This window comes from Rattus norvegicus, chromosome 17 (assembly GCF_021556685.1).
Source record: "Rattus norvegicus strain SHRSP/BbbUtx chromosome 17, alternate assembly SHRSP_T2T, whole genome shotgun sequence".
Taxonomy (NCBI): domain Eukaryota; kingdom Metazoa; phylum Chordata; class Mammalia; order Rodentia; family Muridae; genus Rattus; species Rattus norvegicus.
Window position 1 is genome coordinate 58,669,924 of NC_141550.1, and position 288,358 is coordinate 58,958,281.

The 288,358-nt window shown below is 42.8% G+C and overlaps 1 protein-coding gene, 3 long non-coding RNA genes, 1 other non-coding gene and 2 pseudogenes across 13 annotated transcripts in view; 4 read left to right on the forward strand and 3 right to left on the reverse strand.

Moving 5' to 3' along the window:
* Window positions 1-8,872: 8,872 nt before the first annotated feature.
* On the reverse strand, window positions 8,873-71,866 carry LOC108348574 (uncharacterized). Its single transcript, XR_015641725.1, has 2 exons — window positions 71,773-71,866; window positions 8,873-14,034 (listed from the first exon to the last, which is right to left on the reverse strand). It is a non-coding gene; the product is annotated as an uncharacterized LOC108348574 (long non-coding RNA).
* On the reverse strand, window positions 29,926-30,063 carry LOC120097983 (small nucleolar RNA SNORA48). Its single transcript, XR_015642063.1, has one exon. It is a non-coding gene; the product is annotated as a small nucleolar RNA SNORA48 (small nucleolar RNA).
* Zfp438 (zinc finger protein 438) lies at window positions 71,494-193,375 on the forward strand. 8 transcript variants are annotated; one of them, NM_001443564.1, is given in 6 exon segments: window positions 71,494-71,648; window positions 116,829-116,906; window positions 120,059-120,145; window positions 163,719-163,786; window positions 189,185-190,982; window positions 192,298-193,021. In NM_001443564.1, coding segments are annotated over 3 exon segments (2,394 nt in total). In that variant the 5' UTR covers window positions 71,494-71,648; window positions 116,829-116,906; window positions 120,059-120,145; window positions 163,719-163,749; the 3' UTR covers window positions 192,857-193,021.
* Window positions 84,613-86,412, forward strand: Hspa8-ps1 (heat shock protein family A (Hsp70) member 8, pseudogene 1; annotated as a pseudogene).
* Ndufb3l3 (NADH:ubiquinone oxidoreductase subunit B3 like 3) lies at window positions 145,330-145,679 on the reverse strand (annotated as a pseudogene).
* Window positions 193,376-195,897: 2,522 nt separating the features above from the next.
* On the forward strand, window positions 195,898-235,126 carry LOC108348573 (uncharacterized). Its single transcript, XR_015641726.1, has 3 exons — window positions 195,898-196,092; window positions 232,947-233,129; window positions 234,939-235,126. It is a non-coding gene; the product is annotated as an uncharacterized LOC108348573 (long non-coding RNA).
* Window positions 235,127-270,573: 35,447 nt separating this feature from the next.
* Window positions 270,574-288,358, forward strand: part of LOC148000209 (uncharacterized) — a 33,042-nt gene continuing 15,257 nt past the window's right edge. Inside the window, exon 1 of one of the 2 annotated variants that reach the window (XR_015641729.1) lies at window positions 270,574-270,656. This is a non-coding gene — a long non-coding RNA (uncharacterized LOC148000209). Of the gene's footprint in view, window positions 270,657-288,271; window positions 288,345-288,358 lie in introns of those variants that run through there. The other variant, XR_015641730.1, reaches the window with a different exon arrangement.

Sequence of the window (288,358 nt, forward strand, 5' to 3'; positions counted from 1 at the left end):
TAAGTCATCCCTCTTCCTTCCTAAATTTATGGCCTCTAATTTCAGTACACCTCATATTTATCACACACACACACACACACACACACACACACACACACACACACACACACGAGATCGTGTCCTTGTGTTCTTGTTTCATGGGATTCAGAGTGGCTGTGAAGTTGTTTTTTTGTCTCCTTCCTTGGCCTTTTGGGTTGGTGAACTGTGGCATGCTTTGCTTTTTGTCTTGGAGAGGGTGGGAGGGGGAAGGAAGACAGAAGCCTCTGTCTACAGTCTCCACATGGCTGGCAGACCTTGCCCAGTGTGAGGAGAGTGAGGGCCTGGGCTGTGAACCATATTTTATGGCCATTCAGAACTGACAAGTTAGTCAGCCACAGAGCACTGAGAGGTGAAAGACACTTCTGCCAACAGTGTAGAGTTGCAGGGCTGACAACCTTACTCCTCAAAGTAAGTAAATCAAAGCATGAGCATTCAGAGCCAATTCTGAGGAACAACTATAGTGCCGTAAATATGTGCTTGAGAGGAAAATATGGCACTGGGAGGAAGTCGACACACCTCCACAGCACATAGAAAGGTCTAGAAAATGCGGCAACTGTCTTAAGCTGGTTACTGTAGGGAGAAGATGAGCGGAGAGTGGCAGGGCTAATAGAGAATGTGGAGGTTTGCCTCCTAACAAGGAGGACACTTTCTGATGACATCACATCCCCACCCAATCATACACTCTGAGAAGAGAACAGGGACCATGGTAGAGTAGGGTGCAAAGACTTTAATCCACTAAGGATAGGAGGATTCAACGCAGTAGTGAATCTGCAGGCTGCTTCAGCCTGGCAGCTTTGACAGTGTCAAGTGAATCCAACCAGGGAAGTGGAGGAAGAAAGGGCCCAGGCCATGTGGAAAGATAGGACGAAGTGCGGAGGGGTGTGTGTCTGGGTGGCTCACCAGGGTTGCAGGCCACAGGGCAGATTGATAAGAACGTGGCAGATATGAGATATGAGCTCAGGCTCTGAAAACAGGCTTTGGCAGGAGGCCCAGTTTGCCCCACATCCCTCTGGAGGAGGGAGAAGCCAAGGTCCACTGACCTTTCTGGATCATTCACTCAAGTCCCACAGAAGGAATAATCCCATCCTTGCTCATTCCATCCTCCATCTATGTGCTGACTGCATCCTGTCCCTTTCCTCCCATCCTAGGACTGAAGGGGTACCATACGGTAACAGCGCAGCCTGAGAACCAACCATAGCTGGCCTAGAACTTGACATCGTCTGGCTCCACTGAGCCCCTAAGTGACTGTGATGGATCCTTACTAGGACCTCAGCAGGAGAGAGAAGTCAGACAGGCTAGAACTTAATTCCCAAGTGCACGGACCATGACCTTGTAAAGTGGCCTGGGGCAAGCTTCATAAATTTTATCAGCTTCAGTGTCTTCATCCACAGAGGGGGGACAATAATAATATCTGTCCTCCGGCTAGCTTCAGGAAATCAATCCATCTCTTACACACAAAGGTATCCACACCTACTGAGATTCAGACGTGCCTGTGGCAAGTGTAACTGTTGTTCATAAGCCGGGGGAGTGGGTTAGGCAGCGAGACCCTGCTGCCCACAGAGACTAGCTGAGGACAGCAAAGACTCCAGCTAGGCCGGAAGTCACCCTGTGCAGCTTCAGCTTCATGTAGCTGGGCCCTCGTGATGTGTATAGCAAGGTGGTCACTTGGCTCCGTGGCGCTGACCAATGGAACTCTTGTAACTTACTCATGGAACTTCATTTTCAATGAATTTTGTCCCAATCTTTAGTTGGAGGCATGGAGCCCAGAGAGGTGCTACAGTTCACACTACAGAATTCCCTTCTGTCTCAAACTTCAAAAGATTCCTGAAAGAATGTGTCACCCTCAGATAATTAAATGGTATAAATGCCCCATCTTAGAAGACCTTAGGAGGTCACGTGTGTGTGTGTGTGTGTGTGTGTGTGTGTGTGTGTGTGTGTGTATGAGTGAGAGAAAGAGAGAGAGAGGCAGAGAGAGGCAGAGAGAGAGAGCCAGAGACAGAGAGAGAGACAGAGAGACAGAGAGACAGAGACAGAGAGAGAGCAAGCCGAAGGGGTCAGCCCCACACCTCTGCTGAAAGTCCCTGGCAGGTTACGAGAGTGCCCAGGCTATATCCTGAAAAATTTACCTCAGACTATCTTGACGGTTACTTCCTTTCCCCACCTGTTCCTGATTGCCGAGGCCATGGCCCTGGCCTTGCTTCCTGCCTCTCTGACCCTGCAGGCAGATACTGTTTCTGTCAGGCTGACCCCTGGCTTCCTTCTGTGGCTCAGCAGTCTGAACTGGGCCTGGAATCTTCCTGATGCCAGATCCCATACAGAGTGCCCTTCAAGATCACCCCACCTCCAGAAAGAGACCCAAGACCCACAGAATCATGAATCCTGTAAGATTTTGAGGCACTTTAAGAATTAAAAATACTGTATAACTTTAGGACTTAGGTTTGGTTATCAGTGTGAACGTAAATACAAATCGTGTAGCTCAAAAGGCCTTGTGCACAGATGACTTGACCTTCTCCTGGTATGTATACACTGGAAACCAGAGCTCACTCATACATAATTAAAGATTACTGATCCAAAGTACAGCATGGCGTGCCTGGGGTCAGCCGACATTCAGAGGGAGACCATGGCAATTGGTTGATTAGGGAAGGGCGTAGTGGTGATTTTAATGCAATCACATTAGGTAACACAGTGGTCCAGCCCTGTCTGGTAATTACTTCCCAAGGCCTGGAATACACAGCAATCTCTCTTCAGGTGCAGATGAGAGAAACAAATATTGTCTTTCTTCTTCTTCTTCTTTACAGATGAGAAAGGTGAACTAGAGTTGTTGACACTGTACAAGGTCACAGCCTGTAAATTTTGGAGCTGGGTGTTGAGCCTTTGGCAATCTAGGCCCCAGTTCCATGCTTTCAACAGATGTCTTCTGTCCTGCTTAACTTTGCTTTGTTTTGCCAACTGTGTTCCCTAAGACTGGCTGTAGGCAAGCCTGTGAGGTCTTTTCTCAATTAGTGACTGCTGTGGAAGGGCCCAGCCTGTTGTAGGTGGAGCCACCCCTGGGCAAGTGGTCTTGGGTGGTTTTGTTGTTGTTGTTGTTGTTGTTTTGTTTTGTTTTGTTTTTGCACTCTACTGAAAAATTTATTTCTCAAGTCCAGTATTATAACATTTTTGCCATTGTTTTTTTAATTGTATTTTTAAATTTACATTTCAAATGTTATTCCCTTTCCTTGTTTCCTGTTCATAAACCCCCTATCTCATCTCCCCTTCCCCTGCTTCCATGGGGGTGCACACCTCCCCACCCTGACAGTCCCCTACACTGGGGCATCGCGCTTCTCCTCCCATTGGTGCCCAACAAGGCACCAATATCTGCTACATATGCATCTGGAGCCATGCGTACTCTTTAGATGGTGGTTCAGTCCCTGGAAGTCTTGGTTGGTTGATGTTATTTGTCCTATGGGGTTGCAAACCCCTTCAGCTCCTAACTCCTCCACTGCAGACCCAGTTCTTAGTTCAGTGGTTGGCTGTGAGAATCCACCTCTGTATTTGTCATGCTCTGGCAGAGCCTCTCAGGAGATAGATATACCAGACTCCTGTCAACTTGCACATCTTGGCATCAGCAACATTGTTTGGGTTTGGTGACTGTATGTATATGGACTGGATTTCCAGGTGGGGCAGTCTCTGAATGGCCATTCATTCAGTCACTGCTCCAAACTTTGTCTCCATATCTCCTCCTATGAATATTTTTGTTCCTCCTTCTAAGAAGGACTGAAGCATCTGCACCTTGGTTCTCCTTCTTGAGCTTCATTTGGTCTGTGGATTGTATCTTGCATAATCCAAGATTTTCAGCTAATATCCACTTATCAGTGAGTGCATACCATATGTATTTCTTTGTGACTGGGTTACCTCCTCACTTAGGATGATATATTTTCTGGTTCCATCCATTTGCCTATGAATTTCATGAAGCCATTGTTTTTAATAGCTGAGTAGTACTCCAGTCTTGGGTGTTAAAGAAATCAGACAGAGCAAGCCACGTGGAACGAGTCAGTAAGCAGCAACCCTCCACAGCCTCTGCATCAACTCCTGCCTCCAGGCTCCTGCCTAAAGTTCCTGCCCTGACTGACCTTAGTGATGGAGTGGGACTTGAAAAAAATTGTAAAACGAAATAAATCCATTCCTTCCCACACTGCCTTTGCTCATGGGGTTTTCTCACAGCAACAGAAGCCCTAACCAAATCACCCTCATTGAGCTGCTCCTCAAAATAAAAATGTCATGCCGACACCTTGTCATTGGCAGAGGTGTTAAAAATAAATTTGTAAATTAAAATGTAATTACATCATCTCTCTTTTGCCCCACATTTAGTCCATTTATTGTTGTTTGTATGTCCATGTTTTCAGGGTTGACACTTGGGATTAGATAGCCCAGAAACTTCATTCCTTTAGGAAGACTAAGTCCCTCTTTCAGCAATCTTTAGTTCCCTGTAGTTCTTTGTCTATGATGGGGCCCATTGCAATTTCCCCCTTCCACAGTAGCATGTCCTTTGGTGGGGTTGTGTTCAGGTCTTACTTAGGCTGCCATACTGTTGGAGTTTCCTGTCTTCTCAGGAGCCACAGGTCTTGACAGACTTCCTAGTCCTCTGGCTCTTACAAACTTCATCCTCCCTCTTCTAAAATGTTCCTTGACCCTTAAGCATGAAAATTGTATTGCAGATGTGTCCACCGGGGCTGGACACCCATTCTCAGTATTCCCTGTATGGGACCAGTTGTGGTTTCTGTGATGGTTTCCACTGCTGCCAAGAGAAGCCTCTTTAATGAAGGAAGAGAGCTACACTATCTGTGGGTACAGGGTAAATATTTGTTTTCATGTTTGCTTGCCTGCTGTATGAGATTCTTCAAACTGAGAGTGAGTTTAGTGGACAAGGGCAGATACCACTTCAAAGTGACTACTGACTGTTTTCAAATGTTGAAAGAGCTAAGCAGCAGGAAGCCAGAAACACAGGGAAATGAGATTTTGCTCATCAGTTAACCAAAGCTTAGTACCTGCAAGCCAAGAAACAGCAGACGCCCCAGCAAATGTCCATGTTTGTCCATATTTGGACACCTAATTTAGACAACCCTAGAATTATGAGTCCTGAGCTTTCCCAGAAACCCCGGTCACTGGGTTTTGACTTTGCTTAACTTTACATGGAGGGTTACTAACACGACACATGTGGAGAGCCCGCCTAGGCTTTTGCTGGGTTGGGTTGTTTGTAGAAACCACACTGGCTTGAGTTTGTAGCTAGTGTGGCTGTGACCCATTGCCTGCGCCCAAGTAATCTTGGTGTGGTGACAGTTCTATGCTCCCACGGCTTCCGGTTCATCACTGGACTCTGCCTGCCAAATGAGAAGTGCAGACATGTGCTTCTGATAAAGTTCCAAAGCATTGGCCCTGAAGAGAAAAATCAAGAAACATATTCTCGAAAAGTTTTGGTCAAAAACACCTTTTCTGTTGATGCAAATATTCTATATTTTATTAGTATAGACAATGAGAAAAATGCTTTTTCACTTTTCTGTGAGTACTGCTCAGACACAGATTGCCCAGGCATGGCCTGCTGCCCCACCCTGCCATCCCTCTCCTGCACTCATTCCTTCTTTAATACGGTTGAAAGCAGAGTTTCAGAAACTAAGCTGGGAACTTCCCTTGATCTTATTTGTAAACACAACAACATCAAACATCACATAGGCCATAGCAGTGGACCATGGGAACATCAGGCGTCTGGGGAGAGCATCCACATTTTTTAAACATTCGCTTTCTTATAAACTGTGTTGAATTCATTTGCACACTTTTGAACCTTCATTATTAGTAGGAAATGATGGATCCTTCAGCATCCATCCTAACACAAGTTTGTTGAGGTATTGCCTCTAAAACCTCTTCTCTGGAGGCTCCAGCTCTAAAGACTATTCCAGACTGATCTAGCTGATTGAGTTAGTGCCACCATAGCACACTGAGAAGGGACCAGTCCAATCCAAAGCAAATAACTCCTTTCCCTCCACATTCCTAAGTGGCTAGGCATGTTCTTCCTACTCTTAGATGCCTATAATTCCTGGTCGTGGAGTCAATTATGACATGTAGGAGCCAATAGACTGAGGTTTTCCTTCATGAACGGCCCTTCTGAAATGGGAGCAACACATGTGGCAGCCATTGCTGGCAGCCTCCTGAGTTCTCATCCTCTGCTGGTCGTCATGAATTTTAGACACTTCTCTATTTTTTTCCAAGAGGTGTCATGAAGATGTGCATACGTCACTGAGGATCCCTTATGGTCAGTGTCACTGTTATGGTTTGAATGTAAAATATCCCCTCAGGCTCAATTGTTTTGAAAGTTTGGCCCTGAGTTTGAAGGCAGTGGAGTCATTAGAAAGTTGATCCAGGCTGTAGAAATGAGTCACTAAGGGCAGACCTTTGTACGTGAAGCCTGGTCACAGTTCTGGTTTGGCTTTTTTTCTGGAACACTGCCACATGAGGTATTTATCCAGTATTTTCGCGCCACTGTGCATGTCACCACAGATAACTGCTATGTGACCATGCCTTCCTCATTATGAGAAACTGAAAGCCCTCAGAACCAAATATATTCTTCCCCCAATAAGTTGCTTTTGTTAAACATTTTGTCTCAGAGATGAAAAGAAATGAGCACAGTCACCCCCAGCCTCGGCACCTGGCAGAGAGCCTAACATATAGCAGGTGTTTGATACTGATGTTAAGATGAATGAAAACCAACAGAAGACTCCACCGGGCCTGTTTCCTTACTTTGAGCTTCTCTTCAGCCCCTACAGCCTCACCTCACCCAGATGTTTCCCATTCATAGCTTCTTCGTTGGCCTTTTCTGATCTGGGATCCTCCCTCACTGGCTCTACTATCCAGGACATCCTTCTCCCTTGTAGAGGTATTGGCTTGGTCCTCATTGGTCTCCCATCTCCCATGTTTCTACCCATGTTTCATCCTGAAGGGGAATCTTATTCAAGATGTGGCTTCCTCTTGCACCACAGAGATTATAAGAAGAACACATTTACCTTATGACATTTTCATCATTTATGTAGTTGTCATTTTTCTATTCCAAATAAAAAGTAAGCTCCTTGAGAAAGAGCAAAGGAACCTGCGTTTGATTTGTGATAAACTTGGTTGGTCTGGGTGTGCATACGTAGTCCATTTTCTGTTGTCAATAACAAAATGATGCAGATAAGTTAGAAAGAAAAGAGACTTGTTTTGACCCATGGTTCTTGTCCAAGGTCAAGAACCTCAGTGACAACCTTCTTGCTTGTAGCCCTGAGGCGATGGTAGAATGGGGAGAGGTGTATAGCCATCTTGCCAAGCTGGCTTTTCAGAAAACCCACCCTGAGATAACTCACTAACTGAAGATCAATCCGACCATGAAAGCATGGCTCTATCTCCACTCCACCTCTCAGTGTTTCATAGCAGGGATTAAGTTTCAGCCTGAGTCAGACCACACTCACACCATGCAAGAGGCCAACTATTAATGTGGTATTTTAGAGATGTTTGTGACTCTCCAAATACTGACAAAACCCTTAAAAAATACTGGAATTGTGCTTAAATATGAATGTGCTAGCAATTTAGGGCATTAAATTGTTACCTTGTTTCCTTTCGTAAAACATTAATCTATCAAGTATAAACACATTTATTTAGGCAGGTATTGCAAACGCTTCTTAACTTTTTCCAACACTGTGCAAAGAAAAAAATTCCCATTGTGTTAGATTTTTTTCTCTCCCTTTCAATCTCTTCTGAACTTCTGAACAATCTACCTCTGAATCTTCCCTACCCTCCACATATGTACACATGCACACAGATTCACAACCCTCCCACCCTCCATACATACACACATACACACATGCACACAGATTCACAAGCCTCCCACCCTCCATACATACACACATACACCCAGATTCACAAGCCTCCCACCCTGCACACATGCACACAGATGCGCATTGTATAATAGGTTCAACAATCAAAATTATATGATTTATAGCTGCAAATCTATGTTTTGAAATTTTCTGCTTTAAAGGCCAGCTCTAAAGGCTCCACTCCTCCACCAGTGCACTGACTGCAGTAATACTGCGAGTCTCCATTCTCATCCTGGGAACCTCATTTTTATTTGATTTTGTTGGCGCCGCTCTATTGGAACGTGTATTGCTCGGGCCCCTGTGGAGCACTGAGCAGGTGTGAGGGAAGCAAAGCATCTTTTGTTAATAGACGTTCACCCTGGGAGCTCATGAAAACACTGTCATTCCAATTGCTTTTATGAAAACTCTGTAATTCCCACATTGTGAATTTCTAGCTGAGCCCTGGAGACCAACAGTCCTTAGCACAAGCCAAAGATATGATTGTTGCTATGATTGAAATAAACATTCAGCTTGTTTCTCACAAAAATAAATCCAGATATTTAATTTGAATATCTAAACCATAGAAGAATCATATTAATATTGGGTTTGGCTCTTCTAGCTGAAATGGAGTTAACTCTCAGTGAGATCAGCCCACAGGAAAACAATATCTCAAAGCACGAAAGACAATTTAACTATACTTTACCTGGTTCCAAAGTGGCTAGACAATGGCATTGCCCATATTCAGCCCAAATCATATGCTCACATTTCAAAACCAATAGAATGTTAACCTCGTAGTGGAAGAGTGTGATATATTAATTGTCTACGTCTTCCTAGGCCCCTTGGATCAGCTGCCACAGAGGATCTGGAGGAGGCCAAGTCATACTTTTCCCCTGGGTTAGAGCCAGACATATATGGTGCTGCACTGTCAAGTTGGAAGGAAAGACATAGCTTCGTATATTACAGAACTGTATGTGTCATTAGAAAAAGATGCCAGAATGCTTTATTTAAAACTTTGTTTTCTCAGGTTCTGTTACCCAAGTGTATCTTGGCATAGACAACTTCAGATTCAAAAATTCCAAGACATACAGCCGAGTTTCACATACAGCCGAGGCTATTACATTTGGTTGTCCGCCACTAACACCTTTCTCCTTTCTTGCTCACTGAGGAGGGAACTGATGACTGAGTTTCCACTAAAAAATGTCACAGTCTTCTTGCAAACCACAGTGTGTGCTCCTGACAGGCTCACCTGCCTGCTCCAAAATGAGAAACACTGAGGAGTGGAGTGGGACCACTGGACTTCTTAGATAAGGCCATTAGAATCAATCACTTGCCATTCCAGGAAGAACTTTCAGAAGAACGATCTAGAAGGCTGCTCTGATAAACTTGCCAAATTGCTCATACTTGGCTTAAAAACCATGGACTCTTCAGAGGCGTATCTTTCCTCTACAGAGCAATTGAGGCTATATCTGTAGGAGCTGAGTAAACTCACTTTCTGTCTTGGAAGTTTTCAGGATGAAGAGGAGCTCTCATGTCAGTGTCAAGTGTCAGCTGACAACCAGTCATCTTCATGTGCAATCAGCCATGCTGAAGTGAAGGTAACTCCAAGAAGATGCAGCCTCTGCAAAGAGCTCTTGTGGTTCCTTGTGCTGCCTGGCAGTTGGGCAGAGAGGTAACCAGACCTTGGTTATTTCTCCCCATGGACTCTCATAGGGGAACTTCTTTATTTAAGTGTAAAAGTTTGGTTGTCCATTGGGTTTGCCATACACTTGAACTTGTCTGGGAATACAGTTCTAAGGGAGCAGACCAAGTGTGGTCCCCCTATAATGATTCCAGCCCCTGCCAATTATCTGAGCTAGTGGACACAGACTAGACTGGCCTGAGTCCAGCTGCCTGTCCCCAGCAATGTTACCTTGTTTGTACAGTTACATTACCTAAGCCTTTCATTGTTTCTGCAAGCAATATTGGGATTTAATTTGAGCCCTTTAGGCATATGGGTAAGAATTTAGCTATAAAATACGGAGAATAAGAAAGGTGGTGTCTGACAATCGGTGACCCTGGAAAATCACTAGAACAAGAGAGGCCATGTGGTTCTCACAGCTGCTTAAAACCTCCCCACCTAAGCGAGCCAGGTGTGGGGTGCACGCCTGGAATTCAAGCAGGACTGTAAGTTCAAAGCCACCTAGATTGCACAAGGAGATCCTAGTGTTCTTCAAAACACAAAGCAAGACATGGTGAGAGGCTGGAGTTAAGGGCACGTTCTGCTCTTGCACAGGACCCAAGTTTGGTTTCTAGCACTCATGTCCAGCATCTCATGACTGTTGTAACTCCAGCTCCAGGGTATCTAATGTGTCTGGTCTCCAAGGGCACCTATACTCAAACATGCATGCATGTGAGCACACATACTTAAAATAATAAAAATAAATACATAAAAAAACAGAGAAAAAGACAAAAAGATCCTGCTAACTGACCCTAAGTGACTATTGTTCAAAGAGCAATAAAATGGAGTGGTTCCTACAAGGTGATGCATGATGATGGGGGAGGGGTTGCTAAAAAGCTGTTGCCAGGTCTAGTGGTACCATGTGAGTGTTTTACCTACGTCACTGGATCACTTTTTTCCCCCACAGGCAGCTGATGTACTAGAAGAAAAGCATGTCTGAGCAAGGAAATATTCACAGTGCAGATGCCCAGCATAGCTCCCATGACTGTAGGTAAGCCATCTTTATTCTTAGAGCAAAGCACTGACCACCACTGGCTGTTCGTGCCTAGCATAGAGTCTCTTTGAACATCTATGCTGCTAATTATGGCTGACCCTTTTGTATCTCCCACTCTAGGCAGGTCATTGAAAGAGGGAAGTAAGGACCTGGTAAATTCCATGACAAGCATTCTGGAACTCTGGAAGGAAATCAGGAGGCCAGGGCTTTAAATAGGAAAGCTAAGACCAGAGCTGGCTCCACCTGCTATTAGGGAAAGGAAGACACTAGCCATGATGGCCGTGATGTCTTTTTTCTCCAGCAGTTCAGCTGGAGGAAACAGCACTGCTGGCCCCCAATCCTAGAGCTGGGAGGAGCTGGTGTTCTTTAGCTGTGCCCTTACAATAACTTCTTGGTACCCGTCTCTCTGTCCGTGGCTACAGAAACGTCAGCGTCTACATTTGTTTGAAATATGTGAATGCAGTGTTTTAGATGAGTTGGCCCACGTTTATGTCCCAGTTATTATGTAGCTATGTGTGATAGGAACCTTGTATTTGTATTAATGTTTACTCTGCTATAAATGCCAGCCCTCCTCCAGACTCTATGATTGCTGAATACATGGGATCATTGTTTTCATTTATCACCTGAGCACACGAATTCTTAGACAATAAATAATAAAATCTAAACCTGTGGTTGGTCTCCACAATTAATATGGAGAAGAAAAGAAATACTCTGTGGTGCTTGCCAAAATATAGATTCCTGGGCCACATTTTCAGAAGTCCTGAGTTAGTGGGTCTGGGAGGAACTGAGAACTCTAAGCTGCTCGTTTGTACCAGAGGCAATCGTGATAACATGGCAGTAACTATCCTAAACACACCCCAATACAAGACCCCATTATTCAAATGCCTGTCTCTCAGCTGGACTTTGCCTACCCCATCTTCAAACTTAGTGAAATGGACTTTGAGCTCCAGCTATGGATCCCCGTTGTCACCATCCCTCACAGCTCAAGAATAAACAGTCCCCCCTCCCCCCCAAACACACACACACAAGACAGAAAGATCCCTGTCTTTGCCATGGCTTTAACATTTCATCACTTGGCACTAAGGTTGGTACCCTAGATGCTTCTCCATATAGAATGAATGCATGCACAATCGTTATTTCTTCTGACAAATGTCTTCTAGTTCTAAAACAGGAATCCAAACCTACTTGTCCTTAGGCAAAGACTCCCCTAGAGGTGGGGAGCCACACCTCTTAGATAGTGCAAATCACTCTTTGTCTGTAGTAGATGGGTACTGAAATTTTCTTGGGGTGTGGCAGGATCGAAAGGTTCAGGCTCCAGATGGCCTCCCCGGATCCTCAACTGGGGGAGGGCTTCTTTTCTTTACATCAGTTCATTCTTCTTTCAAAAATTCTTGGGTTTGCCCTGTTGCTTTGATTTTCAGTGTCTCCACCTGTTTTGTGGGATCAAGGTTTCCTTAGTTCTCTGGCTCCTAAGCCTTGGGATCGGCCATAAATACCCTCCCACTCACCAACTCCTGAAGCAAGCCACAATCCTTTAATCCTTTTGAAGATGGAAACAGCTGGAAGCAGGCTGACTGTAGAGCGAGCAAATGGAGACCAGGGGCTATTAAGTCTCCTGGGCTATTTTGTTCCATCAGGCATTTGGCCACATAATTGTGGCTGGTGCTTTCTGGATGTCCTGAATTCTGGGAAGCCCCTCCCAGGTCCACCTTCTCAAATGCCAGGGCTTATCCTGGGGTTCTCTTCCTTACCCCCAAAGACCTTCTTCCTCCTATTTTATTTTGATATTGGTTTTATTTCATCCATCCTCCTCAGGAGAGAAGGAAACTGGAAAGATATTAATGATAGACCTCCAAGTACTACAAGAAAGCTTCCAGCAGAAATAGACTGTCCCTTCCAGAGTCAGCCTTTTGTTTTAAACAAGCAGAAGGTGGCTTGCTCTCCCTTCCAGGGACAAGGGCTGCTAGGGAAGGATATGAGGGCTGGGGGCTGGGGCAGGAGAGAAATGGCTGACAATGACCCAAGACAGAACATCCTCAGGAAGCTCCATGCTGCTCAGATTGCTTTCCTTCCTCCTACTTTGGCTTCGAATGCCGTCACAGCCAGCACCTCTGAGTTCATATCCCTGCCTGTGCTTGAGGAGGCTGTTTATCTGATGCAAGGGCTCACCTTGGGCCTAGATGTAAACTTGTATCTTCCAGGAGCCAGGGCAGCCTCAGAGGCAGCATTTGAAAGCATTAGGATCTGTGACCTCCTCATATGACCCCTGCCAGCGGCAGTTTCGGTGCTTATGTAATGATCATTTTCAGGATTAAGTGGGCTAATCCATATATACTAAAAACCAGTGCTTCCCACATATGGACACTTTAGGCTCTACCCTGATAACTCATCCTATTGCTTTGTTTCCATCAGCCTGGTCTCCTTGTTCACTTCTTAGTTCCCTAAAGAACTAAGTTTAATTCAAATCTTAACTCACCCCATGCAGTCAAAAGCAAAGGATTTCAACCCACTTTGATCCCTTCAGATAAACTAAAATGTAAATCAAGTCATACATAGATGATTGATGAGAATATGATTAGTAATATCATAAATTTGACTTTTTTCTAGGTCACAGGATCAGAATTTGACTGTCAGTAACTAGGGAAGACAATCTGAAGACCGTCTTTGCCACTGTGAACAGCATGTTTTACAAAAGAAAACTCTTCTGTCTGCAGGGTAAGCATCTTAGGGAAGCAGAGGCTAGCCTTGGTGGCTTTCACATAGTGGCCAGAGCTCTTACCGGCACCACCGTACCCTACCTTCATCACTGCCCAAGTCCTCCCACCAGCTCTGCTGTCCAGAGCACTTGGCCAGCTCAACAGCTAAACAGGGCTCTTGGGGTTATTCTTCCAGGAACCAAGCTTGTTTTTTGCACGGCTCTCGTTGCATAAGCTTTATACTTGTGAACGGCCTGCTCCAGCCTTATTTTTGCTCATTTACAGAGCATTGAAACACTTGGCTTTCTTTTTTTTAAAGAAGTCTTTAAGCAGAGATAGTTGAATAATCATTAAGATTTGAAGATATATTGTACTGCACCTACATTGTCTCTTATTGTTTAGTCTTAATGCTGCAAAGGAAACCTAGGCACTCATTTGTTTGGAGATCAGGGCTCTGATAACCTTTCACCACGGGCAGCATTGAACCATGAGTACATCTTTTATAGGAAAAATTGATGACCCCATATAGACTTCAGATGCTCAGCTACACATTTTTGTTACTGGGCTTTTCATCACTGTAACTTATGCCTGAGGCTCTCAGCTTATGAAGACATCAGGCTGTTTTGGTTCCCAGTCTTGGCTATTTCAGTCCATCAAGTGGTCAGCCAGCCCCACCGGGCCTGTGGCAAAGCAGAGAGATTATCACAGTGGTGGGAGATGTGGTAGACCCTGTAGCCAGAAAGAGAATAAACAATCAGGTTCTCATAATCCACTTTAGGATACCACCCAATAACCTAGCTTCTTCAGGGTCTACCTCTGAAGGTTAACTCCCTCCCGATCCCTTGCATTAAACATACAGGCTTTCAACAGACATAAATGATAGTGATGTTGATACTCTGCCGTTTTGTTCTTATGGCCTGTCTGTTCAGCCCCTAGCTCTTTCTGTGCCCCTGTGACTGCTTCTCAGCGTGACACATCACGCCAAGAAAGAAAAAGTTATATTCCTTGATTAGGAATCGATGATAGAATATTAAACCATGACTTTTAAAAACTGACTTAGATGCTCACTTGTTCTGAGAATTCACACATAAAATCTACCTTACCTTAGACTTTATTCTGCTCAAATGGTGACATATAAGAAACAAAATAAAACAACAACATAAAAAATACCCCAGTTGGCATTTGTGTAGAAGATTATTATGAAATAAGGACATTATTTTGAAATTTTAGAATATTATTATTTAATACAGATTGAACAAATCCTTGTTACAGCAGCTATTATACACTGTGTTCTCTCTCCACACACTCATTTCACAGATAAATTCTGAATATATTTTATGATATATATGACAAATAAGAGTAAAAACTGATTAGCTAATGTTGTAAAAATGCTATGTGCCAAATAATTGTCCGAGTGTTTCAGCAGTATTCGCTCCTTAGCTCTCAAATCTTCTCCAGGAAGATTGGTAATCTTGCTGTGTTCATTTTAAAGAAGTACCGTTATTAACTACCACTGTGTGTGGCCACACGAGTGGAGGTCAGAGGACAATGCTTCGGGCTGTTCTCCTTTACCAGGGGAGGCACTGGGCTTCTGCCATAAGCACTTAACACACTGAGCCATCTTGCCAGCTCAATTTTTTTAATAACTCTTCTTAGTGCATGGCTGTGTTTGTAGTATGCCTGTGTGTTTGTGTGCCCATATGTGTGTGGGTGCATGTGTGTGCACATGTAGGCCAGTGGCAGACCTTGGGTGTCTTCCCTGATCCTCTCCATTCTGTTAAGTGAGGCAGGGTCTCTCACTTGAACTCAAAGCTTGCCTCTCTGGCTAGTCTAGGTATCCAGCCTGGTCCTTCCGGGACAGTCTAGCTCTGCCTCTCCAGCACTGAGATCGCAGGCAGCCCCAACAGTTGACCTGTGCTTACATGTGTCCTAGGGATCTGAACTCTGGTTTTCACACTTGTTTGGCAAGTATTTTACCCATTAAGCCATCTCCCCGTCCTTCATTCAGTTTTCAGCAAAGGAAACTGAGGTACCAGGATGCTAATCGGCTGAAGGTTGCACTGTTGGTTTGTAGTGGAGGGGGGACTGAAGGCCAAACATGTGACTCAGTTCGTGGACAGCCATTTTGCTCTCTCGATACCATGTTCTCTTACAGAGGAAGGAACATCTCCATTTTATAGTAAGGATCTGGGCCTCAGAGGGACTAACAACTTTGTCCCAAATTGTGAATGTTAAATGGCAAAGCAGCTCAAACTAAAAATGGGCATTTGACCTGGTGAGCCCCTCCCAAATTCTATATCTATTTTTGTCTAGGCTCCAAAATCCTATTACACCCTTTGACTCTGGAATATATTTGAAGATTCTATTAGAAAAACCTCAGTAACTTCTATTTGTTTTACAGTTGAATATTTATCATTTATTTCTGAATTGCATTTAGAAAGAGGATCATCTAATTTACACCAGAACCCTTTTTACTGAAGACCCAAGTCTAGGGGACTTCTCAAAGTCCTCAAATGTGTAAGCACTTTTCTTTGATTTCTATTTTAAAGTTCTAATGGAATGAACATGGCAGAAGACTGGCAATTTTTGACAGCTTTGAGATTTCTCCCAACTTCTCTTTTAACATTCCCCAGGGAAGATCAAACAATTAAAAATGGAAAGGAAAGCTAAGATCAAATGCAAGAGAACAGCCTGACTCACCAGCACCTGTGCCAGTCAAAGACTTGAACCGAGGAGCACACTGTTTAAATTAAGTCATGGCTCCCAATCCTCAACCAGATCAGGACAAATGTGCCGGAAGGAGAAAGGGCCTGCTGCTGACTCACCCATTCTGTAATTGTGATACACCAGGGCAGAGCAATTCAGGAAAACAGATGCATTTCCCCAACTTCTGAACTAGTAAAGGCAGATTCTGAGTTCTACCCTGACAGCAGCTCCTGTTTTGTGTTTGACAATTTCCTCAGCTCTTCACCCTGGCCACAATGAGGAGGGTAAGGGTGGAGCTTATTGGAGAAACAAGTCAGTAGCTTCTTCTGGAAGAACTGTTTTCAGAAAAAAGAGACATCTGGTTATGGAAGGAAAACGGACCAAATGTAACCCTTCAGGGTAGGAAGTCTGCCCTAGATAGACGCTTCACTCAGGCATAAGTTGAATTGGATTCCTTATGAGTTTTAATTAAACTCCTGGATAAAAGGCCAACACCCAGGTCCCCTTCCTGGGACAGGGCCTCCATCGGATGTACAACGAACCCTTTTCTGTCTTGTTTGGAGAAGCCGGTGAAAGTGTGCCCTCAAATTGGTGGTGACGTTTAGCCAGTGAGCAGCACCAGGCAAGAAGTCACTTGCTTCAAGCTGGGACAAGGCTGTAGCAGAGGTCACTGTGGTGAGACTAGACTAGACTATTTCATGGTTGAAGCTGAAAACATATCCAGCTCTTTTCATGCTATATCCCCAATTCCTTGGGGGAATTTTTTGTATAAGCACCAGCCCTCCACATCACAATAAAATACCCCCGAACTCTGGTTGCTTTACAGAAGTCCAGCCTAAGAGAATATATTGAACGAAAGACTTGTCTTTTCTCTTGTTTTATAATTTTCAAATTAGATTCCAGAAAGTACCGGGCCAGAGGGTTCCATGTTGCTATGCATTCCCAGGTTTTCTTTAGGGGTCAGTCCAACTGCACAGCTTCCAGCAGCGATGGGAACATACAACACAAGCAGCCCCAGAAGCCATCGTTAGTGTGACCTCAAGCCACTGCAGCACTTCTCTGAGTACCATGAATCCCTACACCAGCCAAGTATGTCCTTGTGCTTGTCTCCGAGTCACACAGCTCTCTCATTTCCATTGGGTTTCCAATCTGCCAGGTTTCCAGAAGTTTCAACACCACAAGATTGATCTCAATGTGTGTGAGGGTTTTTAGTTCCGTGCAAGACAATTCCAAGTTTGAAAACTGGGCAGAGTCGGGACTGTTTTCCTGTGCAGAAAGGCTAACATAAAGCAGATGTGGGTCTCTTTCTCCAATCTGGATTATTTGTCAAGGAATGTTAACTCTTCACACACACACACACACACACACACACACACACACACACACACACACACACGAAGGCAAAAATAACAGGCATTAAACTTACTCTTCATGTCCTCTTATTAATAAAAACAAATGTCCTGAATAAACAGACTAAGAATAACACGGACAAACGACCTGTTGGCCACAATCCCCTGCTTCCTGGCAAAGTTTGCTTGCTCTCTTTATCTCGCTTCCTTCTTCTCTTTCTCACCCACCAAGCACTTGAAGGTCCTTGTTGTGTCTTTGCTTATTCCTCCCTTATACCCATCTTCGATGCTTTTTGTTTTTTCCGGAGCTGGGGATCGAACCCAGGGCCTTGCGCCTGCTAGGCAAGCGCTCTACCGCTGAGCTAAATCCCCAACCTTATTTATTTAGTTTTCTTTCTTTTTTTTTTCCGATGCTTTTTTTTAAAAGGTAACTATCCAGGGTGGCTTGAGAAATGGAGACAGGAGGGGTTTAATACAGACATAGACTGAGAAACTTCTAAATAATAAATAAGCAAAAGCCAATGGTTTGGAGTAGTTTTTCTAGATCTTTTTGTTCCACTTGGGAGTGTGAGACTCTTCAAGGTTCCTCACAAATCAAATATGGCAGCACTGATGTTCTGAAGAAGAACATTCAGGATTGGCACAACAGATGTCACCATGGATTTTCCCCACAACCTATAATCATAGCTTGTTTGTCAGAGATCTTGACTTTGAAAGTTTAGAGAGATAAAAAAGTATAGTGTATATATCTAACCTCTGTTAAGGCTTTTAATTACTTGCCAATATCTAAAACTGAAATATTTAGCATCAAACCTCTAAATTATTCTTCATTGCACTTTTTATTGCATATTAACCAGACATATTAATAGATTCAATGTTGTATTGCACACATGCATACATGATGCAAATAGCAAATCCATCCACTTTTATTTCCTCTATCCTCATACTACATCTGTTACTTTATTCCTAATCACCTTTTAAGTCAACCTTCTATATTTGTTTACATAGGTCGTTTTGACATATGAAAGAGAATGCTATCATTTTGTTTTTGGTCTTGGTCTGGCTTAGTCTACTAAAAACAATGTCCTCCAGTTCCAACCATTTTGCTGAAAATGACAGGACTTCTATTTCTTTTTATTTGCAGACCATCTTATAAAAAAGACTGTGTGAGCTTGTGAGTGTGTGTGAGTGTGCATACATATAAATGCAGTGAATTTCCTTGGAGAATGAAAGAAGGCATTGGATCCCAGAAGCTTGAGTCACACATTGTTGTGAGCTGCCATGTGGGTGCTGGGAACTCTTGAGTCCTCTGGGAGAGCGGCAAGTGCTCTTAACCACTGAGCCATGTCTGGCTCCAGAGAGTTCAATTTCTTTATGGCCAAATAGTGCAATACTGTGCTTACAGGCAACAGTTTTTTACGCATTCGTCTCTTAAGATCACCTAAGGCAATTCCATATCCCAGCTACTGTGAATAGTACGATAACAAACAAGGATTTAGGCTGTCTCTTTGGTGTTCTGATTTCATTTTCTTTGACTGTATACTGTGTTCCTTCAAGAGATTTGTCAACTATTCATTTGACCGAGTTAATATCTAGAATACAAAGGATTCAATGGGACACCTCCATGGAATATAAAAAGAACATAAAAACACTTTAAAGTGAAAAAACAAAAAAATAGGCAACCCAATTTAAAGACATATAAAGGACTTGAGTAGACACTTATTAAAAGAAGAAATATAAAGACCTGAAAATACAAGAAAAAAATCTCAATAGCATTGACCATTAGAAAAATAGAAATTAAAACTACAGTGAGGTCTCATTGGGCTCTAGTTAGTATGGGGACCATTAAAAATGCTGTAGATGCAGAGGAAGACTGTAATTTGTTGAAGCCCCTGACGCTCTGTTGCCATTAACCCCAGACATCTTTACCTCTTTGTTTCTTGGTGCTCTTCTTTCCTAGGTATCTCTTCCCTTGTCTGGGACTCTCCTCCTCCATGCCTTCTTCAATCCACTCCTCTCCAGAGAACAGCCTCTTCAGCCTAGTATTGTTCCAGTGTCACCCCTGCTCTTCTTGGCTGTACAGTCACCGCTACCAAGGTAAAATTGACTTTTCTATGACATGCATGTGTTCATATATAAAAGTCAGATGCCTGACAAATGCTGAGAGACTGCCAGGGATGCTCTGAGTGGTTTTCTTTATAGAGTGGTCACGGCCAGCATGGTTTGTGAGAAATGCTGGGTTAAGGTTGAGTAAGGAGCCATGGGTTCCTAGAGAGGCTATCCCATTATAAGTAGGTTTTCTGGAAGATATGGTTTACTTGGTTTGAGATAGGAACGATAGGGGGGAAATTAGCTCATCTAATAAGTTAAGGACAATATTTTCGGCAAGAAAGTGGTATCTGAGAGGCATGGGAGCATTGTCACACAGCTTATTCATGGATAGCAATCAGGTCAGTGCTGGCACAGGAAAATATGCTTGCTAAATAGTAATTAAAAGTAAGAGAAGCAGCATTCTAAGAGCCTCCATCCTTTAAAACCTTGATTCCTTCAATGCTAGTTAAATATCACACCTGAAGTTAATACAAACAATTGTATTTTAGAAGTAAGGCCCAACTATTACCCTGAGATATGTGTTATGGTTATATATAAAGGGCCTCTGTTCCACAAGGCCCATACATTAAAAGTTTGGTCTCCAGCTGCTGGATTAAGTCACTGAGAAATGACTGTAAGGGCACTGATTCCACCAGTTGTTTAGTCAATTGGCGAGTTCAAGCTGAATGGATTTTTTTCCCTCCATCTTTATTAAATTGGGTATTTCTTATTTATATTTTGATTGTTATTCCCTTTCCCTGTTTCCAGGCCAACATTCCCCTAACCTCTCCTCCTCCCCTTCTATATGGGTGTTCCCCTCCCAATCCTACCCCCATTACCGCCCTCCCCCCAACAATCCCGTTCACTGGGGGTTCAATCTTGGCAGGACCAAGGGCTTCCCCTTCTACTGGTGCTCTTACTAGGCTATTAATTGCTACCTATGAGGTTGGAGCTCAGGGTCAGTCCATGTATAGTCTTTGGGTAGTGGCTTAGTCCCTGGAAGCTCTGGTTGCTTGGCATTGCTGTTCATATAGGGTCTCAAGCTCTTCCAGTCCTTTCTCTGAATCTTTCAATGGGGGTCCATTCTCAGTTCCGTGGTTTGCTACTGGCATTCACCTATGTATTTACTGTATTCTGGCTGTGTCTTTCAGGAGAGATCTACATCCAGTTCCTGTAGGCCTGCACTTCTTTGCTTCATCCATCTTATCTAGTTTGGTGGCTGTATATGTAGGGCCACATGTGAGGCAGGCTCTAAATGAGCGTTCCTTCAGCCTCTGTTCTAAACTTTGCCTCCCTATTCCCTACCAAGGGTATTCTTGTTCCCCTTTTAAAGAAGGAATGAAGCATTCGCATTTTGGTCATCCTTCTTGAGTTTCAAGTGTTCTGTGCATCTAGGGTAATTCAAGCATTTGGGCTCATAGCCACTTATGAATGAGTGCATACCATGTGTGTTTTTCTGTGATTGGGTTCCCTCACTCAGGATGGTATTTTCCAGTTCCACCCATTTGCATATGAATTTCATAAAGTCATTGTTTTTGATAGCTGAATTATATTCCATTGTGTAGATGGACCACATTTTCTGTATCCATTCCTCTGTCGAAGGGCATCTGGGTTCTTTCCAGCTTCTGGCTACTATAAATAAAGCTTCTATGAACATAGTGGAGCACGTGTCTTTGTTAGATGTTGGGGCATCTTTTGGGTATATGCCCAAGAGAGGTACAGCTGGATCCTCAGGTAGTTCAATGTCCAATTTTCTGAGGAACCTCCAGACTGATTTCCAGAATGGTTTTACCAGTCTGCAATCCCACCAACAATGGAGGAGTGTTCCTCTTTCTCCACAATCTCGCCAGCATTTGTTGTCACATGAGTTTTTGATCTTAGCCATTCTCACTGGTGTGAGGTGAAATCTCAGGGTTGTTTTGATTTGCATTTCCCTTATGACTAAAGATGTTGAACATTTCTTTAGGTGCTTCTTAGCCATTCGGCATTCCTCAGCTGTGAATTCTTTGTTTAGCTCTGAACCCCATTTTTAATAGGGGTATTTGTCTCCCTGTGGTCTAACTTCTTGAGTTCTTTGTATATTTTGGATATGAGCCCTCTATCAGTTGGATTGGTAAAGATCTTTTCCCAATCTGTTGGTTGCCATTTTGTCCTAACAACAGTGTCCTTTGCCTTACAGAAGCTTTGCAGTTTTATGAGATCCCATTTGTCGATTCTTGAACTTAGAGCATAAGTCATTGGTGTTTTGTTCAGGAAGTTTTCTCCAGTGCCCATGTGTTTGAGATTCTTCCCCACTTTTTCTTCTATTAGTTTGAGTGTATCTGGTTTGATGTGGAGGTCCTTGATCCACTTGGACTTAAGCTTTGTACAGGATGATAAGAATGGATCAATCTGCATTTTTCTACATGCTGACCTCCAGTTGAACAAGCACCATTTGCTGAAAATGCTATCTTTTTTCCATTTGATGGTTTTGGCTCCTTTGTCAAAAATCAAGTGACCATAGGTGTGTGGGTTCATTTCTGGGTCTTCAGTTCTATTCCACTGGTCTATCTGCCTGTCTCTGTACCAATACCATACAGTTTTTTTTGTTTTGTTTTGTTTTGTTTTTATCACTATTGCTCTGTAATACTGCTTGAGTTCAGGGATAGTGATTTCCCCCTGAAGTCCTTTTATTGTTGAGGATAGTTTTAACTATCCTGGGTTTTTTTATTCCAGATGAATTTCAAATTGTTCTAACTCTCTGAAAAATTGGATTGGTATTTTGATGGGGATTGCATTGAATCTGTAGATCGCTTTTGATAAAATGGCCATTTTTACTATATTAATCCTGCCAATCCATGAGCTTGGGAGATCTTTCCGTCTTCTGAGGTCTTCTTCAATTTCTTTCTTCAGAGGCTTGACGTTATTGTACAGATCTTTCACTTGCTTGGTTAAAGTCACACTGAGGTATTTTATATTATTTGGGACTATTATGAAGGGTGTCGTTTCCCTAATTTCTTTCTCGGCTTGTTTCTCTTTTGTGTAGAGGAAGGCTACTGATTTATTTGAGATAATTTTATACCCAGCCACTTTGCTGAAGGTGTTTATCAGGTTTAGTAGTTCTCTGGTGGAACTTTTGGGATCACTTAAATATACTATCATATCATCTGCAAATGGTGATATTTTGACTTCTTCCTTTCCAATCTGTATCCCTTTGATCTCCTTTTGTTGTCTGATTGCTCTGGCTAGGACTTTGAGAACTATATTGAATAAGTAGGAAGAGAGTGGGCAGCCTTGTCTGCCCCGCCTTCTCTCAGGACTTTGTGCACAGGGGGCCCAGATGGCGCTAGGCATTTTCCTCTAGAGTCAGAAATGTGGGCAGCGAGTAGTCTCCTCTGGCTTCCCAGGCATGTCTGTCCCTCTAAAGGTATAGCTCTCCCTCCCCCTGAATGGATTTTTAGGGGATTTTGATTCATTGGTCCCTGGGACCATGTATCTTGCTCTGATTCCTTTCTGTCTGTCTTTCTTCTTCCAGTCCCCCATGAGATACGCTACTTTGTACCACCATACACACCCCACCACAACATTCTGCCTCATCATGGCCCAACATCAAGGAACCAAGTGGCCTTCAAAACCATGAACCAAATAAGTCTTTTCTCTTTTAAAGCATCAATATCTGTCAGAGCAATAAAAATCCCAAGTGTCACTCATCATCTGAACATTTTGTAAGGTGTTATTATGTACATGCTCAGCCTGTGACGTGTCTTTCTTTGGGAATCAGAGGCAAGCAGAGACTGTGGAGTAATAATACAAGATAGGGCATTTGCTTGCTTTTCTAGAGTATCCATTCCATATTGCGTCTTTTCTTTCTTATCCAGAAATATAAAAGTAAGAGGAACAGTTTGCAAATGGAGCCAGTAAGCATCAGGAAAGATTGGACAAGACTTACTCATTTACCTTTGATGAAATAAGAACTATTTCACCCAAAACGTTTCAGAGTTGTTTTGTGGAAGTTGCAACTTAATCAAATCTGATTCCCCCAAATCTCTTCCTGGCAACTGTTCCACAAGTATAAAATATGAGCAAAAAAATCTCTTTTCAAACTCCCTAACAGAATTGTCTGCAACAGTGAATCTACTACTGAAATCTATTTTGTAAGCAGACTATGATATTTTTACATTTTCCCCCTGAAAACAGTTTCAGAAACTAAGTCAGAAAGAGAAGGATACAGTTTAGTACTAGTATATCTTCCTTGTAGCTAGATTTTAGCTACAACCACCTGAAATATACATAGTATACTATTCATCTTTTAAGATTCCAACTATTATCAGCCAAGCATAGCAGGCACTGATGGAAAACATTTATCTTGAAAATCTGAGATAATTTCTGGTTTCCTTGGTATTCTGAAATTGAAGTCTCCAGATTCTTTAGTCAAATATTCTTTCCTTTTGCCTGTTTGGTTTTGTTAGTTTATTTTTCTTCCTGGTACTGGGATTGAACCAAGGGCCTCATGTGTGCTAGGTAAGTGTCCTACCACTGAGCTATAAACACAGCCCCTAACATCCCTTCTTTTGATGTGATCATGAACAGATTCTACTATTCAGGTAGAATAAAAGATTTTTGTTGTTTACACTCACATCTACAGTGTGTTGGTCTGGTACTGCTATGTGCTCAAATGCTAAAACACTGTATCCCAAGACACGACAATCGTATAAACATTGCCTCCCAGTTATCCCTGATTAATTAATAAAGATGCCTACAGCCTGGGCTGGGCAGAAGAGAGTCAGCAGAGTGAAGGATCCCAGGCTTGGGGGCTCAGTCAAGGACCACGAGAGGGAGAGGGAGAGGGAGGGAGGGAGGGAGATCCACAGCAGGAGTAGGTGGATCATGAATGCATGACAACGAGGTCTGGTCTGTTGGAGTAGCAGTGGCCCAGGGGGAACATGACAAGTGGTATCTCGGGGTTATTGACAGAGAAGTAGACAAAATAGCACAGAGGGTTGATAGCTGCCCAGCTCCAGTGCTTTATGGTGTATAAATATAATGGTTTTACGTCTTTTATTTGGGAATTAAATGACCTCAGGTGAGGTAGAAATCCCCAAATACTATTTACCAGAGCACATATCCTCTTGGGGTATGGCAAGGCTTCTACTGGACTTCCCACGAAGCACCTTCAGGAGGCTGTGAGTAGTTCTCACAGAGAGGTGGACAAGGTTTTGGATACTTAGCAGAAAATAACTGATCTTGTTTGTCCTGCCAAATTCCTTGCTGTGAATTTCATGTTGCTGGAACACGATTAAATGCACATTCTTATTGATTTTCCCTCATTTGTTCAGAAGAATTTTGAAAGGGCTTCAAAGATATTAGTTTTGGTCGTAGCCTTGAAGGCTTGAGAAAACAGCTGTTTCTTTCACTTCACCTTTAACCACAAGTCATGCACAGACACAGGGACAGCAATAAGGTCTTAGGGGCAGTCACACTGCATGAAAGCAGTAGTTCTAAAGTAGAACACTTTGATCTCTGGAAAAACTTAGTGTGATAACATCAAATGAGACATCTCATGGCTGACCATAGGATCCAAGAGGAAACAGGTCTGGATTCGCTTCTTAGTTGCCCCTCAGATAAATCTTTGGCAGCAAGCAGAGGGTACGGTTTCCTCAGAAGTTCCCTGGGGTTGTAAAGATTTGTTCTCCAGTGATTACAAAACCATGGGTTAAAGAGTACAGCTCAGGGTAGTGTACTCGCCTAGCGTGTTCAATCCCTAAACCACCAAAATGAATAAACACAAAGGCTCTATACAAACCTTTTCATCCATTAAAGTTTCTCCTTTACATTGTTTTTTACTATAATTTTATGTGTATGAGTATTTTGCCTGCATGTATATCTGTGCATCACATGCATGCCTGGTGCCTATGGAGGCCAGAAAGGAGTGCTGGATTCCCTAGAACTGGAGTTAGAGATAATGTGAGTTGCCAAGTATGTGCTGGGAATCGAATCCGGTTCCTATGGAAGTGTAGTCAGGGATCTAAACCAACCACTGAACGAGCTATCTCTCCAACCCTAAAGTTTCTTATTAAATAGTTTCAATATTATTTTGTATGCTTTTTCAGAGAATTACTTCATATTGATGAGGATTGTAATGTCTAACTACTTAAAAATAATGTGTGAGCTGGATTCATTTATTACTAAGACAGCCTGCTCTGAGGAAGGTGAGCCTGTGTTGTTTGCTATATACCCAGACTTCATCTTCACACGTAGATATAAAGAGACTTGGGTTTCCGCTACCATCTTCCAGCTGCTGTGTCAGGGTTCCATCACTGAGATAGCTCATAAGGAGAGGGGGATGGTTTGGGCTCACTTTTTCTGTCTATGATCACTTGTCTCCATTGCCTTTGAGCTGGTGTGCACTACACTGTGGTGGGAGAGTGTGGCAGGGGAAGCGGTGGATCTTACAGCATTGGTGAGGCTAACAGAGAAGGGATGGCTAGAGTTCAGTAGCTCTTTCCAGAACCTGCCCACCAGGATCTGACTTCTTCTAATTGGACTCTATCTCTTAAAGGTTCTATCTACTACCCTTTGCCTCTCAACAGTACTACAGGCTGGGCACCAAGTCTTTGAGGGACATTTCTTCTCAAACCACAACAGTAACTATATAAAAGCCTGCCATGCTGGTTTTGAGGAGGAATGAAACAACGCTGATTATGTCAGTTGGTCCATGATTCCTTAGTTTCTCACTTTGTAGAGCGCAGTAAGCAGGATATCTGCTCAGCTTATATGTACAGGTTTAAAACATGCCAGCTTTTAACTAAACACTTACACAAGATTTGAAATACTTTTATGACTCTGTTAGGTCACTGTTGGCCTGAACTCCACTGTCAAACAGCAGCATGCATAAAGACAAAAGAATGACTCCTCCAGTCTGCATGTCCAACAAAATTACCTCTTTGGATATAAATCAAGTTATTCTTCATGTGCCAATGCACAGATACATTTATATTAGCATACACACAAAGAATTTTGTAAAATAGTGTTGTATATTTTCAGGCAATTTTTGCTTCATTTCCGAATCCATATTCAGATGTATAATTCATGTTCATGTGAAATAACACATAGATTATGATTCAACTTTTATTAGAACATATTAAAATTGGTCAAAATATTTTCTCATTGAGACAGGGTTTCACTGTGTAGCCTAAGATTACCTCAAACTTTCCATGTAGCTCAGGCTGCCCTCAAACTTGCAATCCTTCTCTGTCAGCCTACTAAAAAATGGAACTATAGGCAAGTGTACCCATACCCAACTGAGGAAGAAGCTCTATAATACTGTACTTTTGTCCATCAATATGGCATAAAGTTTTAATATACTTAGGTATTGTGTGCTTCAAAAAAGAGTTTTTTATAAGGATATTACATAATTTTAGGTGTACCCATTTTTTGATAGTTTTGCACTTGTTTTTGCTATTGTGGAGAGGAATTTTGTCTCCATTTATATTTAAGTAGTAAATGTGGCTATGGTAGATTATTACTGGTTCTTATTTATCTATTTTTCTTGGCAATATTAAAATCTATGCTTATTCAATGTGATCTGTACTATCAGGTTTTTATTATTGTAACAAAATCCTTGAGACAGCCTATGTATGAAGAAAAGACGTTTTTGTAGCTCTTGGTTTTGGAGCTGCAAGGGCCTGATGCTGGTAATGGCCAGTTCTCCTTGCTGTCACATAATGGTGAACAGCAATGGTCAGGGGGGATGTCACATCTTACGCAGCAAGCCAGGGCAGGTTGGTGGGGTCAGACTTGGGCTTTTACAACCCAAGAACTACCAAATGACCACACAAAACTCCCTTCCTCCTTGCCAGTGCCGAGTCCTAGTGATCTATAGGCCTCTGACAAGGTCTTCCCTCTTATTGGCCATCTCATCTCCCTGGGAACCAAGTTTCTAACACAAGAAACATTGGAGGTCAAATCACACACTAGGTATAACATTTTGCAGGTTTTTTTAAAAAAAAGTTTTTATTCTTTGTGAGTTTCGCATCATGCGTCCCAGTCCTACTCATCTTGTTCCTTCATGTCTAGCCCGTCCAAATAGTGTAAGACACCACACACACACACACACACACACACACACACACACACACACACACAGACACGTGTAGTAAAACATCTCTTCATAGAAGGTGTATGTCACAGAGTCCCACAGTACATCCCTCTGTCCATACATCTTCATTTGCGAGTGTCCATTGCAATGTGACACCATCAATGTTGGATCCTCATCAGGACTCCTCCCAGTTATTCTATTGTTACTTTGTGCCATGAGGATCCTGGAGCTCGGCTCAGCAGGATTAGCTCTTTCATGAGTCTATTTGCAGATGATGCAGATCTTAGGGCAGCCGACTCAGAGCCCTGGATCTGGGCACGGCCGGTAGCTGAGCGGGTCCTCCACACTACCTGGGCGAGCTCTCCAGCACTGTTTAGCTCAGGCAATGCTGCCAGCTGCAGGAGGCAGGGCCCACCCTCCTGCTCGCATGCCCTCGGGGCTGACTCACCTGCACCCATGCCTCCAGAGCCAGATCCACTGTGCTGCCCAGTCAAAGCATGGAGCCCACTTTCCCAAGTGCTGCAGCCTGTGAGGGTCTAGGCCAACTCTCCTGTTTGTGTAGCCTAGGACTGGCTCACCAGTGCCTTTGCCATGAAGGTCATCTCTACTGTGTTGCCCAGGTGAGGTACAGGGTCTGCTTTCCTGAGTGCACAGCCAATGAGGGGCCACTCTCATGCCCTTGGGGTCAGCTCTCCCAACTACCACAGGTGTTGAGGGAGAAAGGGAAACAGGTATCACCCTTGAAGCCATGTCACCTCCTGGCAGGGCCAGCTCTCCCACACTCTTACTCTCGTGGCTGATTCACCCCTGCCCTTCCTTCAGGGCAAGCCCTACTGTGCTGCCCAACTGAGGTAAGGGGCCCAAATCTCCAAGTACTGCAGTGACTCCAAGGCCAACTCTCCCTGTAACTTTAATTTTTTTAAATGCCTATTTTTCATGATAGTTCTTAAATGGTTTAATCTCTTTTTAGCCCACTACCCACCAGAGGTAGTAGGAAAGAAAGGATACAGGGGAACTGGGCCTGTTTAGAAAGGTTTTTTTTTTTTTTTTTTTTTTTTTTTTGGACTAACTCTCATCTGTGCTGTTTACACGTTAGCCACGGCAGCTCGATCCACTCACACTTTATGGATACACCAGTAGTCCCATTCAGTAGAGTTAGGATAGCATCAGCAGTGGTGACACTAACAGAGACACCCAGGCTTCAGCCTTGGCACAAATTAGAAAGAAGGGCCAAGAGGGACACCAAGAAAAGTTCTCAGCTCTGCTTCTCTCAGAGAAGTGAAGATTAGCAAAGACTCAAGACCCACAAGCATTGCACAGCTAGCTCTATAAGCAAGCCAAGCCCTGTCTCTCTCACCGTCAGTTGAGTCCTTTTTATACTCTCTCCAAATATCACATATCCTCCACATGTCTTGCCTCAACACATGCATCTGTCTCAGTTGACATCGCTCTGCCAATCAGCCTGAGTCCATGGAAGTGGTAAGAAACTGGAGCGCACCACCAGATGTTTTTTGGTGCATTTCTCTCTACACGATGTAAGGTGGACCAATACACGTGTGTTGTGGTAGAAGAATCCTTAGCGAAGAATCCATGATGTGTCCTTTCACATGCTTGCTTTAGCCTTTCTCTTGTCTGTTTCAGTTGAATGTTCCTTTATGTGTTTACCCCAGCAAAACACCATCCAACCAACTTTCCAAAGAACCCTTAAGTTTCTACCTCATCTCCCAACTGCCACAGTTGGCAAGAGTGTAGTGGGTAAGGCATCACTCCTGCACCCACGCCACCTCACAGCAGATGGGCAAATGAGTGACAGGGCCAGCTCTCCCAGCCTGGCTCACCTAAGTCTCTACAACCAGGGTCAGCTCTGCTGTGCTGTAGAGGTGAGTGGCAGGGTCTACTCTCCCAAGTGCTGCCATGGGTAAGAGATGTGACCAGCTCCCCAGGGCTGCAGCTAGTGAGGGAAGGGCCAGCTCTACACAGCCCCTGAACATCCACATGGTCCCCAACAGCTGTCCTGATCAGGGACACCCCATATTCTATCGTGGTAATATGAGTTACCCCTGCTGCTATGTAACTACGGACCCAGATATGGCCTTCAGTGGCAGCTCGGGCTGGGACCTCACCACAACCCCAAGGGTGGGTTTGGCCACTCACAGCAGGCTCCTCCTCTCCATCCTCGAGTCTCCAGTTCCATCTCTCTTCCTAAGGCTCAAGCTGCCCTGCTTCTCTTTCTCTCCCATATGACCACCACACTCTCTCACACTGTGGCAGCTCCTTCCCAGGCTGGCCACATGGCTGGTGGGTCTGTGGGTGACATAGCAGTCGGCAGTTAGAGAACTGTCGGTCTGTCTTCCTCCTCCCCAGCTGTGATGCCTGGATTTGATTTGACTTGGATTTTTATGTGTCCTTGGCATAAAACAGCTTTGGCCACATGCCAAGTATCAAGCCAGGATGAACAAGGGACTGCCATCTGCTCTGCCCATGACTGATATAAGAACATTCCACCAAGATGTCCCTTTGCCCATTGGTGGGGTTGGGGGTGAGCTTCCTTTCTCCATTTAGGCTGGTCACATGACTGAGAGGACACAAAATAACACAAAGCAGAAATTTCGGATTCAGTTGTTGGTTACACCGAGTCTCTGACATCAAAGTGTTCAGGTGAGGATCCCTCCCTCAGCCTAGTTTCTAGAATAACAGGAGCTGCAAAGCAGACTGGGGCTGAGCCCTGGCTCCCAACATGAAGAACCATGAAAACCTTCATAGCTTAGCTTACATTCAAGCTACCATGTAAGTTGCTGGATTAGGTACTACACATTGGTTGGAGACAAACCTCTATAGTCAGCAAAAGCCATAGCCAGATGTCATTGTCAGCATGTTTGAGCTGGTTCCCTGGCTCTCCATCTCCACAGTGACGATCTGACTGGGCCCATATGTAACCTGGACAAACTGTGGACAGCAGCAGTACGGTGGGCTTGGGATACCTATATTTCACAGCAAATTGCAAGCAAGCCTGTTCTTTGGCCCAGAGGTGAAGATAACCTCGTCCATCAAAATTGCTAACCTGAGTACATTTCAGGCAGGAAAGGATTAGGCTCTTAAATGTTTAGCACACCTAACAAAACCTACAGAAGAGTGGGAGACCTGTGGAGCATCAGTTCTCACGCCCTGTTAATAAGAATGAGTGTTTGCTCTGGTGAGCCACTGTAAAACTAGAGAATTTTAGTTATACATCAAAGTTGCAATCATGAATTTAAAAAAATCCACTGTCATTTATATTTTTAGCTTACATTTTGACACCTTCCCCAATTCCCTTAATTAAAAACAAAACAAAACAAACTAAACGAAACAAACAAATAAAAACAACAGAACAAAAGTAAGTGTTCTAATATATTTTGGGGGTGGGGGTTCTTTATCTTCTGCAAAAAGTGTGAACTGTGTATTGTTTTCCAGGATTTATGTTGTTATTGATTTATGGCCTTTTTTAAGTGGCTAAAATCTCCAACACTAATTTTGAGTGAGAGTAAATATTCCACTAACGAAGTCACTCTTTATTCTAAATGTATTTGACACTGTGCTGTGGTGTCTAGCTGAAGCTCTGAGAGTCACATGTTTTTGCACAGACATTTAGTTCTCTAGTTCATCTGTGTGCAGGTGTTACGGGGAGATCACAGGCTGGCTGCTGATTGTAAAAGAAGAGGAGAGGGGAGAGGAGACAAGGAGACGGGGAGGGGGATCTGCATGTATATATGTATGTACGTGTATTATAGTCTGTGGGTAATGGGCATACCAATCTATTTCCCAGAACTGCAAAGACAACTTGCAGAAGTTAATTCCTTGAACCAAATGCGGTGGTCTGCCCTCATAATCCCAACACCTGAGGAGCTAAGATAGAATGCACACAAGTTTGAGGCCAGCTTGGGATACACAGCAAGAACCCAAGTCATAGATAAGACTACTCATCCATGATAAGCAGATACCAGGAAGTTATGAGCTTTAGATCCTACACAGTTGGCTTATTGAAGGGGTTTGTTCAACGCTCCTTTTACCAGTTCTGAGATGCCTGTGAAGGGACAGAAGCACTACCTGCACCCATGTGTCAGCCCCTCATCCTGTGGTTTCAGGGCTGTGCTGCTTGCTACACAGCTTTCTTCAAACAAAAACAACACCTCAACTTTTTGTTATTTTGATTTTTGTTTGGCTGTTTTTTAAAATGGTGCACTTTTCACTGGAATTAAAAGCATAGATCAAAGGAAAAAATTCTGTCAAGAAAATATTGGAAAATTACTTCCAGCAGTTCCCAGGGTTAAAGTGGAACTTGACACTTTGGGTTGTGATATTCGGGCCGATCCAGCTTTGCTGTTTTGATCACTTTCTCACAGTTTGTAAGGATTACTGAGCTTCAGGAAGAGTACTGATAGAAAAGGGGGTGGAAGAAGACAAAACCGGAGTGCTGGAGAAATGTCAGCCACTGCCTGCATCCCACAGCCACAACTTTTCTGTTGTGAAAATAAGTCATTGCAGGTGTTCTTATCTTGATTTCTTGCTGAAGATTGCTCGTCATGTTCAGAGGTTACCAGAAATTGCAGTGCACTGAAGGCTCATTTATTTCTTACAAAATGGTGCTAACTAACCCCTGTCCTCTTAAACATAAAACAGCTGCTACCCTGGTAGCCTGCGAATCCTCACAGACAGAATCCTAGGCTCTCTGGGTGCTTGCATTACACAATTGGCGATAACAATCTGCCATCAGGGTGACAGGGAGGCCAAGTGTGCTTCAGTGCAAATATTTTCTCTATTTATATAAAAAGTTAAAACTTTATCTTGACAATAATGCATGATTGAATTTAAAAACCACTGAATTTTGGTGCCATTTCAAGCACCTTGACTTCCATTGCTGTCTCTGTCTGTCTCTGTCTCTGTCTGTCTCTGTCTCTGTCTCTGTCTGTCTCTGTCTCTGTCTCTGTCTCTGTCTGTCTCTGTCTCTGTCTCTCTCTCTCTCTGTGTGTGTGTGTGTGTGTGTGTGTGTGTGTGTGTGTGTAATTTAAATACTACTTCTGAGTTAGAGTAACTTGTTTACTGATAGACTAGCTGAGTGGTCCAAAGGAAATCCCTAAACACAGCAAGTTCAGAAAAAAAAAGCGCAGACTTTCAAATTGTATTAAATTTTACCAGTTCTTATTTTTGCAGTTAAAGTTTATAATGTCCTCATGTCTTATTTGTCAGGATGAGAATGATTCCAACTTTGCCTATGAATATTTCAGTGTCTGAGGTATATGAAGATAGGTATTTTACATGACCTTTCAATTTTCAAACAGACAATGCTTTAAAAAAATCTTACTTTCATATCACTGTATTACCAGAAAAAGATGGTTTTATTCTTCTTTCCCTTAAACTTTCTTGTAGAAAATCCACTCAGTTCCTAGAAAAATAAATTCATCTGTTTTTGACAATGCTAGTAGTTATTGTCCTGCTAAGGTAAGTCACTGAAAGAGAAAGCAGTGGATATTTCACGTTTTCCTAGGGTGAGCCCCACATCATCCCCAGAGAGATTTTCCAGAAGATCGGTTCTCATCCTGTGAAGTGTTTAGTCTTTGAAGAGAAAAATTATTCAAAGGAACCCTAGTGTTATAAATCACCAACTTGAATATTCCAATAAGTACAAATCTCATATTAAAATAGCCTCCCAAGGCTCCAAAGACAGAGTTTAAAGGCCTCATGTTGAATCGTAACATTCTATAATTATATAAATAAGCAGAAGTAAAAATAATTATTTAATTATTAAAAAGTTTTATCTGCAAGGAATAAAATTAAATGCCCCGTAATTCTTAATTAATACCTTTAGAATCCCATCCTCAGTCATGAGAATTAACTTTGCAGTTTAATTTGACATTTTACAGTGTGAAAAAGTGAGATAACAACAAGTCTCTTGGGAAGAAGAAGAAGACTCTAAGGCAATTCTACTTAATCCGGTCCTTCTTCATGGTGTTCCACTCTGTCCCTGAAGTTACTAGTGCTCCCCCCCAACCCCAGCACTCCCGTTTCCTCTTTCCATTTTTTATAAGCAGAACCAATTTTAAAGATCTACGGCTTGGATTTTATTTTGCCACAAAAAATGTACTTGGATTTGTTACTGGTCAATCTGAAAGTTCATAATTCAAAGCAAAAATGTTGACTATCAACAATACATAATATTTTAGATATGACACCATGAACTATATCTAGTATAAATTTATAAATGTTTATTCCTTATAATAATGGCCAGTTCATTTTCAAGTTTATTCCTTCATTCTTTCATTAACTCATTGGCTCATTCATTTTTCTTTTTTTTTATTCTTTTTTTTTTTCAGAGCTGGGGACTGAACCCAGGGCCTTGCGCTTGCTAGGCAAGTGCTCTACCACTGAGCTAAATCCCCAACCCCTCATTCATTTTTCTAAATTGTAATGGGATCTACTAGGTGTTGGGCATCCCTGCCTGGGCATCCTGACTAGCAGGAGGGCAGATGGGAAAAGGCTTCGAAGTTTCGATGCTTCTTAAATAAAGAGTCATATAGTGCTAGCTTAGAGTAGTAACACACACCTGTGATTCCAATATTCAGGTGACAGAGACTGAAGGATTGCCAAGTTCAAGCCTTGCCTGAGCCACAATAGGAAGGCCCTGTGATAAATAGAAACCTGGATTGTAACTGTGGAGCATGCTCAGGTAGCATGTGGGAGGCATGAGGTCAGCCACAGCACTGCCACGCCACAGGGAGAGGAAAGCAAACAAGCAAACAGCAAAAGAAACCTTTCCAGAGGAAATAACTGTTCATGGCTGTTAAACAGGAGAATGAGTGGAGGCAAGGTCATGTGAGGGAAACTGGGAGATGTGCAACTATACATCTGTGACTTGCTGAAGGGCAGCCGATGGTGACAAAGGAGAAAGACATGGAACATAGCCAACCTTTCTGTGCCAAGCATAGGAGTTAAAGCTGTCTGTTGGCAAGGGATTTTGAACAGAGGAATGACATAATCAGCTTTGCACGGAGAGCAGGTAAGTTTCCCCAAGGAAAAGTCCTAGAACTTGGAGATTTGCATGCAGCAGATTAGAGAGGGAATTAGCTTCATGTGGAAGGGAAGTCAGGAGGAACAGTCAGGTGCAGCAAGCTCCCATCAGAAGCACAACTCACTCCCATGGGCTGTCCATGCTGCACCCACTGTTCAGAGATGTAACACCCTGGGGTCAGCTGCCACACCTTACCTCAACACTGAAAGAGGTTTCTGGAAGTCTGCAATTACTAAAGAGTGTTATCCTAGGCAAGGTGGTTTCATACATTGAAGGTGATGCCTACAGAGGGACCCAACTGTGAGTTATCAACACGTAACAGTTCTAGCAGCCAAATGACCATTCCCATCTTAACTAGCAACTGATCAGCCATTGAGGAATCTGCTGCAGGAAATTGGTCCCTTTCTAATTTAATGTGGTTTTTTTCTTTTCTTTTTTTGGTTGTTATTTTTTTTTGTCTAAATTTGAGCATTATAAGGATCATCTGCAGAGAGGAGAGATCACATGGGATTTTGTGAAAATGGATGATATCCAAGATGACAACACAGTGTGTGGTCATCCATCAGAGGAAAGATAGTCTGAAGAAAGCTGGACAAGTGGCCATCCAGCGGTGGGGGAAAGGGCAATTTGATGCGGATTGGAATATGTGTGGTTGCTTTGGTGAGAAGTGTCCTCATAGGTTCATGTGTTTTAACACTCTGTCTCTGGTTGGTGGTATTGTCAGGAAAAAATGGAACCTATAGGAGGTGGAGCTCAGCTAGAGGAAGTCTGACCCTGGCATGGGATTGAGGATTTAGAGCTTGATTCTACTTCCTCTGCTTTCGGTTCTCACAGGCTTCTGTATTCTCTCTGTCTCTCTCACTCTGCAGTCCTGTGTCATGAAACTCTGAACCCTTAGGTTAGTCTAAACTGTTTGGTAGAAGCCTAGAATTAGCAATATAAGAGCTGAGAGACTGACAAGGCCAGCCTTAGTGTGGATGAGATTACTTAGGGCAAGAACTCTCATATATCACCCGTAAGAACACAAACTGTACAGTGACTTGGCAAAAGTCATTTTGCAAGTTGTATAAAGTTAAAGATGTACTATGAAATCGAGCCCCAGTACAAGGCATTTACTAAATTTACTATATTATTTGCTAAATTTTACTAAGTATACTATTGAACAAAATACAGAAGTGGACTCCAAACTTTATAGCTTAATTTATAACAGACAAAACCTGGAAACTCTACTGCCTGTATATTTGACAGTCAAATTTCTATCAGCAAATATTCAAATAAAAACATTTTGATGTAGTCATATTATTGTGAGATGCTCAGCAATATGAAAGTTTTGAACACCTGACATGTCTCCAAAAATATATTGTGTTAAATCCCAGACACAGAAGATGACATCTACGTGACTCCACGTCAATAAAAAAACAGGAGAATCTGGACTTGGAATGGGGAAGAATTTCACAACAGAAGTATCAAGGAGCCTTTTTAATGATGGGGCTATTCTACAGTCTATATCACAACCGTATGATGAATAAGTGGCAATATATTGAAATTCGATGATATAATTATGTGTGAATTGTATAGTATCTAATGTGTATATGCACAATCGTGTGTGTGTGTGTGTAAATGTACATGCCTGTGGAGGTCAGGGGTCTACATAAGATACCCCCCTCAATTACATACTATCTTATTTTTTTCTACATGTGCAATCCTCTCTGTTAGATACTTTTTTTTTTTTTTTGCCAGTGGAATTTTTTTCCCATCTTTATTAACTTGAGTACTTCTTATTTACATTTTGATTGTTATTCCCTTTCCCCGTTTTCAGGCCAACAACCCCCTAAGCCCTCCCTCTCCCCTTCTCTATGGGTGTTCCCCTCCCCATCCTCCCCCCCAATCTGCCCTCCCCCCACCGATCACCTTCACTGGGGGTTCAGTCTTGGCAGGACCAAGGGCTTCCCCTTCCACTGGTGCTCTTACTAGGCTATTCATTGCTACCTATGAGGTTGGAGCCCAGGGTCAGTCCATGTATAGTCTTTAGGTAGTGGCTTAGTCCCTGGAAACTCTGGTTGCTTGGCATTGTGGTTCATATGGGGTCTGGAGCCCCCTCAAGCTCTTCTAGTCCTTTCACTGATTCCATCAACGGGGGTCCCGCTCTCAGTTCAGTGGTTTGCTGCTGGCATTCGCCTATGTATTTGCTGTATTCTGGCTGTGCCTCTCAGGAGAGATCTACATTGGTTCCTGTCGGCCTGCACATCTTTGCTTCATCCATCTTGTCTAATTGGATGGCTGTATATGTATGGGCCACATGTGGGGCAGGCTCAGAATGGGTGTTCCTTCTGTGTCTGTTTTAATCTTTGCCTCTCTATTCCCTGCCAAGGGTATTCTTGTTCCCCTTTTAAAGAAGGAGTGAAGCATTCACATTTTGATCATCCGTCTTGAGTTTCATTTGTTCTAGGCATCTAGGGTAATTCAAGCATTTGGGCTAATAGCCACTTATCAATGAGTGCATACCATGTGTGTTTTTCTGTGATTGGGTTACCTCACTCAGGATGATATTTTCCAGTTCCAACCATTTGCCTACGAAATTCATAAAGTCATTGTTTTTGATAGCTGAGTAATATTCGATTGTGTAGATGTACCACACATTCCTCTGTTGAAGGGCGTCTGGGTTCTTTCCAGCTTCTGGCTATTATAAATAAGGCTGTGATGAACATAGTGGAGCACGTGTCTTTTTATATGTTGGGGCATCTTTTGGGTATATGCCCAAGAGAGGTATAGCTGGATCCTCAGGCAGTTCAATGTCCAATTTTCTGAGGAAGCTCCAGACTGATTTCCAGAATGGTTGTACCAGTCTGCAATCCCACCAACAATGGAGGAGTGTTCCTCTTTCTCCACATCCTCGCCAGCATCTGCTGTCACCTGAGTTTTGATCTTAGCCATTTTCACTGGTGTGAGGTGAAATCGCAGGGTATTTTTGATTTGCATTTCCCTTATGACTAAAGATGTTGAACATTTCTTTAGGTGTTTCTCAGCCATTCGGCATTCCTCAGCTGTGAATTCTTTGTTTACCTCTGAACCCCATTTTTTAATAGGGTTATTTGTCTCCCTGTGGTCTAACTTCTTGAGTTCTTTGTATATTTTGGATATGAGCCCTCTATTTGTTGTAGGATTGGTAAAGATCTTTTCCCAATCTGTTGGTTGCCATTTTGTCCTAACAACAGTGTCCTTTGCCTTACAGAAGCTTTGCAGTTTTATGAGATCCCATTTGTTGATTCTTGATCTTAGAGCATAAGCCATTGGTGTTTTGTTCAGGAAATTTTCTCCAGTGCCCATGTGTTTGAGATTCTTCCCCACTTTTTCTTCTATTAGTTTGAGTGTATCTGGTTTGATGTGGAGGTCCTTGATCCACTTGGACTTAAGCTTTGTACAGGGTGATAAGCATGGATCGATCTGCATTCTTCTACATGTTGACCTACAGTTGAACCAGCACCATTTGCTGAAAATGCTATCTTTTATCCATTTGATGGTTTTGGCTCCTTTGTCAAAAATCAAGTGACCATAGGTGAGTGGGTTCATTTCTGGGTTTTCAATTCTGTTCCACTGGTCTATCTGTCTGTCTCTGTACCAATACCATGCAGTTTTTATCACTATTGCTCTGTAATACTGCTTGAGTTCAGGGATAGTATTTCCCCCTGAAGTCCTATTATTGTTGAGGATAGTTTTAGCTATCCTGGGTTTTTTGTTATTCTAGATGAATTTGCAAATTGTTCTAACTCTTTGAAGAATTGGATTGGTATTTTGATGGGGATTGCATTGAATTTGTAGATCGCTTTTGGTAAAATGGCCATTTTTACTATATTAATCCTGCCAATCCATAAGCATGGGAGATCTTTCCATCTTCTGAGGTTCTTCAATTTCTTTCTTCAGAGTCTTGAAGTTCTTATTGTACAGATCTTTTACTTGCTTGGTTAAAGTCACACCGAGGTACTTTATATTATTTGGGTCCATTATGAAGGGTGTCGTTTCCCTAATTTCTTTCTCGGCTTGTTTCTCTTTTGTGTAGAGGAAGGCTACTGATTTATTTGAGTTAATTTTATACCCAGCCACTTTGCTGAAGTTGTTTATCAGCTTTAGTAGTTCTCTGGTAGAACTTTTGGGATCACTTAAATATACTATCATATCATCTGCAAATAGTGATATTTTGACTTCTTTTCCGATCTCTATCCCCTTGATCTCCTTTTGTTGTCTGATTGCTCTGGCTAGAACTTCAAGAACTATATTGAATAAGTAGGGAGAGAGTGGGCAGCCTTGTCTAGTCCCTGATTTTAGTGGGATTGCTTCAAGTTTCTCTCCATTTAGTTTAATGTTAGCAACTGGTTTGCTGTATATGGCTTTTACTGTGTTTAGGTATGGGCCTTGAATTCCTATTCTTTCCAGGACTTTTATCATGAAGGGGTGTTGAATTTTGTCAAATGCTTTCTCAGCATCTAATGGAATGATCATGTGGTTTTGTTCTTTCAGTTTGTTTATATAATGGATTAAGTTGATGGTTTTCCATATATTAAACCATCCGTGCATGCCTGGGATGAAGCCTACTTGATCATGGTGGATGATTGTTTTGATGCGCTCTTGGATTCGGTTTCCTAGAATTTTATTGAGTATTTTTGCATCGATATTCATAAGGGAAATTGGTCTGAAGTTCTTTCTTTGTTGGGTCTTTGTGTGGTTTAGGTATAAGAGTAATTGTGGCTTCATAGAAGGAATTCGGTAGTGCTCCATCTGTTTCAATTTTGTGGAATAGTTTGGATAATATTGGTATGAGGTCTTCTATGAAAGTCTGATAGAATTCTGCACTGAACCCATCTGGACCTGGGCTCTTTTTGGTTGGGAGACCTTTAATGACTGCTTCTATTTCCTTAGGAGTTATGGGGTTCTTTAACTGGTTTATCTGTTCCTGATTTAACTTCGGTACCTGGTATCTGTCTAGGAAATTGTCCATTTCCTGCAGATTTTCAAGTTTTGTTGAATATAGGCTTTTATAGTAAGATCTGATGATTTTTTTAATTTCCTCTGAATCTGTAGTTATGTCTCCCTTTTCATTTCTGATTTTGTTAATTTGGACACACTCTCTGTGTCCTCTCGTTAGTCTGGCTAAGTGTTTATCTATTTTGTTGATTTTCTCAATGAATCAACTTTTGGTTCTGTTGATTCTTTCTATGGTCCTTTTTGTTTCTACTTGGTTGATTTCAGCTCTGAGTTTGATTATTTCCTGCCTTCTACTCCTCCTGGGTGTATTTGCTTCTTTTTGTTCTAGAGCTTTTAGGTGTGCTGTCAAGCTGCTGACATATGCTCTTTACTGTTTCTTTCTGCAGGCACTCAGAACTATGAGTTTTCATTGTGTCCCATAAGTTTGGGTATGTTGTACCTTCATTTTCATTAAATTCTAAAAAGTCTTTAATTTCTTTATTTCTTCCTTGAGCAGGTTATCATTGAGTAGAGCACTGTTCAATTTCCCCGTATATGTGGGCATTCTTCCCTTATTTTTATTGAAGACCAGTTTTAGGACGTGGTGGTCCGATAGCACGCATGGGTTTATTTCTATCTTTCTGTACCTGTTGAGGCCCGTTTTTTGACCAATTATATGGTCAATTTTGGAGAAAGTGCCATGAGGAGCTGAGAAGAAGGTATATCCTTTTGCTTTAGGATAGAATGTTCTATAAATATCTGTTAAGTCCATTTGGCTCATGACTTCTCTTAGTCTGTCTACGTCTCTGTTTAATTTCTGTTTCCATGATCTGTCCATTGATGAGAGTGGGGTGTTGAAACCTCCTACTATCATTGTGTGAGGTGCAATGTGTGTTTTGAGCTTTAGTAAGGTTTCTTTTACGTATGCAGGTGCCCTTGTATTTGGGGCATAGTTATTTAGGATTGAGAGTTCATCTTGGTGGATATTTCCTTTGATGAATATGAAATGTCCTTCCTTATCTTTTTTGATGAATTTTAGTTGAAAATTGATTTTATTTGATATTAGAATGGCTACTCCATCTTGCTTCTTCTGACCATTTGCTTGGAAAGTTGTTTTCCAGCCTTTCATTCTGAGGTAGTGTCTGTCTTTGTCTCTGAGGTGTGTTTCCTGTAGGCAGCAGAATGCAGGGTCCTTGTTGCATATCCAGTTTGTTAATCTATGTCTTTTTATTGGGGAGTTGAGGCCATTGATGTTGAGAGATATTAAGGAATAGTGATTATTGCTTCCTATTATATTCATATTTGGATATGAGGTTATGTTTGTGTGCTTTTCTTCTGTTTTGTTGCCAAGACGATTAGTTTCTTGCTTCTTCTAGGGTATAGCTTGCCTCCTTATGTTGGGCTTTACCCTTTATTATCCTTTGTAGTGCTGGATTTGTAGAAAGATATTGTGTAAATTTGGTTTTGTCATGGAATATCTTGGTTTCTCCACCTATGTTAATTGAGAGTTTTGCAGGATACAGTAACCTGGGCTGGCATTTTTGTTCTCTTAGGGTCTGTATGACATCTGTCCAGGATCTTCTGGCTTTCATAGTTTCTGGCGAAAAGTCTGGTGTGATTCTGATAGGTCTGCCTTTATATGTTACTTGACCTTTTTCCCTTACTGCTTTTAATATTCTTTATTTTGTGCGTTTGGTGTTTTGACTATTATGTGACGGGAGGTGTTTCTTTTCTGGTCCAATCTATTTGGAGTTCTGTAGGCTTCTTATATGCCGATGGGTATCTCTTTTTTTTAGGTTAGGGAAGTTTTTTTCTATGATTTTGTTGAAGATATTTACTGGTCCTTTGAGCTGGGAGTCTTCACTCTCTTCTATACCTATTATCCTTAGGTTTGATCTTCTCATTGAGTCCTGGATTTCCTGTATGTTTTGGACCAGTAGCTTTTTCCGCTTTACATTATCTTTGACAGTTGAGTCAATGATTTCTATGGAATCTTCTGCTCCTGAGATTCTCTCTTCCATCTCTTGTAATCTGTTGGTTAATCTCGTATCTACAGCTCCTTGTCTCTTCTTTTGGTTTTCTATATCCAGGGTTGTTTCCATGTGTTCTTTCTTGATTGCTTCTATTTCCATTTTTAATTCCTTCAACTGTTTGATTGTGTTTTCCTGGAATTCTTTCAGGGATTTTTGTGATTCCTCTCTGTAGCTTCTACTTGTTTATGTTTTCCTGTGTTTCTCTAAGAGAGTTCTTCATGTCTTTCTTGAAGTCCTCCAGCATCATGATCAAATATGATTTCGAAACTAGATCTTGCTTTTCTGGTGTGTTTGGATATTCAGTGTTTGCTTTGGTGGGAGAATTGGACTCCGATAATGCCATGTAGCCTTGGTTTCTGTTGCTTGGGTTCCTGCACTTGCTTCTCGCTATCAGATTATCTCTAGTGTTACTTTGTTCTGCTATTTCTGACAGTGGCTAGACTGTCCTATAAGCCTGTGTGTCAGGAGTGCTGTAGACCTGTTTTCCTGTTTTCTTTCAGCCAGTTATGGGGACAGAGTGTTCTGCTTTCAGGCGTGTAGTTTTTCCTATCTACAGGTCTTCAGCTGTTCCTGTGGGCCTGTGTCTGGAGGCGTGTCTGCCTCTCTGAAGGTTTATCTCTCCCTCCCACGGGATTTGGGTGCAGAGAACTGTTTATCCAGTAGGTCCCTTCAGGTTCTGGAGGTGTCTCAGACGCAGCAGTCCTGCTGCTCCTGGGCCCTCCTCTATGGGAACCCAGTGGCCGTATACAGTTTCCTCTTGGGCCAGGGATGTGGGCAGGGGTGGGCAGTGTTGGTGGTCTCTTCCGCTCTGCAGCCTCAGGAGTGCCCACCCGACCAGGCGGTGAGGTCTCTCTCCCACGGGGTTTGGGAGCAGAGGGCTGCTGTGGGCTGGGATCCGCGGGTTTGGGACTCCAGGTAAACACCATAAGTGCCCGGTCCGAGAAGAATTTTGCATCTGTGTGTCCTGAGTTCACCAGGCAGGTCTCTTGCAGCAGAAAAGTTGGTCTTACCTGTGGTCCCGAGGCTCAAGTTTGCTCGTGGGGTGCTGCCTATGAGCTCTCTGCAGCGGCGGCAACCAGGAAGATCTGCGCCGCCCTTTCCGGGAGCTTCCCTGCACCAGCTGAACCCCATTTTTAATAGGGTTATTTGTCTCCCTGCAGTCTAACTTCTTGAGTTCTTTGTATATTTTGGATATAAGCTCTCTATCTGTTGTAGGATTGGTAAAGATCTTTTCCGAATCTGTGGGTTGCCATTTTATCCTAACAACAGTGTCCTTTGCCTTACAGAAGCTTTGCAGTTTTATGAGATCACATATGTTGATTCTTGCTCTTAGAGCATAAGCCATTGGTGTTTTGTTCAGGAAATTTTCTCCAGTGCCTATGTGTTCGAGATGCTTCCCCACTTTTTCTTCTATTAGTTTGAGTGTATCTGGTTTGATCCACTTGGACTTAAGCTTTGTACAGGATAATAAGCATGGATTGATCTGCATTCTTCTACATGCTGACCTCTAGTTGAACCAGCACCATTTGCTGAAAATGCTATCTTTTTCCCATTGGATAGTTTTGGCTCCTTTGTCAAAACTCAATTGACCATAGGTGTGTGGGTTCATTTCTGGGTCTTCAATTCTGTTCCACTGGTCTATCTGTCTGTCTCTGTACCAATACCCTGCAGCTTTTATCACTACTGTTCTGTAATACTGCTTGAGTTCAGAGATAGTGATTCCCCCAGAAATCCTTTTATTGTTGAGGATAGTTTTAGCTATCCTGGGCTTTTTTTTGTTATTCCAGATGATTTTGCAAATTATCTCTGTCTAACTCTCTGAAGAATTGGATTGGTATTTTGATGGGGATTGCATTGAATCTGTAGATCGCTTTTGGTAAAATGGCCATTTTTACTATATTAATCCTGCCAATCCATGAGCATGGGAGATCTTTCCATCTTCTGAGATCTTCAATTTCTTTCTTCAGAGGCTTGAAGATCTTATCATACAGATCTTTCACTTACTTGGTTAAAGTCACACCGAGGTATTTTATATCATTTGGGACTATTATGAAGGGTGTCGTTTCCCTAATTTTTTTCTCGGCTTGTTTCTCTTTCGGTAGAGGAAGGCTACTGATTTATACCCAGCCACTTTGCTGAAAGTGTGTGTCAGGTTTAGTAGCTCTCTGGTGGAACTTTTGGGATCACTTAAATATACTATCATATCATCTGCAAATAGTGATATTTTGTCTTCTTCTTTTCCATTCTGTATCCCTTTGATTTCATTTTGTTATCTGATTGCTCTGGCTTGAACTTCAAGAACTATATTGAATAAGTAGGGAGAGAGTGGGCAGCCTTGTCTAGTCCCTGATTTTAGTGGGATTGCTTCAAGTTTCTCTCCATTTAGTTTAATGTCAGCTACTGGTTTGCTGTGTATGACTTTTACTATGTTTAGGTATGGGCCTTGAATTCCTATTCTTTCCAGGACTTTTATCATGAAGGGGTGTTGAATTTTGTCAAATGCTTTCTCAGCATCTAATTAAATGATCATGTGCTTTTTATTTTTCAGTTTGTTTATATAATGGATTAAGTTGATGGTTTTCCATATATTAAACCATTTCTGCATGCCTGGGATGAAGCCTACTTGATCATGGTGGATGATTGTTTTGATGTGCTCTTGAATTCGGTTTGCCAGAATTTTATTGATTATTTTTGCATCAATATTCATAAGGGAAATTGGTCTGAAGTTCTTTCTTTGTTGGGTCTTTGTGTGGTTTAGGTGTAAGAGTAATTGTGGCTTCATAGAAGGAATTCAGTAGTGCTCCATCTGTTTCAATTTTGTGGAATAGTTTGAATAGCATTGGTATGAGGTCTTTTATGAAGGTCTCTTAGAATTCTGCACTGAACCCATCTGGACCTGGGCTCTTTTAGGTTGGGAGACCTTTAATGACTGCTTCTATTTCTTTAGGAGTTATGGGGTTGTTTAAATGGTTTATCTGTTCCTGATTTAACTTCGGTACCTGGTATCAGTCTAGGAAATTGTCCATTTCCTGCAGATTTTCAAGTTTTGTTGAATATAGGCTTTTGTAGTAGGATCTGATGATTTTTGAATTTCCTCTGATTCTGTAGTTATGTCTCCCTTTTCATTTCTGATTTTGTTAATTTGGACACACTCTTTGTGTCCTTTAGTTAGTCTGGCTAAGTGTTTATCTATTTTGTTGATTTTCTCAAAGAACCAACTTTTGGTTCTGTTGATTCTTTCTATGGTCCTTTTTGTTTCTACTTGGTTGATTTCAGCTGTGAGTTTGATTATTTCCTGCCTTCTTCTCCTCCTGGGTGTATTTGCTTCTTTTTGTTCTAGAGCTTTTAGATGTGCTGTCACGCTGATGACATATACTCTCTCCTGTTTCTTTCTGCAGGCACTCAGAGCTATGAGTTCCTCTTAGCACAGCTTTCATTGTATCCCATAAGTTTGGGTATGTTGTACCTTCATTTTCATTAAATTCTAAGAAGACTTTAATTTCTTTATTTCTTCTTTGACCAGGTTATCACTGAGTAGAGCACTGTTCAATTTCCATGTATATGTGGGTGTTCTTCCCTCATTGTTGTTGAAGACCAGCTTTTGCCCTTGGTGGTCTGATATGATGCATGGGATATTTTCTATCTTTCTGTATCTGTTGATGCCTGTTTTATGACCAATTATATGGTCAATTTTGGAGAAAGTGCCATGAGGTGGTGAGAAGAAGGTATATCCTTTTGTTTTAGGATAGTATGTTCTATAAATATCTGTTAAGTCCATTTGGTTCATGACTTCTCTTAGACTGTCTATGTCTCTTTTTAATTTCTGTTTCCATGATCTGTCCATTGATGAGAGTGGGGTTTTGAAATAGCCTACTATTATTGTGTGAGGTGCAATGTGTGCTTTAACTTTAGTAAGGTTTCATTTATGTATGTAGGCGCCCTTGTATTTGGAGCATAGATATTTAGGATTGAGAGTTCATCTTGTTGGATTTCTCCTTTGAAGAATATGAAGTGTCCTTCCTCATCTTTTTTGATGACTTTCGGTTGAAAATAGATTTTATTCGATATTAGAATGGTTACTCCAGCCTGCTTCTTCAAACCATTTGCTTGGAAAATTTTTTCCAGCCTTTCATTCTGAGGTAGTGTCTGTCTTTGTCTCTGAGGTGTGTTTCCTATAAGCAGCAGAATGCAAGGTCCTAATTGCGTATCCAGTTTGTTAATCTGTGTCTTTTTTATTGGGGAATTCAGTCTATTGATGTTGAGAGATATTAAGGAATAGTGATTGTTGCTTCTTGTTATATTCGTATTTGGATGTGAGATTATGTGTGTGTGCTTTTCTTCTCTTTGTCTTGTTGCAAGACGATTGGTTTCTTGCTTTTTCTAAGGTGTAGCTTGCCTCCTTATGTTGGACTTTACCATTTATTATCCTTTGTAGCGCTGGATTTGTAGAAAGGTATTGTGTAAATTTTGTTTTGTCATGGAATATCTTGGTTTCTCCATCTATGTTAATTGAGAGTTTTGCTGGATACAGTAACCTAGGCTGGCCTTTGTGTTCTCTTAGGGTCTGTATGACATCTGTCCAGGATCTTCTAATTTTCATAGTCTCTGGTGTGAATTCTGGTGTAATTCTGATAAGTCTGCCTTTATATGTTACTTGACATTTTTCCCTTACTGCTTTTAATATTCTTTCTTTGTTTTATGCATTTGGTGTTTTCACTATTATGTGATGAGAGGAGTTTCTTTTCTGGTCCAATCTATTTGGAATTCTGTAGGCTTCTTGTATATTTATGGGCATCCCTTTCTTTAGGTTAGGGAAGTTTTCTTCTATGATTTTGTTGAAGATATTTACTGGTCCTTTGAGCTGGGAGTCTTCATTCTCTTCTATACCTATTATCCTTAGGTTTGATCTTCTCATTGTGTCCTGGATTTCCTGTATGTTTTGGACCAGTAGCTTTTTCCATTTTACATTATTTTTAACAGTTGTGTCGATAATTTCTATGGAGTCTTCTACTCCTGAGATTCTCTCTTCTATCTCTTGTATTCTGTTGGTGATGCTTGTAACTGCGGCTCCTTGTCTCTTCCTTTGGTTTTCTATATCTAGGGTTGTTTCCCTTTGTGCTTTCTTAATTGCTTCTATTTCCATTTTTAATTCCTTCACCTGTTTGATTGTGTTTTCCTGGAATTCTTTCAGGGATTTTTGTGATTCCTCTCTATAGGCTTCTACTTGTTTATTTATGTTTTCCTGCATTTCTCTAAGGGAGTTCTTCATGTCTTCTTGAAGTCCTCCAGCATCATGATCAAATATGATTTTAAATGTAGATCTTGCTTTTCTGGTGTTTTTGGATATTCAGTGTTTGCTTTGGTGGGAGAATTGGGCTCCGATGATGCCATGTATTCTTGGTTTCTGTTGCTTGGGTTCCTGTGCTTGCCTCTTACCATCAGGTTGTCTCTGGTGTTACCTTGTTCTGCTCTTTCTGACAGTGGCTAGACTGTCCTATAGGCCTGTGTGTCAGGAGTGTTGTAGACCTGTTTTCCTGTTTTCTTTCAGCCAGTTATGGGAACAGAGTGTTTTGCTGTCAGGTGTGTAGTCTTTCCTGTCTACTGGTCTTCAGCTGTTCCTGTGGGCGTGTGTCCTGAGTCCACCAGGTAGGTCACTTGGAGCAGAAAAGTTGGTCTTTCCTCTGGTCCCCAGCCTGAAGTTGCTCCTGAGGGGCTGCGTTTCAGCTCTTTGTGAGGGCGGCAACCAGAAGTGCCTGCTCTGCCTTTTCTTGGGCCCCTGTGCACAGGGGTCTCAGATGGTGTTAGGTGTTTTCCTCTAGTGTCAGAAATGTGGGCAGAGTGTAGTCCCTTCTGGCTTCCCAGGAGTGTCTGCCCCTCTGAAGGTTTAGTTCTCCCTCCCATGGGATTTGGGTGTAGGGAGCTGTTGACCAGGTCTCTTCAGATCCGGGAGGTGTCTGGACCACAGGGTCCTGCAGTTTGAGTCTTAAACATTTCTTTAGGTGCTTCTCAGCCATTCAATATTCCTCTGTTGTGAATTCTCAGTTTAGTTTTATATCCCAATTTTTGATTGGATTGTTTGATTTTTTTGGTCATTAGCTTCTTGAGTTCTTTATGTATTTTGGATATTACCCTGTATTAGATGTGGGGTTAGTGAAGATTCTTTTCACAATCTGTAGTTTGCTGGTTTGTCTTATTGACTATGTCCTTTGTCTGACATAAGCTTTCCAGTTTCATGAGGTACTGTTTATCAATTCCTGATATTAGTGCCTGAGTCATTGGAAATTTCCCCCTGTGCCAATAAGATCAAGGATCTTTCCCACTGTCTTCTTCTATTAGATTCAGTGTATCTGGTTTTATGTTGAGGTCCTTGATCTGCTTGAACTTGAGCTTTGTGCATCGTGACAAATATGGGTCTATTTTCACTTTTCTACATACACAAAGCCAGCTTTCTTTTTTCCATTATATAGTTTTGGTTTCTCTGTCAAAGAACAAATGTGTGTAAATGTGTAATTTTATTTCTGGGTCTTCAATTCTATTCCATTGGTCAACCTGTTCGTCTCTGTACCAATAGTTGTTATCACTATTGCTCTGCAGTAGAGCTTGAGGTCAGGGATGGTGATTCCCCCAGTCATTCTTTTATAGTTATGAATTGTTTTCACTATTCTGGGTTTTTTCCCTTTCCAGATGAATTTGAAAATTGCTCTTTCCATGTCTTTGAAGAACTGTGTTGGGATTTTGATGAAGATTGCATTGAATCTGTAGATTGCCTTCAGTAAGGATGACCATTTTTACTATGTTAATTCTGCCAATCCATAAGCATAGGAGATCTCTCCATTTTCTGAGATCTTCCTCAATATCTTTCTTGAGAGAATTGAAGTTCTTACCATACAGATCTTTCACATTTTGGTTAGAGTTACCCCCAAGATATTTTACATTATCTGTGGCTATTGTGAAGGGAGTTCTTTCCCTAATATCTTTTTCAAACTGTTTATCATTTGTATAAAGGAAGGCTACTGATTTATTTGAGTTAACTTTATATCTGGCCACTTTGCTTAAAGTTGTTTATCAGCTGTAGAAGTTCTCTGGTAGAATTTTTTGGGTGACTTATGTATAATATCATATCATCTGCAAATAGTGATACCTTTAGTTCTTCTTTGCCAATTTGTAACCCCTTGATCTCTATTGTCTTATTGTTCAAGCTAGCACTTCAAGTACTGAATTGAATAGATAAGGGGAGAGTGGGCATCCTTGTCTTTTTCCTGATTTTAGTGGGATTGCTTCAAGTATCTCTCCATTTAGTTTGATATTGCCTGTTGGTTTGCAGTAAATTGCTTTTATTATGTTTATGTATGGGCCTTGAGTTCCTGATCTCTTTGTATTTTGTCAAATGCTTTTACTGCATCTAAGGAGATGATCATGTGATTCCTTTTCTTTGAATTTGTTTTATATGGTGGATTATGTTAATGGATTTTCATATATTGAACAAACCTTGCATCCATGGGATGATGCCTACTTGATCCTGATGGTGTTCATTTTGAAGTATTCTTGGATGCGATTTTCAAGAATTTTATTGAATATTTTTACATTGATACTCACAAGTGAGATTGGTCTGAAGCTCAACTTTTGGTAGGGTCCTTGTGTGGTTTAGGTATCAGAGTAATTGTGGCTTCATAGAATGAATTAGGTAGTGTTTCTTCTGTTTCTATTTTACGAAATAGTTTGAGGAATATTGGTATTTGGTCTTCTTTGAAAGTCTGGTAGAATTCTAAACTAAATCCATCTGGCCCTGGGCTTGTTTTGCTTGGGAGGGTTTTTAATGACTATTTCCTTATGAGATATGGGCCTGTTTAGAAAGTTTACCTGCTCTTGATTTAACTTTTGTATGTGGTATTGTTCTAGAAAACCATCCATTTCATCTAGATTTTTCAGTTTTGTTGAGTATAGGCTTTTTTAGTAGGATCTGATTTTTTTTTAATTTCTTCCATTTCTGTTATTATATCTCCCTTTTCACTTATAAGTTTTTTAATTTGGATATTGCCTCTGGGCCCTTCAGTTAGTTTGGCTAGGGGTTTATCTATTTTGTTGATTCTGTCAAAGGACCAGCATTTGGTTTTCCTGTTTCTTTGTATTATTCTCTTTGTTTCTATTTGGTTGATTTCATTCTGAGTTTGACTATGTCCTGCTGCGTACTCCTCTTGGGTGAGTTTGATTCTTTTTCTTCTAGAGCTCTCAGCTGTGCTGCTAAATTGCTAGTGTAAGATCTCTCCAGTTTCTCTACCAGTGTACCTGGTGTTATGAATTTTTCTCTTAGAATTGCTTTCATTGTGTCCCATAAGTTTGGTATGATGTGTCAACGTTTTTGTTAAATTCCAAGAAGTCTTTAATTTTTTTCTTTATTTAATCTCTGACCAAATTATCATTGAGTAGTTGTTCAGTTTCCACATCTATGTGGGATTTCTGCTGCTTTTGCTGTTATTGAAGACCAGCTTTAGGCCATGGTGGTCTGATAGGATGCATGGGATTATTTCAATCTTCTTGTGCCTGTTGTGGGTTGTTTTGTGATCAATTATATGGTCAATTTTGGAGAAGGTACCATGAGGTGCTTAAAAGAAGGTATATTCTTTTCTTTTAGGGTAAAATGTTCTGTAGATATGTTAAATCCATTTGGTTCATAACCTCTATTAGTTTCACTGTGTCTCTGTTTAGTTTCTGTTTCAATTACTTGTCCATTCATGAGAGTAGGGTGTTAAAGTCTCCTACTAATATTTCGTAGGGTTCAATGTGTATTTTGAGCTTTAGTAAAGTTTCTTTTATGAATGTGGGTGCCTTTGCATGGGACACAGATGTTCAGAATTGATACTTGGTGGATTTTCCCTTTGATGAATATGAAGTGTCATTCCTCATCCCACTTGATAACTTTTGGTTGAAAGTTTATTTTATTGGATATTAGGATGGCTACTCCGGTTTGTTTCTTGGGACCATTTGCTTTGTAGACCTTTTTCTATCCTTTTACTCTGAGATAGCATCTGTATTTTTTATTGCAGTGTGTTTGTTGTATGTAGTAAATGCTGGATCTTGTTTACATATCCAATCTGTTAGCCTATGTCTTTTTATAGGTGATTTGAGTCCATTAATATTAAGAGGTATTAAAGACAGGTGACTGTTGGTTCCTGTTATATTTATTTTTGTAGGTGGCTTTATGTCCTTGTGCTTCTCTCCTATTGGCTTGTGAGATGAGATACTTAATATCTTGTGTTTTCTTTGGTGTACCTTGTGTTGGAATTTTCCTTCTAGGATTCTCTGTAGGGCTAGATTGGTAGAGAAATACTGTTTCAATTTGGTTTTGTCTTGGAATATTTTGGTTTCTTCATTTATGTTGATTGAGAGTTTTGCTGGATATAATAGCCTGGGCTGAAATTTGTGTTCTCTCAGAGTCTGCATGACCTCTGACCAGCTCTTCTGGCTTCCAAAGTCTCTGTTGAGAAGCCTGGTGTAATTCTGATAGCTCTGCCTTTGTATGTTACTTGGCCCTTTTTCCTTTCAGCCTTTAATATTCTTTCTTTGTTTTGCATGTTTAGTGCTTTATTACATGATGAGAAGATTTTCTTTTCTGGTCCAATTTGTTTGGTGTTCTGTAGGCTTCTTATACATTTTTGGCCATCTCTTTCTTTAGGTTGGGGAAGTTTTCTTCTATGATTTTGTTGAAGATGTTTTCAGGTCCTTTGAGCTGAGAATCTTCATTCTCTATACCAATTATTCTTAGATTTGCTCTTTTCACTGTGTCCTGAATTTCCTGGATGTTTTAGGTTAGGAGTCTTTTATGTTTTGAATTTTCTTTGACCATTGAGTTAATCTCTTCTAAAGTATCTTCTACACCTGAGATTCTCAGTCTTCTATCTCTTGCATTCTGTTGGTGATGCATGCATCTATGACTCCTGATCCCTTTATCTCCAGGGTTGTCTTTGTGCTTTCTTTATTGTTTCTGTGTCCATTTTTTTGTTGTTGTTGTTCTTTTTTTCGGAGCTGGGGACTGAACCCAGGGCCTTGCGTTTCCTAGGCAAGCGCTCTACCACTGAGCTAAATCCCCAACCCCCTGTGTCCATTTTTAAATCCTGGATTTTTTTTTAATTCCTTCACCTGTTTCATTGTGTTTTCCTGTATTTCTTTAAGGTATTTATTTGTTTCCTGTTTAAGGGCTTCTGCCTAGTTACCTGTGTTTTTCTGTATTTCTTTCGGTGAGCTATTTATATCCTCCTTTAAAAAGTCTATTATCTTCATGAGATATGATTTTAGGTCAGCTTCCTGATTTTCAGGTGTATTCAGGGCTTTCTATGGTAGGAGAACTGGGTTCTGATGATGCCCACGTTATATTGGTTTCTGTTGCTTATGGTCTTGCACTTGCCTCTTGCCATCTGGTTATCCCTAGTGTTTGTTGGTCTGGGTGACTCTGGAATCTGCCTCTTTTGTCCCTAGGTTGCAACAGGTCTCGTGGTAGGCCTGTGGCCCTGGCTATAGCAGACTTCCTGTGAGGACTTCCAACTGGAGGGTCTTCAGACAGGTGGAGAAGCTGCTGATTTGTTGCCCCGGCTGCAATAGATCTCCTGGGAGGTCTTCAGACTGTTGGGTCTCCAGAGGAACAGTCAAAGAGTTGTCCTGTGTGAAGTTGTTCTCCAGGGTTGGTGTGGGGAGGTGTCAGTGGAATGTGGTTACTGTTTCCCTGTGTGCATCCACTTCCCTTTCTTTTTAATCAGTTGCTCTGCATGCCTCAGAGCCCCTGGGAGGTCTTTTACTGTGCTGTCAATTTCCCTGTTGCCCTGTGTACAGAGGAAATCCTGAGATGCCTTCAAGCTGTGGTGTCCTGGGTGCAGTGGATCTCCAGGGGTGTTTCTGGTTGTGGTGTCAGATGCCCTGTGTGCAGCAGATCTCCTGGAATGCCTCAGGATATGCAATCAAACATTTTGAGTGCAGTGATTCTTCTGGTATGATTCAGGATATGATGTCAAATGTTGCGAGTGGCTACCAGTTTCTGCCTTTACATGGAGCTCACCCTGTGCCACAGCTCTCTGTATCCAAATCCCGTGGGAAGAGAGCTAGATTCTTAGAAGTGTGGACAATCCTGAGAGCAAAGGATAGACCACCACTTCTACTCACATTCCTGGCTCAAGAGAAACCTGCCTGGAGTCCTCTGGACACAGGAAGTGAGGACCAGTCTGGGTCAGGATCGATCTAGTTTCAGCCTGCACCAGGAGCTGACCATGGGCAACAGCTCTCCATACCTAGATCCCCCTGGGAGAAAGTTGGTCTCCAGGGGTGCTGCAGGCTTGCAGGAGAGTCAAGCCACTGTCAGAGACAGCAAGACCAGCTAACACCTGAGATAAGCAGATAGTGAGCGGTAAAGGCAAGAACCAAAGCAACAGAAACCAAGGCCACTTGGCATCATCAGAACACAGTTCCCTCACCATAGCAAGCCCTGGATACCCCAACACACCAAAAAAGCAAGATTTTGATTTAAAAATCACATTTCATGATGATGTCAGAGCACTTTAAGAAGGACATAAATAACTCCCTTAAAGAAATACAAGAAAAGAACAACCAAACAGGTGAAGGAATTAAATAAAACTGTCCAGGATTTAAAAATGGAAATAGAAATAATAAAGAAAGCACAAAGAAAGACAACCCTGGAGATAGAAAACCTAGGGAAGAGATCAGGAGTCATAGATGCAAGCATCACCAACAGAATACAAGAAATAGGGGCAGAAGACACAATAGAAAACATTGGGGTTGGGGATTTAGCTCAGTGGTAGAGCGCTTGCCTAGCAAGCGCAAGGCCCTGGGTTCGGTCCCCAGCTCCGAAAAAAAAAAAAAAAAAAAAAGAAAAAAGAAAAAAGAAGAAAACATTGACCGAACTGTTAAAGAAAATGTAAAATACAAAAAGCTCCTAACCTAAAATATCCAGGAAATCCAGGACACAATGAGAAGATCAAACCTAAGGGTAATAGGTATAGAATACAGCAAAGATTCCCAAATAAAGGGCCAGTAAATATCTTCAACAAAATTGTAGAAGGAAATTTCCCTAACCTAAAGAAGAGATGCACATAAAGATACAAGAAGCCTACAGAACCCCAAATAGATTGGACCAGAAAAGAAATTTCTCTCATCACATAACAGTCAAAACACATAATGTACAAAACAAAGAAAGAATATTAAAAGCAGTTAGGGGGAAAGGTCAAGTAACATATAAAGGCAGACCTATCAGAATTACACCAGACTCCTCACCAGAAACTACGAAAGCCAGATGTTCCTGGGCAGAGGTCATACGGACCCTAAGAGAACACAAATGCCAGCCCAGGATACTATATCCAGCAAAAATCTCAATTAACATATACGGAGAAACCAAGATATTCCAAGACAATATCAAATTTACACAATACCTTTCCATAAACCCAGCCCTACAAAGGATAATAGATGGAAAATCCAACACAAGGAGGGAAACTACACCCTAGAAAAAGCAAGAAAGTAATCTAATTTCAACTGCCAAAAGAAGATAATTCCACCTCTAACAACAAAAATAACAGGAAACAACAATCACTGGTCCATAATATCTCTCTATATCAGTGGACTCAATTCCCCAATAAAAAGATATAGACAAACAGACAGGATAGAGAAAGAGGATCCAGTATTTTGCTGCATACAGGAAACATACCCCCGTGACAAAAACAGACACTACCTCGGAATAAAAGGCTGGAAAACAATTATCCAAGCAAATAGTCCCAAGAAACAAGCTGGAGCAGCCATTTCTAATATTGAATAAAACCAACTTTCAAACAAAAGTTATCAAAAAAGGAAGAACACGTCACATTCATCAAAGGAAAAATCTACCAAGATGAACTCTCAATCCTGAATATCTATGCTCCAAGTGCAAAACCACCTACATTCATAAAAGAAACTTCACTAAAGCTCAAAACACACATTGCACCTCACACAATAATAGTGGGAGACTTCAACACCCCACCCTCATCAATAGACAGATCATGGAAACAGAAACTAAACAGAGACATAGAAAAACTAACAAAAGTTATGAATCAAATTCATTTAACAGATATCTATAGAATATTTCATCCTAAAACAAAAGAATATACCTTCTTCTCAGCACCTCATGGTAGCTTCTCCAAAATTGACCATATAATCAGTCACAACAGGCCTCAACAGATACAAGTGGATTGAAATAACCCTATGAATCCTATTAGATCACCATGGACTAAGACTGGTCTTTGATAACAACAACAACAAAAAAACCAAAAAAACAAAACAAAACAACAACAACAAAAGACAGAAAGCCCACATACACATGGGAGTTGAACAACATTCTACTCAATGGTAACTTGATCAAGGAAGAAATAAAGAAATTAAAGACTTTTTATATAATTTAATGAAAATGAAGAGACACTATACCCAAAATTATGGGACACAATGAAAGCAATGCTAAGAGGAAAATTCATAGCTATGAGTGACTCCAAAAAGATACTGGAGAGAGCATACACTAACAGCTTGACAGCATACCTAAAAGCTCTACAACAAACAGAAGCAAATACACCCAAGAGGATTAGATGGAAAGAAATAATCAAACTCAGGGCTGAAATCAACCAAGTAGAAACAAAAGAACTATACAAAGAATCAACAAAACCAGGAGCTGGTTCTTTGAGAAAATCAACAAGATAGATAAACCCTTAGCCAGACTAACCAGAGGGCACAGAGTGTATCCAAATTAACAAAATCAGAAATGAAAATAGAGACATAACAACAGAAACTGAGGAAATTAAAAAATCATCAGATCCTACTACAAAAGCCTGCACTCAACAAAACTGGAAAGTCTGGATGAAATGGACAATTTTCTAGACAGATACCAGATGCCAAAGTTAAATCAGGATCATATAAACCATTTAAATAGTCCCATAACTCCTAAAGAAACAGAAAGTCATCAAAATCTCCCAATTGAAAAAAGCCCAGGACCAAATAAGTTTAGTATAGAATTCTATCAGATCTTTGTAGAAGACCTAATACCAATACTGCCAAACTATTCCACAAAATAGAAACAGAAGGAACACTACTCAATTCCTTCTATAAAGCCACAATATTTCTTACACCTAAACCACACAAAGACCCAATAGAGAAAGAGAACTTCAGACCAATTTCCCTCATGAATTTCGATGCAAAAATAAAATTCTTGCAAACTGAATCCAAGAACACATCAAAATTATCATCTATCATGATCAACTAGGCTTCATATGAGGGATGCAAGGATGGTTCAATATACAGAAATCTATCAATGTAATCTACTATATAAACAAACTCAAAGTAAAAAACCACACAATCATCTCATTAGATGCTGAGATCTGACAAAATTCAACACCCCTTCATGGCATAAACCTTGGAAAGACCAGGAATTCAAGGCCTATACTAAAAACACAATAGAAGTAATGTATGACAAACCAGCAGCCAACATCAAACTAAATGTTGATCCCACTAATATCAGGGACTAGACAAAGCTGCCCTCTCTCTCCCTACCTATTCCATATACTACTCAAATTCCTAGCCAGAGAATCAGACAACAGAAGGAGGTTAAAGGGATACGAATTGGAAAGGAAGAAGTCAAAATATCAGTATTTGCAGATGATATGATAGTATACTTAAGTGACCCCAAAAATTCAACCAGAGAACTCCCAAACCTGGATACAGAATTAACTCAAACAAATCAGTAGCCATCCTCTACTCCAAGGATAAACAGGCTGAGAGAGAAATTAGGGAAATGACACCCTTCACAATAGTCACAAATAATATAAAATACCTTGGTGTGACTCTAACCAAGCAAGTGAAAGTTCTGTATGACAAGAACTTCAAGTCTCTGAAAAAAGAAATTGAAGAAGATCTCAGAAAATGGAAAGATCTCCCATGCTCATGGATTGTCAGGATTAATATAGTAAAAATGGCCATTTTGCTGAAAACAATCCCCATCAAAATCCCAATTCAATTCTTCACAGAGTTAGAAAGAGCAATTTGCATTTCATTTGGAATAGCAAAAAATCCAGGATAGTCAAACTATCCTCAACAATAAAAGTATGGCTGGAGAAATCACCATCCCTAACCTCCAGCTGTGTTACAGAGCAATTATGATTAAAACAAACAAACAAACAAAAAACCCTAACTGTATGGTATTGGTAGAGAGACAGGGAGGTAGATCAATGGAATAGAATTGAAGACCCAGACATGAACCTACACACCTATGGCCATTTGATCTTTGACAAAGGTGCCAAAACCATACAATGGAAAAAACGATAGCATTTTCAATAAAGTGTGCTGGTTGACCTTGCAGTCAACATGTAGAAGCATACAAATCTATCCATTCTTATTGCCCTGTACAAAGCTCAATTCCAAGTGGATCAAGGACCTCCACATAAAACCAGATACACGCAAACTAATCAAAGAAAAAATGGAGAAGAGCCTCAAACACATTGGCACTGGGGAAATTTTCCTGAACAAAATACCAATGCCTTATGCTCTAAGATCAAGAATGAACAAATGAAGCATTTGAGATGCTGATTTTAGGGGGTTTAATGGTTCTTCATTGTGTTTGTATGTCATAATGTTATTTAAATTTGTTGTTTTTGTTTGTATTGCCTATCTATGTGTCTTGCATGTATGCCACTTAACTTCAGGTGCCCACTGAGGCTGTAAGAGGGCATTGGATTCTCTAAAACTGAATAAACCAGGCCTTAAGCCTTGCAATTTGTATCCTGGTAACTAAATGTGGATCCTCTGAAGAGCAGCAAGTGCTTTTAGGACAATATCCACTTAGCAGTGAGTGCATACCATGTGTGTCTTTTTGTGACTGGGTGATTGGGTTTCCTCACTCAGGATGATATTTTCTAGTTCCATCCATTTGCCTATGAATTTCATGAAGTCATTGTTTTTGATAGCTGAGTGTAGATGTACCACATTTTCTGTATCCATTCTGTTGAAGGGCATCTGGGTTCTTTCCAGCTTCTGGCTATTATAAATAAGGCTGCTGTGAACATAGTGGAACACGTGTCTTTTTTATATGTTGGGGCATCTTTTGGGTATATGCCCAAGAGAGGTATAGCTGGATCCTCAGGCAGTTCAATGTCCAATTTTCTGAGGAACCTCCAGACTGATTTCCAGAATGGTTGTACCAATCTGCAATCCCACCAACAATGGAAGAGTGTTCCTCTTTCTCCGCATCCTCGCCAGCATTTGTTGTCACCTGAGTTTAAGATCAAATGGGCCTTTATCAAATTGCCAAGCTTCTGTAAGGCAAAGTAAGTACACTGTCAATAGGACAAAAGGGCAACCAACAGATTGGGAAAAGATCTTTAACAATCCTACATCTGATAGAGGGTCATTATCCAGTATATATAAAGAACTCAAGAAATTAGACTTCAGAGAATCAAATAACCCTATTAAAATGGGGTACAGAGCTAAACAAAGAATTCTCAGCTGAGGAATGCCGAATGGCTGAGAAATACCTAAAGAAATGTTCAACATCCTTAGTCATCAGGGAAATGCAAAACAAAACAACACTGAGATTTCACCTCACACCAGTGAGAATGGCTAAGATAAAAAACTCAGGTGACAGCAGATGCTGTCGAGGATGTGGAGAAAGAGGAACACTCCTCCATCATTGGTGGGATTGCAAGCTTTTACAATCACTCTGGAAATCAGTCTGGAGATTCCTCAGAAAATTGGACATGGAACTACCTGAGGACCCAAAAGATGCCCCAACATATAAAAAACACACGTGCTCCATCATGTTCATAGCAGCCTTATTTATAATAGCCAGAAGCTGGAAAGAACCCAGATGTCCCTCAACAGAGGAATGGATACAGAAAATGTGGTACATCTACACAATGGAGTACTTCTCAGCTACTAAAAACAATGACTTCATGAAATTCTTAGGCAAATGGATGGAACTAGAAAATATCATCCTGAGTGAGTTAACCTAATCTCTCTCTCTCTCTCTCTCTCTCTCTCTCTCTCTCTCTCTCTCTCTCTCTCACACACACACACACACACACACACACACACACACACGGTATGCCCTCAGTGATAAGTAGATATTAGCCCAAAAGTTCAGATTATGCAAGACACAATTCACAGACCACATGAAGCACAAGAAGGACCACCAAAGTGGGGATGCCTCAGTATTTCTTAGAAAGGGTAAAAAAAACATTCGTAGGAGGAAAATACAAAGTTTGGAGCAGAGACTGAAGGAAAGGCCATCCATAGACGGCCCCACCTGGGGATACAGCCCTTATATAGGCAGCCACCAAACCCAGTCACTATTGCTGATGCCAAGAAGTGCATGCTGACAGGAGCCTGATATAGCTGTCTCTTGCAAGGCTCTGTCAGAATATGACAAATACAGAGGCTAATGCTAGCAGTCAATCATTGAACTGAGAATGGGGTCCCCATTGGAGGAGTTAGAGAAAGGATTGAAGAAGCTGAAGGGGTTTACAACCCCATAAGAACAGCAATACCAACCAACCAGAGTTCCCAGGGACTAAACTACCATCCAAAGAGTACATATGGACAGACCCATGGCTCCAGCTGCATAAATGGCAGAAGATGGCCTTGTTGGGCACCAATGGGAGGAGAAGCCCTTGGTCCTGTTAAGGCTCGATGCCCCATTGCAGGAGAATGTTAGGGTGGGGAGGTGGGAAGGGGTGGCTGGGTGAACACCCTCATAACAGATGGGGGAGGGAGAATGGGATAGGGGTCTATGCATGGGAAACTAGGAAAGTGACTAACATTTGAAATGTAAATAAAAATATCCAATTAAAAAGAAAGTAAGAAAAATGTTCTGAGTGCAGAGGTTCCTCTGGTATGCTTCGGGATATAGTGTCTTTTGGGAAGCAGACTACCTAGCACTCTGTTCCAGCAGAAAGGACCAGGCAGAAAGAGAATGGTATTTGGTGGGTGGGGCGTTTAGTGGAATGGTGGGTCCCAGAGTCCATTTGCCCACAGAGGGACCTGTGGGACTCTGGTGGGGTTCTTACTAAATGTTGAATGTAATGGATCCTCTAGTATACCTCAGGACATAACTTCTTCTGGGGAGCACACTTGCTAGCAGTCAAATGCTCTGAATGCAGGGGATTCTCTCATATGCCTCAGGATATAGACTCTTGGGGGAACAGAGTAGCTAGCAGTCTATCCCAGCAGAAAGATCAGGCAGAAGGGGCCTTCACAGATCTTAAAAAGGACAATTTTATGCTTTGTATAAAACACACACACACACACACACACACACACACACACACACACACACACACACACACACACACGTCCAGGTTAGCATTTAAAAAAAAAGTTTAAAAACTGCATGTCTTGTTTTGTGCTATTACCATGCAGTCATTATATGCACATTACATATTATACAATATGCATATTATAGCTCAGTAGCACAACTACAGGTTAGTGATACCTCTTGGAGTTCTTTTATTTCTCAGGATTGTTTGTGCACTGTGGAAAGAGATGGAACTGGAGATAAGATGGAGGTGAGGAACAGGTGATATGAATGGGAGCTTACACAACCATCTGGGGCCTTGGTGATGTCTGGGGATTGGCTGCTGCTGAGGGCTATGTCTGGATCTTTCTGTGGTCCTGCAGCAGCTAGGGTCTGTGCTGATGTCTGTGGCCTGAGTTACCATCAACGATCATGAGGATTTTGGTAGCCTGAGCTGCCCCCTGAACCATGGGGATATCCGAGGGCTGTGCTATCTTTGGAAGACATAGTGACCTGGGTGGCATTTGCTGCTACTTGAGGCCATGGTGACATCAAAACCCAAGCTGCCATTGGGGCCATGTCTGGGTCTATGATCTGATTGCCACCAGGGCCTGTGTTGATGTCTGAGGCCCTTGTTATCCTGGTCTGGGCTGCTGCCTGAGGCCATGTTGATATCCAAACACTGTGCTGAGATGGCTCCTGACTTGGACAGCGTGGGAGCGCTGGCTCCATTCCTTGTTTGCCATATAGTGATGGCGTGGCACTGGAGAGATGCCCACCATCACCACCTCTACCTGTGACAGGCAGGTGAGCAATATGCTAGAGCAGAAGAGATGACCCCTGCCCCTCACTGGCGTCAGCACTCAGGAGAGCAGAGAGCAGGCCTTGCACATCTTCTGGCAGCACAGTAGACGTGGCCCTGAAGGCATGACCAAAGAGAGCAGAAGAGCTGGCCCTGCCCCTTGCCTGGGCAATGCAGGAGACGAAGTCAGCTTCTACCTGGAGTCCAGATCCAGGATTCTGAGTTGGCCCATTCTGACATCCACCCCATTCATGAACTGGTGGAGCACATGATGGGTCTGGTCCTGCAGATCCAAAGCACATCTCCATGGCACAGGGTAACAACGGGGTGTCTGTGAGAAATCCTGATGAGGAGCCAGTATTGATGGTGTGGCAGGAGCCAGAGACCTTGAGTCAGACCAATGGCTCCGTGCAATAAACATTTGCAAGTAAAGCTGTATGGCTAAAAGGGTGTACTATGTGACACACCACAGCTTCCATGGGAGACTTTTGTTTGTTTTCTTTTGCAGGGAGGGTTACAGGGACAGATATGGAGGGATGGAGAGATGGAAGGGATTGGAATACATGTTGTGAAATTCACAAAAAATAAATACATAATTTTTAATTAAAAAATTTCAGAATCCAATATAAAGGTTGACTTACATATGCTAAAACTTAATATAAAGAGAGAGGCTGGCTTACTTGTCAGTGGGAATGATTATAGACCTTTAGGGCCAGAAAGGACTTAGCTAGGGTTATATTTGGAGAGAGATGACTTTATTTTCCCAGGCCACCAGGGCCTCGGGGACAATAAGAAGCACTGATGACTTTGGATCCTCACACCATCACTTGTCATTGTATCTGGCGTACATCATTCCTGTTTCAAGTTCATGAAATACATTTGTAAAATGCACTGTATGCACCAGAAATTTGGCAGAAGGAAGTACTGAGTAAACTACAGCCATAGCTTAGTGAGGGATGAAGACAAGTAACAAGTCACTGTGATGCAATGTATTGCCCATTATTTAATCTAAGGTGTCATCAATAAGGCACATTTACTGTCTTTCATGCCTCTAAAAACTAACCTTTGATTCTCTTTCAATTCTAAAATGTGTTTGATTCTAGATGTATTTGATTTTTTTAAAAAGGTGTTAAAAACCTATAAGTGCTGGCATTCCTATTAGATTCAACACTTGGACGACTGAGGCAGGAGATCACTTGAGCACAGTAGTTTGAGACCAGCTTGGGCAACACAGCAAGACACCATCTTGAAATAAACAAGTGAGCAAAATAAAGTAAAAATTGGATAAACATAAATATAGTTCAGGGGAAGTGATGCTATGGAACAGAAGGAAGAAATGATCAAGTCAACGAGGAAGCAGGGAGATACAGTGATTTGCTTAGGAGTGAAAGCCAGGGGTTGGAGAGATGGCTCCGCAGTTAAGAGAGGTGACTGCTCTTCCCAAGGACCAGATTTAAGTTTTCAGCACCAGAATGGCATGGTGACTCACACCAGTCTGTAACTCAGTTCCAGGGAATCTGACACTCTCTTCTGACTTCCATGGGCACAGGCATGCAGGCAAATACTCATCCATAAAAAATAGTAAGAAAAAAATTAAATATATAAAGAAAGAATTGGGAGCCAGACTACTTCACCTGGTACATTCTACTAGGCCAGTTGGAGAGGGAAGAAATAGTCCTGAAAATAGAATATATAAAGACCCAATACCAGAATAGTCCACCTAATACTCTGGTTACATAAAGACCCAATACCAGAATAGTCCGCCTAATACTCTGGTTGTAGAGGACAACAGACTGGAGTAGGCAAAGTTCATTTTCCTCACAGAATTTCAAGTACACCTTCTCCTTTGTGTTCTTGGCCTCTGGATACAGCACACACCACAGAAGCAGCTTGCTTCTTTCAGTTGTTAACACAAAACCACGCAGCTGGCTCTGGACTCCATCAAGAGAAGGGCTACTGGGAACAAAGGCAGGTTCCTTGTCTTCTCCTTTCTCCATTTGTTCCTTTCCCTTCCTTTGGCTATCAGGGCATCTTTTGTCCTAAACCCTTTGTTTAAGAGAATTAATCATTGTTATGATCCCTGGGTGTCTGTTTAGCTCTTTCAGGAGATGGCATGCAAATAGGGTTCCAGGTGGCCTCACCTGACTCCCCAGAGTTCCTAGAGGACTAACACCCAACTAAGATACTTATCAAGAATAATAACTAGTGAGCGTGGTAATATTTTGTTGCTGTAATAGACATCATGACCAAAAACATTGGGGAAGAAGCAGTAGTCTCATCTTCCAGATTAAGTTGTGTCATGAAGGGAAACCAGGGCAAAAGGCCACGGAAGGATTCTCCTTGTTATGCTGCTCCCATCTCAGCCTGCTTTCTTATAGCACTGAGAACTACCAGCCCAATGGTGGCACTGTCCCACTGCACTTTACCTCTCATATTAATCATCAAGGAAATTCACCAGAGGCTTGCCTTCTGGCCAGTCTGACACAGGCATTCTTCCCCTCACCCCCAACTTTTTATTGCTTCTTTGTGAGTTTGATATCACGCACCCCAGTCCCTCTCAGCGCCCTGTCCCCTCATGTCCACCTTCCACCCTTGCCATCCCACCAAATGAAAATGAAAGGCAAACAACCCAAAAAGCTGTAAGCAAAACAAAGCATAGAAAACATCTTATCACTGAAGCTGTGCTATGTTGCAGTGTGTTTACACCTCTGCCACTCATCTTCACTTGCAAATATTCATTGCAATGAGTCATTGGTTTGAGATCTCTGCCTTCTGTGACACCATTAATATTGGACCTTCACCAGGACTCCTCCCAATTATCCTGTTGGTGTCCTATGTAATGGAGAGCCTGTAGTTTTGGATCAGCCCCAACAGTTTACAGATGATGCAGATGTTGGGATGGACTAACTCAGAGCCCTGGATCTGGGCCTGGGTGGTAGCTGAGCTGGTCAGCCTGCCAGCTCTTCTACATCCACATCAACAGTCCAGCCCTCCAGCACTGTCTCACCCAGTGCAGCCACTGGCAGAAGGCAGGTCAGATCTGCTTTCATGCCCCTGGGGGTAGTTCATCCTCACCCGTACCTCCAGAGTCTGCTCCATTGTGCTGCCCAGTTGAGACAAGGACACAGTCTCCCAAGTGCTATAGCTGTCGAGGGTCTGGACCTGTTCATTTGGCTCACACCCTAGGGGTTGACTCATCCATGTCTTTAACATCAGGGCCAGCTCCACTGTGTTGCCCAGACAAAGTATAGAATCCACTTTTCTGAATGCCTATAGCTGGTGAGGGGCAGGACCAGCTCTTCAGTTCTCAGGATCTCAGGGGCCAGATGTCCCAACTACTGCAGATGGTGAGGGGTGGGGAAAGAGGTCATCACACCCCACACCTCTCCCTCCCACAGGCATTCTTAATTGAGGTTCCCTCCTCCCAGATAAATCTGACTCTGAAGTTTAGCAAGGTTATGTGCCTGTAAGGGGACCCCATCCACAGAAGACACGGCCAAGCAGTTCAGTAGTATGTTACATTGTTACTCATAGGTTTCTCTTCCTAAAGGGCTTTCCTTCTCAGTATACCTTTTGTTGATTTAGTGCCCTATTACTCTTTATAAGAACAGCAAGTGTGAGTAAGAAACTTACCCAGTCTTTGGATTTATTTTGAGACTGGCCTCAAATTTGTTATCCTCTTGCATCAGCTGCCTGAGTATTGGGCCATGTACAACACACACACACACACACACACACACACACACACACACACACACACACACACACACGCTCTTTGAGTTCATGTAGTCAATCATCCCCAGTGACTGTAGACTCTTGAGAGAGCACAGAAAGTGCTGGTTTGCATTAGCATCAGATCCTTAGCTGTGCCTGCTGTGCTCTAAGTATGCAACACACATATTATTCAAGCATTAAATGGTCTGGTGCCAGATCTATAATCCCTGATACACAGGATACTGAGGTGGGGGGGTAGGTATTGCAAGTTCAAGTATGGGACTGCCTATAGACTAGAGGAAGTTCAACACCAGTCTAGGCAACTTAGATTCCTATCAAAAAGAGGGTTTGTTTGTGGGACCCCCTCCTCCACATATATAACTCAGAGGCAGAGTATTTGGTTAGCATATCAGGGAGGGGAGATAAAGCAAACAGTGACCAAAACCCTGTGTTTTCAGGAAGAGCCTCCTTCTCTTCACCCCACTCCTCCCATTCTTCTTTTTCTGACATACACTCTCTGTCTGGCCTATAATTCACTACATAGGCCAGTTGGTCTTGAAGTCACAGAGATGTGTCTGCCACTGTCTCTAGAGTACAAGGACTAAAGACAGGTGTCACCACACCTGACCAAGATTATTATTACATGTAATAAATCAGGCATTTTATGTTTTTTACTTCTTAAGGTGGAAATGCATTGAGGCACAAATTTAACTTACTGGGCAGCAGTGAGCACCTTAAAAACAGAATCATCTGCTAGAAACAGAATGGGAAATTGTGACATTAGTGATACACAGTAGTCAGTGTTTTATTGATTTATTCATTTATTTTATTTTTTACATCCTGACTACAGTTTTCCCTCACTCCTCCCCTCCCAGACCCTCGAACCTCTGGCCCCATATCCACTCTTCCTCAGATTCTCTTCAGAAAAGACAAGGCCTGCCATGGATATCAACCAAACTTGGCATATCAAGTTGTCGTAAGACTAGGTACCTCCTCTCTTACTAAGGCTGAATGAGTCAACCCGATAGGAGGAAAACGGTCAAAAGAGCAGGCCAAACAGTCAGAGACAGCCCCTGATCCCACTGCTAGGAGTCCCACAAGAAGATGAAGCTACACAGCTGTAACATATATGCAGAGGGTTCATATCAGACCCATGCAGGCTCCCTGGTTGTCAGTTCAGTCTCTGTGAGCACCTATGAACCTGCTTAGTTTTTTCTGTGGGTTTTCTTGTGGTGTTCTTGACCCCTCTGGCTCCTACAATCCTTCTCCTTCTCAGCAGATTTCCACAAGCTCTGCTGTAGGTCTCGGCATGTGTTCCTATCAGCTGCTGGGTGAAGCCTCTGTGATGACACTGGACTAGATGCCAAGCTACAAGTACAGCAAAGTGTCATCAGGAATCATTTCACTGATACTTTTTTCTTTTTACATTTTTGCCAATCGTGTTTGGCTCTGTCATAGGTCTCTGGGCTATCCAGTCTCTGGGTCCTGGCCCTCCAGCCAGTGTCAGGGGTGGGCTCCCTCTCATAGCATGGGTCTCAAGCTGGATCAGTCATTGGTTGGCCATATCTACTATTTTTGTGCCACAGAGCACATTTTATAGGCAGGAAAAATTGTGGGTTGAAGTTTTATGGCTGGATTGGTGTTCCAATCCCTCTATTGGAATGCTTGCCTGGTTACAGGAGATGGCCAGTTAGGCTCCATATCCCCCACTGCTAGGAGTTTTAGCTAGGGTTACCCTGGAAGTAGCATTACATTGTTACTAGCTTGTCCTGGATATGCCCCCCAATTCCAGTTGTCTTTCTATCCTCCCCCACCTGATGTCCCTCCCTTCTACACTTTCTTAGTACCCCCTCCCCACTTCTTCACCCCCTACTCATCCACAGGGTCTTTATTTCTCCTCCTAGGGAGATTCACACATCAGCCAAAAAGTCCTCCTTGTTACTCAGCTTCTTTGGGGTCTGTGGATTGTAGCATGAATATCCTTTAGAATACAGCTAATATCTACTGACAAGTGAGTATGCACGATGTGTGTATCTTTCTGTGTCTGGCTTATTTCACTGGGGATGATATTTTCTAGTCGCATCTATTTGCCTACACATTTCATGATGTTATTTATTTATTTATTTCTTTAACAGCTGAGTAATACTCCAGTGTATAAATGTACCAGATTTTTTTATCCATTCTTTGGTTGAGGGATATCTTCTAGGTTGTTTCCAGCTTTTGGTTATTAAAAGTAAAGCTCCTGTGAACATAGTTGAGCAATTGTGTTTGTGATATGATGTGGTTATTCGCCCAGAAGTGGTGCTATTTTGATAACTCCTGGGTCTTGATGCAGATTGTTTCCCAATTTTCTGGGAAACTACCATTTTGATTACAAAGTAGTGTTATATATTTGCATTTCCATCAGTAACGGAGAAGTGTTCTTATTGCTCCACATCCTAAATGACACAAGCTGTCACTTTTTTTGACCTTCACCATTCTGACAGGTATAAGATGGAGTCTCAGAGTCGTTTTGATTTGCATTTCCCTGTTTACTAAGGACATCGAACATTTCTTTATGTGCTTCTTGGCCATTCGAGATTCCTTTGTTGAGAATTCTGTTTTCATCTGTTCCCAAATTTTAATCAAATTATTTGGATTGTTGATGCCTAATTTCTTGAAATCTTTATATATTTTGGAAGTTAGCCCTCTGTCAGATGTGGGGTTGGTGAAGATCTTTTTCCAGTCTGTAGGTTACCATTTTGTCCTATTGTCGGTATCCTCAGCCTTACAGAAGCTTTTCAGTTTTATGAAATTTCCATTTATTGATTACTGATCTTGGTGTCTGTTCTATCGGTGTTCTGTTCAGGAGGTTGTCTTCTCTGCCAATGCATTCAGGGCTTTTCCCCACTTTCTTTTCTATCAGGTTCAGTATATTTGGTTATGTTGAGTTCTTTGATCCACTTGAACTTGAGTTTTGTGCAAGGTGATTAGTATGGATCTATTTGCACTCTTTTACATGCAGACAGCCAGTTAGACCAGCATCATTTATTAAAGATTCTTGCCTTTTTCTCATTGTATAATTTTGACTTCTTTGTCAAAAGTCAGGAGTCCATAGGTACGTGGATTTGCATCTGGGCCTTTGATTCAATTCTATTGATCTGCCTGTCTGTTTTTAATGCCAGTACCATGTGGTTTATATTACTATAGCTTTGTAGTACAGCTTGAAATCAGGGATGGTCATACTTTTCCTTTGGAAGTTCTTTTATTGTACAGGATTGTTTTAACTATTGTCTTCTTTCAAGGTCTATAAAGAATTTGCCTTGGAGTTTTGATGGGAATTACACTGAATCCATATATTGTTTTTGGTAGGATGGCTATTTTTACCATGCTAATCTTTTCAATCCATGATCATGGAAGATCTTCCCATCTTCTGAGATCTTCTTCAATTTCTTTCTTCAAAGATTTGAAGTTCTTGACATACAGGTCTTTCACTTCCTTAGTCACCTCCATATATTTTATGTGATTCGTGACTATTGTGAAGGGCATTGCTTCCCTGATTTCTTTCTCAGTCATTTATTGCTTGTATATAAGAGGGATACTGGTTTTTAAAAATTAATCTAGTATCTAGTCATGTTGTTGAAGGTATTTATAGCTGTAGAAGTTCCCTAGTAGAATTTTTGAGGTCACTTATATATACTATCGTTATCATCTGTACACAGCAATACTTTGACTTTTTTCTAACTTGTATCTCCTTGATCTCCTTTTGTTGTCTTACCGCTCTAGCTAAAACTTCAAGTACTATATTGAATAGATACAGAGAGAGTTGGAGAGACTTGTCCCTGATTTTAGTGGAATGTTTATGTGCACTTCTTTCTTAGTTTGGGGAATTTCTCTTCTATGGTTTGTTACATATATTTTGTCAGTTTTTGAACTAGGATTCTTCTCCTTCTTCTATTTCTATCATTCTTGGATTTTTGTCGCTCCATAGCTTCCCATATTTCCTCGGTTTTGTGTCAGTAACTTTTAAATTTAACATCTTCTTTGACTGAAGTATCAAATTCTTTTATCATATTTTCTATGCCTGAGATTCTTTCTTCCACCTCTTGTATTCTGTAGGTATGCTTTTTCTGTAGTTCCTGTTCTCTTACCTAGGTTTTCCATCTCCAGGATTCTCTAGGTTTGTGTTTTCTTTATTGCTTCTATTTCCATTTTCAGGTCTTGAACAATTTGACTCATATCCTTCACCTCTTTGTGTTTTTCTGTATTCTTCAAGGGGTTTATTAATTTCTTGTTTAAGAGCCTCTATCCTTTTCATAGGGTTGGATTTCAGGTTCTTTCTTTTCTTGTGCTTCAGCTATGTTGGAATATCCAGGACTTGTTGTAGTACGACATCTGGATTCTGGTGGTGCCACTGTTGCTGATCTGGCCATTTTGATGTTCTTACCTGGCCTCTAGGCATCTGCTTTTGGGGTTAGATGCCAATTTTTGAGATTATCTTTGTCAGATGGATAATTTTTTGGATGTTTGTCCCCTTGGTTTGTTTCACCTCTGGTCTTCTGTCCTGAGTGGCCTGTGATTCTATTGACCAGCCCATAGGGTGTGTCTGCTGGGGTTTTGGTGACTTGTGTGGCATCTGGGCTTCCAGGGATTGGCTTGGTCTCTGGGGTTCCTAGTATTGGCTTGGACTCCAGTAGAGTAGGAGTCTTCTGCAGAAGCTGTGGCCTAGGATATTCAACCTAGAGTAGTGGGTAGTGATCACTGTCTTGAGTTAAATTTTACATAATGCATCTTTGACTTTCCTTTTTTTGGTTGTTTCTTAAATTATTATTTTTCACATGAAATCATACAGATCAATGATTATTATGAGTGTGGTTTAGAAATTAAGGTTTCAAGCCTTCCATTATTATTATCTGTAACCTGCATCTGACTTTGTCTCCTGAAGTCCTGCTTGCCCAGTGGATAAGATGGGAATAATTATAGTATACACTCAGTTTCAAGGGTGGTCCTTGGCATAAGACTCCCAGGAAACATCAGCCATTGTTTGCAAAGGTGAGGTGAGGCTTTACTCAGCTTGCTTAGTAGAAATGAAGCAAGTATTATGTAGATTCTGGAAAGTAGATTGCCAGGGGCAGCGATATCAAAATGAAAGAATCTCAAAAATATTATTGGACCATTTGACTGTTCAGAGTTTTTCCCCTTAATGCCACAAGTTTGTGTGTGTTAGGATGTGTGTGTGTGTGTGTGTGTGTGTGTGTGTGTGTGTGTGTGTGTGAACATTTGTTCGCTGGCCTTTATGCATACCAACGTATACATGTGGAGGTCTGAGAAGAGTCTCTCTTTGGGTCCTAGACTTCTTCTTGTTTGAGACAAGGTTTCTGTTAGTTATTATTATGCTGTAGATGAGCTGGCCCAGAAGCTGCCAGAGATTCTCCTGTCTCCCCCTCCCATCTCACTATAGGAGCACTCCACTACAGATTGGGGTTACTAAATCCAGTTTTAAGTAGATTCTTAAGATTTGAACTCAGGTCCTTATACTTATTCAGTAAGCAAGCTTTTTACCCACTGAGCCATCTCCACAGTCCCACACACATATTTTTAGAGACCTGCACTTTCATGCAAGAAAGAAATAAATGTGTTAAACAAAAGACAGAGAAGGGAACTTGAAGTACACACTAACTATGTTAAATATCTCTGATGGGAGATACATTCACCTGTGAAAGATGGCATTACAGAATATACTTGCACAGAAGCTCAGTCACATTTGGTGGAGCTTCTGTAATGAACTTGAATTTGGTGTAAGTGAGCAAGGAGAAGCTAGCATGGAAGTATTTCCTGTAGAGAGAGGAGCTGCGCACAGAGCTGCCTTTAGACAATAGATGCCTGCACTGTCCAGATTTGACACTCAGAACGCTAAGGCACTCCACCCTGAGTCTTGGGGGTGTCGGTCTATTCACCATGCGCTATACTAAAACCTATACTGAAAACGTTTAACACATTTGCTATATAATATTTCCACTCTGAAAAAAATTACATATGACATTTGCCTGTGGGAGAATCTCAGGTAATAATTAGAAGATTACTTTAGAAAATTCATGTTTTGAGAAATGATATTGAAGACTTATAAACATGTGAATAATGAAAACACAGTATATTAAGATTGTTCTTGATGAAAAATAAATACAATGTAAAGATATGTGTAAGTTTTAAAATGATATTTTTTCTACATTGTTGCACAAAATAAAAGTCTTGTTAAAATTATGTACAGACTACAAATTTATCTGATGTCATTTGATAAGAATCAAAAGAGTACATGGTATTTAAGTGCACAGATTAAGTTCTTTCAAAATGAATTATGTATATTTTCCTGGAATACATTATTGTTGTACTTCACTTTTTTGAGGCAGGAGCTCTTTGGTCCAGACTGTCCTGGAACTCTCTTAGGCTGGCATGGAACTCAACTCTCCTCCTGTCTTAGTGAAGTGTATTTTCAACCAGCTCTCGTCTCTGGTTAAAAGCTACCATTTTCCTGCCATTACTCCCAAGGTAAAGTGTAAACAAATCATTGTTTAGATTTAGATACAGGAACTCTCAGGCGAAATCCCTGACCTGGCCTTTTGCCTATAAATTATATCCTGAATTATACTGAATTATGAATATACAAATTATACTCAGTATATCCTCTTCTAAGACTAGTTCCAACACAGTTTGAAATGCTTTTTTTTTTTAAATAAGGTTTTCAGTCTAAAGGAGTAATGTGGGGCTCCTAGGAAGCAGATTTCAAGTCTTCAGATTCTGTGGTCCACTCTGTCTTCACTTTCTTTGCAGTGGTCTTTTATCCAGAGCTGGACTTAAAACAGCTAACTTTCCTGGAAAGTTTCACAGGTCACTTGTTAAACTTAACAGGTGACTTGCAAAAGGTTTCCTGGGGCCAAAAAGGGAAAGGCAGTAGAAGAGTAGAAGATGCTCCCTTCAGCAATAGGCAGCAAGAACCTCACGGAGGGCGGGGCCGCTCTGCAGCAGGAGACCGCGAAATGTCGGAGCCGGAAGGGCGGGTCTCGGGGGCGTGGCCTAGCCGGGTGTCGGCCGGCCTGGCAAAGGCGGGGCTTTCAGTGGTTGGTCTGGAGGGGCGTGGTCCACTCTTAGTGGGCGTGTCTCTCCGGGCGCGGGCGGGCGGGAGTGGCTGGGTCGGGGCAGAAGTGAGACAGCGCAAAGGACCATGGGAAAGGTGCCCCTATGACCCCGGCGGAGAACAGTGTCTGTTACCAAACGTGTAGCAGTTTTAGTGAACAGGTGAGGGGACGGAAGGCAGTATCTGAGGAAAAACTACGTAAGAACCCTTTCGCCGGCCCTAAGCCCGGGCGAGAACTTGATTTGATCCCGTGGTCTCTCCCTTTCTGTCAATCGACCCCCCTACCTTCTCGCCTCTGGGGCTCTGTGAAGATGGTGAAGAGTGGCAGACTAAGTACGCCAGCCTGCGAAGCTCACAGGCACAAGGCAGTTGGCCGTGTGCGCTTGCGCGCCGGTCGAGGCAGGGCGGGATGGGGCGTCTCCCGCCGCGTGCTGGAGGCGGGGCCTAGGCTGGAGCGCCGCGCCCGCCGGCTGACCTCGTTGAAGCCGGCCCGTGACGTCACCCCGCCGTGACGCGTACGCAGTAGGAAAACTGTAAGTTTGGCGAGGATCCTGCGGCTGCCTGGCTTGCGGGGCTCGCGGGGCCTGCGGGCTGCTCGCTGTCGCGGTCCCGGTGTTGATCGCGGGCACCGGGAAGCCTCGGGACACACGGGAGCTGCCGAGCGTGACGCCGGGCTGGTGGCCGCCCCAAGTGGGAGCGCGCCCTCCCGGCAGCACCAGCTTATGGAGGCGAGGCTGTTCCAGAGCCTGGCCGGCTCTTTTCCCACCGGCCTGTGACAGCCAAGAGCGGGCGACTAAGGCCTGGGAACCGGGAACTGGCGAGGCCCTCCTTAAAATTCTTTGATAAAAGAGATGGGATTTCCAGAGTCCATTCTCATCTTCCAGTAGGACATGCTTGGTCAGTCTGGGATGGAGAACCCCTTCGAAGACTAGCTGCCCAGTGTTCACCTTTCCTTGGGATCCTGCAAATGCCCAGGTCTCTGATGACAAATTACATCCTGTGTTGCCTTGCCTCAAGCCTTCTTTATTTTCATTTCCAAAGGACCGAAGTGTCTTGAAACCCTGTGAGCTAAACTAAGCTATGTTATCCTACACAACGGTTAAGACAACATTTATTATTCTGAGGAGTGTGGTAACTTGTATGTAAGGATCTTTCTCATGGCTTTACCTCCCACACACACCTACCCCAACCCATTGGATCATGACTTTTGAACCTGAAGATATCTCAGCTACAGTAATAGTTGATCAGGAATCAATAAATAACTGGTATCACTATCACAGAGATCTTGGCAATACTTGTTCCCCTGGTCTGGCTATTACAGAAAAGTGTTTTTAGCAACCCAGAACTAATATACTCAACACAAATGCGTAGAGTCAGCTTGTCTGCCTGTATGGTTTAAAAATCTTGCCTTCAGATGAATGAGTTAGTTATAACATTGTAACACTTCTCCAACTCTGGTACAGTACTTCTCAGGAACGTTGAAGGGAATATACACACCCTAGGATGGACTTATATAGTAGATTAATTAAGAGGCCACATTTTTGTGACTTCAGTGGAGAGTGTTAATATTCTTACAGAGGACCGACCCCTTGAATAAAAGCAGGACTTCTAAGTTTTGTTCTCCTGTTAGTAGTTTTCCAAAGACAAGTTGCCTAAGTCTTAGAACTGTTTTTAAAAGTCTGTCTCTAACCTGGGAGATGATAGTATAGCTTTTGTTAACATTTACAAGGATCAGATGAGACTTTGAGGGAGAGCAGCTTTCTAAGTATGGCATTGTTGTTTGCATCAGACCCTTTCCATGAATCAGACCTGGAAAGAACTCTGTCTCAGGACAGTGGAGAAGTAGACACAAACAATGGGCACACAAAGTTGTTTGTGTGTGGGGAGGGGATGTTGGCTTGTTCTAGGGTGGGATAGGAGCACATGAGGAGCATAAGTGGTGGCATTCAAACTCCCTGGGAGGCCAAGGCAGGAGAAACACAGTTCAAGAACTGCTGTGATTTCAGATGGAGTCTAGGGCCCACCTGGGTAGAAATAGGACTGGGGAATATATAGCTAGTGGTAGAGCTCCTACCCTGGCTTCAGTCTCTCTTTGGGTGTGGTGGATGGAGACAGGATAACCATCTGGCCTATGAAGCTTACCATATACAAGGTACAGTTCTAAACACTGAATGTTTTACAACCATCTTTTTAGCTAAGAAAAATACCTTTGTTTTTGTAGATTAGGAAACTGGCACACATGTTAGATGTGTACTCAAGCTAAAAGCTTAAGAGACTCAGAGTCTTGCATATTTTTAAATTTACATTAGGTTTATTTGGCACTGTTGTCATTTTTTTACCATTTGAATTTAGGTCATCTGATTTAAGAGGCTGTGTTCCAAATGACTATTCTGTCTCAGAGCATGGTAAGGATGGAGAAAGAAAGTGTTGGTCTGTAACCTTGAACATCCGATAGGCTCTGGGAGGTCTTGGAGTCTGTGGCAAAGTAGACATTTTACTCTGAAGTTAATGGAAAGCCCCAAGACAGTTTGTGTCATAGGCCTGGCATCTGTTTTCTACTCTACTCCATGGAGAATTAACTGTAGAGTCATAGAGTGGTGGAGGTGTCCTGAAAATGGGGGTTGGAAGGGAGGTGTTGCTGTGCTGTACTGAGAAGGGATATGGTGTGGTACCTGAGGCTGGTGGAGGCAGTTGGGGAGGTGACATTAAGAGGTGAAACTCATAGACTACTGACAGGACTTACTGATGCCCCAGGGATGCTAAGGAAAGGAGAAGGAATGGCTCTCAGGGTTGGGGTGGAAGAACTAGAATAGTGGTGCTGTGTTCTGAGATGAGAGGTTGGGAAGAGAAATAAAAGTCTAGTTCTTAGGTTTTAGATGCTCATTAGATGTAGTAATATGAGTGATAGTAACAATAGTAATTAGCATAATGAATATATAAACTATATTCCCGGCAAGGTTTTAAGTATTTTTACATATATTCACTTAATCCCTAAAAGAGTTTTATGTCCTAAGAACTTACTGTTTACATTTCTCAGATGAGAAAATGGATGCATAGTCATCTAGTAGGGCAGGCTTCTGACCACTTATCTCAAGTCTCTGCCAGTTGCCATGAGGTTATGAGTGTTGGAAGTGGGATTCACACCCAAGTGCTCTAACTTGAGAGTCCATGCAGGTTCATGTCTGTAATCTATCCCATTGTGCACATGTTGAGTAGATATGAAATGACTGTGGTCAGGGATGGAAATACATATTTTTGAAAAGACAGTTCTTTTCTAATCCTTGGTTGATAACAAGAGGCAAGAGAAGGAACTAAAACTGTGGGAGCTGCCTCTTCCCTATCTGACTGGATGTTTGCAGCTACCATCCATTCCTCTGTCTCTCATCCCCACAGGATTGTGGGTTCAGGGCAGGTGAGGTTTACTGCCTTGTTCACATCTCTAGCTCTAGTCTCCTTTCATTGACTCATTCGCAGCTGGTAAGAGTGACTTTACATGAAGTATATATGTTGATTAAGTTTGGGGAACTTGGAGATGAATAAACATGATTCTCTTCCTGGAGGAGCATAGCATGAGGAAAAACCTGTGGGGATAGCATCAGAGTAGAAGAAATGCATAAATACATTGCTGATGAGCTCATTCTGACTTCCTACACCGTTTCTGTGTCCCACATTTGAGAGAGATGGGTGTGAAAAAGGCAAAGGAGCAAGAGAAGGCCTATGCAATTGCATGATGGATTGGAAGCTCCCCAAGAATCCTTTTGAACAAAAGAACTACTCAAAGTCTTGCATATTTTACTAAATCTGTATTAGTTTTATTTGGCATTGATAAAATTTTTACCAAATGAAATAAATTCTGATATTTGACTATCTTTGTGGAGTGGTGACTTTTTCCAGTTCTGTTACCTCAGTGTTGACAGGACTCACTAGGAAAAAAAAAAGGAACTGGTTTGAAATGTTGTTGCTTGCATAGCAGAGAGCAGTGAAGGGGCTGTGTGTGAAATACTTAGGCAGGTTTCCACTGTTCAAAGTGTGCTGTGCCAAAGTTCCACATGATAGTCTTTCTCTGTTAACAAGCCCCTTAAGATGGATACACGTACACCTTTGATCTCATTGCTTTAGACCCATGGTTGCACAGTTCAGTGTGGGGAGGAGGTCTGAGTAAGCTCCACCCCCTAAAAGTTCCAGCACTGTAGACAGGACACCAAACCTTTTGCACGTGAGCCTCTGGAAGACATTTAAGCTCTAAACTATGGTGCTTGATTTTCATTCATTCATTCATTCATTCATTCATTCATTCATTCATTTTTCTCTTCTTTTTCAATGAATGCTTTAACAATGAAGATTAAAAAATATTTTATGTGTGTGAGTGTTTTATCTGCATGTTATGCATGTGCACATAGTGTGCATGAAATCTAGAGAAGGGCATTGGATACCTTTGGAACTGGAGTTGCAGATGCTTGTGAATGCTACATGGGTGCTAGGAAACAAACCCTGGTCCTCTTCAAGAGCAGCAAGTGCTTTTAACCACTGAGCCATTTCTTCAACCTCGACTTTCTTTCATGTTTTTTTTTTTTTTTTTTAATTTCTTTTTTTCGGAGCTGGGGACCGAACCCAGGGCCTTGCGCTTCCTAGGCGAGCGCTCTACCACTGAGCCAAATCCCCAACCCCTCTTTCATGTTTTTACACACACTGGATTGCTACTTGGTTACACAATTGTTAATTTTCAAAAATATTTTCTGTATCAATTTTCATATGTGATTTTTGGCAGCATTTGTAAGATGTGGAGGGCATATATTATCTTTATAATTTGACAGGTTAAAAAAAATGGTGCAGGACAAGTTAGTGGTAAAAGCAAAGTGAACCTGGAGTTAAGTCTTAATATCTAGGACTACTTAAAGTTACCTATTACTGTTATTCAGCTTATTTTCCTAAGAATCCTGTGAAGTGTAGCTATTATTTCTGTCATATACAGGAGGAACTGGTCACCCAGCTCATAATGTGTACCTTTATTGTTTCCATTGAGTTACACTGCCTTCCCAAATATTTCCTTATTATAGGAACTTGACTTTTGTTTAAATCCATCAAATCTGTTCTCTGGCTACATCGGTCTCTTGGGACATAAACTTATGTCCCTTGGTAATATTAGTGTGTGTGTGAGCCTGCCCAAATTTGAGTTGAATGAGGATTTCTTGATTTTGCTAAATTATACAGTAACAAGATTTGCTGTTTAGAATTTTGTTTGTGAGAAGATGTAGGTCAAGAAGCAGTCCACAAAAATACAGCTCTGATTGGTATTTGCCTGCAGCTCCATAAGGAAGTCTGTAGAAGCAGTCCCTTTGCTATTCTGATTGAGTTCGGTGTGGGAGAGCACACCCATTTGTGGCCCTTTTTAATCAGAGTCTCTAGCATTTTTGTCAATGTGACTTCTAATACGAAAGAAAAAGAGATAGAAAGTTTAGCCTCTTTCATGTCAGATTTGAGGGTATTTCCTTTTAGTTTTTTTTTTTTCTATGCTGAGCTAATCTACAGACAGAATGATATTCTGGAGGTTAACGTATTATCCTTCTGAAACAGTCTTAACCTACTCTAATAGGTATTTCACTTTTGTAATGTGATAAGAAGTGGTGATATTGTTTATTTCTTAAATTGTAAGCAAGAGTTTATCAGTCTGCCCAAATAAATACAGTATAAGATTTTTGATTTTTATATTTTATAAAAACAAAGCTGGGCCATCATTTTTATTAGCTGAAAAGAGATAGCTATTTAACTATTTAAGCAGTTGTTTTGTTTGGAGATTATTTGATAGCAATTAATTCTTAGTATACATTTTAGCAGTCAGATGTTTTAATATTTTATATAATACATCCACTGACTGGGGTTGATGGTATGAGACTGAAGTCTTAAGGATGGGGAAGAGTTGCAGGAAAGAATGGCTATAATTATACTTAAAAGTTCTTGAAGAATTTTACCTTTTATGAAACTGGATTGTTTTGACAAATATTTTTCTTACCCACAAGAAGAAAAAGATTAATATTCAAATAGCCACAATATTAGCTGAATTTTGGCATGAAGAGATCCCTACAAATGGAGTTAAAACAAAGATGGGATTGCATGTTCTTTAAGCAAGAGACACAACAGTTCTCCAGGCTTTTACAGGAAACATGACATTTTAAAACTGGCTAGTTTTCAAAGGTGACATAGTTGAAGGATTGGCTGACTTTAAACTTGGAATTTGGAGATTGGCTGGCTTTGAGGTTTCAAAAGTAAGACAGTTGCTGACTGGCTGAAATTCTCAACTGAATTGTTAAGAAATGTTGAATAGACTTTAAAAGTTGATTGATTGTGATAGATTGAAAACCAGTTTTGTGATTACCTATTTGTAGCTAGTGAACAATCTTCCTTTCTTGAATATGTACTTTTTATTCACATTTATGTTAGCATATCAATGATAGCTATTGAATTGATAGAACATATTTGTGATCTTGCTTTTCTTTTGATTCTTAAAAACCGTGTATAACAAATATCAGTTGTTTCTATTTTTTGTTTTTGTTTTTTTTTTCATCCTCCTGAATATTTTATATTTGAGAGTCAGGCTGCTTTGTGGAATACTTAAAAGTGATATGTTATTTTTAAAAATCCTGGGAAGGCTGAATTATTTTTTTTTGTCTATCAACAAGCTTTTATATGTGTATGTAATTGAGTGTCTATAAAGACTGACAGGCCGGAGAACAACCTCAAATATTGTTCCTAAGACACCGTTCACCTTGGATGGTTTTTATTTTTTTCCCTTTCTTTCTCTTCCAGATTCCTTCTTTCCTCTTTTCCTACTTAAACATACAGAAACAGGACAGCTTGCAAATGGTTCTCTCCTTCTACTATATGAACCCTAAGGCATCAAACCAAAGTTTGATAAGCTTGATGGCAAGTGCCTCTGCCTGAGGAATCATCTTGCTGGCTCCCACTTGGGTTTTTTGTTTGTTTGTTTGTTTGTTTGTTTGTTTTGTTTTTTCAGATAGGGTTTTTAATCTATAGTTGGCTTGGAGTCTGCTGGTTCTACAAGGCCAAGGAATCTTAAGGATCCACCTATCTCTGTCTCCCTTCTCTGGGAATATAGGCAAGCCCCACCATTTCTGGCTTTTTTTGGAGTGTGGAGTAGGTTCTGTTGATTTGACTTAGGTCCTTGTGTTTGTGCATCAGGCACTTTAGGGATACATGGTTATTGGGTCATTAGAAGAGAGAAAGAAGTTGTAGAAGGGTGAGTGGATAAATGATGTCAGATCGCTAAAAAGGCAGGAGGCAAAGGTCAGTGACAGTGCTGCCATTGCTTCCTGAGTGCTGCCAAGAAGGAGGTAAGGATTCTGAAATGGTTGTTGGTTGAGGAAGGAGGAAACTGAGGGAGTCTGACCTAATAACCTTTCCTTTGTTTCTATAGAAGTGATATAATTTGTTTAGTAAGGGGTGAGTAGGAAGCTTGCAAAATTGGTAGAAGTTTGGACATGATTCTGTGGGAAGTAAGAGTGGAGCTGATTGGCACCCAAGAAAGAATCTAATCAATAGTGGATAGCGAGCAGTAAGAAGGGCTTGCCCAGGTGGGGTGCCGTGCATTTGTAGGGTCCACACTCCTTCTGCTTGAGGCTTTCTGTAACATTGATTTCCAGATTGGGTAGATGCATAGGTATCTTGTAGAGATAGACAACAACACAAAATTGAGAATTTAAGGTCAGGGAGTAGGCAAAGCTAGATGGTCTGTTCTTAGGTTTTGTTGAAAAAAAGAATGAAGCTGAGAACATGGTTAATAAAAAGAATAGACAGGGAAGTAGAGGGGGAAAATGGGAGCTTAAGTTGGTTGTTCATTCATCTATTAAATATTACTTAAGCATTTTTCTTTCAGACACTGTTCTAGATACTGTTGCTACTTAAGTCAAAGAAGAGATGGAATTAGTGTCTATCTTGATATTAGTTCTATGGTAAAGTGAAGGTGTGTGTGTGTGTGTGTGTGTGTGTGTGTGTGTGTGTATGTGTGTGTGTGTATGCATGTGTATATATGTGCACATGACAAATATATACATATGCTTATATGCATTTATAGTTTGAAATGGTAAATATTATCTCCAAAAAAAATGAAGAAGGGAAGGGAAAGAGTGATACAGATGCTGTTTTTGAATAATGTGATCAAAAAAAGGCTCTTAGAAGGGGATTACCTGAGCAGACACAGGACAGTATCCAGACATAACCATACACAGACATCCACGTGGGTATCCCAAGGTCAGTAAGACCTGGAGCATCCCTGGCATTGAGAAGTGTGAACAAAGAGGAGAGTGGTAATTGTTAGAACTGCTGAAAGGATTCTGGACTTTACTGTGCCTTGGAGAAAACATTAGAAGGTTTGAAGCAGAATTGTGTCACGATCTGTCATACTTTTCTGAAGGCGCTGAGTTTTGGAGAATGGCAGTGGGAATTAAAGAAAACTGAAAGAGTTAGAAAGACAAGAGATGGTAGCCTTCAAGAGTTCTGTCTCATGCTTCTGGGTGAAGAAGCCTGCTGCTTGCTGCTCCTTTAAGCAAACACACCTACTCTACAATAGGAATTCTTCTTTGTAGCTAAAGGCCTGACCCAGACCATTGGCTTACACCACACCCTTTCCTGTTTTTACTCTGCCCCTTCCCAGCTTCATTATTCATTCTCCTATTTTTTTCTTTACCTTGTCTTTTTGATCTGATATATATATCTGATACACACACACACACACACACACACACACACACACACACACACACTGATCTGTTTTCTGACCTTTTATGTTTTGCAATTCAGCAAACTTCTTTTGTAGCTTAGACTTGGAGTTGCTCTTGGAACCTTGAAGCTACTCAGAGGGCTACTCCCAAAGACCCCCAGGCTCTAAGTTCATAGTGTGAAAGAGCCCTGCATTGAACTGAGAGACTGCCCTTCTTGCAGCTGGACGTCCCTGAGTTACTTCAGGCCCTGCCCTCCCAGCCTAGTTTATATCTTCTTAATCCTAAAGCATGCAGTTTACCACAAGTGACAATGCATACTTAAGTTCTATATTGCTGTACAGAGGGTACTCAGCGTGTGAAGTGATGTATCTTCCCATCACTACCCTTTTACTTATTTATTTATTTTACTAAATTCATATAATAAAAATTAATGTACTAATAAATACAGAACATGGGCTCCATCTGTCCTCAGTATAGTCTTTATTTGTCCTAAGTGAGTATTTTGTATATTTTACAATAAAAGGAACCATGTATAGTTTAGAAAGTATTATTAGTATGAAATACTTTAACTTCTTAGAGTTGTAGTTTTCTGTTTTATTTTTAAAATTTAATGGAGCTATTAAAACATGTTTATATAGCATAAGTAAAGTCTGACCAGGACCTAGGTTCTGAATCATTAGTCTTTTCCGACTTAATAGAAAAATGTAAAATATTTTCTTTTTATGTGGGTTTGTATGTCTAGGTCAGAGGACAACTTTCAGGAGTCAGGTCTCACCTTCTACCTACTTTGAGGCAGGGTCTCTGTCTTCTGGTTTCTGTCACTGGGCTACATACTGCAAGCTAGTTGGCCCACTAGCTTCCAGGGGATTCTGGTCTCTACTTCCCTTGCAGTAAGAGCGTTTTTAAACATGGGTTCCAGTTTGTTCTCAGGTTGTCTGTTGCATTGGAGTAGAAGTAATTCCTTTGCAATTCTGTTCCCAGGTAGCTACCTATGATAAATAAAATCACACAGCCACATAAAACTTACATGTGAAAAGTCACCATGCTGTTAGTAGTAGTAGTTATCAGTTCAGTCCACCCACATTTGTCTATCAATAAGTGATCTATGGATGAACAGAACGTTGTATCAATGCAATGGAATATCACTTAATGTTGAAAATGATGGGCATCCTGACACTTGGTTTAACATGGGTGAATATTGACACTAGATAAAACTGTTGACAATTGGAAATGTGGATATTAAGCTCAAGAGGAAAGAAAAATCATACCTAGAGTTCACATAGGGGATTGGTATTTTGCTGTTTGTAGCAAATGTAATGGGATTTAATGGTATTACCTGGAAGAAAGGGATCACTTTAATATTTAGAAAGTATACTTTGGTTTGCTGGGATTTGAAAACTTATTTAAGTGACTGTGAACTGGCAATGGGAAATGAATTCTAAATTTTCTCCCCAAGAATAATTTCTAGGGATAAATTCAAAGAATAGAGAAGTCTTTGGAAAATCACTTCCTTCCTTAGTATTACCATACATAGGTCAGGCTAAAAACTCAGGACTCAAAGAGGGGGGACCCTCGATGAAATGCCCTACAGTGGGGAGAGGGAACTTGTTGAGCCCACCTCCAGCAAAAAGACAGGGCATCAAGTGAGGGATGGGTTTGCTATCCCACAGTAAAACTCTGACCCATAATTCTTCCTGTCTGAAAGAAATGCAGGGATGGAAATGGAGAAGAGCCTGTGGAAAAGAAGGTCCAGCGACAGGCTCAAAGTGGGATCCAGCTCAAGGGGAGGCCCCAAGACCTGACACTATTATTGAGGCTATAGTCACTCACAGAAAAGGACCTATCATGACTGCCCTCCAAAAGATCCAACAAGCAGCTGAAAGAGTCAGATGCAGATATATGCACCCATCCAATGAATAGAAGCTTCTGACCCCTCTGTTGAATTAGGGAAAAGCTGGAGGAAGCTGAGGAGGAGGGCAACCATGTAGGAGGACCAGCAGTCTCAATTAACCTGGACCCCCGAGATCTCTCAGACATTGGATCACCAACCAGGCAGCATATACCAGCTGAGATGAAGCCCCCAACACACATACAGCAGAGGATTCCTGGGTCTGGGTTCAGTCAGAGAAGATATACCTAACCCTCAAGAGACTGGAGGCCCCAGGAAGTTTACAGGTTTGGTGGGGTGGGTAGGGTGGGGACATCTTCGTAGAGGCAGGGGTAGAGGGTGGGGAGGGGGAGGAGGTATGGGATGTGGAACAGTAGGGGGGTGGACTGGGAGGGGAATAAAATCTCGAGAGTAAAAATAAATAAATAAATAAATAAATAAATAAATAAATAAATTCAACAGACTAAATTTAAGAGCATTAAAATAGTTTTTCTCAAGAAAATTCCTCCATATAAACAAATATATTGAGCATCTTCAAAATGATAAACAGTGTTACAAGTTTTGGGTTAAATGAATCCTTCAGCTACTGGAACTTAAGGTTGAGATTGACAGGAATGGTCAACATGAAGTATGACACATGAAGTATTCTGTGGTAAGAGAACACTTGCCACAGGAGTGGGTAGCTCAGTGTGGAGATCTCTCACAGTAATGGGAAGGAAAGGGTTCTTATGTGAGTGTCTTAGTGTGAAGACCCTACAGGGAGAAGTTCAGTGTGGCTGACCCAGAGAGCTAGGAAGCAAGAAATGAGATGCTTTTAGAGAAATGAACAAAGTCCATGACCAGTTGCCATGCCCCGGGGACTTGGTGCTAGTGGTAGTTGAGAGAGATTGCATTTTCCAGAGGAAATAATAATATCCTGTCTTGGTGCAGCAAAAATGACAGTCTTAGGCTTATAGTATCATAGGATGTTGATAGACTGGCTCCTGTTGGGTGATTCATGGTTAATATTTCTATAGGATACATGCTTCAGACTTCCAAAGCTGTGCTACAAGTTAACCAGCTTTCAACTGTGCTGAAGCTGCTTGGGTACACACTCATTCTAGGGATTCTGTTATTTGTGTTAAACTTGTGCTTTTTCTGGTTGCTTATGTGGCTATAGTGTTGACTTTTCTGATTTGATATGAGCTAAGTATGTTATTTTCCTTAAGCAGATTTAGAAAACACAGAAGTATTTTAATAAATTATATGGCTTTCAAAATGCTCTTCAAAGTTAAAGATCCTGTCAGTAAACTAGAAAAGTCTGAACAACATGGAAATTGTTCTAAGAGGTAAAATATTGGTATGTCTTCACTGTTAAAGTCATTGGAATATAGAAAGTAAACAGTAAAAGTTTAGACTATGAGCTTTAAAACAGAGTACCTGAGTTCAGTAACTGTGATGTAGCTCAGTTGGTAGAGGGTTTGTGTAGCATGGCTAAATGATCCCCAGCATGGCATAGATGGGGCATGGTGGTATGGCTTACAATCTCAGCATTCGGAGGAGAGAAGCAAGAGAATCAGATGTACAAGATTACCTTCAGCTACAAACTGATTTTTGAGGCTAACCTGGTCTGCATGTAACCCTCTCAATGATTTTTTTTTCCTTTTTGGAATAAGACTATCTATGTATGTGATTTTATTTTACAGGAGCTCACTGTCAAGAGACTTCTAAAGTGTTAGGATTTTTAACGACTTTGTGGACTTTTAACATGTATTGTATTTTCCATTACGGGATAAACATGAGACCCTGGGGACCAGGAATGAAAGGTTATAGTTTAAAAGTGATGTATTCGTGTGTCAAGCTGACAGTTGGTACATTGTAATGGTTAATCTTCCCACAACCTATGAGCAGTTATTTAGATCGGATTTGTCTACAGGTATAGTGTGTGTGTGTGTGTGTGTGTGTGTGTGTGTGTGTGTGTGTGTGTGTGTGTTGTTAATACACTCAGGTGACTCTAGGCAGCACAATGCCCTAAGCTGAGTTCTGAACTATTTAAGAGTAAGGAAGGCTAGCTGAGCATAAGCAAGCAAGAGTATATTTATTCTTTTTACTCTTTACTATGGGTGTGATGCGATCAGTTTCTTGAATTCTGGCCTTGATGTCCCCTAAATAATGGACTTTAAGGTGAAATTTTAAATCTGATAAATCCTTCCTCTAATTTACCTTTACCAAGGTGTAATCACAGCAACAGAAATGAAATTAGAGCGAGTATGTTTGATAGTCTAACTGTAGTATCTGTTTATATTTGCTTCATATACCTATGATTATACCAGTTCTCTTTTCCACAACCTTGGGGGAGTGGCCTTTAGTCCTTAGACCTCTTGATCTACAGTTTTAGCTGTAGGTATTTTATCTTTGTATAAAAGCCCCCAAGAATATAAAACAAGAACTCTCATTGAATGCGGAGCCAGCCAGCTCTCGGGGTCTCATCTTCAGCACAGCTGGGCCTACACTCAAACAACCATGTCTAAGGGACCTGCAGTTGGCATTGATCTTGGCACCACCTACTTCTGTGTGGGTGTCTTCCAGCATGGAAAGGTGGAAATAATTGCCAATGACCAGGGTAACCGCACCACACCAAACTATGTTACTTTCACCAACACAGAATGATTAATTGGGGATGTGGCCAAGAATCAGGTTGCAATGAACCCCACCAACATAGTTTTTGATACCAAACATCTGATCGGACGTAGGTTCGATGATGCTGTTGTTCAGTCTGACATGAAGCACTGGCCCTTCATAGTGGTGAATGATGCAGGCAGGCCCAAGGTCCAAGTTGAATACAAAGGGGAGACAAAAAGTCTCTACCCTGAGGAAGTGTCCTCAACGGTTCTGACAAAGATGAAGGAAATTGCAGAAGCTTACCTTGGAAAGACTGTTAACAATGCCGTCCGTGGTCACAGTGCCAGCTTACTTCAGCGACTCTCAGCGGCAGGCAACAAAAGATGCTGGAACTGTTGCTGGCCTCAGTGTACTCAGAATTATGAATGAGCCAACTGCTGCTGCTGCCTATGGTTTAGACAAGAAGGTCAGAGCTGAAAGGAATGTGCTGATTTCTGACTTGGGAGGTGGCACTTTTGATGTGTCAATCCTCACTATCGAGGATGGAAGTTTTGAAGTCAAATCAACAGCTGGAGATACCCACTTGGGTGGAGAAGACTTTGACAACCGAATGGTCAACCATTTCACTGCTGAGTTTAAATGAAAGCACAAGAAGGACATCAGTGAGAACAAGAGAGCTGTCAGGTGTCTCCGCACTGCCTGTAAGCGGGCCAAGCATACCTTCTCCTCCAGCACCCAGGCCAGTATTGAGATTGATTCTCTCTATGAGGGAATTGACTTCTACACCTCCATTCCCCAAGATCCAGAAACTTCTGCAAGACTTCTTCAATGGAAAAGAACTGAATAAGAGTATTAACCCAGATGAAGCTGTTGCCTATGGTGCGTTGTCCAGGCAGCCATTCTATCTGGAGACAAATCTGAGAATGTTCAGGATTTGTTGCTCTTGGATGTCACTCCTCTTTCCCTTGGGAATGAAACTGCTGGTGGAGTCATGACTGTCCTCATCAAGTGCAATACCACCATTCCCATCAAGTAGACACAGACATTCACCACCCACTCTGACAACCAGCCAGGTGTACTCATCCAGGTGTATGAAGGTGAAAGGGCCATGACCAAGGACAACAATCTGCTTGAAAGTTAGCTCACAGGAATACCTCCAGCACCCCGTGGGGCTCCTCGGATTGAGGTTACTTTTGACATTGATGCCAATGGCATCCTCAATGTTTCTGTTGTAGAGAAGAGCACAGGAAAGGAGAACAAGATCACCGTCACCAATGACAAGGTCCACTTGAGTAAGGAGGATATTGAGGGCATGGTCCAAGAGGCTAAGAAGTACAAAGCTGAGGATGAGAAGCAGAGAGATAAGGTTTCCTCCAAGAACTCAGTGGAGTCTTGTGCTTTCAACATGAAAGCAACTGTTGAAGATGAGAAGCTTTAAGGCAAGATCAATGATGAGGACAAACCGAAGATTCCTGACAAGTGCAATGAAATCATCAGTTGGCTGGATAAGAACCAGACTGCAGAGAAGGAGGAATTTGAGCATCAGCAGAAAGAGCTGAGAAAGTCTGCAACCCTATCATGACCAAGCTGTACCAGAGTGCTGGTGGCATGCCTGGAGGAATGCCTGGTGGCTTCCCTGGTGGAGGAGCACCTCCATCTGGTGGTGCTTCTTCAGGCCCCACCATTGAAGAGGTGGAGTAAGTCAAAGTAGAGGGTATAGTATTGTTCCACAGGGACCCAAAACAAGTAACATGGAATAATAAAACTATTTAAATTGGCAAAAAAAAGATTCTAAGACAAGAAAGTGTCTCTTTTCTTTTCTTTTAAGTGGGGAGGGAACTTTCAAAGGCTTCCTAGAAGGCTTGACTTCTTCACTGACCAGAATTGATTCTCATGTCATTTTTTAAGAGGCAAGGAGTATAAAGTTCTGTGTTTGACTTAGATTAGTAAAGATTCATGCTTTCTCACCTGACCCAGGGTGATCAGGATTTAGGAGCCTGTTGTTCTGGTATTTTTTAAGGACAACAAATTTCCTCCTTGAGTTCTTAACTTCTTTTGGCCTCTTGAAGATCCTATTCTCTTTGTCTGTTTGTTCTTCTGTCTTTTCTTTCTTTTTTTAAAAAAGATTTTAGGTTTAATTTTGTGTACGTGGTGGGTGGGTATGTGCATGTGAATATAGGTGCCTAGACTTGTAAATTCTCCTAGAGCTGGAGTTAGAAGCTGCCTGATGTGGATGCTGGGAACCAAACTAAGGTCCCCTGTTAGCTGTGCATACTTTTATAGCTGAGGTCTCTGTCCAGCTGATCTTTGTCATTTATTTTTTCATAAATCTTCCTGCCTGTTATAATCTGTGATCACCAATCACCAGAATGCTAATCCTTTTGACAGTTTTTTCCTTTGTTGATTTTCCTCTTTGTAGTTTCTGTTTAATTTGCTTATACCTTACTTACCCTGTCTTATTTCCTTTTCCTGTTTATTTAGGGATAATTTACTCTTTCTAAACTTTTCTCAAGTATAAGATGAGGTTATTGACTTGGAAGCTTCCTTTTTTAAAAAATTGGGTTTTTATTATAGCTGCAGTTGTTGTCTTTGTATTTCTCTCTTTAGCAGTATTTCAGATGTGTCTGTTTTGAAATGTTGCACATTAGGTTTTATTCTTAAGGCATTTTCTGATTCTCTTTATGATTTCTCTTTAACCCATTGGTTATTTAGAAATCTGTTGTTTTATTTTTTTTTCTTATTGGTAAAATATTTGCATATTTATTCCTGCAAATTATTTCTTATAGTAATTTTCATTTGCAGTTCACTAGGTTCATATACTGCATGATTTTACTCTCTTTAAGTTAGTAAGGGTTGTTTTGGATATGGCACAGAGTATTTCTTGTACACTGAAGGTTCATGGGTGTTATTGGCCATAGTTTTACGATTTGTGTTCTTGAGGGCTCATTTCTTTTCTTTTTTTTTTTAAATGTTACCATTTTCTCTTGAAATTAGTATCTTTTAGTGTAGCACTTTGATTCCTGTGATATTTTATTTAATCGATAATATTTTAAATTTTTGGATGCTTTTTTTTGTTTTGTTTGTTGATTTTTTTGTTTGCTTTGTTTGTTTCTCCTGTCATTGCTTAGTTGGGGATTTATTCTGGGACCCTCTGGATATACCAAAACCCATAGATGCTCCAGTTTGTTGTAGAAAACAGCAACATATACACATCACGTATGTCTACCATTCTGTGTACTTATCATTTGTAGGCTTCATACATGTAAGTGCTGCATGAATAGACATTCTGTTCTGTTGGATTGTTTAGGGAATGATAAGGAAAAAACAGTCTGCACGTGTTTAGCACAGCTCAGCTCTTTCCCAAATATTTTCAACTCTAAGTTGGTTGAAAATGACGACACAGTAGACACAGAGGACTTGCCGACTTTCTCTGTGCCTTGAAAAGTCTTTGATTTCTACCAAACTTAAGCAAAATAGAATGTCCTCCCTGCCTTTGTAACTCCATTTTACCTTCTGTATTTGTGCTACTCTTGTATATTAAATCTCTATTTGTGAGAAACTCAAAAGTACATCATCATAACATATTTTATATAATCCACCCTTAGAAGGAACTGGAAGAAAGGAGAATATGTAAATGTAGATAGTTGTATTAGTCTTTCTGCACTTCATGGATGTATGGGAGTTGCCACCATTGTCCACTCTTAACAGGAAATACACAGTATCAAAGGTTGGTAGCTCACCAGCACAGCTGCAAACTTCCTGTTTTATTGAATTATACTTTGAGAGAAAAAAGGGAAGAAGCATGTAATTTGAAAATAATTTTTAATCTTGCACACAGTTACTTTTCATGGCATTTCTTTTTTTGCGATTTGAATTTCTGTGTGGTGGTTTTCCTTCTGCCTTTAAGCTCTTTGTCCTGGAGGCCTGTTTGCTCCAGTTTGCTTCTCTTCCTGGTGAGAACCATGCTTGTACCATTGTGTAAGAACTGGGGCAAAGGTACTGCTTCGCTTCTCCCAAAGTGACAGCTCTGCTTTCTCAGGACTGTTGAGAGCAAGAACATTCTTGCCTTGCCTATCTGGGCGTGGAATCAGGATGGGCCAGGAGTGCTAAATTCCTGGGTCCTCTCTGCACCTGGTATGCAGCTTCACTACTGGAGTTTCACTACTGGAGAAGAGCCTGTTTCAGCAGAGCCTGTTCAGACTGGAGTTGGCAGTAAAGGACTGGGGAGAGAGCACCAGCGCTTTGACTTCCCAGGAGGCAGCTGCATGCAGTGCTGAGGGGACAAGGACTGAGCCTGCATGGAGTTTCTGGAGTTATTTCATAGGTCACATCTGGAAGTAAGGGAGAAGTCAGGAGGGAGCAGGTTGTGGTTCAGATGTCACTCACTAGCTCTTGCTGAGACTTTGTGGATTTTCTTGAATGAATATTTATATATTTGTTGTATGTATAAAAATGTTCAAGACTTTGATTGCTTTGAATGCATTTTCCTAGTTAAATTGTTTATTGGAGATTCTGTGCACTTCTCGTTACGGAATCTAGACTTCTATTTTTGCACATTTAAAAGGAATTGATAAATTTTGTCTCATTTAGTCAGTTTGTTAGATTACTGTCCTATCTCTCTCTGTAGTGTTTGTGTGGTTTGAAGAAACTGGAAAGTTTGACTTTGGCAAACCTTAATCTATTCTCAGCTTCAACGTTTCCATATTTGTGGTACACACCGTTATATTTTCTTTAACTTTGTAGGTCAAATTGGCAGCTGTCCCCAGAAGCACACTGAGGCTCTGCTATTACCTATACTGTGCAGAAGTTTGTGAAGCATGGCAGATCTGAATCACTTGGTGGACTTGTTACATTGCACGTTACAGAAACCCATGACTAAATTCTGATATATGCAGTCTGAGGCAGGGAAGCCTGAGAATGCCTGACAGGAAGCTAAATGGCATGGAGTTTTCTGGTCTGGCATCCTATGATCTTAGCTGATGTCTGTGCTTACTCTATTCATTCATTCATTTGATTCTTTAATTCTTTCACTTTCTCATTTATCAGTTGGAATATAGACATTTTCCCGTGTCTACTGTCTGGTTACCCAGTGATACAGTTTACAGAAGTAGGACAAATTCTTGACCTTTTTCTCCCTTTGTTGTATTGATGATGAACTGGTTCCCTTGTATGTGAATTGGGAGAACTAGCAAAGGGATAAACAGATTGATAGGAAAAAATATGCAGGAGTTGGGGTAGCTCATATGATTGTAGGATGAGCTGGCAAACTAGAAATCCAGAGGCATGGTTTATATGCTACAGTATTGAGAAAGAGTTTCTTCAAAAAAAACACCAGTCTTTTCTAGTAAGGCCTTCCCCTGGCTGGATAAGGTCCACCATACTGTGGAGGGTAATCTATGTGATTTAAAGTTATTGAATGGTAAATATTAACCTTGTCCACTTCTGCAGCATCTGAGCATTAAATCACAGATAAATGAACTATCATATACAGGTTAACATCTTAATTTTTTTGTTCAAATTGAGAGTATATATAAAAAAATAAATAAAATTAATTATAATTTTTAGTATTATATTATAAGTGAAAGAAATCTATATTATACATTTTTATTACTTCACTAAAAATTGGTTTTTGGTCATAAATATTAATAACCCTGTATAATATTTTATTTCCACTTTGAATGCCTATTCTAAGTGTATGTTAGTTCATTAAGTTACATGATCTTTGAATCAGGTTAATTTTGGTGTGTGATGTTTTTTGCTATTTCCAAGATTTTCTTTTACAATAAAGTTTTAAAAAAAATCGTAATTTAAAAAGAAATTTATTCTAATAGTACTGATAAATGTACTATAAATACTGATAAAAGCCAAATAAAAGCTATTTTGTTGAAATTTCCTAACAGTAAAAAAAAATAAGTGAATTTATCAGTAAAAGTTGTCATGTATCGTTCAGTTTCTATTTCTCTTTGAGACAGAGTCTCAGTATGCAGCTTAGGCTGGCTTCAAATTTTACCTTTTTACCTCAGCCTCACAAGTGCTGGGATTATAGGTATGTATCACCATGGCCAAATCGTTAGTTTAAATATTAGTATTTATATATTGAAATAATGCATGCAAAATATGGTTGTATTTTTTTATTATTTCATAAAATTGAGTGCTTCCAAATTTTATTTTATGGTTACTAAATTTGAAATTGTTGATTTTAAAGTTATCTTTTTCTGTAAATCAGAATTTAAATATTTAAAATATGATTTTATATTTGTATGTACTAAGCTACCTGGTAAATTAAAAGTTGATTCTAACAACTGACATTATAATAAATTTAGATTTTTAAAACACTTAAACATGTAAATATTTCAGGCCTATATCTTCATGGATATTATTTTTATTCTGTGAGAATATTTTTATTCAACACATTTTTTTTTTTTACAAAGCAAAACTTAAAACAGAAGTTGTATCTCTTTTAGAAGTCTTGAAAATGTTACTAAATTTCCATGCTACTGTTTTGTGGATACTCTTATGTTCATTTTATCCTACTACATAGTAACAAGTTATTTAAATAAAAAATGTACTCTCTCTAAAAACCCAAATTTTGTCTAGCAAAACCCACAGACAATGTGTGCCACTCTATGCAGGTGTGGGGTCAAGGTGCTGATTGATGGATGGTGTGGGAATTCCTTTCTGGATGCAGACACTTGGTCTTGATCTTATGGAGAGGGAGAAAGAAAGGGACAGGGAGAGAAAATTAATGTGAATATAGACTCACTTATGTGTGTAACCTAATTCCATTTTCCTCCCAGAGGACTTACAGTGGGAGGCCCTTAGAGTGGGAGTTAGCACTTCAGCTGAAGACTTGGAGGGAGATTAAACATTAACCCATGTTTTCAGCTGACTTAATGAAACCAAGATTTAGATTGTGTGCTTATTGGAAATTGTCATTGCTCTTAATAATTTTGTAAAGTGGCTCTTAAAGACTCAAGGCTGGGGAAATCCCAATAGATAAGAGCATTTGCTATACAACAAGGACTTGAGTTCAAATCCCTAATAGTCTCATAGAAATCTAGACGTGGCCTCATGTACCTGTAGAACATGGCCTCAGTGTTGCAGGAAGGAGACAAAGGATCCTGAGAGCTCACCTAACAGCCATTCTAACCAAAATGGAGCCATTCTAACCGAATTTAGGGTCAGTGGAAAAAACAAAAAGCTTGTCAAGAGGAAACATTCACATGCTTGCATACATACCTTCCACACTCAGTTGTAGTGAAACAAAAGCAAGCGCTGCTGGGATGAAACCTCATAGCAAAAGGACTACTTCAGCATTGACGCCTGTATATAAGCTTTGATTGGGTTGACACACTTCTGAGAAAGCTGTTGTAACATACGTTTGCCTCCATTTTGACTGGTGGTGGTGTATTACAATTTATATTACAAATTGTGAGCTATTTATGAACCATAACAAAGTCTGCATTTGTTCCTGCTCTGTAATAGTTTAATTTAATCAGAACATTGTTTTTATTGTGATGCTGTGCTATTTGTGTTTGTTCTGCTATTACCACAAAGTTGAAGGCAGCTGATTTTATTATTAACAGATTTTACTTTATGAACTTTTATATTATTAAAAATCATTTATAACTCTGAAATCCTTTTAAAAGCACAGTTTGGGTTTTGTATGGCTTGCTATGTAGAGCACACACCTCCTCTGGTACTGTAAACTAGTGCTGATTTGTGCTTTACTCAGTGCTGTGTTTCTGTATTTGAAGTGTGTTAGTGGTTTCTCTGTTAAAGTGACTTTTGGATATAGAATAGTGTTGTATAGTGTTCCTAAGTGGAAGAAGGCTATGGTGTGCCCTAACCGAGAAAGCACATCTTCTAGGCAGGCTTCATTCAGTCTTATGTTATAGTTTTGTTGATTATATTAAATAAGGCGTATAGAAATAAAAATTTAAGGACAGCAGTAATTTGTTTGATCAGCTGTTGAAAGGTGACAAAGCCTCCCAATGTACCTTCTAGGCCAGTGGTTCTCAACCTTCCTAAGAGTGTAGCCTTTTAATAGAGTTTCTTGTGTTGTGGTAACCCCCAACTATAAATTGGTTTCATTACTATATTTCTATATTGGTATATTTTTGCCACTGTTACAATTCATAATGTAGTGCGAATATTTGATATGCGACCCCCAAAGGAGCCATGACCCATGCAGAGAACTGCTGCTCTAAAATCACTAGTGAATCATTAATTCACAGTTCATGATAGCTTTCTAAAGCTTGACTCCTTGTGACTAGTACAAACTGAGTGTAGTTTTTATCTTTGTTGTTGAAACTGGTTTCAACTGCATGTTAGTAAGCAAACACAGGAAATGAGTATTTCATGCTTACAGCGTGAACTTCTGGAAGATTTCTTTGATTTCATGAATTAAACAGTCAAACCATTCTAGGAATTAACTGATTTTTCTGTTGACACATCTCTTGACACTGATTAAAAGCTGCCATCATGGAACTGTGAGTTTCTTGGACCTCGCAGAGCCAGCCAAGCCACATCACTGCACTTGGACTGTGTGAATAAGATGGTTTAAATTAAACTCGAGGAGATTCTTTTAGAACTTACCTGATCTAGATTGTTACACTTTATTGAGTATTGTGTAAAGCACATTCTCTGCTTCTGTGACATGATGGTTTTTTTCAAACTAGCATAAAGCAGGACAGCAGCATTGGGCATTCAGTCACTTAATACTGCAAGAGCGTTGAGTACTGTCTGAGAAGGAGATGTCAGTTGTAGAGATTGGGCTACGCTAATGTGTTTTCATATTAACTGCATGTTGAGGACTGAGTCTCACACATGCTATGGAGTCGTGGCAGATCCTAAAAGTGTGTAAATAAGTCCTGGCTAATTTTAGTGCAAGTATATAAAAAACTCATTGCAAAATAAAAAGTTTAGTGTACGTGCTACACTAGGTGGGACACTCAGCAGATGAACGTAAGTTAGACCATCTTAGTAAACTAACGCATTCAATTACTATCGGGCATGTAAATTTTCAGAAACTTTCCGAGTCTGTTTGTGGTATATTACACACATGTAATACCAGCACTGGGAGACCAAGGCAGGAGGAATGAAAGTTTGAGACTAATCTGGGACACTTAGCAGAACCCTGTCATGGTAAAATCAGATAGTACCAACACTGAGCACCAAATTACTGTTTCCCACGGAAAGGCTCTGCCCTCAGTGTGATTGTGTGTTTATGTCTGTTAGTAGTTCTCAGTGTTACACACATGGAAAGGAATGTGAAGCCTTCTGCTTTGCCAGTTTTATTCATTGTGACATTTTTTTCTGGAACATTTTTTTATATTCTATTCCTTTCAAGGTAAAGATTGAATTAGTAATAAGCAGCCAATCATTTCTCTTAAATTAGCTGTTTTTATTTTAAATATCATACAGTAATTAAAAGTGAAAGTCAAAAACAAAAGTAGTTTTATATCTACTTGATAAAAGTAGATTACCAGATGAGCATAATTTAACTTTATATCCTACTACAGAATTAATTTAAAGATTTACTATATATCTGATGAGAATAAGACCCTCAGAAAATAGGTAGGTGACTACATGTTCTTAAAGAGCTAGATATTCCTGGGACATTAAGTAATTTGGCATTATATATTATATACTAATATGATTTGCTATTCTTGACAAAATATGCAGTGTGACATACTTTTCTCCAATGATTTGTTTGCTGAAAAGAGAAATCTCAGAAAAAGCATTAGTAGAAACACATGAATTTTTTTTTGTAATTTTCCCTATTACTCAGTAATTGTATTCTCCAGGAAAATTTAGGTTTAATTTTATATAATAACTATAATCAATATATTGTTACTAGACAGAAGTGAGGCATATAGCAAAACTTAGAGCATTTGAAGAAAATCACTAATGTGACAGGGCACCTGAGGCTGCACAGAAATGGATGCTGGTGGAGAATAGGTAGGAACTGAGCTTGTACTTTAGTACATAGTAACATATCAGCTGTAATTCTGCTTTTCAGAAGTGTATCTTGATTATCTTTAGGAAAAATGTGTACAGAAACTAACTGTAAATTTTGCAAGTAAGTTTATTTAAAGCAACAATGTCAAAGTTTATTGGTTTTTAGAAACGGTTTACAAGTCCCTTTTGTTTGTAATGGTTTGAAGAAAATTTATCAATCACTTTAAAACTTTAGACTTCATGAAATAAATAAACCAGGAAGTATGTGGTCCTAGGGGATTTTCCAGCTATAGGAAGTAGTTTTGTCTTTTGCACATTATAGTGATGTCCATGAGCATTTCCTTTTTGATTCCTTAAAGGGGAGATCCTGTGAGTGTTTTGTTTTGTTTGGTATTGTTTTCGGCTTTCCCTTATATTTCCTTTCAATGCAAGCAGGCCTTGAAAATGGCTCCAAATAGTTCCGAATGTAACTAAAATAATTAGAATTGATTGCTGCCAAGTAGTGGAAATCCTCAGTTTCCAAAATTGTATCATGTAACTTTTCAAAGGCTGTAAGAATAGCACTCTGTAATTTGCCAAAGCTATTGTCATTACTCAGCATAAAGTAGCCATGCTGGTCATGTAAACGGTTTCCTGGTTTTGTTGCCAGCTGTAATGATTTAGCTAAATTTCATAAAGTGAAATGGAAATATATTATACTTAAAGGATATAATTATTTAAGATAAAAGGCCCAGAGTAATTTTCAGGTTTTGGCAGTTTTCTTTTTTTGCTTGATAGTCTATATCTGATACAGATAGACTATATTTTGATAGTCATAACTGTTATTACTCATCTTATGTTAATAGAATTTACAACTTTATTTCTTGACTGTAAAACATGATTTAGTCTTCTTGTAAAAGTTCAGGAAAAAACGGAGGGCTTGCTTGTTTGTTTGTTTTGTTCAGGCCAACTCTAAATTTCATTGATTATATAATAGTTCACAAAACCAAGCCAACCAAAGAACATTAAAATGGTGCTTTGGGGACTTGCTCACCTCCACTCAGATGATTGTCATTTTGTAGCCATCAAAGTATAAATGAGAATAGCTACTGTATTTCATGTTACCAGGCTGCTATGTCTATTATTTTATTTTATCTCACCACAGCTCTGAGATAGATTGACGCCCCCTTCACAGATCATGCTGGAAGAGCGACAGGTGTCAGGCTATCCTCAAGACTGTCCTTGAGACTTCAGGTAGTAAAAACAAGGGCCCTCTGTGTATTAGCCACAATTTTATCTGTGCTGATGTAGCTTCTGGCATATGCTGATACATGGCAAACTTCAAATAACTTCACCCTTTCTTAAGCGAGTGGTTGCTCACATTGAGGGACCTAGAGCAGATTTTCTTGGGGTGCCCAGCCTGGGTAAGTTCTATTGTTTCTTGTTCCAGACTTGATTGGGCTCATCCTACGATATCTCAACATGTTATTTGTTCTTGGCTCCACTGATTGCCAAATACTTGCTCACTGATCATATGCCATGAACTTCTAAAATAGCTCTGCAGACTGCTTACTGTGTGCCTCTGTCATTGTGACACCTCAGGAAGCTCCTAGTCAGCTTGGACTTGGGTGCAGAAATTAGGATACATGGAATGGCATGAGTGCACATTTGACAGGTCAGATACAGCCATGCATACTTGGGCATTCCTTAGGAGTCATGATGCTATGGCTGTGTTAAACAGTTCCTAACCTTTTCAGAATGCACCCGTAGCCACTCACCATACCTGTTTCAGAGCCACAACCCTCACTGTCAGTCTCTCTGCCTTGATGACTGCTCTTCTCTAGCAGATATTTCTAGTTAAGCAGCCAAGTTCATTCTTATTTCACTCCGTACTCTCACTATAGCCAGTATACCTCTAACTTGTACCATTGGCGTTTATACTGACCACTCAGATCCTGGTCGATGTTATCCATTGAGTGGTGGTTTGGAGAATATTATTTTACTTTAATTATCTGAAAATTTTCCATTTTTAATAGTGAGCTTGCATATTCTAGTAGATGTAGCATGTAGCTATTAAAATTATTAACATTTTTCAGTTCCAGCAGCTCTACAGAAAATTTACCTGTTACCTGTTTTCAGTGTTCTTAAAAACACTGGCTGATATTCTCTCTTAATTATATAAGCCAGTTGCTGGTTCAGTAGGGACTAAAGTTGAAAGTTGCTAATTACACAAATAAGAAACAAAGTGTTGGACAGACTTTTGTTTTTATTTTTTCTCTTTAACACTCTTCCTCATTATTTTTAATTCCAACCCCCCTTCCCATCAAACCTCTACTCCCTAACAAATTGCTCTCCTATTCTCATGTCTTTTTGGGTTCGTGGCCTGCTGCATGTAATACTGAACACAGACAGGGTCTTGTATAAGCAAGGGTGGACTCACACTCAGTCTTTCTGGTGTGATAAGTACAGGTAAATGTCAGTATGCCAGCAAGAATACTTACGTCCAGGTTTCCAGGGCTGGGGAGACTTGCTGTTCTTGTGGAGGACTTTGGGTTGGTTCCCAGCAGCCATGTTAGGGAGTTCTCACTCCAATTCCAAGGGTTCACACAGCCTCTTACTTTACTGTGGGTTCTTGTCTGCATAGTTCACTCAGACAACAGAACCCACCAAACACAAAGGAAAACAACTTCCTAAAACTCTGTTTCCATTGTCTTTGAGGATTTTTTTAAAGTTTTATCTTTGCTTAATGCAGTTTAAAGTTTTAAATTTAAGTCAGGAATCATGTGAGATTGGGATTGTCCTTAGCATGTCTGAGGCCTTGGGCCGTATCTATGCCTAGCACTAAAAATAAGAATGAGTGAAAGGAGACCAGGTACTTATTACCCTGTCAGTTCTGCCAAGTGCTCCAGTGAGCTACTTCCTTCTCCATCTTTGATATGATCTGAGATTTTAATCTTAGAGTGTTACTAAATTGTAATTTTTAATTTATTTTCATTACTTTTTCTGTGGGCATAAAGATTATGAAACCCTAATGTTGCCACAGCCTTAAATAAGTTGATTTCTTTTCAGATAGATGTCAAAATGAGCTTTAAGAAAGTTTTCTAAAAATGTATGTTTCCACTTCATTTGTCCTCAGTATCTTCTTGATCTGCCCCTTCAAAAGATCACTGCTTTCCTTTTTGTTGCCCACCCTCAGACCATTTCTTTCCTCATCAGACTAGGAAAGTAAATAGGAAAATAACTGAAATTTAAATTTTGCAGTTGCGATCTTCTAGAGCAAAGTGTTAAGTGTGGATGTATTTGGGTTTGTTGGAGTAATGGGAGTGTTAATTGTATGTGAAGCAGTAACAGTTACTAGGTCAGCCTGTGGGCTTGTTCTCTGGGGGGGGTTTCTGCCTGTGACTAGGAGACAGCACTGTGCTCAGCACTGGGATTTTCACTGGTGTTTGCTCAGTGGAACGGTCCTTACTGCTTTGAATCTTGGATGTACTCTGATCCTAGTTATGTATCTACCTAGTCATGTGACCTTGGCAAGTGGACAACATTGCTTTCTCTGTGTGTCACAAGGTGCTTAAACAGGCTTTCTTGGATTTTTTCAGAACAATTGGGAAACCATTTAGAGGAGGAGAGGCCCTTGTCTTGGAGTGGGTGGCAAAAGATGAAGTGTGTACGCAGCTACTAATGGTAACAGTACTAAATCATTTCCAGATAGGAGGCTTGAATTATTCATCTTTTGTAGGAGATAATTCTGTGACCAGAAAACCAAAATGTAAGACGGAAGGAAATATGGGAACAGCCCCACCAGGATGCCTGGTCAGGATAAGGCAAGTGGCAAGAGACCCAGTTTGGTGTGGCATTTGGAAAGCCATGTCTATGGAAGAGATCGACTTGGCTTTGTTCACTTTTTTTTTTTTTGGATTTTTTAATTTACATTTCAAATGTTATCTCCTTTCCCAGTTTCCCATCCATAAACCCCCATCACATTCCCACTCCCCCTTCTTCTATGAGGGTGTTCCCCCACCCACCCACTCCTTCCCTCCTCCCCGCCGTGACATTCCCCTACACTGCAGCATCGAGACTTGGCAGGAACAAGGGCTTCTCCCATTGGTGCTCAACAAGGCCATCCTCGGCTACATACGCAGCTGGAGCTGTGGATCTGTCCATGTGTACTCTTTGGATGGTGGTTTAGTCCCAGGGAGCTCTGGTTGGTGGTACTGTTGTTCTTCTGGGGTTGCAAATCCCTTCAGCTCCTTCAATCTTTTTTTTTAACTCCTCCAATGGGGATCCTGTTCTCAGTTCAATGGTTGGCTGCAAGTATTTGCCTCTGTATTTGTCATGCTCTGGCGGAGTCTCTTAGGAGACAACTATATAAAGCTCCTGTCAGCACACACTTCTTGGCATCAGCCATTATCTGGGTTTGGTGGCTGTATATATATGGGCTGGAACCCCAAGTGGGACAGTCTCTAGATGGTCTTTTCTTCAGTCTCTGCTCCAAACTTTGTCTCCGTATTTCTCCCTATGAATATTTTTGTTCCTCCTTCCAAGGAGGACTAAAACATCTGCACTTTGGTTGTCCTTCTTTTTGAGCTTCATGTGGTCTGTGGGTTGTATCTTGGGTATTCTGAGCTTTTGAGCCAATGCCCACTTAGCAGTGAATGCATACCATGTATGCTTTTTTTCTGTAATTTGGTTACCTCACTCAGGATGGTATTTTCTAGTTCCACCCATTTGCCTATGAATTTCATGAAGTCATTGTTTTTAATAGCTGAGTAGTACGCCATTGTGTAGATGTACCACATTTTCTGTATTTCCTCTTTTGAGGGACAACTGGGTTCTTTCCAGCTTCTGGCTATTATAAATAAGGCTGCTATGAACATAGTGGAGCACGTGTCTTTTTTATATGTTGGGGCATCTTTTGGGTATATGCCCAAGAGAGGTATAGCTGGGTCCTCATGTAGTACAATGTCCAATTTTCTGAGGAACCTCCAGACTGATTTCCAGAGTAGTTGTACCACCTTGCAATCCCACCAACAATGGAGGAGTGTTCCTCTTTCTCCACATTCCTGCCAGCCTCTGTTCTCACCTGTGTTTTTGATCTTAGCCATTCTGACTGGAGTGAGGTGGAATCTCAGAGTTGTTTTGATTTGTATTTCCCTGATGAGTAAGGATGTTGAACAATTCTTTAGATGCTTCTCAGCCATTTGATATTCCTCAGTTGAGAATTCTTTATTTAGCTATGTAGACTATTTTTAAAAAGGGTTATTTGATTCTCTGGAGTCTATCTTCTTGAGTTCTTTGTACATATTGAACATTTGTCCTCTATCACATGTAAGATTGGTAAAGATCTTTTCCCAATCTGTTGATTCCTATTGTGTCCTAATGACAGTGTCCTTTGCCATACAGAAGTGTTGCAATTTTATAAAGTCCCATTTATCCATTCTTGATCTTAGAGTATAAGCCATTGGTGTTCTGTTGAGGAAATTTTCTCCAGTGCCCATGTGTTCGAGGCTCTTCCCCACTTTCTCTTCTACTAGTTTCAGTGTATCTGGTTTTATCCACTGGAGGTCCTTAATCCACTTGGACTTGAACTTTGTACAGGCAATAAGAATGGATAGATTTGGATGCTTCTACATGTTGAATGCAAGATCAACCAGCACCATTTGTTGAAAATGCTGTCTTTGTTCCATTGGATGGTTTTGGCTCAATTTTAAAACATCAAGTGACTGTAGGTGTGTGGATTCATTTCTGGGTCTTCAATTCTATTCCACCGATCTACCTGCCTGTCTCTCTACCAACACCATACAGTTGTTTTTATCACAATTACTCTGTAATACAGCTGGAGGTTAGATATGGTGATCCCTCAAAATACTTTTATTGTTGAGGATAGTTTTGGCTATCCTGGGGTTTTTAAGTTATTCCAAATGAAGTTGCAAATTGCTCTTTTTTAACTCTATGAAGAATTTAATTGGAATTTTTGACGGGGATTGCATTGAATCTGTAGATTGCTTCTGGCAAGATGGCCATTTTTACTATATTAATTCTGCCAATCTATGAGCTTGGGAGATCTTTCCATTTTCTGAGATCATTTTCAATTTCTTTCTTCAGAGGCTTGAAGTTCTTGTCATACAGATCTTTTACTTGCTTGGTTAGAGTCACCCCAAGGTATTTTATATTATTTGTGACTATTATGAAGGGTGTCATTTCCCTAATTTCTTTCTCAGCCTGTTTATCCTTGGAGTAGAGGAAGGCTACTGATTTGTTGAGTTAATTTTATATACAGCCACTTTGCTGAAGTTCTTTATCAAGTTTAGGGGTTCTCTGGTGGAATTTTTGGGGTCACTTAGGTATTCTATTATATTATCTGCAAATAGTGATATTTTGACTTCTTACTTTCCAGTTTATATCCCCCTTGATCTCCTTTTGTTGTCTGATTACTCTAGCTAGGACTTCAAGTACTATATTGAATAAGTAGGGAGAGAGTGGGCAGCCTTGTGTAATCCCTGGTTTTAGTGGGATTGCTTCAAGTATCTCTCCATTTAGCTTGATGTTGGCTACTGGTTTGCTGTATATTGCTTTTACTATGTTTAAGTATGGGCCTTGAATTCCTGATCTTTCCAAGACTTTTATCATGAATGGGTGTTGAATTATGTCTAATGCTTTCTTAGCATCTAATGAGATGATCATGTGGTGTTTTTTCTTTGAGTTTCTTTATATTGTGGATTATGTTAATGGATTTCCATATATTGAACCATCCCTGCATTCCTGGGATGAAGCCTACCAAATTGTGATGGATTGATGTGTTCTTGAATTTGGTTTGCAAGAATCTTATTGAGTATTTGATATCGATATTCATAAGGGAAATGGGTCTGAAGTTCTATTCCTTTGTTATGTCTTGGGGCTTAGGTATAAGTGTAATTATGGCTTCATAGAACAAATTGTATAGTGTTCTTTCTGTCTCTATTTTATGGAATAGTTTGGACAGTACTGATATTAGGTCTTCTGTAAAGGTCTGGTAGAATTCACCACTAAACCTATCTGGTCCTGGGCTTTTTTTGCTTGGGAGACTTTTAATGACTGCTTCTATTTATTTAGGAGTTATGGGACTGTTTAGATGGTCTATCTGATCCTGATTTAACTTTGGTACCTGGTATCTGTCTACGAAATTGTCCATTTCATCCAGATTTTCCAGTTTTGTTGAATATAGGCTTTTGTAGTAGGGTCTGATTTTTTTTTAATATCCTCAGTTTCTGTTATTCTGTTTCCCTTTCATTTCTGATTTTGTTAATTTGGATACTCTTTCTGTGCCCTCTGGTTATTCTGGCAAAGTCTTTATCTATCTTGTTGGTTTTCTCCAAGAACCAACTCCTCTTTTTGTTGAGTCTTTGTATAGTTCTTTTTTTTTCTACTTGGTTGATTTCATCCCTGAGTTTGATTATTTCCTGTTTTCAATTCCTTTTGGGTGCATTTGTTTGTTCTAGAGCTTTTAGATGTGCTATCAAGCTGCTAGTGTATGCTCTATCCAGTTTCTTTTCAGAAGTACTCAGAGCTGTGTGTTTTCCTCTTATTTGTGATTTTAAATCAAAATATTGCTTTTCTGTTGTGTTGGGGTATCCTGGGGTTAATGTGGTTGGGAACTGGGATCTGATGAGTGCCCTTAGTTTCTATTGCTTAGTTCTTGCCCTTGCCTCTTGCCATCTGCTTACCTCTGGTGTTAGCTGGTGTTCTTGCTGTCTCTGACAGTGGCTTGACCCTCCTATAAGCCTGTGTGTCAGCCCTCCTGGTGACTGGCTTTCTCCCAGTGGGATCTGTGTACAGAGAGCTGTGGCACATGGATAGTTCCAGATGCAGGCAGAAATTGGAAGGTTCCTGTCCCAAACTGCTCCTAGTTTCCTGAATCCTGAGGGCTCCAGGCTCATCCCTCTGAGCAGAAGTGGTGGTCTTACCCGTGCTCTCAGGTGTGTCAACTCTCCTGGAGACCAGCTTTCTCTCAGCAGGATCTGGGTACAGAGGGATCTGGTTACAGGGTTAGCTCCAGGCACAGGTGGAAACCAGAAAGCTTTGTTCACTTTTCTCCCTAGCAAATCATTTATTCTCCCCCGCCCCTCCCCCAGGTCTCCAACTAGATCTAGTAAGGGAAGAAGTTGCCTAAGAATCTGTGAAGTCAAGAGGAAGAACTCATTTGCTGTTTTGTATAAGGACATTACAGGACGAACCCTGTGAGTCTTCTAGTTATGCTCTGACCTTATACCAGTTAAGTATGCCTTCTGCAACTGATCTTCCCCATCATAATACCTTCAAATGATCTGAGATGAGAATGACTCAGAGGAATGTTAACAGGTTCTCTTTCCCTGAGCACATGAGAAAGGATGCTTATGTGGATTCCAGGCATTTGTCTTTTCCACTGGGATGGGATGTAGATTAGGATGGAGGACATTGGGAGATGGACCCCTGGTGGTAATAATTAGACAGACTGCAGGTCCTACTGGACAGTTTCCTTCTCGATAAACTCCTGAGTGCTGGGAAAGCATCTTGTCCTGAGATTGTTTCATAGAGTCAGTGAGAGGATGCTGTCTGCATTGATTTCTTCAAAAGTCAAGTATAGGCTTGGCAGAACTTCCAAGTGATAAAAATATCACAGTAGTTAAGGGGCTGACATAGTGCTGGGTGAATGAAAACCCCAACCACAGCAGACACAGGATGATTCTTTTTGAAGAAAGTCTTTGTTCTGGCTGTGTCATGAAGGAAGAGCTATCAAGAATGCCTGTCCAGGGCAGCACAGAAAAAAGGCTATGCAGATGGTGTTGGGTATCCTCCCTCTTTAGTCATCACATTGAGAACAAACACGATGGAATCATTTTATCTCCCTGTCTTTCTAGAGTAGCTGTGCGAAGGTTTCAGGAGCTGTCTTGTCTTAATAAACAAAGTATGTCAGGAATAAATACAAAAACATTAGGTCTGAACTTAGGTTAACAGATATATATGGTATGCTTTAATGTCTATTTGCATTTGGAGGGCTATACTAAGAATGTCTCTATCTAGGGAACTTGAGTCATACGGGTAAATAGCAAGTGTCTGGTATGTATCAGTCAGGTTTGTGAGTTAGCTCTGAGTTAGGCACTGTGCTATTTGATGGGACTATAGGGTGCTCTCCAGGCAGAGGTGAGCCAATAGGTAGAGCAGGGCGAGTAAGACGAGTGAATGATACAGGTAGCTTTGCTGTGTTCTTAGAACCCATCAGCCTCATGTACCTATATCTCCTAATTCTGTAAGACATTGTGACTGAGCCTCATAGAGTGAAAGAAGTCAGCGGCTGGAGGAACCAGTATTTGATGCTTTTCTGAGGGAGCTACTTGCTATTCATCAGGTTTATAGTTTAACGTTTGGGAGAAGGGATTATTGATGCTTGTACTGTCCATTTTCTGAAAACTGAAGGCATAGGTGATGTTCACGATGACCGAGCTGCCCTGCGCTGCCCACAGATTACATCCAGAATTTATTTTTGAAATTAAATGATGATGCCTTTTGAGCAACTTGATTTTTCACTATTCCACAGAAAGGCTCTTCTTGTATTTTAAATGCATCTAAAAAGATTATTGAACCTAACTTCCCATGCCCACATTCTTTTTGTGTGTGAATTTCCTATCCAGTCCAATATCTCCCTATACAAGGCAAAGGCTGCATTTTCTAGCCATTTTCTGATGAAATCCTAGTGTCTTTTTTATATGAGAAGCCCTTAATTATACAGTAGATATGTAAATTGATTGGTTCAGGCTAGGCCCATCTGGCAGAGCATGTGGTTTATACCTTATGCCGGAGCTGAAGGAGACTCACTACTGGCTGCTCTTGGGGAATGTGCTGTGGTGACCTCCTTTGTCCCCACTTTATGAGCCCAAATCCAGATAATCTGAAGGAAAAAGGAATGGGATGAAAAAGTCAGTTATGGCCTGGAACTAGGAGGACAGTTAGAATTTTAAAAAGCTGCACCGATACCATTATGATATAGTCAGACTGAGAAGTTAGGAAGAGCCTAGAAGAGGGTTTTCATCACAGCAGCCTTCAAGATATTAAAATTGTTAGGATGGTTTTAAGTGGATATCCTTTGGCATTTTTATAAAGAATCAAAGATTTAACTTTCTGTGTATAGCTTATTAAATGTAAACATATATACAATTGAAAGGGAAAAGGTAATCTTTTTATATAGAACTATTTTGAATCATGTTTTCCTGGGCTTTGAAACCCTCCCTCTTCCTTGATCACATTTGTGTTCAGTGGATTTAAAACTTCATAAAATTGTAGGAATGGACCTTTTGGTATAGGTGGATATTGTTAATACAGCATTTGGGAGGCCATTAAAAACATCCCTGAGAGCATTGTGTATAACTGTGAGTGGCACTACTCAAAAAGACAGTGGAGTTTTAGAAACTGAGATCTATCAACCACAAATATATTTTTTTAAAAGGTAAAACTGAGACTAATAATGAAATCAACAAAGCATTCTAGGATAAACCAAAGTTTTCTTTGACCACGACCCTTCCATCTTCCCAGAGATCATTTTGCCGTTTATCTTTCCAAACCATATAAATATTTGTATACATGCATATGTGCGAACAGGCCCAGGCACGTGTGTGCATGCGTGCATAAACACACACACACACACACACACACACACACACACACACACACACACCCCACCACCACCACCACCACCACCACCACCACCACCACCACCACCACACATCTAAACTAAACTAAACTAAACACACCAAACTAAAATTTTAGTTTTACATAAATGGTTATAGGAAACCAGACCACATCAATTGATGCTTTATTTTAATATGACCATTTATTCCGTTTTGATTTTCCTACTCTTGATATCACTAGTAGCATTTGGCATCTCTTGTGTGGTCCCTATGTATTAGGGTAGGATAGTTAGCATTTTTCATAGAGTTTAGTCTCATAATCTGCATTAAAAACCTTGAGATATGGTAAAATTCCACTTTTTATATTGCCATAGTAATGCCTGAAGCTTTGTACCTTTAGTCTGAAACATTTAGAGTTTTGTTGTTGTTGTTATTGTTGTTGTTTAAAAGACTGCCTTTTTTTGAAATTTTTTCGTTTTTATTACTCATTCCATTCGTTTACATCTCAAATGACATCCCATTTCCTGGTTACCACTCCACAACCCCGCCCCCCATCTCCCATCCACCCTCTCCTCCCTCCTCTTTGCCTTTATGAGGGTGCTCTCCCACCCATCCACCCTCTCCTGCCCTGCTGCTCCAGCATCTGGCTACTCTGGGGCATCAAACCTCCACAGGACCAAGGGCCTCCCCTCCTACTGATGACAGACAAGGTCATCCTCTGCTACATGTTTCTCTGTTGTGTTTTTTGTTGTATTTCTTTGTTGTGTTCCTTACATGATAAAAGGTGCGGATACTCTCTAAAGTCACCTTTATAAATGTACTGACTCCATTCACAAAGCCCACTCTTCTGGCTTAACTGCCTCCCCTTGTGTGAGTCATATTAGAAGTTAAGATTTCACTGTGTTCCTTTTAAGGGAACACATTCCATTCATCGCATAGGACATAGTGTGTTATGGCGTTTTTGTAGAAGAAAAGCTCAGACTTATTTAAGAAGCATCTATTAAATGCCTACAGTGAAGTGGTGATAGGGGACATCTAGTGGATTAGACCCAGTCCTTGAACACAGAAGACTCAGAGCCTCAATGTCAGTCCTGTTCTAGTTCAGTTACTAGCAACCACTTTCTACAGATATCTCCCACAGGGTTTCATAATAGAACCTGCTAATTAGAGAAAACTGAAGAGCAAAGCAAAGGTGTCTTGGAAGACTGAGGAGACATTGGAGTGTATAAAGTAACTTGGCTAGCATCTACGAAGCCCTGGGTTTAGTCCCCAGCATGTCACAAACTGAGCATGGTGGAATACAACTGCTACCTCTATAATTCCCACACACTGGGTATGGAGGCAGGAGGATCATCCTTGCCTGTATACTGTATACTGTATACTGTATACTGTATACTGTACACTGTATACTGAATGCTAGGCCAGCCTGGCTATGTAAGACCATGAAGTTGGTAGGAAGAGAGCTTCCTGTTGTTCCTTGTGTCCTATGGCCTTTGTCAGGTCCATGGAGCCCAGTGTACGCTGGCCAGAGGCTGGAGATAAGAAGGATGGGATTCAGGGATGAGGGGGCAGCATGCCTTGCTCTATCTAGGGAGAAGTACAGCCCTGGACGTTTCCTCAGCAGATGATAGCTTAGAAGTCTCTGCCTGTGATTATACAGTTGTAGGACATGTAAGGCCAGTTTGAAGGAAATTTGTTTTTCAAAGGTGCCTTTCATTGTGGGCCTTAGTTACACTGGTGTGAGGAGGGCCAGCAGTGGGAACTCAGAACTGTTACAGGAACTGGTGGGAGGGAATGATATTAGGAAGGCTAAGCAGGAAATGTGCTTATATGTAACTGGTTTGTGGTAGTTTGGTTGAGGTTATTTCAACATTCCATGATAAGAATATTTAGTGAGTGGGCTAGTTGTCAGAAATGTCTAACCCCTCTCTGCTGTTTAACCAACAACAGATTTTGAAATTGTCTTGTTAAGCTGTGTTAACCGTGTGATAGTAATGTTCACCTCATGAGTGACCAGGTTGAGATTACATGGATCATTACTAAGTGCTGTGCAACAGTGCCAGTAGCTGGTGCCATTCTTGCTTGCCATTGCCCTAACCTGACAAGGCCTTCTGAAGTGCCTCTGCTGCTGAGAGCCCCATGAGAAGACTGGACCTGCTTGCTTTCATGTTTTGATATGCAAAAAAGTTACTGTATGGTTCTATTATCTTCAGAAAAGAAAAAGAGGCATAGTTGTGTCTTTTAATGAATGTCATTTTATATGAGAGTTTCTTCTGGCTGATGGTTAGGACCATTCACACTCAACAGTAGGAGAAAGTGTGTAAGTTCTACTGAACAGCCTCTTGATGTTACTCTTTAAGATTTAAAACAAGTACTATCTATTGAATAATGTTAGTAAATCTGTTGTGATAGAACGCTGGAAAAGTCCAATTGTCTTGTTTCTGCCTTCTTTTGGCTATAGTTATTAACTTGTTCTAAAATCTCTAGTTAATAGTCAAGAATGGCAGGAGGGTTTGTGATAATAGATGAGCACATGGGCAAAAGTGGTGGTGAGAACATCTGGAGAACAGACAGAGCTTTCTCAGATTGCATGTGTACAGCTCAGGGCCCACATTCTAAGGATCAGCACCCTGGGAAATGACAAACCCCTTTGTGATGCTCTGGGCATCACATGTCTGAGAGCCCATACTAAAGAAATGAGCAGTTGTTAAAAGTACCCAAGAAGCCTGCATCTCCATCTCACTTGCCACTTTGAATCTCATTGTGTGAAAAAATATGGATATAAGGAAAACTTCTGTGGGCCTTGCAAAAGGTACTTTGCCATGGAAAAACTTTTGATTTTACTCTCACTGTTCTGGCTAGTTGTTGCAATGCTCCTTGGTGCTTTGCTTTGCCTATAGAAGAATACAAATTGATCATTCTTATTGCCTAGTACAAAGCTCAAGTCCAAGTGGATCTTGGACCTCCATATAAAACCAGATACACTGAAACTAGTAGAAGAGAAAGTGGGGAAGAGCCTCGAACACATGGGCACTGGAGAAAATTTCTTGAACAGAACACCGACGACTTATGCTCTAAGGTCAAGAATGGACAAATGAGACTTCATAAAATTACAACGCTTCTGTAAGGCAAAGAACACTGTCATTAGGACATAATGGGAATCAACAGATTGGGAAAAGATCTTTACAAATCTTACATCTGATAGAGGGCAAATGTTCAATATATACAAAGAACTCAAGAAGATAGACTCCAAAGAATCAAATAACCCTTTTAAAAATAGTCTACAGAGCTAAACAAAGAATTCTCAGCTAAGGAATATTTGAAATGGCTGAGAAGCACCTAAAAGAAATGTTCAACATCCTTAGTCATAAGGGAAATGCAAATCAAAACAAGTCTGAGATTCCCTCACTCCAGTCAGAATGGCTAAGATCAAAAATTCAGGTGACAACAGATGCTGGTGAGGATGTGGAGAAAGAGGAACACTCCTCCATTGTTGGTGGAATTGCAAGCTGGTACAACCACTTTGGAAATCAGTCTGGAGGTTCCTCAGAAAATTGGACATTGTACTATCTGAAGACCCAGCTATACCACTTCAGGGCATATACCCAAAAGATGTTGCAATATACAACAAAGACACATGCTCCACTATGTTCATAGCAGCCTTATTTATAATAGCCAGAAGCTGGAAAGAACCTAGATGCCCTTCAATATTGGAATGGATACAGAAAATGTGGTACATCTACACAATGGAGTACTACTCAGCTATCAAAAACAATGGCTTCATGAAACTCATAGGCAAATGGATGGAACTAGAGAATATCATCCTGAGTGAAGTAACCCAATCACAAAGCAACCCAGATGGTATGTACTCACTGATAAGTGGATTTTACCCCAAAAGCTGGGCATACCCAAGTTACAATTCACAGACCACATGAAGCTCAAGAAGAAGGATGACCAAAGTGTGGACTCTTCAGATCTTCTTAGAAGGGAGAACAAAAACACTTGAGGGAGTAAATATCAGAGACTTAAGAAAAAGCCATCCAGAGATTGCACCACCTGGGGATCCATCTCATATTCATCCACTCAACCCTGACAATATTGCAGATATCAAGAAGTTCATGGTGATAGGAACCTGATAGGGCTGTCTCCTGAGAGGCACTGTCAGAGCATTAGAAATACAGAGGTAGATGCTTGCAGCCAACCATTTAACTAAGAAGGGATGTCCACTGGAGGAATTAGAGAAAGGACTGAAGGAGCTGAAGGGGTTTGCAACCCCATAGGACGAACAACAATATCAACCAACCAGACCCCCCAGAGTTCCCAGGGACTAAATCACCATCCCAAGAGAACACAGGAATGGACCTTTGGCTCCTTCCACTTATGCAGCAGAGGATGGCCTTGTAGGGCATCAATGGGAAGAGAGGCCCTTGGTCTTGTTGAGGCTGGAAGCTCTAGTGTAGGGGATTGTCAGGGCGGGGAGGTGGGAGGCAGTGGGTGGGTCAGTGAGGTAACAAACTCATAGAAGCAGGGGGGAGGGGACAGGAAATGGGATAAAATTTAAAATGTAAATAAAAATCCCCCCCCAAAAAGAGAGAGAACAAATGAAAAAAGTCTGATTTGTAGCATATTATTAATATGGAAAGAATGCTTTCCCCAAAGACTTACTGGGAACAAGATGTTTAACTCTCAGCCAGGGTGGAAACCTGTTTTGTTGGTCAGGTTTTAGGTTCCATGTTTCCCCACTTGTGAGGAGCCTGCCAGCTCTCCCTCCTCCCTTCCCATCCACTCTTCTCATTTCTGTTGGATAAAAGCAGTGCTACAGCACATATGTGGCAGTTAGAATTAAAAGCCAATGTCTGATTTCTAGAGCAGCACCATTTCGTGAAGTCATTGCAGATTTATGCTCTGCTCTGATGTGTATGGGTAAAATGCCTCCTCCTCTATCCTGTCTGCTTGTGCTCCTGGCTTGTGCATGTTCAGGGAGTAGGACTCCGTTTATCACAGGCAGTAGGAAGAGGCTCAAGATATGAAAGGGTTACTGTTCACATTTCCTGTGCAGCTCCCTCTGATCTTCCTGAGCTGTAATTCCTTCAGGATGTTAAATGTTCCCAGGCTCCTTTAACCTTCTGGCCTGCCTGCACTGGCCAAGTCTGTCCCAGGTGATTGTGTAGGCGAACAACCTCCTGTTTCAAGAGTAGTAATCGCTTTCTCTGTGAGATAGGCCATGCTCCCTGCTTTGCAGTCCCAGAAGGAACCCTTTGATTTAAACAACAGAATAGTAACATACTAGTTTTAAACCTAGTTTCTAACAACTGTGTTTGCTGTCATATTAACTCTGTAGGGATTATGTTCTGTCGATCCTGATACAGTGATTTTATGTCTGAATGAATGCAAACATGTTGTCTTTTAGATTTGATACTCTTCCTCTTAAAACCAATCTAGAGAAATGGGTTTCAATTCTGAAGGAACATGTTCAGACCTTCCGGCCACACTTTTAGGCAATTCATTCAATTCTCTCAAGTTGCATCAGATGCGAAGTGGCAACACTCCTCTAAGTTTTTGACAGCTGAGAAGAATTCTGTATTCCCTACTCTTTCTCTAGTTTTAAAAGTATACAGCAGCCCATTTGGATTCTTTATTTTAAATACATGTGTTTTTATGGTTGGCAACATGTTTTCTATCTTTAACTTTAAAAGAAGTGTAATGCCACAAAGTCTATGTGTTCACAGCACAGCAAGCACCTGTGGCCATTCTGTGACTAGGACATAGCTCTCTTGTCTTACTGGCTCCCACTGCTTATAGCATGTCCTCATTCTCTTTCAGCACCCTGGAGCCTGAGGACTTGAGGGCGGAAGTTAAAGCAAAGGAGTTTGTAGGCTGGTGTCAGTTTGTTGTCACCCCGGCAGAGTCAGCTGCTTTCATGTGATGGACTGTCTGCAGTGCACTTTACTTACAGTCGTGCAGCTTTGTGTGGAGCAGGCTGGCTGAGTTCTCAGATTTACTGTTGGCATCTCTGGGGAGTCAGTAACGATGCTGGATGTTTCTCGTGTGTCTTTAGTTCTTTGGTGTAATATGAAGCCTGTTACATAATAGATATGGTAAAAACTTTTTTGAATGGTACTGTAAATTGCTGTTTGTAGATTCTTGATCTGTAAGTTCATGCTTATGTATAATTCTAAATCTGTTGCCCTCACCGTTTCTGTCAGCCTCAACTGGTAGATACTACTCAAAATCCTTTTGCCAGGAAAAGTTAATTCCATCCCAACATTCTGCACACCAAATTGTTGGGTGGTATGCATCTCACTGGCCTAGTCAAGATACTGCTCTGTCACAGAAAATAAGTTCTTTCACATACAACCTATGAACATTGCCCAGGTTATGAGCAAACTCACCATTTTCATAATAGAAAGCATAAATTTCTTCCAAGGATTGTTTCTAGGAAAAACATTGAGTAGCAATACCAGAAAATCACCAGGTATTGGCTGAATGCTAATGTGAGCATTGTGCCTCCCCATGTTGGTTCCCGGGTTTCTTTAGACCTTTCAGTAACTGATCCAGTCCAAAGGTAACTAACCCAAAGTAAATTAGGTCTGATTATGTGCAAAGTGAGAGGCTGAGGCTAGGGGAAGTCATTTGAGCTGAGATTAGAGAGTGGTGAAAGATTTGTAGAGGAAGTGGGAGTACGACATGAAACAAGCAGTTGTGGTCTGGATTTAAAACTGGAAGGCCATTTATATGCAGGGGGTACTTATACACACCCTGTTCCCTGCTCTGCTGTCCAGTAGAGACTTCTCTCCTCTCAGCTACATGCTCTTTGTTCCCTTACAGTAGAATGCTGAGAGGTCTCTGCCTAGGACTTAACAACAGCGCCTTTAGCTACCCATAGGATTGGTTCAGTTGACTGTCTCCTTCCCACTTAAACATTTTAGCCAGCAGAAAACGAGGAAAGAATATTAAAAAGTTAACATTTATGAGTACAGAAAGACACATCTGATCTCACTGGTAAGGTCAACTGCACACAGCTGAATGAAGTCTTGGTTTGAATTTGAACAGAAAAAGAAGTATTTCCAAATTCATTATTTTTGCATATATGTGTAGCTGAAGTCATTATAAATATAATTTCCTAGGAATTTTACTCACTTTTGAAAGGTTCTTATAATTAAGCAATTATTATATTAGTCTCGAAATATTTAGCCCTATGTTTTGGTTTTTGAAAAACAAATTTAGGTTCTTTTTTTTTTATCTTGAGACCCCTGATACCAAGTGTATTTAATTTTAGCATCAGACTTTGCAGATGGATGTTTTTGTTACTTGGTCACAGGAAAAGCAGCACAGAAACCACACTGGGCTCTCAGCACTGAGGAAACACTTGGCAACCTGCAGCTTTGGTTTCTAGGTCAGCTGCCATGAGTGAGGTCATACAGCATGTGTTTGGATCTGGATATCCCCATTGTCCAACTGCATGTGCTGCTGCCAGTGAGATGTGAACCATGTATCTTTGCACACTGTTTTGTAAAGATCTGGAGTCTTTCAAGATCTTACTTGGTATTTCACAATTAAAGGGTTTGTTAGCTAATTTTAGGGAATTTGAGAGTAATCACAGTGTACTTTTGTATTTGTTATAGCCCAGTATTTCCTGTATTTGAGCTTGGACACACTTACTCTACCCTTCTAATTTTTTTTCTTAATTCTTTAAAAACTCTTATTAAAATCTCCTGTAGGACTTCATGAAATTCTTAGGTAAATGGATGGAACTAGAAAAATATTCTGAGTGAGGTAACCCAATCACAGAAAAAGCACACATGGTATGCAGTCTTTGATAAGTGTATATTAGCCCAAAAGCTTGGAATACCACATGGAATTTACGGACCACATGAAGCTCGAGCAAAAAAAAGACCAAAGTGTGGATGCTTCAGTCCTTCTTAGAAAGGGGAAACAAAATACTCATAGTAGGAAATACAGAGACAAAGTGTGGAGCAGAGACTTGAAGAATAGGTCATCCAGAGACTGCCACACATAGGGATCCATCCCACATGCAATCACCAAACTCAGTCACTATTGGGGATGCCAAGAGATGCATGCTGACAGGAGTCTGACATAGCTGTCTCCTGAGAGGCTCTGCCAGAGCCTGACAGATACAGAGATGGATGCTCACAGCCAACCACTGGGCTGAGAATGGGGTCCCCAGTGGAGGAGTTAGAGAAAGGACTGAGGTAGTTGAGGGGGTTTGCAACCCCATAGGAAGAACAACAATATCAACCAACCAGATCCCCCAGAGCTCAAAGAGTGCACATGGATTGACCCAGTTCTCCATCCGCATATGTAGTAGAGGATGACCATGTTGGGTATCAATGGGAGGAGAGGCCCTTGGTCCTGTGAAAGCTCGAATCCTCAGTAAAGGGGAATGCCAGGGTGGGGAGGTGGGAGGGAGTGGGTGGGCAGGGGAGCATTCTCATAGAAGCAGGGGGAGGTGGTATGGGGTCTGGGAGTTGGGGGAAAGGGGATAACATTTGAAATGTAAATACATAAAATAAGTCTACAGCCATTCCTAAGGGAATATGTTAATGCTGGTCACTGTCGGATCATTTGGGGAATCTTTGTTCTTATATAACTTACTAAATTTGTTCTTTGACAAAATTCATATATGCATATAGTATATTATGATTACTGTCATCTTCCAGTCTCTCTAAATTCCCTTAATTCCTTCACCTCTCTCTTTGAGTCCCTTTCTGCCATTCATATTGTTGTGTTTGGTTGCTCACTGAGTTTAACTGGGATCAGTTGTGTTATGGGTTAGTATTAGTCAGAGTTTTTTAATTGAGCAGAATTTGTAGAATGTACAGAGTGTGTGCGTGCCAGTCCAACAATAGCTATCTACCAATGGAAGGGCCAAAAATCCAGTAGCTGTTTAGTCCAATAATCTGGATGTCTCAGCTGGCCTTCAGTATATGCCAGAATTCCGAAGAAATAGATTCTAACACCAGGGAAGGAATGAGCTTGCTAGCAAGAGCAAGCAGACAGAGAGTGCAAGCTTCCTTCTATCATGTTCTTTATATAGGCTGCTAGCAGAAAGTGTGTGGCCCAGATTAAAGGTGGATGGATCTTCCCACCTCAGAGATCCAAGTTAGAAGTGGGTCTTCCTATTTTAAATTATTTAATTAAGACAAATTCCTTCATAGGTATCCCCAACCATTTGGGGATTAATAAATTCCAGGTTCAGTCAAGTTGATAACCAAGAATAGCCATCATAATGGTGAGCTATCCATTGGAACATGGTAGGCCATGAATTCATAGACAACTGAAGACAACTGCTACCCCACAGCCCTTCTCCCAATGGTTCAGTTCTTACATTCTTTCTGTCCCTTTTCCTAGGGATTCCTGAGTCTTGTTATCATGCTTTGGGCTAAATGCCAACTGTCACTTTCTCAGCATACTTGGACATCTCTACATCATCTCCACATTCACCTATTATATTCACTGCTATTCATTGCAAAGGTTAGCTTCTCTGCTTTAGGCTGAGAGGAGCATTGGCTGAGCCCTGAGCGGCTGCTAGAACTGGTATTAACTCTTAAAAGAATTATGTCTTTTTTCTTTTTAAGTTATTTTGTTCTTTGAGGTTATAATATAATTACATCATTTCTCTCTTTCCTTTTCTTTCTCCAAACCCTCCTATCTACCCCTCCTTGCTGTTTTCAAAGTTATAGCCTCTTTTAAATTAATTGTTACCTGCATATAGTATATGCATGTGCATACATAATATATATTTCTAAATATAACCTGCTCAGTATGTTTTCAGGATTGATTACTTGATATTATATAACCAAAAAATAATTTTAAAATATAGCTTAATAAGCTTTAAATTTGTATCTGTCCTAAGAACAAATTTTAAGTGGTAATTATAAATACACATGATCTGGTTTAGTAATTATACTTCTTTCTTCCAATCTCTTCATGGATGTTCTTATTTTTCTTCACTGCCTTCCTGAAATTTTTCTCTAAGATTACAAGTGCCCATTGAGTTCATCTCAGACTGCTTTCTTCCATGAGGAGGAGACAGGGCAGGGCACCCCATTCTTTTGCCTTTTCTTTCCTTGTGGAATCCCATCCTCAGATAAATAAACTATTTATAAGATGAACAAACACTGACTCAGAGCAGTGAGGGCAGTCACAGAGGCCATTCTGAAGTTGACCTTTCAAATGGATGATTGTGGGTGTCTTTGGTCACAGATTGGGCTCTGGTGTACTAGAACAGCTTCCTTAAGGTTATACTTAATGCCTCAGATTAGAAAGAAAGTCTTTTAAAGCCCAGGTTACCTGTGTTTGTCACTGTGTGACAAAGTTGGTGGTGGTTCCAGTTGTTTGTCTGGGGTGATTGATGGGGTCACTAATCTAGTTCCCACTCTGAAGGACATCTTAAGTGATTTTTTTTTTAACGGTTACTTCTATTGCATTTGTGGCAATTTCCTCTCACCTTAACTACTGCAGTATCAGAAGAGATTCCCTGCCTATGGAGCATCATCATCTCATCTGTATTACAGATTATAAATAATCAAATTCATTTAGAGAATGTGTGTTTATGTATGCATGTAAATTGGGTGTTGCATGTGAGTGCCTGTGTGCATATGTGTGAAGACAGGAGAAGACATCAAGTGTTCTATGCTGTCACTCTCCACCTTGTTCCTTTGAAACAGGGTTTCAGGTTATTTAATCTGGAGCTCCTGTAACAGCCAACAAGCCCAGGTTATAGGCACACATATATGCACTTGTCCGGCTTCTTACATGGGTAATGGGATCCAAACGTGCATATGCAGTGCATTTTCTTACCTTCTGAGCCATTTTCTCCAGCCCAATACCTGTGCTTTTAAAATAGAAACTTGAATGATTCCTGCTGTAAACGTCTGTGGCTTACTGTAGGTAAAATTGAGGCCTCATATGCTGAGTCTAGTATCTAACTCCTTAACAATCTAGCATTTAAACCTTTAATACGATCTCAGACCTCCTGTCAGCCTCCCAACGCCCATCTCTATCGTCTTCCCAGGAGGAAGAGCCTCCTCACACTTTCTCCTACTAGTTAACTGTAGTCCCATAGAGTCTTGTATTATTTGTAGCATTTATTGGACCCACCTGAATGGGATTGTTTTTCTTGCTCGTTTCATCTGGAGGTTTATGTGTTTCTTGAAAACAGGAATTAATAGTCAGTGTGGTATTCCCTTGCTCACCAGGGTAGTGACTAGAGTTCAGATCTTGTATACATTTTAAATACTCTTTAAAATGTTCAAGTAACATTTTCCTCAAAGTTTTATTATTCTGAACTGAAATAAATGAAGAGGAATATTATATATCTCACCTTTAAAAGCCCCTGAACATTGGCTTAGGGTTTTATTTTACGTCCTTTGGATGCCTGGTATAAAGGGTGGCAGTTTTATAGTACTTCATATCATTTTTATTGCTTTTCAGGTGCAATCATATAATTAGTTTCTGTAAGCTACCTATCCATTCTTTCTGTTCTAACACTTCCGTTACATTTGCTTTTAGATCAAGATGGATGTCGTGTATCATTCAGTATGGAAGTTTCAGAAGTTAGAAGACATTTGCTAAATCAAGTTACTTCAAGTAAGTCTTAGCCCCAGCTCAAGACTGACTTAAAAGCAGAGAATAAAGGTGACTGACACCTTTGCCATTTTATGATTCTCAAGTTTCTCAAAGTACCTTGTTCTCTTATATGTAAAATCCTTCTTGGGAAATGGTACCTGTGTTCTTCTGATTTCTGTGGTGGTTTCTGCTAAACCAAGCTTGTTGCTTCCTCTCTCCTAAGTGTTGTGTGTATCAATTTTCTGCTGTGGGTAAAACAGCATAATGAAGACAACTTATGCAAGAAAGAGTTTACTTTGGCTTATGGTTCCAGAGGGTTAGAGTCCATGACAGCAAGGTGGAAGCAATAGGCAAGCATGGAGGCGGGAGCAGGAAGCCGGGAGTTCACATCTTAAAGGACAAGCATGAATCAGAGAGAGAGGATGGGAGGGGAGAGAGGGAGAGGGAGAGAGAGGGAGAGGGAGAGAGGGGAAAGTGGAGGGGAATGAGCAGGGTGGGGGTGGGGAAAGAGAGAGAGAGAGAGAGAGAGAGAGAGAGAGAGAGAGAGAGAGAGAGAGAGAGAGAACATACTGAGAATGGTGTGAAGCTTTGTACCTCAGCGCTTCCCACCCAAGCACCCCATTCACACCCCACCCCCTACCCCACCCCACCCCCGCCAGTGACATACTTCCTCCAGCAAGGCCAGACTCCTAGACTTCCCCATCAGTGCCACCAACTGGAGACTGAGTGTTCAAATATGTGAGCCTTGTGGAGTGGGACATTCTTGTTTAAACTACCATATCATGTACAATCATGAACTTTCAGCTCCGGTTGGAAGTACCGGATCTTTCTTCTTGCTCTCTCTGCTGCCTGTATCAATGTTTGTTTCCATTCCTGTCTTTTACCATGTCTCTTTTGTGTTATTTATTTACAGTCCCACATCCTACATTATAAGGTTACAACTCAAAGATCTCGCTTAATATTTGTCTTCCACAACATTTAGCATAGCCTTTAATAGTGTCTAGTAATACTCACATAGCAAACTAAGACTGTCCTTGACTTTTTTCCCATCTTGCCCTCTGGTGCTCATTCTCATGGATACTTCTGACCCATGTTCATGGCAGCTAGTTATTTTTGTTATGCTCTCCTGGCTGCTATCCCTTAGCCTAGGAAAATACTGAGCAGGTATAGTCAGCCCCAACCTCAGAAATACTCTTTATTTATGAACCCAGAAGTTCGTGTCTAATTTGTTGTTTGGAATGCAGAGGAAATTTTACACACACACACGCACACGCACACGCACACACACGCACACACAGAGAGAGAGAGAGAGAGAGAGAGAGAGAGAGAGAGAGAGAGAGAGAGAGCGAGCGAGCTTGGACAGCACTCCTAGGACTGTTTGACTCACAGGACCTATCAGCAGTGCTGCTCTAACTCCAGGCAGCTGCCGTGTGCTGTGCTGTTGTGTGGAGAAGCTGTACTCTGTGTCTCAAAGGCTCTAGACATGGGTCAAGAACTTCATGGGCTGAGCTGGAGCTCTGGTAGTCATGCTGGCTACTCTCCCTCTAGTGCAGCTTGGAGACAGTGTCATAGACACTGGCCTAGAGGCTCCTGACACTCTAAACCAGTGCTCTCATCCTGTGGGCCGATACTCCTTTGACGGGGGTGTTGAGCAACCCTTTTACAGAGGTTGCATATCATACATCCTATATAGCAAATATTTACATTATGATTCATAACAGTAGCAAAATTATAGTTATGAAGTAGCAATGAAATAACTTTATGGTTGGGAATCACCACAACCCATATAAAGGGTCACAGCATTAGGAAGGTTGAGAACCACCCTAAACTGAGGGAGAAGCCCTCTGGCTTTCTGGTCCTCCCCACAGTGATTAGGATGGGCTCAGCTGTCCCTTTCTGTGAGAGAGCCATTTTAAGCAGGTGTAGAGAAATGAAGAGCTGTTTCACTATCCATTTCTGCTCATCTACATGGCATAATACATATGCATGGAAAATGCATAAACATGGAAATCATTCTATCTATAGGGAAAACACATTAATAGCTATCACCCTTATATTTGACATCACGTCACTCTTTGTGAACAAGTGATTATCATTTCTACATTGATATAACGATGTTTCTAGTGAAAAACATGTCACTGTGTGCATAAACAATCTTGAAGTTGACAGCTTAGGTTGTCAGACTGTAAGAAAAATCACTTCATAAATTTAAGAGAATTTAATTTATTCAGTGATCATTAAGTGTTACACACATGAGTACCTGATTTATGTTTAATACTGTTGTCAAAGCTAGAGGCTAGGGAGTATGAACAAAAGATGCTAGAGAAAGTTTGTCTTTCCCTGGGGCCTGAAATCTGGGGCTCAAGTTGTTAAAGAAACACCCTCAGTGAAACATGTCATTGCCATAAAAATCTTTATTGAGGAAATGAGATAACAATATAGAGGAGTTAGGATGCTCAGAATGGCAATCCCATTGTGAGTCCCATGTCTCTAAAGACAGTGGTGGGGTCCGCTGCGTTTTGGAGGAATGGAGGAGTTGTAAGGAGAGTTAGGGAAGAAATGATAATCTAAGGGGATAGAATAGAGAGAGACAAGTGAAGTGCCACAACTGTCTGGGACAGAAGAGTTAGCTTATGTTGGGGAGAATAATATGTGGGAAAATAAGTACTTCAGTCTTGGGAGTTGGTGAGTGTCATCCAGATTTCTTAAAGCTCCAAGTCTCAGACTCTTACCTCAGGACTGTTAAATAGAGTACCTGGGGCATGGTCTATCAACCTATTTACCTTTTAAAGCTCCCTACTGGTTTTTATATTCAGCTAAGGTAGAAAACTCCTAGATTTGAAGTATTGACAATTTAGGAGATTCACTAGTGCCCTACCAAGCAGCTGGTTCTCTGTCCCTCTGGCAGTGAGGAGTTAGCCCACAGAGGTTTCTGTAGTGGATAACAAGATGGAGGTGAAGTTTGCCAAAATCAGTTGATTATTCAAGTACTTATGAATGGAAGAGAAGTAAGAAAAAGCTTGACTTAGACTTTGTGGTGGTTGAGAAAAGGAGAGGGGTCACAGTGGAAAGTAAATTTGGATATATGGGAGTTGGTGATAACACCCTTGATCCCAGTACACTTTGTTTCACACAGCCTCACCCTCATTGATTTTATCTCTTTTCTCTTACAGCCTGGCAACTTCAGAAGTAATTTCAGCCAGTTTGCATTTAATGGAAGGAGACCTTTGTCTGCTCATGTACATGTCTAACTCATAATAGTAAGTGAGGTTATGTGTATGAGGAATATGACCTTTAACATAATCATTGTAAAGCATTTAATAACCTTCCACATATGCAGTAACTCAGCCTTAGTCCTGCAGGATCACCTCAGGAGTCAAGAGTTAAATGTGCAAGTAGTTGTTGGCATACTGTTCTCCAGCATTAACTTGAAATTTGAAGCAGTGTTCTAAGTCATGCTATGCATTTTAATGTTTTTAGTGAGTTAAATTGGTAATCAGTTACTTTTCTGGTGGCAGATTTGTATTTGCTTCCTAACCTTACGCCTATCCTCCTCATACATGTACTTCCCTACCAGCACATGTCTGTGCTTAGTACAGCCCTTGCTTTCACATTAGCCAATCACTTGCTTGTGTCAGTCACAAACACCTTGGGTCCATCCTTGTGCAAGGGTATGAGTGAGCAGAAAAGTAGATTCTTACAGGAGCCAGAAGTTCAGGTCTCTTGGGTCCTTGGCAAATCTGGTATTGACTCTTGCTTTGGCCTTATAGCTGCTTTAGTACACCCACATTTAGTGGTCCCCAAACTGTCCTATGATAGAACATTCCTGAGCTCTTTGTTTTTTATTGTTTACCTTGGAGATCATGAGCAGTTGAGAGTAAGTACAAAACATGAGGTTTTGATGGGATTCCCCCTTCTTTATAAAGGTTCAACATGGGTAGTAATGAGAATTCAGAGGGTAAGTACTTCTTTGTAATAAGGACCCTGAGTTTGAATCTCCAACAACCAAGTAAATGAGGACTGCCTGTAATTCCAGTGTGTGGGAGGCAGAGAAAGGGGATTCCCAGAGCAAGCTGGCTAGCTAGGTCAGGTCCTCCCAAACAGAGAATGTAGGTTCAAACAGCAAGATCCTACCTCAGTGAACAGGTGGAAAGTGATCAAGGAAGACACCCAGTGTCAACCCCTGCCTCCACAAGTGCAGTCAACACATAAATACATACCACACATGCCAAGTCGGGGATGGATAGAACTTAACATCATAACTTTTTGAAGACTGTGTTCTTGGTATTCTGTGATGCTACACTCATGGCAACAGTTTCTACTGTGAGCTTTTTGACTGCTAACAGAGTTTATGTTTCATCAATATTGACATACTTTTCAGTTACTTCTGTAATAGATATCTAAGTTTGCACTTGACAGTTGACTTACTGGGATCTGATAGAGAAGGAGGAGAAGCAGCAGAGTGTTTATCCAGGGCCCACTCTGTGCAGTCTTCATATAGGTTTTGTCGTAGAACTCAATTTCACAAACAAGGAAATGAGATTTCTAAAACTCAAAGTCAAGGCAGAAACTAGTTTTGGTTGCAGGTTAGTCTGTCTGAATAGCCTAGTCTTAAGACTTTATGATTTTACTTAGAAGGCAATATAATATAAGAGACTAACTTAGAATCAAGAGAGTTGAGCACAGGCTTTACTTCTGTTACTCACAATCTTGAGCAAGTTCCATCAAACTTCTTCAAATCCTATATGTCATTCTATAAAATCTGTACTGTATTGTGTTTGAATTGACCAACGTGGGTGATTGTGAGTGTAATCAGCTAATAAGAGTCACTATGATTTTATAAGTACATAGAAAAAGCAGTAGTGGTTTGAGGGATTCTTTTCAAACAGAAAAATAAATGACCAAAATCAAACAAACATGGAAGAAAGAAAACCCAAATGAAAGCATACATTAGGATGATTTGAGAGTCTGAAAAGATAGCTCAGTCAGCATGGTGCTTGCTATACAAACATGAGGACCTGAGGACAGGGAAGACAGGAAAACTTCCTGTGCTAATTGACATTGAGCATCGAGAGATCCTATCTCAAAAGCAATAACAGCAAAAACAACAACAACAAAAACCAAGATAGACAGCTCCTAAGGAACAACATCTGACGTTGACCTGTGGCATCCCATTGGACCAACACACATGTACACACACACACACACACACACACACACACATGAACTCTGCCCATGAGAGACACGGGGGGGGGGCGGATTTATATAGATTTTGTGGAATTTTGTTTTTACTAGTGCTACAAACTTTGCAAAACTAGTGTTGGTTAATATTGCCTGTTCCCAGCATTAGTGAACCAGAATACATTGCTATGCTTTATCCACCTCCTTGGTCAGAGTGTATCCTGACAGTGCACTGAGTATGTCTTGCCATTTGTCAGAAGCAGCCATTAGCACCCATGCCACACTAACTAGGTCTCGACTCTGGTACCTGCTCATTGCTGATGAGGATAGTAAGGTTCTAAGTAGCAGTGTGATGTCTCTGAACTATTGTGCCTGTAATTAGAAGGTTTAGAACCAAGTCACCTTTTTGTAAATGTTTTCACAAAATTGCTTTCAAAACTATTTTCAGGTTTCTGGGAAACTTTAATGGTTTACAGGATAGAACACGCTGAAAGATAGTTACAGCTATTCTAATCCATTTGTGCTCCTTTAAAGTACACATGAAAGAGGTGAGAAATTTGGGGCACCCATTAAATTGTAAGGGCAGTCGGTGCTAGGAATGGAGTGGTAGTGATCCTGAGGCATGCCAAGGTCATGCCGGATACTTACACAAAACCTGTATCTGATTAAGATTCGGTCTCTATGTGGGTACTGGGCTGGTTTAAGCTGTCTTTGAAAATAAAGGGAACTCAGCTATTCATATAATTTTGGTTTTCACAGGTATATCTGGCTTCAGATGTGGTTGATGCCAGGAATTCAAATGATCTCATCTGGACTCTTTTAGCTCTGTTGGTTGCTTTATGACTTTCAAACAGGCATATTAGTCAATAAGATTGCCACTACCTACTTAAGATTGTCTTCCTTCCAATTTAGCAACATAAACTGAAAGATAGCTTGCTGGACCATAGTTCCTGCTGTCCTGTGTCCCCAGTATGTGACTCTTCAAACACTCAGTGTTACCTCGGAAGGACATACACTAGTAGGACAGCTTGGATCATGTTCATTCAGTGCTTTACTAGGGCATTCCTTCCTAGTGACTATGAACCATGCTGACTCATAGCATGAGTCATAGGGAAGGGACTTTCTTCCCTAGAAAACCTGAACTACAGGAAACTAGACGGGTGTGGAGATAGTAGAAATGTATGGTAGGACCAAGTGATTCTCTCTGTGAAATGTGTTACACACACACACACACACACACACACACACACACACACACACACACACAGTGTTACACCCAATGGATTCTGAATAAGAATAAGAGATATTTAACATCACTTACCAGTTGGAAATATCCAAAAGAGATAACAGGCTTTACAAATGATTTACCTGTTTTCATGACAGGGATTTGGAGTAGAAAACCCTGGGTTCTTATCTCTCTCTTTTTTAAATTATCCTTAATCTTCCTTTTTTCTTAACAGTCTAGTCATTATCCCACTCCCAGTCTGCCCTCCGACAGTTCCTCATCCCATTCCTCCTCAGTCTCCAAGACATCCAAGAGGATGTCCACCCCACCCCCACCCTGCCAGGCCTCCAGGTCTCTTTAGGGTTAGGTGCATCTTCTCTCACTGAGACCAGACCAGGCAGTCCTCTGCTCCGTCTGAGGCCATCTACTGAATGCTGCCTGGGTGGTGGCTCACCAGTGGTCTGAAAGATCTTGGGGCCCAGGTTGAGACTGCTGGTCTTCCTGTGGGGTTGCCCTCCTCCTCAGTTTCTTCCAGCCTTTCCCTAATTTAACCACAGGGGTCCCCGGCTTCTGTCCATTGGTTGGGTGTAAGTATCTGTACCTATCTAGGTCAGCTGCTTGTTTGGCCTCTCAGAGGACATCCATGCTAGGCTGCTGTCTAAGCACACAATAGCATCAGTTATAGTGTCAGACCTTGGAGCCCCCCCTTGAGATGGATCCTAGTTTGGGCCTGTCACTGGACCTCCTTTCCCTCAGTCTTTTCTTCATTTTTGTCCCTGAAATTCTTTTAAAATGGATCTATACTGGGTCATAGTTTTTGACTGTGGAGTGGCAGCACATCCCTCCACTTGATGACCTGTCTTTCTACTAGAGATGGTCTCTACATGTTCCCTCTCCCCACTATTCAGCATTTCATCGAAGGTCCCTCCCTTTGAGTCCTAAGAGTCTCACCTCCCTGGTCAATGGTATATTCTTGAGGGTCCCCCACCTCCTACTTCCTGAGGTTGCCTGTTTCCATTCCTTCTGCGTGAAGCCCTGAGAGTTCTCATCTCTTTTTTTTTTTTTTCTTTTTTTTGGAGCTGGGGACCAAACCCAGGGCCTTGCGCTTGCTAGGCAAGCGCTCTACCATGAGCTAAATCCCCATCCCGGTTCTCATCTCTTAAATGAGGTCTACAAGTTCCTGTGTTCCACCCACAGCACCATAGCAAATAAAATGAAACTAAAAATGTTTTGACCCGTAAAATGTGTAAAAAGCTGGATAATTATTTTAACAACATGTCTTTATAAAATATTAGCTTTTTTCTTAAATTTTACTGGTGATAAGACTCCCAAAAGTGTCTTTCTTCTAAAGATTAAAGAAGGTTGAAAATAATAGTTTTTTTTCTCAAATTTCAGTTACTTAATACTATTAGGATCCAATTAATGCTGTTTTTGACTTTGTAACTAATAAACTACATTAATGTGATTCTTTCAGATTTAAAATTCTATGTTTTAGGACTTTTTGGTATACCTGGTCTGTTAATGCTGCAGGAGTCTGGAAATCTTGAAGTGTGCTGTAGCTGCTTCCCCCTTAGGAATCGTGTCTCAGCTTCATGAAATAGAGTGCAGATGTCTTTCACTGGTGGGCAAGAGTTAATTTCTTACTCTACTATGGTGAGACACAAACAATACAGAAAAGTGATGACAGACTGCCAGGATGTTTGCTTGTCAAAATTTTTTTTTTAATTGTGCTGAGCTGGATTTGTTGAGAACCCAGACCAACCTCTAATGTGGGTTCCCAGGTTCTGACATTTTATAGGTTATATTGTAGTTTTCTTTTGAATTTGTGATATCAATGATTTAAATTAGAATTTAGAACTACAAAAAAAAAAAACCTTACTCATTTTATAAATGAAGGAGCTGAAGCCTAAGACATCTCAATTATCTGTTCTTACAGCCAGTGGTGAGGGCCAAAAAGAAGCAGGGCCTCCTGGCGGTCAGTTCAGTGATGGATACAAGGATCACTTCAGGTTTATTTTATCCAGAATCATTTTATATGCAGGGGCCACAGTTGACTGTGTCAGGGCCAGTTGTCAAATCAAGCTTGTGTTTAATCTCTTGAAGCTGAAGTGCTTTTGGGATTAGAACCAAATAACACACAGAGCATAGATGTCGAGAAGCATGAAGAAACATCCTTGGTCAGACTCCAGTTCTGCCCTCTAAGAGGAACTCCGTTATTTGCTGTTCTCTGTGATTCAGTTCTGCCTTCTGGAAAGTTCTTCCTGCCTAGTGTTTCCTAAGACCATGCTTATATGGACATTAGGGGCTGTGTGCTTTATTGGGCCCAGCTCTGCTTTCAAAGGATTTTGGCAACACTTTTTCACTGTGTCACCATGAATTACCTTTCGCAGGTAGTGTTAGAAAACATGCTGTGTGACATACGTGGCACAGCCACCTTTCTGTCATCTTCACCCTACACATCTCTGGCTATTTGAGCAGTTGCCATCCATTTATCCACATCAGCAGCTCTTGAAAGATACTGTGTTGGGTTTTTTTGGGGGGGAGAGGGGTTGATGTCATTAGTTGCTGTAATAAATAGCCTCCAAAATGTGCAAGAGCCTAAACCCAATTCAGGGTTACTACATCATTCACTGCTAGTAAAAGTGTATTGGAGCCATTCCTGGGTAATGGTGACCTTCAACAGTGGGCCTTTGGGCTTTCCAGCACCCAAGAAAAATCATGAAAGGCCTCCTTTGTGCCCAGAAAGCCTCCACTTTGAGATTGATATCCAGACACTTCACTGAAATATTTTTTGGGAGAACCATTCACCCGGCTGCATCTGGTACTGAAGAGAGTGCTTGTAATTTAGTGTCTGGTTGGATAGCTAATTTCTAGTGACAGCTAAAACACTATGGCAGGGAAGAAGGCATGAGCAGGTTAATACAGTTTTTATTCTACTTTAGTAGGATACCATATCGTACTCTTCATCTTCATATTAATACTGTCCCTTTGTATTATCTATTCATCTATGCTTCCTAGATTAACATTTCAGTATTTAAAACTCAAACAAAATGTTATTGCTATTTCTATGGTAGAAATAGACCCAAAAGGCCTTATTTACCCATAATCCTGATGAAATTAAAATAAGTTGTGAGCATAAATAAAGAAAAATATGTCTGATATTACCATTTTTATTTAGTCTTATACCAAAGGATCTGTCCAGAAAGTCAAGTCATGGTGAGGGGAAGAGACTAAAAGAAAAGATGTACAAATGTATTAGTCAGGGTTTTCTAGCACAGAACTTGTGGAATATATAAATTTACACACACATATATGGAATGTATTGGAATGACTTACAGGCTGCAGTACAACTAACTGAACAGTGGCCAGCTCTGAATGGAAGTTTAAGAATCTAGGAGATGCTCAGTCCCATGAGGTTGGGTGTTTAAACTGGTCTTCTGTATATTCTGGAATCCTGAAGGGGTAGGCATCAGCAGATGTACTGGCAGGTACATTGTCCTTATATAGGCCTCCAGCAGTATGGCCCATACTGTATGCGTGCCTCAAGATCTGGATTAAAGGCCTGTGTTTTCCAATTTCAAAATCTGGATCACAGACGTGATTGTAGTTCTGTGGATTGTAATTCATTCTGGCTATAGTCAGGTTGACAGCCAAGAATAGCCATCACAAGAAATGAGAAGAAAATAAAATGCCATTATGAGATATGATATAAATTGTCTAAGGTAAAATAAAACAATAAAAATCTTTTCAGAATTCCACAAGTACATTATTAACATGAACTGGCAAGTTTGTCAGGGTTTTTGATAAGAAGCTAGCCAGTAGAAGGGCACCAGCTGCATTTCTGCAGACCAGTGGCAAGAGGTAGATGGAGCATGGAATGGTGGTTCTCTGTACCCACAAAGCCATGCCCTTTACCAAAACTACAGCATGAGTGGACTGCAGCTGTTCCTGAGACTGCCTCTGATTGCTTCCGTTTTTCTACAGCGTCCTTCTAGTCCAGACCCATTTCAGAGGCTCACATTGTGGCCAGTGTTCATCTCTTCAGTCTGTTCTGTTGTGTGCAGTTTCTTTCTTTCTTTCTTTCTTTCTTTCTTTCTTTCTTTCTTTCTTTCTTTCTTTCTTTCTTTCTTTCTTTCTTTTTTTTTCTTGTCTTTGGAGACTTGAGATTTTTCAAGAGTAGTGGTCATGTGTTCTGTAGAGTGGGCCTCAGCTGGAATTTGTCTGATGTTGTCTCAGGATTATATCATATCAGATCAGAGGTATAGTATAACAACGTGACTTATTACTGATGGAGTTAAATTTGGTTAAGGTGGCCTCTACCAGGTTTCTGGCAGTGAAAGGAGGATAGTGGATTCTATTGGTGGGGAGTATGTTTCATCTTCCAGTAGATGTCAGTCTGAAGCAGCAGATAGTACTGAACTCTAGGGATAACCATGTTTTTACTTTATGTGCCAATGAAAAAGTTTAATTATAAGTTAGGTATAGTAAAACAAATTGTTAATGATACAATTAATAACAAAAGTGATGTGAATATGGCTCCTCCTTGTCTCAGAATATCATTCTTAGTTTTGCTTTTGCAAGTCTTGGTTCTTTGTTCTGCACACAGTGCCTGGTCTTGCTCTGCACCACAACACTACCACATGGTTCCAGGGCTGATCTGTTCCTCCATGTCTTGTGCTCTGTGCCCATGCAGTCTTTACAAGTGCCTCTTATGTGCATCTTTTTTCGTGAGGAGCCTGCATTTGTCCCAGCTAAGCACTTGCTTTGCCTCCTGTCCTATTCCCTCAGAATCAACCGCTTAACTGCCTCAAATGCGCATCTCAGTGCTTGACTCTTCATGAGGCTCAGTCCTTCTGGAGCATTGCCCCAGGAACACCTCTTGTTTGTCTTCTTCCACACAGCTGCTGTCTTTTAGCTGAGCACTCATGCACTGTAGCTCACCTTTTGCAGTTTGCAGTTCTTAGGTGCAGCAGCAAAGCTGGCAGGCAGGATTTTCTTTTGAAAATCTGTCCTTGCTTTATATATCTGCATTTTTAACATACAGTTGTTGTTGTCCCCTTCATTGTTGTTTTTAAGTGAGGAAGCTCCACTTTTTTACTCAAAAGGAGCATTCTATAGCTTCTGCATATTCAAATCCCAGCATTACTATATTCCTAAGTTTTGGGGGTCAGGATTGTATAAAACAGGGTTACTTGCATCTGTGATCCTAAACAGTGGGCCTGTTGAAAAGGGTGTGTCTGGCCAGCAGGCAGGCAGGATTTGCAGTGTGCGTATGCTGTGCAGAGAAAAATCCATCCCGATGTATAGTACCAGAGTATACAATTGAAAACTTAAGGTGTTCTTATTTTTGGAAAATGCCACTTAATATTTTCATTTCGTGGTTGACTTTGGATAACTAAAACCATAGAAGGCAAAACCACAGTTTGGGGGCAAGGAAAGTGTCTAAAAGGTATAATTTTAAAAGATACAATTTACATAGCAACACAATATAATTGACTTAAATAAAACATAGAACTTTTCTTTGAAAAGGTACAAACTTTCCTTGAATGTAAAGGAGACCCTCAAGTAAGTGGATTAAAGGGGGGGGGGTGAGATGTGACTCAGTGGACAGAGTTCATGCTCAGCACGCACAAAGCCTTGGGTTCAGTCTTCATACTACATAAACCAGGCTAGCTGGCCCAGCCCTGTGACCCCAGCAGCTGGGAGGTGCAGGTAGGAGGATAGGGGGTTCAAGGTCATTCTCAGTTACAGAGCAAATTCAAGGTCCGCCTGCCTTGTGAGAGACCTTCTCAAGAGTAAAAGGATTCCTTACTAACAGCTCAGTTGCCCTGTGGAAGGAACAGAAGTCACTCAGTTTGCCAAGGTATTTGCCAGTCTGGGGAAGCTTCAAAAAGGCTTAGCTAAGATACATCAAATGACAGCTCATCTTACTACTTCCTATATAAGAGGCATCCTATATATAATCCAATATTAAGCATAGAAGAGGTGGTAAGGAATATTATTGATTTTTAACATACATTTCCTAATAGTTTTTAGAGGATTTTTAATTGTGTATGCCTCACATCCTTGCACCTATAAACGTAGATCATCAATTTACAGAAAATATCTCCTATTTAATCTAATTAGCAAGGCTAGTCTTCAATTTGTAAATTTACTGTACAAACCAAACATCCTTCAGTAAAAGTTCACTTGATTTTATAACTCAAATGTGTTAATGTATGCTACCATGACAACCATCACATGCCTGAATTCTAATTCTAATAGAAATAAATAGAGCACTGAGCTACACCATGTGTTGCCTAGATACCATAAGATACTGTTCCTGCAGTCTTTCTTCCTCTGTATTTAGGAAGCTGTTTCATGTAGATGCTGTTTAACAGTAAGTAATACACTGTGGAAGAGGTAGCTGTGTGAGATTTCCCACTTACTGCTTTGTTTCATGATAGAATAAATTCCATGTGCCCAAATACTCTTATTTCTTAACTGGTAAAGACCAGCGCCTTGCTATAGTTCTTAATAAAAGGTGCATTCTTAGGTAGCATTATTTTAACCCCCTCCCCTTTTTATATCACCCTGGAAGTTTCTACATCTCAAGAAGTAAATAGAACAGGTCTGTCATATATATGGAATTAATGATACAACAAAACTCCCAAACTGGTGAAATTAAGCCAACCCTTACATATTTTTTTTGAGATAAAAAGACAGAGTGAATCTAAATATTGAAAGAACCCAGCAAAGTTGCTGGACCTTAGGGAAACTAGGCAGGTGCTTTGAGATATCAAAAAACAAGAGAGGTATGTCGGCCACATATTTAGTTAATTTAATGCAGAGAAATGAAGCATAATTATAAGATTGTAAAGAAAAGTTCACTGTGACCATCAATGTAGTCTCTTGAGTGTAAGTCAGCAAGTTTTCTTAAATTTAATGGAATTCTTAAGCCTTCACTGAGCCAACACTAGAAAAACAGACTTTTTTAAACATAGATTTCAGGATAAAGATTTGATGTAGCCAAGACACATGGTCTTAGTGCTGAAGGTTTTTATCCTTTACCTGGACTATTAGTGGATGACAGTCAATGATTCTTAGGACAGAACTGACCTGTTTCTGAGACCATGGCCCTTCTCCACAAAGTAGAAAGGTCAGAACTTCTCAGCAGTCTCATCACTGAGAGCCGGGATCTAAACAAGATACTTGAGGAGCAAACCCATAAATATTAGTTGTTTGTACATAGGCTTTATCTGAACATGAAGGTGAAATGTTTTTCACACCAATCCTAATGAAGTTGACAGAGTCTTAGGCAGAGGCTTTAAAACCATAAAGGTTGTTACCATCATTTTGCCTAATAAACATTAACTTTGTGTTTTTCTGTGTAGAACAAATTAAATTTGTTAAATATCTTATTATATTCTTGAGTTTGAAAAATTCTAAACTCCTTTGTGTTGCTCAGAAGAATGGGATAGCACATCATGACATTCAAAAGTACTGGGCACCACAGGCATGAAATATACCTTTGCCTTCTTAACTCCAAGGCCAGCTCATGCACAGAGCAGCTGGACTCTGAGTAAAAGGGGCTGTATTAAATATTAAATGCCTGAGAGGAGAGTGCCTTATGATATAGAAAGGAAAAGTGATCCAAGAAAGCCTGTAGACACCCAGAACAAGACAGATGGAGAATTAAACAAAAGACTTCAAAGGTGTTCACTTTCCTCTGTGTCCTTGATTGAGCTAAGTAAGTATGAATTGGACAAATTTCCTCTGTCTGACTTTTGTGTCTCTAGATCTTGCTGAAATGATTTGGATAAAATATCTTCAAAAAAATGTACAACCAACCAACCAAAAATTATATATGAAGAAGCTCATCTCTTATGAGAGACTCAGTGGGAGAAATAGGAACTTGAAATTTCTACATCTGTCCTTTAAGGTAGAAAGATGGAAACAGGAGAGAGAGAGTTGAAGTTGGCCAGTAGCAGAAATAAAGTCTGAGCTCTGTCAGCACTGGACTCTGCTGAAGCACTGAAAATTTCCCGTCACAGGCATTTTCTGTCATGTTTGTGAGCACAGAAGAGGTCAAAAGTGGTTGTAATGCTCTGTTTTTATCACACAGAATTTTTTATTTATTTTATGTGTATGGACATTTTGCCTGTGTGTGTGTGTGTGTGTGTGTGTGTGTGTGTGTGTGTGTGTGTGTGTGTGTGTGTAGCCTATGCAATATCCATGGAGGACAAAAGAAGGCATCACACCCCTGGGACTGGAATTCAGACAGTTGTGAATTACTATGTGGGTGCTGGGACCTGACCCCAGGTCCTGTAGTAGAGCACCTGTCATCTCCCCAGCCTGGATGCTGGTTTCTTTAAAAAGTGGCATGGTACGTATAAGTTGGACCATAGATTGAATACATTATAAAATAATTGACATAATATCTTGATACGAAAAAGGTGATCAAGATCACAAAGCATAAAAAAGAAAATGAATCAGCACTTGAGTGCTTGCTGCTCTTGCCGAATACCTAGGTTTGGTTGCTAGCACTCCTGTCATGCAGCTCACAGGCATCTGTAACTCCAGTTCCCTTTTCGACTTGTGCATATGTATGTACAGGCATGCACATACACGCACCAACTAAAAAAAATTGAAAGATATCCACATGAATAGGGAATTGATGCTTAGTGATGGAGGGAAACAGTTGTAGCACTGGCCTCTATTGTAGAAGTCCTTTGTAAAGGACATGAAGGAAGAGGGCAGTAGTAAAGTAAACCTCGATAAAACACAAAGGCTTCACGAAGAGAACAGATCTGAGCAAGAAGCCTGCACAGAAGACTTTGCAGAGGAAAAGCCAGAAGAGAAGCCAACAGAAGTCAGTCAAAGGTCAGACAAGGGGAGCTGAGCAGGATTGTTTGAGGCTACCCTGGGCTACACAAAGCAAGACCTGTCTTGGTAAGTTAAAAAGAATGGGGTAAAGACAGGGTGGGGCGGGAATATTAAAAGAAAGGAGAAGGGAAGCAAAGGAAGGGGAAGAAGGGACTGATAGCCCTGAGTAGAAGATGGGAGATCAGGAAAGCTAAATCAGAAAGCTCTGACTCTCAATACAGGCCAAAAGTGGGGCATCCTGACTACTGCTTAGTCAGCAGTGACTACTTCCTGCTTTGATCTTCTATCTGAAATTCCCTGTCATGACTGGGCAGAGACTTAACTAGAAGAGCTGGCTGCAAAGCGGCTGGGCAGTGTGACTCCCTTACCTCAAGGATGGGCGACACTGCAGCTCTCAGGTACCCTTTCTGAACAGTATCTATTCTGTAGTGTAGAGAGAAACTGAGAGCAGTTCACACAGCCACCTTATTCCATTAACAGCGTGGGCTTGTTAGATATATCTGTTCATTCCTTTCACTGCCAAGTTTAGAGTCAGTGTTCCGTTTTTTGAAATGTGCTATTAAAATAGCTTCTGAGTTTGATTTGTTAGACATTTCCAGAAAGACTATGATACAGCAGTCTGAGAGACATACTTTTAAAGTATGATGATTAATAATACATGTTTTTCTTATTTTTAATAAAATAAAGTATTTAGGAATATGTTTAATAAAAAACATACAAAAATCTGTATTGTTAAAACAGCAAATCAAAACTAAGAAGTCAGAACATCCAAATAAATGAAGAGACCTTTTTTTCACGGAATGTAAGACTTGGTTTCATGACTTTTCCCCCCAACTTCATTCCTTAATTCTGCCTAATCACCATCATCTTCTCCCAGTTGTTTTTGCTTTTTTTTTGGGGGGGGGGCGGTGAATCAATTCTAAAAGTTATATGGAAGTATGAAAGAAGAGTATCCTACAGTCTTGAGAACACACACACACACACATACATATATACATACATATGTATGTATGTAGACAGACATTCAAAACACTTTTTTTTTAATTCAAAGGACTTATGTCAGTATTTTACTTTTTATAAGTAATCCAGCATTGTACTGGATGGAGGTTAGGAGTAAATCTAGCCTTCCAGATACCTAGTAAGATGCCCATATAGGTGTGGATATGAAGTATTCGAGTATACACAAGTGCAGTCACCAAGCCTTACTGCCCCATTTATCACAGGAAGGACCAGATTTCTGCAGTATTTGAAGAAAAGTTGTTCTACTTGTATGAATTCTCATGGGAGTAACCACAGGCATTATGGCAATGTAATCCCAAGTATTAAAGGTGGGGTTCTAAATGACATGTAATAGTATGATTTATCTTGTGCTTGAGCTTTGTAGGGCACTAAGAAGATCCGACCCTTCAGATTGCTTTTTATTTTTGGAGTTAGAGTGATGATAAAAATCTAAGCTTAAGAACTGTCAAATGATTTATGACATTTCATTTATTTTTCAAAGGATTGGAATGTCACCAGTGAGCCCATTAGAATTGTAGGCTTAAAGCACCACAAGGTTTTAAAAGACCAGCTGCATAAACAAGTGTGCAAACTTTGTAATTTAATTCTGAGGCTTTTTTTTAAACACTTCAAAGTACCAAAGAAGTCAGTTTTTCTTAGGTCATAAGTAGTTGTCTGAGTCATTATGATCTCAGACCTTCAAGTTCATTTCAAGATGTCCTCTCTAAAATACTAGAACTTCTTTATTGTGTTCAGGACAACCTCAAGATAGATATGTCTACCCTGTGTATCCTTTCTTCAGGAGCTGATACCAACATGGGATGTGGAGAAACTGGAGACTACTTGTAGAAAGAGTCGAGTCTGTGGCCAGGAGTGAGGAGAATAACACTCTTGAGAATGTGCTTGTATTAGTTTTGTTTCTGTTGTGTGATAAAAAAGAAAGGGAAAAAACAAAGGAGAGGGTTTATTTTAGCTACAGTTCCAGGTTACAGTCCATTATTGTATGGAAGTCAAAGCAGCAAGAAGCAGCTGGTCAATCCAGTCAGGAGCAGAGAGAGAATGCCTGTGCGCATGCTTAAAAGTGATCAGCTCCCTCTCTTCTTCACTGAGTCCAGGACCCAGCCCAGGAAATGGTATCCACATTCATCGTGGGTCTTCCCACCCACCCCACCTCATCTAACATAATCAAGATAATACCCCACATACATGGTTATAGATCAACTGGATCTAGTCACCCCTCACTGAGACTCTCTTCCCAAATTATTCTGAACTATGTCAAATTGACAAGTAAAACAGCTACCAGTGAGGAGATGCTTTTAGACGTCAAAGTTTAAAGGATTGTATCTGTCTGTTGGTTTGTCTCTCATTTATTTCTTATTTTGAAATTCCTGCTATGAAATCCATGGCCTCATACATGCCAAACAGCTTTTCTGTCCCTACCCATAAAACTGTTTTTCACTCATAGATTTGTATTTGAGATAATTATAGATGCACATGAACTTTCAATAAGTAATATACCTGACAAACACCCTCCTTAGTTTCCCCTTAGTGGTAACCTCTAGAGCTTCTCAACATGTGGGACATGACCCCTTTTGGAGAGAGGTTGAATGACTCTTTCACAGGAGTCATACAGCAGATATTTTGCATATTAGACCTTGACATTACAATTCACAAAAATAGCAAAATTACAGCTATAAAGTAGCAACAAAGTACTTTTAGGGTTAGGAGTCACTGCAGTATGAGTTAACTGTATTAAAGGGTCACGGCATCAGGGCCATTGCTCTAGTGTATTAACTCTGAAACAGTATTCATTTTTATCAAATTTCTTTATTTTTAAACTCTGTGTGTGTGCACATGCACATATGCTCATGCATGCAATTTTTATATGCGGTATAGCTTTTTGTAACTACGTTCAAAGATGGTTTCCATCACAGAGATTCTTCAAGTTGTCCTTTTATAGCCATGTTTGCCTAGCCTCTCACCTATCTACTTCTATCCATAAGCCCTGCCAATTACTGGTATCTTCTCTATGTTCATAGTATTCTTATTTCAGCATGTGTAAGTAGACTATTAAGTGAGTATGTTTTAATTTAGTATAATGCACTTGAAAGTCTTCCAAGTTGTTGTATGTATCGATAGTTCATTCCTTTTCATTACTAATAGTCTGTGAAAATGTATTTTGATATTTTGTTTGTGTATAATATGACAAAATATTATAAAATGCCACTTTAAAAGTAGCAAAGGCTACATTGTTGAATCTGACTTGTTAATCAATAGTACAGAGTAGTTCTGACATGTTAGTCACTTCAGTTAGGTTTGTCTGTGTCTGAGCATTCTAAAAACAGGTGAGTCAGTGCTGAGACTGTTTGCAGTGGGAAAGGGGAACATCTTTGTGCACCCGTATTCATCCGGATAAAAACCTGCAGGGGCGGAAGCACCAGGCAGTTTCCTTCTGATTGCCGAAAACTTATTATTTACATTTTCCCCTGGTGCAGCTTATGATCACTCATCTAGCTCTTCCTACAGCTCAGTGTTCCCCATGGGAACCTCCTCTCTGTGTGCCCCTGCTTGGTTTCTCATCTGGATGGTTGAGTATTTTCTTTAATTCTGTCTGACTACAATACTTCTCCCCTTCTTTCTCTAAATGCCCTTTCCCTTTCTCTGCTTCCCTAGGGAGGGGAGGTAAGCAGGAATCTGAGACTGTAAGAGCTGACTAGGAAATGAGCAGTTTGAACTCCAGGGGTGAGGGAAGATGCAGGGATGAGGAGAACAAGGTAAGCCGCAGGAATTGGGTGGGGCCAGTTGGTACTGTATGGTTTAAGAAGGGAGAGAGACATGAGTGTTAAGAAAGTTCCCTGATGTCAGACAGTGAATGGGAGAGGTAGGTTTTGAATCAAAGATTCCTGTCTGCAAGGCCCATGCTCAGCACCCAGACAGACAGGAGCCTATAGGCTTAGAAGTAGGAGCTCAGAAAATAGGTGTCTGAACTGGAGATTAAGAATACCAATGGCTGGCTTTTAAGCTGTCAGTGTGATAAATAAAGTTATAACTGGGTAAAACTCACTAGGGAGAAGGCATATATATGATGAGGTCCAATGTTTACTTAGAGAAAAAAATCATCACTGTCCATCACATATACTGAGAAGCAAGCAGCACTAGAAGGTTGAGAGCACTTGTCATTTGGGGCTAAGAGGTCAAGTAAGAGACACCAAGCAGGCCCTGTGGATGATATTGGTAGACACCATCTTGGAGAATGGGCAGGATGTCAAGACAGGAATGAACAGGAGGCAAGAACATGAGTAAGAGCACTTAGGCAGTGCTACACAGAAGTTTATTTGCAAAAAGGAATATTTAAACAGGCCGGTGGGCTACAGCTGTAGGGAGTTACAAGGCCGTATGATATTACTGTTGTTATTACAGAAGAGACTTGGGTTTGTTAGAAGTTAGTGCAGGAACATCTGCTTAAGACAAAGACATGCAGGAGAATGCTGTTTCCTTATTGCTGAGGAAACAAGAGCCTGTAGAAATCTAGCCTGAGCTTAGGGCCTTGTCCTCGGGAGGAGGAGGAGCAGCAGCGGTGTTCTGTATATCAGGACAGGTCAGGAAGTATTCAGGCCCTGCCATAGGCTGTGGATAATACTGTCAGGTATTATGGTGACAAGAGTGGAGCTACACATCTCGTCTCTGTCCCATTTCTGGTAACAAATTGCCCTTTCCTTACTGTATCCTGTAAGAAGTTTTGGTATATCAGGTTTTAAGTTAATTTAACTTTATAATATTTCCTGATTTACCTGTGACCTTTTCTTCTTTGACCTCCCAATTATTTGGGAGTGTCATTTAGTTTCTACATATTTGTTTAATGCCCAGATTTCTTTCTATTACTACTAGCTATGTTGTCTGGTGGTCAGACAGTGTACTAGGATAGTGCCTTCCTTATACTTGGTAGATGATGTAATAGTTGGTTCTAGAGATGACCCACACATGCCTCAGCTCTTCTTAGTCTAGTGTTGACTCTGGGAAAGGAGCCCAACTGACTCTGGTGTATTTAGAATAAACACTTATGCCACCCCCAATAGTAAGATGCACGTGTAATAAAATCTTGTTTGGTTTTAACACATTTATTTTTAATAGCTCTGAGGGGCACAAACTATAAAATAAATTTACTTGTCCTAACCTTAAAAAGTACTAAAATTTCTCCAACAACATGTACATTGATATAATTTAAAGACTAACCCTTGAACTATATGAAGTTATAGATCAAAGAAAGGTCCAAGTTTTGTTTCTAGATTATCTCATAGTCAACATATGTCACCAGCTGCTGTTCAGAGACAGAGACAGAGACACAGAGAGACAGAGATCACTGAGGCTGGAGAGAAGCCTAAGAGGTTAACAATGCTTGTCCTTCCTCCACAGGACTTGAGTTTAGTTCTCAGTATCCATGTGAGATAGCTTATAAGCGCCTGTAACTGCAGTTTTGGGGTATGTGATGTCACCTCTGGTCTCCATGGGCATCCACATATATGTGGCATACATTCATACATAGTCACATGTATATACATGACAAAAATAGATGTCAAGGTTGAACTGCTGGTTTTGCTGTGTGTCCCTAATCGAAAGTAATGAAAATATTCTTCTTTTTTTCATCATATTGTTCATGTATTCACTTTACACCTTTATCGCAGCCACCCCCTCACTCCCTCCTCTCCTCAAAGTCCCACCCTCACAAACTCCTCTCCCAAATACCTCCTGACTTTGTCAGGAGCTGTAGTAGTCTTTGTTGTCATCGTCCTCATCCTTGACCCTGTCGTCATCATCAATAGTGACCTTGTCTCAAGTAATAATAATAAATAACAACAACAACAACAACAATAAAGTAGATAATGAAAAGTATTGAACAAAATTAATGAATGGAAAAGTTGGTTCATTAAAGAACAATAGACAAAAACTAATGAACCTTTAGCTAGACCACAGAGATAAACGTGAACAGTCTAACTACTAATGTCTACAGTAAAATTGGACCTAACTCCTCGTGGTACAGAAATTTAAAGACTTATTGAGAAATACTAACAAGGGCTGCTCACTTAGATAAAGTAATTCCTAAAAGACGAAATATGCCAACACTTAATCAAGAAGAACTAGAAAATTTGAACTTTTAACATGTAAAGCAGTTGATTTTCCCTATACACTATTCCCCGCTCTCCCCTCCCTCTCTCAGACTCAGATGGCTGCACTAGTGTGTTCTATTAACAATTTAAAAAAGAATTCACAGTGGTTCATTATTTCTAAAATAAGTGGAAGGGAAGGACATGCTTCCCAGATTATTCCTTGAGGCTCAGTATCATTTTAGCAAGAAAACTAAACAAATACCCCCGTGGATATATATGCAAAAGTATTCAACAAAATACTGGTATATTAAATGAAATAGCTAAAAGAATTGTAAATCAGTACCAGGCGGGTTAATCTCAGGAATGCAAGGGTGATTCAATATTTAAAAATCCAAGGAACATAGTTCATCAACATATATGTTTTAAAAAGCCATATGTCATCTTAATAGACACTGTGAGAATGCATTTAATAACATCTAAGTTCCTCTTGTGGTAGGAAAGAACAAAGAGTACGACAGAACTTCTTACCCTAATGAAGAGTATCTCTGAAAACCTGTCAGCAAGTATACTTTGTGGTGGAAGACTAAGGTACTTTCCTGACAAAATTAGGAAGAGGACTAGTCTCTGTTCTGTTTCTGCCTCTATTCAGTGTTGCTCTGAAGGTTCTAACCAAGACAAATAGACAAGGAAAGAAGTTTCAATTTGTATATCACAAGATTTTGTTTGTAAGATGTCTTCAGAAACATGTTAAGAAAAAAAATGGCTATACTAAATAAAAATTTCAATGCTGAAAAGACACAAAATCATTATAAATACCAAATGCATTTTTATATATTAGCTGTGAGTAATCTGAAAATAGCATTAGTAAAGCAGCATTTATAGTAGCATCAAAACAAGAATACGTTTAACAAAGGTTCAACACTTGTAACACCAAATGCTAAATGATTTGAGAGTTAAAGACTTAAATCAGGAATGGCCTTCCAAGGTCTTAGGATGGGAGACTTAACACTATTAGCGTGACAGTCCTGCACATACTAAACTACATATTCACATTAAGCTATGTGGTCAGAACTTCTCCATACCGCATGTATTAACAATCTGATCTTTGGGACTTAGAGTCAGCAAAGCTGTCGCGTGGGGGAGTATTGGTTCATCTTTCTTATTGTCATGACTTAAATTACAAGTTGTAATAAAGAAGGCAGCACTATACTGCAATAAGGATAGACAGATGGATAGAATAGAATGCACCCTGACGTTCTGCTGAGCTATGTTCCAGTAATGGTGTCCAGACAAATCATTAAGGGTAGGGGAGCTTCCAACCAGTGTTCCTAGAACAACAAACAAAGCAAAAGGGACCCCTGATGTAATGTAGAAGCTACCTAAAGGCATGAAGATAAGAGAGAAACAATATGAAAAACTCTGAGGAAACCAGGGGTTAATGTCTTTATAACTTTGAATTATGCAAAATAACTTATCAGATTGACACTCAAAGCACGAGCAACAAACAAACGTTGGTAAGTTGGCTTTCACCAAAATTAAAAACCTACAAGGCTAAAATGACAAGCCAGGGTATGGAAGAGATAGTTGCAAATCTTATCTCTGATAAAACACTCATATCAGACTTGTCAAAGAACTTTTACAACTCACCAGTAAAAAAAAGACAACCCAATTAAATACACATAAATGTACATTCTGTTTTTTTAGATTCACAAGTTGCCAGTGAGAACATGAAAAGACACTTGATGTCACTAGTCATTCCTAATAGTCTCAGTGATATACCATGTGATTGAAAGGAAAATAGAAGCAGGTATTTGTGGGAATGTTTAGCACCTGGATACTTCATATACTGTGGTGAGGGTTATGGGAAGTGTCAACAGAAAAGCCTGGCAGTTCTTCAGAAGGTTGAGCATGACATGCTCTGTGGCCTGGCCACTGGCTGTGTGGAGTATGCCCATTCTGATTGTATGTTGAACAGTTTAAAGGATGATTTATACCCTATAACCCTATAGATTGATACCCTATAACCCAGCCTGTAGCTGCGATCAGTACAGCTATTCTAGCTGTAGATAGAAGACTTGAAAAGAAGACTTTGAGGTGTCAGTTGTATCACAAACAATTATTGACCCAGCTCCTCTTGGTTTTTCTGTTGTTATGATAGGTGCTCAACACAAAGGTTTGTGAGTCCCGTTCTCCTAAAGCTTCACTGTTGGTTACTAGGCAGTATGTAAGTAAAATCACAGTAATGTGAGATGGATGTATGAAAAGGGATATCTGAGCCAATCTGGGTCTGGACAGATCTGAGGAGATGATTTTTGCCTTGAGACCTTTTTTAAGGTTTGAATCTTAAGTGCTTCCTAAAGGCTCATGTATTGAGGTTGTTGGCCAGTCTGTAGCACTAGTGAGTGGTAGGAGAACCTTTTGGAGCCTAGTGGAAGGAAGTTAGTTTGTTGTGAAGAATACTGGGGCTCCCACCCTTTTTGTCTGCCTCTCATTTTGCTTCCCAGCTACCATTAGGAGAGCAGCCTTCTCTTCTCTTCTTTCTGTTATGAAATGTACTCCTTCACCACAGGCCCATAGTGACCTGCTAAACATCATCTGAAACCTTAGAGACCATGAGTAAAGCAAATCCTCCATTAAGGCGGCTGCCTTGGGCATTTTGTCATTACAGGGAGCAAGTTCAACATATGTAAAAACTCTACTGAGACAACACTGTCATGCTCAGGAAACTCAGGAAGGCTGGAGTACCTGGGGTGCAGCCCTGTGGAAGGAGTCTAGGCCAAAGTGATTCAGGATTAGACCAGGAAAACCCAGAGAAAGTTGAGTTTTCTAGTCAGATGATGCAACTTGTGCCAGGAGGTTTGCAGTGGAGAAGAGGAAACATGGACATCAAAAGGGCTTTCAGGAGACAGAACCAATACAGTTTGATGAGCATCAAGGCAGGGAAGGTGAGGGAGAGTGAGGCACAGCTCTGAGATGTGGGCTTTTGAAAATGAAAATGTTTGAGTACAATTTAAAGCCAGAAAAGTTTCCTTGTAATACTCATTGTTCAAACCACCTCAAGAAACATAGCTGCTTGCCTTCTGCTGAGAAGTATCATTTTCTTACTGTGCTAGTCACACATAGAGAATTATGCAGTTTACTGAGAGCAAGGAATTTTGGGAAAGTACAAATTTAAGGAAATTTGGCAAATATATTTTATAATATTGACCAGATTAAGTTTGCTCCGTGTCCTGTCCTGGTAAGAACCACAGTGTCTTGTCTGTCACTCAGTGCTGTGGAGATCATCTGTCACAGGTTTCCTCATGTTTCTGTAAGCAATGAAGGCAGCTCTGAAGTAATTGTCTGGCACATTAACTGCCTTCCACTGACAGCTCTTTGGAGTAAGTTCACTTTCAGCCATTTCTTATTTCCGTGGCCAGCCAAAGTCCTCAATGTCAAGTTCTTCACTGTTTTCATTCTGAGTTATTTGGAAGGTGCAGTTTTCAGTATAACTTCTAAAAGCCACTTTAGCAATTTAACACTATGCTGAAATAACTTTTAAGTATTTAAGTAATTTTAATAACCCCAAAGTTTTTCAAATGCCCACTAAAGAATCCATTATTCTGCACAATGTTGGATTTGGAACAGCAGTCCTCAGAGCCAACAAGTGGTAGAAATGAGAAAGAACATCATGCAAGTCAACACAGTCAGGTTCACGATATTGTGGCTGTGAGCAGCCCAACTGCTAGCATACCAGTAAGGGGCAAACACTGGAGACACGTAAATGCTCTCTGCGCACAACAAAGCTGGACGGAGATTTAAGTAAGAGAGCTCAGAAGTCATTAGAGACAGCAGAAGTGGCCTGCCTCTTTGCTACCCTTCTGCTGGGACATTCTCTCCAACACTACTCCAGCGATTAGCACACAGGAAGGAATAGCACCTCTGCCCAGTCTTTCCGAGACTACCAAGTGTCTCTCTCTGAACCTTCCAGTGTTACTGTCCAGAACATTTCAGTAAAACTCAGCTATTTATTATTAAACATGAAGTATGTTGCATTGTTTTATATATATGCTTAGTCTGTGGTGTATTTTAATTTCTGAAAATTGTCACATAAAAGAGAAACTTTATAAGAAAAGAACAAATGATGAAAACAACATACCTGTCAGGACAAAACATGGTACCTGTCCATGAGCCTCAGGAACATATTTACTCACTGTGTGAACTTAGATTTCCTTCTATGTAAAATAGGGATCATAAAAATAACCATCCCATGGCTGTAATGGAGTTAACACATGCTGAGTTACTGCTTGTTACATTTAAGCTCAAATATTCCTGTTATTTTATGCTCCAGTTATTACGTTACTCGTATAGCTTACTACTGCTTGTACATGATTGCTAATTCCCTCCTAGTGACAGTAGCAGACTTCCTCTCTTGTGGACTTGGGGTTAAGATAGCATTAAACAGAAAGTTACATAGCTACGAAGTCAGTGGTTCTCAACCGTCCTGATGCTATGACCCTTTAGTGCAGTTCCATGTCGTGGCTGCCAATCATAAAATTACTTCATTGTTTCTTCATAACTGTAATTTTATTACTGATATGAATTGTAATGTAAGTATCTTAAGTGAAGGATATCTGAAAGGGTTGCACAAATTGAGAACTGCTGTACTAAGTTGTATGAATCAGTTGTATGTACTAAGCCATTGACATAGAATATTCTACTATAATTCACAGGCCACCTTGGGCATCTTTTGTGAGACTTGCAAACTAAGAATATGAGGTTTGGTTTTTGTTTTTGTTTGGTGGGGTTCTGTTACTCTCTCTCTCTCTCTCTCTCTCTCTCTTTTTTTTCTTTCTCTCTTCAGATAGCTTTTCACTATGTCTCCCTGGCTAACTTAGAATGCTGTGTTTAGTCTAGGCTGACCTGAAACTCAGAATTTTACATTTCTTAATTATTGGGATAGGTGGAAACTTAAACCTGAACTATCCTGGTACAAACGAAAATGAGATTATTTAGTTTTAGTGCTGAGAAAAAATTGGGGAAATTTTGTATATCTCCTTTATGTTGTTTGAGTCGCAGGAATTGTGAGGGACAGTAGCCCTCAGAGCCACAAAACTGAAAATACTTCCTCCCTGAGCCTTGATAGTGCTGACTAACTCATGACTTTTAACTGACCTACTTTGATAAAAAAAAAGTGCATACAGAGCATATGATTTGCATCATAAAATGGTCAACATATGTTACCATAAAACGTCTGTTCTAGTCAGGTGGTAGAGGCCCACGCCTTTAGTCCTAGGACTCGTAAATCAAAGGCAGGCAGATCTCTGAGTTGGAAACCAGCCTGGTCTTTGGAGCTATGCAGAGAAACCCTATCTCGAAAAAATATTTTTCTATTCTGTCCTTTCCTGTATGTTTCTATGCGTGGGTATCTACACATGAATGCCTGTGCCATGGGAAGTCAGAGGCATTGGATGCCCATGTGTTGGAGTTATATAGGCAGTTGTGAGCTGACAAATGTGGATGCTAGGAATCAGACTTGGTCCTCTACCAGAGCAGCCAGTACCCTTAAACACTGAGCCATCTCTCTAGCCCCAGGAACCTTTTATTTTGATATGATTTAGAAAAAGTATAACTTTTTGTCTCACTTAAGATTGTCTTAAAGCCAGAGTACAGGTTCATAGATAACTGAATTCAGTTGTACAAAATATAATAAAAATTATATTTTCATTAGTGAATGAAATTTGGCTTTCTCTCATTAATTATCAAGAGCAAAAGCTGATGGTGGAGTATAAAAGTGTCTGTGTAAAAACAAAGTGTGTAAAAAGTGTCTGTGTCGGTTAAGAGCACTGACTGCTCTTCCAGAGGTCCTGAGTTCAAATCCCAGCAACCACATGGTGGCTCACAACCATCTTCAATGAGATCCGATGCCCTCTTCTGGTGTCATGAAGACGCTACAGTGTACTCACATATATAAAATAAATCAATTAATAAAAAGTGTCTGTGTATATCTGTATCTCTGTGTGTGCTGAGGAAATTCAATAAAGTGGTTTTTTTAATTTACGATGGGTTTGGAGCAATCAATTTTTTCAGTAGTAACGTGCGTTGAGAGTATACTGTACTATAATCCTAGTTTAAGAGGTACTTATTATTTTGATAAAGGCTTTGCCTTTGAGACTCGAGTTTATTTTTAGGAGGCCAGAGGTGGAGGCTTTGGACATTGTGCTTAGAAAGAATATGCTTTAATTTTGATATACCACTCAGTCATTTGGGCAAATAATTGTTGTTTCTGTACTGATCCTATGTCTTAACTATACAGACTTTTGTGTATTGCATTCATTATGTAACCTTTATAAATGGAAATATTTTGTTCTAGAATATCTGGAAGATATTGTATTTCCTTTTGCTTAGGTTTATATGCTTTAAGGATAATTTGTCAAATGTATTGCAAAGTTGATTCACCAAGGTCCTTGGAGTAATGGTATCAAGACAGATGTGAACTCTGCCCTTGTAGAGTCTTAAGTCTGTTGGGGAAGACAGACATTAAATTACATCACTTTAAGGATGGTCTATATTGGGGGAAGACACCTGAATTGTACAAGGGAACCACAGTGTCTCAGGACTGCAGCTGCTCTGGGTGAGGCCAGACTCACCTGTTTTGTTTTTTTTCTTTTCTTTTTCTTTTTGACCTTCGTATTGACATTTTTTTTCACATTTTTATTGGCTTTTTAATTTACATTTCAAATGTTATCCCCTTTGCCCCATCCAACCCATTCCCAGGTCCTTGCCCTAACAGTGCCCTACACCAGGGGGGTTCTATCCATTGCAGGAACAAGGGCTTCTCCTCCCTTTGGTGCCCAACAAGGCCATCCTCTGCTGCATGTGCAGCTGGAGCCATGGGTCTATCCATGTGTACTCTTTAGGTAATGGTTTAGTCCCTGGGAGTTCTGGTTGGTTGGTATTGTTCTTTTTTTTTTTCAGTTTTTCTTGCTTTATTAAACCATACTAATATTCTTTCAAGGACAGACATACAGCCAAGGATGCTATGGTGAAAGAATCTTATTTTCATGGAAGATATCACAAGGTGCTGTCTTCAGTGATGCTTCTTACACTCATTCTGGGAAGTCAGAAAATATTCAGCCCCTAAAGCTACCACAAACACAGCAAACCCCCATTTGAATCCTTTTACTATTACGCTCGTGAAGATAACATTGCTTGCAAAGCCACCCATATATCTCCAAGCCTCATTGTGAGCCCATGGATCCCTCAGCCCTTGTGCAGCAAACTTCTTCTGCATCGCTTCTAATGGCGTCCCTTCAATTTTCCACTGTCTGTAATCTGGAAGTTCCATTTTACCATGACCATGTCCATGTTCGTGACCATGTCCAGCAGCCATGTCTGACAGCAATCTGACCTCCCAGGACACTCAATATTCAACCTCGGTATTGTTCTTCTTATGGGGTCCCAACCCCTTCGACTTCTTTGATCCTTTCTCTAACTCCTCCAATAGTGAACTCGTTCTCAGTTCAGTGGTTTGCCGCTAGCATGAGCCTCTGCAATTGTCAGGCTCTGGCTGAGCCTCTCAGGAGACAGCTATATCAGGCTTCTGTCAGCATGCACTTCTTGGCATCAGCAATAGTGACTGGGTTTGGTGACTATCTGTATATGGGCTGAATCCCCAGGTAAGGCAGGCTCTGAATGGCCATTTCTTCAGTCTCTGCTCCACACTTTGTCTCCATATTTCCTCCTGTGAATATTTTTGTTCCCCCTTCTGAGAAGGACTGAAGCATCCACACTTTGTTCTTCCTTCTTCTTGAGCTTCACGTGGTCTGTCGATTGCTTCTTGGGTAATCTGAGCTGTTGCACTAATATCCACTCATCAGTGAGTGCATACTGTGGGTGGGGATTTTTTGGTTTTTTTGTTTGTTTGTTTTTGTGATTGGGTTACCTCACTCAGGATGATATTTTCTAGTTCCATCCATTTGCCTATGGATTTCATGAAGTCAGTGTTTTTAAAAGCTGACTAGTACTCCATTATGTAGATGTACCACATTTTCTGTATCCATTCCTCTGTGAAAAGGCATCTGGGTTCTTTCCAGTTTCTGGCTATTATAAATACGGCATAGTGGAGCATGTGTCTTTGTTATATGTTGGAGCATCTTTTGGGTGTATATTCCCAGGAGAGGTATAGCTGGGTCCTAAGATAGTACAATGTCCAATTTTCTGAGGAACCACCAGACTGATTTCCAGAGTGGTTGTACCAGTCTGCAATCCCACCAACAATGGAGGAGTGTTCCTCTTTCTCCACATCCTCGCCAGCATCTGTTGTCACCTGAGTTTTTGATCTTAACCATTCTGACTGGTGTGAGGTAGAATCTCAGAGTTGTTTTGATTTGCATTTCCCTTATGACTAAGGATATTGGACATTTCTTTAGGTGCTTCTCAGCCATTTGATATCCCTCAGTTGAGCATTCATTGTTTAGCTCTGGACCCCATTTTTAATAGGGTTGTCTGATTCTCTGGAGTCTAACTTCTTGAGTTCTTTGTATATATTGGATATTAGCACTCTATCGGATGTAAGATTGGTAAAGATCTTTTTCCAATCTGTTGATTGCCGTTTTGTCCTACTGGAAGTGTCCTTTGCCTAACAGAAGCTTTGCAATTTTATGAAGTCCCATTTGTCCATTCTTCATCTTAGAGCATAAGCCATTGGTGTTCTGTTTAGGAAATTTTCCCCAGTGCCCATGTGTTCGAGATGCTTCCCCACTTTTTCTTCTATTAGTTTGAGTGTATCTGGTTTGATGTGGAGGTCCTTGATCCACTTGGACTTTAGCTTTGTACAGGGTGATAAGCATGGATCGATCTGCATTCTTCTACATGTTGACCTCCAGTTGAACCAGCACCATTTGTTGAAAATGCTATCTTTTTTCCATTGGATGGCTTTAGCTCCTTTGTCAAAGATCAAGTCACCACAGGTATGTGGGTACATGTCTGGGCCTGCATGTCTATTACATTGATATACTGCCTGTCTCTGTACCAATACCATACAGTTTTTATTACTATTGCTCTTTAATACACCTTGAGGTCAGGGATGGTGACTCTCCCAGAAGTACTTTTATTTTTTTGAGGATAGTTTTGACTCTCCTGGGGTTTTTTTGTTATTCCAAATGAATTTGCAAATTGGTCTTTCTAACTCTATGAAGAATGAGTTGGAATTTTGATGGGTATTGCATTGAATCTATAGATTGCTTTTGTCAAGATGGCCATTTTTACTATATTAATCCTGCCAATCCATGAGCATAGGAGATCTTTCCATCTTCTGAGATCTTCAGTTTCTTTCTTCACAGACTTGAAGTTCTTGTCATACAGATCTTTCACTTGCTTGGTAAGAGTCACCCCAAGGTATTTTATATTATAGGGTGTCATTTCCCTAATTTCTTTCTCAGCCTGTTTATCCTTTGAGTTGAGGAAGGCTACTGATTTGTTTGAGTTAATTTTATATACAGTCACTTTGCTGAATTTGTTTATCAGTTGTAGGGTTCTCTGGTAGAACTTTTGGGATCACTTAAATATACTATCACACCATCTGAAAGTAGTGATATTTTGAGTTCTTCCTTTCCAATTTGTATCCCTTTTACCTCCTTTTGTTATCTGATTGCTCTAACTAGGACTTCAAATTCGGTATTGAGTAAGGAGGGAAATAGCCTTGTCTAGTCCCTGATTTTAGTGGGATTGCTTCAAGTTTCTCCCCTTTTAGTTTGATGTTGGCTACTGGTTTGCTGTATATTGTTTTTACTGTGTTTAAGTATGGGCCTTGAATTCCAGATCTTTCCAAGACTTTTCTCATGAAGGGGTATTGAATCATGTCAAATCCTTTCTCAGTATCTAATGAGATGATCATGTGATTTTCTTTGGGTTTGTTTACATAGTGCGTTACATTGATGGATTTCCGTATATTGAACCATTCCTGCATCCCTGGAATGAAGCCTATATGATCATGATGGATGATTGTTTTGATGTGTTCTTGGATTCAGTTTGCAAGAATTTTATTGAGTATTTTCGTGTCAATATTCATAAGTAAAATTGGTCTGAAGTTCTCTTTATTGGGTCTTGGTGTTTTAAGTATAAATGTAATTGTGGCTTTGAAAAACAAATTGGGTAGTGTTCCTTCTATCTCTATTTTGTGGAATAGTTGGGACAGTATTGGTATTAGGTGTTCTATGAAGGTCTGATAGAATTCTCCACTAAACCAATCTGGTCCTGGGCTTTTCTTGGTTGGGAGTCTTTTAATAACTGCTTCTATTTCTTCAGGAGTAATGGGACTGTTTAGATGGTTTATCTGATCCTGATTTAATTTTGGTTCCTGGTATCTGTCTAGAAAATTGTCCATTTCATCCAGATTTTCCAGGTTTGTTGAATATAGGCTTTTGTAGTAGGATCTGATTATTTTTTTAATTTTTTCAGGTTCTTTTGTTTTGTCTCCCTTTTCATTTCTGATTTTGGTAATTTGGATATTCTCTCTCTGCCTTCTGGTTAGTCTGGCTAAGGGTTTATCTATCTTTTGTAGTTTCTCAAACAATCAACTCCTGGCTTTGTTGATTCTTTGTATAGTTCTTTTTGTTTCTACATAATTGATTTCAGTCCAGAGTTTATTTCCTGACATCTACTCCTCCTGGGTTCATTTGCTTCTTTTTGTTCTAGAGCTTTTAATTATTGTATCAAGCTGCTAGTGTATGCTCTCTCCAGTTTCTTTTATGAATTTTCCTGTCAGCACTGCTTACATTGTGTCCCATAAGTTTGGGTATGTTGTGCCTTCATTTTCATTAAATTCTTAAAAGTCTTTAATTTCTTTCTTTATTTCTTCCTTGACCACGTTATCATTGAGTAGAGCATTGTTCAACATGTGTATGTGGGCTTGCTGTCATTTTTGTCGTTATTGAAGACTAGCCTTAGTCCATGGTGATCTGATAAGATGCATGGGATTATTTCAATCTTCTTGTATCTTTTGAGGCCTTTTTGTGACCAACTTTATGGTCAATTTTAGAGAAGGTACATGAGGTCCTGAGAATAAGGTATATTCTTTTGTTTTAAGATGAATTAGATATGTTCTATAGATATGTTAAATCCATTTCATCCATAACTTCTGTTAGTTTTTCTGTGTCTTTGTTTAGTTTCTGTTTCCATGATCGGTCCATTGAGGACAGTGAGGTGTTGATGTTTTCCACTATTATTGTGTGAGATGCAATGTGTGTTTTGAGCTTTAGTAAGTTTTCTTTTATGAATGTAGTTGCCATTGCATTTGGAGCATACCTATTCAGAATTGAGACTTTCTCTTGGTGGATTTTTCCCTTTGAGGATTATGAAATGTCCTTCCTCATCCCACTTGATAAGTTTTGTTTGAAAGTCTATTTTATTGTATATAAGAATGACTAATGTACCTTATTTCTTGGGACCATTTGCTTGGAAAATTGTTTTCCAGCCTTTTACTCTGAGGTAGTGTCTGTCTTTGACACTGAGGTGTGTTTCCTGTAGCAGCAAAATGCTGGATCCTCTTTATGTATCCAGTCTGTTAGTCTATGTCTTTTTATTGGGGAATTGAGTCCATTGATGTTAAGAGATATTAAAGAATAGTGATTTTTGATTCCTGTTATTTTTGTTATTAGAGGTGGAATTGTGTTTGTGTTTTGGGTTTGTTGCAAGAAAATAACTTTCTTGCTTTTTCTATGGTGTAGTTTCCCTTCTTGTATTGGAGTTTTCCATCTAATATCCTTTGTAAAGGTCAATTTATCGAAAGATATTGTGTAAATTTGGCTTTGTCATGGAATAACATGGTTTCTCCATCTATGTTAATTGAGAGTTTTGCCAGATATAGTAGCCTGGGCTGGCATTTGTATTTTCTTGGGGTCTATATGATATCTGCCCAGGATTTTCTGGCTTTCATAGTCTCTGGTGAGAAGTCTGATGTAATTCTGATAGGTCTACCTTTTTATATTACTTATCATTTTCCCTTTCTGCTTTTAATATTCTTTCTTTGTTTTGTGCATTTGGTCTTTTGACTATTATATGACAGGAGGAATTTCTTTTCTGTTTTAATCTATTTGGAGTTCTGTAGGCTTCTTGTATGTTTATGGGCATCTATTTCTTTACTTTTTATGATTTATTAATTTATTATATATAAGTACACTGTAACTATCTTCAGACACACCAGAAGAGGGCATTAGATGGTTGTAAGCCACCATATGGTTGCTGGGATTTGAACTCAGAACCTCTGGAAGAGCAGTCGGTGCTCTTATCCACTGAGCCATATCTCCAGCCCCATCTCTTTCTTTAGGTAAGGGAAGCTTTCTTCTATAATTTTGTTGAAGATATTCACTGGCCCTTTACGTGGAATCTTCCCTTTCTTCTATACCTATTATCCTTAGGTTTGATCTTCTCATTGTGTCCTGGATTTCCTGGATGTTTTGGGTTAGGAGCTTTTTGCGTTTTACATTTTCTTTGATAGTTGTGTCAGTGTTTTCTATGGTGTCTTCTTCCCCCGAGATTCTCCCCTCTATCTCTTGTATTCTGTTGGTGATGCTTGCATCTATGACTCCTGATCTCTTTCCTAGGTTTTCTATCTCCACGATTTCTGTCTCTCTTTGTGATTTCTTTCTTGTTCATATTTCCATTTTTAAATTGTGGATGGTTTTGTTCAACTCTTCACCTGTTTAGTTTTCCTGTAATTCTTTGAGGGATTTTTGTGTTTCCTCTTTAAGGGCTTATACTTGTTTACCTGTGCCGTCCTGTATTTCTTTAAAGGAATTATTTATGTCCTTTGTAAAGTCCTCTAACATCATCATGAGATGTTATTTTAAATCCAGATCTTGATTTTTCAGTGTATTGGATATCCAGTATTTGCTTTGGTGGTATAACTGGTCTCTGATGATGCCAAGTGGTCTTGGTTTCTGTTGCTTAGGTTCCAGCGCTTGCCTCTCATCATCTGGTTGTCTCTGGTGTTAGCTGGTCTTGTAGTCTCTGACAGTGGTTTGACCCTCCTCCTGTAAGCCTGTGTGTCAGCAGTCCTGGATACAGGTTTTCTCCCAGTGGAATGTAGGTACAGAGAGCTGCGTCACAGGGTCAACTCTGGGCTCAGGCAGAAACCTGAAGGACCCTGTCCCAGATTGCTCCTGGGTTCCTGTGCCCTGAGTGTTCCAGGCGGGTCCCTCAGAGCAGAAGTGGTGGTCTTACCTCTGCTCTCAGATGTGTCAGAGTTCCTCAAGACTGGCTTTCAGCTCTGGGTGCAGGCAGAGAATGGGAGGATTCTGTCCTTTATTGCTCCTAGGTTTCTGTGTCCAGAGGGCTCCAGGCAGGTTCCTCTTGGGCCAAGAATGTGAGCAGTAGTGGTGGTCTTCCCTGAGCTCTCGGGATTGTCCACACTTCTGAGCAGCTATCTCTCTCCCCCATGGGATTTGTGTACAGAGAGCTGTGGGACTCTGTACTGACATTTTAATCAATCTGTTAATAAACAGCTTATTTTCAGTTGGAAAAAGTAGACAAAAAGTTGATGAACTTACATATAATGTCATTTTAATTAAACTATAATTTAAATACATGGTTGATTTTTCTACAAAACTATTTATTGAGTATAATACCACTGTAAAATTAGAATTAGGAAGTACAAAGAAATTTTGTTTTTGAAATACTCTGTTTATCTTACTTGAAAATCAAACTCTTGTTTCTCTCTCTCTCTTCTTCCTCTTATCCGCCTCCCCACCCTGTCTCCGCCATTCCAATAAACCTCCATGTGAAAAAAAGAAGTCAAAATAAGTGTTTTCCCATTAACAGAAAAGCGTCTTAAAGTAGTTCCTGGTTTTCTCTTACAATAGTTACTGACTGCTTTTAGTAAAAAGCAGGTAACCCTCAGTTCTTGCACAAATCTGAACACACATGGTATATGGCAGTCTACTGCCCCTGAGCTACAAACCCATCCTACATGTCATCTAAGTGGACACTGCAGACACATAACACAGTTCTGTGTGTGAATCTGCATTTGGAAGCAGTTTAGGAGAAGTGAGGATAGCCTACCTATCGAGGGCAGCCACCTGAATGGAATTTACACAGCTAACTTGAAGGTATTTCTAGTCAGCAAGGGAGCGGAGCATAAGAGGACCTAGTCTGAATGTCTCCTTTAGTTAGCTCTGCTCTAAGGAGATTCTCAATTTACTTCTAAATTTTTATTCTTACTTTAATTTATTTCTTTATTCTAAATAATTTGTTAATTTACTGGTACTTTCTTACAGCATAAAATGTTTAAGAGTTCCCTATGTCCATCCAATGTTTGGCTGTGGATATCTGCATCTGTTTCTGTCAGCTCCTGGGTGAAACCTCTCAGAGGACAGTGATGCTAGGCTCCTGTCTGCAAACATAACAGTGTCATTAATAGTGTCAGGGATTGGTGCTTGCCCATGGGATGGGTCTCAGGTTGAGCCAGTTATTGGTTGGCTGTTTCTTCAGTCTCAGCTTCATCTTTGTCCCCATATTTCTTTTAGACAGGACAGATTTGGGGTTGAAATTTTTGCAGATGGGTTGGCGTCCTTATCCTGGCTACAGGAAGTGGCCTCTTCAGATTACATATCCCCATTGTTGAGTATCTAGGATAAGGTCACTAACATCAACATCATGACTTTTGCAGGGAAATGGATGCAACTAGAAAATATTATCCCAAGTGAGGTAACCCAGACCCAAAAGGACATACATGGTATGTACTCACTGATAGGTGGATATTGGTCATAAAGTACAGGATGACCAGATATACACCATAGACCCAAAGAAGCTAATCGAGGAAGCTTGAATCTCACTTAGAAACAGGAATAAAATAGTCATAGGAGGCAGAGGGAAGGAGAGAACCAGGTGGGAGAAGGGAATAAGGAGTCTCAGGATCAGGTGTGGGGAGACACAGGAGAGAGGGCCAAGAGAACGAATGGAAATCTGTAGCTGCAGGGGCCCGGGGTGGGGGCGGAATATCTAGGAACTCCCAGAAACCTAGGATGGAGGAGGCTCCCAGGAGTCAGTGTAGGTGACCTTACCTGAGACACATAATTTTATATACTTTTATGTATTATCTATTTTTATTTTCATTACCTAAGTGTTTGTTGTCGTATCTGTTAGACTTTGTTTTGATCATTTTATCCTCACTATCTTTCAAAAATACTAAGAACAAAATATAATGAAACATTTACATATTAATTTTAAAATGTTTTAGTCACTAGATTGAAAGTTTGTAAAATGTTTCATCTTGAAGTACAATGTATATTTTGAAATAGGGATCGATGGAATAGATAGGGGAAATGAAGCAAAGTCATGAAAATAGAAACTGAGAAAGGCTCTCCAGAGAGTGTTCTTTGGATTAATATCTTTTCGTATCCACAGTAAACGATTTGGAAATCCTTATAAGGACATGGACCCTTGCTGACCTTGTGTCCATATTAAGTTAAAATTTCCAACAAAGACATTTGAAATCTTACACTGAAGTTAACTTTCAATTAGAGATAAATAAAAGGTGTTTTTAAAGTACTTACTGTTTAAGTCCTCAACTTAGGACTGCATCTGAGCAGCGGCCATGGACACTGGTTGCTGATTAGTGGTCTCTAAGACCATCGTCAGTGAGCAGTGTGTCTAGGAGCATTTCTGTTAGTTCAGGGAAGTGTGCCTGTGTCTTGGTGTTTTAATCAAATTTAAGAAATGTATTTCTTCACATGACAGTTTTCTTTTCTTTTTTATTATCTTTAATCTTTTTTTTACAGTCCAGTCATTATCTCCCTCCCGTTCTGCCCTCTAACAGTTCCTCATCCCACTCTTCCTCCCCTGTCTCTGAGAGGAGACACCCAACTCCCACACACCCACCGCACCCAGCCAGGCCTCCCCACTCCTTGGGACCTCAAGTAACTCAAGGATTCAGGGTGTCTTCTCTCACTGAGGCCAAAGCAGGCAGTTTTCTGCTGTATATGTCTCAGGGGCCTCCGACCAGCTAGTATATGCTGCCTGGTTGGTGGCTCAGTGAAAGATCTCAGAGGTCCAGGTTAGTTGAGACTTCTGGTCTTCCTTTGGGGTCACCTTCCTTCTCAACTTCTTCCAGCTTTTCCCTGGTTCAACCACAGGGGCCCCCAGCTTCTGTCCATTGGTTGGGTTAAGTATCTGCCTCTGCCTCAGTTATTTGCTTGTTGGGCCTGTCAGAGGACAGCCATGCTAGGCTCCTGTCTGTAAGCATGCCACCAACATTGGTAACAGTGTCAGGCCTTGGAGCCTCCCCTTGAGCTGGATCCCAATTTGGGCTTGTCACTGGGCCTCCTTTCCCTCAGTCTCTTCTCCATTTTTGTCTCTGCAGTTCTTTTAGACAGGAACAATTATGGGTCAGAGTTTTTGACTGTGGGTTAGCAACCCCAACCTTCTACTTGATGCCCTGTCTTTCTGCTGGAGGTGGACTCTACAAGTTCCCTCTCCCCACTGTTGGGCAATTTATGAAAGTTCCTTCCTTCTCTTTGAGTCCTGAGATTCTCTCACCTCTGTAGTCTCTGATACATGAAGGTCCGCTCACCTCCCATATCCCAAGGTTGCATATTTCCATTCAAATAATGTTGCCAATGTTCTTTTTTCTGCCTGCATTTTCTTTTCTATGAATGCAACATCATCATCTTTTCCTGCCCATTGTTGTAGCAAGAGATTGGTAATCTTGCCTAATTTTACTCCACTGCCCATCAGAGTCATCTTTCACTGGCCTTGGCTCTAATCTCTGTCCTTGAGCATTTATAAGCCCATTGTGGTCTAGCTAGCTACACAATTTCAGCTCTGGAGAATTCATACATAAAACATGTCCTCCTGCCAGACAAGGTGGCTTCTTCTCCCACCCAAAGCTCAGTCCCAGTATTGGTTAGGTGCTAGGAGCCTGATCTATCAGGACATCATTGAGCTGACGTGTTGCCACTGGTCCATCTTGTCTTGACAATACATAAAGCAGCTCGATTCTTAGAAGCTTGGGTATAGGAGCTCAGGAGATAGTTCCTTGGCAAAATCACTTAACATGTAAGTATAAGGACCTTAGTTCGGATCCCTAGAACTCATATAAAGGTAGACCCAGTGACATGAGTAATTCTGGCATTATGAGATGTGGAGGTAGGAGAATATCCAGAAGATTATAAGCCAACTAGCCTGTCAAACACAGTGGCAGAGAAGAGATCCTATCTCAAGCAAAGTGAAGGCGAGGACTGGCACCCACAGTTGCTCTCTGATCGATCTCCACACACCCGCTACATCATGTTCATGCCCACTCACCCACACACACATGAAAAGGATAATAAAAACGCAATCACAGAAAGAAGCTATTAGAATACTAGTGTGCTTCTTTTCTCTCTTATCTTTCTATTAAGTTTAAATATGTAGTAATGATGACTATAAGCTGGGAAGCAGTAATTATGGAAGATAAGATTCTTGATTCCGTATTCTACCCAATGGTATTTGAAGGATTGCCTCTTAAATAAAACTTTGTAACAGATATAACATTTTTTGCAAAACAAGTCCAGAGGTACCAAGTTCATTACATCAGACTTTCCAGTTGAGCCTTATGAAGATGAAATTCCAAATCTTGTGGGTTGTTTTTTTTTTTTTCTACTAGGCCTCTGTCAAACCATTTTGCTCTAGGCATGAATGAGCTAATCTCATTTGAGAAGATGTGTTCATTAGCAAAATTGTACCAAAATAAATTTCACTAAGGTCATAGTGTTTAATTTAATAGTATTATGATAATTAGTTTCAGATTTGCCTACTTTCCCAAAGGACAAGAATTTTTGTACTCTTGGATGTATACCTAAGGCATAAAAATGACAGCAAAATTAATGTCATGGCCTTCAGAGCCTGTTTATGGGTGTTCCTTGCAGGGCCCTAAAGGACTTAGGAAGCATTGTACAGCTAAAATAAACCACTTAGGATGTGCAAGATAAAATTGGGTTAATTGGGTTCACCTGATCTTCAGCTACCCTACACCTCACTCAATACAACATTCTTATTGCTCAAGGAAACATGATTTTTATAGTTAAAAAATTACTCTAGAACTACATAAAAAAAGCTTAAAGAATACTTTCTTCAAGTAAAATATATAAGATTTTTTCATTCATTGTTTTAATCTAATTTCTTTTATTTATGAAAGCACTTCGTCTTTTTATATTCTTAGCAAGAATGTTCTGGTACTATTAGGGCAGGCCTCATGAACACTTAATACCCACTCCTCTCAGGAATGTGAGCATCACACTGTACTACAACTGCTGTTCTACAGGCATTCTTCTAAGCCTCAGGCTCTGAACTCTGCTTTTTCATTTTTTGTCAGGGTTTGTGTATCAAGAAAAAAACAGTTCACACATCCAGCTAAAATCCAGAGAAATAGGAAGATAAAAATGTTGTGTCTAACAATTCCATACTGTATATAATGTTCTTTGTTCATTTTCAACCCCATAACTACTCTCCCTTTCTCCTCACCTGCTGAAACCCTTCTTCATAACAAGTCTCAGTCCTTTCTTTTATGTGTTTATGAACCACTAAGTTTACTTAGGGTTGTTTGCATGAGCATGGGTTGGAGATTATTTACTTGAACATAAAAAACTTACCGAGAGCTACAGCATGAAGAAAATCGCATATACCCCTAGGAGCTGTTAACTGACAGTAGTCCCTTTAGAGGGCTAGGAAGGGCTTAGCTCCCTAGGGATGTGAGTCCCTGCTCCACTCTTATTGCAGTTTTGACAGGCCTCCTCTTGTTCAGGCATTGTGCAGGCAACCACGGTTTCTCTTAGCGCATGAGTACAACAGCCCTGTTGTGTGCAGAAGGTACTGTTTTTCAGCACCCTTTCCCATGCTGGCATTCCTTCTCTTCCCTCTTCACGCCCATGCACATGGAGGCCAGAAGTCAAAAAACTGCTGTCTTCTCCAGCTGTTCAGATTTGCTTCAGCCAGCTCTGTATGTGGGGCTGGAGACTGAATCAAGTCCTTAGAGTTTCCTTACAAGACTGATACTTTAAAGTGTCAAGAATGAAGACTATTTGTTTAAAACAGAATCTTGATACATAGTCCAGGCTATAATTTCAAATTTATAATCCTCCTAAATACTGGGATTGTAAGAGTGTGCCATCATGATTGGCAAAGTGTGTGTGTGTGTGTGTGTGTGTGTGTGTGTATGTGTGTGTGTGTGTGTGTGTGTGTGTGCGTGCAATGAAATATTCAAGAGCTGAAATACCCAAGGTTTTAGGTTGACAGGGCCCATCAAACATTGAACAAATGGGTGAAAACAAGTTGAGATACTTCAGTGCAAATCGTTTTAACATTGGTCAGGCATGGCACACCTTTAATTGCAACACTTGAAAAAGCAGAGGCAGGCAGATCTCAGTGAGTTTCAGGTCAGCCTGGTCTACATAGTGAGTTCTAGCCTGGCCAGAGCTACAATAATGAGAATCTTGTCTCAAAAAAAAATCTCAATGTGATTTCTGTAGAGAAATAAATAAATTGTATGCAAAGCATTGAAATCTTCTATATCTTCCTACTGACATTGCCAACCAGAGGAGACTGGAGTAAAGCTTTTCAGTTTCAGTCTGGAAGTCTGTACCTAGAAATTTATTACTCATCATTTTCATTGAGAGATAGTGACTTGTCATTCTTAGAAAGACAGACACACGGGGATGTATGGATACCTGAGTGATGGCCACATAAGTTTTAACCTCTAAGAATTGAAAGTGCTTGTCTTTGAGGAAGAAAACCTGGTGTCTATATCTAAAACAAAATAGAGATGTTTAATATAGATTTAACTTAAAAGTTTTAATCAAAAGGAAAACATTTTTATGGCAGAAATGACCTCAAAACATGCTAGTCTGTCGAGGCAAGAACACGGCCATCTAAGGAGCACAGAGACTTGGCTGTATGCTCACTGTGTGAACATAGACAGCTCTTACAACTGGAACCCTGAGGTTTACCTTTTAAGTATATTCTGCTTTTAAAGCAGTGAAATAGAGCACCCCCACTTTGACTACACGGTCGCTTCTAAAGTTAGAGAATGTTTTATTCCTAGGTACTCCTTTACCTAAAATATGGAAAACCATTTGTGTGCACAGAAATTGAACACCCACTGTATTACATTTATTTTTGATAACGCACAGCTGGCAGTGCCCAGTAAGTGGAATCCTGTCACTAGACTGAAAAGCGAGTCAGTGAAGAAGGTTGACTGGGTGGAGCAGTCACCTGTGGAGTCACTACCTACTGTAGTGTCAAATCCAGAGTCTTGTCTGACTGTCACTGGGTTGTATTTTAGAATCAACAGACGTGAAATAACGAAGGTCAGCAGGTCAGCGTAGGTCTGTGGCATATGTCACTGTGTAAGGAAGTGCCTGGGCACAGTGGTACATGGTTGAAACCCCATCAGTGACACAGTCAAGGAGAAGGATCACAAGTTTGAGACCAGCTTAGACTATAGAACAAGCTCCTATCTCAAACAACAAGCTAGGGAGTAGCTCAAAGGCGGAGCACAACATACCCAGCACGCACAGAGCCCTCATTTCAGTCCCCAGCATCAGGACCCCCTCCCTTTCAAACTTTTCCTGTTTCTATATTTCAAATTTAATATTTTCACATTTCAAGATGTACTGGTCTAATTTATTATAACATTTATTCTGATGACAGCATGTCTATCTGGGGATGTAGGGCATGTTTAGTCGCCAGGAAATACTTTTCTGGAAATGCTAATCTAGATGGATACCTACACTGAATCTTGTGGTCAGTACCTATACAAACACAGGAGAACATGCCACACATGCTCTCAGCACGGGCTAACAGCTCTGACCAGTGCACAGAGATGGTCTCTTCTCTCTGAGATTCTTTATCTAAATTAACTTTTAGGAAACTTGGCAAGACAGTGTACCAAATTCCAGCAATGCCTACCATGGGCTCTGTCAATAAGGAGTCAAGTTGTTACTTTCTCAAGTCACCAATTTACCCAATTTTATGTCAGGTAAACTTATCAACTTGTTTATTGACAATTTTTAAATACTATATAGTGACTAAAATCAAAATCAGTTATATGTGTGATTTATTAAGCTCATGATAAATTTTGCTGTAGCTGGTGGTTTCACTGACTTGTTTCTGATAGAATTTTCTACATAGATATATTTTTAAGTTTTTCAAGTTTTTTTTAAAAGCAAGATTATTATTTTCATAGATCGTTTTATACCTTGAAGGAAGCCTGGAGGGTAGTGCCTTGCTATGGTGCTCTGAGTGCATAGGACTTCACTTTGTGTAAGGCTTAAAAACTACAGTCAGGTATTATGTTCTTGTTTAATACTTCCTTTGCCTCTGATATTTTTATATAATGAACTCTTATCCTATCTAAATTGTTAGATGTTACAGGATGATATGATTATCCAGTATTTTCTCTATTGTTAGTTTACTGATTACACAATGTATTTATTTTTCAATTAAATTGAGTGAAATCCAGCTTCACTTTACATAGCACCCAACTTCAGCTCTCAAGTTTTCCACTCTAGGTGCCGTCATGCAAGGAGTATATTTGAATTTACTCTGAAGACCCGAAATATCTCAAAAAGTCTTAAGTGAAAAGAACAAAGATTTGTACAAAATGTGACTTCAAAATACACTGCAAATTCTAGTGATCAAAACAGCTTTCTTTGTATTTTCATGACCTAAGACAGAGCTGAGGACTGCCAAGAAACAGCCCCGTCAGTTTTCAAAAAAATGTTTCCTAAGGTTAGGGCTGTAGAGTTAGAGTTGGGAAAATAATGAATGAATAAGTAAATGAATGAGTAATAAAGATCACAATGTTTCATTTAAGAATTTTATTGTTTTTTTAAGTTTTAGACTTGGGTTTATGGTGTATACTAAATTTTGTGAGCTGGTTCAAAGTCTTCATGGTTGTTTTGCACTGGCCTGTCATGGCTGAGTTTACTGTCCCCAGCAGTTCTGCACAGTAGTGGCAAGGATGGCTGTCCTTTTCCCAGGTGTGAAAGCAGTCAGCTTTCCATGATTTAGCATGTCATTACCATTAAGATTCTCATAGGTGTTCTTTACCAAGATGACTGTCCTTTCTGTTCGTTTTCTTTTTTCATTTTCTTTTTTTTATTATTTCTTAAAGTTCTTACCAGACATAGATTTACTTCATATCATATGTATTTTATGTATCTATTAAGATTATTGCATAGTTATCTTTAATTCATGAATGTATAAATAACATCGATTTTGAATATTGAACCAAGTGTGTATTGCTGAGGCTACCCTGACTGCTTACAGTGTGATGTCATATTGTTAGATTTGATTAGCTAAAACCTTTTTTGTTACTTCTGAATGTGTGCTTATGGAGGAATAATGCTTTAGTTTCTTTTCTCATAAAGTCTTTATCTATCTTTGGTGTCTAGATACTGCTTTGTTCATAAATAGTAAGAAATGACTTTTCAGTTTTCCTTGTGTATATGTATGTGTGTTGTTTGTGCGTACAAGTACAGTTTTGTGTGTGCATGTGGAGGCCAGAGGTTGACATCATATGCTTTCCCATTGCTTTTCTATGATATTTTTTGAGACAGAGTCTCTCACTTGACCTCGAGCTCCATGTATTCTGCTATTCAAGCTAGCCATCAAGCACCAGGCTGCTACCAGTGCTAGGACCACAGGCATGTACAATCATGCCAAGTTTTACATGGTGCTGGAGTTCTAACCTCAGGTCTTCATGCTTGCACAGCAACTTGCACTACCAACTGAGCCATTGCTCAAATCTACCTTTTAAGTTTTCGAGAATTTGTATATAGTTGGAGTAATTTCTTCCTTAATGATTCAAGAGCCTTTAGAGAAGCTGTCTGGGCCTGGCATTTCTTTGAGGGACATAGGATTCTAGACTGCAGGTTGTCTCTCTCCCTTCTTCATGCATGCTGTTTCCTTACTTGGATTGTTTCTAATAAGGGCTCTCTTGCCATTCTTAACACATTGTCCTCTGTAAGGAATGACACTACTCTCCAGGTGCCTTTCTGTTCTCCTTCTTTTCCCTTGTTTTGAGTGGGTTGGTTGTGATGGTCTTTACTGTGGTCTTCATCTTTCTTGTATATTGCAGGTTTTTAAGTGCTTGGCTCTGCATGTCTACAGTTTTGTCAGTGTTCTGGCTAATGTTTCTTAAGGAAACTTTCCTATCCTCCTGTCTTTCTCCTCTCTGGCTAGTGATGTGAGCTTTTTATTTGTCCTACAGCTCAGTTCATGATGCTTTATATTTTCTGTATTTTGCTTTTATTTAACTCCCCCTTATGGGTTTCATTTTTTGGTTGTATCTATTGATCTCCCTTAATTTGCTAGTATATTCTTCCAACATTATAAGCAATCCACTAGCATGTAAAATAAATACCTCATACTCTTATCTATTATTTCTAACATCTGGGTGACTTTTTCTTATTTCCTTTATTATGGATCATATTTTATAGCTACTTTGCATGCTGAAGAATTGTAAGGAAAGAGAAACACAATAGAGAGACTCTTCTTCCATTTTACCGAGAGAGTCAGGCCCCTGCTTCCTACATAGAGTTATCCAGTTCCCTGTTGTGGTTTCCTATCTGTTTGGGATCCATTGTTGTGGGGTTTGTTTGTTTGTTTTTCTTTTGATATTGTTTTAAAATTTTATTTTGCCTATGGTACATCTGCTTACCACTTACAGTTTTGGGGCCAGTAGAGGCCAGGAAAGGAGCATCAAGTCCTCTGGAACTGGAGTTACAGACAGTTGTGAGCTGGCACATGGGCAATGGGATCTAACCCAAATCCTTGGGAGACTAGACAGTGCTCCAACCCTCTAAGCCATCTCTCCACCCTTGTTGCGATCTATTTTGTGAACTGCCTTCTGTTGTCTTTGAAAGGTTCTGTTACCTATTTTATCTTTACTTTTTGTTGTTTATGTAGAAGGACAGTTTTGGCCTTTGCTACTCTGTATTTGTTTAAAAATTGAATATTGTACCTTTTTTTTAAACCCAGCTTCCATTTTTTAAAATGTGGAAAGTTTCATCAGTCTTGACCTTAACTCTTTTTGTTGTTATTACTTAGAAAGACTTCTATACTTAAAAAGCTTACTAAAAATTAGTTAATATTTTTTCAAAGATCTTGTCATTTTTTTACACACAGTTACCTTTTCCATATCTACATTTAACATCCTCAAAATAAGTTTTTGGCCCATGTGATAGTACGTGCTTTTAATTCCAGCACTTGGAAGACAAAGGCATATTTCTGCAAGTTCAAGGCCAGCCTGGTCTACATAGTAAGTTCCAGACCATCCATGACTATGTACCAAAACCTTTCTGAAAATACTAGTGATGGTGATGATGTGTTTTATTGTTTTGTTTTTTAGACAAGCTGTCATGTAACCCAGGCTGCTAGCCTTAAATTCTTCATCTCCCTGCTTGCATCTCTAAGTCCTAGGATTTACATGCATGTACTGCCATGGCTTGCTTCAAAAATATTTTTTAAGCCACATCTATAGCTGAGCATGTTGCTCAAACTTGGGGGCCTGAAGAAGAAGTATTATTGTGAGTTCCAGGCCATGCTGGGCTCAAATAAATTAATTTGATAGGACTCTTTTACCTACAGATGTACTTAACCACGTCCTTGGCTTTCTTGGTAGCATGTAGCCTGTAGGCCTTGGGTCGCATACACCCGCATATGACTGTTTTATAACAGTTACAGTGTATCCAAGAACTGGAGTAATCTAGAAATGATGTGATGTATACAGGAGACTGTAATGAATTACATGCAAATAGCATACCAGATGTCCTTGACTTCTGATCTCTGAGGGGTTCTCAGTACCAAGCTCCATGAATACTGAGGACCAGATGTTACTGGTTAATGTGTAGACAACTGGGAAACTTGGTGACCTGAAAGAGAAAACTTGAAGTTCCATGACCAAGCACAATGTACACACATTTGTGAATTTGCCACCATGTGCTTTCCTTTATGACTACAGTATTGGCATCTGTCTTTCAGTATGATTTTATTCAGCATTTCTGATGCTCCTTCACAGGCTTCATACGCACAGTTTACATTAATAAGACTATATTCTGTTAAGTGACTTTGTTAGAGTTTTGTTATTCTTATAGCTTACTACTTAAATTTTAGTGTTTGTTTTAGTATTTTAATTATTAGTATTTGTAATTTATTTTGGTAATTTTTTAAACAAGATACATGAAATATAGTTAGTTACCAGGCAGATATTTTCAGACACTCTTCACTTTGCTACTTCTTTCTATATGACTGAGAGCAGGGCTGTAGGTAGGCACTCAAAAAGTGTCCTAGCATTCCTCAAGTCCACTCCAGTATGTTTGCCACTTATTTAGTTATAAGGAGGGAAACAGTTTTCAAAAGCTTATATAATTCATACTTTTCTGTATATTAACAAAATATCTCAACTACTTCCTAATAATTCTTTCTGCTTGAATATTTTAGGAAAGCTGCTCTTCAGGTCATATACATCATAATGCGGAATTCCTCATCAGTACCACCAAAAGATCAAGGTAAGACAATGCATGTTGCAGAAGATGGCACTGTATACATTGTAGTATAATGATTTTAGTTGATAAATTTAATGCCTCCACCCTCCAGTCATAAGGTGTCATAGTTCCTAGAATTAAATGCAAAACCTTCAATTACATCTAAAAGTTGATTTCCTTTGTTAATTAATCTAGTGATTATGGATTCCCAGATTGGAAGAACAATATAAGGATCTGTCTCCTTTCCTAGGCGGAAAGGCCCCAAGAGCAGGCCAACTCATTGTATGCAGAACTGAGAGGCCAGCTCAGCACTGCCAGTTAGCTGGAGGTAATAGATGTCACTGGGATTATGGATGTGGCTTCACTGGCATAATGACTCAGGTATCTTAATAAGTATCGCATTTATGCCTCATAAATATTTATATTCACACACACACACAGATATACTTATGTTAAGAGGTAATGTTTGCTTATATTTTTTACCTGTTTTCTTATATCATTCAAAATGAAATTTGTAAAAATACTAATTTCCCTTCATGAAACCTATAAAAGTATATTTTAATTATTTCTTTTATTTTTGATATTATATAATAATTATACCATTTTCCTTTCCCTTTCTTCCCTTCAAACTCTCTGATAAACCCCTCCTAGATCTCTTTCAACTTCGTGGCTTCTTTTTTCATTAATTGTCATTACATGCATATATGTATATATTCCTAAATATAATCTGCTCAGTCTCTATGGTATTACTTGTATGTGTGAATTGAGGACTGACCATTTGATATTGGATAATTGACCCACTTCCATGGGGAAAACCATTTCTCCCAAGCTCAGCATCTTTTAGTTGATAGCTGGTGGTCTTTCCCTCATTCATTTTGGCATCTCTGTGGTTGTTGTCCTTGTTCAGCTCCTGTTTAGGCAGTCATGGTGGTGAGACATTTGTTAAGTGAGCTTCTGACATTACCAGGAGACAGTCTCACAACAAACTCCCTGAACCTCTAGCTCTTAGAACCCTTCTGTCCCCTTCATAATCAACGGTCTACAATCCTATGATGTTCCCTGAGCCTTAGGTGCAGGGCTGTTCGTAGATGTATCCATTGGAACAGGTCTCCACAACTTGCACTTGGATTGGTGGTAGTTCTCTGCAGTGGGTTTTTCTGTCTGAAGTGTCCTTGATGAGGAATGAAAACTTCACTAATCTGTGTGTGTTAAGACAAGTGTTTAGATTGTGCTAGGAATTGTACTGGGTTAGTAAAGTACTAGTTGTAGGTTCTCTCTGGTATCTGTGACTTAACCAGCACTCAGTACTTTGCCAGTTTCCCTCTTAAGGAGCAGACCTTTTTTAATTTTAGAGCTGTGGATTACTGTCTAGGCATGTGTGCCCTACTGCACCCGTAAGGTTATCGTGACATGTTGGACACTGGGCGGTTCATAATTGTCATAGCTGTGGAGGACACTTAGGTTGATTGCTTCCCTCCTTTGGAAGCTTTCTGAGTCCATGAAAGCTAGTCCTAGGGGAGACCGACATTCGGGGCAGTCCCAGCTCCAGGCCTCTGGGCTCTGTTTCAGAAGTGCTTGTTGTCTTTGGCAATTGAGAATTACCTTCCACCTCTGGGTGTGGCAATCAAGGTTAATAGCAATAGGATGTGTGTTTGAGGAGTCTTTTGAACAACCCAGCCAACACTCAAAAAAAAAAAAAAAAAGGTGCATCCCATGTATGATTTTAGAGGTTTTGTTAGGTGACCTTTGGATTCTGGAGGTAGCATATCAGCCTGGAAGAATAAAGCTCATTAAAACTGCATATGTATATTTATACAAAGAATTATGTGGGGGTTGGGGATTTGGCTCAGTGGTAGAGCGCTTGCCTAGGAGGCGCAAGGCCCTGGGTTCGGTCCCCAGCTCCGAAAAAAAGAAAAGGAAAAAAAAAAAAAAGAATTATGTGTATTACATGGCTTTTAAGTAAATGTTTAATAGTATAATTCCTTATGACTTTTTCAGACATTTTTATTACTTTTCTGATTAAGATTAAAATGTGATTTTTGTCTTTAAGCATATTATTTAGTTTATTACGTTTATAGACATATATGTGGAAACATCCCTGCATCTTTATGGATAAAGCCAGCTTAGTTGTGGTATATAATCTTTTTGATAGATGTCTGTATTCTGTTAGTATTTTTTGAACATTTTTTAAACTGTATTCACCACTGCCATTGTGGTTTTCATCTTTTGTTGTGTCTTTACCTAGTTTTAGTATTAAAGTGATACCAGCTATATATAAGGAGTTGGGGAATGCTCATGTTGCTGGTTTTGTTGTTGTTGTTTGTTTGTTTTTCTTGTTTTTTTTAACTTATTTTTTAATAGTTTGAGAAGAACTGACTGCAGGTATTCCTTGAAAATGTGGTAGATTCTGCTGTGACTCCATTTAGTCCTTGGATTTACACAGCTGGCAGGCTTTTATTACTGTTTCAGTCTTCTCCTTTGTTAGGAATGTGTTTACCTTGTTGACTTCTTTGGTGGTTCTGTTAAATCTAGAAACTCATCCATTTCTTTTAGATATTTCAGCTTAATGGAGACAGGTTTTTAAAGTATTCCCTTATAGTATTCTGAGTTTCTTTGGTGTCTGGTGTACTTCCCTGCTCATCTCTGATTCTGTTTCTTTCTCTTGGTTAGTTGGGCCAAGAGTCTGCTAATTTTGTTTATCTCTACAAAGAACCAGACCTGACAGGATTCATTGACTCTTTGTATTACCTTCTTTGTTTCTATTTTATTAATTTCTGCTCTCATTTTTATTATGTCATGCTCCCCATTGGATATGGACTTCGTCTGTTCTTTTTTTCAATTTTTTGAGTTGCATCATCAAGCCATTTACTTATATCCTTTTTGATTTTTTTTTAATGTAGGCATTTAGAGCTATAAATTTTCTCCTGAGACTGCTTTCAATGATTTTGTTGTGCTGTATTTTTATTTTCTTTTAGTTCCAGGAAATGTTTTTATATCATTATTGATATTTTGACCCATTCATCAATTTAGTAATGGACTGTTTAATCTCTATGAGTTTGTGTATTTATTAGAGATGTGTTTAGTATCAAATTTGTAAGCCCCTCAAGGCACTGAGTGACTAGGCCCCACCTCTGAGAACCTCAAGCCACAAGGCTATGCCCGAAAAACAGGCCAATGGCCTTAACATCCAGCTCCAGCCCCTCAAGATGCAGGTGGCCAAGCTCTATCCTACAGAATAAAAAGCCCAAGATAGGGTCACAAAATTCCACCAATCTCTGAGCTTACCCCAAGATCATACTACACAGTCCCACCAACTCCAAGCCACCCAGGAATGCTTTGACCCAAGAAACCCTATATAAAGCCTACCTCCAGCTCAGTTCTTTGCTGTTTTTCTACCAAGCAGAGGCAGCCCCTTAAGAGAGACACACTTTCTTATATCCGTCCCAATAAATCTCTTGTGTGAGACTTCTTGTGCAGTGTAACATTGTGGTATTGCTTAGCTTAGGACTGCCAGGAGGATACCTCCACCCTAACTCCTCCTCCCCCCAAGTTTAAATTTTATTACATTTTATTCAGATAGAGTAAGTTATTTCAGTCTTTTTGATTATGTAAATTTTTGGGTTTTTGTTTGGTTGGTTGGGTTTTTTTTTGTTTTGTTGTTGTTGTTGTTGTTGTTGTTGTTGTTGTTGTTGTTTTTTGTGCCCCAGGATGTGATCTATTATAGAGATTTTATGTGCTGCTGAGTAAATTGTGGATTCTTTGGCGTTTAGGTAAAATCATCTGTAGATAACTGTTAGATCCATTTGATTTATGATGTCAAGTAATTCTGATATTTCTCTATATTTTCTCCAAGTGACCTATCTATTGAAAAAAGTGAGGTATTAAAATCACCCAGTATTATTGAACTAATGTTAATCTTTGACTTTACATTCAACAGTAACACTTTTTATGAAATCGGGTGCACCAAAGTTTGGTGTATACATGTTTAGGATAATTCTTGTTGGTTAATTGTTCTTTTGATTATCCCTCCTTATCTGTTTTGATAAGTTTTAGTTTGAAGACTGTTTTGTCAGAAATTTGGATAATGATGCAAATATGAGTCCATTTATTACTCTAAAGCTATGCCTGTTTTTAAAGCTAAGATGTGTTTCTTTTAGACAACAGATAGATGGATTTTGTTTCTCTACCCCTTCAATTGGCCTGTGTCTTTTAATTGGAGAATTCATGTCATTGATATTTAAAGTTGTTGAAATATGTCTGTTAATTGCCTTCTTCATGTTGTTGATTTTTGGTAGTGTTGTTTCTATTCAGTGGTATTTTGTGTTCTACTAATTATGAATTCTTATTTCTTTCCATAGTCTCTTGATATTCTCTTTAGTTCAAAATATTCTTTTCTGTATTTAGTTTTAGTTTATTGAATAGAAATTTTAGACTTTTTATATTATATAATGCTTTTCTTTCTTCTTCAATTATGGCAGATAGTTTTGCTGGGTATATTAGTCTCGACTGGTAGTCCTGGTCTTTTAGGATGTAGAATACATTGCTCCAGGCCCTTCTGGCTGTCAAAGATTCCATTAATAAATCATTATGGGTTTTTGTTTATGTGTGACATGGGTTTTTTCTTTTGTTTTTTCTTATAACTTTCAATATACTTTTTTTTTAATGTATACTTGGTGATTTAGCTAGGATGCCATGAGGATTTTCTTTTCTTGTCCATTTGGTTTTCTATGCTTCATATGGATATGTCTTTCCTTATTTTAGGTAAGTTTTTTTTGTGTGATCCTGTTGAAAATCTGGTCTATACCATTGACTCAGGAGTCTCCTCCAGCATCTATGCCTATAATTTAAAGACTTTTTCATCCTCCTTTCCCACATTATCTGTCTGTTCATCTTTGAGGGGGAAGTATTTTTCATAGTCCTGTCTTAAGTGGTCTAGACCCTCTACTTTATTATTGAACCCTATCAATCTTCTGCTTGATTTATTCTGTTTGTAAGACTTTCCTTTAAGTTTTATAGTTGCTAATTGGGTTTTTCAATTCGATCTTTATTTCAGTTTGAGTTCTCCTTCAGTGGTTCTGTCTTCTTATCAAATTCTGTTTTCAAGTCTTTCATTGCCTTTGTAATTTTGATAGTCTTACATTTGTGGGGTTTTGGCCATTACTCAGGCATTATTTTACCCTAAGTTCTTCATCTATAATTTCATTGAGGTTTTCTTTTGTGTCTTAAATATCCTAAATTCCTTCATGAAGTTTATGGTCATTATTTTAAATTTGACTTCCTGGTGTTCATCTAGGTATTTCTCCTTGGTAAACATTTCTACAGGGCTGGTAGGTTTTAGAGAGAAGATATTGGCTTGATATTTCATATTGTTTATATTTTTGCCTTGAGATCTGGCCATGTTGATTTCTTTTGGTCTAAGTCTGCTATGGACAAAGCAGATTGGAGCTGAAGAGGAGATGTGCAGGTAAGTTAGGCCCAGAGGTTGGAAATCACTTGGGGCAAATGAAGTCAAATGGACAGAGAGGACTTCTGGGATAGTATACAGGATGTGCCTCCTGGTTCAAGTGTATAGTGTAGGGGTAGATCTTGCAGGGTGAAAATGTTGGCTGTGGCATGCAAGGTGCCTGTGAGTTGAATGGTAGGTAGAGTAGGTCCTGACAAAAGCCTAGAGATTGTTGTAGGGTGGAGTGGGCAGACTAGGCCTAAGCACTAGATGTGTGATCCAGACTGTATCTGATAGGCTGTGGAGGGAAAGGTCAAATATACCCGCCAGTCTATACCCTGTACTCAGTCCGCTGAGTAAGGAAGATAGACATGATATGGGAGGAACCTGTGGGTTGTTACTGGTTAGGGAGAAAACTTGAAGGTTGGTTGAAATGCAGGCAGTGGTCCCCAGACAAAGTGGGACACAGGCTAGAAATGGCATGTTGGGATGGCTGTATTGGCTTGGCAGGTCAAGGAGGCTCACCAGGATCTACCCTGGAGAAGGATGTAGAAGACCTGACTGGGTAGAGAGAGGTTATATATTGTGAAAGAAGGTCCTGTAGATGATGACATGTAGGAAAGGTCTATAAATTTGTTTTTGGAGAGCATGTTGTCTATTCTGGACTTAACGTATGTTTGACCCATTTCAGTTTCCTTAGTAGATCAAATGTTGATACCATATCTAGATTTAATTTTTTAGGAAAAGTTTCTGGAGTGTTTAGAGAAACAGAGTATAGCTTAAAAATAAACTCCATAATAAAGAGTAAATATTACATTGTCCGTTTATAAAGAATAAACTGACATGTAGGAGGAATACATATCTTCCTTTTCCCTTGCTTAGTCTATACAGAAAATAAATACTGACATGAGTATAAGAAAAGATGTTATCTTTCATATTGTAAAACTAGATAATCTTAGGATAGATCATAATTTTAATAAGAGAATTTTCTATAAAGATCCTTAAAATAAATGTGACAGACACCAATCTCTACCCCTAAAAAGATAGTGTCTTAAGTCTTGCAAAGCATGGAAGCTGGGTTTGTAACTCAGTTCTGTCTCTTAATTTTATAGCCATAGGTACATTGTGTGATATATACCCTTCTCTGGAACTCTGTATAATAAAGATAGTAATCCCACTGAATAGGATATAGGGAGGTTACTAGAGATAATTTATATACTTCATCTAGCATGTTACTGAACAGAGTAGACACTTACAACCATCACTCTTCATGGTTGTTATTAAAACAGGGCCTGCCCTATCAGTTAGATATACAAGAAGTTGCTTCCTGCTTGGGATGTCTAGCCCCCCTGGAAAGCCAAGCATGGTCCTGGAGGCCCATTATCAAGAAGATGCAACAGATTACATGTCTTAGACGTCATCCGCACATTGGCCCAACAGGAAATCTCTTCCCTTGAGACACAGAATTTAAGCTCTGAACACTTAAGTCAGGAAAAGAACACTTAAGTTAGGAATGAGAGAGGGGAGCAATGAAGACCATGAATTTTCTGAGTTCTCTGGTGGATATCCTTTGAAGTGGCCAGTAGCAGTAGCTATTCAGTGTCCTTACTAGGACCGCTTCTTTATCTGTACAAACAAGAGGCAGAATTACAGACGAAAAACAAACAAAAACAAATGTATCAACTATCAAGAAAGTGCACTCCTATCCTAGTTACCTCCACACTGAAGCTGTGAAACCTTAGATAAATTACTTTTTCCCCTAAACCTCAGTTTCTAATTCGGAAGTTCAGGATTATCAAACATTCTTTTTTAGCTTTAAGATGTTACAAGTCGTTGTGATGTGTCTCTAATCAGTGAACTGTGTGCCTTGTAGCTTATAGAAAAATATACTGTCCTCTCACTTCTTACCTGCTTTGCCTTGCCTCGGAGTTTTGTTTCTATGCTGTCTCTATGCTCCTAGGAAAGTTTAGTTTCCAGCTTTGACTTGGCCTCTAGATGAAGCCCCTTGAGACTCCTAGAAACTTAGCATTCCTAGGAACTTCCTCCTTGGTCTTTGCTGAAGACCCAATCCTGGAATTTGATGGAGAAGTAGGAGTTACAGAGACAATTAGTCCAGTGTGGTGTGATGGTCACTCTACTATACTACAGCTTTCTGTCCTTTGTTTATTTATCTCACAGTAAGTTGAATGTAATTTTTATTTTAAAGGCTCAAGAAAATGAAATTTTTTGCCAATCAATAAGCCATTGGTTTAAACCCAGATCTGTCACAACCTCAAGGTCACACTATTGATCTCCATCGTTACCATATAAACTTACAAAGTAGTTTGCTAATAATTGTTTGATCAGCCCCTTTTTCTTTTCTGATCAATGCTAAATTACATATTTGAATTCCTAAGGTCATTTTAAATCAACATAAACAGAAATTTTACTATGGGAAATTACTCAAGTAAAGAAAAATCAATTTTATATGAGTAACCAGTTTTCTATTAACTTAATTTATTCATTCAAATGTCTCCTGATTAATACTACTATATTAGCAAAGAAAAATACTAGATTCATTTGTTATGATTCTGCTTATATTCCTGTCTCTGAAAACAGAGCGTATGACATGAGTTTTCTGGGCATACTCCATTATTAAGTAAATACTGATTGATAGAATTAGCCAACTAATGATGGATGATTATAAATATGGAATTTTTTAAAATTTCAGGTTTATAAACACCTACATTTCAATACATAATTCACATAGGATACCATTAGCAGAATTTTGGCACTGAAGGAAAGTGTTCTGTTAGCATACTATCACCTAAGGGGGTTGTGTGTTTGAAATTGGTTCAATGATGGCCTAGGTGGTTCTCATCAGGAACTTTAACCCATGCTCTGATTGTTACAGAGAGAGACAGAAGGTGCTTAGGCAGTATAGGGAGAGGGGACAGGAGGGAAATGAGGAGAGAAACTAAAAGAGAAAACACAAGTGCATTTATTTAGTTTTGTTTAACCAAGATGCACATGCACATTGTAAAATAGTTTTCTGACTGGTAGTCTCTGTGTGCTGAGAAGAGTTCACTCTGTTCATGTCTGCTGGGCATTAAAATGTACACTTTGGATAAGGCAAGGGGGAATTTGAAGTTCTGTCCTCCTTTAAACCCATTGGAGGCTCTGTTTGTGGGAATCTCTAAGAAGTCGGTTGTTTGTCAGGCTCTTAATTTTGCTTTGCTCATTTCTAGGCAGGTCAGCTGCAGATAGAAAGAGTTTGCTACACATTCTCATGCTGCCTTTCTGAACTCGGCCTTAACAGTTGATTAACCTAAACAGAGTTTTCACGTTATGAGTGCTGTTTCTACTTAATGAGAATAGGAAGTGGAAATAAAAAGAGCAGACACCCTGAGGCAGATAGTGTGCATCTGAATGGTCTCCTTCAGGACCACTGCATTTAGCTAAACACATGTTATCCAGTTATCATTTGTAGACTGTCTGACTCAGAGCCACTACTATTACTGTCTTCCTTGTGACTCCAATGTGAATTCTGTTTTAGAGGCTGGTTCAGTAATATACTTTTAAAGGCCTTTCTGGTTCAGTAATATACTTTTAAAAGCATAAGAAACTGTAGCAAAGTACTTACTGCACATGCATTTTGACCTGAGTTCAATCCCCAGGACCCATGTCAAAGAAACTGGCTAAGGGCTGGAGAGATGGCTCAGAGGTTATGAGCACTTGCTGCTCTTTCAGAGCACATAGTTGAGTTTTTGGCACCCACATGATGGCTCACTACCATATACAGCCCGAATTCCAGGAACCCAGCACTCTTCCATCCTCCCAAGGGCAGCCATGCATGTGGTACACAGGCATATCCATACACATACAAATTAGTAAGATTTAAAAGAAAGTAAGTTGGAACATGATTAAGAAAGAGACCCAACATCACAACACACACACACGGTAATAACAACATTTTAAAAAAATAATAGGCAAGTCAGCCCTTGGGATGATGAGACAGGAGAACTGCCATGACTTTAGGTCAGTTAGCTGGCTAGTGGATTACAGGGCAGCCTGGCTACAAAGTAAGTACCAAAATAGAGAGTAGTGCATTGTTAAACAGATAGGTAAATAGAAGGCTTTGGTAGTGTCAAAAGGACAGATGTCCTCATGTCTCATACATGAGTGTTTTGTATACCTCTTACAGACATAAACTATCTGTGTTAGTGAATATGACACTTTAGATTTCAAAAAATACTTGGAACAATTAGTCAATATTTGCCTTTTTTTAAATTTGAAGATAAAAGATCTTACTTATCTTGGACTGTTTATAAAAGTCTCCCCCTCAGCAGAGTTAAAAGTTCACTGGCATGAAGTAAGCTCTCAGATGTCTACTGAATTATATTGAGGATGCTCAGGCCCCCAAACATGCTTCTAAATCATAGCAGATCTTGTGAAAATGTTTCAATCTTTGCTTTTTAAGGAAACACCAAACTGGATAAAGTTCTAAGGTCAATAGAAGCAAATACTCTTAACAAATATTTACTGCCTTCAAAGAGACAGTGAGCTAAGCCATGAGTAAAGAGCAAGAGTGTGGGCTCAGCCAGCACCTGCCCTTGTCAGGAGCCCCAGCTACTGGCCAGCATGAGTTGTGCTTCCTGAGTTCTGCTTACTAAGTCAGCGAGAGCCTCACTATCTGCTGTACATTTTTAACATGCTACAAAAATGTTTACTTAGCCTTCCTTGAGCAGTTTTTTCCTCCTCCTTCTTTTCTCCCACCGCCCCATCTCTTTCTTGGTAAATAAAGAGATGTATCTTCATTCCACTGAAAGAAGGAAGCGTTGCACTTGGCCAGCTCCTGTGTGGTCTGGGGCCTTGCTCACAGCAGTCCTGTGTAGGGACAGGATGAGCAGGGCTGTGGCCTGGGACGTGAGGGCAGATACTGGGCAACTGGCTGGGATTTACAGTCTAGTATTTCCTGACGTCTCCAGAACACTGCACCAGCCAACACTCTGGAGATACACAATTAACGGTCTGTGGGCCTTGGTCACAGCAACCAATCAATAAACTTGCTTCACATATTTCAGTTTATAGATACTCCATGTAATACAGTTGATTCATTAACACCAAACTCACAGAGCAAAGGTTTATCAGTCATTCACACTTTCTTCAAACGACACATTACAGCTTTCTTGTGTCAAAGAGCCTGGAGCCAATGCTTCAACACTCTGCCAAGAGCCATTCTACATAGTGACTTACCAAGAGAAAACACAAAATACAAAAGGCCCACTGTTAAGTAGTCCATGGAAAGACCTCTTACTTATCGTGTGAAGGTTGAAACAGGGAGGCTGAGCATCTCCTTGCCTGACCTCAGCTGTGAACAGCACAAATCATGTGGCTCAGATTTCTCTTTGCTCCTCACATGGTGTGAGTGAGGAGAATGAAATGAGCATTGGATTGGGGGTTCCAAATAAATTTTACCATATGGACAAATTGGTGACTACAGAATCTTTAATAAAAATTAACTCTTTATAAATGTTCCTTAAAAACACAATAGAAATCTTAAGATAATTTACAAAATAAAACTTATTTAGTCAAGAAGAGATGGCTCATTGGGTAAAATGCTTGAGGACCTGAGTTGTACCTTTGGGATCCATATAAAGTGAAGACAAAAAGTGGGGGTGATCCCAGCACTGGAGATGGGCAGATCCATGGATCTCACACTCACCTGCAGCCAGTGTATCCTAGTTATCCAGCTCCCAACCAGTGAGAGACTCTATCAAAAAGGATGGATAGGAAAAATGATATTTAGAAAGGTTCCTCTGTCTGCACACATGCACACACATATCTGCTGTGTACAAACACAAGTTAGAGTGACTGAAGGTTGGGACATTTTAAACTTCAAGTTGGTAAAGTAGATAGTGCATATGAAACACTGTAGCTTAGTGAAAGCTTAAAAAAAAAAAAGCTATTGTAAATGCTCAGGCTCTACAACCCTTGCATGCACTAATGGGAGCAAGGAGAACAACTGTGTTCTAAGCCTCCAATGTGGCAGTTAACACTGCTTTTTGGCCTGACCTCCTTGGGTGGTGGGGGAGGGAATCATTCTCATGCATTTCCAATATTGCTCTAAAGATGTGAGCTTCATATGGAAGCATTTGATCCTAATGAATGGCCTAAGTGTTTCTCCTGGACCTTTGTGCCACTTTATGCTGCCGACCAAATACAAATGACATTCTCAAGCTGGTTTTAGTTAACTGTTTAATGTTGGAAATCAAGACTTTCCAGTGCAGTAACTTCTGAAAAACATTGCTGTACATTATCAGTACATTATTCTGTTGACAGAAGGACAAATGAGAAACACACACACTTAGTTTTATATCCTTATACAGCCAAGTGGAAATTACCTGGGTAGCCTAAAACAATGGAGTAGACCATAGCTGGAAGCTTCTTTGTACTTATGTTAAAATATTCCTATGAGTAAATTCAGATTATGAGTACTTTGACACACCTAATATAAAAAAATCAGGATGGTAAGCAGACAGTGTACTTGGGCATGTGTTACTGTCAGTGTGGCTGCTTGGCAGCATAGTCTCCAGGAATTCCAATTAACCATGTAAATATATTTCATAGCATCACATCTCACTTGTCAGAACCCTGCTGCGTTCTATCATTACCATAAATGCAGGTGTAAATAGCAGTTATGTATTCTGATAGAAAGCAGTTGGAGACATTTCACTGTGGGACACAACACTTTGAGATTGTGTACATCTGTTCTAATAATGTATCCAGCCCTGGTGACATGAACACAAGGATGAACACACATCTGCCCTTGAGACCACTTGCCATCTAGCAGATGCTTGCATCTTTATTTATGCAGATGGTTGGTGTGATGAGTTGAACAGGGATAAAAGCCAAATAGTATGACAGGGGTTTTTAGGTTGTTATGCAAGCCAAGGATATAAGATAGACATTTTTGTTATAAACGAGTAATGCTGATAGGACTAGAGACTCAAAAATCTGGCAGTGCTTTTCATAGTGTTGACATACTGTTCCTGTCTTCAGATTAATTGACATCAAAATCCTAAAGATATTTACAGAATTCCAGCATCCAGCTTATGTTAGAAAACATACTCAGCTTGAGGTCTAGCTCGGTGGCAGAATTCTTTACTAGTGTGCTTAAAGTTCTGAGCTTGATCCTGGGTGCTGCAAAGACAGAAAGCAGCCGAGCAATTTATGATTGTTAGGGTTTTGATAAAATAATTTTAACACATTTCTGGTTTTGATGTTTTAAAAACAATGTTTATTTTTGAAAGAGTATATACTATCAACAAAATCTTGTGATTTTTTTTTAACTTAGGAAAAATATAAATACATAAAATTGAAAATAAGTTACGAGATAGTCCATTCATATTAGGTAACCTAAGTTTCTGAAGAATCACATTTTACTTAAGATTTTTGCCTTGCATTTTGTTTAAGCAATTGCCAATTATGGATTTTTAGTATTTTATCCAGATGAATTTATGTTAGTGTCAGAACGTTTCCTATTACTCTGCCTTATGCCTAAGGAAACAAGGGTGATAGGATTGAAAACTTAACTGAAAAAGCAGAAGACTTCCATGCCTCGCTGCCCACCCCCCTACACAGGTGACTAGAACCTTGGAAGAGTCTGCATCTCACCTGCTGCAGCGTTTCTCAAGCTTCAGGAGCCCTTGGCACTCTTAACAGTCACTGAAGAGCTCTCAGAGCATTTACTTATGTAGCTGTATCTATTTGTACTTCCCATGTTAGTGATTAGAAACCTGAAGGCCCAACAGCCTGAATTCAGTTTCCAGCAGCAGGTAAAAAGCTGGATGCAGTGACATGCACCTCTAATCCCAGCATTCCTATCTAAAGACAGGAAGTGAAAACAGGAGAATCAGCCAGAAGCTTTCAAGCCAGCTAACCTGGAGCACTCAGCACGGTGTCAGAAACAGTGAGAGAGACCCTGCTTCACTGAAGTGGAAGACAGGAATCAATCCCTGACTCCTAATACAAGCCAAGGAATGCACACACGCGCACACACACACACACACACACACACACACACACACAAATTATAGTTAGAACAAGAAGCAGTTTGCTGCAAGCCTGGTATGTACACCAGAAGTAAAAGCACAGAAAAGCATTCTCCTTGGTACCAAGCCTGCCCTTTAAATGCTATTACATTGCAGATTGCTGTATGCAAGCTTCACTACCTGCTTTTATAGCCTAAGCTATGAGCTGCTGTTGGAACTAGAAGACCAGCAATCACTAACAGTTACTCTCCTCCCTGGAAACCTGATGGATCCACTAGAAGAGACCAACATATGAAAAAGAATGAACTTCAAAACAACTTAGTGAGTTCATTGTGTTTAGAGCAAGGGAAATGCTTTGGCGCCTCATGGATCTGGATTCAAATCCAGCTCTTTTCAGCTTTGTGGCCTTGTAGGAAATGTTCAGTTTCCACAGCCATAGATTGACTGTTAATTTAAAAATAGAGTGGAAAGTGAAGTCAAGTTAAGCTTTCCATCTTATCCCTGACTTAGTGAAATTTAAGGACCAAGGAAGTAGAAGGAAGAGTAGGAAGGAAGTTCCTTCCTTAACTGGATACCAGAAATGTACATGCACAAAACACATTCTCATGAAGGAAGGAGGCAGGGCTTTAGCTGCAGCAAAAGGCAGAGTCTGGGTACTCACTACTCTTGTGCTTTTTATATTTTATGGTCAGGAAAAAAATAAGAGAAAGAAAGCAAGACAATATGGTTTCAAATTACTAGTTCTTTCTTTAGTCAGTAAATACTGTATTATGTAACAACCAGATAGTAATCTGGGGGCTGAATCCTGGCAGTGGAAGAAACAACTCCTGCCTTATGGAACCTCCTTTTTGTGGGAAGAGACAGATAGTGTACTAATATAGAGTAAAGGCCATGATGGTCAATTAAAGCAGAAAGGGAGGACAGCCAGCAGTGACCTAGAAGGGTCCAGGCAGGTCTCCTGCGGGCTGGGAGATCTCTATGGTACTAACTGCAGAGCGAGGGAGGAGTACAGAGAGAGGTTAGCAGTCTTCTCGCTCTAAGGAGACAGGGAAGTTGTTGGTGCATCATCTTCCTCCCCATCCTGGGAGGAGTGCTGCTTGTGGAACATTACTAACAGCAGAAAGGAAACATAGCAACAAAAAGGATGGCCAGTGGTCTCCCACAGAGCAGCCCTTCTCATGAGATGGTTGTCAACCATTGGCAAGAGACACCACCCCGATCCCCACCCCCAGCCCCACCCACCTAGTGTAAAGGAGGCATGGGAAATGCTACTTGGAGAATCTTGAATGAGCCCCTGTGACAAAGCAAAGCCCAGAGACAACAAACCATGGATTAGACGGTGGTGAGCTTTTGACATTGGCCACTATTCATGATGGGTAGATTTCTCCAGGTCCAATTAGGCAGTATGAGATGAGAATATAAGGTGGGTTACTTGGAGCAGGTGCCAAAAGAAGATAGAGATGAGGCTAACCTATGATAATCTGATAGTATCCATGGATACCAAACCATGAAGCCAAATAGGGAACCAGAGTGTCTACCTATGCACATATATGCATAGACAGACAAGCCCACAAGGCAAGAAAAATACAGATAAACCTCATAATCATTTATCTCCTGTAGAAACAAGGTCTCACCTGTTCCCAGCCAGTTGATAAGACATGCTCACTTCCGACAAACTTAGTAGTTGTCACCAAAGGAGAATAAAGATACTGATGAAGGAAAAAATGACAAAATTCAAAGGAAAGGGAAGCCAAAGTGCCCAGAGTTTTCAAATCTGGGTGACTTTGTTCCTATAATAGCTCTTACAGAATCTGATCTCAGGCATGCTCAGGATTGTGTGGCCATAGATGCAAGTAGAATGTGATTAGCTGTAGCTCAGGGCCCATACATGTTTGTTAACAAAGCCATCCTAGTCACTCCCACTAAAGGATACTGCACATCCTGTTCTGTCTGTGCTGGTTAGTGCCAGCATTTCATTGTCTTCTTCATTGCCTACACAGTTTTAGATTATAGGTACCCATGCTAAAAAAGCATGTGCCTTGACGAAAGGGCTACAGGCAAGACTTGACAACCAGTGTTAGGAAACAGTGAGGTAGTCACAAGGATTGCTTTTCCTGCAACAGATCCATAGCTGCCCAGCCCCGTGCATTTGTACTTATAAATCATAGGCTGTTGGCATAAAGGCTGAGGTGTGGGGAAAATGCAACAAAAAATGTTATAAATCACTGTGAGTCAAAGATAAATCAGGGGCTAAGATAAAGTGTCTTTAGGCTACACTAGAAGGCACAGCCCCTCTCCTTTCCTCTTCACTCCCTTTCTCCTTGATCCACACTGGGGATTGATTCCAGGCTCTGAGGCATGTTAGGCAGGGACTTATATTGCTAAGCTGCACACTTCTAGTCCTTACTTTGTATATGCAGTTTGTGTAAGTCCTCCAAAATGCCCCTTCTATATAAACTCAATTTTGAAATTATCAAACAAAAATAGCATTTTTGTGGTACTAGGATTTTGTTTTTATTTTTTTCCACTGTGAATTGCTTTAATGGTGGTATCTGTCAGGACACAGGACAGGAAATGCACAGCGGACATGTAGACTGTAAATGAATAGAGTTCACACTGCTCCTATGCTTTAGTGACTAAGACAGCTCTAAGCCACCTCCTCCTCAGCCTCCTCCTCAGCTGTAGCATCTTGATATGGCTGGTACTCAGACACCAAGTCATTCATGTTGCTCTCAGCCTCGGTGAACTCCATCTCATTCATGCCCTCTATTTAGGAGCTGTTCGGGATTTTTAACAGTATCATTGTTAAAAGGTTGTTATCTTAACCATTTAAATTATATGATGATGTTTTGATGAACAGTAAGAAACACCCAGCCTTCTTCATGGATCCTGCTAAATATACTGCCTGATGCTGAACTTTAGCCTTACATCTTCCTCATCACATATCATCTTCTGCCTCATCACAGACACTCACCTATAATAACTACTATTGAAATGCAGGATAGAACAGATGTAATCCTAACCCTTGTCGGGAGAGTACAGGTGGAACCCAGTTGGGTTGGTTTCCTGGAAGAGCTTCTGGGGTCAGCTCAAGCTACACAAAACCCTATCTTAAATGCAAGAAAACAAACAGAACATGAACTTTAACAAAAATGGCACTTTCATTGGCTGATGGAAGACTTGATGCCCAGATATTTGTGCTGGGCACTAAACTTTTTCAGGAGGTAGTTCCCATTGTTTTAGTGTCAGAATGCCCTAGGAAGACAGTATACACAGGTACCTGTCACAGTGCAAAGATGCCAGGAGGAGGTCTGCTGCCCCTACAGTGTTGAGGCTCGGTTGTCAGGGTTTGAATTTCATATGTGACACAATGTTAGCAGTTCTGGAAACACTGAGTCTCTGTTTGTATAGTGTGTGTGGCAAGTTATTAGCACTTTGATAAATCCCTGCATTCTCCATTCCTTTGTAGGTGTGGAGAAACACTTGGCTTGACTGTTGTATAGCAGTAGTAAGCTTTTGTGTTGCTACATATTATTTCTGCCAAGGATAAGTTAAAAAACAAAATGTGTTCTTTCTATGGTTGTCAGTGTTTCTTACCTGAAGCTCTTAAATAAAAAGATCTTCCAAAAATAAGAACTATAAAAGAGTTTTGACTTGGAGAAACTTGAAACTTGTGAAATTGATATTTTCTAAGAGGTACTTTAACTTAAAAAGCCTTCTAAACTTACTTTTTATTTGGAGCGCAAGCTTTAGCTCCCACAAAGAATAGTTACTTAAGTCTCAGGAGCCACATTGTGTAAATATTTTCTTTTATTACCACTGATATTTAAGGTAATTAGCTTTTCAATTCTTTCACAAAGAATATTTGTTTCCTCTTCCCCATGAGGTCTTCCTTTTTATCTACCTTATTCTATTTTGTAGACTCTGGTTTGATTCCCTTTTGATGACCAACTCTTCTTTCTGTACTCAAGCTTTCTTACAGTCACTCTCTTATTTACTACTGTGTTCTTACAGGCACGTGTCATACATACATGTTGGCTCGAGTGCTAGTGCACACGTATGTGGTAGTCATAGGACAGTTCTGTGTTGCTACATATTATACATCCTTTTCTCCTTGCACCATTATATTGATTCCATAGATTGAACTCAGGTCAGGCTTATTCCACAAGTACCTCTACCTACCCCCCTGGACCATCTCTCCTGTCCCATTGAACTCATTTCTTTTTTTTTTTTTTTGAACTCATTTCTTAATGATCTAATTAGTAAACTACTAAATCTACAAACAAGCACTCTCAAAGCTCTTGCCCCTACCCTAGCCACAGTTTTCACCTCTACTGTCCTGTAGGGATGTGGCCAGTGAGCATCCTAAACCCCACCAGCAGCCTTCCTCCCTGGAAGAATGGGCCCACCTTGCAAGCCAGTAGCTTTCTTCCTTGCTGTATATAAATGAAAGAAAGGAGAGGTCTCCCAACAGCACAGCTCCTTACAAAGCACATGTTAACCCCATTTTCACTGAATTGTTAATCCAATTAACACTCAGTCAGCTGACAACTGAGATGGGGATAAAGTCTGACAGGATGGATTAGATACTGGGCAAGGACACAAGGAGAGGCAGGGTTCGAGCAATTCTAACATGACTCATTTCTCCTCCCTTACCTCAATTGCCTCTCATAAAAGAAACACTTAAGAAAATTTTAGACTTATTCCATCCATACCACGAAATTTTCAGTTCTGTGTCTTTTGTTTTCTTCCTACTGAAAATAAATATCAGAAGCTTCATGATTATTTACTGTCAGGAGAAAGAGGATATGCTGAACAGGCAAGTGGTGAGAACCACCCTCCAGGATAGAGTTCTCTTATTTTCCCATGACACCACCTTTGTAGTATATATTGCTGTGCCCATTGTATAGATGACAACATTTATTGTATAGATGACAACATTTACGCACAGAGTGACTTGCCAAAACTCAAGAGCATCACAGAGGTAGATGACATCAAATCTAACAAAACCTGAGCCCTTCCATTGTTCTACCAGAGATTGTGAAGCTGGCCATAGCTACCCCTGGGAAAATGGAAAAGCACCCAGAAGCCAGAATTTGAATGCCACTATCACTGTCATTATTTAGAGCTTGGAACTCTTCATCTGTAAAAACTTATGACAGTACTTTCTCAGTCACCTCACTTTGGGGATCAAAAGAGACAAAGCATGTGTTTTGCCAAGTACCTGGCACTTAAAATACTACTTAGTCAAGTTGAGATGGTGTTTCAAAAGCAGCAGTGATAAAGAAGCATGGCTGCTCAAAACACTGAGACTTCTCTTTCTCACTGAGGGAGGCAGTTATGTCTGCCTGTTCCGCCCTTGCCAAGTGGAAAAGCCTGCTGGTTGTGGGTGTTGACATGAGAGAGGAGGGCTGTTAGCTGAAAGCTCAGTTCAGTAGGGCAGGACAGGTGTGCCGGGAGACTGGACAAAACCAGACTCAGATTTCAGCTGCAAGTGTGCTTTCTTGTTTACGTACATTTCCTGAAAAGTGGGTTCAGGTAATGGTGATGTCGGTCGGCACAGTGTGACAGTGTAGGGACTCAGTGTCCTCCTGTGTCCTTCAAAGCTGCTGCTGTTGAGCATTGCTGGTTTGTCTGTTACAGTTTTTCAACAAAATGAGTTGTGGTCATTTGGCTTTTAAATTATTTCTTTTTTAAGTTTTTTTCTTTTATTGGATATTTCTTAATTACATTTCAAATGTTATTCCCTTTCCAGATCTCCCCTCCAGAAACCCACTATCCCATCTCCCTTCCCCCTGATTCTATAAGGATGCTCCCCCACCCACTCACCCACCCACTCCCTTCCATCTCCCCACCTTGACATTCCCTACACTGGGGCATTGAGCCTTGACAGGACCAAGGGCTCTCCTCCCATTGATGCTGAACAAGGCCATCCTCTGCTACATATGCAGCTGGGGCCATAGGTCCATCCCTGTGTACTCTTTGGTTGGTGGTTTAGTCCCTGGGAACTCTGGGGGTTCTGGTTGGTTGATATTGTTGTTCTTCCTATAGGGTTGCAAACCCCTTCAGCTTCTTCAGTCCTTTCTCTAACTCCTCCATCGGGGTCACTGAGCTCAGTCCAAAGGTTGGCTATGAGCATCTGCCTCTATATTTGTCAGGCTCTGGTAGAGCCTCTCAGGAGACAGCTATATCAGACTCCTGTCAGCTTGCACTTCTTGGCATCAGCAATATTGTCTGGGTTTGGTGGCTGTATATGGAATGGATCCCCAGGTGGAGCAGTCTCTGGATGACCTTTCAGTCTCTGCTCCACACTTTGCCTCTATATTTCCTGCTGTGAGTAGTTTTGTTTCCCCTTCTGAGAAGGCCTGAAGCATCCACACTTTAGTCTTCCATCTTCTTGAGCTTCATGTGGTCTGTGAATTGTATCTTAGATATTCTGAGCTTTGGGGCTTATATCCACTTATCAGTGAGTATCTACCATTTATGTTGTTTTGTGACTGGGTTACCTCACTCAGTATGATATTTTCTAGTTCCATCCATTTGTCTATGAATTTCATGAAGTCATTGTTTTTAATAGCTGAGTAGTACTCCATTGTGTAAATGTACCACATTTTCTGTATCCATTCCTCTGTTGAAGGGCATCTGGGTTCTTTCCAGCTTCTGGCTATTATAAATAAGGCTGCGATGAACATAGTGGAGCACGTGTCTTTGTTATATGTTGGGGCATCTTTTGTGTACATGTCCAGGAGAGGTATAGCTGGGTCCTCAGATATTATTTATGTCCAACTTTCTGAGGATCCTCCAGACTGATTTCCAGAGTGATTATACCAACTTGCAATCCCACCAACCATGGAGGAGTGTTCCTGTTTCTCCACATCCTTGCCAGCATCTGTTTTTACCTGAGCTTTTGATCTTAGCCATTCTGACTGGTGTGAGGTGGAATCTCAGGGTTGTTTTGATTTGCATTTCCCTGATGACAAAGGATGTTGAACATTTCTTTAGGTGCTTCTTGATCATTTGATATTCCTCAGCTGAGACTTCTTTGTTTAACTCTGTACCCCACTTTTAATAGGGTTATTTGATTCTCTGAGGGTCTAACTTCTTGAGTTCTTGAATTATTTCTTTTATCCTAGATTTCTTCCTAGTTTTAACATATTTGTTTTAAGTAAAGATCATTTTGAAAAACAATTTGAACCAGCCTAAGTTTCAGTCTCTGCCATATACATAATCCATTGGCTATATTGTCTGTGCTTGCTGTCTCCTTGTCCTCAATTTTCCTACTCTGTAAAAGGAGAACAATGATACTTTCTTGGAGTTAAATGCAGGTTCAATTAAAATACCTGCTGTAGATTTCAGGCCACAGGAAGTACTCAGCACCTCCCTGTTTCCCTTTATTCCACAGTTTGATCAATTCTCACCAACTATAGATATCACTTTTCAATATGGCTACTTTAATATCCTTAAAATACTAAAACAGCCCACACTTAAAATTTTAATATTAAGTATTCTTCATTGAATAATGATACGGAATTAATTTTACTGAGTGAGCCTTTTATGCTCTTAATTAATAGAAGTCCATGTTTAGTACCTGAGGGTCCTATGAGTCTCTTGTAACTTTGTTATGACTAATTTTGCAGTGTTTCCAGATTATAAATGCCAGTGGAAGTCTCTGCTTGTTCTTCAGTGCATAGCTCTCTAAGATCTGGAGCGTAGGTGCAGGTGAAGGGTTAGCCCTTGCCATCTGTGAAGAGCCTGTTAGGGTAGTGCAGGGAACTGCTGTTGTGTTGCCAAGAAAGACTCACCACAGCCATGCTTTCCCTGCACTCAGAGTTTAAAGACAAGTAATGGTGCTTCATCTCCACTAAGGACTCCTACTATTCGATACACAATTTTTTAAATTGTAGTTATTCTAGAATAACTGGCTTTTACTGCAAATGTGTGGAGCAAAACTTGGGTTCCTGCTTGCCCTTGAGGGAAGATGAGCTGTACTTCCCCATATATATCTTCAAGAGACAGTGAGTGATGTATTGCCTGCCAGGTTACTAGATTACCTCTCTGGTCACCAGTTCTTATATAAACAAACAAACAAACAAATAAATAAATGCCATGAGCCATTCTATGTGTCTAAATGCAGTCATTTATGCAAAATCACACCATCACAAGTAGCCCAAAGGATCCCACTTTTATAAACCAATTTGTATACCAATGTGGGGCCAGTGCGGTTCAGTGGGTAAAGGCAGCTGTCACCAAGTCGGACAGCTTGAGTTCAGTCCTCAGGCCCCATCTCACAGAAGGAACCACTGGTGCAAGTTGTCCTTAGCCCTCCACATACTCACCATGGCATGTGCATACCCACACACATACTCATTAAGTGCCCACAGATAAAGCATCTCATTCACAGAGCAAATTCTTTGTAGTGCCTCCCTAGAGACAGACAGAGGGTGGCAAGTGGACAGACAATAAGAAGCTTCTGTCTGATCCTCAGTGTCTTGGCTCCCATAGCTACTCCCATCCCACAGAGGCCCCTCTACGATCTCTTCTGTCATATTGAGGGATATATCTGGGTGTGCACTCCTAGATTTCTAAATCTTTAGTGATGAAATAGTGTCCCCTAAAAACTCATGTCTTGAGAGTATCAGTTTGCCATTTCCTTTTACAACTACAAGTGCTGGGTTCGAATTATCCTTAGCTTACTGTTGGGAATCAAAGTAGTTCCTGGGTTTGATGTCTCCTCCTCCTCCCATTTTTGGGGTTGTATACTCTTTGCCTCACTTTTCCAATTTATTACCAATTTATTACCAGTTTATTTCCTACCTTTAGTGGTTCTGGGCAGTGGAGTACCATACCAAACCTTATAGGAAACCTCACCTTTTCGTGCACCTCCTGATAGATGCACGCAGCATCTGATCTTCAGTGTTCCTGGCAAAGCTTGTTCCTCACCCCACAGATGTGAGTAGTTGTTACCAAGGATCATGAGCCAGCTGATGGGCTTTCCATCCCCAGCATCCGCCTCCACTGGCTACCACTTACCTGTCACCTCAGCCTGTCATTGCAGACTGCCCACACTGTTCCCTCGGGTGGTCAGCATCTGGCCTTGCCAGGGCTGGGTGCCTCCAGAAATGCCCTTCACTCACGACTACACTCGGCCTCTGGTTGGTTGCTCTTTTTCCCGCTGTGACAGAATACCTGGCAAAAGCCACTTGAGGCAGGGCAGGGAGGAAGGGGGTTTGTGGCAAGTATGGTGGGGTATGAGAGGCTGCTCACACTGCAGCCATGTAGGGTGGAGCTCACAAGCAGTGCTGATGGCCAACCTCTTACTCCTTCATCCTTTCCATTCAACTAGCACCCCAGCCCATCCCCATGCATCTGCCTCCTTAGGTAAACCTCTTCCCAGGAGCTCATCCCTAGACAGCACCACAGCCATCACAGCCTCCTTTCTCTCTGACATCATTGCTTTTCCTGTATAGTTCCTCTCTGCCATGTTGGAGAGATATTCAGAGAGCAGTGGATCAGGTTATGTGTATCACGCTCAGTTCCCTCCCGTGTGGTATGGCAATGTAACGTGTATCAAGGTTCTCTTCTGAAAACCCAACCTCTCAGAAGCTTGCTTTCTAATATCTAATCATAAAAGGAAGAATTGTTTTCTCAAGTGCAGTCTCTGGAAGCCATCAGGAACCTTGACACTGGCTGTTGAGTGCTATTCTTCAGGTTGACATCTTTGTGTCCTGCCTCTGGGAGTCAGTTTTTGTGCGTCTGTCTCTTCTCATCCCTTTCTCCCCTCATATCTTTCCCTCTGTGTGTATTTGTTTCTTACACTGTCTTCTTTGCTGCCCTGACTACTGCAGTTTAAACCCAGCAGCATAACTTACTATTCTCCTTATAATTTCAAAGGCTGTTTCAAAGGATGGGAAATGTTTCCCCACATCCTCTACCTACCCCGTCCTCCTCACTCCTTGCAGCTATTGTGTGCAGCTTACTGTCATGCAGGTAGCATGTAGGTGTGTCCTAACATCTTTTTTCTTAACCAAATATTAAAGAACTTTCTAAAGTAGTTTTCATAATTTTCAAATTATTCCTACTATGTCACTTATTATCATAATGTTAACAAGCAGCTTTCTTTTATATTGTTGGCTCACTAACTGGGCAGTCAATAGGGGTTGATTTTAAAACTGTTACTCTCTATTTCAGTGGATTTTTTAGCTCCCCACATTCCTCTCCCTGGTATTATTCCTCAAACAAATGTTTCTAGAAATCCTTTACACAGTGCTCCAAAAATCTAAAATCAAAAATAGGGTACCTAAATCATTCAGAGACAAAAGCCTGAACTGAAATAAAACCATTCAGATCTTTGATTTGCCTGCTGTAGTATGATACTAATGTACTTTGCTGCAGGCATAGCAGTGGGTTTAATCATGGATGCCTTGCAGAGTTCTGTAGCATGTGTGCATGTGTCTGTGTGTGCGTGTCTGTGTGTATGCATGTTTCTATCTTACCACTTTTCTAAAATCTGAAAGTGCAAATTCTAACACTCATGCATCCCAACAATTTTCAGAAAGGGGATTATGGGTTTGCAGTATCCAGTTCCTAAACTGTACTATGCTGTGTGCACTGGTACATTTGAGCTTAAACAAAGTTTGATTAATATGAAGCACTTAAAAATAAGAAACTTCTCCACAGCCAGGCCTCATGACCTTGAGGCCATGGGGAATAAAATGGATGATTCAGTTCGTAGACAGGGGAGCCAAAATGTTTCCTTAATTGTTCTCTTAAGGTTGTAATAATTGCTCTGTGGTCAGGCCAGTAAATCTGGGGTGAATGGAACATTATCCTGTCAGTTAAAATTGTCCTGATTACTATCCTAGACGGTGCTTTCTGTATGATTCATGGTTCCCAACTCCCACCCCTTCAGCTCTGTACTTTTATCATCCTGTGTCTCTTTGGTTATGTTTAACTTTTTTTTAAGTGTCACGTCAGCTTTTTTTAATACTTATGATTTAATTGCAAAAGCATACATAAACACTTTGAAAGGTGTGAAAAGAAAATTCACAAGTCACACAAGAACAGCACAGCACCAAAGCCACCTTCAGTCTGGAACCCATCATTTTGCAAAGCAAACTTCACTGCCAGCATCAAATGGTGCAGCGTAAACTAAACCCAAGTGAAAAGCAGGTGGTGCAGAAGTATCCGTGTTAGAGCACAGGTGTAGAGAGTGATAGGTGAACTTAGTATGCCTCCACTTCATCAGGCTCAGGCATGCCAGCAAGTCATCCGGACAAATCAAAGACACAGTGGGGTGTACCAGAGGAAGGGCATTGCAGCTCTGGAGAGTAGGAAGGAGTGGGGTTGCTCTGGGGTTGTCACAATGGGTCACAGTTGAAGACAGAAGCTAGATAAAGGCTTACAGAGCACAAGGACCAGAAGGACAGTGCCAGCTCTCTAGAAGCTCTGTTTAATGGCTGACATTCTAACACAAGAATTGTGTTGCAACAGTAGAGAATAACTCCATGGGAAAGCAAGGCAGGGAGGTGACCTTCAAGCCTTGGAGAACATAATCATAGGTGGTTGCTTAGAAAGATGGCTGGAGGCCAAGGAATCTGTTCTGAACAGATAAATTAGATTTTTTTTAAAATTCTATAAATGTGTGTGTGTGTGTGTGTGTGTGTGTGTGTGTGTGTTGTGTTTGCATGCTCACAAGCTCACTGGTGTGGGTGTATGTCCATGAGTGCAGGTGCCTGCACAGAACAGAAGAGAACATTGGCTCTCCTGCAGGTGAAGTTAGGCACCTGTGAGTCACCCAACATGAGTACAAGGAAATGAACCCAGGCCCTTTGCAAGAGCAGTGTATCCTCTTAACTGTGGGGCTAGGTCTCTAGCCCAGATCAGATGTGATTTGGAGTATCAGTCCAGAGCAAGTACATTGTAGTAATCTGTGTCTTATCATTGCAGGTGAATCAAACATCCCTTCTGGAACAACACAGAGTGGGAAAACCTCTCAGAGTAAGAGTCAGTTTAGGACCATTGCACCAAAAATTGTGCCTAAAGTCCTACCATCCAGAGTGCTACCCTGCCCTTCCTCGCTTTCTGACCAAGGGAGTCTGGCTCTAATGTCCAAACCTCTGGGCATGCACACCCAGAACTATGCTCTGATGCAGGTGGCCGGCCAGGAGGGGACGTTTTCTCTTGTTGCTTTGCCAAATGTTGCCTCAGCCCAGCCGGTTCAGAAGCCCAGAATGTCCATACATGAAAACCTTAAACTGCCTATTCCTCGATACCAACCACTGAGTAGCAAAGGATTAAGAAAGAAACATGACCTGAGCTCTCCCAAGGGTGGCTCCAGGGACCCTCCTGGCCCAGCCCAGCTATGCCATTTGAGCCCTTCCCCACAAGCCCATCCTGAGCTGCTTCACAAACCCAGCCCATGGAAGCGAATGCCCACTTTAAACCCTTCCCCCACCAACATCAACCCAGCTACAGTGACCAGTGCTATTGGCCAAGGAGATTTGAGTCCTCTAGAGACCGACAGCTGTGGAGATCTGGAGCCTCCTGCCATCCCAGCATATAGTACAGAAAACTCTTCCCCACAGAGCCTCCCAGCAAGTATGCAGAAGGCAGGTTGTGCCAGGAAGGAAACGCCCACTAAACCTGCTGTTGCTAGTGAAGAGCTCCAAGAACAGGTAGCTCCTGCACACTCTGTCGTCAGCAGTACAGTTCAGTCGGTCTCTGTAGTAACCAAGGATAAACTGCCTATCCTGCCCTCCTCAAGAGTGAAAACGACAGAGGTGGTCAAAGTGGAACCAGATGCTGAGAATGCAGAATCGTCTTCATCTGGATGCAGAGCAAACTGTGAGGAGAGACTGTCCATCACGGAAGGGTTTGATGCAGCCACTGAGATAGCCAACAAGACACCTGCTCTGCACGGGTCTAAGCAGAGTGCTTGTAAAAGTGCCTTCTGCCCTGTCACCAAATTAGATCTCAACCGCAAGGCAAAACCCAGCAGTGGGGTAAAGAGAAGAGGGAGAAAATGGAAAGTGCCAGATGACATTTTAGCATTGCAGGGCAAAAGAAGGAGATGCATTATTGGTATGTGTGGAGATAGCATAGAAAGGGCAAGAAACAATCCCCCAGAACCCAGAGACCAGAAGCCCAGGGCTACTTCAAGAAAGTATCGTAGCATCATGCCCAAGCCTGTCATCGTCCTGTCTGCTTTGGCGCCCCTGGCATCCCCTGCAGCTATGCTGTCCCAGGCTCCCAGCGGTCTAGGCCAAGATGTTCTGAATAATGCCCTGCCACCAAAATGTCTTAGCTCCAAGCAGAGTGACAACCTTGCCCCTAAGCCCAGCTCTGCACTCAGAAATGGATTCTCTGGCATTAAGAAGCCCTGGCACATGTGTCCTGTCTGCAACTACCACTTCCAATTCAAACACCACCTTCTAGACCACATGAATACACACACCAACAGACGGCCTTATAGTTGTGGGATCTGTCGCAAGACCTATGTGCGTCCTGGCAGCCTGAGTGCACATATGAAACTTCACCATGGTGACAATCGCCCCAAGAAACTGGTGTGCTGTGAATTTTGTGCAAAAGTATTTGGTCATGTCCGAGTCTATTTTGGCCATCTGAAGGAGGTACACAGGGTTGTGATCAGCACAGAGCCCACCCCCAGTGAACTGCAGTCAGAAGACACACCAAAAAACAAGGACAGAGATCCCAGCATGCAAGGACCTGACAGCTCACTGGAGAGGTAAGGTCATGGAAGGGAAGCTGACAGGAAAGTGTGTTGTAATTTGAGAAGATTAAGATTCAGAAAACTCATCAGGAGTAGTGGTACACAACTATATAGTCCTAGAACTTGGCAGAAAGAGAAAGTCAACCAAGGCTGCGTGAGACCCTGTTTCAAAATAACAGCAACAACAAAAGATGTTATAGGTAAAATAAGTCACCTCTCCCACCCCTCTGTTCTGTGAAGAGTGACCCCATTTCTTGTTGATTTCTGCTCAGTCACATTGTTTAACTACTCAGACTTGTATAAGTCAAGGCATGAATGCCAGTTTGAATTATGTTGGGGGCAGTTAGGTGACAAATTATTTTTGTGTCTAAAAATTAAATAGATTATTATATATGGCTTTTAGTAGTCTCTATAAAAATAGTTCCTCCGAATTATCATTTGTATCTAAACAGCATTATCTACCTCATAATGCCATGTGAAGCTGCCCTCTTCACCAGACCCTGAGGTGCTCCCACTCACCCTCCACATGTGCCTTTTGTTGCCTGACAGGCCAAATTAACTTTTTCCCACGTATTTCTATTTGGTAAGCACTGCTCCTTGACATTCTTTAAAAACAAGCTCTGTAATCTGAAAGCTGACAAGTCAGGCACTTGAGCAGTAATGAGCAGGGAAGTGCCCACGGTGTGGTCCACGCACGCACAGCTGCTGTGACTGAGGAGTGAGAGGGAAACCCTGCCCAGGCCCTTAGGTTCTTTGCCCCTTGTTTTTATTGTTCCAGTTGCTCTAAATGTTTTCTGTTCTGTATCATGATGGATAAAAACAAGATGCCTGCCCCAGCTTTTCCTTGTCTTTCAGTTGTCCTCTTCCCTGGTAGTTCGTTCCCATACCCCACTAACATGCTTTCCCTAATGTGCCCGCCATGCAGACTCCCTCACACTTGCTTTCATGTACTTAGACCATCTTGAAGGCAGGACTTCTTCCCTAATGGTGGGGGTGGAGTGGATGAGTGGGATAGTCTTCTCCAGCAGTGCCGCAGGAACCTTGGCAACTCTCATCACGTCACCTAAACCTTCCTGTTGTGTATATGTGTGGTATCCAGGGAGCTGGTTCACTAAGGCGAGATGCAAGACTTCTCTGAAATGGTCCCTGGTGTTCTCAAAGATGCATGGCTCTGCAAGTGGCCATGTGTGCCGTGCCCTCTGAAGAGCCCCGTCCAGCCCCTGCTTTCCTAGCAGGCCGTTTCATATCCCTGGATGCCAAGATCTGGCAGCAGGAGAGCCAGTTGCATTTCCCTAGGATATCTTACCTAGACTGTTTCCCCCCTTTCCAGGGAAACCAAGTCAAGTTTGGAAGAAGATTTCCTTCTAAACCAGGCAGATGAAGTCAAATTGCAAATCAGATGTGGCCGTTGTCAGATCACTGCTCAGTCTTTTGCTGAAATAAAGTTTCATTTGCTTCATGTTCATGGGGAGGAAATTCAAGGCCGGCTGCAAGAGGTGGGCCAACCAGGCAGCAGAACTGATGCTCCCCACCAGAAGCAATACACAGAGAGAACGAAGCAGGTGAAGCCCTGTGCCTCTGCGGAGGACTCCCCAGCATTCCCTAGAGGAAAAAGACAGACAGTCCCTCATCAGAACAGAGAGGAAGCCCTGGTAGGAACTGAAGGTGGCCAGTGGGGAATGACTGGCCCGCAGCATCCTGCCAGGCTTCTCTGGTCCCATGCTGGCTTCAACTGCCTGCTGTGTGCTCAGATGCTCGGGAGGAAGGAGGACCTGCTTCTTCACTGGGTACGCCAGCACAACTGTGAGGACCCCACCAGACTCTGGGCTCTCCTGGGTACGTTCTCTAACCAGGGAGCTCCTGAGCTCCCCAGTGAAGCAAGGCTGTGAGTGAGGCCGTCCAGCCGGAGAGATGCTGCCCCCATCTCACTGTCTGTGATGTTAGTATTTAATTGTGGGTCCAGCACTTCAGGGCCAGTGCCGTGCACAGAGTTGGGTGTAGTTTTATTTTCTTAAGAAATAAAATATGTGCCCTGGATGCATTTTTCTTACCTATGTAGTCTCACTTTAAAATTCTATGCATTCTCTAATATCGTAGACTTTATTTCATAATAAATAAAAAGATCAAAGTTAGGAAATTGAAATGTAGAGAAGATTGTTGTTCTCAGTTGCAAGCTTTTGAGTAGGAGTGTGTGGTGGGGGCGGGGTAGATATATGTTCACGTGTCCTCTTATTTTGATGCTGTTTAATTATATTTATTAGCAGTTAATTCTACAGCTGTGGGATGTAGTCCCAACTGTAGTATAAAGTTACAAGATCATTGTTGATATTTGTTAGTCTCTGGTTTATTTGCATATGCTCTAGAACAGTCTTTTTAAAATGTACTCTCTACCATAAAATCTGTTTTCAGGAAACTTTTGTTTTTTTACTTTTTGTTGTTTTCTTAAATGTGCAGTGCTTTGAAGGGTAGCCGTCAAGTTTTCTAGCATTCCTTCTCAAAATAATAGAAAAACAGATAGTTCAGCTAATAAAAAGTCTACCTGCTTGGTAGAAAGTTATTTTCAGGAAGTCTTTGTGACTGGAAAATTTACAACTCAGAGAGCGAACTAGCTGGTGGGCTTCAGAGTTCAGATGCGGTGGTGCCACCTGCTCTCTCTCCCTCCCCGAGCTTCAGAGGACTGTTAGCTGTTTTAGATACACTGTGTCTTTAAAGCCCAGAGTCTCTTTGAAAGTCAAGAGTAGTAAAGTAAGACCCTCTTACTGAAAGTCCTAGGGAATTGCCTTGACTCACCAAAGTTGACACTGGAAGTGGCTGGCTGTTCTGTCTGTGGAGTCATTTTCTGAGCAGTGGAATCTCAGCACCTTAAACCTTCAGATGAGTGCTCCATGCACATGTCCAGTCCTATGCTGTTTGCTAGGCACAGGCTCGAGAAAGTTCTCAGGAATGGAGAAGGAGTGGGATGGATAAACTACTGGGTCTTGCATCACCTTTAAACCTCCAGCTGTTCATAGGTGCCTCATGCTGCAGCAGTGTAGGCAAGAGACTCTCTGTGCTAACAATGTTTGGTTTGCATTCCCACAAGCATTCTGCCATGGTTTATCCATTGATTGCCCTCAGCTCAGCTTCAGAGAGATCACAGAAGTGTTTGATGCTTTCAGACCCCTCCGTTAGATGACACAGTGTGTGTGCCTCAAGCACACAGTGAATTTGCTAGTTTTTAAGAATATTTATTTTAAAGATTATAGAACTTGTAATCTATCTAGAATATTGTTTGAACTCAAACCCTGAAGTGATTCATAAACTATCCAGTTCTGAGGTACAAAGCAGGATTTCAGAAAAGCTAGCCTGGTGGCCAAGGGCAAAATGGCCATTCTGCTAGATGCGCACCACACAGGCAGAGCTCAGGTTGCTGGCACTCTGTCCGTACAGCTCCTACTCAGCCACAAGCCCATGGTGTAGAGATAGGACAGTGTGTGGGGACAGGTGGCAAGCCAGGGCAAAGGGAACAGAGGTGAAGAGAGGAGAACAGAGAGAAGGTAGGCTTAGCTCCACATTTCCTTCTGTTTGTGTTTCAGGGCGGCAGCTGAAGCTGTTGACTAAATTTAGAAGCAAATCTTTAGGCACTGATTCATGGCATAGAGGGACTGGGGTCACCCACAGAGTTTCTCAAAGAAGACTCTGGCCTGGGGACATAGCTTTACTGGTAGAGTGCAGGCTCCTGGGTTCAAGCCTTTGAAGAGGGAAAACTTGAAGGAGCCATGTGAAAGGGCTCTTTAACCAGTGCTTTGTCTAGAACAAGGAGAAGAAGCCTCACACTGGAGAGAGAGAAACCGAGATGGTTTATTTGGAAGAGATGCCCTTGGATGTTGGCACAATTCCAGCCTGCCCTCCCCTGTCCATATGGGGTGGAATAGAGTATTTTGCCACTTAGTCCCTGTGACCTGGAAAGAAGTCTTTTTCTGGGCTCTAGCCACTCTGTAGAATAACAGTGGTGATCTCCCTCAAGGAGTGGCTAGCAAGAGTCCCTGGTCACATGGCACCTGATACGTACAGCATATGAACGTCACGCAGACATCCCAGATAGCCCTGAGAAACGGGTGGCAGACGAGGAATGCAGAGAGGCAAAGGAGTCCAGTCTGTCTAGGAAGTGCGTCTGTGGACCCAGGCACTCTTCAGATCTGCCCCTTTCCCCTGTAACTGCCCCTCGGCCTTCCTCCACTGAAGCTGCTGTCACATGCACATACCACCCAGACGCTGGTTCAAGACCAGTGTCCTCTCGAGGACTGGGATGATTCTGTGTCAGCCTGGAGTCCCACCAGAGCTCCTGCTACACAGGAGGTAGCACACAGATCATTGCTAGGGGGGAGACGGCTGCATCAGCTAAATGCAAATTTGTCCCTCTGCTTTTTTTTTTTTTTTAAATAAAGTACCAAGCCTGTAGCTAGGACAGCATTGAGGCAAATTGGGTCTTCATTCCAGCACTTTAATTTTGTTAATGCCTTTGCTTCTCAGAAAACTGTCCCAAAGCCAGATTTTCCCCCTTTTCTTTTGGTGGTAAATTATTTCTGAGAGTTAGAGCATCCTTTGATTTGATCTGTTTTATTATGTGTCCTGTTTATTCATGTCCCTTTTGTTGCACTTGCTGGCTCTCTGGATCTCTTCCTGGTTCCCCTCCTCTGCTGAACTGTTCCTCACAGGCAAAGATGTCTCTTCATCTGCAAACAGTAAATAATTGGGCCCAGACATGTGCCATGGCCTTCACTGGCTGCAAACTGCTCCTCTCCCAGCTGTGTGGCTCTTTTTCAGTGAGCCAGTGACATGGTTGTCGGCAGTAAATGTTACACTTGGTTTATTTACTAGGAGTCTCCAGTCTGGATGGGGCTGCTCCATGCGAGCTGCCGACCTGCTTTGTTCTGTGCGTGTTTTATAGAGTCTTCTTTTTTTACTGGGCTCCTGAGAACAAACCCTGATCAAGATTCGCTGGATTTAGCAGCTTAGGGTTTCGGCTTCAAGTCCTGCTGGACAGGCAGCAGCTGATCCAGGCTGCAGTGCTGTCTTATGTGCCTGAACTATCTCCAGGAGTGTGACTTCAGGGGGAGACGTGCCATGCTTACCCTGGACCATGGTGAGTCTGTGGTGAAACCATGAGCCCTCTTTCTCAGGTGTATTATGAACTCGGGGTCAGAGTGCAGGCACTGTTTGGGAGCACATCACAGTGGCCAGACTCTGACTTGTGGAAATGCCTCAGCATACTGTTTAACCTTAGAAAACACTGTGGAAAAAAACAAAGGTAGCAGCTAAAAGTGGTATCACAACCCCTTGTTCTAGGTTTCATGTGAAGTTAAGCAGGTTCCAGTTCCAAATGCCCCCCAATTTCTGTTAGCTGTTAATATAATAAATAGGTCATGTTATTTTTGAGACACCAAATACCTATTCAGTATTAAAAATTTGTTAAATACTTTTTTCATTAAGCATGAATTGACTCCACACCAAAAGGCTGGCAAGGAAAAGAACTCAGGGGTCTGCAAGCCTCAACAAAGACACTGCATTGAGGGCAATCTAATCCATTGCCACCCAAGTGTCAGTGTCGGGTTTGCACAGAGATGAGCCAATACACAGATATGACCCAAATACAGGTGCTGCCAGCCACGCTAGGCTCTGCCTGTGTAGTAAATGTAATGAAGTGTGCCTCGCTACCACCCTGTCTGCAATGAAGCACCTTTGTGACATCTGTCATGATATGCATGGAGCCAAGCTTTGACAATGCTGTACCCAAAAAGTTAACCTCTAATGCTGTAAAATTTGTCTTTCACAGGTGTTTGGTCTTTAGTCACAGTACTAGGCATCAAGCCGAAGCCCCAGCACATGCAAGGCAAATATAACACACACACACACACACACACACACACACACACACACACACACACACACACACACACACACAGAGTCCAGTCCAAACAGTGTTTGAAGAAAGAGCAGGGCAACAATGTAATATCACTATGTGACCAAGGAGCTTGTTGACAACAGTGGGTCCAGTGTGGCACTAGGAGGCCAGACCCAGTGTCTAGACAGGAAAATGGCATTGATATGTTGATCTGCCATAAATAGAAATTGGACAGCATAAAACTTAAAAGGCACAGACCTTTGATCCAAGGATTCCACTTCTAAGAGTCATTTCATGAGGACGCAAGCGAACAGCATGTCCCTGGACTTTTGTTTGTAAGTGAAAGACTAGGTGCAACTCATCAGAATGGGCTAAAAAGTGTTACAGTATTACTTATAATGGAATACTATGTAGATTAGTCAGGGGTCTCTAGAGGAACAGATTTTATAGCATGAGTATATATACATTTGTATATATATGCACTTATGATTACATATGTTCATATATGTGTATATATATAAATACTTTCTACAAGTTATATACATATATTATACATGTGTGTATGTATACATACACACATACACAAAATGGATTTATTAGAATGGCTTAAAGCAGTTGTTCTTAATCTGTGGGTTGTGACCACATCAGATATTTACAGTATGGTTCATAACAGCAAAGTTACAGTTATGAAATAACAATGAAATAATTGTATGGCTGGTAGTCATCACAACATGAGGAACTGTATTAAAGGGTTGCAGCATTAAGAAGGTTGAGAACCACTGGCGTATAGGCTGTGGTGGAACTAGTTCAACATTGGCTGTCTACCAACAAGAAGGTCCAAGAATCCAATAGTAGTTTGGTTCATGAGTCTGGACGACTCAGCTTGTCTTAGGTATACTCTAAGGTAGGCTCTAATGCTAGGATGGTCTTGCCAATGAGAGCAAGAGTAAGCAGGCAAAGAGAGCAAGCTTCCTTCTTCCTTCCCTTTATATAGGCTACAGCAGACAGCCTACATTAAAGGTGGATCTTCCTGCCTCAAAGACCCAGTTTAGAAATGGATCCTTCCACTTAAATGTCTTAAGAAAAAGATCCCTCGCAGGTGTGCCCATACTAATACTTGGGTATTAGCTAATTCCAGATTAAGTGAAACTGAAAGCAAGAATAGCTATCACACTATCCTTTGGAGTAAAGGATTGAGTAGCACGTCATATGTTAAAATATGTAATATGGGAAAGAATCAGTGTGTGTGGTGTTCCCATTTGTTTTTTAATGTAATATTTTAATATCTGAAAATATCATACATGCATAACACATGTTTTAACCAGTCAGCTCCCTCCTGTAAACTTCTCTTGAATTATGCCCTATCCCCTCCAACCTCATGCCCCCTCTTTGTTTCTCATAGCCTACAAAGCCCCATTTGTGCTGCACATATGTACATGGCTGTGTGGTCCTCCACTGGAGTATGGTCAGTCATCTAGGGGCCACCACACCCTTAAAGAAATCATTTCTTTCCCATATGAGCCATCAACTGCCCATAGCCCCTCATCTAGGGGCAGCCACTGGTGAGCCTTTACCGGCTCCATGTTGGAATGTTGCCTGGCTTGATTGTGTGCAGGCAGCCACAGCTGCTGAGCTCGTGAGTGCAGTGGTCCGGTCATGCCCTAGTGTTTGGTCTATTCTTCCCCAGCTTCTGGCTTTTCCCATCTGCCTGCCCCTCTTCCAAGATGATTCCTGAGCTTGGTGGAGAGGGAAATGCCATTAGATGTCCCGTATGTAGCTGAGCACCCCATGCTCACTTAATGTCTGCACTTTGACCACTTGTGAAGTTCTGGGTCAACTGCACAAAGAAGCTCTGATGACATCTGAGAGCTGTGCTTATCTGTGAGTAGAGAGATAAGAACTTAGAGGGCAGTTTGACACTAAGCTCATTTAGTAAACAGTAGCAGTAGGTTTACTTTTTGGGCCTATGAGCTCTCCAAACATGGGTTCTTGGCCAGATTTACAGCACCAGGCATGTGTTTCCAGTTGTCAAATGGGTCTTAAGTCCAATCAGAAAGCATTTTGTTCTCTTGTACCCATGGGCCTACCTCTCCACACAAGTCATTATTGTCACGCAAAATGTTCACTGCTGGGTAGGGCTATGGGCTTTTCTTCGGCAGCTGCCGCCGGCAGTTGGCACCTTTCAGTATTGTGGAAGCGTGCTAGAGGGAAGCTTCCATGTCAGTACCGGCTGGATTTTTCCATGTCCAGATTTGCATTCTTAAATGAAGGAAGAAATACATATGTGCCTAATTTGCACAGAGGAGGGTGATTCAGAAAAGGGGTTCCTGGAGAGGAAGGGGGGGTGGATTCATGTTCTCTTACTTTGTGGAAATGTTTTTGCTACTTTTTTTTTAATTGAAAAAACTAGCTCTAAGTGCTGGGAAGATGGCTTAGTGAGCAAAGTGCTTGCTATGGAAACACGGTGACCTGAGTTTGGACCTTCAACACTTAAAAAAAAAAAATGAGGCACAGTGACATATGTCTTTAACCCCAGCACTGAAGCAGTAGAACAGATCCTTGGACCTCACTGGCTATCTAGACCAGCTTTATTGGTGAGTTCCAAGTTCATCAAGAAGCCCTTTCTCAGTAAGGTGGATGAGACTGAGCAGGACACCCAGTGTTAGTCTCTGGCCACTGCATGTACATGTACAGACACTGCCCATACACAAACTAAAGCCTGCTGGGAAATAAAGATACAATCACTTCCCTTGACTGGGGGTTAACAGTACAGTCACCACTGAGGCAGACCTCAGCAGTGTTTTGAAGGGAGGAATCCACTTGCCAGTCAGCTGCATCTTCCCACCTGAGGTCACTGTAACTGCCCCATAGAGAACAACCGCAGAAAGCCAGATTTGTTAACCTAGCACACACAGTTTTTGCTTCATAAAAGTAGTGCACGCTGCTGGCACTTGTGCTGCACTTGTCTAGATGGCTACGGTGCTCCAGATGAATGTTAGGATTCACTGTGAGCAACTACAGTCTTAGGAGATGCCATAGGCACTTTGCCTTCTGCCCTCTTCCTAGGCAGCATGGCCTTTCTTGGCTCTTTGATCCTCAGGTTCCTGCTGCTGGGGCCACATGGGTAACTTTTGTCTCCCTACAGACTTGCATCTTCGGTTCAACAGAATTGGAGGTGCCTGTGACTAGCAAGCCTTTAGCACCCCTGCTTCACAATGCCTGGGCAGCTCTACTCTGCTGTGCTGTGCATCTATGAAGCCGTCACCTGAAGACTGTCCCAACTGATAACAGTTGCTAACTCTGTTAGGGCTTGAAATCATCTCTCATCCTAAGTCAAAATGGCATAGCAGAAACCAAGTCCAAAGAATATAAGGACTCGGGCAGTTGGGTCCACAGTCTCTCTTCTCTCCTTTACAAAAGAAGCCACCCCCACTCCTCAAGTCTTTTATTTTTTAATTGAATATTCTCATTTACATTTCAAATGTTAACCCAATTTCCTGGTTTCCTATCCATAGCCCCCTCTCCCATCCTTCCTCCCCCTGCTTCTATGAGGGTCCTCACTCACCCACCTCTTCCTGCCTCCCCGCCCTGGCATTCACTTACACTGGGGCATCAAACCTTGGCATGATCAAAGGCTTCTTCCATTGGTGCCCAACAAGGCCATCCTCTGCTACATATGCAGCTGGATCCATGGGTCTGGCCATGTGTAGTCTGTGAATGGTGGTGAAGTCCCTGGGAGCTCTGGTTGGTTGGTATTCTTACAGGGTTGCAAACCCCTCATCTCCTTCAGTCTTTTCTCTAACTCCTCCATTGAAGACCCCGTTCTCAGTTCAATGGTTGCCTGTGAGCATCTGCCTCTGTATTTGTCAGGCTCTGGTAGAGCCTCCCAGGAGACAGCTTTATCAGGCTCCTATCTGCATGCACTTCTTGACAGCAACAATATTGTCTGGGTTTGGTGGCTGTGTGTATATGGGCTGGATCCCCAGGTGGGGCAGTCTCTGGATGGCCATTCCTTCAGTCTCTGCTCCAAACTTTGTCTCCATATCTCCTCCTATAAATATTTTTGTTCCCACTTCTAAGAAGGACTGAAGAATCCACACCTTCTTGAGCTTCATGTGGTCTGTGGATTGTATCTTGGGTAATCCAAGCTTTTGGGCTAATATCCACTTATCAGTGAGTGCATACCGTGTGTGTGTGTGTGTGTGTCTGTGTGTCTGTGTGTCTGTGTGTCTGTGTGTTTTGTGATTGGGTTACCTCACTCGGGATGATATTTTCTAGTTCAATCCATTTGCCTATGAATTTCATGAAGTCATTGTTTTTGATAGCTGAGTAGTACTCCATTGTGTAGATGTACCACGTTTCCTGTATTCATTCCTCTGTTGAGGGTTATCTGGCTTCTTTCCAGCATTTGGCTATTATAGGTAGGCCTGCCTCCCTCCTCCAGTTTTGCCTTGGGCTGAGTGTTCTGCCACCAGGCCTGCAGTGCCTCGAAGGCAGAACAGAATGTGTTTGAAGAAGAGGTCTCTTGTACTTCAAAGTGCTCTCTATCTTCATGTTTTCTCACCAAGAGAAGATTCCAGACTTAGACCAGTCTCTGTGGTGACAAAATAATACTGTGTCTTTGGAGCCCCTGGGGCAGGAAGCTTTCTTTTTACTTAGCTGTTGCTTGGCCTAGTCATGCCAGTGTACCACCTGCTTAATTCACATGCTCCTGTGGGCACTTTTCTGCACCTCTCAGGGTTAGCAGGTCAGCCTAAAGAGAATAGCTATGATTTCCCTTTTATAGGTGCTTAAGGCTATTCTCGGGTCCCAAAAACTGTAGAGTGCCCAACCCCAGAGGTCTCCTAAGACCTTCCCCCACCATGAGCACACAGCTCCTAGGCACTCTGGCTCGTGTGGAGAACCCCTCCCCCAGTATGCCCCTCTCTGGGCACTGGATGAGAGGGCCATGCCGACACAGCAATTAGCATGGCCAGAAGAGGCCTGCACTTAAGCTCAGTGTGGTCACCTAGAGGTGGCAGCTGCCAGACTGCTCTTCCATTTGTTCACAGATGGAGGGGAAGAGTTTGGCTCTTGCAATGAGAAGATGACGTGAGGGAGAAGGAAGTGTTGGGTGTTTTTACCTTGCTTTCTCTCTGTGAGCTGAAGCATATCCTCTTAAATGAGAAGTGACTATGGTGGTGGTAATGAGTTCAGTCCCCAGCACCCACAGCGACTGCATCTGGAAATCTGTGGGAGCAGGAACAGGGACAACTTGGGGTATGTTAGCCAGCCCCAGGCTCAGTGAGATGCCCTGCCAAAAAGAAAGAAAGTGGAGCGTGATTGAGGAGAAATTGGATAACAACCTCTGGCCCCTGCATGTCTGCGCCCACAAACAAAAAGAATAACTCTAACTGCAGGAGCCTTGTAGGGGACAGGTACATAAGTATCAGCAAAGCTCAGATGCTTTTCTGGGCCCTGTAGATTTACTGGGGACTTTATTCAGTGACAATTGTGGAAATTTCCACACCATAAAGTCCATTGCTACAAGAGACACTGGTAGCTTTCTGTTGACAGTTGCAGAAGAGGAATCCTAGAACTGGATGGAGTCATTTCTGAGAGTTGAGGCGGAAGGTAGGAAACTGTGGCACTGCATCCCAAGAGTCATCCCTTCATCTATCCTGTGAGAGAAGGAGGCTATGTTATGTGTGGCCATTGCAATCGCAGGAAACTCGCACAGAAAGAACAGAGGTCTTCTAGGGTTGTGAGGAGCTTCCAATGTGTCTAGCAAGACACACACATGCACTCCCACATTAATGCCTTTTATTTACTAACCTCAAAAAATCATGGGACCATAGCTGGTGGCAGAGCTCATAGAGAAGCAATAAAAGAACCATTGCAGAGGTGAGGATGTTTACCCAGTCTCCTGGAAAGGTGGCTGCTTGCTGTATGCAGAGGGGTGGGTGATGAGGGGTGAGTTGCAAGCCCTCCTCCCCACCCAGTGCTCTCAGTACTCTGGCAGCATACTGTGAGGTTTCATTTGGGCCTTTTACAACTCAGAACTCTGCAGTCTGGATGACATCCAATCATTGTCTGGCACTTGCCCATTTCCTAAGGACCATCTCCAGTTGGTGCCAGCACAGCCAACAGCAATCCCTTAAGCCGTTCCCATGTCTGCCCAAGTTCATTGGCATCTTGGGGGGAATGTCTTAAGTAGACAGAAGACAAAATAAGCCAAAAAAAAAAAAGATAGACAGTAATCGAACAGCGCCCTGAGTCTGGAGCTCACGCTCTGTTTGCCCCTGTGCCATACAGCCCATCTTATTTCTCCTGCAGGCCAACCGTTCTTGTATGACAGCTCTCCCAGGCCACACCACCCTATCCATATCGCAGAGCATTAGGAAACTTGAGTGAAAATAGCTATTGCTCAGACTGAGGGTGCATTTCAGTGATTCTTTCCTTTCTGCCCCCAGTCTATCCCTCTCTGCTTCCTTCTCTAGAGACCCCACTCTCCTAGCCTCATGAAGGATGAAGTGTTCCTTGGAGAGCCAGACCCACCTGTCATAAGCCTTCTCCAAACATGACATAGCTTTCAAGTAGCCCCAGGCCTGGATCCCTCAAGTTCTTACACCGTTACTGCCTCTTTACCCTTTCTAGGCACACTCACTTAGTAGTGAATTCTTTGCCCAGGAACCCAAGAGACTAGAAACTTAAGTAGTGGCTGGATCCACACATATAGAAACACCTTATTTCTGCTGTAACAATACCTGAAGTATGCCCAGGTATCTCAGAATGTGCCCTCCAGGGTGCAGGGACCCCACCACAGTCCTAACATTGAAGCATGCGTGCATCTTACCCTCGGACTCTCACTTCAGAAAACAGAAGCAACAGCTAGCTGAACAAAGGGAGAGCTGGTATGAGCTTGGTTCAGGAGATGGCTGCTCAGGTCAGCTGTCCCCAAATGTCAAAGCAATCAACTGTGTGAACCTCACTATGGACACACTTCCGGAGCTGTGAAAGTCACAGCTGAGAGTGGAGGAGCTTACCCTGAACACCTCAACAAAAGCCCTCAAGAGGCAAAACAAATGAATATTCCTCTCCAATGTAGCCATCCCTGCTCCTCAGGTTAGCCCCCACAAGCGTCATGTCTTACAGGCATTCATTCTCCAGACCGGGAGCCACTTACAAAACTCGCATCCCCTAACCCCCAACACTTGGAACTGAACTTGGAGTCTCCTTGCACTTGAAAGCAGTGCAGTTAGCGGGCCATCTTTCAACACTTGACTATTTTCTCCACTCTCATACCTTCCTGATGAATTAAGTGCTTATGGAAGGAGAAGGCCTGAAAACATTAGCAGCTGACTTTTCTCTGAGGATCTGCTTGCCAGACGTAGCCAATGCAAAAGCACCAGCATCAGGATGACTGCACAGCGCTCCCCCACGGCACTATAGCGCCTGCTTTCCTGAGCTCTGCAGTAGGTAAGTGACCTGGCTTTCCTTGTCTTGCTCTTCGCTGAGCCAGTTCGAACAAGGCCTACTAATTGAATTCAGTTGTCATCTTAAACATCCTTGCTGTCCACAAAGCAAGAATACGTTGAACGCATTTCATCTGTCATCTAAGAACTTGAAATGTCCCTGTTATTACCAGCTGACGTGGGTTCACCTTTATCTCAGAATTTTTTTTTTGATGCAATGTGAACAATGTAATTAAAGCAATCTAGTTACATTATCTGTTTGAATTGGTCCCTTTCCAGGAAGAAAAAGAGGAGGTGGCTGCAGTCACTGCCTTTTTTTGCTGGGCACGTCATCCTCTTCACAAAACACATCTGTGTCTGCTCACCATGAGCATTCGGTATGTCACTGGTGGCTTAACAATTACAAAATATTGTAATTAAATGTCTGAATGCTCCCTTCCCTTCCCCGTTACAAATGATCAGGGAACTTGATTAATTTCTGCTATTTGTTTCCTGGGCCGCACACCTCCGGGGAAAACGAAGGGTGGAATGCTGAAGTCAGAGCCAATTAAACTACTACCCCACTGCAGTGAGACCAGGCCCACCCACTTACAGGGGAGGCTCGAGCAAGCTTGTCAAGATTCTGGGGCTCAGCACTCCTGAGCATGTAGGGCCTACTGTCGGATGTAGAGGGCGTTCCATAGACACTGCAACATGAGAGGAACAGGATTGATAGATCAACCTAGGCACACACCAAGGTGCACCCGGTAGGGGTGCAGTTGCTTAGAAAAACCCTATTTCCTGGCACAGGTTTCTCAATGTGATGATGAAGAAAAGGTAATTGGCTAAGCACAGGTACTAGGAAATAAAATCTCTTAAATAGCAGAAGGGGAGAAACTGCCCGAGAGAATTTGCCTTTGAGCTAAATAAATACAGAAACAAGTCCTTAGCAAGTTACCAAGCCAGAAATGAGCAAATAGCAGGCAGTCATGGAGGCTCCTTATTCTGAAAGGCAGTTTAACAGTTCCCCAGATGCTGTACACAAACCACTGGAAGACCTGCATTTCTAGCCTCCAGAGGGGGATGATGGGTAATCCTGCGCTCCACTTTTCCCCCTGACTTTGCAATTCAATAAACAAACACCCAGCATGACAGCCCAAGCCTACAGTATAATTAGGACCTAGCAAATGAGTTGTCAAAAGACACTGCCTGTGTGTCCCGGGCGGCTTGGTGCCAGTCTGTTTGTTTGTGAGAATTTAAATGGTTCTCCCCTGCTGAACAATGAATCAAACCCCAGATTTGCTACGCAGATGTGGTCTTTACTGCAGAGACTTTTGGTTTCATTTTCTTCCTCACCCTGAAATAGATCTTTGCCATGTAATACAGAAGCCAGGGTCTTTCATCAACTCCAATCTACACAGCAATCAAACACCAGGCTTGTGGTGTCTGAAGCCCTGGTCTTAAGGGGCCTGCTGTCCGCCCTCACTGTTCTCAGACACCCAGGCCCCATCCAGGCTAGGAGTTTATTCCATGACCTCTACTCCTCTTTCTACCTCCTATGGTTCAGCCACAAATGAATCAATCTTTGAGCCCAAATCTTTGTAGATGTTCCCTTGAAGCTCAACAAATAGTATTGTTACATTCTCTGAGTACTAACTAGGTGTTTTCCTCAGGAATTCATCTCATCAGTAGCCAGGAAGAGGGCATTTCTGCATCCTTGCACCTACAAAGGGGTGATTCCATCTCAGGGTGACTGTCTTCCAGATGTTTGCCAGTAGTGTGTTTGCACCAGAAGGAGAGCGCTTCTGTGGGACCCAGAGTTCTTCCAGATACTAGCCAGCTTGGAGGTTTGATGGGACATGCTATCCCATCCTGCCTCAGCTTGGATACAATAACTTACTAGAGTATCTATTGACCATGTGGCCCCCACATAATCGGAGATCTGATGACTAGTCACACATTCTAGCAAGAAGACAGGAGTTCTGGGCAGGAAGGCCTTTAGAGACACTACCAGGTCATACAGGACCCTGGGTCCCTCTTAGCCTTGCTCTGGTTTAGCATCTCCACACTGCAGCATCTTAAACATCTCTACTCACCTACTGCTGGAGAGCCCAGCCCGACCTAACACCTAAATCTCTCTTTAAGCCACACAGTGGTAATGTGTCTCCAACAATGGTGGAAGGGTGAAGAGGGCTGCATGCATGAAAGGAAGGGGTACAAGTATTTAAAAAGAAGCGTAAGTCAGGAGAGGGTCCATGTACCCCCTGAGGAACCGGTACAGATGGGCCCCAGAGCCTGGGTCCTGCCCCTCCTTTGTCCAGGAAGAATCACAGAAACAACTGTGCCAGCTGTGGTGCCGCAGCGCCAGCTTCCACAGTGAGTGATGCTTGACCCAGCCCAGTTCTCCATCTTGATGCTCTGAGGAATTTTCCCATTACAACTTGTGAAGCCCAGTGGGATTTATGGCCAGAGAGGACTGTGTATTTGGGAAATAAGCTGTTTGGTATGCCAGCCCTGCCTCCCCCCACCCATCACCCAGCAACCAATGCCAGGTTTACTCTTAAAACCCCTGAGCTTGCCTGAAATGTACCTTGCTCCAGACTAGGAGATAAAATGGGATTTAGAGGCAATGCATTTTCCAGCCGGCCCTTATCTAGATTGACTGCTCCATTTTTACAGCTGAGAGCGAATGCAAAAGATAATTACCATCATGTGTTACCTGAGATTACAGGGTTGTGTTCCAACTAATGACACCGGAAGAACCAAGCACTGGTTAATATTTAATCAGCCTCTTGCCTTAACAATTGGATAAATGAGGTGTGTAATTACACAATTATAAAAGACATTTCGGATAGGAATGGTACTGTTACTAATACTGAAGGCAAAAGTTGATGGAAATGCAACACTGGGTCATTTCACAGATACACCACAGCGAGGGCTCGCCTTCATGAAGTTTTAAGTTTTGATTCCAGCATAAACTTCTCTCTTCCTTCTGGACCATTCAGCATGGACTCTCTTGACCAGATATCTCTTTGGCTTTCTGGATTTCTCTAGAGTTCTTAAATGAGACAAGCTCCGGAGTTTTTTTAATTGCTTACATTCAAAGGATGACTCCTAGCTAGCAGCACTCTGCACTGAAAGATGTTCAGTGGCTTGATTTATTTTATTATTGTTAGTATTGCTTTCTCTGTTGCCATTGGAGAGAGATGGCAGCCATTACCCAAGGCTTGTATCAGTATTTGTCAGCACTCACCCACCCTCACCCTCATGAAGGGCTCTGACAGAGCCTCTGCTTATGTTCCTGGGTGCCATCTGCCTTCCAAGGGAGCAGGGTTCATGGCCCCTTGTACAGAATGTTCTTCGCCTTAACCCTGTGTTCTCCCATGGGTACCTGAAGCTTCTTGGGAAGAATGGATGTACATTCCTGTCCCCAGCTATGGAGAACTGAGCTTGGGTTCTGTGAAGGAGGACAGTCAGCTAGTGTCCTCCATGGCTCTACTTGGAGGACACGGACTGTCAAGAGCACGTTTATTTATGTGTGTATGTGGAAGTGGGTCTGTGTGTGTCCATCTGTGTACATGCCGGTGGAAGCCAGAAGTCGACACGAAGAAGTCATTCTCCATGGTTGTCCACAGTATTTTTTGAGGCAGGGCCTCTCAATCTGTATCTTGCTATTGAGGATAGGTTAACTGGATAGCAAACCCACATGATTTGCCTTCTGTCCAACACCTCAAATACCAGGGTTATAGTCACATGCCATCATGCCCAGCAGTCAAGTGTGTACTGGGATCCAAATTCAGGTCCTCATGCTTACATAGCAAGCGTTTCACCCACTGAGACCTCTCACAGCACATATAAAGCACTTGGCTGTTTTCAAACTCCAACAAGTGATGTCATCAGCGAGGATCATGGCAGCTCTATGACAGCATCCAAGTGACATGTGGGAATTTAGGCAGGCTCGCCCTGCCTCAATGACAGATTGACTGAGAAACTTGCAGAACAGCACCAAGGCCTTTGTAATGTATCCCTGCTGTCGCTAGTCTCAGCCCGTTCTTCCTCACTGGGCCTGAAGGGCAGTTCTCACCTAAGCAAGTCATATTAATCTGAAGCTGAGGCACTTGGAATGGATCATTTCTCCACCAAAACCCCCAGCAACAATCTGGGTTTGGCTAGGCAGTTGAAAGTGGCCTGTCAGTGCTTTTCTGTGGCTGTGAAGGGAATCACCAACTCTGGCCAGTGACCTTCACAGCCAGCAGGCATCCTCTCCACTCTTGGTGGATAGTTCACTGTCAGAGTGCAAGAGGGTAGTCTTGGCAGAGACACAGAGTATCACAGCAGCTGCAGATACTGCCTGACTTTAAGCACTGAATGGCTCCCTGGGCTCAGAGCTGCTCCCTGTTCCCACTTTCCACCCAATGCTGCTTCTGAGAATGCCAGTAAGTGCTACCCAGCACCTGACCTACCTCAAGTAGATTCAGTTACTCCTCTGGGAAGTGCTAAAAGATCAGAGCAAGCCAAACACAGCAGGGTCAAACTCAGGACAGTGATGGATGATAGAAGGGCATTTAGTATCAGCACTCAAAAGGACTAGGCAGGTAGACATCTGTAAGCTTGAAGTCCCGCTACTCTACAGAGAGACTTCAGGGATACATAGTGAGACCTTGTCAAAAAAGAAGAAAGGAAGAAGGAAAAGAGGGAGGAAAGAAGGAGAAGGGGAAAAAGGGAGTGGGGGAGGGAAGGAAATTCTGGGCTACTGGTATATAGCTCAGCTCAGGACCTGCCTAGCATGTGAGGCTCTTGGTAGTGGGAAAGTTCTAGGTCACTGGTGCACTAGTGTGCTTTCAAAGGGCATTGTGGGATTTCAGCTTCATCTTGTTAGCTTCATTTTAGCCATGAAGGGATGGCTTGCTGTGGTCCCCACTTGCCACCATGATATGCTGCTCACCACTGGCCCCAAAGACCATTAATCTTCTCAAGCATGGACTTTCGATAGCTCCACAGCTGTGAGTCTAAATAAACCTTTATAAGTTGATTTTTCTCTCCTACATTGTTACAGTACCAGGAAGTTGAGTTCTGCAGTGTAAGATCCTCACATCAGCTGGAGTCCAGTTCACCTACCTCACCTTACCTTGGGGTAAACACACTGAGGAATGGCTTCTCCCAAAAAATACTACATTGTCGTCCTGCTCCTGAGTAAACCCGAACTAGAAACACTCAGAGGGGTCGCTGCCTGCTTGATCTTCTACCACGGACTGAAGGAGACTCTTGGTTCACTCTTGCTGCTTACCATGGGCATCACTGTCCCTGTTCTCTGGGAGAAACTGGGTGAGAGATCCCTTCAGAGAGACAGGTGCCAACAAAATACGAGCAGAACTTCCTACATGGGCCACAGTAAATTAGATCCAGGCTTTTTGCTTCTAAACCATGGAAGTTTCAAAGACAAGACTAACCAGTATGAGCATTCCCTCTGAAAGGTCCCAGGACTTGACTAATGCTTTAACAGCTGCGTGTGGGAGGTGGGTAGGGGGGGAATGCATTGTTAGTCACATGTGCTATTCAGTTGGGCATTTATAGCCTGTTGGAGCTGGTTTTGAAAATATTACCCTGCAATATATTTAGAGAGGCAGATCCCTGAATCAAAAGGCTGACCCCAAACTGCTTGCAGTTGGGTGTGGTTCTCTCCTGACTAGGAGGCGAAGGCCTGGCTGAGGCCCGAGAAACATGGGCTAAATTGGCAAGAACAGACCATTACTAAACCCATCTCATTTTAGGAACAGCAGAATGTGGAGAGAGCCCAAGCAGGCTTTAAAGCAGAATTCTCTCTACATGACTCAGGGGTTGAGTTTCTCCTGCTAGCTTTCAATTTGTTTTTATAGACGGGAAGGTGGGCGGCCACCAAACTAATCTCAGAACGAGGTGAGCACAAGTCCACATCACATGAGCATGACGTTTGTGGGGGTGCCCAACATGGGGAAAAACTGCTTTCTAGTGGCCTTGATCCATCGTGTCTGTGGACACAGTGTGGGGAGGCCATGGTATGTAAAAATAGAGCCAGTTGGTTAGGAGTGGGTTATAGAAGACTAGGTGTCTCCTTAGGACCCTCAGTTGCTGGGAAGTATGAATTCCACTGCTCCACAGAACTCTTCCTGTTCAATTTAAGGAGGAAAACTAGAAGCTGTGTGAATGATCCAACCAGGCCACAACTGGCCAGCAGATTTAGCAGCCTCATGACTACACGATTACGTGCTCTGAAATGGCAGTGTGCTGTGTTCATAACAAGCATGTTATCAAATGCAGAATATATGCAGCCCTGGAAGAGGGAATGTGGAAACTGGATCAGGTTCTGCTGTGAAAGCATCAGTTGCCCACTAACCAGCTATTTTAGAGCTAGTGTTTTGTTTTGTTTTGTTTTGTTTTGTTTTCTTTCCTCAAGAATGAGGAATTAATTTTTCCTGAGTTCACGGAGCCAGAACCTGTCGTTTCAAATACCAATGAAGATCAGTTCCTTCCAGCCTCTCGACAGCAAGGCCATTTTCTAGAGATCCACAAGCTAGTTGGCTGTCAGGCCAGGCAGAGCTGGGATCCACTGGGAGTCTCTGGGATTCCAAGATGGACACCATCTTGTGCCAGGGAGCTGGAGGAGAGAGAATCCAATGAGCCAGGAGGGGTCCAGGGCTGAGCAGAGCCCTGGGTGGCAGATATGATTTTATCCAAGCCAAGCTTAAGGGCTCATCACTGAAGTCCCCAACACACACACACACACACACACACACACACACACACGGGGTGGGGTGGGGGTTGGGGGGAGAGAGAGAGAGAGAGAGAGAGAGAGAGAGAGAGAGAGAGCGCCAACCAGCTGCAGGCTAGCAGGGAAAAGGAGACCAGAGCCAGGCTAAGAGTCCTGTAAGAGACAGGACTCAGGTTCCCTGTGGGTGAGCACAGAGAAGGGGAGCATTGGGGATTCACCCCTGCAGCAGGCTCAGGAGAGCTGGCTTTCTGGAGGTTCCCAGGATTGAGTCCATTCAATCCTTATACCATGCGAGTCCCACAGAGACCACCTTTATCTGCTAAGCCACCTCTCCACCCAGTCCTGGAGAGAAGTTTCTTCCAGGAACAGACAGGTACTCAAAGCAGCAGAACAATGAGCAGTATAGCCCTGTGGCAGCTTCCTTCCCTCCAGTGGAGTTGGCAGATGGCAAGGAAGCCGAGATTCAGGAGACCTAAGCTTTCACCCAAGTACCCTGCATCTGAGTTCTAATATCAGAAGTCTGCCCAGGACTATTGCCACCATCAGCCAATCAGGCACAGAATAAGCGCTTGTCACAAGCCACCTTGTGAGTTGGGTATTGACAGAGAATGACATGGCTCTGCCCTGGGGGCGTAGAGTGCAGCTGGGAGGCCCCAAAGATGGTGAAGCATGTGTGCCCTATTTTCTCATCTACCCATCTGAGGATGGCGAATTCCCAGTTTCTCCCTTCCCTGAACTCCTACGGGAAAGCGCCCCCTTCCTGGGTGCTCCTGGCTTCCCAGGGTTTGCAAAGACCCCAATGAGAGGTGACAAAAGTCCACGTGTCTCAGCTCAGACTTCCACACCTGACATCATTTCCTGCTTCATGCAGCAGTGCTCAGTGATGACGCCATACAGGAGCACCTGCCTAAAGAGGGTAGGACCCCAGGGGTACTGTGGAGTGGAGATCCGTGAAGGTCCTTAGTGGGAGAGTTTTAGAAAGAAGTATTAGTGGGAAGGAGAGACAGTGCCATGGGTAGAGGTGTCATCTACACGGCGGACATTGAAGGCCTCAGAATAGAAGATGGTGGTTTGAATGTGCTTAGCCATTGGTGAAGGTGCAGCCTTGGTTGGAGTTGATGGCCCAGGACTGAGGGGGTCATGCAAAGAAGTTGAGGCTTGGTACCAAGGGAGCCTGTGAGAGCTATTAGTGAAGCCTAGCTGTAGTGAAAGACCAGCGACTGAAGATGCCAGTACCTTAGGATGATCACAAAGAACAGTGGGAGCACTGGAGTGGAGGCAGCCAGAGCCTAGAGTGCTACTAGGGCAGAGCCGCAACCCAAGCTTTGGAGGACCCCAGAAGATCACATGTGGAGCCCAGACATTGGAACAAGAAGCTGTGAAGTAGAAGTAGAAGCTGCCTTGGGCTTTGGGATACCTGCTGAAGAAAGCTGCTTACATGAGTGACAGCAGCCAAAGAGACTGAGTTAAAGGAGTCGGACCTTTGACATCCGACATGGAGATGCTGAGTTTGGACTCTACCCAGCTGGGTTTTGGTCTTACTTGGGTCCACTACTTCCTCATCGTGAAGTTTTGTAAAGTATTTCCTGTTATGTCGGAGGTATGTGATCTGCTCTTTTCTTTAATTTCGTTTTATAGGGGATTAAGTTAAGTGATTGCATGAATCTTAGAAAAGACTGAACTTTGGACTTTTAGCATTGTTGAGACTGTTTATAGACTACGGGGACTTTTGAAGTTGAACTAAATGTAGTTTGCACTATGCTGTGGCCTGGCATGGCTCCCATAGACTCATATGTTTGAACAAGCCTATGGAGGCCAGGGAGGGAATGGAGTGTGGTGGTTTGAATATGCGTGACCCAGGGAGTGGCGCTGTTAAGACTTGTGGCCTTGTTAGAGTAGATGTGGCCTTGTTGGAGGAAGTGTGTCACTATGAGGGTGGGCTTTTGAAACCCTCCTCATGGCCATGTGGGAAACAGTCTGCTCCTGGCTTTCTTTGGATGAAGATAAAGAATTCTCACCTCCTCTTGGCTCCTCCAATAATGCCTGCCTGGATGCTGCATTTCCTGCCTTGATGATAATGGACTGAACCTCTGAACCTGTAAGCCAGCCCCAATTTAACATTGTCCTTTATAAGACTTGCGTTGCTCATGGTGTCTGTTCACAACAGTAAAACCCAAACTAAGACAGTAATTAGAGTGAAATCTGGTGAAATTTGGAAGTGAGGAAGCAACCCCACCGCCACCTGCAGAACTCCTTAGGAGGCCCCATCCCAGCAAAGGTACAGGCACTCTGCAATGGGCCTGCCTGCCTGGCCCAAGTCTGTGTGGAATCAGCATAAACATCAGTAGCAGGGCAGATGGAAACGTTTGGGACTGAGCCTCATGGTGACAGGCAGAGCAGATGAGTGTGAGAAGGGCCCAGCAGCAGCCCTGAGGGTGACCGGATACCACTGAGTCTCAGCAGCTTCCCACCAGCCCACAGCACCTTCCCGGAGCACCCCCATCTGATCCTCTTTCTCGTCTCTAATCCCAGGAACAAAGATCTGGAGGATGGACGTCTTATCTCCCACTTCCACTCCCTTCCAGTTCCTCCCCTCCTAGGAGGAGCCCTTAGATTCTCACCTCATTCTAGAGGAGGTGTATGGGAATCCATACGCCTAATGTTTTGATTCTGAACATAGGATCAGAATAGCTAGAGGCCCTGTACCTTAACCCTGGGAAGCGAGACCAATGGCTAAATCCCATCTCTGAAACTTAATGACTCTGACTTTGAGCATCATCTAACATATCTGTGCCTCACTCTCTTTATCTATAAAATGAGCATAAAAAGCAGATTTTAGTCCCAGGGCTCAGTGAGTTAATAAGCCCTGAGTCCTTGTAACAGAGCCTGACATATCACAAGACCTCACTAACTTCCAGGGCCCATTATTATTCCTTAGAGAAGAGTGATGAACGGAGAGACCTCTTGCTTGCACCAGGCTGGGAGCCACTGCCAGGAAATAGAAAGTGATATATTATTTAAGCCTGGCTACTTTCCTATGCAGATTTCCATGTTGCATTCACCTGCAGGGTGAAACAGGGTCCTATTTTGAGCTAAAGAAGAAGCTGTCACCTGCATTTGGTTTAAAACTGTCTTTGAGAGCTGTGAGAATTCAGATAATCCCATCTATTGAATTAAGTCCAATTCTTGAAATGCAAAGGGACAGGAAGAAGATGGGCAAGCAGGTGTCTGCACACACTCTAGTCTTTTGCCCTCACACCCAGACCTTCTTACTTGTCCTTGGATCTGTCACTGCATGAGGACAGCCAAGCACACATGCCTTGCTCCCTCCTGTGCCCAGAGGCAGCGGATCAGGAAGTCAGCAGTTTTGGAGTCTGCCTCCACCCTCCTGCATCTACAGACAGACTTACCCACCAATTTGGCCCTAACCTGAGGATGGTAGGAAGCTAGATCTGTCAGGTAACAACTTCCTCTCCCTGCATGGCCTCCACCAGACCCAAGACATCCTGGAAAGCCGGATGGGAGATTTCAGTTCACAGTCTTCTTTAAAAATAAACAAAATAAAAACAAAAAAGCAAGCCACCTCAAGGAGCAGTCCCCACAAAGTAATATTTACTCCATGCTGGTGGCTTTGACTGCGAAATGCCAAAGGCTCTGAGAACACCTCATTGGGAACTCAGTAGACTGATGCTTGAGAAGCTTGACTGGAAAGGCCGGCTAGGCCTTGCCCTGGAGACAGCTTCTACTGGGGCCTTTCCTGCAAACCTCCTTCTCCCAGAAACACAAGACTGGCACTGCCCCTCCCTGGTCCACTTCCTGGAAGCTCATCACTTCCTCCAAGGGAGTGCATCCTCCTGCTCAGCCCCTCACACTCATAAACAGCTCTCTATGAGCCCCAGGGACAGAACCCCAGCCCCATGTGCACAGGACAGTGAGGAAAATTCTTCAGTACCTGGCCGTAAGGGTGGCTTTATAGACCAGCCTACCTGATACAGAGTCTAAGCCAACAGCTTTCTGGAATTTTCATTCTAGAGATCTGGGAGACGGCATTTTAGAGAACCAGCCCATATCTAAGGAATGCTATTTTCCCAAGTTTAATTGGCTCAATTGGTTTCTCCCAGACTACGGCATGGTCAGCTCATCAAGGTCCCAGAAATTGGGTACCATGAAGTTAAAGCATTCTTTGAAAAGTCCTACAAGTTCTGTGTGACCTTGGGAAGTCTGGGAAACATTGTCAACTCTCATTGTCTTGTGGGGAGGTAGAGCCCCTAAATAGCAAACTCAAAATATTCTAGGGGTCTGGGGATGTAGTTCAGGGGTAAAGCGCTTCTCTGGCACATACAAGACCCCAATCCCCTCCTCAGCACCGAAGATAATAATAGTAACAGTAAAGAAGAGGAAGAGAAGGAGGAGGAAGAGGAGGAAGACAAAGAGGAGGGAGAGGAAGATGAGGAAAAGTAGGAGGAGAAAAAGATCTTGCAGAATAAGCAGAGCTTTTGAGCACAGCAATCCCCTAATATGTTTGGCCACAGAATTCCTTCTTCAAAAATACTGGACTCAGGTCCTTCCCATCCAATGCCTCACTACTCTTTCTGCCCTGGTGTGTGATGATCTCTCATCCAACATCTGAGGCAAATGGTGGTGACAATGTTGTGATTGTCATCTTGTAAGCCCCTCACCACCCAAACTAAAACACAGGAGAAGAAAAATGCGTTTCTGGCTTCAAATGGAAGTAAACAGCTAATGTTGATGAATTCCAGAAGCAAGTGCCCTTTTCTCCTCAGAGGGAGGAGGAGGGGGGAGGAGAGGGGGAGGAGGGAGGGGGAGAGGTTGAAAAGGGGAGAGGGAGAGGGGAGAAGAGGAGGAACAGGATGGAGCAGGGGCTATGTAAATATAATTATTCTGAGTAGAGTTCCTTTGACGACTTTCCATGATGTAGCAGAGAGGTCAACCCGAGGGCAGCTGTCCAAATATGGTTGTTAGTTCTCTTGAGTCAGCAGAGTACATGAAGGAATTTCTCTTTGGGGGACAGAAATTTCTTGCCACAAGTAAATCTCTACATTTTATTTAGGGCTGCGGTTTTCTCAGAACAGAAGGAAAAACTATCCTTTCTTCAAGGGAAATCCTGTCAAACCCTTTCTCATAGCTCCAAGGCCTGCCCAAGGCATCTTTGGGCAAGCCAGGCAGTCTTTCTGAGCACTGTGGCCCAGGGCCAACTCCTCAGTGTGCTGCAGCCCTGGGCTGTGGAGGGGCTGGCCCTCTGAGTCCAGCTTGCACTTGCGGCCCAACCCCGAGGATCTGTAAGCTGGTCAGCATCAAAGAGGCAGGTCTGGGAGCCTGAGCTTGCTGAGTCTGCTTTCCTCTCTTGGCTCATCCGAAATCCCTGGAGGAGACATTTTGAAAATCATCCTGGACCTTTCGGCTCACCCACGACTGTGAGCAGAGCCAGGTGGCCAGTGATACCCTGGGCATGGGCTCTCCTGTAATATCCAGTTCCTGCCTGGCTCTAACAGACCAACAGCAGCAGGAACAAGGAATGCTAGGAAGGAGGAAGGTAGCAGGGGTGCCATGTGCTTGAAGCAGACACATTGCAATGCAGGGCTTGTGCCTCAATACTTCTTGCTCCCCACTGAGTTACCTCAAATGGGCCAGCTAAACCTGTTTCCCCTTGTGTCCCAAGGTAATGGTGATGGGTGACAATGGGTAGAAACTCACTCATCGCCAAGTTAGGAAAAGTGCTGAGGATCTTGTGGGTCACTGGTAGGTGGTACATTTCAGTCAGAAGTAGTCCTGTCTCCTCGGGGGCTCCATCCTGTTGATGGGACACAAGAAAACCTGTGCTTATCAGGCATACATCATGGAGAAGCTGTAGGCTTCCTTTACTGTCCCAGCATAAGTGATTCAGTTCAGTTTAGGGGGGCATGAAATGGAAGGCCCCAAGTTCCAGTTCCAGCAGCAGGGGAATCCAGTAGTCCCATCCATCCCTTTTGGGAAATAAAGAACTTCATTAACCGGGGCATTATCTAGATCCAAGGTCAACAAACTGTTTCTGCTGAGCTCTTCTACTCAGCTTGTAGACCATAGCCAAGGTCCACATGGCATTTACCCCATTTCTGTTGTGCAGAGTGGGATGTTCACAGAAAACCCCGGGGTTACTCATGGTGGGAGTAGACGTCTGCCCAAGGCCTAGTCTGGACTTACATCAGAGTGACATGTGTGTCAACACCTAACTCTGGCACTAGAACCAGACAGTGAGAACACACAGGAATCCTCCTGCCCTGGTGACAGTAAACAGCACAGCATAGCATCCTTCTGTCCAACAAGGGCATGGCATAGAGTGGGAAGCTTTTTCTCAATGGTGCTCTGACCTTCTGCAGCCTTCCTGGATGTTTGGCAGCATGAACTGTTTGATCTCAGACCATCCATTTACTCTTATAAAGCAGAGAGGACGATAGGAAAGGTTGAAAAGCAGATCGTGGGAACTAGGTCAGCAGAGACTCTAGTCCCTCAGGGAAGCTCACAGCTCGAGACTAACTCACTGACTCCTGACCACAGCCAGGACTTGAGTTGGAGGCAGAGTGCAAATCAAAACTGAATGGAGCAGGTGAGGAGGAGGAGGAAGGTGAGCCTAGGGAAGTAGGTCGGTGATGAGTGAGTGCCTGGCACACAGATGTCAAGGTGGTACATCCTTGAAAGTGACAAGGTCTCTCTCAGCCCACGTGGCTTGACCCAAAGGTATTGGATAATCAGTGGTCACCAAAAGTCAACCTGAGACATTAGCTCTCAAGTTCATTGTCTTACATCAATGATAGTGAAGGATGTGGATACCAGAGTAGGCAAAGCAAAAGCAGGCATTAAGCAAAGAGCAGGCAGGGACTAGAAAGATGTTCTTCCAGAGGACCTGAGTTCAATTCCCCGCAACCACATGGTGTCTCAGAACCATCTGTAATGGGATCTGATTCCCTCTTCTGGTGTGTCTGAAGACAGCAACAATGTATTCACATACATAAATAAATTTTTAAAAAATAAAAGAGCAGGCATGACTGAGACTCATGTGTAGGAGGGAATCTTAATGGGTGCCATCATATCGGGGTGCTGTTGGGTTTTGGTTTTGTTTTAAACAACTTATGGCAGAAATTACTCAAAGACTGAGATAATTTTTATTAAAATTGGCTGTCTCTGCATGTAGTATAGACCAAGCCAATGGGGAGCTTCATACCCAGTGCATGCTCCCTCAGTTAGGAAAGAGGTCACCTGTTATAGCTACCCCTATTTACCCCTTTATGGCTTTGTCTTGGATTATCAACTCTTGACCTTGGCCAGTTAGCACTTGACGTTGGCAGGGACACAGGGACCCAACCTTGGTTGGCTATGTTAGCCATCAATCAACTGTATTCTATTTGTTTTCATCTTTCCAGGTCTAGCTTGTGGTTCACCACAGACCCTCCTCCTTACTGTTGCCAAGTAGCTGACACCCAAGCCTGCCTCCAAGCCGTAGCTGCTGTTTTCTCAATTACCCCAGATCTAGCTCCTTGTCTATGGGGCCATCTGTGGTGGCCCAATTCTGGAAACATGTGAAGCCCTTTTATAACTGTCTTTATTCAAGGTTAACTCTGTTGCAATAGATGTAAGGATACATGAAAGGGTAGGGATTCCTTGCTTGTACCTCAGCACAGTTGGGGGTGTTTGGGGTCGGGGTTGCTGGACCAAACCAAAGACTGTGGTGCCTGGTTTAGCTATCTCATAGGCAGCTGAAAGGCCTTGCATACACCTCCTCAGGGTTCACATCCTTAGTGTTCCTCACAGTCCTTTCACCACAGCCCCACTGGGGTATGAGCTGAATGTTCTTTTGGATCAGAGAAGTTCTTGTTGAAACTGACTGGTCTCATCACAGTTCTCTACAGAATACTAGGTGTTTGCATGGCAGCATACCTCCTCACCTCTGTGAACATCACTGGGATTCTGGTTCTTTGATCTTGATGCCAGCATATGTAAAAAGGAGGAAATCAATCATTAAGATTTGCCTTGCTAAATGAGGAAATGGGACCAGTGAGATGGTTCAGACGGTAAAGGTGCTTGCCACTAAGTGTGACAACCTGAGTTTGCTCCATGGGACCCACCTGGTGGAAGAATTGAGTCCTGCACACAGACACACAAAAACACACAATAAGTAAATAAAATGTAGTAAGAAATGTAAAAACAAAACAACAAAACCCAAGAACCCTCTGGGGAGCTGAACAGCCATTGTACCCCAGCCTCCTAGATACTTAGTAGAGTGTTCTCTTCCCAGTGCATCTCTGTGAGCAACTTCGCACCCAGGACAGACATCTGCACCTTGACACAGTAGACACACTTCACAGCATGAGCGAGAGTCAGGAAAAGAATGAGAGCAAAAGACTATGGCTGTTTGTCCTGCGGGCCGTGAGTCCAGAGGCTAGCAGATGAAGGAAGGAACCCAGAGGCAACAGAAGCTTCCAGGCTCCACGGAGTGCACTGCCTTCAGGGCAAGATTAGATGTAGTTGACAGGTAAGCAACGGGAAGGAAGGCCTGAGGTTACGAAATGAGCATTGTTCTGAGGTTAGCTTGAGGTCAGCCTGTTAGCCAGTTTCCTTATCTGTAAAATGGATATAATGACATTTGTCTACTAACCGTATGACAATAAAGTGAGCATGCTTTTGGTCTATCCACATCAGTACTACCATGTAATGGTAAGTGGCCTTCTATATGCCATGTGCCATAAGCCCAGAAATGTAGCCTACAAATGCTGATGCAGCAGACTCTTGTCTGTCCTATTATACTAGTATGATAAATGTATAAAGTCTATCTAGCCATTTTTTTCTTTTTTTCTATCTAGTCTTTAATGGTAGTAAATGTGTGTATATGATACCTCTTTTATCATCTTGGTGGTGATGGTTTGGAACAGGGTTTTGCTATGTAGCCCACACTGGCCATGAACTCAGTCCTGCAGGTGCTAGCATGATGGGTGTGCTCCACTGTGCCTGGTTTCCCATCATCTGAGAGTGCTCAGTTCTAACACAATTGCTGGTACGTCAGGCTGCACTGGCAGAGGTCTCATGTACCTAGTGTTTTGGAACTGTTTCCAAGTCAGTGTACTCCTTTCTGGAAGAAGGAGACAGTTTCAAAAGTTAAGGAAACTTTCAAGGCTTAGGAAGTTCATGAAACTTATAGAAAATTGCAGGACTCACCAGGACCCTCCCCAAAGTTGTCTAGACGGTCACTAGGATGGAAGAGATTTTTTTTTTTTTAGTGGAACTTTCTGCAACACGAAGGGGGAATACTGGGAATGCCTTTTGTGATTTGTCGCTCATAGGGTGAGCTTTTCAATGAGGTGGTAGTCTCTGAGACACCCATGCTTCTGTTAGGAAAGCTTTCCCCCAGTAAAGCAAGCTGGTCTCAGGTGCTACTATGTGGTTGGTTTCATCAGTGACCTGTCTTGGGTGAACAGACAAAAACCATAGCAGTGTTTGTTCACACTTCCCCAGGAAACATCCCACAGCAGGCATTTGCCTCATCTCTTCCTTGCATGGAGAGGTCAAGTGAAATGGGGGACCTGGGACATCCAGGTTGATGAAATAACTCTAGGATGTTCCTGTTGTGAAACCATCAGACAGAACATAACCCTTTTGCTTTCCCTGTGTCCACATGGCATCTTTCAAAGTCAGCTGTTTGTCCCACACTTGGTGTTTTGATGGCAGCAGGCTACTGATGTTACAGAGATGTGTGCAGTGAAAGGCAGGCAACATTGGATTTGTTGAGAACCTCCTGAGGGAGGGAGCATCATGTGATGGGCATTGCTTCCCCTGATGTGTAAGTAGTTAGAAGTCAAACGCAGGCCTATTCAAGAAGCCAAAGCTTTTCTGTGATATCAGCTTCTTGGGGCACTGTAATCTGTTCACTTAACAAGTGTCGTGGGGACCAAATCAGACTAAGTCGGGAGGCACTCCATATCCTGCCAGGGTTCCTGTCCCACATTTCAGCTTTATTCCACACAGCATAGTTCATACACAATTATCTCCACGCAAGGAGAGTTCTCAGAAATAAGTTCTGACCGTGTAGCTCATCTGACTTAGTCAGAGTCCTCTTGCTGGGTTCTGTCTCTCTCAGTTGGTAGTAATACTACTGAGGGACAGCAGGGGCCTGGGGACTGGTCAGCACTCCCTAGCAGCAAGCTTGGAAAACACCACACAGGCACTGAATGCTGGCCACGGTTCACATTCCTCAATTTCCTGAGAAACTTGTTCTCAAAGCCCAGACTAAGAAGAAGAAGAGAAGAAAGCAGAACCCCTGAAGATGTGAAATGAGACTAGCAGGACACAGTCGAGCCAGGGCACAGCTGTGCTGACTGGAGGTAACTCTTGCCACACAGAGGACCTAATCTGAGTGAGTCCCACAAGCCACCTGATGCCTCCTGCAGGCTTCCTGTCCAATGGAGCAGAGCAACTTTGCCACAGGCATGCTGCTCTGATTGTCCTGGCTGAGGACATGGAAACCTTGAAGGGCCCCCAGCTTGTCCTGGCCCTTAGGCTGCGATTATCCTCAGTCTGACTGCACATCACTGCAAGCCTCCTGGGCATGTCCCATTTTCTCCAGAGGAGAAGACTGCCCCAGAAGACTGCCCTACCTCTCTCACCTCAAGCCTACATGCTTTTGTCATCTCATTGTCTCTTCTCTACTCTTCTGCTGCTGTGCACATGCAAGGCCCCTGAGTCTGGACCGTGGCTTGTGTCTATATACTGACAGCAGCGATTGAGTCTAATTTCTCATCTGTCAGGACATCCACATACAGCCCAGGGGCTACGGTTGGGAGTGGCTCAACTACCAAGTTGCCACTCTAACATCAAGGGATCAGGGTAAGCATTATGTTATCTTCTGTTGCTGACATTGTCTCATGATCAATACCAGATGCCCACAAGCCAAGAACTGGTATGAATCACATTATTGACTTTGAATGAGGGTTAAAGACAGCTGGCCACTCTACCTGGTGATTTTTGTAGTTCTCATGACAAGCTCTGAGGGCCAGTCAGGGAGTCCATGGTCCTGTAACTCCAGCCCCATTGTCCTCCTCCTTGGGACACTGGCCAGACTTCACTCACTGCCATTGTCCTTGCACCATTCCTCCTGACAACACATAGTCTTAATGCTTATTCAGAGACATGATTGCCAGCATCGTGTTAGATGTGCAATCTTTTATCTTTAAATTGACTTGAATTTTACTTAGATGAACTGGGAGCTAAGGAAATGTGAGCTAAGTGGGGAAAAATCACCCATTTATCAGATCATAGAAAGGGCAAGATTGGGGCTGCATGAGCCTGAGAACCCAAGTTTGGATCCCAGCACCCATGTAAATGCTCAATATGTGTGTTAGCTTGCAGAAATCCCAACACACTGGGAGGCAGACAGGAGATCGTGAGGCAAACTGGATAGCTAGATTATCTGACTTAGTGACCTATGGGTTCAAGTGAGAGCCCCTGCCTCGGTACAATCAAGGAAGACACCTTATGTCAACTGCTGGCCTCCACGTTCATATGCACATATGCACCCACATGCATACGCATACATACATACATACATACACACATGTGCACGTACCACAAAGATGCAGGGGAGTAAGTTCTAGTGCTCTGTGACACAGCTCAGTTCCTGCACTCCATGTGTCATAGACATGACTTGTCATGTTAAATCTCATGCTAAGTGTTCTTCTTGCAAAGACCTTTAAAATCCTGAACAATATACAAAGACTCAGGAAAGCACACAGGTCATAGGGCTAGAGTTAATTATACTGAGTTGTTATTAGAAACTTAACACATGTGCACATACCGGAGCCATGTGAGGTGACTGCTCGGGCCACAGGCATGGTAGTAGAAATGATTTCATTGACCGTATATGTAGTTAAATATCATGTGCACTTGAAGAATACACCAGAGAATTTAAGGGAGACAAAGAAAGGCACAGGCGTCTATGGGACATGGTGGGTGTTTATTGCCTTGACTACGGGGATGTTTCCAGGTGTACATAGGTCCCAGTTTGTCAAATGGCACACAAAACATTATGTACTTTGTGTGTGTGTGTGTGTGTGTGTGTGTGTGTGTGTGTGTGTGTGTATTTCAATAAAGCTTTACATTTCAAAAGCAGTGATGGAGCTGCAACACCAGTATGAGCTTTGCATGCAGGAGGGCCTCAGGTCCATCATTAGCACTGAAAAGATAAATGCAAGCCTGACAAAACTGAGCTGTTGGAACTCCTGTGGCCCCTCACGGCCTCGCTCTGTCACAATACCATCTCATCTGACAAAATTTACTTGTGCAGCCTCCACTCTGTTGGTCACAAGATGGTAAGCCAATGAGGAAGGAATGTTAGGGACACACGAGCATGACATGGAGCCCTGATGTCACCCATGGACTGGAAGAGAACTGGGGATAAGATACCTTCTCACCAGGGACTCAGGATCCCCAAGGGATTTACAAAGATAGAAACCCAGTCTGTCCTGGAATCTTGGCTCCGCCTCTTTTCCAAAATCACAGTAGTATAGTTTCCACCCTCACATTCTAGCACATCCTGGTTTGCAGTTCTACCCCCTTGCAGCTGTAATGGCTCCCTCCACCCCTGAACATTGGTTTCTAGCCCTGATGGTCAGAGTCTGGAGGGCACCTACAGAGATTTCCGGGTTTTTTTTTTCACTAAAACAAAAAATTGGACCAGGAATAAACTGCTCACGACAGAACTAGAAACAGTTCATTAGGAACAGAGCACACTTAGGGGACGACCGCATGCAGAGTTCTTAGTCAGGAGGACAGTGAATCCCAGAATTGTCTGATTGACTGGAGAATCCTGCCGAGCTTCGAGGCACTGCAAGAGGCTCCTCTTGGTTCTCTCCCAGCTTCTAGTCACTCTGTTCTCAGCAACCTGCCCAAGTCTGGGACTAGGCAGGCCCTGTAGGTAGAGAGCAGGCAGGATGTAGTCTCCAGGACTTTTGGAACCAATTGTATAAACTGGAGTGTGGAGACTTGGGGAATGCCCAGCTCCAGCTGGCCTGACTTCGAGTCACAGAACGCCAACAAAGCAATCCTTTGACACAAAGCACAGCTTCCTTGGATCCATTTCAATCTATCATGTTACCCTGTGGCCTTGGAGGTGTCACAGAGTTTCGATGGACGAGGTCCAGAGCCAGGTTTACAAATGTCTTGCTTAGAAGTACAACGGGGTGTTGGCCCAGCTAATGCCTGAATCTTTGGTGGACAGAGAAAGATTAAAGTGACTATAAAACCACAACGTTTGTACAAAATGTATTTAGGGCTTTAAGGACTTTTTTTTTTTCAAACAGCTGCAGGCAGGGACTTCTGGGACATTCTTTTGTTTGCTTTTCAAGCTGCTCAGTGGTAGAAATCCTCCCTCTCAAAAGATCAGGGACTGACTTCTGAAGCAGCTGAGAATCTCGCCAGGGCAGTTCTCCAGGTGACCCCAAATTTGAGTGGAGGTAGGGGGTCCCATTTGTTGGAGGCATCCTCCCCATGAGAGATGACCAGCGGGTAGGAACCAGATCACACTGGGACAGCCAGCAGAGCTCTAGCCCTACACATACCCCTATCTCCTGAACTTTACCTTAAAGAAATGGACTCTTAAGTGCTGGAGAGGTAGCTTAGTGGTTAAGAACACTGGCTGCTCTCCCAGAGGTCCTGAGTTCAAATCCACAAGGTAATTTACAACGATCTGTAATAAAATCTGAGGCCCTTTTCTGGCCTGAAGGCATACATGCAGATAGAGTATTTATATAAAATATAAATACAGTTTTTTAAAGAAAGAAATGGATTTCTTTCTTCTTTTACCCTCCTCTGTTCCCACAAGGCCAGTCTCTCTTCCTTTCTTCCTCTCGTCCTTCTCCCTCCTTTCTCTGCCTCTGCCCCTTTCCAGGTACCCACTCCCTTCCCCCTCAATAAATCTTTATACTAGGAAAAAGAGAAAGGAAGGAAGGAAGGAAGGAAGGAAGGAAGGAAGGAAGGAAGGAAGCTAGTTCAGAGTCCTTGTTTCTTGCCTGGGTTTTTCCTTAAAGCATTAGCATCCCAGTGGCCTTAAGTCCTCACTGAATCAAATAAACAAGTCTGACTTCCTAAGTCCGCAGTTGCTTAGAAGGTAGTCATGAACACTGAACAGCCTGCCACAGTTTGGCCTTGAGTGGGAGAGTTTTCTATTGATGGTGCGCACCCCTTCATCCCTTTGGACTTTTCTTTCTCTCTGTGGGAAACGAAAGTCCCCTTTATTGCTTTTGCCTGCTGCATAGTCTCTGGGGACTATGTCTTGTCTCACACAGAGACGGGAGCTTTACCAAGTCCCACACCATCTTCTTTCTCTTTGTTTTGTCCTAAGTTCTAAGAGGACTCATTACACCATCTGGAGTGAGTTAAAAGTTCAGGACCCAACGTTCCAGCCTCAGACCTCTGGGCCTGCGGAGGAATGCAGGAAACGGGCCAAGTGCTTGGGGTAAAGGTGCTGGCCCCAAACTTGCCACCTACTCTCCAATAAAAACCGTCCATGTAGGGCACTCAGGGGCAATGGATCATTTGACTTTTTTAGGCAAAATCTCATGATGTTATAAGGGCTGGGCTTAAAGTCAGTCTTCCTGTCTTGGTCTCCTGGATGCTGGAATTACAGGCAGTACCACCACTCCTGACCGACATAGGTTCTTTAATCCCATAGCTCACAGCCTAGGTTCAGCCCTCACCATGTACATGCTCATTCAGAAGACTCTCAGATCCCACCTCTACCCCTGTGTGACCTGGAAATACAAGCCCCTTTCTGAAGCCTACACACCCATCACAGCTCAACAGGGAACACAGTTCTCCGAACATGAAGCTAATGAAGATTTCCTCCGGAAGCCTATACATTCATTCTCCCTAGGCTCTTCCTGGATGTCGCTGGATGCTCTAACAGGGGATACTTGGCCTAGAGCTGGCTTGCCTGCTTCCAGCTCTGCGCCCTGGCTGGTGCACACAAACCCAGGCTCAGCCAGCAGCCATTCACTGTTTCATAGCACTGAATTCCTGAGGGCCAGGGCCTATTTGGGGTCTCGATAGAGCACTGGCTATGCTCTATTTTCTCCCAGCTTCCAGTGGCTGTGGCCATTTTGGACTCATAGTTAACACCCTCTCTGCCTTCTTGTTCGCAAGGCATGCTCACCTGAGTCACAAAAGCCCCTTCTTAAAGTGTACCTGTCACATCCAGCTAGTCATTTGGATTAGGCCCATCTTAATGACCTCAACTTAGCTCATTACGTCGGCAAGGACAGTTTACAAATAAGGTCATGTTTTGAGGACCTTGGAGGATAGGACTTCAGCCCATGAGAGCCAGGGCCAACTTACGACGCCAGCCTTTTCAGAGACCTCGGGTAAGTGGTGGGTGCGTTTGAGCCTTTGTTTTCCACCTGTGATATCTCAGGTCTTTACGCTCCTCTCTGATCTTGACCATGTGATTTGACGTCTTTGGAGTATGCTGGTCTATTTCCTTTCCTTCATAGACAGACTCTAAGCAGCTCAATATTCAGATGATGTCACTTTAGAAACACTCCATCTGGGTTCTAAGAGCAGGCCATTCTCTGCTGCTGCTGCTGCTGCTGACCGTAGTTACCTGTGTGCTTCCTGGTCAGTGCATCCAGACTCTGACTTAGAGAATACGTCTGCAGTCCACACTGGAGGACATTGGAACGTGTAGGCTCCAGCTCATTCTCCACCCTGGTCCTTTCTGTGTTTGCCTTAACATATTTTCTTTTAAAAAAATTTCCCTAGATTTATTTACTTAGTTAGTGCTGGAGATCAAACCCGGGACCTCGCCCACACTGAACTCAAAGCTTGTGCTTTACCCCCCAGCTTCCCACAGAAGCTTGCCTTGTCAGGATTTAAAGGGAATGTGTAGGAGAATAAGGTGGAGCAAAGCACAGTGCTACATATATGTGATGAGGTCTATGTATTAACCCTTCAAAGTCATTTAAAAATTTAAAACTTATCAGGCCTGAGGCAGTGGCTCAACCACAGAGCACTTGCCTTGCATGTCCAACATTTCATAAATAAATAAATAAATAAATAAATAAATAAATAAATAAATAGGTAGGTAAATAAATAGGTAGGTAAATAAATAGGTAAATAAGTAAATATGTAAATAAGTAAATAAATAAATCACACACAAGCAAGCAGTCATTGTTGGATAATTCAAGAAATAAAGGCGAATGGTCCCAAAGAAATAGGAACAGATGAGGCTGCTGGAGACTCGCTGTCTTATGAAGGACTACAGAGCTGCAGCTTCCCTGAGCTCATGCTGAGCTGGCTTCAAATGTCGTGGAGCCATCTCTGCTTTTGCAAGTAACCTTCCACTCACATCACACACCTGTAAGTAACACCAAATATTCTCATTGGGTGGGCCTCAGTGGTAACACTACTTGGTTTATTGCACCTTTCCTGTCTAGGGTGAATAGATGTTTCTTTACATCTCCTCAGGAATAGTGTTATACTACAGAGGAAAAGAAAAAGGACAGAGGGGAGGGCCAGACACCACACAGGTGCCAGATAAATGGTGGGTGAGCAAGGAGAGTGTAATCACGCGCCCCACAACACAGGGTCATGGAAGTCGGCCTCATATGGGGTTCATTTCGCTTAGATCTCAGGTGTGATTTTCTTTTAACCAGAAGTTTTCTAGGACCAAACAAGAGAATCAGCAGATCACTTGGCTTAGAAATGCCTGGAAAGGGGACAGTCATTGCCTCAGCATGCTTAAAGGCTATGTGGTTCCCAAGAGGTTGTAGGGCTTCCCAACAGACCAAGGGGAGTAGGCAGAGGGCACCCTGGCTTGGCCCAGGCAGGTTCGTGAAAGAGGAGGAGAGCTATTGCTCACTTTATCTAAGGAGTCTCTGACAGCAGGAGTTCATTGTGATAGCGCGTCCTGGCCTCTGCATTCAAAGCCTGCTCTAGTAGCTGCTGCACACCTCAGGGAGAAGCCAGAAAGCCTACTGTGCACTCACCTCCATGGCCCAGCCTGTCTCCCTCAAATGCCACGCTCTCTTCGCTTACTTAGAAAAATAATATAGAGCCAGTGAGATGACTCAGCAGGTAAAGGTGCCTGATGACTCAAGGGCATCCCTAGAACCCACATGTACGGAGAGAACGTGCTCCCCCATGTTATCCTCATGCTTACACCCTGAACACATGCAACAAAATTAAAATTTGATACGTTTTTTAGTTCAGTGTCAAGAAAAAAATTTCCCCTGAGATAGTTTAATGTCTACAATTGAGAAATCAGAATGAGCCTTGTTGAAGGTTTCCGTGTCTGATTTTTTCACATTCCAGAGAAAAAGATAGTTATAAATTGAAATGGTTGCAGCCTGCCATAAGACCCACTGTATTAGGAGAATGAGCAATGCAGTTTCACATGCCTGCACAATGGCTGGGCACACCATGGAGTGGGAAGGAAGTATACTGCTCCTGAGGGCTCAGAACTCTGAGACACGCTGCTTCTGGGCATAATCAAACATTCAATGAAGAATCTTCTATGTTTAGGCTTCAAATAAAGCCCTCTTTTTGGACGAGTAGTTACAATGAGTGAGTTGTGAATTAGACATTTTATTTTTTATTTTTTTATTTTTTTAGTATAGAATAAAGTTTATTCAGCGTGTGGGGAGGGGGGATGAAAGAAAGGCAGTGAAGGGGGTGGAGGGAAGGGCCGGCCATGAGCACTCGGAGTGGGGAGGGGGATGGGGAGAGAAGGGGTGCAGGAGCAAGAGGAGAGAGCAAGAGAACAAGAGAGCAGATTAGACATTTTAAACAAGGGTGCATTGACCATGGCCTCTAAATTATCCTCAGGTCCAGGGGCAGGAAATGTAATTTCATGGAATTATTTAAAGTTCTTTAGTCACCTTTCCCCAAAATCCCAGTGGTGCTTTCCCCAAAGTGGCCCTTATGCCTGGCTCCCTTCCCCGTCTCCAAAGGGACTGGGAAATATAGTCAGGGTGTCATCTGAGTGACTTTGATAAGTGGTCACCCTGGTGCTGGCATGTTCATGGGGTCTTTATGCCTTGCTAGAAGGAATTCCTTCACTTCCTTCACTGTGGTATCTTAGGTCCCTTGCTGCCAAGAGCCTATCTTTCTCCCTACAGCTTTTACAAGCTTAGTCTCTACTTTAAAACTATTCATCTCCTCCCCCATGTCTGCAGCTGCAGTGGTAGTGGCTGCAGCAGCATGGGAGGAGGAACAGGAAGGAGCAGGAGCCAAGGACTGCATTTGGGACAGTGGTTCTCCAGCCATGACATCCAAACCACTGCCTGCCTCTTGCTGGGCTTCCAAATCCATAAGGGGCAAAATGAGAAAGAAGAAGGTGAAGGGGGAGGGGGAGAAAGAGGAGAAGGAGGAAGAGGAGGAAGAAGAGAAGGAGGAGGAGGAGGAGTTCTTATTAAAGCATGTTCAACCTGTGGAGAAGTCAGCAGGTAACCTGCTTCTGTTTATTTCTGAAGAACAGATAATTAGCCACTTTGTGGTCCCAATTTCTAGGGACATGACACTTGTACTGTTGTTATCTATGGTCCCTAGCTCACTGTGGCTCTCATGGGATGAATAGAACCCACTTTACCCAGTATCTGAGGAATGTTGACTCAGTAGCAATCCTTACTCAGTAGTTCACCTGAGCCCACTTTGCCATTTAGAATACTCAGCCCTGTTTTGACTTTCTGCTTCCAACCCCAAAAAACCCTGAGACCCTGAGGCTATACAGAGAACCAACAGATAAGCCATAGATGTTTCCTTTTCTGTCCCAGGATGGGGATGACTGCTCAATATGATCAACTATGCAGAGCATTCTGAATTGCACCCCCACCCCTGCTCCCATCAACACAGAGTGACTTCAGTGAGATTCTAGGGTCTACATTTCTTCTCTTCTGGCTAGAAGGGGGAGTTTCCCGAATCATCTGCATGCTGTCACAATGCTGGGAATGAAAATGCCTAGCTCACTGTGGCTCTCATGGGATGAGTAGAACCCACTTTACCCAGTATCTGAGGAATGTCAACTCAGTAGCAATCCTTACTCAGTAGTTCACCTGAGCCCAGCTTGTCATTTAGAACGCTGTCACCGCCATTTGGAGACCTAACAGTCTCCAGAACTACATAAGGGACACCAAGTCAACTGGCTTCTACAGAGATTTGGGGCTTGTCCTGTGAACAAGGACTAAGTTTATAGTCCATTGATGGCTCTATTTAGAAGACAGACAAATGCTGAGTATCAAGCAGTAATCCCAGCCCCTGAGAAACCGAGGCAGGAGAATCATGAGTATAAGACCACTGTAGGCTACACAGTGGTATCTATGCCAGACCATATAGTTAGACAGGAGAAGGGGGGAGAGGGAGTGAGGGAGGGAGAGGGAGAGAGAACAGGAGAAAGCAAGCTCAATATCCATAATTGGAGGTAGAGCTGAGATGGTGGGGTCTGGTAAGGGTGATTAGCTCTGGCGAGGATGTGTAGGTGAGATGTGGGTTCTGGAATGAAGGGAACAGAGACAGATGGGAATGAGAGATAACTTGTCCTTTCCTACTAGAAGTTTCCTGATGCTGTAAACAGCCCCCTTTTTACCCCAGAATCTTCAGTATCATCCACTCAGCTAGGTCCAAGTACTCAAGTGTCAAAGGACACTTGTAATACAATGTTGACCTGTTGCTGAGACACGGCAGCCTTCCAATACACTCAGCGAGTGGAGGACTGGGACACCCAAGAGCAGAGGCTACCTCTGCCAACATTTAAAGCAGCTTACCACTGGTAGTCAGAACAGTGTTCCTTCCTGATGTCAATGTATTGCAACATGTCCCTCATAGGAAACATCACAGCAAAAACTTAGAACTGTCACATGCTGGTCACTGAGTCCAGTTACTAATAACAAGATGGCCCCATTGTGGATCAGCAGGATCTGTCTCATGAACTGTCAAGACATTATCCGTATCAGCTGCTGGAGTTAACACAATTCCGGTTTTAATCTATCTGTCACGTAACCATATAGCTTGCTTTGTTTCGTTGTTTGTTTGTTTCTCTCTCTTTCTTTCTCTCTTTCTTTCTTCTTTCTTCCTTCCTTTCTTTCTTTCTTTCTGCCTGCCTGTCTGTCTGTCTCTCTTCCTTTGGTTTTCATCTTCCTAACTGGCAAAGATGAAAAGGGTCAGAACTTCTCTGATGAGAGAGATACACACCAAGGATTCGAGGTCACAACCACAGTGAACATGTAACTTCAACTTAGACAGCACTTCTTAAAACCTTTTTTACTGATGCACCAAAATCCTAATCATCGCCTAGTCACTCCATATCCTCCTTCCACCCTTCCAAAAATAAACCTAATTAATTAATCAATTACATTTTAAAAAGAAATCTCACTATGGAAGCTGTAATATGTCACAATGTGTCACACAGTATATACCCTTTTGTCCATACATCTTTACTTGCAAATGTTCATTGCAATGAGTCATTGGTGTGGTTCGAGACCTTTGGCTTCTTCTACACTCAGTACTGTGTCCTCACCAGGACTCTTCTCTGATATCCCGTTGTTGCCCTGTTTCATGGAGATTCTGTAGCTTTGGTTCTATAGAACCGCATGCTCTAGCACCTCACAGATGGGGTAGATGTTGGGGTGGAATAACTAAAAGCACTGGATCTGGGCAGGGTGGTAGCTGAGTTGGTCAGCCTGCCAACTCTTCTGTGCCTAAGCTACCAGAGCAGTGCCCAGGAGAGGGATGAGGCCTGCTCTCATGCCCTCAGAGCTGGCTCTCCCAAGCTGCCCGGGTGTAGGACAAGGCCCACCTGGACGTCTCCATGACCTCAGGTGGCAGCAGAGGTTACCCATGCCAGGCTGTTCCTTGCTGTCATTGCATCTCCAGTTCTGCCTCTCTGTGCACAACATCTCTGCTTCTCTTCTCTCTCTACCACATACTTGCTCATTGTAATACTCTGGCTCCTTGGACAGCACTTTTAACAGCTAACTGACATCCAAAATGGTCCATCCATTTTTCACTCAGTTCAAAGAGATGAACTGCAATAGAAAGTGATGGGAACCATTATCCATGCATTTAAAAATTGTGTGTGTTTATTTCACTACATTTACTAATGTATTTAAGCATATGTTATATATCACATACTATATACCATATATCATATTTCACAATAATACATCATGTATTGTAAATAATATACCACATATTAATATGATATTAACATATATAATATGTTATATGTAATATTATATATGCATATATAATTTTGGGATGCTGGGGATGAATCCCCATGCTTTCTACATCTTGGTTGTCTGTAAGTCTTCACAAGTGATTGCAGCCATTGAAATTCCTCCTGAGATCTTTTGATTTTAGGATGAGAGGGTCTTCCCCTTAATATGAGATACCTGCCAAGAGTAGCTATCCCAATTACACCTGCAGACCTAGGAAAGAGGATCCAAGTGTATGGTACACATGACAAGTCAGTATGATCTGGGAACTCAGCCTCTCGGCTGAAGAACAGAATGTCTTTGTACAGTATCAACCTAGTCTTATACCCAGTGGTCATGGAAAGGACTATGTCCCTCCACCCAGTGCATGTTACACTGGTAAATGTCTCTCTGTGGCATGAGCAGGGGACCACCAATAGAACACACTGTGGTAATGGCACAATAACTTAGAGCAACAATATTTGTTCTGTCTTCAATGATTGGTGCTTGAGTCTTTTATTAGTCAAGGTACTCTAGAGAAGCTTAATTTATAGAATGAATATATGTGTGTATACTGGATATATAATTAATTATATGACTAGATAATAATATATAATGAATATATGTGATCTATTAGAGTGGCTTATAGGCTGTGGTCCAACTATTCTAACAATTGTAGTCTCCTGACAGAAAGTCCAGGAAATCCAGCCATGAGGCTGGATGACTCAGCTGGTCTTCAGTGTATGTCAGAATCCTGGAGAAGTAGGCTCTGATGCCAATGAAGAAATGGACTTGCTAGTGAGAATGAGGGCATGCAGGCATGCAGGCAGAGAACAAGCTTTCTTCTTCCCTGTTACCGGCTGACACCAGAAGGTATGTCCCAGATTTGAAGTGGGTCTTCCCACCTCAGAAGATCCAATCAAGAAAAATCCCTCACAGGTGTACTCAGCAGCTTGGGTTTTAGTTCATTTCAGGTACAGTCAAGTTGACACCCAAGAATAGCCATCCTGGTCTGTGAACCAACTCAGAGCAGAGACTTTGTGAAGGACTGTAAAATTTCACTGTAGCTTCTGATCACACATCCCATGTCTTCCCTGCTCAGCTTTCCTCATAGTTGACTCTCAGAACAAGATTTACCTACTTGCCACTGTGGCCTCATCGACCACCGCTGGTCTACATTCACACTGCTCCTCACTTAGAATCCTAGCAGGCCTATAAGCGACAGGAATCCCGGGCCCACGTGGATTCAGAGCCCTCAAAAGAGCTATCAGAAAACCTGCAAATGCTTGGGCCCAGCCACTTTCGCCTGCCACCAATGTGCTCCTCATTGCTTACATGTATTGAGTGCATACGTGGCCTTCCCAGAGCACACAGTCAAGTGAGCAGTTCACTAAGACTGCCTGATACACCCATTCTAATAGTCTCACACTTCTGACCCTTCCAGCTTCTTTCTTCGTTCCATAAAAAGTCTATTTTAGCCTCTCTGCCTCAATTACAGAAGTCTGCCACTGCAACCTCAGACCCTGTCCAAGCCCTGTGAGAACTGGCTCCACACATTACCAGGAATTGAATGTCAGACATAAATGATGCCTTTAATTGAATAAATTTGCCTCTGCTAAGGCATTGCTCTACCAACTCAATCCAGCTTCATTACAAGGTCCTTCAGTCCCATTTTTCTAGTTCCTGTAAGAATTTTCAAAAATTTCTTTGCTATAAATAAGTTATTTTCTCATTATTCACAGACTGCTTCCCTGTTGGTGTGAGGTTGAGATCTAGCCATAAGTAGCATCCAGATAGAAAAAAAGGGGGTTGAGGTAATTTTTAAAAAGGAGATGAAAGTGTCCTTTTGTCAGTCACTTGCCCTGGGGAAAGATCTTTGCAAGGTCTCAAGGCATCAAGAGGATGCTCTACTCTAGTAAATGGAAGCTTAAAAAAGTCAGGGTGGGCAATTGAGGTTTAAGTCTTTGAGGCACAGTCCTAATTCCAGACTGTAAGGCCCTAGGATTTCATTATCAGTACTCTGAATTTGGTGAGGGATGCCTGCGTTCAAGCTGTACATTCAGTGACCTATGAGGTTTGGTCAATCTCACAATTAGATCATGGGTCCAACTCTCAACACATTCTGCTCTTTGAACTGCAGGTTGGAAGGTCTCCTCAGATGTTCCACAGAGACCCTTAGACTTCTACAGTATGTCTTGAGTTCATAACTGGCTGTCCTAAGACTACCTGGTAATAACACACCATGAACTACAATTACCACATGACCCACTGTTTCGCCTTCTACCAGTACCTCATCCTGATCCCTACAGGGTCACCAATCACTATTTGACACTAAAAACAACTTTTGGGAGAATTTTTGGCATGGGTCTCGAGCTATCTGCTAAGAGACAAAGGAAAAAGGTCCTTATTTATTCATTTCTGTCCACACTTACTGCAAATAGACTCACAGAAAATAAACTTTCACAGTTATAAGCTGTACAAAGTTATGAGTTGTGAAAGAACTAGCCACTGCACCAGAGCATGAGAAGTGACATACACACAAATGGCTAAGTGCTGGCACAGAGCTAGGAAAGCCAACCATCACAAAAAAAAAAAAAAGATTGTGTTTGTTGTGTTTGACTTGGGGCTACTTTGGCATTTCTCTTTTATAACTTCTGCTTTTTAAAATTACTTTTGGTTCAGACTAACGTTAAATGGAGGCTGGAGAGGAAGATGGCTCAGCAGATGAGAGCACTTACTACTTTTGCAGAGGACCTGGATTTGGTTCCATGGGACCTGATGTTCCCCGCTGGCCTCTGTAGGCACCCGTATGAATGTTGTGCAAAGAACTCCACACACATACCCCTAACAATAAAAAGCAAACTTAAAAAATAGTTACATTAAGTGAAATTCATTCTCTAAAAACCATCAGCCAAACAAACTGGCATATAAAAAAGCTGAGCTTGTGTGTATGTGGTGTGTGTGTGTGTGTGTGTGTGTGTGTGTGTGTGTGTGTGTGTGTGAGAGAGAGAGTATGGATATGGTGTGTGTGAGTGAGTGTATGTCTGTGGTGTGTGCGTATAGCATATGTGTGTGTGATATGTGGTATGTGTGTGCATATTTGTGTGTGTGTATATGTGTGTATATGCTTGTGTGTGTATAGTGTTTGTGTGTGTATATATATGTGTGTGTATGGTATGTGATGTGTGTGCATATGTGTGTGTGTGTTTGTGGTGTGTGTATAGTGTATGTGTGTGTTTGGAGTGTGTGAGTGTATGTGTGTGTATGGTATGTGTGGTAGATGTGTATGGTATGTGGTGTGTGTGTGAGTGTGTATGAGTATGTATTATGTATGAGTATTTATGTGGTGCTTGTGTGTGTGCATGCATGTGTGTGTGTGTGTGTGTGTGTGTGTGTTGGGGGGTAGAGGTCAATGTTATGTAATATTTCTTAGCAACCAAATACCTGTTTTTTGAAACAAGGTCTCATATTATAATCTTGGGCTCGCTGATTAGATAGGTTTGGCTGTCTACTTCTACCTCCCCAGTGCTGGAATTAAAAATATAGCCACCCAGTTTTTACACAGGTGCTGGGGACTGAACTCAGCCCCTCATGCCTGCAAAGTATGTTGGTTTGAATAAAATGGTCCCTGCAGGCCCATAGGAAGTGGTGCAGCTGGGAGATGTGGCTCTGCTGGAGTAAAAGCATGGCTTTGTTGGAGGAAGTGTGACTGTGGGTGGGCTTTTAGGTCTCAGAAGCTCAAGTCTGGTGTGTGTCTCCATCTTCCTACTGCCTTTGGGTCAAGATGTAGACCCTCGGCTCCTTCTCCAGCACCATGCCTGCCTGTGTGCAGTCATACGTTCCACCATGATGATAATGAATTAAGCTTCTGAAACTGTAAGCCAGCACCAATTAAATGTTTTCCCTTATAAGAGTTGTCATGATCTCTCTTCACAACAATAGAAACCCAAATTAAGATACATAGTAAACACTTTTCTGACTGAACTACCTCTCCAGACCTATGCCTCTTTTAAATGTCAAGCATGGAAAATTCGTGCATAACACATCCATTAAACAGTTAAGAGCTGGTCTACACCAAGATTACAGCAATGTCTTAGTTTCCTTATACTGTACCTTGGGGAGAAAAGGGTTTATTTCAGCTTATAGGCTATCACTGAAGGAGACCAAAGCATGCACTCAAAGCAGGAACATAGAGGCAGGAACTAAAGCAAAAACCATTGAGAAACACTGCCTATGAGCTTGCTTTTCATGACTTTCTCAGCCTGTCTTATACAACTCAGGACTACCTGCCCAAGGGCGGCGCCATCTTGTCTGGAAGAAGGTGAACCAAGGACTGAAAAGGGCCACACTGTGGAACAACCAAGAGGCATAGGGTTGTCTTTGCTAGGAGTGGGGAGGTAGGAGGCCATTGGTTTTGAACAGCGATGGAGGTGATGCTAGGTTGTGTCTGAGCTGTGTACACATTTTCACATCAGTGTGAATGCTTCTGGGTTCAGTGAATACAGCAACTACACTTAGAAGACAGGGATTCAGAGAGATGGTGAGGCAATTTTGGTCCCAGGGAGATGGGACTGACCATGGGAGATCCCATGGTGCAGGTGAGCTTCCAAACTGCATAGATTGCCCTTGTGGAAGAATCGAGAAAGCCCTCTCTGCCCCCAGTGTTAGGCTCACACACGGAGTCTGTCAACCCTTTCTGCAGCTCTGCTGTCCCTAGCAGGAGACACTCCACTTGTCCTGCACTGCGTCTCTAGACTTTTTAACTTGTAAACTTCACAGCATTGACAAGCAGGACAATAAAATCTCTTTGTTCCTGGTGGCGGTATCTGTTTCTGTAACCTTTGGCTTCTGTCTTCCCTAGTACTTTTATACATCTGGCTATGTAATAAAGTAAAAGATACACTGAGTTTGTAACAGTACTTCTTGTCCAGCCCTGAACTCCTCCTCCAGCCTGCCCTGTGCAGCTGAGCTAGAGGTAAAAAACCCTTTTTGAAGTCTCCTCTACACAGGACGGGCAGTGCCTCATTGAGTACAGAAGGTCATCTAAGGTCGCCTCCTTGAGCCTGGGCCAACAAACCTCCCAGGGGTCTCTGTCCAAGAGAGGACAATTTAGGTGCCCAAGTTGCTTGTGGACTCTTCCTTCAGCCTGAGGAGGAGGGCAGGCCGCACCTCTGGGGCTGGACAGTCTTCCTGGAGACACGTGCTTTGAGCTGTGTAACTCCTGCTCAGTGTTCTTTGGCCTTCTTTACCCTTGCTGGTGCTCAGACAGAGTGTTCATGGGAAAATGTAGCTGCAAATATTCCTTGGAGACATCAGTGGACAGAGAATTGCAAGAGACAAGAACCCTCCCGGGCCATTAGGAGTATAACTCAGTGGTCAGGGAGGAAGGAAACCTGTCTCTGGCAAGTCCCCTAGCCATGTGGGAGCACATTTGCGCCCTTGTGCCCTAAAGAGCTTCCCATGAGCTAGAGGAACTTGCTCCAAGGAAACCAGACCCCAGGGGGGAGTAGAATTGCTACTGCCCATGGCAGTACTGGAGCAACTGGAATATATACACAAAATCCTAGCACACACCTTCATATAACACATCTTACCAAGCACCACACACAGATCATCACATGCACACAGTATACATTCCCCAAAACACAACCCAAGAGAAAAATGATTTTTAAAAATGTGTTCATATTTGGCCTGGAGGGACACAGCTCAGTTGGTAAAGAGTTGCAATAAAAATAAAAAAGTGGTAGAATCAGTTCCAGCTTACCCTGGCGGTCACTACCTCTGACTCCAACGGGCCAGTGGAACTAGCACAAATTTATCTCAGCTGAGAATCTCTCCTGGCCACTCTCTGCTAGCCTCGAACTCTCTGGTTCCAGGTACCCGGCAAAATCATGGTTCTAGAAGTCCAGCAGTGGCTGGCCTATCACGGCTCTCTGCCACCAACTCTGCCCACTCCCAGCAACCACCCCTTAGTTAAAGTATAAACTCCCAACTACCCAGTAAAATCAAGACTCAACAAACTGTAACTCAATGATTAGATTTATAGTTAAATTCTCAATCCACAATACATCCACACAATAAATTCACTGCCAGTTAATAAAGATATAAACCGCCCACCTAGACAAGATAAAATTGACCTAGTCCATCTGGATTCGGATCAAGTTGCTTCTCTCTCCTTCCTAGACGTTTCCCCGCCTACCCTTCCTTCTCATCCAATGATAGGACCCCCCCCCTTGCTGCATCATGACATCATCCTACAGTAAAGTGCTTGCCTTACAAGCACGAGAAACTGCATTCAATCCCTGAAGTCATAGAAAACTGTTGGGCCTGGGCACATGCTGGCAATCCCAGTGGTGGAGAGGCAGAGACAGGAGCATCCCTGGGGCTCACTGGCAAATTGGTGAGCTCCAGGCCAATAAAACCCCTTGTCTGAAGAAAGGTAGATGGCATTCATGATGTTCAATCATCCCCATTCATGTTCACATGGACATATGAATGCATGTACATGAAAGTACATTCAGTATACACTGGAGTTTAGTGGAACTAAAATGGCCGCATAAATACAAGTGAGCAACAGAGCAGAGGGGTTCAGAGCGCATGTGTTGGCGTGGGCAAGAGACTGACAGGGCTGTGTCCTGAGAGGGGAGGGCAGTGCCTGTCACAGAGAGGCGGCTGTGAGAGTCAGTGAGTGCTCTTCTGGTGGTCATTACTTCACTCCTGTCCCTGAAGTGCCACAGAAGAAGCCAGCTCATACACTGCAGGTGGGCACTTTTTGGAAGGGAACCCTGAAGCATTTGTGTTAAATACCCTTTGATCTTCCCATAACCCAACAATTCCTTTTCCCTGACGGCACATGTGGGGAAGGCACTCCTGGGTCTGTGCCGATGACAGTCACAGCAGCATTGTGATTAGCACGAGAGGAGGAAACGGGGCGGGGGGGGAGGCTTCATGTTCCATCCATGACCTTGGCTGCAGGCTGTCTGCCTGGCCACCCAGCCTTGAAGTTTTCCTTGGCTCTTCTCTAACCACCCAGCTAACAGGCCAGTCCTGTATTCCACCTCTGTCAGAACCAGGCCACTTTCTCCACGAAGGCTGGCTTCCTTGTCTGCTCTCATGTCCTCAAAACCATGACAGTGCCTGGCATACACTAGGTTTCCTGTCTGTCTATGCATGTGTTTCTGTGTACCACATGCATGCAGGTGACCATGGAGCCACAAGAGGGCGTCAGAGCCTCAGGAACTGGAGTTACAGGTGATTACGAGCTACCCAGTGTGGGTGCTGGGAATAAAACCCATGTCTCTGAACAGTAAGTGCCCTTAACCATGGAGCACCTCTCCAGCCCCAGGGTCCAGTCTTCGACTGTACTGCCCAAGAACCCATATGGTGAAACACTCATGAAACACCCTTCCAGAAGAGTCTGCAGAATCACAGGCCCAGCACGATGGCTGTAGTCTTCTAGCACATGTGGAAAAGCCCAGATGAGAGGCACTAAATTGCTAGCAGGCTTACTCATGGCCGCTTTTACTTTTTTCTCCGTGTATGAATATATTTTCCAGATATTTAAAAATAACTACCCATTTCTTTTATAATTGTGGAAAGTGAGTAAGATCGATGGCAACAGCAAGGGATCCTTCTGGAATGAACCGTAATGGGAATCAAAGGTCTGGCTGCTTGAAGAATCCTGAGAAATACCTGCATTTGAACATGGCCATGACGCCTGTCTGTTATAGCCACTGCTTCCAGACCATCGCTCCACAATCAGGAGCAACCTCACAATGGCTCCTTCCTTCCTTCCTTTTAAGGACCCGTTAGAGTGAGTGCAGCTGAGGTGACAGGTGTAGTTGGGGGGGGGGGATCCATGTTTTACTTAACAGAAAATCTGAGAATAAATTAGTCCTTCCCACCCCCACCCACACTCCCAAGTCCTGGGTAACATCTTGGAAGCTCTTTATGGGAGACTGGCTTCTTTGTCCCCTCTGGGCATCCCACTTGCAGAGACCTTGCTGGGACTTACTGTACTTGAGATCTGTGAACTTGCACACAAGGAGAGGCCTCAGATGGGCCTGGCGAGGGGACCCTCATGGAAGCCCCAACCACACATCAGAAGATGCTGGAGCCATCTGGACTCTGGGTTTCTTCTATTCTCCATTTCCTCAGTACCTCAGTTTCACCATCTGTCCTGCTATAATGCTGCTAGGCCCATTCAGATATTTGTAAGGGGAAGTGAAACGTACCGTCCTGCCGGGATATGCTGTTCTATGAATCTTAAGCCTTGGCGCCCTCCTTGAGGCTCTGAGGAGGTGTAGAAGGAAGCATTGAGAGTTGGGACATAGTAGAAGGGAGGGAGGCCACTCGGGATGTGCCTGTGACAGCAGTATTAAGACCCTTATTCTTGGGGGGGAGGGTATAAGACTGGGGGAAAGGGGATTACATTTGAACTGTAAGTACATAAACTATCCAAGAAAAATAAAATTATTTTAAAAAGACCCTTATTCCCTTCCTGTATTATTTTTGCTTTCTAGCCACCATGACCCAACCGCACTGTCTTCTGTGACAAACTGCATGCCAATAAGAACAAGACCAACTGATCGTGGACTAGAGCCTCAGAAAGTGAACTAATCAAATCTTGGTTCCATTTTCCAGGTGATTATCTTGGGTCATTTTGTTCTAGGAACAGAAAGTTGACTAATGTAGTATACACCCTTCTTCCTGATGGTCATACATAGTTAGAAAGAACTGGAGAAGACAAGATTGAGAGCAGGTTGGTTGAATATAAACATTGTCATTTTCTTGAAGGACAGTTTTGTCCCAGGGCAGAACTCAAAACTTGGGTTGCTAGCAGGAGACAGCCAGATTTTATGTTTGCTTGTGTTTGTGTGTGTGTGTGTGTGTGTGTGTGTGTGTGTGTGTGTGTGTGTGTAGGAAGTTCTTCTTGTATGTTAATATTCCTGTTTGTAGTGACTTCAGTGTCACTGACATTCAGAATCAATGAGCTTCTGCTCCACAGACACTACAAGGTTAAGATTGGGAGGTTTCATTAAGTTCAGCTCTGTTAGCATTTGACCATGGGATGGGGTTTGAGCACCTAGTGCCTACCGGTGGCAGACCCTGCTCCAGGGTGTACATCAGGTTTTCAGGTAGGGTTTAAGGAACACTCCTGGAAACTGAGCCCCAACGTCAGCCCCCCCCTTCCTGTGACTCCCCCGCCCCAGCTTTGTCTGGACAAATCATACTGCTAGACCTGTGTTTTCTTTTCTGCCTTGGGCACACCACAGCAAGGCCTTTTACTAGCCTTCTGTGCTCTTAGGTGTGGCCATGTGACTGAGTTCTAAGAGGGTTTATCTAGAGGTGACAGACAGACTTTCATGTCTGCTCCTTTAACTCTGGAATAGTCGTCCATGTTCTGTGTTCCAGCAGGGTATGGGGACACAGTGGAAGACAACCAGATTTCTGACAGGAGGTAGCCCCAGGACAGGAGGCACGGACGGCCCTTGTGACTGCCTTGGTACATGCTGACTAGTGCATGATGTCTGTCCCTTCTGATCTATAGCCAAAGTGACTGTACTTTTGAGGACTCTAAAACCGGTGTTCTATTCTCCTGCATGATTTGCCACTCAATGGTGTGACATAGGCCATGGTTCCCTCAAGGTTAGAGGCACAGGCCTTAACATTTTGTTCCTTCCAAATGGTGGGATAAGAGCAAGACAGAGGCCCATATAGGCCAGCCATAACCCTGTACGGCTGAAGCTTGAGGGACAGTTAGCTCTCTGCTGCTGCTTCTTGGTCCTCTGGTCACCCCACCTCTGTTTTCCCACTTAGTTCCCCGCTGTAACCTGACAGAGGTCAGGCCTATCTCCCTACCCGGACCCTCAGAACCCTGAACCCTGTGTCAGGAGCTTCTTGCCACCGTGAAGGCAGCTCAGAGTCATGGGTTGGAAGCCGCTGTTTGATTGGCAGGTAAGTGCTCCGGGGCACACATGAGCAGGCTTAGGACAGCCATTGTGCACCATGTGACCAGACCTCTGGTTTCTGTTTAGGTGGGTCTTGTACTACATAGTCATAGTGTATCTCATGCCTGTTGGGAAGCAGGCCTAGGGAGAAGCCAGCCTGTGACAAAAGAATGTAACAGCTGTGCAAGTTACAAGAAGGGAGAAAGGCAGCAGCCTGGTTTTGTGTACTGAGCAGACCCTACATCCGTAAAGCACATTCTGTCCAGTTCACTAACGCTCAGTCCAGTTCACTTGGTAAAGTCTAGGGCATAAGGGCCATAACTGGCTACAAGAAGTAGGAAACATGCATTTATACTTCAGCAATCCTGGGAACTTCCGCAGCTGTGGGCTGTTGGGAATTAGAAACCTAAAAAACATTCCAAGCTTGGGAGAAGATGGGGTCTGGAGGAGTCGCTGCAGTGTCTGCAAGGGACAACAGCTCCCATTGCATCAGAGCTAAGGCTCTGAAGGCAGAGAGGTGGGGCAACTTCCCCAGCATCCTACAGCCTGAGGGGCTGGGGTCTAGAACCCTGATCGCCATCTCCCAGCTGTAAAGCTGAGCAAAACCCCAAGGCTCTTTCGCTCAGTCAGCCAAGCGCAGGAGCCAGGCGCGGCGATCAGGCTAAATAAGCACGTGTTGCTAGGCTGGCGACAAATAACGCGGCTAATTCTTCTCGCCCTGCTGGTCCCTGCGCACAGGGACAGTCGCGGGACCGCGCCCCAGAAGCAGCTGCAGAGGCGGAGGCCGCCCGGGAAGGCACAGCGGGCCGGAGCTGGGGTCCTCGCCCGCCGCGCCTTTCAGAGTTAATTAGCCCTCATGAATATGGATGCCTCTGCCAATTTAATACGGTTGAGAGGTCATAACCTGACCTCGGCGAGGCGTGCAGAAAGAAAAGAGGACTTTTCTCAGTTCTCCCCCTAATTGAAAGGCTGTTGTAGACTGTGCGCGGTGGGTGTGATCGCGCCACCGCCCAGGCTCTGCACGCCCAGGGAACAGTGGCTGGGGCCGCTACTCGCGGCCACCGGGCTGTCCAGGAGCAGGGCCTAATTACCTACAGGTACGTGCGGGGCAGGCGGCTGTGCCTCCCACCTAAATGTTGCTACGATGCTATTGAACTGGAAATGGGTCCTGGACCCTTCCCTCTTCCATGATGGTTTTCATTTCCTGTAATTTGGAGCTGGAAGCGTTTATGGAACATCACATGGTCTTCGTTTACACAGGAAATCAGCTGCAGTTGTGAGAAGATACTGACTCACTTTTTTGTTTGTTTGTTTTTAAAAATTCTTCCCTCCTCCGCCCCCCCCCCCCACCAAGAGACAAAAGGAAAAGACCAGCTTGTGACATTTGCTTTGAAATAGCTTTCTTTTTTGATCCCGAGTCCTCCAAAGTGGGCTGTGATTACAAGGGAAACGTAGTTTATTTCTGACACGTGGTAATCTCTCCATGTGAAGCAAGCCCAGTGCCAATAGATACTTTAGTTTTTCTCCCCCAAAGAAGCCAGCCTAGAAGGGCGGGGGCGGCCCTGGAGCACAGCTGCGCCTGCTGAATCCCTTTGACGGTGGGAACGGTTTCCGAGGCTTGCATGGGAAAGAGGCAGACTGAACCAGGCAGCCTTGGAGTTTAGTTTACACCTCGGACACTGCCATCATCGAACCCTAAAATCGTCTCCCACACCCTGACAATAGCAAAAAGTCTTCATCCAGCTACACTTCACAAATGTGTTCTCAGTCTAGCCCCAGACATCACCCCAGCCATCATCAGAGAACCACCAGGCTCTAACAAAGATTGAGAACGACATGGAAGGAATTACGAAATGGTTTTCGATTGCCTTCGGGCTACCACGGACTGGAACGCCCCTACCCTACTCCCACGCCCCGCCCGCCCCCAAGCCTGCACGCCCCCGGGGGGGGGGGGTCTGTTCTAGCCGCTCACCCTCCACCCACAGGTCTGAGGATAACCAGTGCTCCCTGTGTAACAGCGCCACCTTGTGGCCAGTATCCCACCTCCTCATTGCCCTTTTCTGGGGTCCTGGAGAAGATGGCTTCAAACTTTAAGGGTGTCTATTCACCACAGCACTGGAGTTCCTGCCGAGAGCTGGAATGCGCTCATCTTCTTTCTTCCTGGAATGATCTGAAAACACAGGGAACTGTGGCTCTTCATTTCCTCCCCTAAAACTCTCCACAATTACATACCCATTCCTTTTAGTTAAGGCTTGACACCCAATTAAATAGTTCAGGCACCTATTTCATGGCGAACTGGGTAATCATCTTTTCCTGGCATGAGTAGGATTCCAGAGAGGGGAAAGAACAGAGATGGAGGGGGCACAAGACAGATAGTTTTAGTCTTTGAAGGACAGTGTGCTGCTCACTCCCTCCCTGGGACTAAGAAAGATGGCCCTGCGTGGTGGAGGTGGGGGGTCAGGGAGAGGACCTGTGAGGACGGAGCCCTGTGAACATTTCAGGGTTGGAGAAAATACCAAGTTTTTATTGAGTCTCCGGGACCTGCGTGGCTCTTGATGGTCACGTGTCCCTGGCAGATGAGACCCATTTCCCTGCAGCTCAGACAGGTGACTCCATTTTTTTTTTTTTTTTGCCCTCTTTCCCAGTCCATAACCGCCAACAGTCATCTGTGTGAACATTAAGCTTAGTCGGTGATGGGCTCTCTAGCAGGTCTGCTGACCATGGAGGACAAAGTCTTCTGCCTACAGCTCTCTCAGCCTCCAAATTTAAATATTGTAACTTGACCTGTTCTTTGAAACCAAATATTAGCAAGGGCGCCCAACATGCTCTTGCCTACTGAATCTCTCCTTCTGGCAGGTCAGTCATCTGTGCCGTGGACCAGCCACCTGAGGCTTTTCTGGGCTTCCTGAGGGTAGGCAGGCAACGGTCCCCTCCAATACACACATGTCTACAGCTGCTCCTGTCGTCACAGGAAGCCGAGTGAAGAATCCTATTCCTTCCTGCAGGTGGCCTTCGTTCACTGTTCCTGGCCTCTCATGACCCCGAGTTCCTCCCAGGAAGCCGCATGTTCCTTATTTATTATCTAACTGATGAACTATTTGGGTCTGCTACCTAAGGGCTACTTGGCACTTCCTCAGCTTGCAGCCAGGGGATGAGAGTTTGTGTGGAGTACTGGCTCCCTTTGTGCCCTCTGCAATGAGGCGGAGTGTTTTGAAGGATGTGGTCTCACTGTCATAGCCTCAGCCAGGAACTCTCCTCGTCTGCCCACCCTTCTGGAAATATGAACTTTATTGTCCCTATGGAGTGAGATAAGGACATCATGGACCTAATCATGTTTTGTTCTTCCTATATAGTGCCTTGGTTTTGAGTAAAGCAGTTCCCAATGAATCATGGGTAGAGGAGCCTCAGTCCTCTTCGGGAACCATCTGGAGAATGGGAAGTTTTCTGGGGGAGGAAAAGATTGATGAAGAAAAGCAAATGCCTGGGAGCCTCTCCCTTGGAATGTACAGACATCAGTATATGTCCCTAACCAGGATATCACTTAAGGGCCTGAGCTGGCAGCTGCCTGGGGCCTCACCCATTGTGGCCTCTCCTTGTACTTTCTGGGAGAGTAGTCAATCCTGAGTTCCTGAACCTAGGGTATTATATCCTGGGCACAACTGTGCATAAATCTACCTTTTGATATGTATTCACTCCTGTTGCATTCACAGCAGGGGAAAAGCCTCATTGGAAACAAGCCAGAATGAGATATATAATGATGTTGTTTAGAGGCAACAGTTTCTTTCCGTGTTGTTGACAGTAAAATAAATTAGCATAATAAACATAATTTGCTCAAAAAAAAAACAGCTAAGGAAAAGCAGATGGTTAGTACATTCCTGTAGGACCTGTTGGTCCAAGTTTGCACGGATGTTTAGCGGTTTGGGCTGCTTGCAACAGATGCTCTCCCTGGTTCCAGGTTCCAGCACTAACTGGTGGGGCCCCTCTCAACAGGCAGTCTCCTCTGCGGGATCCGGTGCCTAGAAAGAGGTGCAGCCGGGTCCCCAGCACTTTGGTGTGCATGATAGGGCCAGCCCCAGGAGAGGAGCCCAAGCAGCAGGTTGGCCTCCCCGCAGCGCAGAGTCAGAGCCTGCAAACCTCCTTGGGCCATTAGCATTCAAGTCCCGTCGCCTGCCCTGAGTCATCCTTTGTGCACCGGGAACAAGGGAGCTTTCTTCCGGGGAGGATGGCGCCAAAATGTTCCAGCATCCAGAGGCTTCTGGGGCCAGTGTGCCTCGTTCATGGAAGAGAAAAGTTGTTGCTGCTGCTGCTGCTGTTGTTGTTGCTGCTGTTATTGTTGTTCCCCCCACCCCGGGAGGGTCGTGGTGCTTGGAGGGTTCCTTTTCCTCTTTGGATTGGAAGTGAAAGGACCTGAGGGTCACTGCCATTGCAAGTCCACTCATGCCCTGAATTTGCACCAGGCAGAGGCTCATTAGCAGTCTCCCATAATGCTGCATTCTTTCCTGAAAACAGAGAGGAAAGCCAAGCAGAACGGAGCCAGTAGGGAGCTGCACAGAAATGCTCACTGTACTCAGTTGGAGGGGCTGAGGGCTCAGGGCTGCGATCAAGGGAGAACTGGTCTCAGCTACTGGGCACTCTGCTACTGCCTGGACACTTCTGTGTCAAAGTCTGGGTGATGGGTACTGGAGAGTCTGAAGATGTGCAAGAAGCTCTTTGGGGTGGAAAGAGGTTAGAGTAGAATAGAAAATACCCAGTGAAAGGACAGCCTGTCCTGGGGTAGCAGCAGCAGCCCACAGATTATTAACACTGGAGTTAGCCAGAGTCTGGGACCCCAGAGATAGGTGAGCTTTCCCCTGCTGGGTCATGGCGTGACAGCCTTATTACTGCAACAGCAGCATGCAAGGGAACTCAGTGGGTCAGAAGGTACATTTATTTCCATCTGCTCATCCCAAGGGTCTTTTGAGCAGAACTTGAACAAGCAGGATCTGTCCCAAGATGTGTTCCTCCCTGTATCTGCCTTCTTCCCACGCACGTTAGCGGTTTAGCTAAAGTTGGATGTCAGTTTTGGTCTCCATTATCATCCTCACACTAAATCCTTCTAAAACGCTTTATCAATGCTGAGCCCAGGGACCGCACCAAGTTCACATGCTGCTCTTCATGGCGTGGGTTCCAACCACCACCACCTTCTCCACAACTCTCCTCCCTACAGCTCAATGTTAGAATTGCTGTCCTTCAGCTTTCAAGCCTGCTCTTAGGAGCCAGGGTCTTAGGAAATGAGAGACTGGTGAGGGTAGGGTGCTGGGGTCAGTGAGGGAGAGCAGAGGCAGAAGGTGACAGGGAGAAAGCATGCAGACTGGAAGAAGCAGACGACCCTTCTAAAGGGAAGGCAGAGGCTAGATGGTAACGGAGAGCCTTGCTCAACAGTGTAGCCAAGGATGGCCAGGCTAGAGGGAGTCCCATGTTGGAGCCCCAGCTCTATCAACCCTGCACAGGCCAGTGGAGGCACAGTGTAGCCAAGAGTCACACATTATGAGGGGTTCTCGTTGGCACGGGGGCTGGAGACTCCTGGTTCTTGTTATGTTCTCTTCAGAAAGGAGAGTTGAGCAATACACCTATGGCCGCCACCCTCACCAGGAGCCTGTCCTTACTCTAGGTGGCACACACTGGCTCACCCAGCCACAGTGCGCCAACCCCTGGACCCTAAGCTTAGCTTAGGGAGAAGCTTAGCTTAGGGTCCAGGGGCTTCTCCCAATGTCTCTCTAGAACATGTCTCTTCAACTTCCAAAGTCTCTTGCTTCTTGTAATTCAAGTCTCCGTTCAGACTTCCACAAAGCTAGGCCTTCCAGTTCCTGCCCCTCGCCCCTCTCTTTCAGGGTGTCTCACTTCAGTTTGCACTCACATGGCCCTCCCCGGGCTCCTCTTCTGGTTTACATAAATATGAACTCTATGACACTTTTTAAAGATTCTGGACTGGTTCTATCTTGGTTGCCACCTTGTCCCTAACACAAAACTTGGCACGTAGTACTGTTATGATAAAAAAAAAAATGAGTGAGTTAAAAAGGAATGTTAAGGGCTGGAGAGATGGCTCAGTGGTTAAGAGCACCCGACTGCTCTTCCAGAGGTCATGAGTTCAATTCCCAGCAACCACATGGTGGCTCACAACCATCTGTAAAGAGATCCGATTCCCTCTTCTGGTGTATCTGAAGACAGCTACAGTGTACTTATATATAATAAATGAATAAATCTTTTAAAAAAAAGTTAAAAAGGAATGTTAATATCAAAATGGCAAGGTGGAGACACCAAGGAAGGGATAGAAGAGGCACACTTATATTAGGTCCGAGAGACAAGCTGACCAGGAAGAAAAAGGATAGGGTTTGAGGGCAAGGGCAGGCCTGGTCTTCACAGGTTCTGTCTGAGGCCCATGAGACCCCTCTGAGGAACCTCATCAGGCGTCTTGCCCTCTCACACACTCTTGCACCCGATGCAGCTAATCCGAGAGTAAAGGGTGAGGGGAACTGGCTTTCAGTGAAGCTGCGCCTGTTTCAGGGAGGGGTCTACCGGGATGAGTAACCAAGGTAACTGCAGGTGCACCTTCACAGTTCTGTCTCCAGATGGTTGTATGGATGCCTTGTTGCAGCTAGACACATTCGCCCGCACGCACGGTAAGTAGACTCTGTGTCCTCCAAGACTCGGCCTGATCATTAGTTTTGAAACACCTACCCTTTCGTGGAGCTCCTGAAAGGAAAATGCCCCAGAGGGAAGATCTGATCCACCATGATTTGGGACAGAAAATAGGTAATTTTACTCCATGAATATGCTACCCACTTCATAAACATTTGTTGAATTTTCTTTAAAATCCACAATGTAGAACTGCTTATCACCTCGGGCTAGCCTGTGCTCATCTCTTGTTGGAGCGCTCCGCTTAGCTTTACGAACTAAGCTTCTGCTTTGCTGACTAAACCTGCCTAAACTCTCTGTGTTTCTTGGCTGAATTCATATCTTCAAGTGGTGGGGACCTAAGAGACACTGTCACCATCAGGCCTGCCACAGTAGGCCCAGTGCACATGAGCTGCAGCCATGAGCACAGGACCTGCAACAGCTCCAGCACCAGGAACTGGATGTTCTGGGCATGCGCTGGCCACTTATCAGCACATAAATCATAAAGCACTAAGTGAAGACTGTTTACACAACTCAAGTCTGCTCTCCGGTGCCTTAAGCAAGACCAACAGTAAAACCACTGTGGAGAGTGGAGGGGTCAAGCCCAGAGGTTGCTTCTCCAAGCCATTCAGAGCTTTAACCATAACAACTAGTATGATGTGCTAGCCTGCTAATGGATTAGAATTTCTTTCCCAAGTAGCAATTGGAGGTTCCATATGGATGTGATGATGCACAACTGTAATCCCAGCTGCAAAATGCTATCTCCTCTATTGCAAACATGGGCTCTCGGCAGCTGCAAAGGTCTGCACTGGGACTGCAAGGAATGCCCCCCAACAGCCAGGCATGGCTGGAAGAGGGGTTCACAGGACTCACCCTTCACTGATGAACTGCTACTGTTTGCTACTGATAGATTCAGGGGAAACTAGAGTGATTGCCTTCAGTTGCCAACAAGCTGGTCACTCTACCAGCTTCCTGTGAGTGGTCCCAATCCAGTGGATGCAGAGATGGCTCTGGTTAAATTAAACGGGTCACAAAACAGAAAAAAAAGGTGAGCCGTGAAGACAATAGGCATGGGGTGGGGGGAGAAAGGAGGGGGAGAAAGAACCAACTTAGTAAAAAGAACAGGAAACAGGCAGTTGTTGAGATACAAAATGAGCCCTTGCCAGCCACTGGTCCTTAATTTCAGGCCTCCTTCCCTCTAGAACCAAGAGCAGCTTGGTTCTCTGTTGTTTATAAATTGCTCCATCTGCGGTATTTGGTGATAGCAACACAACTGGATTTAAACAACTGCTTTCTTCTGTGGCCTTGAGCAAGTCCTTTGTCTTTTGGAGTTCCTCCATATTTTGTTTGTTCTGTGTCTACTGGGGAAAGCAGGAAGATATACAGAGTATCTGTTCCCTGAGGAGAACATAGTATCATATAGTAATCTCTCCTTCTCCTTGCTGTCCCTGCCACTCTGCCACCGCTTCCAGCCTCAAGGGATTAGCATTTCAGAGTGGGTGTTGGAGATAAGGAAGAGGCTCTCCCGATGCCCGACATTAGGTGCCACAGGGAGACACTCTTCTAGAATGACTGATTCTTAGGCGGTTTTGTGGAAGCAGTGGAAGGGGGGACCTCTGCACGAATCACCTCGACATTTTCAAATGCTTCCAATTGATCTGTACATATCCCGTGAGCAAGACATACTTCCCTCCTGGACCCATACCCACAACTGCCTCAAACAGCCTGAAATGTCGTTATCCTGAATTCTCTTGAGCAGTGGAACATGTACTGTATGTGCTGTGCTCACGAATCATCTCCAAACGATTACAAAGTCTCAGCTGGGGCCGAGCAGCTGTTACCCAGATGTTCTGCACAGCAGCTGGAGCATTGTTTGTACCAATAAACACCATCCCGTGTGAGAGCCGAGCTGAAAGTGGTGACAACAACTGCCATGAAGACCCTTCTCAGGGAAGACGAATAAGCCCAGAGCCTGAGCGGACCCTCCCCCACAGCGGGCACTGCCTGCCTCACAGCCCGCTGTGACCGAGGTGCTGAGTGTTAGCACCAGGTTCAGATCTACGGCCAGTTTGCTATTAGAGATGGATGTTCAGAGGTGTGTGCTAAATCCCACCTCCCAGTTTGTGGTTCCTAAGCCCTGCCTAAACCCTTTGTCGTGTCCCTCAGAAATCTGAAGAGATGGAGCTCTGTGTGTGGATGAGCTTGTTCACTAGTGCTGTGGGTTGGCTGCAGTCCGTTTTAGAAGCAGTAGGTCCACCTCTCTACGACATCCTGTTAGTGTTCTGCTCTCATTTCTGCTAGGTAATAACTGCTTCAGTAACCAGCCATTGTTTGGAAGATGATCAGGCAGTTCATGTGCCCACCAGCAGGGGCGCTGAAGCCAGGGCTATTGTGTCAGTTCTCGGTAGGACTTGAGCCTAGCTGGCCATCCAAACCTCATTTTGCTGATTTAGAAGCTCGGACCACAATAGTGACATACTGTGCCATGTCACTTGGCCAGGTAATAGCTAAAACAGGCCCCACACTCCTGGTGCTAACGTGTCCTTCCTAGTCTGTTCAATAGCTGACATTAAGAGTGAATCAGTAGCAAGTAGTATATTATCCCTGAAGCCTCGAGAGAAGATGTGACATAGGTGAGCTCTATGGTGATGTGTCCCTAGAAGGGACAGCCTGCCCTAAAGGCTGAGGTTCCAGGCCTTCCCCGGGTTATTCAGTGTGCACCCAGATAAGCTAAGGCCATTTGTGTGTCTGGGTATGATGTGCTGCCCTGACTGTTGGGGCCATCAAAGGACTACCCACACAGAGGTCATATGAGTCAGGGTCAGGGATGGGCTCAAGTCACCATGGTAGTCTTCCTCGAGCCTATTCTCCAGGACACAAGGAGACAACATGACATCCCACCTTCTGATCTGGCACATAGGTCCCAGTTTGTTTGTCTCAGTTTGAGAACTGGGCACGTGCTATCCCGAGTCTGTCCTCAGCTGCTGTGGAAGCTTTCTTCCCAAAGGCCATAATAAACATTTTACCTCCATCAAGCCCTATGCTGGAGGGCACTTTAAGTTCACCGCCACCAGAGACCAAGTTGATCTCATGCAACCCCCATTGCCTCAGCCCAGGTGACCAAGGACAAGCAAATCTTGTCTCTCATGCTTCCACCCCCACCGAGGCAGCTGCAGGGGCCTCATTTTGAAGTTGAGTAGCTACTGAAATATGCAGGTGAAACTTCTAGAAAAACAGTCCCAACCTGCAAAGCAGCTGTGCACACATGAGGAGCCAAAGGACAAGTGTGTGAGGATACCATTCCCTCCCTCCACATCTGTAAACACACACATATGTAAAGACATAATAAATCAAAATGCAATTAAAAAGAAATAGTTTAGCTGAGTATGGATTCTCATACTGGGATTCTGGAAGCTGAGGCGGGAAGGTTGCTGTGTATTTGAGGTTAGCCTGGGCTATTAGTGAGTCCCAGTCCAGATTGGGGGACAACATAAGACCCTGTTGAAGAAAAACAAAAGAACACTAGAACACTGAATACAACCCTCATCAGTTGTCTGACCAAGAAAGAAATAAGATTCTAATCTAATGGAGTTGACCATCCATCCATGGTTTCACATATAACCCACAAGGTTTTAATTTTGATTTATCTGTCTTTAGGCTTAGGGATATATATATATATATATATATATATATATATATATATATATATATATATATATATATATTGGTTTTCCCAGTTCCTCCCAGACCTTCTGCATCTCTTTATCCATCCTAACCCACAGGCTTCCTTTCTCTCATTAGACCACAAGTGAGCAATCAAACAAACAAAACGATGATGATGATGATGATGATGATGATGATGATGATGATGATGATGATGATGATGATACAAAAACAAACAAATCAAAATAGGACTAAACAAAAGAATCATACCAGTTTGAACTAGAAGGACAAATGTAGCATAAAACAAAAGAAATGGATTTCTACATAATGGAGTGATTATGGGTGGGCTTGTGTGTAACCCATAGTATTTTTAAAATAATTGTATCAGTTTGAATAGACACAAAACAAAAGGAAAAGCTGGCTTTGTGCTTCAGCATTCAGGGTCAGATGGCTGGTATTTTCTTTCCTGTCTCTTGAATGGAGGGTTTAATTCTCTTTACCAATAGTGCAATGGTAATGAGGGAAGTTATAATCACACACACACACACACCCACCACCACCACCACCAGCAGCAGCAGCAGCAGCAGCAGCAGCAGCAGCAGCAGCAGCAGCAGCAGCAGCAGCAGCAGACTCTAGAGATAGATTCCTGAAGAAATCTAAACAGAAGCAGACAGACTGAGCAGCTAGAAAAAGAGAGCAAAGGACTTCTATTGTGACTGTAGTAGTTGCTCCTGGTGGGAAGCAAGCATAGATCCACTGTGGCCCTTGAGTAAGAACACGCATGGTAAGAAGGGTTGCATATTGACAGAAGAAAGCCAACAATCTTGTGCTTTCCCTTCTGTTTGGTTCAATGGGCTCCTGGGACAAGCTCCAGGAGTAGCTTAGAATCAGTGCAGGTTCCATCTCCAGTGGACTTATCTTGGAGCTTCATGTATGATGTAAGGATGTCCTCAGAGTGCCCTTGCCACAGACCTAGTCGACCAGCATTGCTCTGCAACATAACATTGCATTTCTCTTGTCTCTCTCTGACTGTATCCAGACTAACATGCTCCTCTATTCTAAAGATATGTGATCTCTTCCTCCAAAGGATAGTTTAGAATTGGCAGGTAAACCAAGACACTGAGGTCAAGGCTGAATGAATTCCACTGACTAGAACGATGGCCATATGTGGAAGAGAGTCCCTATATATGGTTTCACTTGTCACGGGGGGAAATCCTGTGTCCCTGTTCTCACCCTTTGCCAGTGACTTGTATCTCTTTTCTAGGCCCTTCCTTTAGAATTAAGAATTAGCATTAAGAGAATTGGTGACACCATGATCGATCGCTGCTTTGGATTAAATTATAAAAAGTTCTCTTATTCTTATGCATTTTACTTATTGCAAAGAAAGTAAAATATATGTCAATTTGAGGGCCTAGAACTGAAGCTTCCTTTTGGGAGCTATCAAATGCCTAGCCCCTTAGTCATGGCTGTGTGTGTGTGTTTCTACTTTAGAACCATGACATCAGAAACCTCCAGGGACAAAGAGAGGAAGGAGAGTGGAGAGTGCTATGAGCTGGCCCAGAGTTCTACTTTCCCTGTATAACTTTTTCCTAATTGAGCAAATGTCTTTCTATAGAAATGTCAAGTAATTTCCAAGTGGTGTTCCAGGCTGAGTCAAGCCTGTGTTTCTGAGAACATACTTAGCTCAGTCTACAGGGTAGATATCAGCACTGGGGAGTCCTGATGTTAATAGAGGTTAAGGTTTCAATAGTATGGGCTCTAGTATAGCCAGGAGACAACATAGAGCATTGTTTTCCTAGCTGATGAAGTCCAGGAAGGCAGGCTGACATCTAAAAACAAGCACTTTTGCTTAAAATGAGGAGTGAACTGCTTATATTGGTAAACCTGGGTAGCTGTTGTTCAGGACGCTGAGCACAAACACAAACCAGGATGGCCTCTGGGGACATTGGACTACTCTTTCTTGCTTTTAAGTTTCAGACAGTGTCAGGCAGTAGCTGTCTCTCAGGGCTGGTGCAGATCAAGACTGTTTGCACCTGGACCCTGTGTGGGCTGTGGAGTCATGGCTTCCTCCAAGGGTGCTGGGACCCTGTAGCAAAGCTTCAGGTAGAAAGACTGTCCTACTTGAAGCAAGGGAAAAGGCAAGCCTCTGGGGAGAAGAGGCCTCTCCTCTATTTGTGAATGAGAAGCAAGGAGGCAGCAGCAGACCTTTTGTTTGTGAACAGAAAGACTACATTCCTTCCTGGCTGCATTTTAGAGAAGGCTAAAGAGGAAGGAGCCTGTTACTCTAAGGCTCAGGAGGCAGAGGCAAGAGGATTTTGAGTTTAAGATTATCCTCAGCTACATAGAGAGTTCAAAGCTAGCCTGGGGCATAGGAGATCTCCTCCCCAAAAAGAATATTTGCCAACTATCAAAACTTCAAATTAAAATGAGCTTCTTCTTGTCCAGCTGGTCTATTGGAGAGTGTTGACAACTTCCTGTGTTCTCGGTCATTCTCTCCGCCTTCTCTGTGACATCCCCAGTCCCTGAGGCACACCCCCCACGCCCAGTCTCTGCAAAGGCCTACCATCTGAGATACAGCTTTGGAACGGTGCTCAGATGAGAAGGTTCAGCCCCAGGAGACTTCCGATGCAGGATGTTTTTTAACCATGGAGAAAATAAGGCCAGGAAAGCTGCCTCCCTCTCTGCACCATGCAGACTGCAAGGGGAGCCTCTCTCTTTACCTCTCTCCCCATACAGAGGCGCGCCAAGAAGGTGTGGAACCATACTTCTCTTTGGGAGCCAGGAGAGGCTACGTCATGGGCAGCTCCAGTTTCATCCAAGTCTGGGGCCCCCTCAGTCTGCTCAGTCTGCCCACTTTGTCCAGCCTGGTCTTCAGAACTTTGCCTCTGGACCCTGACTTTTCACACACACACACACACACACACACACACACACACACACACACACACACACACACCCCGAGTGTACTTTTTAAAATAATAGATTAACTAAGAAGTTTCTAAAATGTGTCCTTTTCCTGTGTCGTCCTTAGCTCATGAGCGATGGTCATTAAAGATTATCGAGGAAGTTGAGTGACAGCTTCCCAGTTCACCCCTCGTGGCACTGCTGAGCATCCTTGGAGCAGCTTGTTAACCCCATAGCCATGTGCGTAACTGTGAATAGTGGATTCGGAAGCTGCTCAACGGGATCTATGTACTTAGTGTCAAGACCTAAATCTGTAAGAGCGTTGATTCACTTGGAGCAGGCATAGGGGAAAGTAAAGGAGAACATGTCCACCAAGCTAGTGACCCCAGCTCCGTACTTCTCTGAGCACACTATGACTTCCAGAGAAACCTCTGATCACATCGCTGCATGGCTTGTGTGTGTATGTAGGTATGTGCATGTGTATGTGTCTGCGTGTGCATGTGCTTGCATATGTGTGTATGTATGTATATGTGCATGTGTATGTGTGTGTACATTGTGTGCACATGCATGTGCATATCAGCGAGCTCGAGAGTCTGCTTTTACTCAGGATGATTTATGTTTCTTTTTCTTTAGGAGCCATTAAGAAACAAAGTAAAAAATCTCCTGTAAGCTTTTCGGACTCCTGGAAAAACTGTTTGCTGAGGATTGCTGAATCCGAGAAAGGTTTGAGGGCTCTGGAAACCACATTTCCAGAACTCTCTCCTTCCTAGGGTGTGTTCAGGTGCTCATGGATCCCCAGCAGGCCTTGATCTAGCAGGATCCCACCCCTGCGTAGTCAGCCAAATAAAACAACCAGACTGGGTTGGTGTTGTGTGGCAGTACAGTGAGACCCACAGATATCACAGAAAAGGCTGTGTCACCCAGGAACGAATTCCCCTTGTCTCTAATTACAAAGAAAGAAAAGTCACTGAGAAAAAATAATGAATGGCTTGAATGTCACACAGAGCCCCAAACCACTACCTCATTTTGCAGGCATATCCAACGGCAACCCTCTGAGAGACGACGCATGCTTACCTTGCTCTCCCTGCCCCACGTAAGTGCCCTGCAAAGCTTGATCTGCACAGGTGACATGCTCTGGAAAACAGGGCGGAGATTCTAAGGCTGTTGGCTTGGGCAGGGTAGAAAAATTCCCAGTGTTTCTGGCTCTGGCTGCCCTGCTGGAGCTTACATTCTAATGCCTTCCCTGATGGCTATAGAGCCAGAGGGATGAGAAGAGGCTTCCCCTCATCTCTCTGGCTGATTTTGACTTCTGGGCAGCACAGAAAGACCCAGGATAACAGGACAATTATGGCCTTAAACTCCCCAGACATTAGCTCTCTATGGTCCCAGGCACATGGGATCCCAGCTCCACAGAATCCTCTCTGCTGTTGTTTCTGCAGTAATAAGGATGCATAGCCCTTAGGAGACACAGGTAGCGGAACAAGTACTTCCATGTCTGCTGTATATATGATAGGAGGACCTTAAGAGTCAACCATAACCAGCATGCATCCGAGGCAGTACATGATCATATATCAATTTTAGGACAGGACAGGCTTACTGCCCACACAACCTCAGGGATCCTCCTAGCTCTGCTTCTTCAGCACTGGAATTACAAACCCACACCATCACAGCTGGCCAAACAAACAAGCAAACAAACAAATGTGGATTCTGGGAACTAAACTCAGGTCCATGTTTTTGAGGCGAGAACTTCCTCAGTGGACCCACCTGCCAAGCCCTGGGAGATGCTCACCAGGTACTTCATGTACTGTAATGTATACTTTCTATGACATTACACCCATTCTTTTTCTCACACTGCTCCTTCTGCACTTGTTTATCATGACTTGTTTATCATTCTGGTCACCTGCTGGCATCTGCTGGGGTTATTTCTGTGCAAGGGCGGTTTGTTCCTCACACTTCTAGAGCCTGCGAAATCCAGGTGAAGATTTGTACAGGGTGCAGGGTTGTAGAGATGGCTGCTATCTTCTCACCTGGTTTCCTCTTTGGGGTCTCTCTTGCAAGGGTGTCATGTTTGGGGAGTGATTAGTCATCTGTGTCAGCCTGTCACTATAATGAACACCTGTGGGAATCAACTTGGAGACAGGGAATGTTAACTCTGCCCGAAGTTTGGAGGCTCCAGACTGTGATGTGCACTGTTACAAACACACCATGACTGACTGGAGTATATGGTGAGGTGAAACTGCTCATCTCATGGCCAAGGGACAGAAAATAAAAAGGCGAACCATCTAAGGCTAAATGCCCCCCTTCAAGAGCCCTCCAGTGACCGAAAACCCTCCTTTAGACCCCACCTCCTTAGAGTTCCACCAGCAGCAGCACCCTGGAGACCTTCAGGGGTTGTCTTAGATCCAGACATTCAGAGCCATCTCCCAAATCAGAGCCTGCTAACTCAATCACCCGGGGAACTAGAATTTCGACATAAGAAGTTGGGGGAGTCAAACCTTTGCTCTTGTGGACAGTGTCCCGCCCGAATTTGTCATCCTGTTCTCATCTACCTCAGCCCTGTGCTGACTCTGCCCTCAGAGCATAAGCAACAAATGCAGGATGAATTTCACCCACCACCTTCCAGAAAGCCGTCAGGGTGACCCATAAGATATATAAAACACAGCCAGCTAGGATAAATTATTTTCTGACTAAATGAAGTCTACTTCCTTAAGATCTGATGCTGTAAGAGTTGATATACCAATGATCCCTTACTCATGAGAATTTATTCCCTGGCGAGAAACCCCACAATCTGGCACCTTTTATTTAGTTTACACAGAGACTCATAATTTTCTCCAATTTCCCATGTGTGTTTTATTTTCCACCCTGAGGTATTTGGACTTGGAGGGGGCATCCCTAGTAGTGTTTTTATTCACCAAGAGGCATCCAGTACTAGACCAAGCCCACATAAGATATGCCATAAAGCTATTGGTCTGTTCCAAGCCCAGCCCTGAAGATGGAAATCTCTAGTAAATGCTAGGGAGGGCCCAGAGGTCTCCATGTGTTTGTCCCACAGTGGGGCCTATTTGCAATATCCTCCCTTTTGTGTTGTAGTTTATGGTATATACTCATTTTCTGTACCAGGTAGGGATCAGATCTCAAGCTACCTCTGCTCAGTGAGAATGGAGGAGAAATTTAATGGGAAAGTAAGAGGTAGCTCTCAGAATCTGTGAGAAGCACTGGGAGCCAGGCCCTCAAAACATGAGATGCAGGCAGTGGGGCAGCAGTGTGACCTTCTGGGGACAATCCCGGGTACTTTTTAATCCCGTCTAAGCTGTGGCCATGGCTATTCTCTCAAGAGTTGAGGCCTGGGGTTTCCGTCCATGCCTTGAGAAGCCAAGTTAATGATTTTCTGTAAGCTTCCCTGCAGTATCCTGCACTGCCCCTGGGGGCTTATACCCAACTCCAGAGGTAAAGAAATGAAGAGAGGCCAACACAGAAAAGCTGGGGTCTCCGATGGGGAAGCCTCATTATTCCGGAAGCTCAGTGTGTTTGTTCTACAGAGTTGGACAGGAGACAGGGCTGTTGCTCTCAGCTGAGCAATGAGGCAGGACTGTTGCACAGAGACCAACAGGAGGCAAGGTGTATAGCATGTGGCTTGATCGTGGGGACAAGCTTACGAATCTCTGTAGGAGTTTCTGCAGGAGAACAGTTTTCGGGCCAAGTATACAGGGGGAGAAAGCTATGGTGGACACTTGTACACACACTGCTGATACTCAGACATTGCCATCTGTTGTGTATGGAAAGTACCTGTGAAGCCTGGTCCCTGCTTGTGCGCTAGCAGTCCTGAGGGAAACTTCAGATGGAGCCAGCTACTAGATGGTTTGGTTAGTCTTTCCCTCCTATACCCAGGGGGGATGACCAATTTGCATATCAGGACTACTACCCCACCAGAGTTTCTTCTCGATTTGCCTGACCCAGGCCGAGTTCACCATCTTTCAGGCCCCAAAGTTTGTACTTTTCTTCCACGTTGGGTGACAACTGTAAAATGTGTGTGTGTGTGTGTGTGTGTGTGTGTGTGTGTGTGTGTGTGTGTGTGTTTGTGTGTTGGGGGCAGTGTCTTAATTTTTTCTTTTAATGTTTCTTTTAATGTCTCCTTTTCTTACAAACAGTAACCAGTTCTCTTAACTGCCATCTCTCCTCCCACTTTCCAGCTCAGCCCCTTCAAAGGTTTCTCTCAACCACCCCTCCTTCAGTTTCCCAACAATGTGCTTAACTGGTCTCTTCTCCCAGTTTCCCTAATACTAGCAGCTCTAACCTGTAAGGACTGCTGTAGCCTAACTTCTCAGCTCAGCCTTTTCTGGCTCAACTGTCACCAATTTCTCTTCTCACTCGCCAGCCCAATTCACTTTCAGCTTCTAACTTTCTTCTAACAATAGTTTTCTGGCTCAGCTGTCTTCTCTTCTTCTGCTAGCCCAGTGCTCTGTCTCTGCCTCAGCTGGCTTTTTTAAATCCTCTCCTTTCCAGAAATCCAAAAGGCAACCAACACTGGCAACCATAGGGTCGAGCAGCTCTAACAGCTAAAAATTGTTAAAGGGCCAGTTGAACGGCAGCTGGGATTCTTTAAAGTACCAGGCACACAAAATAAGTCATCCTACAGCTAGCTCTCTGAGCCTGGGGCTATGGGGTTTGGAGCATGACTGTGCCCATATAAACAACATACATGCACTCAGGGTTTCTCTCCCTCAGGAACTACATTTCTCAGGTCTATTTTAAATGTCTTCCCCACTCCGGAATCCTTGAATACTGCCTCTGTGGTAGGCCCCACCCAGTCCCCTACCTGTTCCTCATGGATGCCTCAATTCTGATATATTGACCCAGCTGGCTACATCCCTGCTGGGGCTATGAATCCTGCCTCAGCCAGATAGCCATCCAGTGCTCTCTGCCTCCTGAAGTTGCTTCTTGGCAATCCACACCCAAGCTACAGCGTGGACTGCGGAGGACCTTAGTTCTGTGCATTGGTGCAGAGCCACTGGCAAGCCATCTGATGAGTGTGTTGGATACATGTACGAATTAATGGCATTAACGGTGCTTGGTACAAGACCATGTTTAGGATTATTACCCAAACACATATACATATAGATGGCTCAGTGAGTTGAGGCACTAGCGTTGCCAAGGTAGACAATCTGAGTTCAATTTCTGGGACCCACATGGTTGAAGAAGAGATCTGAGTTCCACAAATTGCCCATTGACCTTCATATGTGTTCTGTGACATGGGCACCTCCCCACTTCTCCTCAACACAAAATAAATACATAGATGTGATTTTAAAATTGTGTTATGTTTTATCTGCATGCATGTCTGTGCATAACATGCATGTAGTTCCTACAGAAACCAGAAGGGGCATCAGATCCCTTTGGGACTGGCAGCCTTGGGGGTGCTAGAAATCAAACCTAGGTCCCTTGAAAAAGGACCCAGTCAGCATTTCTAACTACTGAGCCATCTATCCAGTCTCCAGAAAATATAATTTAAAAACTAAAAATAAATTCTCCACCTACAGCCACCTCAGCAGAAGTATCTGGAAAGTGGTTTCTCAGAGACCAGAAAGCTATACCATTCTTGATTAAACCCCAAAGCCCACTATAACCAGGGCCTGAGCAAAAGGAGGATTTGAAGAGCTGCTACCCTGAGAGAGGCCAGTAGCAAGGTGGCCTCTGACAGTGGTTGGAACAGCCTCTGTATTTTGCTGGATGCTCCTTGGCTGCTGAATTTTGGGTCAGGAGTGACTGACTGAGACCTCGGAGAGATTTAGGGTCAGTATTATTTGTGAGAGCAATCATTCGCAGGGCCCCCATTAATAATTTCTGTAGACAAGTGAGGATGTTTTGCTGATGCTGAACTGGGTGATTAAGGGGAGTTGAGTAGAAACACTTCCATTACAAGCATTCACATGCACACGCATGCACACACACACACACACACACACACACACACACACACACACACATTCAGACAGTGAAAACAAGCAATGCTCATGGCAATCTCTCCTTTGATGCCCAGCTCCTTCATTTGGGGGAAGACAGTGCATCACATACTTCCCAGGAAATTCTGTGTTAATGCTGGCAGGGAGCAGCTGGTCACAGCTAGATTTGGAGTTTGACTAGATAAGGGTCTTTCACTCACGTCAACGTGGGGTACGTGAGTGTGTGTGTGTGCTCGTGTGCCAACAACTCTGTGTACCGTTCCTCAGAAGACAACATCCACTTTGGTTTTTTGAGACAAGAACTCTGAACTGGTCTGGAACTCAGTAACTTGGGCAGGCTGACCAGTGAGACCAGAATTTCTTAGATTCTGAGTCGTGATGTTAGTTCTGGCCCAGGGAATGAAGAAGTGACTGAGCCCCGGCCTCCTTGAAGCCTCAGGCCAGAGACAAGACTGAGCACCTGTGCTCCTGGGTTCTCTCCTCTATGCTCTGGCGGTGGCTGCCTCCCATGATGTGCTAATGCAGTCCAGTCCCATAGGTTCTCCAGGCTTTGCTGGGCCCCCTGGCCTGATTTTCACATCTGGCCCCAATCCACCTGTCCTCTGTACCTGTTTCTCAAATGCCTGGGTGTGCAGAGGAAAGGACTTCTCCTACGGAGGACAGGGGACAGTTCTAGGCTCGCAGGGGTGAGCGTGGAGTGGGAAGTTGTCTGTCATCAACCCTCAGCAGTCTGCTCACACCTTCTTTACCAGGGAAAGTAACTTGATACTGGTCCATCCCATACTAGGCAAGGAGTTGAAATTCTAGCAGAGGCCCATGGGGAAACAGGAGTAAAAATTAAACAGCTAGAGATGCTATCCTGCTTGCGGCTGTGGGCCCTAGCACACAAGCCACAGCTGGAATGTAGCACACCCTGCCATAGCTGGGGTCTACATAGTGACCTCATGTCAGTGCTTCCGCAGGCTGGGATTTCCTGAACACAATCTACTCCTCTTTTTCCTTTACCTTTCCTCCCCACGTCTGTAGGAAAAGGATTGGTGTGGACAGAGAGGCCAGTTTGGTTAGCAGCCTTCCCAGAACTCAGAAAGGCAAGCACAGAACGGTGTACGTGCTTACTGTTCCTGGCAGGTGTGCCAGGACCTCTGCGTTCCAGTTCAGCACAGCCCCTTGGCCTCCATCAGGACTCTGGAAAGCAATCATGAACAGCACTGCCCATCACCTTCCTCTCCGAGAGCATGAAGTAAACAAGACAGCCTTGGCCTTCGGGGATGGAACTCTCCATCCCCAAGGAGGTACGGTACACTGGCTGGTGTGTGTGTGTGTGTGTGTGTGTGTGTGTGTGTGTGTGTGTGTGTGTGTGTGTTCGTGGACTCGCACCTCTGCAAGGCCAAAGCAGAGGGACCTGAGTCTGTGTGCACAGGTGGGGTGGGCCTCACACGGCCGTGGCCTCTGAGGCTGAGCATAGCAGGCAAACCTTAATCAGACTTCTATGACTCTTGTCCCTCATAGGAGAATGGGTCACCCCAGAAGCTGACTGCTGGGGAGACTAAGGGAACGAACCTATGGGGAAGCTTGCAATTAAGGACCAGCAAGTGAAGGTGCTCGCTGCCAACCCTAATGACCCCAGCTGGATCCTTGGAACCCACATTATGGAAGTAGAGGGCTAACCCCACCAGTTGTCCTCTGAACCCCAGATGTGCCATGGCCAGGAGGTCCATATGTATATGTGTAGCTGTAATAAAATGTCTTTTTTGAAGTTGCAAGTCAAATATTCATCCTAACCAATGAATCCATTTCTCCATCTGCTCATAGGGTCACAGAGGGTTAAGTGCCTACACATGGAGGGACACCCCTAACTTGGGGTGGGACACATGGATTACAAACTGTGGTAACTGCTGTTGCCTGCATGGACTCTTCCACACCTCCCCACCGTCAATCCCTGAAAGGCCTTGCGTGTGTGCGTGTGTGGGTGCGTGCGTGTACAGCCGGCTTGAGTAAGCACTGCCAGTATTTCTTGATGAGCTGCACATGTTCAGAGCAGAGCCCAGCCCTCATTCACTTGTTCAAAGAGCAAAGCCCCGTCCTGTGTGGCTTGCCCTGGATTTATTGTTGCTGAGTTGTTCTGCTTCTTTGAGCAGAGCCCATCCCAGCCTATGTACTGGCCTCAAACACTGATCTTCCCACCCCCTTTCTCCAGTGTTGGGATTGCTGGCCTATGCTATCACCCCAGGTTTCCTGCCTTCATCCCTCCAACTCCTCTCCGATGGAGCTTGGGTGCTTATTTTCCATAGGTCTGCCAGTGGGGTAGGATCACCAGAACAGTGCTGGGACCACTCCTTCCATTGTGGGGGTTGGAGGTGGGGCTGCCACAGCTGGAGCGAAGACAGCAAAGACCATGACCCTCACCAGTCACACAGGAGTTGAGGATAAAGTGCTGGGAGCCTAGGTGTCCCCATGCGAACAGGCTTCTGTATGGAGAGAAGGGCAGAGCAAGGTGAACTGGGCCAGGGTGAAAAGGAAGGTTGGCAGTTAGAAGAAGCAGAACAGGGAACTCAGGGAAGATTGGGACATGCTCCCTGGACCAGAGGATGGAGGCCTCCAGGGACACTCCAAATGCTGTGACCATGGGTCCCAGTAGATGACCCCAGGCAGACCGCATTCTAAATATGACACCTTAGTGCTGAACCAGGTTTTCCTGACCAGGAAGCGATGCTCTCACAGTCTGAGAGTACAGGCCAGGGCAAAAGTCCTAAAATATTGGTGTGCTGAGAGATGGGTGTGGGGAGCCTGTCACCATGTCTACTTCACCTAGAGGCTCAGCAGAGTAAGTGACAAGAGCCCAGAATCTGTAAGACAGAAATGGGGAGAGAGAGAGAGAGAGAGAGAGGAGAGAGGGAGGAGAAAGAGGAGAGAGGGAGGAGAAAGAGGAGAGAGGAGAGAGGAGAGAGGGAAGAGAAAGAGGAGAGAGGAGATAGGAGAGAGGAGAGAAGAGAGAGGAGAGGGGGAGGGGAAAGGGGAGAGGGGAGGGGGAAGGGGAGGGGGAGGAAAGGAGAGGAGAGAGGAGAGAGGAGGGGGAGGAGAGAGGAGAGAGGAGAGGGGGAGGGGAGAGAGGAGAGAGGAGAGAGGAGAGAGGGAGGAGAAAGAGGAGAGAGGAGAGGGGAGGGGAGGGGGAGGAGAGGAGAGAGGAGAGAGGGAGGAGAAAGAGGAGAGAGGAGAGGGGAGGGGAGGGGGAGGAGAGGAGAGAGGAGAGAGGAGGGGGAGGAGAGAGGAGAGAGGGAGGAGAAAGAGAAGAGAGGAGAGAGAAGAGAGGAGAGAGGAGAGGGGAGGGGGAGGAGAGGAGAGGAGAGAGGAGAGGGGAGGGGGGAGGGGGAGGGGGAGGAAAGGAGAGGAGAGGAGAGGAGAGAGGAGAGAGGAGGGGGAGGAGAAAGGAGAGAGGAGAGAGGAGAGAGGAGAGAGGAGAGAGGAGAGAGGAGAGAGGAGAGAGGAGAGAGGAGAGAAGAGAGAGGAGAGAGGAGAGAGGGAGGAGAAAGAGGAGAGAGGGAGGAGAGGGGGAGGGGAAGGAGAGGGGGAGGGGAAGGAGAGGGGGAGGGGGAGGAGAGGAGAGGGGAGGGGGAGGGGAGAGGGGAGAGGGGAAAGAGGCAGGGGAGAAAGTGGAGTGGAGAAAGACCGGAAGAGGGAAAGGGGAGGGGAGGGGAAAGGGGAAAGGAGGGGGAGGGGAGAGGAGGGGGAGAGAGGGAGGGGGGGTTGCGGCAGGTGCTCACTTAGCCCTGGCCTTCACTTGACTGTAAGCACAGTAACAGCCTGGGTTTTGGAGAGGCCTGGGAGAGCAAGAGGCAGGCAGGGAGAAGGCAATCCAGCTGGGTTTATAAATGCCACGGAGAATGGAGAGTTCTAGGCCCCAGGCAGCTTCAGGCCCTGGAGTAGTTGAAGGGTAGACTCCATCTCTATGGAGCTGGGACAACAGAAGAGGTACAGAGGCCAGAGGCCAGCCACCCCAATGCCAACATGCCTCAGATTAGATACCAGGTCTGTGTTCTCTGTACCAGGCTCAGGAGTAGGCTGCAGGAAGCCTCAGACCTGAGCCCTCGGGCTGTTCCAAGAGCTTCACTCATCCTTAGCGGAAGAAGAGAAGGGGAGAGTACTGAATTTCTGATTCTTCCCTGGTTCTGCCCAGCCCAGCTTTCCTTCGTGGGCCATAGACCATTTTATGACTGGTAAATAAGGGATGTTGTTATACAACGTTTTAGTCAGAAAGATGCATCCAACTGTAAGCCTCACCTTATGCTGTGGTGGGCGGGAGGTAGGACGTGGAGACACAGAAGCGGTTTTGTGCTCAACAACGGCTGTAGGGCTGACAAAGCCATAGCTAGCTTGGTTGTGAGTGTAGGCGGTTAGGGCCTAGTGGGGAATGGGCGTGGCTTGGAAGATGGCCAAGGGTTGCCTTGCGTTGTTCCTCACTGCTACCCAGACGCCCTGGCTGGAGAGGGAGAGGCTCTGCCTGTGTTCCCCATATCTACCAAGGAAGGTACAACCCCAGGACATGTTGCTTTGTCCCTGGGAGTCACCTGACTTGCCCTGCAGAAAGCAGCCCTAACTGGAGGACTAAATTCTGCCTGCACGGGTACAGGGTATCGCACGGAGCTGGACTGAGGAGGGCTGCTTTTCTGAGTGGTGTAGGGATGGGCAGGTGCCCTCCCGCATGCCAACCGTCAGAGCATATTTGAGTCCAACATTCCGGGAGCTTTGTCACTAGATCTCAGGGCAGGACACCCACAGGCTGCCTGCTGGGGCCAGATAACTCAGGATCTCTGACACAGTCAGGTTTAATTGTCTCTAGCTGTTACAAACCCCAGGCTAACAGCCTCTGAAGACTCTGCACTCCCCAACGCCTACCCCACAACCTCCCCGCTAAGAATCTCAGCCTTGCCCTCCCCATTTCTTTTCAGTGCGACAAATGCCTCGTGCTCCTAAAAGCTGGCACAGGAACTTCCTGAAGAGGTCAGACTAAGGCTGCTTCACCCTACTTATTCAATATGCGAGTTCATCCTGAACGGCCAAGGGGCAGCCTGCTAGAAAAAAGGAAGCTTCCCGAGGCTCTCAGCCTTGGCAGGCTTTGGCGCGTCTTGGACGCACTTGCTTCCTCCGGTTGCTCTCGGTGGGCCTTGCCTTCGCGTTCCATCAGCTGTTAGCAGGTGGCTCTTGGGTTTGGGTAAGCCGGGCTGATCAACTTGGTCCTGTGTGCTGAAGTCTGGCCCTCTGAAACCAGTTTCTTTCTCCAGCTGGTGGGCTGGCTCCCTGGCTGAGCCTGAAGCCCCCTCTGCTGGTGGCGTAACTCCACTACATCCTAAAGAGGCCCCAATGGGGTAGCCACTCAGCACCTGCACTAGAGATGGTAATGCAATTCCCAGTTACTTTTTCTCAGTGCTCTAAGATGACGGGAATGGAAATTCAAAAACAGATAACTTACTAACGCCTTTCCCACACTGACTTCTTTTTCTTTTTGAGGCAGATTGTTTTTAGGTAGCCCATGCTGACCTGCCTCTTTAGCTCCAGGACTATAGGCCTGGCCTGCCTACGTGGAATTTGAAGCATTTTAGACTTAGAAGTCTGGGTTTTGGGGATGAGGGGGTGGGGATGTGGGAGGGGGGTGTTACACAGTTCAGAAACCCATTAGCAGGACACAACTGCCTCTCTGTGCTCAGCTCAGCTCAGCACAGCTCAGCTCCCTCTGCCGAGTTTCTGGGATAGCGTCTTTCTTTTTTATCTTTCTGAGATCCAGCAGGAGTCTAGAGTTTAGAGCAGTGGCTCAGTGCTTCTTGGGGAAAACAGAAACAACTTAGCAAAGCTATTTGCCGTCACTGAATACAAAGTCTGTCCACTGAACTGTTGGAGCGCAGAAAGTGGTAGATGTCGTAGCCCCTGGGGAGAGACAGCAATTTCTAAATCTGTGCAACTTTGTTCCTTATAAGAGGCTTCCTGCTCCTGTGGGACTTGCTCACAGCCCACCAGAGCATCCAAGCTGGAGTTGGGGGCTCACCCTCCTACACACAGGTGCAGCAAGCATTCTCACAGGTAGGCGGAGGGGAGGGAATGCGACCAGAGTCACACTGCAGAGGACAAGAATAGCCAGTGACTTGCACTTTGTGATTGTCACTAGAACCAGGTTTCCTGGGGTGTGGGAGTGTGAAGGCTCTTAGCCATTCTCCAGTTGACTGGGTGAGAACAATGACCTGTGTGGTAATTAGCCATCTTAGGTAGGGGAAATCTTCTAAGTCAAGGATCAACTTAGAGCCTAGCCCTGGCTCCCTTCATGTGGGGACCTGCAGGTACCCCTCTACTTTTTTTTAAGTATAGAATAGAATTTATTCAAGGCATGGGGAGGGGAATTTAGAGGGTAGGAGAGAGAGAGAGAGAGAGAGAGAGAGAGAGAGAGAGAGAGAGAGAGAGAGAGAAGTAGAGGAGGCTGGTCATAAGCATGCGGGGAGGGGGGGAGCAGGACAAGAGGACAGAGCAAGAGAACATTTTGTCCCTAACACAACTCCTCTGAGATCAGGCCCAACCCATTGTGCCAGCTTTTTGAAGGCCAGTTGTGCTGCTGGGGGCCAGGAGAGGGTACTCCTTCCTGTCCAGGGACCTTGTCATGTCCATTGAGTCATGTGGGAGCTGGGAATTGAACCCTCTCCTCTGGAGGAGAAACCAGTGCTCTTTAATGCTAAGCTTTCCTCAGTCCTCTGTCCTTCCTACGCCTTAAGCTCATCTCATCTGTGAGGACTGTGGAACTCCTAGGTGGGTTGGAAGATGGAGCCCGTCGTGAATAGAAGCTGAGGAGAGAAGCTCATTGAGCTGTCATACTGTGCCCCACTCTGCTCCCACCCGCCTGCATCTGACAGATGTGTGGATAAAAGAGGATGGAATGTCTCCTTCTGTGCCTTTGATCCACAGAAAAGCTCAGTTGTGGTGGCCTGAGGGCCACCCCGTTTCCTCGGAGCTCAGTCAGGGATGTGTGAGTCTCAGGTGGCCCAGCTCACAGCTGAGCTGCTGGTCCTCTTACCTTGAGCAGGGTTTGAGGATGTTGAGCTGCTGCAGGAAGAGCTGCAGTTCCACCTCTGCCGCTGCATCCCCATCCGATGGTGCGGTTCTGGGCACTCAGATGAGACTCGGTAAATTCCTGCATACTGGGCATGGATCAATAAGGGAGTCTGAAACCCTCAGCACCAGAGTCTAGTTCTCAGAAAGCAGTAGAGGTGAGAAGGATCTCAGTGGTTCGCAAGCCCAGGACCCAGTGCGGAGGTGGGCTCGATGGCCAGTCTCAGAGACTCTGCTGGTGTGCAGTTCACCCTCACACCAACATGACCCTTCCAAAGAGCCGGGCAGTGGAGTCAGCCAGGGCCTGGGCCCTCCCTTTCTGCTGGCAGCAAAGCTTATGGCCAAGGTGGTAGAGGGGTGAGACTCTGGGAGAGGGAGTCCCTAATGGAGCCCACTTTTGCAGTACGGCCATGTCCCTAAGGGAGAAAGTTACTTAATTTCAAGGAGAAGTTGCCAAGGATCCACACGGGCCAGGCTTAGCTGTGTTCTACATCCTGATGCATGTTCACCATCATCTCTCTGTCTCTCTGTACTCAAGATAAAGCCATTGCAATCTCTCTCTCTCTCTCTCTCTCTCTCTCTCTCTCTCTCTCTCTCTCCCTCCCTCCCTCCCTCCCTCCCTCCCTCCCTCCCTCCCTCTCTCTCTCTCTCTCTCTCTCTCTCTCTCTCTCTCTCTCTCAGAAAATGGTGTGTGTGTGTGTGTGTGTGTGTGTGTGTGTGTGTGTGTTCACCTATCCACACATACCTGTGCCACAGCTTACGCTGGAGGTCATAGGACACTCAGGGTGGGAGGATCCAGTTCTTTCCTTCTACGTCTTCTTGGTCCTACAGCTGGTCAGTCTTGGCCTGGCTTGGCATTGGTGAACAAAGTCACTCACAGCCCTGCATCACTTTCCGAGTGGGCTAAATATTAAATTGTATCAGAGAAGAGCTCTTACTAACCTCATTTTTCAAAGGGTCTCTCACAATCATTCTGGACCCAGAGCAGGGAATTCCTACCTGTGGGACACCAGAAACTTTGTCATAATTCCCTGAGTGAACAGACGCCTTCTGGCAGCACAAGCCTGGTAGGAAAACCAGGCTGCAATAAGAAGGGAACATACTGCGTGTTCCTGTAATAAAGCAACCCCATCAATTCACTTTCTGCCGAGGAATGATGACCAGTTCAGCAAATCCACCGGGAGTAATGGCTTTGCCTGGGGACAGCCACTCTCTGCTAAAGCGCTGTGGTTGTGGCTGCTCTGACTGTATTGTTATAAACAGCATCTAATTTATGGAGTAAAGAAGCAGATGCCTCTGTCAGTATCATGTCACTGTGATCTAGAAGGAGCCATACAATAGGTGTTCATGTAGTGTCTAGCTGCAAAAGTTGATTACCGTCCCCAGAATGTAGTGTTGCTTCTGGGCCCAAGTTTGGTTGTCCAATGTGATGATTAGATTCTGGATCTGGTCCTAGATAACCATGTGATACAAATCCCATGAGGCTTTATAGATAGAAGGAATGACCAATGCAGGGCTGGGGTAAAGTTCAAATGAGACACTTGCCCTGGCTGCCTAGGGGTTCATGAATCCCCGGTGTTTTCCGCATCCACATCTCAGGCTGTGTCTCTGGGCCTTGTTACTGGGACCGTAGGTTCTTAGTGAGAGACTCTCTTACAGCATTGCTGTCCCCCACAGGTCTTCCACTGGTACCCCTCTGTCTGCCCAGCTTGGGAAGGCATGTAGAGCAGTGACTCTGGGACTTCAGAAACGAGAAACTGAGGTAAAGTTTGGGGATTAGTGAGAAGACAATATTATTAGGGCTGAAGGCACCAGAAAGTATGTAAGTACCAGTGACACTGAGTGTGACAGCTTGAATTCAAGCAGAACTGAATTGTACTTTGTCACCCATAGCTATCATTGAGTTTGCCAAACCTGTTTCCACTTTAAGTGGTTGAAGTTTGGTCTTGCTGTGTGTTACAATGCTGAGTCCTGCCTCCCCCGACCCAATATCTGGAGTTTGCACATAGACCCAAATGAGCCTGCCCCAAGTTATTTCTGATTGGTAAATAAAGATGCTGACAGACAGCCAATAGCTGAACAGAAGAGACATAGGTGGGGTTTAGGATTCCCAGGCTTGGAAGCAGGGAAGAACCAACCATGAAGAGAAGAAGGTGAAGGAGGAAGGAGAAGCCACTATGGGTTAGGTGAGTCATGAAAACATGGCCCTGAAGGCTGGGCAATTAGAGATAAGAGCAGCCCAGATGAAACATAGTAAGTAATAACTCAGGGTTATCGACAGGAAAGTAGATTCTAACAGCATCGAGGGTAGACATCTGCCCAGCTCTTGTGCCGTCTAAAGCTTACTACAAGTCTAATGTTGTGTGTGTCTTTTATCAGGGAACTAATGGTCAAAGGTGAGGTTAAAAACCCTGGATTGGGATTAAAAATATCTTCATCATTTAGTTTTTACTGAAGTCTGTTCTCTTGTCTCTTTGGTCAGTCACTACAGAAACACTGTCTTTGTGTCTCTGTTGGCTTCTCAGAAGGGCAATGGCCTTGACTCTATGAACACTTGCCAAATGGAAGGGCCAAGCTGGATCTGGTAACAGAAACTTGTGATCTCAGACACTTACAAATCTGAGGCAGGAGGATTGCCAGACTGTGTACTGGATGCTGTTGTCATCAGAGATCTGGGATCTGTGGAGCTCTGGCCTGGCCCAAATGGCTGAGGAGTTGTGCTTTCTGAAGGGATCTCTGCTCTGCAGTGGCAAGACCCCAAGCTGCAGGCCGGTAAGCAGGGAGGGGGAGTCAGATCCGGGCAAGCTGCCTGGTCTCTTGCAGCAACAGCTGCTGCTCTGGAGGTGAAGTGACCTCAGGAGGCAAGTAGCTTCCAGCAGTGAAAACTTGAGAGAGAACTCTTCCCCCAAAGTCTTACAGCTCTTATGTGACAGACCATCTCAGACAATCTTTGATGATCTTGCTTTATTCCTCATAGACAGGGTCTTATCCACATTTCGTGGTGGGTTGGGGTCTAAAAGCAGATGTTTACTATTGGCTTGGTCTGAGATGTTAGGGATGCCTCATCTGCATGTGGAGGAGCTTCAGGCTGTTGCCCTTTGTGACTGATTGACATGTTCCTCTCCATGGGGTGTGGTGGTCACATGTTCTGGGACAGGAACCTGGTTGGGAGTAGGTGAAACACCCACTGTTCTCAGATATGAGAGTACCAGGACCTCTCAACCCACTTGACCTTACCAAAGGATCACAAATTTAAGACCTTCTAGGTTACAGAATTTGTTCAAGGCCAGCCAGGGCAACTTAGTGAGACCCTTTTGATATTAGTCAGGGTTCTTTAGAACAGAACCAATAGAACAAATATGCATTAGTAAGAGAACTTGTTGGATTGACTAAATGAAATGGGCCGGGTAGTCCAACAATGACTATCTGCATTTTAGAGAGAAGAACCCAGTAGCTGCTGAGTCCATGAGGCCCCATGGTTCAGTGGTTCCAATCTGGCACTGAAGGCCTTGGGGACTTACAGGGAGACATTGTAAGCCATTTTAGAAGACTATAGTCCAGTGTCAGCAAATGACGGCAGCAGGAGCAGTGACAACAGAGTAGACATACTCATCAACGGAAAGCAAAGATGGGCAGGCAAAGCACACAGCTTCTTTCCAAGATCTTTCTTTCCTATTTGGGCCCCATTGAAAGGGAAGGCCTTTCTCTCTTAATTCTTCCTGGAAATCTCCTCCCAGCTCTCTCAGAAGCAAGGTGCAGTCCATCTAGGATCCAATCAAGTTGACAAACAAGACTGACCACCATACTTACTCTAAAATACAAAGAAAAGAAAGTTTAAAAGGGTCTGCTCCAGTGGAGTACTTGACTGTATGTACTTGCAATGGAGTACTTGGAGTATGTAGAAGGCTCCAGGCTTGGTCTATACTCCTGCAATTAGTTAATTAGTTAAATATCCAGGAGAGAAGAAGCTACTACTCATGGCACTAAGTGTCTTGGGAAATTGACACTAGTTCATGATGTTTGTGAGGGACACTTTGGTGAAACTTTGTCAGTTTGCAGAGGCCACAGCAAAATAACCAACTCTGGCAATTCACATGATAATGGTACAGTGCTCTTGTTGGGATGTCTGTGAAATGTAATGAGACACAGCAACGAAATAGCACTGTGAGGCATGACTACATGAGAAATCAAAAGGAATCAACTGATCTAGAAGGAGACCTGCCATCCAGACTGCCAGATATCCTGCTGTAAATATCAAGCAGTTATTACTATTATAAAGCAGACCTGAGCTCAAGGCCAAATTTGAAATTAGTAGCTTGATACGATGGTTAAAATTCAGGATACACATACATACATGTGTATACTCACACACACACTCACACACACATACAAACACACACACACACACACACACACACACACACACACACACACACACACTCTTTGGGACCACTTACCAGAGCATCAACTATGATAATCTCCATAGAATGAACAGCAAGTTTCACCTTTTCTCCTTTATACCTTTGGAAACACTGTAACATGCTTGCACATATTAGGTTTGTTATCAGAAAGAAAGATGTAATGTGATTATTTAAGGATTTACCTAGTAAAGTTACCAGAATTCTTTTTAAAATAAATAATTTATTTATTTGTGGGGATAGGGCTCATATAAGTACCATATGACATACATAGTGTGTATACAAAGGCCAGATCTCTACCTCTACTACATGGGGCCCAGGACTGAACTCAAGACATTAGACTTGGTAGCAAGTGTCTCTTCCTGCTGAGTCATCTCATTGGCTCCAGGTTCTTTAAAAGTCTACAAAAATCCATATCACATATTGTACGTGTGTATAGTGGGCATATAGGAGATGAGCGGTATTTGGGATATTTGGGTTTGCTTTGGGATTATGGCAGCCTAGTTCATCATGAATTACATGGCAGAGGAAGACTTACAGCTGGGTATAAAAGGAAAGGAGGAGCTAGAGTTCTATACATCCCCTTCAATGGTATGTTCCCAGTGATTAGAAGACCCGCCATTAGGCCCCACCCATTATGCTGTCTACTACCTTCCAATGGTGCTGACCCCTAAGCCCTGACTATGCAGAACTCTACAGATACTGTCATGTTGAGTATCAGTCCCCAACTTGACACACATGGAAGAGAGGACCTTAATTGAGGAATTGCTTCCATTGGGCTGACCTATAGTAATGTCTATAAAGTACTCTTAAATTGCTAATTGATCTAGAAAGGACCAGCCCACTGTGGGTGGTACCATCCTTGGACAAATTGGCCTGGACATGTTATAGATCTATAGATCTGGGGTTTGTGGGGAAGGTAGCTGACAGAGAGCCTGGAACCAAGGTCATAGGCAGTATTCTTCCATGGTCTCTGCTTCAGGTCCCACCTCTAGACTTTTGCTTTGACTTTCCTCAATGGTTGATTGTAATTTGTAAGCCAAATAAACCCTTTCCTCTCCAAATTACTTTTTATGGTTTTAATAGTCTTTATCACGATGTTTTATTCTCAGTGTGATGGTTTGTATATCCTTGGCCCAGAGAGTGGCATAATTAGAAGGTGTGACACTGTGGACTTGGGCTTTAATACCCTCCTCCTAGCTGCCTGGAAGCCAGTCTTCTGCTAGCTGCCTTCAGAACAAGAGGTGGAACTCTCAGCTTCTCTAGCCCTAAGTCTACCTGGATGCTGCCACACTCCTGCTTTGATGATAATGGACTGAACCTGTAAGCCAGCCCCCATTAAATGTTGTCTTTATAAGAGTTGCCTTTGTCGGGGCTGGGGATTTAGCTCAGTGGTAGAGCGCTTACCTAGGAAGTGCAAGGCCCTGGGTTCGGTCCCCAGCTCCGAAAAAAAGAACCAAAAAAAAAAAAAGAGTTGCCTTTGTCATGGGGTCTGTTCACAACAGCAAACCCTAAGACACTCAGCAATCTAGGACTCTCACTCAAACCATAGCACTCCAGGAAGGCCAATCTTATACTTCAGATGGAAGCCATGGCAAGAAGATGTGTATCTAAATATTCCCATGCCTTCTAACTATGACCTTTCAGTGTGCATATGTATATACATATGCATATACATTATCCATCCATGTGTGAGAGGGGTACAAAGCCATAGTCTGTGTATATGTACTAGTGCATGCCAGTTATGGCATATCTAAGTGAGTATACGTAGTGTGTGTGTGTGTGTGTGTGTGTGTGTGTGTGTGTGTGTGTACACATGCATGTGTATGCACACGCATGAATTCCAGCCATGGTCTATCTTTGCATGTACCAGTTTGTGCCAACCATGGTCTATCCATGTGTATATATATCTGTACATGCCAGCCATGGTTTGCACGTGTGTATACCGTTTCTGCCACCATTGTCTCTTCTGTGTTACTCACATCTAGTCTGTGCATGCCATGCTTTGCAGCAGACTAGCCACTTCAGAACAGGACAACTGTTACTAATATTGTTTTGCTTTGTTCCCTGTCTCTTAAATAACCATGCCCCATCTTCATGGTGCTGATTCCGTAGTTCCTTGGGATCCTGGTGATAGTTTCTGGGCTCTGAAATGCATCGTCTTCCTCTCATAAATCCTCACTGGGTGTGAGACTGGCTTTAGAGCTGAAGTTCTCATCACATGATATATTGTTGAATCTGAAGTGAATGCCCAATCCTCTGTGGATGTATTTGGGAACTCTATAGCATTTTGGATGTGGGCTCTGAATGGGTTACTAGGAGTGGTCTTTGAAGGGACTAACACCCCACCTGATCCTGTCCTGTTTGTCACATCTTGTCTCTGGTTCTGGTCTGGTGTACTCAGCTCTCTGTCTGCCACTGTGATGTCAACAACCCTGTATCTTACTCCCACTGTGACCTTTGCTACTCTGCCCCTGCTGTGATGGATAAAATTGCTGAACCTCTAAGTCAAGAGAAACCTTTCTTTCCCTAGCTGCCTCTATCATTGTAATAAGAAAAGTAGTTGACACGGACTTGATCGCCTTTGAGACTCAAGAGGAGTGTTATGAGGCTATGTTCCTATGATAACCAACCACCCTTTCTGTTCTCTCAGTGCCACTCATGGAGCATGAAAAAGTTGAAACACAACAAAATGGGACTGACTCTCCTTTGGACCGGCTCCCCTCCCAGTTCACAGCATCTCCAGGTGCCCTGGCTTGGCTCCTCACGTTTGCAGCATGGCTTTCCTGTGGACTCTCTGTACCTAATGATACTCCCGCCTTCAGAGGGTTTATACCACTGGGTATTTCTAACCTGTGATCTTTACCAAGCCTGTGATATGGAAAGTCTCAAAATATCAAAAGAGGAATCAAAGCCACAGTATTCTAACTCACCCATTTATCATTCATTCACCAAATCAATATTTGCTATGCAAGTTCTACTAACTGGGCAATGTGTTGGCTGCTAAGGTAAAATGGGAGCAGAGAAATCAATCAAGCAGCCTCATTCATAATGCATCTTTGCAGAGTGGGATGCACAGTCGTTGGAAGGAAAGGATTAGGTTAAGGGTTGTTATAGAGGAACAGTTTAGACTGAGCTATCAGAAAAGGCTTTTAGTGAAATGACCATAGAGCCACAAGCTAAAGAATCTATCTATCTAGCCAAGAATTCTGGCTAGATAAAGGTGTTCATGGTGGCTGATCATCTAGACAGACGAGTAGCAAAGCCCGTTTAGGAGCTTCCAGAGTGAGTGGGACTGAAAGGAGACATCGTGGCAAAGTACAGAGAACAAGGCCATCTTGATGGGGGCCTTGGAGGCTGCTTGGAGAATTTGCATTTATTTTAAGAGCAATAAGAAGCCCTTTAAACAGAACTATAGAAATCAGATACACACTTCAGAAGGTTAATCATAGAAAGAATATGAAGACCAGATTGAAACCCAGTGGAGGTGGAGGTCACTGCTGAGGCCCATTGAGAGGCAAGAACAGCCTAGGCTAAGACAGCAGCAGTAGGCAGTGACCCGTGGCTGAATTATGTCCCTTTGGGAGCTACTATATAGTTCATGCCTGGAAAATGGGTTGGCTCGTGCGGTGTGAATAAAGGCAATAGGGATTATTCAGTTTTCCTGCTTAAGAGCCCTCAACGGTAAGTGTTGATGTAGAGACCCAGACCCAGAAGCAGGTCCATGAGGCTGGCAGAGAGAAGAGAGCAGAAACACACATTAACATTTGGACATGGTGGGTTTGAGGTTGGAATCATCTGGCTGGGACAGGTTTGCAGATGGAGGAGACAAGAGGACACGTTGTGACATCAGGCTGGTAAGTCTTTGGGAACATCTGCACTGTCATGGTTTCCTTTTTTCTCATAGCCCTACCAGACACTGGGGAGGTCTCCTAGTAGGACAAGCAGCAGGGGAGACAGAGTCACCCTAGCATGAGTAGAGCAAGGAGCAGGAAAAGGCCCCGTTTAAAGAGTTTCAAGGTTGGAAACATGCTTCTCTGGAGCATGAGAAGGGCTGGGTGCAATACAGAACTGTGCAAGGCTGAGCACTCTGGAAAGAGAGAGATTGGGGATAGTCTTGGCTACATGAGAACACTTGTCTCCGAAGTAAACAGTTTAAAGAATATATACTCAAAAATAGTATCACCATGCTCTTTAGAAACCCCAGTTAATAACATAGCATGTAGATAGTCTAGGGTTGTTTAATAAACTGGTAATGTTGACAAACTAGGAATTCAGTTTTTAAATGTAGGTTCACTTGGGCCCAGAGTTCAAGGTTAACCTGGGCAACACAGTGAGACCTTCTCTCAAAAAATAAACAGAACAACAAGGCTTTAGTAAAGTGATGTTTAGAGGCCCCTGTCTTGCTCAGTCTCCCTGAGGTACCTTGTCACCTCTTAGAAGCTCCTGATTCATTAAGTCTCCCTGAGGTACTGCAATACCAGGGTGTGGAACAAGGATGAGCCTGAGGCCCCCTACCAGCAGGAAACAGGTCTGTGTAGTCTTCAGGAAGGTTCTAAAGAGCCTGTCCCTGTCACCTTCTGTGCCTGGCCCTTTCAGAAAGGAATCTTCCTAGATTTGGGTTGTTGCTTTTGATCTCAGAGGCAGGGTTTTAATTTATTGTGATCCCTCTGATGTTTTGCAGCGCTGGGGATAGAACCCCTGCTCCTGCTGGCCAGTAGTCTCTCCTACTGAACCACAAGCACCTGCCCTCAAATCCTTCCTGAGGTCTCCATGCTACCCTCAAGAGCGTCCACCTCAGTGTCTGTGGTGGAAGAGACTCAGGGAGAGGGACACAAATGATCTTATTGGAACGACTCTGTTCCCTTTATTCAAATCCACAAATGCTCCCTCCATTTGCTCAGACACCATAGCCTCTGCCTCCAGTTTCCCACCCTCCAGGGAACTGCTTTCAGAGTCTCTGGTGGCGACATTAGCCTTTCTAAATGCTAGCTTCACAAAGGCAGGAAGCTGACCCAGCAGCCTCTCGGCTCCTTTCAGGCCCCCACTGCCTTTCTCAGACTTTGTAGGCAGCTTGACAGATGTTTATACATCTGGGAAACAGTGCGCATGACACTTTGCGATCCCCTTTCAAACCTCATACTTCAGAGACATGCTTCCATGTATGGACATGGGCAGCCCGCCTGCCTCTCCAAATGGCTCTGCAGTGGTCTGGCATGGGAACAGCTCTGGATTTGCTTAGTCATTGCAGGGTTGCAGTGTTTGGGTGGCATCCAGCACCTGGCTATCACAAATGTCACCTCAGCCTCCTCCGGTGGCTTTTACAGTCAGCAGCGGCTGCTTTGCGACTCCACTGTTTCCAGGAGATAGTCTCTCTACCCCAAGGACAGTTTCCTTCTCACTTCCCACAGCACAGCATGGGCTCAGTAAAGAGCTTTACAATGAAGACAGCCAGAAGCGGATAGAGGAAACTCCTCTATGATGAACCACAGGGTAAGCACCCTGTCACCTCACTGGTTCACTAAGCCCTGTGCCAGAGAGGCTACAGTGACTCTCTTAGAGGTCGGACTACTCCTCAGGGGGAGCCCTTTGTAGGATGGTATGCCTGGATGTTGTTCAGGTGTCTTTGTGGTAATTCCAGGTAGGCCAGCCCCCAGCAGCCTACACTTCTTTCCTGAACTTGGTGTGTCTGGGACAACTTGTCTTTTGCACTCAGCTCCCGTGACTCTACATTCTCACACAAGCTTTGGGGTCTCTGATGGAATATTCAAAACAGGAGAAGGTTATCCTCCTACTCATCTCCAACAAAGGGAAAGGGTAGGCAGGAAGGATGTGGAATTCTACTCAGGCAGCCTTTGACACTTGAAGTATTTTGGTGGAAGGGAACTGCAGATGGGACCCCACTAAAGAAGCTTTGAGGCCCAGAATCAAATGTCTCTGTGGTGACAAGAGCTGGCAGTGTGACAGCCGGAAAGAAGAAAGGACAGAGTTGGGGCTGGCCTCTTGCAAAACTCCCACCGGGAGCTGGCTGGGCAGGCCTGCCTGGGCCCAGGCAGCTGCAGCTCCTGAATGGGTCCTCTGTCATCACATGCTCAGCCCCAGCATAGAAGAACACACAGCCTCCGTGCTCTCACTTCCCCACCCAGCCGGATCCTAATCTCCAGTTCTCACACTGGTGGAGAAGTGACCCTGCAAAAGGGACTGGGAAACACCAGAGCTGGCAAAGCGTTTTATGTGGCACATGGTTTGACCACCTGGCTTCAGATGGGTGCAAACCAGCGTTCCCATTTCATAGATGAGGCTGCTGAGGTCAGAGGAGCCGAAAGCAGCTCGATGGTAGTAAAGGCTGCATGTCTCATAAGCTGCCCACTGGGCTTTCTCAGGCACATAGCCTGAGAGAACTCTGCAAGACATCCACCCATTAGCAACTAACTTGTAATACAGTGTCATTTTTCCTTCTGGGAAAACAGTGCGCTCTCATTTTACACAAGAGTAACAAGGCCATAGAAGGAATCAAAATGAAGGGAATGAAGACACCTGTTATCTCCCCCTGGAAAGACCATAGAATCAGATAATCTTTTTATGCACATACTTTTAAACATAATTATGGTCATTTGTATAACATTTTGTAGCCTACTTTTCTCACTAAACACTGCACACATTGCCTCTAGTCATTAAGAGAGCTTTACGAATACATGATTACATATAATTACATATAGTTTGTTGATACCATATCTAACTTGGAAAAATTCATCTTTGTGCTAGAGAGGTGGCTCAGTAAAGTGCCAATGACGCAGTCGTCAGAACCCTGGCTCCTTACCACCCACACAAAAGCTGGGCTCAGTAGCGCACACCAACAACAGCAATGGAGAAGCCAGAGACAGAGGGTAACTGGACCTCATTGGCCACCCAGACTAGTCAAATGAATGGCCTCAAGTTTCCTTGAGAAAGACAACCTCTGTTGTGGGTAATCCTGATGCTGTTCGAATTCTGATGTTAATTCTGCTGTCTCCAGAAAGCAGTTGATCATGTACTAGGTTGATCCCATGTGAGCTGTCTCCCTATTTTATCTGGTCAATAAAGGCGAGCCTGTGATTGGACAGTGGAGGGGAAAGGTGAGACAAGAGATCTTTGAGAGTAGAGGCAGGGAGAGAGAGGAGAAGGCAAGGAGAGGACAGAAGAGGAGGAAGAAGTTGAGATGGAGCAGAACCGCATGGAAACTGCAAGTAGCAAAGGGCCTCACAGATGGGGGATAAGCTAGCATAGTGTTCTATCTGCCCAGGCTAGGCACATAGCTTATACATTTAATATGAATTTATGTTCTTATTTATTTATTCATTTATTAATTATTTTATTGGATAGTTTATGTATTTACATTTCAAATGTTATCCCCTTTTCCTCCCTCTCCCATCACCCCCTCCCCCTCCTTCTGCTTCTATTAAGATGCTCTCACTCCCATCTCAACACCCTGGCATCCCCCAACACTGGGGAAATGAACCTTCGCAGGACCAAGGGCTTCTCCTCCTATTGATGCCAGACGGTGCAATCATCTGCTACATATGGGGCTGGAGCCTTTGTACTCTTTGGATGATGATTTAGTCCCTGGAGCTCTGGCGGGGAGGGGTTGGTTGATATTGTTCTTCCTATGGGGTTGCAAACTCCTTCAGCTCCTTCAGTCCTTTCTCTAAGTGCTCCATTGGAGTCCCTGTGCTCAGTTTGATGGGACAGTTAGCTGCAGGCATCATCTGTTTTGGTAAGGCTCTGGCAGAGCCTCTCAGGAGACATCCATATCAGGTACCTGTCAGCAAGCACTTCTTGGCAGATGCAATAGTGTCTGGATTTGGTGGCTGTATATGGGATGGGGCATATACAGGTGGGGCAGTCTCTTGATGACCTTTCCTTCAGTTTCTGCTCCACTCAGTGTCCCTGTATTTCCTCCCGTGAGTATTTTGTTCCAGTTTCTAAGAAGGACTGAAGCATCTACATTTTGGTCTTCCTTTTTCAGCTTCACATGGTCTGAATTCTTTCTTGGGTATTCTGAACTATTAGGCTAATATCCACTTACCAGTGAGTGCACACCAAGTGTGTTCTTTGTGAGTGAGTTACTTCACTCAGGATGATATTTTCTAGTTCCATCCATTTGCCTAAGACTTTTATAAAGTCATTGTGTTTAATAGCTGATTACTACTCCATTGTGTAGATGTACCACATTTTCTGTATCCATTCCTCTGTTGAAGGGCATCTGGGTTCTTTCCAGCTTCTGGCTATTATAAACAAGGCTGCTATGAACATAGTGGAGCATGTGTCTTTGTTATATGTTAGAGCATCTTTTGGGTATACGCCCAAGAGAGGTATAGCTGGATCCTCAGGTAGTGCAATGTCTAATTTTCTGAGGAACCACCAGACTGATTTCCAGAGTGGTTGTACCAGTCTGCGATCCCATCAACAATGGAGGAGTGTTCCTCTTTCTCCACATCTTCCCCAGGATCTGCTGTTTTTGATTTTAGCCATTCTGAGGGTGAAGTGGAATCTCAGGGTTGTTTTGATTTGCATTTCCCTGATGACTAAGGATGTTGAACATCATTTGATATTCAGCCAAGCCATTCGATATTCTTCAATTGAGAATACTTTCTTTAGATCTGTACCCCATTTTTAAATAGGATTGTTTGGTTCTCTGGAGTCTACTTCTTGAGTTCTTTGTATATATTAGATAATAGCCCTCTATCGAATGTAGGATTAGCAAAAATCTTTTCCCAATCTGTTGGTTGCCATTTTGTCCTATTGACAGTGTCCTTTGCCTTACAGAGCTTTGCAGTTTTATGAGGTCTCATTTGTCAATTCTTGATCTTGGTGTTCTGGTCAGGAAATTTTCCCCTATGCCTATGTGTTTGGGGCTTTCCCCCACTTTCCCTTCTATTAGTTTGAGTGTATCTGGTTTTATATGGAGGTCCTTGATCCACTTGGACTTGAGCTTTGTACAGGGCAATAAGAATGGATCAATTTGCATTCTCCTACATGCTGACCTCCAGTTGAACCAGCACCATTTGTTGAAATGCTGTCCTTTATCCACTGGATGGTTTTAGCTCCTTTGTCAAACATCAAGTGACCACAGGGATGCGGGTTCATTTCTGGGTCTTCAATTCTATTCTATTGATCTATCTGCCTGTCTCTGTACCAATAACATAGTTTTTTTTTTTTTTTTTTTTTGAGCTGGGGACCGAACCCAGGGCCTTGCTCTTGCTAGGCAAGCACTCTACCACTGAGCTGAATCCCCAACCCAACATACAGTTTTTTTAAATCACAATTCTTTATTATACAGCCTGTGCTCAGGGATGGTGATTCCCCATGAAGTTCTTTTTTTGTTGAGAATAGTTTTTTAAATCCTGGGTTTTTTGTTATTCCAAATGAATCTGCAAATTGCTCTTTTTAACTCTATGAAGAATTGAGTTGGACTTTTGATGGGGATTGTATTGAATCTGTAAATTGATTTCAAGATGGATGTTTTTACTATATTAATCCTGCCAATCCATGAGCATGGGAGATCTCTCCATCTTCTGAGATCTTCTTCAATTTCTTTCTTCAGAGGCTTGAAGTTCTTTTTTTTTTTTTAAAGATTTATTTTGTATATGAGTACACTGTAGCTGTCTTCTGATACACCAGAAGAAGGCATCGGATTCCATTACAGATGGTTGTGAGCCACCATGTGGTTGCTGGGATTTGAACTCAGGTCCTCTGGAAGAGCAGTCGGTGCTCTTAACCACTGAGCCATCTCTCCAGCCCCTGAGGCTTGAAGTTCTTATCATACAGATCTTTCACTTGCTTGGTTAGAATCATATTGAGGTATTTTATATTATTTGTGATGGGTGTCATTTCCTTAATTTCTTTCTCAACCTGATTGTCCTTTGAGTAGAGGAAGGCTACTGATATTTTTGAGTTAATTTTATATCCAGCCACTTTGCTGAAGTTGTTTATCGGGTTTAGGAGTTCTATGGTGGAATTCTGGGGGTCACTTAAGTATACTATCATATCATCTGCAAATAGTAGTATTTTGACTTCTTCCTTTCCAATTTGTATCCCTTTGACTTCCTTTTGTTGTTTGATTGCTCTGGCTAGGACTTCAAGTACTATATGGAATAGGTAGGAAGAGAGTGGGGCAGCCTTGTCTAGTTCCTGATTTAGTGGGATTCCTTCAAGTTTCTCTCTATTTAGTTTGATGTTGGCTGTATATTGCTTTTACTGTGTTTTGGTATGGGCCTTGAATTCTTGATCTTTCCAAGACAGAAGGTGTATTAAATTTGTCAAATGCTTTCTCATCATCTAATGAGATAATCATCTGGATTTTTTTCTTTTTAGTTTGGTTATATAGTGGATTGTGTTGATGGATTTCCATATATTGAACCATCCTTGCATCCCTGGGATGAAGCCTACTTGATCATGGTGAATGATCATTTTGATGTGTTCTGAGTTTGCAAGAATTTATTGAGTGTTTTTGCATTGATATTCATGAGAAAAATTGGATGGAAATTCTTTCTTTGTAGGGTCTTTGTGTGTTTTAGATATAAAAGTAATTGTGGCTTCAAAGAATGAATTGGGTAGTGTTCCTTTTGTTTCTATTTTGTGGGAGAGTTTGAAGCGTATTGGTATTCAGTCTCTTTTTGAAGGTCAGATAGAATTCTGCACTAAACCTATCTGGTCCTGGGCTTGTTTTGCTTGGGAGACTTTAAATGACTGCTTCTATTTCTTTAGGAGTTATGGGACTGTTTAGATGGTTTATCTGATCCTGATTTAACTTTTATACCTGGAGTCTGTCTAGAAAATTGTCCATTTACTCCAGATTTTCCAGTTTTGTTGAAAACAAAACTTTGTGGTATGGTCTGATTTTTTAAAATTTCCTCAGTTTCTCTAGTTATGTATCCCTTTTCTTTTCTGATTTTGTTAATTTAGATAATCTCTCTGTGCCCTCTGGATAGTTGGGCTAAGGGTTTATCTTGTTGATTTTCTCAAAGAACCAACTCCTGATTTTGTTGGTTCTTTGTATAGTTTTCTTTTTTTTATTTCTACTTGATTTCAGTTCTGAGTTTGATTATTTCCTGCCATCTACATTTCTTGGGTATATTTGCTTCTTTTTGTTCTAGAGCTTTCAGTTGTGCTGTCAAACTTTTAGTGTATGCTCTCTCTGGTTTCTTTTTGGAGACACTCAGAGCCATGAACTTTCCTCTTAGCACTGCTTTCATTGTGTCCCATAAGTTTTGGTATGTTGTGCCTTCATTTTCATTAAATTCTAGAAAGAATAAAATAATTTATTTCTTTATTTCTTTCTTGATCAAGTTATCATTGAGTAGAGCATTGGTCAACTTCCATGTGTATGTGGGCTTTCTGTTGTTTTTGTTATTATTGAAGACCAGTCTTAGTTCATGATAATCTGATAGGATACATGGGATTATTTCAATCTTCTTGTATCTGTTGAGGCCCATTCTGTGACCCATTAAATGGCCAATTTTAGAGAATGTACCTTGAAGTGTTGAGAAGAAGCTCTATTCTTTTGTTTTAGGATGAAATGCTCTATAGATATGGTAAATTCATTTGGTTCATAACTTCTGTTAGTTTCACTGTGTCTATTGAGTTTCTGTTTCCATGATCTGTCCATTGATGAGAGTGGGGGGTTGAAATCTCCCACTATCATGGTGTATGGTGCAATGTATGCTTTGAGCTTTAGTAAAGTTTATTTTATGAAGGTGGGTGCCCTTGCATTTGGAGCATAGATGTTCAGAATTGAGAGTTCACCTTTGTAGATTTTCCTTTGATGAATAGGAAGTGCCCTTCCTTATTTTTTTTAACATAACATTTCATTGAAAGTTGATATTAGAATGGCTACTCCAGCTTGTTTCTTGGGACCATTTGCTTAGAAAATTCTTTTCCAGTCTTTTACTCTGAAGTAGTGTCTGTCTTTGTCACTGAGGTGCCTTTCCGGTATGCAGCAAAATGCTGGGTCCTGTTTATGTATCCAGTCAGTTAGTGTATGTCATTTATTGAGTCCACTGATATTAAGACATATTAAGGAATAATGATTGTTTTTTCCTGCTATGTTTGTTGTTGGAGGTGGAATTATGTTTGTGTGGCTATCTTCTTTTGGGCTTGTTGAAAGAAGATTAATTTTTTACCTTTTCTAGGGTATAGTTTCCCTCCTTGTGCTTGAGTTTTCCATTTATTATCCTTTGTAGGGCTGGACTTTGTGTAAATTTGCTTTTGTCATGGAATATCTTGGTTTCTCCACCTATAGTAATTGATAGTTTTGCTGGATATAGTAGCCTGGGCTGGCTTTCTGTTTTCTTAGGGTCTGTATGACTCCTGTCCAGGATCTTCTGACTTTCACAGTCTCTGTTGAGATTAGGTAATTCTGACAAGTCTGCCTTAGATGTTACTTCCCCCTTTCCCTTTACTGCTTTTAATATTCTTTCTTTGCTTTGTGCATTTGGAGTTTTGAGTATTATGTGACGGGAGGAGTTTCTTTTCTGGCCTAAACTATTTGGAGTTCTGTAGGCTTCTTGTATGTTCATGGTCATCTCTTTCTTTAGGTTAGCGAAGTTTTCTTCTATAATTTTGTGTTGCAGTAAATAATAACAATGGTGGAACAGTTCCCATGTACCATTCTGAGCCCTCTCTCCTGGGCTCCCTCTGACCCGGGCAGTCTGTGAGCCGTTCCAGCTTGGTACCCTGTCCTCACTCACAGCTCCATGCCATCTTACATTGCCTAGGGCTACTCTCTGAGCCCTGTAGCAAACTCTCTACCCATCTAGTCCCCAGGGTGGGTTGTTACCATGTCAGGCAATCACAGCCCAATTCGGTGATGGCCCGGTGTGTCTTGAACTCAATTAAGTCACCACATGAAAGAACACAGCACACAATATCCTCTGATCCAATTGACAAGATATAATTTCCACATCTAGACAACACAAAATCCTGCACACACCCATTCTTTAAAATAGTCATAGCAACCTGTAGCTATGTGCAGAGAAGAATCTTAACATCTGCCACCAAGTTCTCCCAGCTCCTTCCTCCTCGCTGCAGTCTCCTCTCTTGTCTTCTCCCTTCCTTCTAAAACCTCTGTTCCTACCTCCCTTCCTTCTTGTCCAATGACAGGCCTCATTTTATCTTGTCTGCTTTCACCTGCATAATGACATCAACCTACAATTTTGTTGAAGATATTTACTGGCCCTTTAAGTTGGGAATCTTCACTCTTTTCTATAACTATTATGGTTAGGTTTGCCTGCATTTCCTGGATATTTTGGGTTAGGAGCTTTTTGAATTTTGCATTTTCTTTGACTATTGTGTCAATGTTTTCTATAGTATCTTCTGCCCGTGAGATTCTCTCTTCAATCTCTTGGGCTGATGCTTGCATATATGACTCCTGCTGTCTTTCCTAGATTTTTCTATCTCCAGGGTTGTCTGTCTTTGTGATTTCTTTATTGTTTCTATTTCCATTTTTAGATCCCGGATGGATTTCTTCAATTCCTTCACCTGTTTGGTTGTGTTTTCCTGGAACTCTTTGAGGGATTTTTGTGTTTCCTTTTCAAGGGCTTCTGCTTGTTTACCTGTATGATCCTGCACTTTTTAAAGGGAGTTATTTATGTCCTTCTTAAAGTCCTTTATCATCATTATGAGATGTGATTTTAAATCCAAGTTTTGCTTTTCCAGTGTGTTGAGGTATCCAGTACTTTCTGTGATGGGAGAACTGGTTCTGATGAGTTCTGTTTCTCAGGTTCTTTCACTTGCCTTTTGTCATCTTGTTATCTCTGATGTGAGTTGGCCTTGCTGTCTCTGACTGGAGCTTGTCTCTCCTGTGGTCCTGTGAACCTGTGATCTTAGGCGTGAGAGAAGTCCTGGAAGACCAGCTCTCTCAGATCAGGCTTTGGGTGTGGAGGTCTGTGGGACATCCTTAGCTCTGGGTGCAGATGGAGACCAGAAGAGTCCTGGCTCCGAGGTTGCTGTGCCCTGTGTGCTCCTGGTAGGTCCCTCTTTGGACAATTAGTGGAGCAAAAGGGGGTCTCACCTGTGGACTTAGGAATGAGAACACTCCTGGGAAACCAGCTCTCTCTAGGTAGGTTTTGGGTCTGGAGGGCTATGGGACAGCCTTAGCTCTGGGTGCAGATGGAGACTGGAAGGCAGACTGTGTGTTTTTTACATGGAAAGTACTGCAAGAAACCTCAAAACATAAAATAGAAAGTGACCCATTTTTGACCTCTGGCCTTCACATCTGTGCACACACACATGCATGGGCACCCTCATAAACATGTGCACCCAGCTACATAAACGTGTATTTCTTAGCTGGCCAATACCAGTTTTTTTTTTTTTTTTTTTGGTTGTAGTAAATAATGTTGCAGAGGAAAACTTTCTATGTATGTTTTGACTACTGTGCAGATTCTTGAGAAGTGATTGATTAGGTAAATGGTGTGTTTTGAAGTTCATGGTAAATTGCCCAACTGCTCTTAAAGAAATGGGGATTCTTATACTGTTAGCAATAGTGCCTTCCCTCTGGTTTGATTGCCAGTTGTCAAAAATTTAAACATGCTTTATAAAATGATCAGAGCAACATTGTCTTCCATCATCATTTTCAGGATGGTTCCCAGTCCCAGTCATTTATGCCTCAGTTTCCTGTCCACCAGGTGTGCCAAGCACCTGCACGCACACCCCATTGAGCTCCCCAGCCTACTCTGCCCAGTGTTAAAATTACCTTTGCTTTGCAAATGAAAAATCAGAGACCCAAGAGAGTGACTGAGTTTCCTAAAGCACACAGTGAGTGAGTGATGGGGATTCAGAACATTAAAGGGGCGGAGCCTGTCCCTGGAGTGTCTCCCTTTAATCCTGGCTCCTACCAGTAACCAGGACCAATGGGTTTGGGTGGGAAACCCAGTAGGGATTTCTCACGCAGCTGGGATAACTCACTGGTGGGATGATCAAGCCGAGGCTGAAGCTGGGGATAGATAGAGCTTTCTCCTGCATGAGCACAGTCGCCTCCACACACACCTGTGGTAGAGCAAGCTCTCTGCAGAGGTCAGAAGAACATTATTCTTTGGATAACTTTGAAAACACGTGGCCATGTCTGACCCTCCTGCGCTGTGCCAGCCCAGTGTGACACTTAGGGGTCACACTTGATGACTGTACTTTCGATGGAAGGGAGTCACCTCGAACTCTAAAGTGACACAGAAAGTGCTTGTATTTTCCACTTTCTTCATGAAACGTTTCAGGTTTGGGCTCATTGGGTATGCTGAGGCAGATGGTATTAGGGTAAAAGATTTATTAAGGGAGTATTTATGCCATGGATAGACAGACAAACAGCAGCAGAGCGGGGTTCCTTATAACTTTCACAGAGAGGCAGACTGGAAGGATATTAGAAGTTTCTTTATTTTGGTCTGCATTGGCTGTGTGATTGCTCTGTTAAAGAATATTAGGTGTTGGGTGAGTATCACGCC

Coding starts and splice junctions, on each gene's coding strand:
- Zfp438 (XM_087590698.1), top strand. CDS start 164,098: ATGTCACTGGGATTATGGATGTGGCTTCACTGGCATAATGACTCAG. Junction 164,144..189,184: donor TCACTGGCATAATGACTCAG/GTATCTTAATAA, acceptor TTATCATTGCAG/GTGAATCAAACATCCCTTCT. Junction 190,983..192,297: donor CCTGACAGCTCACTGGAGAG/GTAAGGTCATGG, acceptor CCCCCTTTCCAG/GGAAACCAAGTCAAGTTTGG.